Here is a 288,358-nt window from a genome sequence, read left to right as displayed (position 1 = left end):
CGGTTTGTGTTTTTTAAAACTTTGGTTATTTGTCACTCCTTGCATGCAGTCTTTTCATTGATTAGACCAGAAGACTATAAGACAGAGGAGCAGAATTAGGCCATTCAGCCCATCGAGTCTGCTCCACCATTTCATCATACCTGTTCCCGGATCCCACTCAACCCATCCACCTCTATTCTTGCCATGTCATTTGATGCTCTGACTGGTCAGGAAATGAACAACTTCCACGCTAAATATACCCATAGTCAGTGGCAGAGCATTCCACATATTCGCTACGCTCCAGCTAAAAAAATTCCTCCTTACCTACGCTTTAAAGGGTTGCCCCTCAACTTTGAGGCTGTGCCCTCCAGTTCTGGATAACCCCACCATAGGAAACATCATCTTATTAAGCAGCCTCATGTGTGGCACCTTATCAAATGCCTTCTGAAAATCCAGGTAAATGACATCCACTACCTCTCCTTTGTCCACCCTGCTTGTTACTTCCTCAAAGAACTCTAACAAATTAGGAAAGATTTTCTTTTACAAAAACCATGCTGACTTTGACTTATTTTATCATTGGTCTCCAAGTACCTAAAACATTATCCTTAACAATAGACTCTAATACTTTCTCAACTACTGAGAATTATAGGGTAACTGCCCTATAATTTCCTTTCTCTTTTCTTCTTCCATTCTTAAAGATTCACTTGCAATCTTCCTGTCCTCCGGGACCATACCAGAATCAAGTGATTCTTGAAAGATCATGACCAATGCATCCATTATCTCTCCAGCAACCTCTCTCAGGACTCTGGGATGTAGTCCATCTGGCCCAGGTGACTTATCCACCTTAAGACCTCTGAGTTTGCCTAGCACTTTTTCCTTTGTAATAGCAATGGCACTCACTCCTGCTCCCTGACACTCACAGACCTCTGACATACTGCTAGTGTCTTCCACAGTGAAGACTGATGCAAAGTACTCATTAAGTTCATCTACAAACAAGAGAAAATCTGCAGATTCTGGAAATCCGAAGGGTTTTGGCCTGAAACATCGGCTATTCTTTTTTCCATAGATACTGCCTGGCTTGCTGAGTTCCTCCAGTATTTTGTGTGTATTGCATTAAATTCATCTGCCATTTCTTTGTCCCCCATTACTACCTCATCAGCATCATCTTCCAGTGATCCAATATCAATTCTCACCTCCCTTTTACTCTTCACATAACTGAAAAACTTTTAGTATACTGCTTTATATTATTGGGTAGTGTGCCCTCATCTTTTCCCTTCTTATAGCTTTTTTAGTTGCCTTTTGTTGGATTTTAAAAGCTTCCCAATCATCCAACTTCCCACTCACTTTTGCTACCTTATATGCCCTTTCCTTGGCTTTTATGCAGTCCTTAACTTCCTTTGTCAGCCACGGTTACCTACCCCTGCCGTTTGAGAACAACTTCTTCTGTGGGCCATAGCTATCCTGCGCCTTGTGAACTATTTCAAGAAACTTCAGCCATCTCTGCTCTGCCGTCATCCCCGTCAGTATCCTCCTCCAATCCACCTGGGCAAGCTCCTCTCTCATGCCTCTGTAATCCCCTTTATTCCATTGCGATACTGATACATGCGATTCAGGCTTCTCTCCCTCAAATTTCAGTATGAATTCAATCATATTATGATCACTGTCTTATAAGGATTCCTTTACCTTAAGCTCCCTGATAAGATCTGAATTATTTGACAACACCCAATCTAAGATTGCCTTTCCCCGAGAAGGCTCAAGCACAAGCTGCTCTAAAAAGCCATCGTGTAGACATTCAACAAATTCCCTCTCTTGCAATCCAGCATTTCCCAATGGGGATTTTCCCAATCTCTTTGCATATTGAAGTCCCCCCATTACAATTGTGCCATCACCCTTTATTACATGCCTTTTTCAGTTTCCTTTTCAATCTCAACCCCACTCCTTGGCTACTATTTGGAGGCCTTTTTATGATTCCTATAATGTTCTATTTCACCTTTGCATTTCTTAACTCCAACCACAAAGATTCAACATTCTCTTGTCCTATCCCACCTCTTCCTAAAGATGTAATTCCCTCTCTTACCAACAGAGCCGCACCACCACCTCTGCATCCTGCCTGTCCTTTTGATACAAAGTATATCCTTTGATGTTAAGCTCCCAACTATGATCTTTTTTCAGCCGCGACTCTGTGATGCCCACAATGTCATACCAACCAGTCTCTAATTGTGCCACGAGTTCATCCACCTTATTCCAAATGTTGCGTGTATTTAAGTACAGCACCTTTAGTTCTACATTCTTTGCCTTTTTGAATTTTGCCTCTGTGGTACAATTTAACTCTGCCTGTATTTGTACCCAATCATTGGCTTGTCCTTCCTTACAGTCATGTTACACCCATCATCTATTGTAAACCTTCTGGCTCATCCTCAGCTCCATCATCCTGGTTCCCATCCTCCTGCCATATTGTTTTAAACCACTCCCAGCAGCTTTAGCAAACCTGCCCGCAAGGATATTGTTCTCCCTCGGATTCAAGTGCAACCCCAGAAGGTGTCCCAATGATGCAGAAATCTGAATCCCTGCCCCCTGCTCCAATTCTTCAGCCATGCATTTATCTGCCACCTCATTCTATTCCTATCCTCACAGTCTCGTCACAGAGGCAATAATCCTGAGATTATTACCCTTAAGGTCCTGCTTCTCAGCTTCCTTCCTAACTATCTGTATTCTGTTTTCAGGACGTCCTCCCTTTATCTTCCTATGTCATTGATACCAATATGTACCAAGGCTTCTGACTTCTCACCCTCCCTTTTCAGTATATTGTGGATGTGTTTAGAATCATCGTGCCCCTGGGAGACAAACTACCATCTGTGTTTCATTTGCACATCCACAGAATCACCTTTCTGTCTCCCGAACTATAGAGTTCCCTATTACTGCTACCATCCTCTTCAATTCCCTACCTTTCTGAGCCACAGGGTCAGGCTCAGTGTCAGAGCCACAGCCGCTGTTGCCTCCCCCAGGTAGGTTGCTCCCCCCACCAACAGTTTGCAAAATGGAGTATTTGTTGTTGAGGGGAACGGCCACAGGGGTGCTCTCCTCTGTCTGGCGTTCTCCCTCCCCTCTCCTGACAGTCACCCTTTTATCTGACTGCTATAGGCTGGGGGTACTACCTCCCTGCTGCTTTTGTCTATCTCTTCTTTACTTTCCCTAACGAGCCAAAGGTCATCGAGCTGCAGCTCCAGTTCCCTAACGCGGTCTCTAAGGAGTTGCATCTCGAGGCACCTGGTGCAGATGTGGCCATCAGGGAGGCTGGGAGTCTCCAGGAAATCCCACATCTGACACCCAGAACAGAACACTGACCCTGTTGACATACCTCTCAAGATGTAAGGAAGAAAAAATAAGAAATAAGGAATGAACTTACCTACTTACTTTGCCTCCGTCTGCTGAGCCAAAGCCTTACCCCTCTGACTCAGATCACTCCCATGATGACACTTTGCTAGACCGTACCCCTCTTTTGTGGAGACTGCATTTCTAAAGCTCTTCGCCCAACTTGGACAGGAATGCTCCTACTGCGCCTGTGCCGTACTCCAATCAAAGATTCTACTGTATTTCTTTGTTCTACTGTGAATATCTGTAAGAAAAAGAATCAGGTAATACATGCTGACATATACATACTTGGATAATAAATTTACTATGAACTTTGAACTTCGAACTTTGATCTTCAATTGTCAATGGCATTGTCCACTTAGGGCACATGGCCGGTCAGGAAAGTATCTCCAGTCACTCCATGTGTAATGTGAATGATTCACGTGGCTGCTCACACATCCTCAGGCCACTGGCAACACCTGAGCTGAAATGACCTCTCTTCAACAGACGGTATTGCAGATCCAAGCCTCTTGTGTGTTTGCACTTTTGCTCTCTGCCTTTTCAGCATCTGCAGACTCACACTGTCTGCCCCGTGTTAATTTTATTCTAAAATTTGGTGTGCAGGGAATGCAAGAATAAGCACCATTGTCAGGTGAAAAAAACACAGCTGCCTGATGTTAATCTGACACAGAGAGCCCCCGGACAAGGGGATGAATATTCAGAGTCTACAGCATTTCAAAGTTCAAAGTAAATTTATAATCAAAGTACATACATGTCACCACGTACAACCCTGAGATTCATTTTCCTGCAGGCATAATCAGCAAATCTATAGAGTAGTAATTTTAACAGGATCAACCCAAGAGCAGAAGACAACAAAATGTGCAAATGCAAATGTAAATAAAAAGCAATAAAAAATGAGAACATGAAAGAACAAGAGTCCTTAAAGTGAGATCATTGGTTGTGGGAACATCTCAATCACGAGGCAAGTGAAGTTGAATGTAGTTATCCTCTTTGGTTCGAGAGCCTGATGGTTGAGGGGTATTCACAGTTCCTGAACCTGGTGGTGTGAGTCCTGAGGCTTCTGTACCTCCTTCCCAATGGCAGCAGTGAGAAGAGAGCCTGGCCTGGGTGGTGGGCATCTCGCTGATGGGTGCTGTTTTCCTCCAACACTGTTTTATGCATTTCACACATACACAGGTTAACAAAGTTTCTCTTAAAAGTACAACATTAATTTGAAAAAGTCTAATTCTTAACAGATTTTGCATTGAAACCTATCAAATATTGAAAGCCCTAGATAGAGAGGATGTTTCCAATAGTGGGAGAGTCTAGGACCAGAGGACACAGTCTCAGAAGGGCACCCCTTTAGAACAGAGTTGAGCAGGAATTCTTTTTGCCTGAGAGTGGTGATTGTGTGGATGACAAGTCATTGGGTGAATTTAAAGTGGAGGCTGATCAATCAAGGCATCAAAGGTTATTGGGAGAAGGCAGGAGAATGGGGTTCGGAGGTGTTGTGTATGTGACCTGTTTACACAACAAAGTTATTAATAAAAACGCTGGAGACGGGAACTAAGTTTCATGGTTCTTTACTGGTAGAGTCTGAACTTTGACACACACACACATACAGATCCATACGCGCTTAATAGCACATGAAGCGACGTGTTACTTCAACATAGAGTTTTCCCTTATTATAATGTAGGCTTTACGGTACACTCCTTCCCTTTTATTTTAATAGTGTATCAACTGTTTTGTTTTACTGGGGCACTAAGCTAAACAAATATGTTTACTCTTAACATATAAATGCCTACCATTTGTTTACAAATTATAACAAAGTAAGTTAATAATATCAAATTATATCAAGCCTTTTTTTTACTTTTTACTTTTGGTCTAAGACCCATTTAGAGCTCAAGTCTCTGAGGAGGTCTTCTCTGCCTCTTCGGGTAACGTCTGTTCTGAGACATTCGCTTTGGGGAACGAGTCTCCACAGGTACATCAGGTGGGTCAACAGCACTGGTGACAGGCTTATCTGTAGATGAGGCTGATGTGGTCACATCAGGAGTGTTTGCTTCTATGTCAGGCGAGTCTGGGCAAGGTGCTGTTGAGTTTTTCACCTGAGCATCCAGGATTTGGTCCACATGACGTCTCCATACGTTCTCTCCCACCTCCACTGTATACATCAGTGGCCTGTCTATGGCGGGAATTGTACCCGGCTGCCAATCTTCAGTCCGGTAATCACGTGCAGGAGCTGACTGTCCCACACTGAAGATCCGTGTTGACTTAGCATTCAAGTGTCTGTTCTCCACATCACATCATACATCTGGTTTGAGAAGATCCATGCGGGACCTCAGGTTCCTGTTCAGAAACATCATTGCTGGAGTCTGATTAGTGGTTGCGTGTTCTGCATTACGATAGGCAAGGAGGAAGTTGTCCATCTTGTGTTGTAGTGGTTGATTTTTGCTGTCCATTGCCTTGATGGCTTTCTTGAATGTCTGCACAAATCTTTCTGCCGAGCCATTTGTGGATGGATGGTAAGGGGCAGATGTAAAGTGCTTGATTCCATTGTTCTTCACAAAACTTTGGAATCCTTCAGAGACAAATTGTCGTCCAATGTCTGTGTAGATTTGTTCCGGTATGCCATTCCTGGTGAACATGGCCCTAAGAACTGTAATGGTCTTTTCCGATGTGGTTGTTTTTATTTTGATGACCTCTGGCCATTTGGAATGTGCATCAACAGCGATGAAAAAGATAGAGTCCATCAATGTTCCAGCAAAGTTGATGTTCACCCATTGCCATGGTGATGAGGGTCACTCCCATGGATGGAGAGGGGTTTGTGGTGGTGTGTTCAGGGATCTTTTGACATTCTTGTGAACCTCCTCTGGACCCTCTCCAATGTCAACACAACTTTCCTTCAATAAGGGCCCCATTACTGTTCACACACTACATTATGTGGGACATAAATGACAGAGAAAGAGGTAGTTTAGTGCATACTCAACTTCACCTCCTCTATCTTCTCTCATCTAAATCTAACTGTGTTCCTTTCTGTCTCATCTGCTCACCTGGACTGCTGTTCCCGCTAAGCTGTGTGAGTGTGCAACTGCACAGTAACTAAAATGCTCCCGTGCACATAGCCTTTGTTGCCGCACAGCGAGAAAAAGTTTAAGAAATGTGAAAGATTTTCTTTGTTGTTCTGTATTTCATTATACCCTTCAATTAGTAAGTAAAATTAAAAGCGTGTGAGTTTTTGTTTTTCATTCTGTGTTTATAGCATACATATTACAAATAAAAATCATTTGGAGTGCCATGCCATTTTCAGGCCATATAAAAATATCCTGCTCAGAGCAATGGCTGGTCTATGGAGCTGTAAAAAAAAATAGAGGAAATGTTAGTCTAGACTCCTCTTGAGTTTAACTGTACATACATCAATTACTCCTTGTCTTATGAGTTCTACATTCTCATCACTCTTTGGGTAATGAATGATTGTTGTTGTTACATCCCCTATTACAGTGATTTCCATAAACACAACAGATTCTGCAGATGTTGGAAATCCAGAACAACACACATAAAATACTGGATTTACTCAGCAGGTCAGGCAGCATCTATGAAAATGAATAAGGAGTCTATGTTTCGTACCAAGACCCTTCATCAAGATTTATCCCTTTTGAGTGAGAGTCTTACCCATTCTCACTCATTAACAAATATGCCCACACCTCATTAATGCCTGAGGATTTGATGAGGTGTGGACTCTCCTGGTAGTTACCAGGAAGTACTAGCAGCACGATGGCCAGGGAAGTTAGCGTGCCAAATATCTCTTTATTTATTTATATACTGTAACTTTTATGAACTTTCTAATTAAATTACATCAAGTTCCACTCCCTATCTGCCCTCTACTATTAATTACTGCTTAGTCAACCAGCTATCAGACCACTGAAAAACGATGCTGAAGAGGTAGTAGTAGTGGACAATGAAATAATGGACAGACTGAATTTAGCATCAGTCTTCACTGTGGAAGACACTAGCAATATGGTGGAAGTTCCAGCTGTCAGGGGTCATGAAGTGTATGAAGTTACCATAACTAGAGAGAAGGTTCTTGGAAAATTGAAAGGTTTGAAGGTAGATAAGTCAACTGGACTAGATGGTGTACACCCCCAGAGTTCTGAAGAGGTGGCTGAAGACATTGTGGAGGCATTAGTAATGATCTTTCAAGAATCAATAGATTCTGGAATGGTTCTGGAAGATTGGAAAATTGCAAATGTTACTCCATCCTTCAAGAAGGGAGAGAGGCAGAAGAAAGGAAACCAGAGGCCAGTTTGTCTTACTCAGTGGTTGGGAAGATGGAGTCGATTATTAAGGATGAGATCTCAGGGTACTTGGAGGCGCATGATAAAGTAGGCCATAGTCAGCATAGTTTCCTCTAGAGAAAGTCTTACCTGACAAATCTACTGGGATTCTTTGAAGAAATAACAGGCAGGATAGACAAAGGAAAATTGGTTGATGTTGTGTACTTACATTTTCAGAAGCCCTTTGACAAGGTGCCACCCATGAGACAGCTTCGCAAGCTATGATTGCATGGTATTACAGGAAAGATTCTCGTGTGGATAAAGCAGCGGCTGATTGGCTAGGGGCAAATATTGGGAATAAAGGGAGCCTTTCCTAGTTGGCTGCCAGTGACTAGTGGTGTTTCACATTGGTTGGTGTTGGGACCGATTCTTTTTACATTATATGTCAATGATCTGGATGATGGAATTGATGGCTTTGTTGCAAAGTTCGCAGATTGTAAGATTCAAAATTAAGATGTGCGTTTCTGACAGGTCCGGGTTAAAGTCAAAGGACAAATGTGATTTAATTATGTCTAGGGACAACTGTGATTTAATTATGTTTAGGGACAAATGTGATTTAATTATGTCTGGGTTAAAGTCTGTAAACAAGTGTGATCTAATTAGGAATGCAGAAGCCTTGACAAAATTAACTGTTTGTGGAATCATTGAAGTCCTGAGATATGGACTATTGTTTTACAGAAACGTGTAAAAAAACAACTCCAAATATGGAATGGGAAAACACTGTGTACCTCCCGAGTCAGGGAGGGGAGGGGTAAGGAAGAAGGATAAAACCTGCTGCCCTGTAAGGTTCAGGGTTCCCTTCTCTGAGGGGGCCCAGCTCTGCAGAACTGTTAATAAACTTTGTTTCCTTGAATTTGTCTTGAAGCCATTATTCGGGAGCGTGGCATGTTTCTGACAACTTGGGGGCTAGTCCGGGATCCACACTCCAGCCGTGAGGGGGGCAAGGAAGGACATCGGAGAAGGTGCACCCTGCCGAGTTCGACAGTCCCTGATTCCTTGCTCGTCGCCCCGCGCGGCTTGAGCGAGTGATATCCGGCGGACTCAAGGAAACAAAGAGGGGTTGTCGAGGCAGTTGAGACAGTGAGCGATCGAGTAATTTCTGTGCACAGGACCCAGGTAAGAAATTGAATTCCTGTAGAGACGTAGTACACAAGAATGGTGGAACTGGGGGGTTCCTGCAGGTGATTTCTCCTGTAGAGACGTAGTACACGAGAATTGTGGAACTGCGGGGTTCCTGCAGGTGATTTCTCCTGTAGAGACGTAGTACATGAGAATTGTGGAACTGCGGGGTTCCTGCAGGTGATTCTTCCTGTAGAGACGTAGTACACAAGAATTGTGGAACTGCGGGGTGCCTGCAGGTGAATTCCTGGGCGATCGCGGGAATACAGGTTCCGGAATTGGACAGGAGTGACCGAGCTAGGTGGGTCACGTTCAAATTAAATTCCTGCAGAGACGTAGTGCACGAGAATTGTGGAATTACGGGGTGCCTGCGGGTGGATTGGAACCGAGCAAGTCCTCGAGATGGGGAATAAGGGGTCTAAGAGAGAAAAGGGTAAAGGAAATCCAGGCGCCAATGATGAAAAATACCCCGGGGTACCCCCTGATAGTCCGTTGGGACGGATGTTAGAAAATTGGGATTATGGGAGGCGAAAAGGGAAGTCAAAGAAAAAAATGATACAGTACTGTGAATTCTGGTCCCGCCAGCCGATCCAAGGGTCGGCTGTGTGATGGCCTAAGTTCGGGTCTAGCGAGGATTGGGTACAACAAGCCCTTAATCTGTACGTGAATTCAAAACCTAACGTTAAACCCGAAGAAAGTGATTATGCCCTATGCTGGTTACCAACGACAAATAGTTATAAAGTGAAAACGATAAATGAAGGGGGACAGAAAAAGAATACATGGGAGGTGCTCGACCACCTGCCGCCCCATATGTGCCCCCTACCGCTCCGCAAATCGAAGACCCTGAGACGGAGGTTGGCCAACAGCTGATTCGTGTTGAATTTGTATCGAAAGCATGGCCAAAAAAAAACTGGAAAAACTAGAAGATTGGAATACTAAACCCTTAAGTGAACTACTTAGGGAGGCACAGAAAGTGTTTGTAAGAAGGGATGAAGAGAAGCAGAAGACGGCAAGGATAATGGTCCAGACAGTGCGACAAGTAACCGCAGATAGTAGAGAGAGAGACAGGGACCATGGTTGGATCGAGGTAGTAGCCAGGAGCAAGGATAGATAGATACTTTATTCATCCCCATGGGGAAATTCAACATTTTTTTCCAATGTCCCATACACTTGTTGTAGCAAAAACTCATTACATACAATACTTAACTCAGTAATAATATGATATGCATCTAAATCACTAACTCAAAAAGCATTAATAATAGCTTTAAAAAAAGTTCTTAAGTCCTGGCAGTTGAATTGTAAAGCCTAATGGCATTGGGGAGTATTGACCTCTTCATCCTGTCTGAGGAGCATTGCATCGACAGTAACCTGTTGCTGAAACTGCTTCTCTGTCTCTGGATGGTGCTATGTAGAGGATGTTCAGGGTTTTCCATAATTGACCGTAGCCTACTCAGCGCCCTTCGCTCAGCTACCGATGTTAAACTCTCCAGTACTTTGCCCACGACAGAGCCCGCCTTCCTTATCAGCTTATTAAGACGTGAGGCGTCCTTCCACATCTGACTTCCAATATAACTCGGAGTCCTGCCATGTGCAGAAGTTCGCTGATGACACGGCCATAGTGGGGTGTGTCAGGAATGGACAGGAGGAGGAGTATAGGAAACTGATACAGGACTTTGTGATATGGTGCAACTCAAACTACCTGCGTCTCAATGTCACCAAGACCAAGGAGATGGTGGTGGACTTTAGGAGATCTAGGCCTCATATGGAGCCAGTGATCATTAATGGAGAATGTGTGGAGCAGGTTAAGACCTACAAGTATCTGGGAGTACAGTTGGACGAGAAGCTAGACTGGACTGCCAACACAGATGCCTTGTGCAGGAAGGCACAGAGTCGACTGTACTTCCTTAGAAGGTTAGCGTCATTCAATGTCTGCAGTGAGATGCTGAAGATGTTCTATAGGTCAGTTGTTGAGAGCGCCCTCTTCTTTGTGGTGGCGTGCATGGGCTAAGGAAGGCTTTAAGATGTTTTCACTGCAACGAAGAAGGACACTTCAGGCGCGAGTGCCCCAGATACCGACGGGAAGTGCGCTCATACGCTATGATGGAAGATGAAGACTAGGGAGGTCGGGGGTTCCACCCCTTGGGGATGAATTATCGGCAGGAACCCCTGGTAAATTTAAAAGTAGGTCCCCAAAGGTCAGATACAACCTTTATGGTAGATTCGGGTGCCGAAAGATCTAGCGTAATCCAGATACCTCCCGGCGCCCGAACCGGAACAAAGGTAATGGGAGTATCCGGTATTGGAGGCAAAATAATACAAGTACCTGTTATAGAAAACGTGAAAATTGAACATGAGGATAGGGTAACGGGACAGGACCTACTTTTGTTACCCTCTGCGAGATTCAACCTGCTCGGGCGGGATCTGCAAGTCAGGCTAGGCATCGGGACTGTGCCCAGGAATGGGAAGATAATGGTACAGCTGTTTGCCCTCAGGGAAGAAGACGATAGGAAAATAAGCCCGGAAGTATGGTACCAGGAAGGGAACCGGGGGGGTTTGAACGTCCCCCCTTGCAAATCTCACTATTACCTAACAGTTCGCCAGTACGGAGAAAACAGTACCCTATTTCAATGGAAGGAAGAAAAGGGCTGCAGCCGGTGATTGAAGGACTGATCGCTGACGGACTACTGGAGGAATGTATGTCACCATATAATACCCCAATACTCCCGGTGCGCAAGCCAGATGGGACTTATCGGATGGTACAAGACCTGCGGGGTCTAAATGCAGTTGTCCAGACCCGATACCCGGTAGTGCCCAACCCTTACACACTGATGAGTAAGATCTCCCCTGACCATGAATGGTTCAGTGTAATAGATCTAAAAGATGCATTCTGGAGTTGCCCGCTAGAAGAGAGCAGTCGTGACATGTTTGCGTTCGAATGGGAAAATCCTACGATGGGGCGGAAAAGACAACTCCGGTGGACGGTCCTGCCACAGGGGTTCACCGAATCACCTAACCTATTTGGGCAGGTCTTGGAGCAAGTACTAGCAGAATTCCAATGTGCTCCAGAGAGCCAACTGCTACAGTATGTGGACGATCTATTACTATCCGGGCCAACACAGGAAGGGGCGCAGGAAGACACCATCAGACTACTGAACTTCCTGGGGAAGCAGGGGCTACGGGTCTCAAAGAAAAAGTTACAATTTGTAGAAAAGGAAGTAAGGTATCTGGGACACCGGGTCAGTAAAGGACAGCGATGCATTACCCCAGAAAGGATAGCTGGAATAACGGGAATGTCACTACCACGTACCAAGAAGGAGATACGCACCAGTTAATTTGCGATGCACTTGATATCGAATGGAAGTACCATACCCCGTGGCATCCCCAGAGTTCGGGAAGAGTAGAACGAATGAACAGCACCCTAAAGGCACAACTGACCAAGTTGATGTTAGAAACCAAACTACCATGGACTAAGTGTCTCCCTATTGCCCTTTTAAGAATACGAACAGCGCCCCGCAAGGACATAGGAATATCCCCATATGAGATGTTGTTCGGACTCCCGTATTGGAATAAGGTGGAAGGGTACCCCACGCTACAAGGGGGTGATATCTTTGTAAGGGACTATTTACTGGCACTGTCCCGTTCCTTTGCAGAACTGCGGAAAAAGGGTCTCTTGGCCCAGACTCCGCCGCTCGACTTTGCTTTACATCAGATCGTGCCTGGAGATTGGGTTCTGGTAAGGACCTGGAAGCCGGAGAAGTTACAGCCACAGTGGGAAGGCCCTTTCCAGGTCCTGCTAACAACAGAGGCGGCTGTATGGACAAAAGAAAAAGGGTGGACACACGCATCCAGGGTAAAAGGACCGGTGAAGCCCGAAAGCCGCACTGAGTGGACCTGTGTTCCCGGTGAAGAACCGATGGTGGTGAGGCTAAAAAGGCAGCAAAAATGAACTCTATGTGGACTGTAACATTATTGACTGTAATATATTTGATTCTATATGTCGGGGAAATTGAAGGGAAATGTGACAAGTGCAGAACCGTGGTACGAGTGGGGCAGAGGGTGTTCCCAGGATCATTTGTGTCCCACTCGCATGTGAATGATCGATGCTATGATCTAAGCAAGAGAGAAACATGTTGGGAGAATAGTAAACCTTATTACCAAGTCTATAATAAAGGATACACGGGACGGGGGGGACCATGAGAAGTCTCAGCTGTCACAGGAAAGACCGGAGTTCTTCCTCCTGCATCAGGAGGGTGACCGGAAGCTGGGAATTAAGCTGTTTGATTCATTAAGGAGAGAAACACGGGAGATAAAGGTGGGCGAGTGGGGTGATGAGTGGCCACCGGCTCGCATCATTGAATACTATGGGCCAGCGACCTGGGCCCAGGATGGGTCGTGGGGGTATCGCACTCCTGTCTACATGTTAAACCGAATTATTAGACTGCAGGCGGTGGTGGAAGTGATAACCAATCAAACGGCACTGGCATTGGAGCTGTTGGCAAAACAGCAGAGTCAGATGCGAACAGCAATATACCAGAACAGGCTGGCTGTGGATTACCTATTGGCCTCTGAAGGCGGGGTATGTGGGAAGTTCAATCTTACAAACTGTTGCCTTAAGATAGACGACAGTGGAAAGGCCGTGTTAAAAATATCCGACAAAATTCGGAAACTGGCCCACGTGCCAGTACAAACCTGGAGATCCCTGGGGAACATGAGTTGGCTAGACGGGCTACTGGGAGGTAGTTGGTGGCGCACCACTCTCCTAGTAGCAGGCGGGGGTCTAATGATTCTCTTACTTTTGCCGTGTTTGATTCCTTGTATATGAACACTGATCAGGCGCAGTATATTCCAGCTCCAGGCAGTAGCGAAACCCCATCATGGGACAAACGAGCTAAAACTTATGCTATTAAAGAAGAAAGTGGGCCCCCTGGGAGTGAGAGAAATGCTAGCTGAAACGCACATCTTAAAAAGAGAAAGGGTGGTATTGTAAGATTCAAAATTAAGATGTGCATTTCTGACAGGTCCGGGTTAAAGTCAAAGGACAAATGTGATTTAATTATGTCTAGGGACAACTGTGATTTAATTATGTTTAGGGACAAATGTGATTTAATTATGTCTGGGTTAAAGTCTGTAAACAAGTGTGATCTAATTAGGAATGCAGAAGCCTTGACAAAATTAACTGTTTGTGGAATCATTGAAGTCCTGAGATATGGACTATTGTTTTACAGAAACCTGTAAAAAAAACAACTCCAAATATGGAATGGGAAAACACTGTGTACCTCCCGAGTCAGGGAGGGGAGGGGTAAGGAAGAAGGATAAAACCTGCTGCCCTGTAAGGTTCAGGGTTCCCTTCTCTGAGGGGGCCCAGCTCTGCAGAACTGTTAATAAACTTTGTTTCCTTGAATTTGTCTTGAAGCCATTATTCAGGAGCGTGGCACGTTTCTGACACAGATGACATGAAGATAGGTGGTGGGTCAGGTAGTTTTGAGAAGAGAGGCTTCAGAAGGACTCGGACAGATTAGGAGATTGGGCAAAGAATTGGCAGATGGAATTCAGTGTTGGGGAGTGTATGGTCATGCATGTTGGTAGATGAAATGAAAGGGTTAAGTATTTTCTAAATAGAGAGAAAACACAAATACCTGAGGTGCAAAGGGACTTGGGAGTCCTTGTGCAGGATTCCTAAAGGATAATTTGCAGGTTGAGTTTGTGGTGAGGAAGCCAAATAGATAGATAGATAGATAGATACTTTATTCATCCCCATGGGGAAATTCAACTTTTTTTCCAATGTCCCATACACTTGTTGTAGCAAAACTAATTACATACAATACTTAACTCAGTAAAAAAATATGATATGCATCTAAATCACTATCTCAAAAAGCATTAATAATAGCTTTTAAAAAGTTCTTAAGTCCTGGCGGTAGAATTGTAAAGCCTAATGGCATTGGGGAGTATTGACCTCTTCATCCTGTCTGAGGAGCATTGCATCGATAGTAACCTGTCACTGAAACTGCTTCTCTGTCTCTGGATGGTGCTATGTAGAGTGTCAGAAACGAGCCATGCTCCCGAATAATGGCTTCAAGACAAATTCAAGGAAACAAAGTTTATTAACAGTTCTGCAGAGCTGGGCCCCTTCAGAGAAGGGAACCCTGAACCTTACAGGGCAGCAGATTTTATCCTTCTTCCTTACCACCCCTCCTCCCTGACTCGGGAGGTACATAGTCTTATCCCATTCCATATTTGGAGTTGTTTTTTTACACGTTTCTGTAAAACAATAGTCCATATCTCAGGACTTCAATGATTCCACAAACAGTTAATTTTGTCAAGGCTTCTGCATTCCTAATTAGATCACACTTGTTTACAGACTTTAACCCAGACATAATTAAATCACAGTTGTCCTTTAACTTTAACCCGGACCTGTCAGAAACGCACATCTTAATTTTGAATCTTACAATAAATACCACCCTTTCTCTTTTTAAGATGTGCGTTTCAGCTAGCATTTCTCTCACTCCCAGGGGGCCCACCTTCTTCTTTAATAGCATAAGTTTTAGCTCGTTTGTCCCATGATGGGGTTTTGCTACTGCCTGGAGCTGGAATATACTGCGCCTGATCAGTGTTCGTATACAAGGAATCATACACGGCAAAAGTAAGAGAATCATTAGACTCCGGCCTGCTACTAGGAGAGCGGTGCGCCACCAACTACCTCCCAGTAGCCCGTCTAGCCAACCCATGTTCCCCAGGGATCTCCAGGTTTGTACTGGCACGTGGGCCAGTTTCCGAATTTTGTCGGATATTTTTAACACGGCCTTTCCACTGTCGTCTATCTTAAGGCAACAGTTTGTAAGATTGAACTTCCCACATACCCCGCCTTCAGAGGCCAATAGGTAATCCACAGCCAGCCTGTTCTGGTATATTGCTGTTCGCATCTGACTCTGCTGTTTTGCCAACAGCTCCAATGCCAGTGCCGTTTGATTGGTTATCACTTCCACCACCGCCTGCAGTCTAATAATTCGGTTTAACATGTAGACAGGAGTGCAATACCCCCACGACCCATCCTGGGCCCAGGTCGCTGGCCCATAGTATTCAATGATGCGAGCCGGTGGCCACTCATCACCCCACTCGCCCACCTTTATCTCCCGTGTTTCTCTCCTTAATGAATCAAACAGCTTAATTCCCAGCTTCTGGTCACCCTCCTGAGGCAGGAGGAAGAACTCCGGTCTTTCCTGGGACAGCTGAGACTTCTCATGGTCCCCCCCTGTCCCATGTATCCTTTATTATAGACTTGGTAATAAGGTTTACTATTCTCCCAACATGTTTCTCTCTTGCTTAGATCATAGCATCGATCATTCACATGCGAGTGGGACACAAATGATCCTGGGAACACCCTCTGCCCCACTCGTACCACGGTTCTGCATTTGTCACATTTCCCTTCAATTTCCCCGACATATAGAATCAAATATATTACAGTCAATAATGTTACAGTCCACATAGAGTTCATTTTTGCTGCCTTTTTAGCCTCACCACCATCGGTGCTTCACCGGGAACACAGGTCCACTCAGTGCGGCTTTCGGGCTTCACCGGTCCTTTTACCCTGGATGCGTGTGTCCACCCTTTTTCTTTTGTCCGTACAGCCGCCTCTGTTGTTAGCAGGACCTGGAAAGGGCCTTCCCACTGTGGCTGTAACTTCTCCGGCTTCCAGGTCCTTACCAGAACCCAATCTCCAGGCACGATCTGATGTAAAGCAAAGTCGAGCGGCGGAGTCTGGGCCAAGAGACCCTTTTTCCGCAGTTCTGCAAAGGAACGAGATAGTGCCAGTAAATAGTCCCTTACAAAGATATCACCCCCTTGTAGCGTGGGGTACCCTTCCACCTTATTCCAATACGGGAGTCCGAACAACATCTCATATGGGGATATTCCTATGTCCTTGCGGGGTGCTGTTCGTATTCTTAAAAGGGCAATAGGGAGACACTTAGTCCATGGTAGTTTGGTTTCTAACATCAACTTGGTCAGTTGTGCCTTTAGGGTGCTGTTCATTCGTTCTACTCTTCCCGAACTCTGGGGATGCCACGGGGTATGGTACTTCCATTCGAAATCAAGTGCATCGCAAATTAACTGGTGCGTATCTCCTTCTTGGTACGTGGTAGTGACATTCCCGTTATTCCAGCTATCCTTTCTGGGGTAATGCATCGCTGTCCTTTACTGACCTGGTGTCCCAGGTACCTTACTTCCTTTTCTACAAATTGTAACTTTTTCTTTGAGACCCGTAGCCCCTGCTTCCCCAGGAAGTTCAGTAGTCTGATGGTGTCTTCCTGCACCCCTTCCTGTGTTGGCCCGGATAGTAATAGATCGTCCACATACTGTAGCAGTTAGCTCTCTAGAGCACATTGGAATTCTGCTAGTACTTGCTCCAAGACCTGCCCAAATAGGTTAGGTGATTCGGTGAACCCCTGTGGCAGGACCGTCCACCGGAGTTGTCTTTTCCGCCCCGTCGTAGGATTTTCCCATTCGAACGCAAACATGTCACGACTGCTCTCTTCTAGCGGGCAACTCCAGAAGGCGTCTTTTAGATCTATTACACTGAACCATTCATGGTCAGGGGAGATCTTACTCATCAGTGTGTAAGGGTTGGGCACTACCGGGTATCGGGTTTGGACTACTGCATTTAGGCCCCGCAGGTCTTGTACCATCAGATAAGTCCCATCTGGCTTTCGCACCGGGAGTATTGGGGTATTATACGGTGACATACATTCCTCCAGTAGTCCGTCAGCGATCAGTCCTTCAATCACCGGCTGCAGCCCTTTTCTTCCTTCCATTGAAATAGGGTACTGTTTTCTCCGTACTGGCGAACTGTTAGGTAATAGTGAGATTTGCAAGGGGGGACGTTCAAACCCCCCCGGTTCCCTTCCTGGTACCATACCTCCGGGCTTATTTTCCTATCGTCTTCTTCCCTGAGGGCAAACAGCTGTACCATTATCTTCCCGTTCCTGGGCACAGTCCCGATGCCTAGCCTGACTTGCAGATCCCACCCGAGCAGGTTGAATCTCGCAGAGGGTAACAGAAGTAGGTCCTGTCCCGTTACCCTATCCTCATGTTCAATTTTCACGTTTTCTATAACAGGTACTTGTATTATTTTGCCTCCAATACCGGATACTCCCATTACCTTTGTTCCGGTTCGGGCGCCGGGAGGTATCTGGATTACGCTAGATCTTTCGGCACCCGAATCTACCACAAAGGTTGTATCTGACCCTTGGGGACCTACTTTTAAATTTACCAGGGGTTCCTGCCGATAATTCATCCCCAAGGGGTGGAACCCCCGACCTCCCTAGTCTTCATCTTCCATCATAGCGTACGAGCGCACTTCCCGTCGGTATCTGGGGCACTTGTGCCTGAAGTGTCCTTCTTCGTTGCAGTGAAAACATCTTAAAGCCTTCCTTAGCCCTCCTCCTTGCTCCCGGCTACTACCTCGATCCACCCATGGTCCCCGTCTCTCTCTCTACTATCTGCGGTTACTTGTCGCACTGTCTGGACCATTATCCTTGCCGTCTTCTGCTTCTCTTCATCCCTTCTTACAAACACTTTCTGTGCCTCCCTAAGTAGTTCACTTAAGGGTTTAGTATTCCAATCTTCTAGTTTTTCCAGTTTTTTTCTTATATCTGGCCATGCTTTCGATACAAATTCAACACGAATCAGCTGTTGGCCAACCTCCGTCTCAGGGTCTTCGATTTGCGGAGCGGTAGGGGGCACATATGGGGCGGCAGGTGGTCGAGCACCTCCCATGTATTCTTTTTCTGTCCCCCTTCATTTATCGTTTTCAATTTATAACTATTTGTCGTTGGTAACCAGCATAGGGCATAATCACTTTCTTCGGGTTTAACGTTAGGTTTTGAATTCACGTACAGATTAAGGGCTTGTTGTACCCAATCCTCGCTAGACCCGAACTTAGGCCATCACACAGCCGACCCTTGGATCGGCTGGCGGGACCAGAATTCACAGTACTGTATCATTTTTTCTTTGACTTCCCTTTTCGCCTCCCATAATCCCAATTTTCTAACATCCGTCCCAACGGACTATCAGGGGGTACCCCGGGGTATTTTTCATCATTGGCGCCTGGATTTCCTTTACCCTTGTCTCTCTTAGACCCCTTATTCCCCATCTCGAGGACTTGCCTGGTTCCAATCCACCCGCAGGCACCCCGTAATTCCACAATTCTCGTGCACTACGTCTCTGCAGGAATTTAATTTGAATGTGACCCACCTAGCTCGGTCACTCCTGTCCAATTCCGGAACCTGTATTACCGCGATCGCCCAGGAATTCACCTGCAGGCACCCCGCAGTTCCACAATTCTCGTGTACTACGTCTCTACAGGAAGAATCACCTGCAGGAACCCCGCAGTTCCACGATTCTCGTGCACTACGTCTCTACAGGAGAAATCACCTGCAGGAACCCCGCAGTTCCACGATTCTCGTGCACTACGTCTCTACAGGAATTTAATTTCTTACCTGGGTCCTGTGCACAGAAATTACTCGATCGCTCACTGTCTCAACTGCCTCGACAACCCCTCTTTGTTTCCTTGAGTCCGCCGGATATCACTCGCTCAAGCCGCGCGGGGCGATGAGCAAGGAATCAGGGACTGCCGAACTCGGCAGGGTGCACCTTCTCCGATGTCCTTCCTTGCCCCCCTCACGGCTGGAGTGTGGATCCCGGACGAGCCCCCAAGTTGTCAGAAACGAGCCACGCTCCCGAATAATGGCTTCAAGACAAATTCAAGGAAACAAAGTTTATTAACAGTTCTGCAGAGCTGGGCCCCCTCAGAGAAGGGAACCCTGAACCTTACAGGGCAGCAGGTTTTATCCTTCTTCCTTACCACCCCTCCTCCCTGACTCGGGAGGTACATAGTCTTATCCCATTCCATATTTGGAGTTGTTTTTTTACACGTTTCTGTAAAACAATAGTCCATATCTCAGGACTTCAATGATTCCACAAACAGTTAATTTTGTCAAGGCTTCTGCATTCCTAATTAGATCACACTTGTTTACAGACTTTAACCCAGACATAATTAAATCACAGTTGTCCTTTGACTTTAACCCGGACCTGTCAGAAACGCACATCTTAATTTTGAATCTTACATAGAGGATGTTCAGAGTTATCCATAATTGACCGTAGCCTACTCAGCGCCCTTCGCTCAGCTACCGATGTTAAACTCTCCAGTACTTTGCCCACGACAGAGCCCGCCTTCCTTACCAGCTTATTAAGATGTGAGGCGTCCCTCTTCTTAATGCTTCCTCCCCAACACGCCACCACAAAGAAGAGGGCGCTCTCCACAACTGACCTATAGAACATCTTCAGCATCTCACTACAGACATTGAATGACGCCAACCTTCTTAGGAAGTACAGTCGACTCTGTGCCTTCCTGCACAAGGCATCTGTGTTGGCAGTCCAGTCTAGCTTCTCGTCTAACTGTACTCCCAGATACTTGTAGGTCTTAACCTGCTCCACACATTCTCCATTAATGATCACTGGCTCCATATGAGGCCTAGATGTAACGTTGGCATTCATTTCAAGAGGACTAGAATATAAAAGTAAGGATGTAATGTTGAGACTTTATAAAGCACTTGGAGTATTGTGAACAGTTTTGGGCCCTTTATCTTAGAAAGGATGTGCTGAAACTGTCGTGATTTTTCGTGCCTTACAAATGACCAAGAGACGCAGAAGATTCTTCAAGAAGGGTTAAACTTTAATTTGCAAATCAAAGCTGAGACAGTCATTGAGCTAGTCGCTGATTGCCCACCGATCCTCGGACACAGCATTTTTTATAGCAATCTCCTGGTCCAGTTGCTATAGTTGCATATCACAGGTACTATCTTGTCCCTATTGTTTCTACCCATTGACTTAATCATGTTCTAATCTACATCTCTTTAGCTGCCTCTCATTAACATACTATTGTCTTCTACATTCTTAAGATATATGCATAGCAAATAGCAATACCTCTCATTAACACACCATTGTCATCTTAAGACTTCAGTCTCCTACCAAGTTGGGTACATGCATAGCAAATAGGAAACTCCAAAGCTGACTACATCTCTTAGCTACCTCTCATTAACACATCATTGTCTTCTACATTCCTAGCATTTCACATAGTTTTGGTTACACAGCAAATAATACAAGTTTTATACTCCATAATATTTTATTCTCCAATAAAACTGGAGAGGGTTCAAAGCATGTTCACAAAATGATTGCAGGATTGAATGGCTTATCAAATGAAAAGTGTTTGATGGCTCTAGGCCTGTATTGACTGGAATTCAGAAGAATGAGGGGTGACCTTATTGAAACCTATCAAGTGGTGAAAGGTTTTGATAGAATGGATGTAGAGAGGATGTTTCCTATGGTGAGAGAGTCTAAGACCAGAGGACATAGCCTTAAAACAGAGGAATTTTCATTTAGAACAGAGATGAGGAAGAATTTCTTTAGCCAGAGAGTGGTGAATCTGTGGAATTCTTTGCCACTGACAACTGCTTTGAGGCTAAATCTTTGTGGATATTTAACGCAGAAGTTGGTAGATTTTTGACTGGTCAGTGCATAAAGAGACATGGGGAGAAGGCGGGAAATTGGGACTGAGAGGATCAGCCATGATGAAATGGCACAGCAGACTCATTGGGCTAAATGGCCTAATTCTGCTCCTATATCTTACACTCTTATACTCAATTATAAGGGGTATTGATAAGGTAAATGCAGCAGGCTTTTTCCACTGAGGTTGGGTGAGACTGCAACCAGAGGTCATGGGTTAAGAGTGAAAGGTGAAAAGTTTAAGAGGAACATGAGGAGAAAGTTCTTCATTCAGAAGGTCATGAGAGTGTAGATGAACTCCCAGTGCAAGTGGTGTAGGTGAGTTTGATTTCAATGTTTAAAAGAAATTTGGAAAGGCACATGGATGGGAAGGGTATGGAGGACTATGGTTCTGATGCAGATCAAAGGGACTAGGCAGAATAACAGTTTGGCATAGATTAGATTAGATTAGATTATAAAATACATTTGTATTTCATAATCAGAAATGAATTAACATATTGACAAATGCAGTGTGCAATCCAGTAAAATAATAAAGTCCAATAAGGCCATAAAACAGAAGATCAGAATTAGGATATTTAGCCCATTGAATCTGCTCTATCATTCCATCATGGTTGATTTATTATCCCCCTTAACCCCACTCTCCTGCCTTCTCCCCTTAATGTTTAATGCCCTGAGAAACCAAGAACCAACCAACCTCTCTGCATTAAAGCTATATTTATTAAGGTACAATAAATAAAAAATCAATGAAATACAATAACTAAAACAGTGCTAAAATTAGTTGATTCCTATTTTTGGTCAAGTTTTCACTAGATAGTCACTTGATCCCCTAATTGCATTCAATAAAATATAGTGCATTTAATAGTTCTCAAGACTATGACAAATAATGTACTTCTCAAAAAATGTTCAAAAAAAAGCTGATCGCCAAACTTCGCCAGCTTGGTATCAGCTCATCCCTCTGCAATTGGACTTTGGACTTTCTGACTAACAGACCCCAATCTGTTAAGTTGGACAACCTCTCCTCCATTCTCAACCTGAACACCAGCATGCTTCAAGGATGTGTGCTGAGCCCTCTTCTGTACTCCCTTTTCACCTATGACTGTGTTCCTGTACATGATTCTAACTCCATAATCAAGTTCGCAGATGACACCACGGTAATTGGCCTGATCAGAGGGGATGATGAGACGGCCTACAGCAGGGGTGTCAAACTCATTTTAGGTCACGGGCCGGATTCAGCAAAATGCAGCTTCATGCGGGCCGGATCAGTCGGACGCGTGCGAACGCAGCTTTCGTTGCCTCCGTTTTTTCAGCCTGCTCTCATGTGTCTCAGTCTCTGCTATAACTACAAAGTGTTTCACTTTACAAATTCCGTTTCTTATGAAGAAGACTGCCGAATAAACACTAAAAACCCTGAAAACCTGGTACCTGAATAAACTCAGCATTAGCCATATCATACACCATAGGCACTTCGATTACTGGGGCCAGCTTTAATAGTAATTAGATATTATCTCGCGGGCCAAAGATAATTCCACCGCGGGCCGGATTTGGCCCGCGGGCCTTGAGTTTGGCATATATGGCCTACAGGGATGAGGTCCAGCACCTGGCCGTGTGGTGTGCCGACAGCAACCTGGCCCTTAATACCCAGAAGACCAAGGAGATCATTGTGGACTTCAGGCATGCTAGGAGCCACACTCACGTCCCCATCTACATCAATAGAGCTGTAGTGGAGTGTGTATCAAGCTTCAAATTCCTTGGTGTCCACATTTCTGAGGATCTCACCTGGTCCCCGAGCTCCTCCATCCTGATCAAAAAGGCGCAACAGCGCCTTTATTTCCTGTGGAGCATCAAGAAAGCTCACCTCTGTCCCAGGATACTGACGGACTTTTACTGCTGTATCATTGAGAGCATACTCACCAACTGCATCTCAGTGTGGTACGGCAATTGTCCTGCAAAGCACTCCAACATGTGGTGAAAACTGCCCAGTGGATTATCAGCACCCAATTGCCCACCATTGAGAACATCTACCATAAACACTGCCTGGGCAGGGCAAAAAGCATCATCAAGGATGCATATCACCCTAACCATGGACTTTTTACTCTCCTCCCATCCAGTAGGCGCTACAGGAGCCTCCCCTCCCACACCAGCAGGCACAGGAAGAGTTCTTTCCTGAGGCTGTGACGCTGCTGAACCTCACATCACAGCACTAAGCAGTATCGCGCCCATATTGTACCGTCTCAGTACTTTTATATTTGTGTGCTGTAGCACTTCCTTTTTATTTGCAGTTATTTGGTAAATAGCACTATTCTTTGCATTTCTGGTTAGAAACTGCACTTCATTTGGCTTTGCATCTGTACTCGGCACAATGACAATAAAGTTGAATCTAATCTGATCTAAAAAAATAACTGCACTGATATAACAATGGAAGTGAAGCAAACAGGCAGGAGTTGAAAGAAACATAGAAGCATAGAAAACCTACAGCACAATACAGGCCTTTCGGCCGACAAAGCTGTGTCGAACACGTCCCTACCTTAGAGATTACCTAGGGTTACTCAGAGCCCTCTTTTTCTGAGTTCCATCCACATTCACCACTGTCGCCAGCAGCCCGTTCCACGCACTCACCACTCTGTGTAAAAAACTTACCCCTGACATCTCTTCTGTACCTGCTTCTAAGCACCTTAAAACTGTGCCCTCGTGTGCTAGCCACTTCAGTTCTGGGAAAAAGTCTCTGACTATCAAAATGATCAATGCCACTCTTCATCTTGTACACCTCTCATCCTCCGTCACTCCAAGGAGAAAAGGCCGAGTTCACTCAACCTATTCTCATAAGGCATTCTCCCCAATCCAGGCAACATCCATGTAAATCTCCTCTGCACCCTTTCTATGGCTTCCACATCCTTCCTGTAGTAAGGCGACCAGAACTGAGCACAGTACTCCAAGTGGGGTCTGACCAGGGTCCTATATAGCTGCAACATTACCTCTCGGCTCCTAAACTTAATCCCATGATTGATGAAGGCCAATGCACCATATGCTTTCTTAACCGCAGAGTCAACCTGCGCAGCTGCTTTGAGTGTCCTATGGACTCAGACCCCAAGATCCCTCTGATCCTCCACACTGCCAAGAGTCTTACCATTAATACTATATTCTGTCCTCATATTTGACCTACCAAAATGAACCACCTACACTTATCTGAGTTGAACTCCATCTGCCACTTCTCAGCCCAGTTTTGCATCCTATCAGTGTCCCGCCGTAACCACTGACAGCCCTCCACACTATCCACAACACCTCCAACCTTTGTGTCATCAGTAAATTTACTAACCCATCCCTCCACTTCCTCATCCAGGTCATTTATAAAAATTACAAAGAGTAAGAGTCCCAGAACAGATCCCTGAGGCACACCACTGGTCACCAACCTCCATGCAGAATATGACCTGTCTACAACCACTCTTTGCCTTCTGCGAGCATGCCAATTCTGGATCCACAAAGCAATGACCTCTTGGATCCCATTCCTCCTTACTTTCCCAATTAGCTTTGGATGGGGTACCTTATCAAATGCCTTGCTGAAGTCCATATACACTACATTTACTGCTCTACCTTCATCAATGTATTTAGTCACATCCTCAAAAAATTCAATCAGGCTCGTAAGGCACGACCTGCCTTTGACAAAGTCATGCTGACTATTCCTAATCATATTATGCTTCTCCAAATGTTCATAAATCCTTCCTCTCACTATCTTCTCCATCAGCTTACCAATCACTGAAGTAAGACTCACTGGTCTATAATTTCCTGGGCTGTCTCTGCTCCCTTTCTTGGATAAGGGGACAACATTCACAACCTTCAATTCTCCGGAACCTCTCCTGTCCCTTTGCCTTTGATGATGCATTGCCAGAGGCTCAGCAATCTGCTCCCTCACCTCCCATATTAGCCTGGGGTACATCCCATCTGGTCCCGGTGACTTATCCAACTTGATGCTTTCTATAAGTTCCAGCACATCCTCTTTCTTAATATCTACATGCTCAAGCTTTTCAGTCTGCTGCAAGTCATCGCTACAGTCACTACTGTCACACTTCATTGGTCCTATTCTCTCACGTCTCTCACGTTTTATCCTCTTGCTCTTCACATACTTGTCGAATGCCTTGGGGTTTTGCTTAATCCTGTCTGCCAAGGCCTTCTCATGGCCCCTTCTGGCTCTCCTAATTTCTTTCTTAAGCTCCTTCCTGCTAGCCTTATAATCTTCTACCTCTCTATCATTACCTAGTTTTTTGAACCTATTGTAAGCTCTTCTTTTCTTCTTGACTAGATTTACAACAGCCTTTGTACACCATGGATCTTGTACCCTACCATTGTTTCCTTGTCTCGTTGGAACGTACCTATGCAGAACTCCACGCAAATATCCGCTGAACATTTGCCACATTTCTTCCGTACATTTTCCTGAAAACATCTGTTCCCAATTTATGCTTCCAAGTTCTTGCCTGATAGCCTCATATTTCCCCTTACTCCAATTAAACACTTTCCTAACTTATCTGTTCCTATCCCTCTCCAAAGCTATGGTAAAGGAGATAGAATTGTGATCACTATCTCCAAAATGCTCTCCCACTGAGAGATCTGACACCTGACCAGGTTAATTTCCCAATACCAGATCAAGTACAGCCTCTCCTCTTGTAGGCTTATCTACATATTGTGTCAAGAAACCTTCCTGAACACACCTAACAAACTCCGCCCCATCTAAACCCCTCAGGCTAGGGACATGCCAATCGATATTTGGGAAATTAAAATCTCCCACCAGAACTACCCTGTTATTATTACACCTTTCCAGAATCTGTTGCCCTATCTGCTCCTCGATGTCCCTGTTATTATTGGGTGGTCTATAAACAACACCCAGTAGAGTTATTGACCCCTTCCTGTTCCTAACTTCCACCCACAGAGACTCAGTAGACAACCCCCCCATGACTTCATCCTTTTCTGGAGCCGTGCCACTATCCCTGATCAACAGTGCCACGCCCCCACCTCTTTAGCCTCCCTCCCTGTCCTTTCTGAAACATCTAAAGCCTGGCACTCAAAGTAACCATTCCTGCCCTGAGCCATCCAAGTCTCTGTAATGGCCACAACATCATAGCAATGATCATCCAGATCATTGATATAAATGGCAAACAATAACAATGGACCCAGCACTGATCTCTGTGGCACACCACTGGTCACAGATCTTCATTCAGAAAGGCAACCATCTACTACCACTCTCTGGCTTCTCCCACAAAGCCAGTGTCTAATCCAATTTACTACCTCATCTGGAATGCCGAGCAATTGAACATTCTTGACCAGCCTCCCATGTGGATCCTTGTCAAAGGCCTTACTAAAGTCCATGCAGACAACATCCACTGCCTTGCCTTCATCCACTTTCCTGCAACTTCCTTGAAAGACTCTATGTTTGAATAGACTTGACCTACCACACACAAAGCCATGCTAACTAACCTTAATCAGTCCATGTCTACCCAAATACTTATATATCCAGTCCTTTAGAATACCTTCCAATAACTTTCCCACAACTGATGTCAGACTCACTGGCCTATAAGTTCCTGTCTTATACTTAGAGCCTTTCTTAAACCGCGGAACAACATTGGTTATCCTCAAATTGTATGGTCCCTCCCCTGTCGCTAAGGGTGATTTAAATATTTCTGCTAGGGCCCCGGAAATTTCTGCATTTGTTTCCCATAGGGTCTAAAGGAACACCTTGTTAGGCCCTGGGGATTTATCCACCCTGATTTGCCTCAGAGTGGCAAACACCGTCTCCTCTGTTAAGCTGTACAGTATCCAGGAAGTTGATGCCTCTTTGTGTCACTTCTATAGAAAATTATTTAAAATCTTCCCCATCCATTTGTTTTCTCCACACATGGATTACCATCCTGATTTCCCAGAGGACCAATCTTTTTTGCTTTTACCATATCTGTAGAATCCCTTAGGATTCTCCTTCACCTTGTCTGCTAGAGCGACCTTATGCCTTCTTTTAATCCTCCTGATTTCTTTCGTAATTGTTCTCTTGCATTTCTTGCACTCCATAAGAACCTCATTTTTGTTCCTACCTGCCTATACCTGTTGTGCACCTCCTTTCTTTCTCTTAACCAGGGCTTCAATTTCTCTTGAAAACCAAGGTTCCCTCTACTGAAGGGTCTCAGTCTGAAATGTCGACTGTACTCTCATAGATGCTGCCTGGCCTGCTGAGTTCCTCCAACGTTTTGTGTGTGTTGTTCGGATTTTCAGCATCTGCTGATTTTTTTTCTTGTTCCCTATTATTGTTATCTTGACCTTTAATTTTGACAGGCTTTTATTGGCCAAAATAAATTTTCAATGCTGAGGTTCAGACATCTTGATGTTTTAAAGTATTCTTCTACTGCCAATATACAGTATATCTCTGAGTAAATAATAATTTCAGCAAATCCTGGATCCAGAGGATTTATTACTTGTTCAAATATATAACTAGATAATCGGCACTGAGTTGAATGAATTCCTGGATGATGGTTTTAATCAATGTCACTGTGGACTCCTGCGTTCCATGCCATACAAAGCAACTATTGTTATTTACAAGTCATATGAAATCAGTGAGAATGGATGCCATGTGGCACAATTATTTAACTAGGTATTTGAAACTGCTCAGTCTCATGATGTTTTTCTTAATTAATGTAACTAGATACAATGGGAGAAGCTAACCTGCTTACATATTGCCCATTATGCTGCTGGCGTTTCGGGCAGCAATGAAGGTCCTCCATCTCTGGCGGTGTTCAGGGCTTCCCTCAACATGTCAGTAGCTTCCTCTCGGTTTTCACTACTGTCACCCATGCAAGTCCCGGGTGGAGTCTCAGGAATACTGTCACACTCAGATGCAGAAGGGTTCTTCATCGATGTATCTGTAACAGTTTTGTTTGACCAGTGAGTGGTGTTAGCCCTGAGCTGAACCCCTGAACATGGAGGACTGGTGGACCACTCTTGGTCTGGCCTGTTCGCCATGGGTGGCCCAAGAGCCAAAGCATAAAGTCCTAACTCCAGCCAACAAAGGCCAGTGATGTTGTTGGGGTGGAACTGGACTCTCTGACGGTGGTGTCTGAAAAGAGGTTGCTGTCCAAGTTGCACACCATCTTGGACAATGACACCCATCCACTCCATAATGTACTGGTTAGGCACAGGAGTACATTCAGCCAGAGACTCATTCCACCGAGATGTAACACTGAGCGTCATAGGAAGTCATTCCTGCCTGTGGCCATCAAACTTTACAACTCCTCCCTCGGAGTGTCAGACACCCTGAGCCAATAGGCTGGTCCTGGACTTATTTCCACTTGGCATGATTAACTTATTATTTAATTATTTATGGTTTTATATTGCTATATTTCTTCACTCTTGGTTGGTGTGGCTGTAATGAAACCCAATTTCCCTCGGGATCAATAAAGTATGTCTGTCTGTCTGTCTGTCTGTCTGTCATTGAGGCACACAAGCCTCCAAACCACGACAAGGTTGAGTCTGTGGTAAAGAAGGCAAATGCAATGTTGGCATTCATTTCAAGGGGAATAGAATATAAAAACAAGGAATAATGCTGAGGTTTTATGAGACCATACTTCTATTGTCAACAGTTTTGGGTCCCATGTCTCAGAAAGGATGTGTTGTCTTTGGAGAGAGTCCAGAGGAGGTTCACTAAGATGATTCTTGGAATGAAGGGGTTAACATTTGGCAGCTTTGGGCCTGTACTTACTTGAATTTAGAAGAATGTGGGGAGATCTCATTGAAACCTACTGAATGTTGAAAGGACTAGGTAAGGTGAATGTGGATGTGAATATCCTGGTGGGGAGGTTTGCTAAGGCTATTGGGGAGAGTTAAACTAGGATTGCTGGGGGGGTGGGAACCAAACTGAAGAGACAGAGGAAGAGGCGGTTGGCTCACTACAGAGAAAGCTTGGAGACAGTGCAAGAGGGAGGATAGGCAGGTGATGGGGAAGGGACGCGCTCAGACCGATGGTTTGAGATGTGTCTATTTTAATGCAAGGAGTATCATGAACAAAGCTGATGAGCTTAGAGTGTGGATCAGTACTTGGAGCTATGATATTGCAGCCATTACAGAGATTTGGATGGCTCAGAGGCAGGAATGGTTACTTCAAGTGCCATGCTTTAGATGTTCCAGAAAGGACAGGGCGGAATGCAAAACAGGTGGGGGCATGGCGCTGTTGATCAGAGATAGTGTCACAGCCATAGAAAAGGAGGAGGACATGGAGGGATTGTCTACTGAGTCTCTGTGTGTAGAAGCTAGCAACAGGAAGGGGTCAATAACTCTACTTTTTTTTTATAGACCACCCAATAGTAACAGGGATATTGAGGAGCAGATGGGGAGACAGATTCTGGAAAGGTATAATAATAACAGGGTTTTCCTGGTGGGAGATTTTAATTTCCCAAATATCTATTGGCATGTCCCTAGAGTGAGGGACTTAGATGGGGTGCAACTTGTAGGTGTGTTCAGGAAGGTTTCTTGACACAATATGTAGATAAGCCTACAAGAGGAGAGGCTGTATTTGATCTGGTATTGGGAAATGAACCTGGTCAGGTGTCAGATCTCTCAGTGGGAGAGTATTTTAGAGATAGTGATCACAATTCTATCTCCTTTACTATAGCATTGGAGAGGGATAGGTACAGACAAGTTAGAAAAGCATTTAATTGTAGTAAGGGGAAATATGAGGCTATCAGGCAAGAACTTGGAAGCATAAATTGGAAACAGATGTTCTCAGGGAAATGTATGGAAGAAATATGGCAAAAGTTCAGGGGATATTTGCATGGACTTCTGCATTGATACGTTCCAATAAGACGGAAAGGATGGTAGGGTACAGGAACCGTGGTGTACAAAGGCTGTTGTAAATCTAGTCAAGAAGAAAAGAAGAGCTTTTGAAAGGTTCAAAAAGCTAGGTAATGATAGAGATGTAGAAGATTATAAGGCTAGCAGGAAGCGGCTCAAGAAAGAAATTAGGAGAGCCAGAAGAGACCATGAGAAGGTCTTGGCAAGCAAGATCAAGCAAAAACCCCAAGGCATTCTACAAGTATGTGAAGATCAAGAGGATAAGACATGAGAGAATAGGACCAATCAAGTGTAACAGTGGAAAAGTGTGTATGGAACCAGAGGACATAGCACAGTTATTTGATGAGTACTTTGCATCACTATTCACTACGGAAAAGGATTTTGGAAATTGTAGGGATAACTTGCAGCAGACTGAAAAGCTTGAACATTTAGATATTAAGAAAGATGATGTGCTGGAGCTTTTGGAAAGCATCAAGTTGGATAAGTCACCGGGACTGGACGGGATGTACCGTAGGCTACTGTGGGAGGTGAGGGAGGAGATTGCTGAGCTTCTGGCAATGATCTTTGCACCATCAATGGGATGGGAGAGGTTCCAGAGGATTGGAGGCTTGCAGATGTTGTTCTGTTATTCAAGAAAGGGAGTAGAGACAGCCCGGAAAATTATAGACCAGTGAGTCTAACTTCAGTGGTTGGTAAGTTGATGGAGAAGATCATGAGAGGCAGGATTTATGAACATTTCGAGAGGCATAATATGATTAGGAATAGTCAGCATGGCTTTGTCAAGGGCAGGTCATGCTTTATGAGACTGATTGAATTCTTTGAGGATGTGACTTAACACATTGATGAAGGAAGAGCAGTAGATGTAGTGTATATGGATTTCAACAAGGCATTTGACAAGGTACCCATGCAAGGCTCATTGAGAAAGTAAGGAGGCATGGGATCCAAGGGGACATTGCTTTGTGAATCCAGAACTGGCATGCCCACAGAAGGCAAAGAGTGGTTGTAGATGGGTCATATTCTGCATGGAAGTCGGTCACCAGTGGTGTGCCTCAGGGATCTGTTCTGGGACCCTTACTCTTCGTGATTTTTATAAATGACCTGGATGAGGAAGTGGAGGGATGAGTTAGTAAATTTGCTGATGACACAAAGGTTGGCGGTGTTGTGGATAGTGTGGAGAACTGTCAGAGGTCACAGCGGGACATTAATAGGATGCAAAGCTGGGTTGAGAAGTGGCAGATGGAGTTCAACCCAGATAAGTGTGAGGTGGTTCAGTTTGGTAGGTCAAATATGATGGCAGAATATAATATTAATGGTAAGACTCTTGGTAGTGTGGAGGATCAGAGGGATCTTGGGGTCCAAATCCATAGGACACTCAAAGCTGCTGTGCAGGTTGACTCTGTGGTCAAGAAAGCATACGGTGCATTGGCCTTCATCAATCGTGGGATTAAGTTTAGGAGCCAAGAGGTAATGTAGCAGCTATATAGGACCCTGGTCAGACCCCACTTGGAGTACTGTGCCTAGTTCTGCTCGCCTCACTATAGGAAGGATGTGGAAGCCATAGAAATGGTGCAGAGGAGATTTACAAGGATGTTGCCTAGATTTGGAAGCATGCCTTATGAGAATAGGTTGAGTGAACTCAGCCTTTTTTCTTTCGAACGATGGAGATTGAGAAGTCACCTGATAGAGGTGTATAAGATGATCGTGTGGATAGTCAGAGGCTTTTTCCCAGGGCTGAAATGGCTAGCATGAGAGGGCAGAGTTTTAAGGTGCTTGGAAGTAGGTACTGAGGAGAGAGTGGTGAGGGAGTGGAATGGGCTGCCGACGACGATGGTGGAGGCGGTTATGATAGGGTCTTTTAAGAGACTCCTGGATAAGTATATAGAGCTCAGAAAAATAGAGGGCTATGGGTAACCCTAGGTAATTTCTCAAGTAAGGACATGTTCGGCATAGCATTGTGGGCCAAAGGGCCTGTATTGTGCTGTAGGTTTTCTATGTTTCAATGTTTCAACGGCTCATAGAGTCATAGAAATGTACAGCACAGAAACAGGCCCATCTAGTCAGTGTCAAACCTTCTAAACTGCCTACTCCAGTGGACCAGCACTTGGACCTAGCCCTCAGTAGCCCTACTATCCATGTACCTGTCCAAACTTCACTTAAACATTGAAATTGAGCTTTCATGGACCACTCATGCTGGCAGATTGTTCTACACTCTCACGACCCTCTGAGTGAAGAAGTTTCCTGTCATGTTCTCCTTAAACCTTTCACCTCTCACCCTTAACCCATGACCTCTGGTTGTAATCCCACTTTACCTCAGTGGTAGGAAGCCTGCTTGCATCTACCCTATCTACACCCTTCATAATTTTGTATATCTCTATCAAATCTCTTCGCAATCTTCTACAATGGACTCAAATGGACTGAATCAGGGTTAACAGCAAGTTAATAATGATAGTCATAATAACTTAATTATAGAGCACTTTTCATACACACAAATTAGCTCAAAGTGCTTTACAATGGGATAAAGTGCAAATGTGAAAACAAAATAAAAAATAAAAATAAAAGATAAAAAGACATTAGTTAAAATCAAGGGTAAATAAATAAATTAAGTTGGGAAATTTAAGAATACTCTGCCCACAAAGAAAAGTAAAAAGATCGACTATTTCTTAGATAATTGACAGATATCTAAGAAAGGGAGGTACCTGTGCAAATATTTGCAAATCACTTCACGTGAGTATTCCAAAGAAAGAATGATAAATGATTTCGTTTCTGCAGACTTTTTATAAACTGTTCATTAGATGCCTTTGTGAAATTGTGCTTTTTGGGAATAATTTAAGGTCTTCAATATAAAGGACAAAAGGGATTGAGAAATAACACACATGTGATGGCTGTGGAGAATCCCTCTCTCCACCCTCTCTGAAACAGGCTTAGAAAGGAATGTCTTCACTGCTTGTGGTGGAGGCACATTATTGGGTTTGCGTCTGTGAAACCTTACTCAGCAAGTAATAAGTCAAGACCTTGCTTTGTTAGCAGGAGCCTTCCCCTTTGACGAGCACAAAATATATTTACAACATGTATCTGCTTGCTTACCGGGATGCATTCCTGATTATGCAGTGCTGATCCTCCTAACTCAAAGGGGTTTAATAATCGCTTATTACAAGAAACTATGCCCGCCTGAAATCTTTTACAATCCTCTTAATGTTTGCCAAAACTCCATTTTCGAATCGTCAGCAAATTTGTATCTCTGCAGAACGACATTACTAATCCTTCACTAATGCAAACAATATTAAGTAATCCCATTTTTCTCTGGAAAGACCTCATTCAGTATTTTTAGAAAATGCCCTGCAGGACATCTATTGAATATCTGTATAAAAAACATATTTACTGCATTCCTTCCCTCAAGCTATCTAAACTCTCATTTCTTCAAAGCTTCTATTAACTTTGACAAATGTGACTTAGTTTCCTCAATTTTATGCAGCTCGAGTTAATCTTTGTTATGCTAATTTAATATCACATTCTGCATACGAAGTGGATCGCTTTAAACCCCAGGAACAAGTGAGCTGGACCACACAGGCAGTCAACTGCTTGTCTCTCATTCATATTGGGGCTGGGGAAGGGGTTGGTGGAGCTGGGGGAGAAAAACGCAGCAAATTCAGTCACTTGACGAGGCTAAATCTTCACTTTTGTTTTCACTCTTGAGAAATGTTTGCTGAGTGTTCCAGGGCTTAGGAATCCCAAAAGTAAAAGGGAGATGAAGAGGAACAGATCCTGGTGCATTGCTGCAAGAGCAAGGTGACGACTGCCCCCCTGCCCTGGCAAGCACAACTTCCACCATATCCATTTTTAAAGGGGAGTTTAGATTTGTCTTGGCAGGCCAACTTTATATTGCAAGTTTGGTATGCCAAATTCAGACAGGTAGATGGTGAGAAGGTGTTTTAAAAAGCTGTTGTTGCAGTGACGGGGTTACATTGACTTTTGGATGATGGTTTCCAATCACTTGTCTAGCCTGTATCTGAATGCATGAGATTCTGAAGATGCCGGAAACCCACAATATGCTGGAGGAACTAAGCAGGTCAGGCAGCATCCATGGAGGGGAATGAACAGTCGATATTTCAGGCTGAGGACCTTCACTAGTCCGGATAAAGGGTCTCTGTCTGAAACATAAATGGTTTATTTCTTTCCAGAAAGGCTGCCTGACCTGCTGAGTTTCCCCACCCTTAAATCCTGCCTTTACCTGAAGATACTTTGTCAGTTACATGGGGATAGCGAGAAGGGTCTAACGTCACTGTTAAATGTTTGCAGGAAAACCAAATGCATTACTGCCATCGGAGAGGAGGTACAAGAACCTGAAGATCCACACCCAACCTGGTCCATCATGGGCACTAGCCTCCCCACCACTGAGGACATCTTCAAAAGGCAACGCCTCAAAAAGGCAGCATCCATCAGTAAGGATCCTCATTACCCAGGGCATGCCCTCTTCTCATTGCTACCAACAAGCAGGAAGTACACACTCAAATCTTCAGGATCAACTTCTTCCTCTCCACCATCAGATTTCTGAATGAACAATAAACTCATGAATACACCTCACTATTATTTCCTCTCTATTGCGCTACTTATTTAATTTTGTTTATATATTTTAATGTAATTTATAGTTTTATTATTATGTATTGCAATGCACTGCTGCTGCAAAACAACAAATCTGTCATCAGGGACCCCCAGCACCCAGGACATGACCTCTTCTCATTACTACTAGGTACAGGAGCCGGGGGGGGGGTGGGGGGGCAACACACTCTCAAAATTTTTGAAGTGGCTTCTTCCCCTCCGTCATCAGAATTCTGAATGGTCATGAACCCATGAACACCACCCCACCAGGCAGTCCTGATGAAGAGTTTCGGCGGGAAACATTGACCGTGTATTCATTTGCCAGACCTGCTGAGGTCCTCCAGCATTTTGTGTGTGTTTACCTCTTTCGCACTGTTTATTTATTTGTGTGGTTTTCCATACTTTTACGCTTTACTGCTGCTGCCAAGCAACAAATTTCACACATATGTCAGGACAAAAAGCCCTGACTTCTTATCTGTCCCTTGCAAATGTATCTTGTATCAAACGGACTCTGAGGCCGGACCCTGGAATCGATTTAGGTCATTAAGATGCCACATTAGCCCAAGTTCTTGCTGTTTTGAAGCCCGCAGAGAAGCCACTGCGCAGATGAAAAGAGAAAAAAAAAATCACAGCCAAAAAAATACATTGAGTTGACTAAAGCTTTGGAAGAAAACATAACTGACATATTACTGAAAGATGATGATCAATTATAAGCGACCACAGATGTGCTCCTGTAGTAAACCAACATTTCTGAGGGGCACGTGGCTGCCAGAAGCTGCAACCACCTAACCACGTTCGAAAACATTGTAGGATCTCCAGGCAAGAGAAAGACTTAACAGCACCACCATGTGATGGTATGTAAAATTAATCTCTTCAAGTCTGTACTGTGGTTCTAACGTTAGCTACTATCTGTCGTGAATGTGATGTTGGCTACCGGAGAGATATTCAAGCTGGTGATATTAAAGTCTGCCTGCATCACAACAAGAAGACATTCTCCTGGAAGGTGGGTAGTGTTGTATGCTTAATATTTCAATAATATTTGAGTAATCATACATACATTGGCTGATTAAGCCTTCTCTTTCATTTAAACAAATGAGAATGGGGTGGCACAGTAACGCACAATGAACCATCGACCTGGGTTCAAATCTCGCTGTCTGTAAGGAGTTTGTACGTTCTCCCCGTGACCGCGTAGGTTTCCTCTGGGTGCTTCATTTTCCTCCCACAGTCCAAAGATGTACAGGTTGGAAGGTTAATTGGCCATTGTAGATTGTCCTGTGATTAGGCTAGGGTTAAATTGGGGGATTACTGGGCAGCACGGCTCCAAAGGTCTGGAAGAGTTTACTCCACGCTGTATGTCAATAAAATAAATAAGTAAATAAATAAATATCTATATAAAGACTAGTAATATGTAACAATACATTAATTGTATATATCATCACCCTATCACACCATACATGCACATCTTGCTTAAAGTAAAGGCAAAGCTAGGCCTGCATTTTGGACTCCTGTGACCTCCTTGGAATTAGCTTAACGTTTTGAAGTTACAAATAATAACAATTAGGTAGGGGAGGGGCTAAAGTAAGAAACTGGAAGAGGATGGGTGGAAGGGATAAAGAGCTGAAGAAGATCATAAGACCATAAGACATAGGCACAGAATTAGGCCATTTGGCCCATCGAGTCTACTCCACCATTTCATCACGGCTGATCCAATTTTTCTCTCAGCCCCAATCTCCTGCCTACTCCCTGAATCCCTTCATGCCCTGACCAACCAAGAATCTACCAACCTCTGTCATAAATATATAGTGCCTATAAAAAATATTCACCCCACCCCTTTTGGAAGTTTTCATGTTTTATTGTTTTACAACATTGAATCACAATGAATTTAATTTGGCTTTTTTGACACTGATCAACAGAAAAAGACTCTTTCATGTCAAAATGAAAACAAATCTCTACAAAGTGATCTAAATTAATTACAAATATAAAACACAAAATAATTGATTGCACAAGTATTCACCCCCTTCAAGTCAGTATTTAGTACATGCACCTTTGGCAGCAATTACAGTCTGTGTGGATAGGTCTCCATCAGCTTTGCACATCTGGACACTCACTGCAATTTTTCCCCATTCTTCTTTACAAAACTGCTCAAGCTCTGTCGGATTGCATGGGCATCGTGAGTGAACAGCATTTTTCAAGTCCAGCCACAGGATCACAATTGGATTGAGGTCTGGACTCCGACTTGGAGAGTCCAGGACGTTAATTTTGTTGTTTTTAAGCCATTCCTATGTAGCTTTGGCTTTATGCTTGGGGTCATTGTCCTGCTGGAAAACAAATCTCCCAAGTTGCAGTTCTCTTGCAGATTGCATCAGGTTTTCCTCCAGGATTTCCCTGTATTTTGCTGCATTCATTTTATCTTCTACCGTCACAAGTCTTCCAAGACCTACTGCAGTGAAGCATCCCCACAGCATGATGCAGCCACCACCATGCTTCACGGTAGGGATGGTGTGTTTTTGATGATGTGTGGTGTTTGGTTTCTGCCAACCATGGCGTTTAGTCTGATGGCCAAAAAGTTCAATTTTGATTTCATCAGACCATAGAAACTTCTTCCAGCTGACTTCAGAGTCTCCCACATGCCTTCTGGCAAACTCCAGCTGAAATTTCATGTGAGTTTTCCCAACTGTGGCTTTCGTTTTGCTACTCTCCCATAAAGCTGCGACTCCAAGCAACAGTTGTTGTATGTGCAGTCTCTCCCATCTCAGCCACTGAAGCTTGTAACTCCTCCAGAGTTGTCCGAAGTCTCTTGGTGGCCTCCCTCACTGGTCCCCTTCTTGCGCAGTCACTCAGTTTTTGGGGACAGCCTCCTTTAGGCCGTATCTTTCCATTTCTGGATGATTGACTTAACTGTACTCCACGGGATATTCAGTGACCTGAAAATTTTCATGTATCCATCTCCTGACTTGTGCTTTTCTTTTTTTTTCTACTCTTTATTTGTTGTCATCTTCCCGAGGGGAGGTGCACCATTCCCGGAGGCACTGCAATAGCGGGTCGATGCGTGGAGTGGACGGAGCAAGCCCCTATTCCATTTCCCTGTTCCAAAAATCAATTTAATATATAGTCCCCAGGTAAGGGACGTATCAGATATTAAACTGATAAGAACAGATCTGACTTGTGCTTTTCAATAACCTTTTTGCGGAGATGTTTGGAGTGTTCTTTTGTCTTCATGGTGTAGTTTTTGCCAGGATGCTGACTTATCAGCAGATGGATCTTCCAAATACAGGTGTACTTTTACTACAATCAATTGAAACACCTTGACTGCACACATCTCCAAAAACAGATCTCAATTAAACTAATTATGTGACTTCTAAAACCAATTGTCATATTAAAGGGGGTGCAATCAATTATTTTGTGTTTTATATTTCTAATTAATTCAGATCACTTTGTAGAGATCTGTTTTCACTTCGACATGAAAGAGTCTTTTTCTGTTGATCAGTGTCAAAAAAGCCAAATTGAATCCACTGATTCAATGTTGTAAAACAATAAAACATGAAAACTTCCAAGGAGGGGGTTGAATATTTTTTATAGGCACTGTACATAATGACTTGGCTTCCACAGCTGCCTGTGACAAAGAATTTCACAGATTCACCACTCTCTGGCTAAAGAAATTCCTCCTCATCTCCATTCTAAAAGGACACCTCTCAATTTTGAGGCCGCGTCCTCTGGTCTTTGACTCTCCCACCATGGGAAACATCCTCTCCACATCCACTCCATCGAGGCCTTTCACCATTCGATAGGTTTCTCTGTGGTCACCCCTCATTCTTCAGAATTCCAGTGAATACAGGCCCAGAGGCATCAGATGCTCTTCATATGGCAAGCCATTCAATACTGAAATCATTTTCGTGCACCTCCTTCGAACCGTCTCCAGTTTCAGCACATCCTTTCTAAGATAGGGGCCCATACCTGCTCACAATACTCCAAGTCAGGCCTCACCAGTGCTTTATAAAGTTTCAACATTACGTCCTTGCTTTTATATTCTAGTCCTATTGAAATTAAAGCTAACATTGTATTTGCCTTACTCACCACAGACATGACCTACAAATTAACCGTTAGAGAATCCTGCACAAGGATTCCTAAGTCCCTTTGCATCTCAGATTTTTTGTACTTTCTCTCCATTTAGGAAATAGTCAACCCTTTCATTTCTTTGACCAAAGTGCATGACCATACACTTCCCGACGCTGTATTCCATCTGCCCATTCTCCTAATATGTCTAAGTCCTTCTGTAGCCTCTCTACTGCTTCAAAACTACCTGCTCCTCCACCCATCTTCATATCGTCTGAAAACTTTGAAACAAAGCCATCAATTCCATCATCCAAATCATTGAAATATAACGTAAAAAGGATCAGTCCCAACACAGATCCCTGTGGAGCACCTTTAGACATTGGCAGCCAGCCAGCAAAGACTCCATTTATCCCCACTCTTTGCCTCCTGCCAATCAGCCACTGTTTCATCCAAGTTAGAATCTTTCCTGTAATGCCACGGGTTTGTAGCTTGTTAAGCAGCCTCATGTGTGGCACTTTATCAAAGGCCTTCTGAAATTTCAAATACACATCAATCAATTCTTCTTTGACTATCCTGCTTGTTATTTCTTCAAAGAATTGTAACAGATTCGTCAGGCAAGATTTTCCCTTGACAAAACTATGCTGGACTATGGCCTATTTTATCATTTGCCTCCAAGTACCCTGATTCCAACATCTCCCCAACCACTAATGTCAGTCAAATTGGCCTATCGTTTCCTTTCTTCTGCCTCTCTCCCTTCTTGAAGAGTGAGTGACATTTGCAATTTTCCAGTCTTCCAGAACCATTCTTGAAAGATCATTACTAATGCTTCCACAATCTCTTCAGTCACCTCTTTCAGAACTCTGGGGTGTTCACCATCTGGTCCAGATGACTTACCTACATTCAGAGCTTTCAGTTTTCCAAGAACCTTCTTTCTCGCTATGGTAACTTCACGCACTTCATTTCCCCTGACACCTTGCACTTCCACCATACTGCTAGTGTCTTTCACAGTGAAGACTGAAGAAGAAGGAACCTAATGGGACAATGGAACACAGAAGAAAAGCTAGGACGAGTAGAACCAATGTGAGGTGGTGGGCCGATGAGGAGATAAGAAGAGGTGGGAGGGTAACAGACTTTCCCCCATCCACCCACCTTCACCTCCCCCACCCCCTGCCTGGTTTCACCTGTCACCTGTCAATTTGCACACCTTCCTTCCCCATACCTTTCTATTCTGGCTGTTGCCCCCTTCCTTCCAGCCCTGAGGAAGGGTCTCACTCCAAAACGTCAACAGTTTGTATCCCCTTCTATAGATGCTGCCTGACCTGCTGAGCTCCTCCAGCATTGTGCGTGTTGCTCAAGATTTCCAATATCTGCAGAATCCTTCGTGTTTGTATTGTGTGTTGGATCATGTTCAGTCCAATCCACTGAGAACCCATTCTAATTCCAGGACCACTCTTCTCCACTGGAACACCCACAGGACGCCCATGCTGGAGGCTTCCCTCCTCAGGGCAGAACCAGCCGCTAGACCTCAAGCAGCAGAACTTCTGGAATCCTGGCCCCATCTACAACACCCTTTGATGTCTTCAATTGTAAAGATCGGAGTAGTTTTATTTGTCACATGTCACATCAAAACACAAACCTGAGATTCATTTTCTTGCGGGCATATGCAATAAATTCATCATAGAATAATAACCATAATAGAATCAATGAAAGACTGGACCAACTTGGGTGATCAACCAGAGTGCAAAAGGCAACAAACTGATCAAATACCAAAAAAAAAGGAATAATGATAACAAATCAAGAACACAAGATGAAGAGTCCTTGAAAGTGAGTCCATGTTCAGTGAAGGAGCCAGTGAAGATGAGTGAAGTTATCTCCTTTGGTTCAAGAGCCAGATGACTGAGGGGTAATAACTGTTCCTGAACCTGGTGGTGAGAGTCCTGAGGCTCCTGTACCTTCTTCCTGATGGCCGCAGTGAGAAGGGAGCATGTCCTGGGGGTCCCTGATGATGGATGCTGATTTCCGGCAACAATGCTCCATGTAAATGTGCTCAGTGGTGGCGAGGAATTACCCATGATGGACTGAGTGATATCCACTACTTTTTGTAGGATTTTCCATTCAACGGTATTGGTGATTCCATTCCGAGCTGTGATACAGCCAGTCAATATATTCGCCACCACACATCTATAGAAGTTTGTCAAATTTGACAAAATTATCATGACAAATCTTTGCAAACTCCTAAGGAAGTAGAGGCGCTGCCGTGCTTTCTTACGTGATTGCACTTACATGCTGGGCCCAGGACAGGTCCTCCGAAAGCATAACTCTGAGGAATTTAAAGTTGCTGACCCTCTCCACCTCTGATCCCCTAATGAGGACTGGCTCATGGACACCTGGTTTCCTCCTCCTGTAGTCAATAATCAGCTCCTTGCTCTTGCTGACATTGAGTGAAAGGCTGTTGTTGTGACACCACTCAGCCAGATTCTCAATCTCCCTTCTATATACTGAGTCATCACCACCTTTAATTCAGCCAATGACAGTGATGTCATCAGCAAACTTGAATATGACATTGGAGCAGTGCTTAGCCTCACAGTCGTAGGTGTAAAGTGAGTAGAACAGGGGGCTAAGCACACAGCCTTGTGATGCATCTGTGTTGACGGAGATTGTGGAGGAGATGTTGCCAATCCAAACTGACTGGGGTCTGCAAGTGAAGAAATTGAGGACTCAATTGCACAAGGAGGTACTGTAACTGATTGATTAGTTCTGAGGGAATGCGGGCATTGAATGCCAAGCAGTAGTTGATAAACAGCATCCTGCAGCTCTCCAGATGGTCCATGGTTGAGATGACAAACCGGAATTGATCCAAGGTAGGATCTGACACGTTTCATCACCAGCCTCTCAAAACACTTCATCACAGTGAATGTAAGTGCTTCTTCAGCTGTCCATTGATTTTCGATGATGACTGAGACCTGGGCAAGGTTGTATGGAAGACCTGCAGTTGCCCAGGCTGTAAGTCTCTCCTCTCCACGCCACCTATGTTGTCCAAGGGAAGGGCACTAAGACCCATACAGCTTGGCACTAGTGTTGTCGCAGAGCAACGTGTGGTTAAGTGCCTTGCTCAAGGACACAACACGTTGCCTCAGCTGAGGCTCGAACTAGCAACCTTCAGATCACTAGACCAACGCCTTAACCACTTGGCCACGCACCACGCATGTAAGTGCTACTGATTGATGTTCATTGAGGCAGGTCATCACATTCTTCTTCGTCACCGGTATAAGCGAAGTCTACTTGAAGGAGTTGGGGACCTCAGACTACTGAGATTAAAGTTATCAATGAACACTCCAGCCAGTTGATCAGCACAAGTCTTTAGTATTTGGCCAGGTACTCTGTCTAGGCCGCATACTTTTTGTGGGTTCACCCTCCTGAAGGCTGCGTGCATGTCAGCCTCAGAGAGTGAACTCACAGGATCATCAGGGGATGTGGGAGTCTGTGATGTTGTAAATTAATTAAATGTACAGTCAAATAAATAAACGTAAACTAAAGCTTAGATCAACTAACTTTTTCTTTTAATCAAATCCAATGATTCTATTCAAAGAACTGGGGTCATTGTTTGTATGACAGCCATGACTGGTATTCACCTAAGGGGTGATACACACTTAGCAACAGAACACACGGCTCAGTCCCACCGGAACAGTCGCTGGACTCTGGCTGGTAACTCCCTAGGTCAGCAAGTTGGCAAGTCTGGAGTTTGGGATCAGGTCATTGGCCAGTCCTGCAATTGATACTGAAGATCAAAGCCTGAAAATCCAGGTAGAGTGGCTGAAGGGCCAGGTCTGTAAATTTGTGAGGCCACGGGGAAATCAGACATTTGGTGTTTATTCACATATACCGTAGATTCCGGACTACAGAGCGCACCTGATTAAAAGCCGCTGGCTCTAATTTTAGAAATAAAATCAATTTTTTACTTGTAAAGGCCGCACCGGATTTTAGGCCGCACCAGATTTTAGGCCTCACCGGATTTTCGGCCGCAGGTGTCCCACGTTGTAATATGAGATATTTACACAGAAAGATATTACACGTGAGGATTTTTTAACTTTTAATTAAATCCATATGGTAACAAAAACAAATACATATTGCAAATGCTTTTTTTCGAACCGTGCCTGTAACGCGACTACTTTTAAATATACATTGCGTATACTTCTTTACTGAACAACATTCCAATATCTCCTAACGACTGGTAAAAAATATATATACTGCAGCCTACCAGGAAAAGTTATTGATCGCCTTTAACTTAAAAGCAGCGTTTTCGCTCCGCCGCTCGACCCCCTCCTTTGCGTTTATTCGCAAACAGCATTTTTCCCACAAGACGCGGCGAAACCGGGTGTGACGTCATAGCATCCCGCGATGTAGTACAGAAAACAAATATAGTTAAAACTCTTCTAACTTTAACTAGAAAATGAATTACTAAGCGAAAATATTATAAACTAAATAACTGCCATAAAGGCAGCACAATGCTTTTCTTCGAGTGTTTTCCATGTTGATGAGGGTGAGTACAAATGACTGATTTACAATAATTTAATTGTGAAAGTGCGCTTGATTTATCGTACAATTTCATTGGACCTCTGTGAACTACTCATCAATTTTATTGGTCTACTGTTACGAGGCAAAATGTTTACGAGGCAGCATGAAAAAAAATAATGCATTAGCCGCTCCGTATTAAAGGCCGCAAAGTTCAAAGCTGTTCAAAATGTGGGAAAAAAGTAGCGGCTTAAAATCCGGAATCTACGGTAGTTATTGATATACAGCCCTTCCAGTCCTTCGAGCCACACCACCCAGCAATCTCCCGATTTAATCTGAGTCTAATCACGGGACAATTTACAGTAACCAATTAATCTACTAACTAGTACTAGTGGGAGGAAACCCACATGGTTATAGAGGGAATGTACAAACTCCTTACGGGAATTGAAACCTGATTGCTGATACGATAAAGCATTGTGCTTATCCCAACACTGAACTGTTCTCTGAACTGACGGAAGGGAGATTTGATAGAAGTGTGCAAAATGATAATGGATATAGATTGTGTAAATGCATATTTCTCATCTTTGGTTGCTTCAGTTCACTAATGTTAAGTTTTGTCTAATTATCCTAGAAGATAAATAAGCATTAAAATGAGCACAAATAAAAAACTTGGGCTTTCACCACTTGGAACAATATCTGTGGGGAGTTCCCAACAACCCCTCAGCTAAGTACTATAACCTAGAGCTTGTCTACTCTCAGATAAATACTCTCACCAAGAGCTTGTCTACTCCCAGATAAATACTCTCACCAAGAGCTTGTCTACTCCCAGATAGCCAGAGTTGGAATAGCAGGATAGTAGAATGAAGATGTGGCTTGAGCGGTGGTGCAGGAGGGAGGGTTTCAGATTTCTGGGACATTGGAACCACTTCTGGGGGAGGTGGGACTGGTACCGTCCGGACAGTCTACATCTGGGCAGGTCTGGGATCAATGTCCTAGGGAGATTGTTTGCTCGTGCTGTTGGGGAGGTTTTAAACTAATATGGCAGGGGGATGGGAACCCGCACAGAAAAGAAGAGGGAAGTGATGCAGACACCAAAGCTAGAGTTCGTGGAAAAAAAAGTAAGAGTAGTGTGCATGAAAGTAAAAAGCAAAAATCACAAAGGTCACTAGATTCTAAAAGGACAATGAGTATAAGGGCGCTTTATCTAAATGCCCGTAGTATTAGAAACAAGGTTAGTGAACTTGCGGCACAGATCAGTACCAATTGAGTGGCCATTACAGAAACCTGGTTGCAAGGTGGAGATGACTGGGAATTAAATATCCAAGGGTATCAGGTAATACAGAAAGATGGGCAGGAAGGCAAAGCAGGTGGCATGGCGCTCTTAATTAAGGATAAGATCAGGGTGATTGTGAGAGACGATATGAGATCTACAGAGCAAAATGTTGAGTCCATCTGGGTAGAGATTAAGAATAGTAAAGGGAAAAGAAATCACTGGTGGGTGTTGTCTATAGGCCGCCAAATAAAAATATTGCAGTGACAGAGGCGATTAACCAAAGAATAACTAAAGCTTGTAAGAACAGAATGGCAGACGTCATGGGGGATTTTAACCTCCATGTAGATCGGGTGAATCAGGTTCGTCGAGAAAGTCTCGAGGAGGACTTCATAGAATGCATCCGTGATGGCTTTCCTGAGCAGCATGTTAGTGAACCTACAAGGGAAAATGCTATCTTAGATCTAGTCCTGTGCAATGAGACAGGTAAGATTAACGATCTTGTAATCAGGGATCCTCTTGGAAAGAGTGATCATAGTACGATTGAATTTCGCATACAGATGGAGGATGAAATAGTTAGATCTAAAACTAGTGTATTATGCTTGAACAAGGGAGACTACAACGGGTTGAGGGAGGAGTTGGCTAATGTGGATTGGGAACACAAGTTATTTGATAGGACAGTTGAGGAACAATGGAATACTTTCAAAGAGATTTTTCACAACGCTCAACAAAAGTATATTCCAGTCAAAAGTAAGGACAGTATGTCTGGGGAGAGCCAGCCTTGGATAACTAAAGAAATAAAAGATAGTATCAAATTAAAAGCTCATGTGTACAAAGTCGCAAAGAGTAGTGGGAGACTGGTGGATTGGGAAAACTTCAAAAAGCAACAAAGAACGACTAAACAAGAAATAAGGAAAGGGAAGATAGAGTATGAAAGTAAATTAGCACAAAATATAAAAACAGATAGCAAAAGTTTTTATAAATATATAAAGCGGAAGAGGGTGGCTAAAGTCAACATAGGTCCCTTGGAAGATGAGAGGGGAAAATTGATATTAAGTGATAAGGAAATGGCTGAGGCATTGAACGACTATTTTGTGTCGGTCTTCATGGTGGAGGACACGTGTAATATGCCAAAGTATTATGTTATGAGCGAAATGGGAGGTGAGGACCTAGATAATATCACTGTCACTAAAGAGATAGTGATGAGCAAACTAGAGGGCCTGAAGGTAGATAAGTTCCCTGGTCCTGATGGGATGCATCCCAGGGTGCTGAGGGAACTGGTGGAGGTTATAGTAGACACGTTGGTAATCATTTATCAAAACTCTCTAGACTCTGGGCAGGTCCCGGCAGACTGGAAGACAGCAAATACCACGCCATTTTTTTTAAAAGGATGTAGGCAAAAGACAGGCAACTATAGGCCAGTTAGCTTAACATCTGTAGTCGGGAAGATGCTTGAAGCTGTCATTAAGGAAGAAATAGCGAAACATTTAGAAAGGAGTGGTTCCATTATACAGACACAGCATGAATTTAGGAAGGGCAGGTCCTGATAGACAAACTTACTGGAGTTCTTTGAGGACATAATGGGTGCAGTGGATAGAGGGGAACAAGTGGATGTCGCATACTTGGATTTTCAGAAGGCGTTCGATAAGGTGCTGCATAAGAGACTTATAAATAAGATACAGATGCATGGAGTTAGAGGAAGTGTATTGGCATGGATAGTGGTTTGGTTAAGATAGGAGGCAGAGAGTTGGTATAAATAGGTGTTTCTCCGGTTGGTAGTCAGTGGTGAGTGGGGGTGCCACAGGGGTTGGTGCTGTTTACCATTTACATTGATGATTTGGAAGAGGGGATTGAGTGTAACATAACAAAATTTGCTGATGACACTAAACTGAGTGGAAAAGCAAATTGTACAGAGGATGTGGAGAGTCTGCAGAGGGATATAGATAGGTTAAGTGAGTGGGCCAAGATCTGGCAGATGGAATACAACGTTGGTAAATGTGAGATCATCCACTTTGGAAGGAATAATAGAAGAGCAGATTATTATTTAAATGGTGAAAGATTGCAGCATGCTGTTGTGCAGAGGGACTTGGGAGTGCTTGTTCATGAATCGCAAAAAGTTGGCTTGCAGGTACAACCGGTTATTAAGAAGGCAAACAGAATATTGGCCTTCATTGCTAGAGGGATTGAATTCAAGAGCAGGGAGGTCATGCTGCAACTATACAGGGTACCGGTGAGGCCGCACCTGGAGTACTGTGTGTATTTCTGGTCTCCATACTTGAGAAAGGATATACTGGCTTTGGAGGCAGTGCAGAGGAGGTTCACCAGGTTGATTCCAGAGATGAAGGGGTTAACCTATGAGGAGAGATTGAGTCACCTGGGACTATACTCTCTGGAATTCAGAAGAATGAGAGGGGATCTTATAGAAACATACAAAATTTTGAAAGGGATAGATAAGATAGAAGTAGAAAAGTTGTTTCCATTGTTAGGTGAGACTAGAACTAGGGAACATTGCCTCAAGATTCAGGGGAGAAGATTTAGGATGGAGATGAGGAGAAACTGTTTTTCCCAGAGAGTGGTGAATCTGTGGAATTCTCTGTCCAGGGAAGCAGTTGAGGCTTCTTCACTAAATATATTTAAGATACAGTTAGATAGGCTTTTACATAGTAGAGGGAATTAAGGGTTATGGGGAAAAGGCAGGTAGATGGAGCTGAGTTTACAGACAGATCAGCCATGATCTTATTGAAAGGCGGGGCAGGTTCGATGGGCTGGATGGCCGACTCCTGCTCCTATTTCTTATATTCTTATTCTCTAACCAAGAGCTTGTCTACTCTTAGATAAATACTCTAACCCAGAGCTTGTTGTACTCTCAGATAAATACTCTAACCCAGAGCTTAGGTTTGTACTCCAAATCCCACCAAGCATACCAATACAGACTTGTCCAATCATCCGTCTTCACTGATCTCCCTCCTGTCACTTATTCCTACAAGTAGGACAAAGCTGTGTCTCCACTTTCTTCTCCCGCGAAGTCAGAACTCAGGCTGTTCGCTGGTGATTGGTGTTCTATGGGATTTATGAGCCCCCTGAGCATGAAGCAGTCCTGCGTGCAGCAAGATTTGAACAATATTCACAAATGGTATTGATGATAGAAGGGAAAAGAGTTTTTTTTTATCCAGACGTAAGTTACGATCTTCTGAAGAGGCGGAAGGAATTTAATCCAGTGAAAAAATCTTTATGGGAAAAGGGCTATAAATTTTTATTGAGCTACCCAGCAAAATTGATAATTTTCCTGGATAACGAAGAAAGAAGATTTTTCATTGACTACCGGAAAGCGGAGAAATTTGTACAAGAACTACCTGATATCCACGAGGAGGAGTAAAGAAGTATAGAAATGAAATGGACTAATGATGAAGACTGAAATAAGGTTGGACTTGACGAACATTTATAAGGAAAAAAAATAGTCGAGGAGTATTAATTGGGAGTAGAGACATTAATTATTTTCTTTTTTTTCTTCACTAATATATTTTCTTTCTTTTTTTTTGCGGGAGAGCTGGAGGAGCTCCTGATCAATGGCTGCGAGTTTCACGTGTACAATCATGGCGATTGCCATGACCCGTAAAATGGGGGGGGGGGGGTAATGGTGTGTTTCGTTTTATTCGCAACATTAGTGGGGGGGTATTTTTTTTTTTCTTATATATTAGTTACCTCTCTTCTATTTTTCTTCTTTTTTGCCTGGATGATTGGGGAGAGACTCATAGCAACATGGAGAATTTTAAAGAGTTCCCAAGGTATTATGAATGATTAATTTACTTAATTTTTAAAGTTTTAATGTTAATGGACTTAATGGACCTGTGAAAAGAAAAAGAGTTTTAACATATATTAAGAAAATGAAAGGAGATATAGCTTTTCTACAAGAAACACATTTAACAGAAACAGAACATAAGAAATTAAAGAGGGATTGGGTTGGAAATGTCATTGCAGCTTCATTTAATTCAAAATCGAGAGGAGTTGCAATTTTGGTTAATAAAACTTTACCAATTAAAATACCAAATGTAGTAATTGATTCTGTGGGGAGATATGTGATTAAACATGGTCAAATTTTTTCAGAATTATGGACTCTTATGAACATTTATGCACCAAATGAAAATGATGCAAAATTCATACAAGAAGTTTTTTTGAACTTGGCTGATGCACATGATAAAATATTAATAGGTGGAGACTTTAATTTTTGTTTAGGTCCAGTTTTGGATAGGTCAACTAAAGTTGCTACAAAATCAAAAGTAATAAAACTAACTTTATCATTAATGAAAGATTTAAACCTGATTGATATATGGAGAAAAATTAATCCAAGAGAAAGAGACTATTCATTTTATTCAAATAGACATAAAACTTACTCAAGGATTGATTTTTTTTATTATCAAAAAATATTCAGGATAGAGTGAAAAGTGTGGAATATAAAGCAAGAATACTGTCAGATCATTCCCCCTTGATAATGACAATGATAATAATGGATAAGGAGGAATCGATCTATAGATGGAGATTTAATTCAATTTTATTAAAACGTCAAGATTTTTGTGATTTTATGAAAAAACAGATTCAATTTTTTTTGGATACAAATTTACATTCAGTTGAGGATAAAATTGTATTATGGGAAGCGATGAAAGCGTATTTAAGGGGTCAGATTATAAGTTATACATCTAAAATTAAGAAGGAATACATGGCAGAAATAGATCAATTGGAAAAAGATATAAAGTTAGAAAGAGAATCTCAAAGATACATGACAGAAGAAAAACGAAGACAACTTGTTAATAAAAAAATTACAATATAATATACTCCAGACATATTGTACAGAAAAAGTAATTATGAGAACTAAACAGAAATATTATGAATTAGGTGAAAGATCACATAAGATTCTTGCTTGGCAGCTGAAAACAGAACAAGCTTCTTAAACAATAAATGCAATTAGAACAAGTGTAAATAAGGTTACTTATAAACCTTTAGAAATTAATGAAACTTTAAAATTTTTTTATACTGAACTATATCAATCAGAATCACAAAATAAGATTGCTGAGATAGATAAATTTTTTTATCACAAATAACCCTTCCAAAATTAAATTTGGAAGAACAGAAAGGATTAGATATTGTGGCGACCCAATTACTAGCACACTCGAACCGGCTGACAATTAGCCAGAGTGCAGAGACAAAGGAAGAAAGCCTGAGGGGGTTTCAGTAGGGCCTCTCAAGGTATCTGGTGGGAGAGACAGGCTTTAAAAGCAAGACTGTGGAGTTGAAATAAACTTATTCTTTGGCTGCAGTTTATCGGCTCCGTGTCGTTATTTCAGCGCTGCGTGTAGCACACCGCTACAATTGGTGATCCCGACGGTCCAAACGTTTTTGGACCGGAGATGACAGACGCTGCATTTGTTAATGCGGTTTCCTTGAAGCTGCCAAGCTTCTGGACGCTACAACCTCACCTATGGTTTCAGAAAGCAGAAGCCCAATTCCATGTTCGGCAAATAACCTCACAGGACACCCGTTACTACTACGTGGTGAGCTCCCTCGACCAGGACACAGCGGCCCAGGTCGCGGAGTTCGTACAGTCTCCCCCGGCGGACGGCAAGTACACGGCATTCAAAGCCCTGCTCATAGGGACTTTCGGGCTCTCCCGCCGTGAGCGAGCTGCCCGTTTACTGCACCTGGATGGCTTGGGAGACAGGCCCCCATCAGCTTTAATGAATGAGATGCTGTCTCTGGCCGACGGACACACACCCTGCCTCATGTTTGAGCAGGCATTCCTGGAGCAACTGCCCGAGGACATATGCCTGCTGCTGTCTGACGCGGATTTCAGCGACCCCCGGAAGGTGGCAACCCGGGCGGACGTGCTGTGGAACGCCAAGAAGGTGAGTGGGGCGTCCATCGCACAGATCACCCGGCCACGCTCCCAGCAGCAAACCAGTCCAGGCCCGGCCGCAGAGCCCGCTAAACCCAGAGGCCAGGGTGTGGAGCCCAACGAGCAATGGTGTTTCTACCACCAGCGGTGGGGCGCAGAAGCCCGCCGTTGTCGCCCGCCCTGCCAGTTCCCGGGAAACGCCAGGGCCAGCCGTCGCTGATGGCTACGACGGCTGGCCATCGGGATAGCCTCCTGTATGTCTGGGACAAGCAGTCGGGACGCTGGTTTTTGGTCGACACCGGTGCCGAGATCAGCGTCTTACCTCAGACGAGTTACGGCACCCGCAGCAGGGCGTCGGGTCCCCCCCTGCGGGCCGCGAACGGCAGCACGGTAAGGACTTATGGCACCCGTCCGGTGCAGCTACAGTTCGACTCCAGCCAGTTTACGTGGGACTTCACACTGGCCACCGTAGCCCAACCACTTCTGGGTGCGGATTTTTTGCGGGCTCACAGCCTACTGGTCGACCTGCCCACGAAGAGACTGGTTCACGCCGAGACCTTTCAGACGTTCTCCCTGGGTGCAGCCCAGTTGCCAGCCCCTCACCTTGGCTCCATCACGCTGTCCGACAACGACTTCACCAGAATCCTGGCGGATTTCCCATCGGTTCTGGCACCGCAGTTCGTGGCAGCCATGCCCCGACACGGCGTACAGCACCACATCCTGACCCAGGGACCACCCCTCCATGCCCGCGCTCGGCGGCTTCCCCCGGACAAGCTCCGACTGGCGAAAGAGGAGTTCAAGAGGATGGAGGAATTGAGGATCATTCGGTGGTCCGACAGCCCATGGGCCTCCCCCCTGCACATGGTGCCCAAAAGCGACAGGGGGCTGGAGACCGTGCGGCGACTACCGCAGGCTGAACGAGGCTACAACACCGGACCGCTACCCTGTGCCGCACATTCAGGACTTTGCAGCAAACCTGCACAGCGCACGGATCTTCTCCAAGGTAGACCTCATCCGCGGATACCATCAAATCCCAATGCATCCGGACGACGTCCCCAAAACGGCTCTCATCACCCCGTTCGGTCTTTTTGAGTTCCTCCACATGCCGTTCGGCCTGAAGAATGCCGCACAGACGTTCCAGCGGTTGATGGACGCGGTGGGACACGACCTGGACCGCATTCATCTATTTGGACGACATCCTCATAGCCAGCAGCAGTCGTCAGGAGCATCTGTCCCACCTCCGACAACTCTATGCCCGGCTGAGTGACTACGGTCTAACGATCAACCTGGCCAAATGCCAGTTCGGGCTCGACACCATTGACTTCCTGGGCCACAGGATTACCACAGACGGGGCAACCCCTCTGCCCGCTAAGGTAGATGTGGTCCGCCATTTCCCCCGACCCACCACGATCAAAGGCCTCCAGAAATTCATAGGTATGGTCAATTTCTACCACCGCTTCCTCCCTTCAGCTGCCCGGATCATGCGCCCCCTGTTCGCCTTGCTGTCCGGTCCGGGCAAGGACATTACCTGGGACGAGGTGTCCGTCGCCGCTTTCATTCAAACGAAGGATGCCTTGGCGAACGCCACGATGCTAGTGCACCCCAGAATGGACGTCCCTACCGCCCTCACAGTGGACGCATCTAATACGGCAGTCGGTGGGGTACTGGAGCAGCTCATCGCGGGCCGCTGGCAACCTCTGGCGTTTTTCAGCAAACACCTGCGGCCACCCGAGCTCAAATACAGTGCTTTCGACCCGGAGCTGTTGGCGCTATACCTGGCAATCCGGCATTTCAGGTACTTCTTAGAAGGTAGGCCCTTCACCGCGTTCATGGACCACAAGCCGCTTACCTTTACATTCACAAAGGTGTCCGATCCCTGGTCGTCCCGCCAGCAGCGCCATCTGTCCTACATCTCTGAATACACGACGGGCGTCCGGCACGTCTCGGATAAGGACAATGTCGTGGCGGATGCGCTCTCTCGCCCTAACGTTCACGCCCTTTCCCAAGGGGTAGACTTTGAGGCACTGGCTGAGGCACAGTTGGCAGATGAGGAGATCCCGAGTTACAGGACCGCAGTCTCCGGTTTGCAGCTCCAGGACCTCCCCGTAGGCCCAGGTGAGAGGACCCTACTCTGTGACGTCACCACCGGCCAACCCCGTCCCGTTGTCCTGGCAACCTGGCGGCGACGCGTTTTCGACTCCATTCATAACTTAGCGCACCCCTCCATCAGGACAACCATCCGGATGGTCTCCAGCAGGTTCGTTTGGCACGGACTCCGCAAGCAGGTCCGTGAATGGGCCAGAACGTGCATGCACTGCCAGACGGCCAAGGTGCAGCGACACACCAAGGCCCCGCCGCAGCAGTTCCACCCCACCCACCGGCGTTTCGACCACATTCATGTGGATATCGTGGGCCCCTGCCGGTGTCGCGCGGGGCGCGGCACCTCCTGACTATCGTGGACCGGTTCACAAGATGGCCAGAGGCGGTCCCACTCACCGACACCACCTCTGAATCTTGCGCCTGGGCACTGATCGCCACCTGGGTGTCCCGCTTTGGTGTACCGGCCCACATTACCTCCGACAGAGGCGCCCAGTTCACCTCCAGCCTGTGGTCAGCGATGGCCAGCCTGTTGGGGACTCAGCTGCACCACACCACTGCCTACCACCCACAGTCGAACGGACTGGTGGAGCGTTTCCACTGTCACCTGATGTCGGCTCTCATGGCCCGCCTGTGCGGAGCTAACTGGGCGGATGAGCTTCCCTGGGTCCTACTCGGCAACTGCACGGCACCCAAAGACGATCTGCACGCTTCGTCGGCCGAGTTGGTGTACGGCGCACCCCTGGTCGTTCCCGGGGAGTTCATACCAGCCCCAAGGGGGCAAGAGGAAGAACCCGCAGCAGTCCTGGGCAGACTATGCGAGAGGCTCGGTGCCCTGGCCCCCATACCCACTTCGCAGCATGGGCAGCACCCGACCTGCGTACCCAAAGACCTGCAGAACTGTAAGTTTGTGTTTGTACGATGGGGCGGGCATCGGCCACCGCTACAACGGCCCTACGAGGGGCCGTTTACGGTGCTCAGGAACAACGGGTCCACGTTGGTGCTGGACGTTGGGGGGAGAGAGGAGGTTTTCACGGTGGACCAACTCAAACCGGCCCATGTGGACTTGGCGCAACCGGTCGAGTTTCCGGCTCTGCGGCACAGAGGCCGACCTCCCAAACAGGGTCCGGCCCAGACTGTGGACATTGGGGGGTGTATCGCCGGTTCTGGGGTTCTGGGGGGGGGGGGGGTTATGTGGCGACCCAATTACTAGCACACTCGAACCGGCTGACGATTAGCCAGAGTGCAGGGACAAAGGAAGGAAGCCTGAGGGGGTTTCAGTAGGGCCTCTCAAGGTATCTGGTGGGAGAGACAGGTTTTAAAAGCAAGACTGTGGAGTTGAAATAAACTTATTCTTTGGCTGCAGTTTATCGACTCCGTGTCGTTATTTCAGCGCTGCGTGTAGCACACCGCTACAATATGCCCTTTACATTAAAAGAGTTTGAAGAAGCTTTAGGATCACTTCAGAGTAATAAATCCCCAGGAGAAGATGGTTTTCCTCCTGAACTTTATAAAAAATTTAAAGATTTATTAATTCCTCATTTTATGGAATTAATATATCAAGTGGAAAGAATGCATAAACTCCCACAATCTTTTTTAACAGCGATCATAACTGTATTGCCAAAAAAAGATAGAGATCCTTTAAAACCAACATCATATAGGCCTATTTCTTTGTTGAATACAGATTATAAAATAATAGCAAAAATTTTATTTAATAGAATATCTAAATATTTACCAAAATTAATACATATGGATCAAACAGGTTTTATTAAAAACAATCAATGGATAATATAACCCGGTTACTTAGTATAATTCATTTGGCACGAAAGAGAGAGGAAATGAGTGTGGCAGTTGCTTTGGATGCAGAAAAAGCATTTGATAGATTGGAATGGGATTAGATAGATAGATAGATAGATAGATAGATAGATAGATAGATAGATAGATAGATAGATAGATAGATAGATAGATAGATAGATAGATAGATAGATAGATAGATAGATAGATAGATAGATAGATAGATAGATAGATAGATAGATAGATAGATAGATAGATAGATAGATAGATAGATAGATAGATAGATAGATAGATAGATAGATAGATAGATAGATAGATAGATAGATAGATACTTTATTCATCCCCATGGGGAAATTCAACTTTTTTTCCAATGTCCCATACACTTGTTGTAGCAAAACTAATTACATACAATACTTAACTCAGTAAAAAAATATGATATGCATCTAAATCACTATCTCAAAAAGCATTAATAATAGCTTTTAAAAAGTTCTTAAGTCCTGGCGGTAGAATTGTAAAGCCTAATGGCATTGGGGAGTATTGACCTCTTCATCCTGTCTGAGGAGCATTGCATCAATAGTAACCTGTCGCTGAAACTGCTTCTCTGTCTCTGGATGGTGCTATGTAGAGGATGTTCAGAGTTATCCATAATTGACCGTAGCCTACTCAGCGCCCTTCGCTCAGCTACCGATGTTAAACTCTCCAGTACTTTGCCCACGACAGAGCCCGCCTTCCTTACCAGCTTATTAAGACGTGAGGCGTCCCTCTTCTTAATGCTTCCTCCCCAACACGCCACCACAAAGAAGAGGGCGCTCTCCACAACTGACCTATAGAACATCTTCAGCATCTCACTACAGACAATATGAGTTAGGAAAATCTTTTATACAATGGATTAAAACCTTAAATACTAATCCTCAAGCAAAAGTAGTTACAAATGGTCAGATTTCAACACCATTTGCTTAACGAGGTCAACTAGACAAGGCTGCCCATTATCACCTGCTTTATTTGTATTGGCAATAGAACCATTAGCTGAATTAATTAGAACAGATTCAGACATGGGGGAGGGGGGGGCTTTAGAGTTAATCAAGAAGAATATAAGATTAATTTATTTGCTGATGATGTTTTGATTTATTTAACAAACCCATTGCAATCTTTGCAAAGATTATCTCTTAGATTGGAAGAATATGGGAAAGTATCAGGGTATAAAGTAAATTGGGATAAAAGTGAAATTTTACCCCTTACCAAAGGAAATTATAATCAATGTCGATTAGTAACTCAATTTCGATGGTCAATAAATGGGATAAAATATTTAGGTATTAGAGTTGATAATGATGTAAAAAATTTATATAAACAAAATTATTTGCCATTATTAAACAAAATAAAAGAGGATCTTGATAAATGGATGATGTTACCAATAACATTAATAGGTAGAGTTAATGCTGTAAAAATGAATGTATTTCCTAGATTGCAATATTTATTCCAAACTTTACCAATACAATTGCCTGAGCAGTTTTTTCAAGAACTGAATAAATATGTAAGGAAATTATTTTGGAAAGGAAAGATGTCAAGAATATCATTGGAAAAATTGACATGTAAATTTGATTTAGGAGGGTTACAACTTCCAAATTTTAAGAATTATTATAAAGCAGATCAACTTAGATTTATTGCGTCTTTTTTTGATGAAGAAAAACCGGCATGGATTAGAATAGAATTAGATAAGATAGAAGAAAACATACCAGAAGATTTTATATATAAATGGGAATCCAAATGGATATGGGAAAAAAAAGAATCTCCTATATTAAGACACTTGATTGATTTATGGAATAAGGTAAATATGGACGATGAGGTAAAGAAATCTTTATTAGCAAAAAGAACTTTAATTCAAAATAGGCTTATTCCTTTTACAATGGATAATAAACTTTTACATAATTAGTTCCAAAAGGGGATTAAATATATAGGTGATTGTTTTGAAGGAGGTATATTGATGTCGTTTGATCAATTAAAAAATAAATATAAAATATCAAACAACACTCTTTTCTGTTATTTTCAATTAAAGGCTTATTTACGAGAAAAGTTGGGTCAAACAATGTTGATGCCAAAACCTAGTGAAATAGAAATATTAATTCAAAAAGGAAAAATTTAAAAATTTACATCTTGTATGTACAATTTGATTCAAAAACAGACAATTAAATCAGGAATTCATAAATCAAGACAAAAATGGGAATCTGATTTGAATATTAAAATTGATGGAAAAAGCCGGTCAAGATTATGTTCTGATAGTATGATAAATATAATAAATGTTCAACTTAGATTAGTACAATATAATTTTTTACATCAATTATATATAACACCACAGAAAATAAATAGATTAAATTCAAATATGTCTGACCAATGTTTTCGATGTAATCAAGAAATTGGTACTTTTTTACATTCTACTTGGTCTTGTTTTAAAATTCAATCATTTTGGATAAATCTAAGACTTTTATTGGAACAAATTACTGGAGTACAACTCCCACATAGTCCAATATTATTTTTATTAGGAGACATTGAAGGGACAATACCGAAACTTAAATTGAATAAGTATCAGAAAAAATTTATAAAAATTGCATTGGCAGTAGCCAAAAAAGTTATCGCAGTTACTTGGAAATCTGATTTATATTTAACTATGGATCGTTGGAATAATGAAATACATAGTTGTATTCCACTTGAAAAAATTACATACAATCTAAGAAATGAATATGATATATTTTTGAAAATTTGGCTCCCATACCTACAAAAGATAGGATTAAATACATAGGTCCTTTGAAGATAAAATTATAAAGTAATTGGGGAAAGTAAAAATAAATATTAAAATTATTTTGAACTCCATGGAGCATGTGGGGATCCTCCGATATCCAGGCAATCTTTCTCTTCTTTCTTTCTTTTTTTTTCTTTCTTTAGACAAGGGTTAAGGGGGGGAGGGTTAATATTATTTTTCTCTTTCTTACTATTTTATAATTACATTTATTCTTTGTATTTTTCTAAAAAATTAGTAAATAAATGAAAATAAAAATAAAAAATATTCACAAATGGTGTGGAGAGGAGGGGAGGCAAATAACAAGAAATGAGAATCCCCATCTGAGAGACCAACTCTCTTGCACCATCAGCTTCAGGAAACACAGTGTGTTCCACATCAGGACCAGTACATTTTGGTCCAGTTAAGTAGCTGTCCCAACTAGCCAAAGTTTTATGGATATAGTTAAAAAGATTAAGAAGATAAACTATAGTTTAACTGGCAAACTATTCTTGGGCTTCCAGCTGGGTATAGGTATTGATTTTAACAAGTACTTCAATGACCATCTCCACCATCTTCATCAGGAATGATGCCTGGGCATGTCTAGTCCAGTGGTACTTACACCCCTGTCATCCATCCCTCCTGATTGGTTAGTCCTCATCCAATCAGGTTTCTGCCATCCCACCCTGTTTACAATCGAATTCCAGTTCTTACTTAGAGCGAGATCTTTGTCTTTGTTAAAATTCTGTTGCTCTAGTTTTATTTCAAGGGCTTCCTTCACCAAGTGGTCCCAAAAACCATTGGAGCAGCACAATAGTTTTGTGCAGTCAACCCTATGGCCATTGCGAATGTAACGTTCTGCTACCGCCAGTTCCTCCGGGTAACCAAAATGGATACTACTCCTATGCTCGCTGGTGCGGGTTCCCACCGTGCATCCCATTTGACCGATAAACGCTGCCCTGCATTCACAGGGAATCCAGTAAACACCAGCCGTCCTGAATCCCAGGTCATCTTTGACCCGCATCAGCTGTGATTTAAGCTTCCTTATGGGTTTGTGGATGGTATTAATCTAGTATTTCTTCAGCATTCTTCCAGAAACCGTGGAAATATAGGGAAGACAGGCATTAGCGACAGTTTCCTCCACCGGACCAGGCATCACCCCAATGAAGATGGCAGAGTTTGCCATCAAAACATTGGTTAAAATCAATACCTGTACCCAGCTGGAAGCCCAAGAAGAGTTTTTATTCATCGCATATACCGGGAAAGCTCTAGATCCTTTTTTATAGTTTAACTGAGAAACAAATTCTGTATTTAGACAAAATGCAGAACAAATCAGAACATTATCAATACTACTCGAGTACTCCACTAAGTGAAGAAACCTCTCCTCATCTTGGTCGTAATGGTCTAAGTGCTCACCCAGGTGGGTGACAGCTTCCTTTGGGAATCACTCTGGATCTGAGTTCTGCCTGAAACACAGTTGTGCCAGACTGCATCATTCTCAATGGGCTGAAAGGCTCGTTTCTGAGCTGAATGACCCTGTGATCTGAAAACACAGCTGAGAAATAGTACCACCAAATAGAATTTCTTGGCCAAATTACCAGAAAAGTTGTGGTTACCAATGTTATATTTTGTATCTTCCAGTTCTATCTGGATTGTAGATCATAAAAAATGAAACAGCATTGAGTTTATTCCTTACTAAAAATGTTTAAGTCTTTGTCAGCAGATGGCACCATTGCAAAGACATGAAGTACCCCTGATATTATTCACAAAAGACGAGGATTGTCCTAGAAATCCATAAGATATAGGAGCAGAATTATGCCAGTCGGCCCATCAAGTCTGCTCCACCATTCCATCATGGCTAATTTATTATCCCTTTCAACCTCATTCTCAGGCCTTCATTCCGTAATCTTTGATGTTCTTACAAATCAAGGACCTTTGCTTTAAATATAATCAATGACTTGGTCTCCACAGCTGTGTGTGGCAATGAATTCCACAGATTCACCACACTCTGGCTAAAGAAATTCCTCCTCATCTCTGTTCTAATGGTATGTCCTTTATTCTGAGACAGTGCCCTCTGGTTCTAGACTATTGCAAACATCCTCCCCGCATCCACTCTATCTAGTTCAAGTTTAAGTCTATTGTCATTCAACATATACATGTACACTGCCAAATGAAACAACATTCCTCCAGACCAAGGTGCACAACACAGCACATATAACTCACATCCATAACACATAAAGTAATATTACCACAAATACATTAAAGAATAATAAAATGTATTCCAAAAGATTGAAATTTAATGTAAGATGCATTTACAACATGAGACAGTAAGTAAACTGTATAACACTACTGTATAAAGTTCAAGAGCATTTAATGTTAGTTTATATTGAAGTTATTGTTTGTTCGTTATGTGCTCTGTTGTATGATGTGAGGAATCATGGTCTATCTATGACTGTTATTGTTCTTGGGAAATTTTTTTACAGAAGTGGTTTGCCATTTTCTTCTTCTGGGCAGTGTCTGCAGCCATTATCAATACTCTTCAGAGACTGTCTGCCTGGCGTCAGTGATCGCAGAGTCAGGACTTGTGATCTGCACTGGCTGCTCATATGACCATCCACACCTGCTCCCATGGCTTCCCATGACCCTGTTTAGAGGGGGTGGGGCTAAGCAGGTGCTACACCTTGTTCAGAGATGAACTGCAGGCTAGTGGAGGGAAGGAAGGCCTTACTTCTCCTGTGGTAGAGACGTATCACCACCTCACCACCCAAATGAACTTATAAAACATGTAAAAACAATTTTCAAGGATTTTCTAAACACAGCAGAGTAAACCTCCGAATTTTTAATACAGGAGATTCTGCAGATGCTGGAAATCTTGAGCAACACACACAAAATGCTGGAGGAATTCAGCAGGTCAGGGAGCATCTATGGAAAGAGTCAATGTTTTGGCCGAGACCCATCATTGAGATTTAACCCTTTTGAGTGAGAGCCTTACGCATTCTCACTCAATAACAAATATGCCCACACCTCGTTAATACCTGAGGATTTGATGAGGTGTGAACTTTCCTGAGAATCACCAGGAACTGCTAGCAGCCCAATGGTCAGGGTAGTTAGTGTGCCAAATATATCTTTCTTTATTTATTTCTCTTTTATTAACTTTCTAATTAAATTACATCAAGTTCCACGCTCTGTCTGCCCTCTACTAATTAATTGATGCTTAGTCAAAGTTCAAAGTACATTTATTGTCAAAGGATGTATACTTTATACAACCTTGAGATTCATCTCTACAAAATGAAGAAACCCATTTAAAAAAGACTGTCAAACACCCAGTGTGCAGAGAAAAGGAAACAAATTGTAGAAACTACAAAAGTAAGCAATCTGCATTTAGAACTGAAGTTTACAAAAGTGATTCCATTACGTGAAGCCAGGCATCTCTGCAGCTGATCCAGGAACACATTAGTTACACAACCTCAGTTCTGAAACATAGAAACATAGAAAACCTACAGCACAATACAGGCCCTTCGGCCCACAAAGGTGTACCAAACATGTCCCTACCTTAGAAATTACTTGGCTTACCTATAGCCCTCTATTTTTCTAAGCTCCATGTACCTATCCAAAAGTCTCTTAAAAGACCCTATTGTATCCGCCTCCAACACCATTGCCGGCAGCCCATTCCACGCACTCACCATTCTCTGAGTAAAAAACTTACCCCGATATCTCCTCTGTACCTACTCCCCAGCACCTTAAACCTGTGCCCTCTTGTGGCAACCATTTCAGCCCTGGGAAAAAGCCTCTGACTATCCACACGATCAATACCTTACAACATCTTATACACCTCTATCAGGTCACCTCTCATCCTCCGTCGCTCCAAGGAGAAAAGGCCGAGTTCACTCAATCTATTCTCATAAGGCATGCTCCCTAATCAAGGCAACTTCCTTGTAAATCTTCTCTGCACCCTTTCTATGGCTTCCACATCCTTTCTGTTGTAAGGCGACCAGAAGTGAGCACAGTACTCCAAGTGGGGTCTGACCAGGGTCCTATATAGCTGCAACATTACCTCTCGGCTCCTAAATTCAGTTCCACGATTGATGAAGGTGAATACACCATACACCTTCTTAACACAGAGTCAACCTGCGCAGCTGCTTTGAGTGTCCTATGGACTCGGACCCCAAGATTCCTCTGATCCTCCACACTGCCAAGAGTCTTATCATTAATACTATATTCTGCCATTGTATTTGACCGACCAATATGAACCACTTCACACTTATCTGGGTTGAACTCCATCTGCCACTTCTCAGCCCAGTTTTGCATCCTATCAATGTCTCTCTGTAACCTCTGACAGCCCTCCACACTATCCACAACACCTCCAACCTTTGTGTCATCAGCAAACCTACTAACCCATCCCTTCACTTCCTCATCCAGGTCATTTATAAAGATCACGAAGAGTAAGGGTCCCACAACAGATCCCTGAGGCACTCCACTGGTCACCAACCTCCATGCAGAATATGACCCGCCAACAACCACTCTTTGCCTTTTGTAGGCAAGCCAGTTCTGGATCCACAAAACAATGTCCTCTTGGATCCCATGCCTCCTTACTTTCTCAATAAGCCTTGTATGGGGTACCTTATCAAATGCTTTGCTGAAATCCATATACACTACATCTACTGCTCGTCCTTCATCAAAGTGTTTAGTCACATCCTCAAAAAATTCAATCAGACTCGTAAGGCACGACCTGCCTTTGACAAAGCCATGCTGACTACTCCTAATCATATTATGCCTCTCCAAATGTTCATAAATCCTGCCTCTCAGGATCTTCTCCATCAACTTACCAACCACTGAGATAAGACTCACTGGTCTATAATTTCCTGGTATATCTCTACTCCCTTTCTTGAATAAGGGAACAACATCCGCAACCATCCAATCCTCCAGAACCTCTTCTGTCCCCATTGATAATGCGAAGGTCATCGATAGAGGCTTAGCAATCTCCTCCCTCACCTCCCACAGTAGCCTGGGGTACATCTCATCTTGTCCCGGCGACTTATCCAACTTGATGCTTTCCAAAAGCTCCAGCACATCCTCTTTCTTAATACCTCCATGCTCAAGCTTTTCAGTCTGCTGCAAGTCATCCCTACAATCACCAAGATCCTTTTCCATAGTGAATACTGAAGTAAAGCAGTCATTAAGTACCTCTGCTATCTCCTCTGGTTCCATACACACTTTCCCACTGTCACACTTGTTACGTCTTATTCTTTCACATCTTATCCTCTTGCTCTTCACATACTTGTAGAATGCCTGGGGGTTTTCCTTAATCCTGTCCACCAGGGCCTTCTCATGGCCCCTTCTGGCTCTCCTAATTTCCTTCTTAAGCTCCTTCCTATTAGCCTTATAATCTTCTAGATCTCTAACATTACCTAGCTCTCTGAACCTTTTGTAAGCTTTTCTTTTCTTCTTGACTAGATTTATTACGGCCTTTGTACACCATGGTTCCTATACCCTGCCATAACTTCCCTGTTTCATTGGAACATACCGCCACACAAATAACCCCTGAACATTTGCTACATTTCTTCCATGCTTTTCCCTGAGAACATCTGTTTCCAATTTAAGCTTCCAATTTCTTGCCTGATAGCCTCATAATTCCCCTTACTCCAATTAAACGCTTTTCTAACTTGTCTGTACCTATCTCTCTCCAACGGTTTTTTAAAGGAGATAGAATTGTGATCACTGTCTCCAAAATGCTCTCCCACTGTGAGATCTGACACCTGACCAGGTTCATTTCCCACTGTCACACTTGGGACAGTGAATCAGCCTGTTCCTTACCTCTTGCTCCGGCACCCTGACCCTGGGTCTTTCCTCACTCTCAGGCCCGGGCTCCATCTTAGCCCTGCTTCGCCTTGCCTCAGTTCTGCCACATCGAGTTTCCTCCAAGTCTGCTCCAACAATAGCAACCCAGTTAAGAGGGGTATAAGATCAAGGTGTTGGGATGAGATCTTTCTTCAGGGCCAGGAATGAAGGGAAGAAGCTGGTGAAGGGAAGAAATGTTAGCTGACGGGTGCTATGCGAGCCCGGGAGAGAGGGTAGGTGGGTGCATGGGGCAGTATTTGAAGTAAGAAGCCATGAGGAATCATCCTAGAGCACCAGGGTCACCAACTTTCACAAATAAAATAAAGTGAGGCGTTTTCCGTTTAACAAAACCCATAACACATTTTATTGAACTCCAAAGCTTACAACAAAAGCGCACTAAAAATCCTTATGTAATAATATCATCACGTCAGACCAGCCTCTTAAAGCAAACTCCCAACTCAATGTCGGTGACAGTGAATTATGTACATTTCTCCCAATTGCATTACCCTGCGCAGCTGCCCCCCTACCCCAGAATCCACTAATACTGGCATTGTGAGCCTGTCTGGAGTTCAGACGGACAGCCTGGATCGGGTCCCGTGTTCCGTGGGCAGAGGAACAGCAGGAGCCTCTGGCTCATCCAGAGCTGCACTGACACACTCGTGGTCATGTTGTGACGCCAGGGGCATGGCAGCAGAATTCTCCAAACCTTGATGGGCCAGTCTAAGGCGATCTACAAAAACACACTCAGCTTTACCCCTCCTTTCCATGATCAAAGTCTTTTCTCTCCATTTCAAAATGTGGGACAGGCCATTGTAAGCAGGCCTAAGGGGATGCTGGCGTGCATCATGGCAGGCAAAAATAAACAAGGCAGAACGTAGGTCAACGGGAACCCGAGAGTGTTGCACACCATGATGAGAGGTAGGAGTAGGTGAAAAGGAGTTGAATTTACTTAGGAGGGTGGAACACTGTTGAGAGGCTGACCAGCTGGTCGTGGCATCAGGAATGAAATCACCTGGCACTCATAATGGCTGCCCACATCCCATTTCACTTGCAGATAATGGCAGGTCCTCTTTTGGAGCTGTTCTGAGCCCCAGCAGGACACACGGGAGACCATAACACCAACGCTCATCGGTCAGGGAAGCCTTCTGAGCAGCCTTAAAGGATCGATCAAACCGCTCGCATAGGCCGTTGAACTGTGGCTGATACACCGTGGTGCAACATAGCCTAGCACTGAAGTTCTGGGCCATCGCAGCCCAGGGGTTTGATATGAATTGGGGACCATGCTCAGAGGGGGTGCCAAACCAAGCAACACAGGTGCCAATGAACACCCAAGCCACGTCTGCAGCCGCCATTGATGCCACCGAGATACCTGGTGGTACGGGCCACTCTGGTAAGAAATGGCATGAATCCACAAGAGGGGAGATGAGGACCAACAAGGTCCACATTGACATGGTCAATCTGTCGCTCAGGGACCTCAGAAGGTGCCTATGGTGCCTGAACATGACAGTTAATTTTTGCCAGCTGTCACTCCAGCACAAGCTGCAGTCCAATCACACACGCCCTTTCTGAGGCCATACCAGACAACTGTTCATGCAACCAGGTCTGTGAGGCCCTCCAGCCCGGATGAGAGAGGCCACGTATGGAGTCAAAAACAGTCTGTCTCCAGTTTGCGGGCACGATGAGGCGAGGGTGACCGGTTGAGACATTGCACAGGAGAGAAACCCCAGCTCAATGTCAGCCAACCACAAGCCCATGACTGCTGTCCTCTGGGTCAGTGACTCGGTCAGCTGCCATGCTGGCATAATCAACCCCTATGTGTATGGCTTCAAAAGCTGGCCGTGAGAGGCAATCAGACATGGCATTACTTTTCCCCTTGATATATTATATATCCATTATGAATTCTGATATGTAGGCCAGGTGGCGTTGCTGCTGTGCAGACTAAGGGATCTGATATTTTGGTTGCCGCATGACTGGGGGTTTTGTGGTCAACGAATGGCATGAAATGGCGACCCTCTTAAAGAAAATGAGAATGGTGGACAGCCAAATAGAGACCGAGAAGCTCACGGTCAAATGCACTGTACTTCCTTTCGGGGAACAGAGCTGCCGGCTGAAGGTGAGAGGCTGCCACATGCCTGTGACCAGCCGCTCATGCGCGGTACCTGAAGCATCAGTTGTAATGGCTATGGGAGCATGGAAATAGGGGCATGTTAGAAAGTACTTGTCTGATATCATCAAAAGCCCTGGTCATGACTGCTGACTAGTCAAGCATTCAATTGGGGGTGAAAAACACAAAATGATGGCAGAACTCAGCAGGCCAGGCAGCATCTATGGGAGGAGGTAGTGACGATGTTTCGGGCTGAAACCCTTCATCAGGAGTGAAGCAACATGGGATGGTCGAGGGGGGATAAGAAGTGGGCAGATTCACTCGTGTTGCATTTAATTGGGGGTACTGCCTTTATACGGGCATAAGATCAGCAGCTCGCGGAATGAAGCGGTGATAGAAATTCACCATGCCTATAAATTACTGTAGTGTTTAGTGCAGTCTGGTGGGAAGTCCATCATAGCAGCTACTTTTGATGGGAGGGGTTTCACACCTTCTCTGGAGATGCAATGGCTGAAAAAGTCAATGGCTGTCAACCCAAACTGGCATTTAGCAGGGTTAATGATCAACCTGTGTTGGTTTAAGCACTCGTAAAGAGATGAGATATGTGTTCAGATTTGGACACGCTGGCCACAAGTATGTCTTCCTGGTAAACAAGAGGAAAACCCAAGTCTTTTCATACAGAGCCCATCAGCCGATGGAAAGTCTGTGCTGCATTTTTTAATCTAAACAGCGTGCTGAGAAACTCCAAACAGGGTTATCACAGCTGTTTTGGGGATGTCCTCCAAACACACAGGCACCTGATTCTAGCCCCTAACTAGATCGACTTTGGAAAAAATTAACTTTCCAGCTAAACTTGCTGAAAAGTCTTGGATGTGTGGGACAAGTTAATAATCAGAGTTGGTGGCCTTGTTAAGGCGTTGGTAATCCCCACACGGACAGCAACCATCATCGCACTTAGCAACCATATCGATGGGTGAAGCCCAGGGGCTGTTCATACTATGCCAACTCGTTCCATGTTGGCAAACTGAGCCCTCACATTTGCCAGCTTTTCTCGGTCCAGTCTTTGTGCAGGGGCATGGACTGCTGGGCCAGTTGTGGGAATGTGGTGCTTAACCCCATGTTTTGTGACTGTACTGGAGAAAATGGGCTCGGTGAGGTCTGGGAATTCGCCCAGCAGTCGAGTAAACACACATGTGGTGGTGCCTGTGTTTGACAAAATAGTTGTGGTGAACTTACTGGGGGAGCAGGAAAATGACCCAAACTCCTTGACTTCCACAAGCCAGCAGTTTTTAAAATGGACTAACAGTCGTTGGGCACACAGGAAATCTGCACTGAGCAGAGGTCTCACCACTTTAGCCAGGATGAAGTCCCAGGTGTAATGTCGCCCACTGAAATAGAGTGTCACCCGTTATGCCCCGTAAGACTGGATCCTGCAGCCGTTTGGCGGTGTCCAGTGTGGTTTCGTCGCTGGTTGTTTTCTCCTCACTAGGTGATGCCAGTAGCACACTCACTCGAGCACCCGTGTCATTCAGGACGAGTTGCCTGAAAGGGTGTCTGTAATGAACAGCAGATGACCCTGGAAGCTGGAACCCACGGTGTTCACAGACCTCTGATTTCCCGATGCGCTAGCACAGCTGAAGCTGCAAGGTGGTTGGCACTTCCTGGCGTTTGTGCCAAAGCGAGCGGGGTTAAAACACAGATCCCGTTCCGTCTGTCTCACAGCTGCGGGCGTCCTTGTGTTGAGGGCCTTGCTTACTGAGGTAGAGAAAGGGGGAGGAATGATGCGTTGCTGCCCGGCTGCGAGTCCACCAGCAGCCATTTAGCAAGCTCCCTACAGGCCATTACCGAGGGCTATGCAAACTTGATCAGGCATTTGCTGCATGAAGAGTTTTTAAAAAATAAAACCTGCAGGGTGATTTCCCAGGAGAGAGACAATATGTGGTCCATTAGCTCTGATGGCTTGGCATCACCGAGGCCGGGCAAGGAGAGCAACTGTTTGGGGCTCTCAGACTCCCATAGTCCAAAAGTGGGCTTTCAGCGATCGGTTTCTATCATGTTCAGGCAGACTCACCACTCTCACGGCCGTGGAACTGCTGAGCGACATTACCACATCGGTGAATTCAGTGTCGTCGCCGGTGATTTCTCGCAGAGTGAACTGGGCCTCAGCCTGTACAAACCAAGCAATGCTATTTTGCTCCCAAAACTCCGGTCGTTTCAAAGCCGACATGTTCAACAACTCCGGAATCGTCCTAGAGCATCAGGGTCACCAATGTGTGTTTTTGGAAATAAGATGATGTGAAGCATTCTATGTTTCATGAAACTTGTATCAAATTTTATTGAACTCCAAAACCTAATCACAAAAACATAGTAAAAATCCTCACGCATCAATGTCATCACCTCAGACAAGCCTCTTAAAGTGAAACCCCAGCTCAGTGTGGTGGTTGTGAATTATGTACATTTCTCCCAATGCAGAAGGAATCTAATAGGAGAAGACGGGGACCATGTAAAGCAAAGGGAACCAGAGGAACGTGATGAACAGGTGGGTAGAAAAGGAGCGAGAGAGGAACCAGAATGGGGAATGGAAAAAGGAGAAGGTGGGAGGGAAGAGTAGATACTGGCAGTTGAAGAAATTGATGTTCATGCTTTCAGTTTGGAGGCGACTCGCAATGTGAGGTGTTGCTTCTCTAGGCTGCGTTTGGCCTCATCACGGAGGTGCCCGTGCCGATGCGGGGAACGGACATCGGAATTGAAACGGATGGCCACTGGGAGATCCCGACTGTGGCGACAGACAGAGCATGTCGTGGTTTCTCGTGCCCCACAAACGACCAGGAGACGCAGAAGATTCTTCAAGAAGTGTTAAACTTTAATTTGCAAATCAAAGCTGAGACAGTCATTGAGCTAGTCGCTGATTGCCCACTGATCCTTGTGCATAGCATTTTTTATAGCAATCACCTGGTTTAGTTGTATTAGCATATCCAATCGATCTACAGTTGCGTATCACCAGTACATCAGCTCCCGACATCCCACTATTGTTTCTACCCATTATTTTAATCATGTTCTAATCTACTTTTTGGGCCACGTGTTACCTCATCCCTGGCCACAGTTATCTCTTAGCTAGCCTCTCATTAACACACCATTATCTTCTTATTTGGCTATATTCTTAAGTCACTGATGTACAGAGTCAATACAGAGATTTCATTCTCCTACTAAATTGGATAAATACATAGCAAATAGCAAATACGAAGCTGACTACATAGTTTTGGTTACATAGCAAACAATGCAACTTAATACTCCAATAAGCAAAGGTGCTCGACAAAGCAGACCCCTCATCTTCTTCGGGTCTCGCCGATGTAGAGGAGCCCGCGGCGAGAGACTAGATGACCTCACCTCCGACGGACTCACAGATGAAGTGTCACCTCACCAGTAAGGACAATTTGAGGTCTGGAATGGTGGTGAGTGAAGAGACGTAGGGGCAGGTGCAACACCACACCTGCAGAGAAAGATCCGCGGGGGGGGGGGGGACCAGTGGACAAGGATGCATTAGCATGGCCGGTGGGATTTAGAATACAATCACTTAACTGAGAGCTTGTTGGAACTCCCCACAGATACTGTTCCAAGGGGTGGAAGCCCAAGTTAGTTATTTATACTCATTTTAATTCTCGTTTATCTTCTAGATAATCAAGGATAACTTAACATTTATAAAGCAGCTCTTGTATAAAACAATTCACTTACTGTATCTCCTGATTACATGTACTTTCCTAAGTGTTCACCTCTGTACTCACTGGAATTCGGAGTAATAAGAGGGGATTCCATTTGTACCTACGGAAGGTTCTGAACTTAAAGAAGGGTAACTTTGAAGGTATGAGACGTGAATTAGCTAAGATGGACTGGCAAAAGATACTTAAAGGGTTGACGGTGGATATGCAATGACAAGCATTTAAAGATCCCATGGATGAACTACAACAATTGTTCATCCCAGTTTGGCAAACGAATAAACCAGGGAAGGTAGTGCACCCATCGCTGACAAGGGAAATTAGGGATAGTATCAAGTCCAAAGAAGAAACATATGAATTAGCCAAAAAAAGCAGCACACCTGAGGACTGGGAGAAATTCAGAGACCAGCAGAGGAGGACAAAGGGCTTAATTAGGAAAGGGAAAAAAGATTATGAGAGAAAGCTGGCAGGGAACATAAAAACTGACTGTAAAAGCTTTTATAGATATGTGAAAAGAAAAAGATTGGTCAAGACAAATGTAGGTCCCTTACAGTCAGAAACAGGTGAATTGATCATAGGGAACAAGGACATGGCAGACCAATTGAATAACTACTTTGGTTCTGTTTTCACTAAGGAGGACATAAATAATCTTCCGGAAATAGTAGGGGACTGAGGGTCTAGTGAGATGGAGGAACTGAGGGAAATACATGTTAGTAGGGAAGTGGTGTTAGGTAAATTGAAGGGATTAAAGGCAGATAAATCCCCAGGGCCAGATGGTCTGCATCCCAGAGTGCTTAAGGAAGTAGCCCAAGAAATAGTGGATGCATTAGTGATAATTTTTCAAAACTCCTTAGATTCTGGATTAGTTCCTGAGGATTGGAGGGTGGCTAATGTAACCCCACTTTTTAAAAAAGGAGGGAGAGAAAAACCGGGGAATTATAGACCAGTTAGTCTGACATCGGTGGTGGGGAAAATGCTAGAGTACCGGTTATCAAAGATGTGATAACAGCACATTTGGAAAGAGGTGAAATCATCGGACAAAGTCAGTACGGATTTGTGAAAGGAAAATCATGTCTGACGAATCTTATAGAATTTCTTGAAGATGTAACTACCGTAGATTCCGGATTTTAAGCCGCTACTTTTTTCCCACATTTTGAACAGCTTTGAACTTTGCGGCCAATAATCCGAAGCGGCTAATGCATGGTTTTTTTTCATGCCGCCTCGTAAACATTTTGCCTCGTAACAGTAGACCAATAAAATTGATGAGTAGTTCACAGAGGTCCAATGAAATTGTACGATAAATCAAGCGCACTTTCACAATTAAATTATTGTAAATCAGTCATTTGTACTCACCCTCATCAACATGGAAAACACTCGAAGAAAAGCATTGTGCTGACTACTTAGTTTAAACTATATTTGTTTTCTGTACTACATCGCGGGATGCTATGACGTCACACCCGGTTTCGCGGTGTCTTGTGGGAAAATGCCGGTTTGCGATGAAACGGGACGGAGGGGGGGAGCGCATTACGCGAGCGGCTTTGGATCCGAGCGAACGCTGCTTTTAAATGCCGTTTGCGATGAAACGGAAAGGAGGGGGGGAGCGCATTACGCGAGCGGCTTTGGATCCGAGCGAACGCTGCTTTTAAATGCCGTTTGCGATGAAACGGAAAGGAGGGGGGGGGAGCGCATTACGCGAGCGGCTTTGGATCTGAGCGAACTCTGCTTTTAAGTTAAAGGTATCAATAACTTTTCCTGGTAGGCTGCAATATATATATTTTTTTACCAGTCGTTAGGAGATATTGGAATGTTGTTCAGTAAAGAAGTATACGCAACGTATATTTAAAAGTAGCCGCGTACGGGCACGGTTCGAAAAAAAGCATTTGCAATATGTATTTGTTTTTGTTACCATATGGATTTAATTAAAAGTTAAAAAAATCCTCACGTGTAATATCTTTCTGTATAAATATCTCATATTACAACGTGGGACACCTGCGGCCGAAAATCCGGTGCGGCCTAAAATCCGGTGCGGCCTTTACAATTAAAAAAATGATTTTATTTCTAAAATTAGAGCCAGCGGCTAAAAATCAGGTGCGCTCTGTAGTCCGGAATCTACGGTAGTAGAGTGGATAGGGGAGAGCCAGTGGATGTGGTATATTTAGATTTTCAAAAGGCTTTTGACAAGGTCCCACACAGGAGATTAGTGTGCAAACTTAAAGCACACAGTATTGGAGGTATGGTATTGATGTGGATAGAGAATTGGTTGACAGACAGGAAGCAAAGAGTGGGAGTAAACGGGACCTTTTCAGAATGGCAGGCAGTGACTAGTGGGGTACTGCAAGGCTCAGTGCTGGGACCCCAGTTGTTTACAATATATATTAATGATTTAGACGAGGGAATTAAATGCAGTATCTCCAAGTTTGCAGATGACACGAAGCTGGGCGGCTGTGTTAGCTGTGAGGAGGATGCTAAGAGGATGCAGGGTGTCTTGGATAGGTTAGGTGAGTGGGCAAATTCATGGCAGATGCAATTTAATGTGGATAAATGTGAGGTTATCCACTTTGGTTGCAAGAACAGGAAAACAGATTACTATCTGAACGGTGGCCGATTAGGAAAAGGGGAGGTGCAATGAGACCTGGGTGTCATTGTACACCAGTCATTGAAAGTGGGCATGCAGGTACAGCAGGCGGTGAAAAAGGCAAATGGTATGTTGGCATTCATAGCAAAAGGATTTGAGTACAGGAGCAGGGAGGTTCTACTGCAGTTGTACAAGGCCTTGGTGAGACCGCACCTAGAATATTGTGTGGAGTTTTAGTCCCCTAATCTGAGGAAAGACATTCTTGCCATAGAGGGAGTACAGAGAAGGTTCACCAGATTGATTCCTGGGATGGCAGGACTTTCATATGAAGAAAGACTGGATCGACTAGGCTTATACTCACTGGAATTTAGAAGATTGAGGGGGGATCTTATTGAAAAGTATAAAATTCTAAAGGGATTGGACAGGCTAGATGCAGGAAGATTGTTTCTGATGTTGGGGAAGTCCAGAACAAGGGGTCACAGTTTAAGGATAAAGGGGAAGCCTTTTAGGACCGAGATGAGGAAAAACTTCTTCACACAGAGAGTGGTGAATCTGTGGAATTCTCTGCCACAGGAAACAGTTGAGGCCAGTTCATTGGCTATATTTAAGAGGAAGTTAGATATGGCCCTTGTGGCTAAAGGGATCAGGGGGTATGGAGAGAAGGCAGGTACAGGGTTCTGAGTTGGATGATCAGCCATGATTATACTGAATGGTGGTGCAGGCTCAAAGGGCCGAATGGCCTACTCCTGCACCTATTTTCTATGTTTCTATGTTGAAAGGTCCTGATAGAGTGGATGTGGAGAGGATGTTTCCTATAGTGGGGGAGTCTGGGACCAGAGAACACAGATAGAGTGGATGTGGAGAGGATGTTTCCTATAGTGGGGGAGTCTGGGACCAGAGAACACAGATAGAGTGGATGTGGAGGGGATGTTTCCTATAGTGGGGGAGTCTGGGACCAGAGAACACAGATAGAGTGGCTGTGGAGGGGATGTTTCCTATAGTGAGGGAGTCTGGGACCAGAGGATACAGATAGAGTGGATGTGGAGGGAATGTTTCCTATAGTGGGGGAGTCTGGGACCAGAGGGGGCAGCCTCAGAACAGAGGAGCTGCCATTGGAATGGAGATGAAGAGGAATTTCTGTAGCCAGAAGGTGGTGAATCTATGGAATTCATTGCCACCGACAGCTGTGGAGGCCAAATCATTGAGTATATTTAAAGCAGAGGTTGATAGCTTTTTGATTAGTCGGGGCATGAAGGGTTATGGGGAGAAGGCAGGAGAACGGGACTGAGAGGGAAATGGATCAGCAATGATTGAATGGCGGAGCAGACTGATGGGCCAAATGGCCTAATTCTGCTCCTATATCTTACACTCATTTACACCCATATAACAACAATTTATCTGACATTTCAAACATACTATGCCTTCTTCTCATTTGAGTAATAGTATAATATTTTCTAATTAATTTTATGCTGTTCTTGTTCTGGAGTGAAAAGCATTTTCTTCCTGGCCCTACATTTATATCTGGAACGTCTGGACAGTAAGGTCACATACTTAGACTATTGTTTATGGATGACAGCTCCATCTTCAATACCATAATTCCAAGCAAACTCATCTCAAAATGCTAGATTTGGGATTGAACACCTTTTGAAACTGGATCCTGGACTCCCTGACCAACAGTTGACAATCTGTAAGGATAGGTAGCGAACACCTCCACCATGAAGTTTAAGAGACTACTAGACAGGTATATGGAGGAATTTAAGGTGGGAGGTTATATGGGGGGGGCAGGTTTTGAGGGTTGGCACAACATTGTGGGCTGAAGGGCCTGTACTGTGCTGTACTATTCTATGTTCTGTGATATATTTTGTTTGGAGTATATTGCATTAGAGGCTATCTTTCGTCAGGAGTTTGAGGAGATTTGGTATGTCATCAAAGACAAATTGCTACAGATGTACTGTGAAGAATATTCTAACTGGCTGCATCACCGTTTGATATGGGGGGGGGCTAATGCACAGATAAAGGGCTGGAGGAGAGGGAATCTGATAGGAGAGAGCAGAAGACCATGGGACAAAGGGGAGGGGAGGGGGGAACTAGAGGGAACTGATGGACAGGTAAGAAGGAAGTTGAGAGAGGGAAATAAGAATGGGGAATGGTGAAGTGTGTATGGGGGGGCAATAGACAATAGACAGTAGGTGCAGGTGTAGGCCATTCGGCCCTTCTAGCCAGCACCACCATTCACTGTGATCATGGCTGATTATACACAATCAGTACCCCGTTCCTGCCCTCTCCCCATATCCCTTGACCCCGCTATCTATAAGAGCTCTATCGAACTCTCTCTTGAATGCATCCACAGACTTGGCCTCCACTGCCTTCTGGGGCAGAGCATTCCACATATCCACCACTCTCTGGGTGAAAAAGTTTTTCTGCATCTCTGTTCTAAATGACCTGCCCCTTATTCTTAAACTGTGGTCTCTAGTTCTGGACTCACCCATCAGCGGGAACATGCTTCCTGCCTCCAGTGTGTCCAATCCCTTAATAATCTTATATGTTTCAATCAGATCCCCTCTCATCCTTCTAAATTCCAGTGTATCCAGTTACGGGGAGTTGGAGAAACCGAAGTTCGTGCCATCAAGCTGGAGACTCCCCAGACAGAATTTAAGATGTTGCTCCTCCAACCTGGGAATGGGCTCGTTGCGGCCGTAGGGGAGGCATGGGCCGACATGTCGGAATGGGAATGGGAAGCAGAATTCAACTAGGAGGCCACTGGGAAATCCCGTTTTCTGCGGCGGACGGAATGTAGGTATTCTGAGTAGCCTGGCCTTTTATAACATTCTGTACAACGTACTCGGACAGCAGCTCATGAAATCTGTTTACCATGACACCGCCTGAACAGATCTGAGTTAGATGGCCGCTGCTGAGGAACAGTGATTGATTACTAATTATCATGCTGCATGTTTTCCGATGAGTCTAAACAGCTGCGGAGACACGATGCACGTCTCTTCCCGAGAGTAATTACTCGGGAGTGGGATGTGTGATTGGCAGCCGGGAATCTATTTATACAGCCCACTCCGGTTGTATGGTGCGAGCCGAGGGACAGTGAAGATGATTCGCGCCCTCGCAGGCCAGATGAAAATAAATTCGGCTCTGTGCGGGCAGACTCCGCTCGTTAAAAGTCTGGGGACTCTTGGAAAGACTTTCATGCCTAACTTACAGGTCATGACTCGGAGAGGAATTCGCACAGGTAGGTATAGTTTAATATCTACCCTGCCGAGAATCTGTACATCATCCCATCCATTTCTCTCACCATCAGTTTTCACACTCCGTTCTCAATGACGCAACTTTTCCTTCAAAAAGTTTCAAGTTTTTCCACCTCACGCACGAAATGCTCTCATGCACATCAGCTGATTTCAGACAATTTCAACTCAGGGAAAAGTTGTAGGATTAAAAATTGAAGCTGAGTGAAACCCATTTCGGCAAAGTTCTCGCGGGGCAGCGGAGTTTGGGAGGGGGTGTATTTAGGCAGCGTCCGATTGAACTCGGTTGAGATGCCCAGAGGGTTGTTCATACACTCCGGGCACGTTTACAGACTGATTTTGAATTAATTTAATATGTAATTCATTGACTAATCCGAATGTTTGTTATAGACGTTAAACATTCACTGAGAGAAGGAACACTGCACACCGCTATCCACGAAGTTGGAACGATTTTCTGAAGTTGTTCTTTAGTTTTAGACAGTAGAGTCCAGCGCCACTAGGATAGGAACGTACTTTAAACCCATTCCGTCGCCCACTGATGATCAATCCTACACTTAGACAGAATATTACAATATAGAAATGGGACAAAGAACATAACATGGTTATTTATTTAATATTTTCTCATCTTGCTTTCTTCTAAAAAATAACTACACACGCAGCAAATGCATTTCGTAAAACAATTTGCAACTTTAAAATAATTACCCTTAGGCGATGTTGTATCTTCTGCCAATTACGTAAGCAACGTTACAACTTAGAGTCATGGAGGAATGATAGAGGCCATTCGACCCAACCAGTCCATGCTGACCACGGTGCCCACCCAACCAGTCCCAGTTTCATGCCTTCGGCATCTAAGCCCTGTTCCTTCATGTACTTACTCAAGTGCTTTTAAAATGATGGCTGTTGTACCTCCCTCGGCATTCATCACTGTCCACAAAGAACAGAAATGTGGTTTTAATCTAAAAAGAATTCTTGTATATTTGTTCATCCAAATTACTGGAATATTTAGTTGGCTATGAACTACTGTAAATGCTAGTACCTGATAGATTATTAGTGGTAATATTACATTGTACTGTGTGTGAACTATATGTACTGTGTTGTGAACCTTGGTCTGGAGAAATGCTGTTTCTTTTTGGGGGTATATATGTGTACAGTTGTGTGTGAGTTATATTTACTGTTGTGCGTCTTGGTCCGGAGGAACATTGTTCTGTACGCATGTGTATGGTTGAAAGACAGGGTGGAGATATGTCTCTATCAAAGGAGGTGTAAGGCACCCCTTCCCTCTGCCAGTCTGCAGGTCACCCTTGGGCAAAGAGTAGCACCCGTCCACCGAATCAGGGTCACGTGAAGCCATGAGCACAGGTGGTGGATGGTCATATGAGCAGCTGGTGCATATCACGTCCTGGTTATACAACCACTGACACCAGGCAGACAATCTGTGCAGAGTATTGATAATGGGATCACCAGTCCTGTGAAGACACTGCCCAGAAGGCGGCAATGGCAAACCATTTCTGCAGAAAAATTTGCCAAGAACAATCATGGTCACGGAAAGACCATGATCGGCCACGTCATACGAGACGGCACATCATTATCAAATGAAGTGGTAGTGAAATAAGTTTTGTAATCGAGAGGCATTGATTCAAAGTTCAAAGTAAACTTATTACCAAAGGCACCATATACAACCCTGAGATTCATTCTCCTGCAGGCATTCACAGTAGAACAAAGAAATATCACAGAATCAATGAAAAACTACACCCAATTACAAAAGAAAGCATACTATGCAAATATAAAAAAGATTATAATAGTAAATAATTTTTTGTAGGTGTCAGCAGCAAGAGGGCAAATACACAAATAAGCAAATAACTAAATAAGTAATACTGGCCACATGTGATGTAGAGACCTTGAAAGTGAATCCGTGGCTTGCAGAATCAGTTCAGTGCTGAGGTGAGTGAAGTTATCCCTGACAGTCGGGAGACTGATGGTTGAAGGGTAATAATCTTCGGGTGTGGGAGCTAAGGTTATTATACCTCTTGCCCAAAGGCCAGCGGATAGTCAATTGATTAATGACATAGAACACATGATTTTAAATTTTCCATTTCATATCAAAAATTAGAATTCAGTTAATTATATTTACTTTTTAAAACTCTTAAGATGATTGGAGGCTGCTAGAAGAAGTATTTTAGTGCATTTAATAACCAGTACCAACTTTATCCTTTAATTTGGATCTTAAGTTAGATTGTGAATCTGCAGATGAGGTCTGACTGTTGATGTTGCCCTGCACATTGTATCGGAGGGATAGGAAGGTAGCCAGAGTGGGTGGTGTGGCTCTGCTGGTAAAGAATGGCATCAAATCAGTAGTAAGATGTGACATAGGATTGGAAGATGTTGAATCCTTGTGGGTTGAGTTTAAGAAACTGCAAGGGTAAAAGGACCTTGATGCAGTTATACACAGGCCTCCCAGCTGAGATAATGGACTACAGATTACAGTAGGAAATAGAAAAGGCGTGTCAAAAGGGCAATGTTATGATAGTCATGGGAAATTTCAACATGCACATCATTGGGAAAATCAGGTTGGTAGTGGATCTCAAAAGTGAGTTTGTTGAAAGTCTACAAGATCGCTTTTTAGAGCCGTTTGTAATTGAGCCCACTAGGGGATCAGCTATATGGATTGGGTGTTATATAATGAACCGGAGGCAATTAGAGAGCTTAAGGTAAGAGCTTTAGGAGACAGTGATCACAATATGATGGAGTTCAGTTTGAAATTTGATAGGGAGAAGGTAAAGTCTGACATAGCAGTATTTCAGTGGAGTGAAGGAAGTTACAGTGGTATGAGAGAGGAGTTGGCCAAAGTAAATTGGAAGGAGATGCTGGCAGGGATGACAGCAGAGCAGCAATGGTGTGAGTTTCTGGGGAAAGTGCAGGATAGATTTATCCCAAAAATGCAGAAATACTCAAATGGCAAAATCTGACAAGGAAAGTCAGAGCTAATGTAAAGCAAAAGAGAGGGCACACAACAAAGCAAAAATTAGTGGGAAGACAGAGGATTGGGAAGCTTTTAAAAACCTACCGAGAGCAACTGAGAGTCATTAAGAGGGAAAAGATGAAATATGAAAGAAAGCTTGCAAACAATATCAAGGTGGATAGTAAAAGCTTTTTCCAAGTTTATAAGTAAATAAATGAAAGGGAGGTGAGAGTGGACATAGGAATGTAAGAAAATGAAGCCTGAGAAATAAGAACTATTTATTATTGGCAGATGAACTAAATGAGTATTTTGCATCAGACTTCACTGTGGGACACTAGCAGTATGCCAGATGTTGAAGTGTGTGAGGGAGGAGAAGTGAGTGCAGTTGCTATTACAAGGGAGAAGTTGCTCAAAAAGCAGAAAGACCTAAAGGTTGTGAACCCTGGAATTCTGCAAGAGGTAATGGTAGAGATTATGGATGCAATAGCAATGATCTTTGAAAAGTCGTTGGACTCTGGCATAGTGTCAGAGGACCGGAAAATTGCAAATGTCACTCCACTCTTTAGGAAAGGAGGAAGGCATCATTATTTTTTATAAGTAAGATTTTTATGTCATTGCTGCCGCAATGTAAGTTGGTAATAATAAACCAGATTCTGATTCTGATCCCTGAGACATTTGTTTTCTTTGAAAATATCACATTTACACACTATGTTTTGTTCTTTAGCAGAGGTCCGTGCAACCCAGGGAATTCCAGGACACAGACCCTCGAAGTTTGACAGAATGATTCTTCTCTGGTCTGGCCGGTTCAAGAAAGAGGAGGACATTCCTGCCACAGTTTCGTATGTTCTTCTATTTAAATTGGTTTTGAATATTGAAACCGAATCTCTACCAATATTTTCCACAATTAACTGTGCCATCACTGAAACAGCCTTGAAACATCTTTTGCTTAGGGCTCACACCAACATACTGATAGGTATGATGCACAATACCAGAAACCCTGCCATATAATGAACTAGATACTTAAACAGTGAACAACCTGCTTCAGTCCTTAACATTGCCAACCTTCCTCCCAACTTTAGCTCTTCCTTCAGGAATTAGACCATAAGACACAGGAGCAGAATCAGACGATTTGCCCATCGAGTCCACTCCACCATTTCATCATGGCTGATCCATTTTCCCCCTCAGCCCCTGTCTCCTCCCATCTCTTTTCCCTCTCATCTCTTCCCTTCATGCCCTGTCTTATCAACCTCTTCCTTCAGTACACCCAGTGACTTGGTCTCCACAGACTCTCCACTCTCTGGCAAAAGCAGCTCCACTTCATCTATATTCTAGAGAGACACCCCTCTATTCTGAGGCGGTGTCCTCTGCTCCTAGACTCCCCCACCAAAGAAGACATCCACTCTATCGAGGCCCTTCAACATTCGATAAGTTTCAGTGAGATCCCCGCCCCCCTCATTCTCCTGAATTCTGGTAAGAAGAGGCCCAGAGCCAGCAAGCACTCCTCATATGACAAGCCTTTCGATCCCGGAATCATTTTCGTCTGAATCCGCTCCAATGTCAGCATATCCACTCGTAGACAGAACTCAATCTTCGCATCTCCTTTGAGGTATCTGGTATCCAAATGATTGCTTAAGTTAATTGGGTTGGTGGGAGAGTGAGAGGCAAAAATTGACTCTCAGTGAATCCATCTTCTGATCTTCATGTGTAATGCTATTAATTTACTTATAATTAAAATGTGTAGGCAACAAATAATAATAAGTAAATAAATAAATCTTATTCAGGATACAGTACTTTATACTGTATGTGTATATTGAATAGATTCAAAATCGTGCAAAAAACAGAAATACTATATATTTAAAAAATAGTGAGGTCGTGTCCAAAGATTCAATGTCCATTTAGGAATCGGATGGCAGAAGGGAAGAAGCTGTTCCTGAATTGCTGAGTGTGTGCCTTCAGGCTCCTGTACCTCCCACCTGATGGTAACAGTGAGAAAAAGGCTCTACAATCCAATATTACTTACTTACCTCTAAGTACGATTCGTCTTCTCTGGTTGTTTGTCCGTCTTTGTTACTCATAGATTTTCATAAACTCTATTGTATTCCTGTGAATGCCTGCAAGAAAATGAATCTCAGGATAGTACTTAGTGAAATATATGTACTTTGATAAAACATTTACTTTGAACTTTGAACGTTGAGCATGAAAGATAATTTACTATTTAAGGTTAAACAGCGGCACTTCCATCAATACTCTCTGATAAAGTGTTCCAACAAAATCCTTGACTCTTCTCTTAGAATTCTACTTGGAAATTATATTACACCCATCAGCACCCAAGGTTCCTTAACAAAGTCAAAGCCAGCCTGAGCCCTTCAATATAGCATCCTTCAATATTTTGTATGTCCCAAGCATTAGTATTTGGACACTGGCCCCAGTCGATGCAGGCTGAATATGACGCACACCCACTCAGTATCATGAGGAAAGGGCCTCAGATGGCTTCCACTGTTTAGTACATTTGTAGTACATTTTTTATACACTCTCTGGTCATTTTATTAGGTACCTCCTGTATTTAATCAAGAGATCACTGAGTGTATGTTCATGGTCTTCTGCTGCTGTAGCCCGTCCACTTCAAGGTTCGACGTGTTGTGTGTTCAGAGATGCTCTTCTGCACACCACTGTTGTTTCATTGTTTTTCACACCATTCCCTGTAAACTCTAGAGTCTATTGTGTGTGAAAATCTTAAGAGATCACCAGTTTCTGAGATAATAAACCACCTTGTCTGGCATCAACAATCATTCCACGGTCAAGGTAATTTAGATCACATTTCTTCCCTATTCTGATATCTGGTCTGAACAACATCTGAACCTCTTGACCATGCCTGCATGCTTTTATGCAATAAGCTGCCGCCACATGATTGGATGATTATATATTTGCATTAACAAGCAGGTATACCTAATAAAGTGACCACTGAATGTAAGGTCTAGAGCATTAGCACATATAATACGCGCTGTCTGGCCTGGCCTGGCCTGAGCCAAGCATAAGGATGGAATTTCCGTAAACCTAGTCACCATGCAGCCCCTGCCCTGCATCTAGCATTTCTCTGTAATACGGTATTAATACTCATCTAATGACATACAAGTAGTCAAAGTGCACCTGCAGGGTTACAAGAACGCAGAATCACTCTTTGAAATTCCTGGGTCAGTATTTTTTTGTGCTGTGAGATTACCATCCAAATTTAATTTAATTTGGAGATCAGGCACGGTAACAGTCACGTCCGGGCCAATGAGCCTACGTCGTCCCCTGAAACCCAATTTACCTGCTAACCCGTACGAGACCAGGCAACTTTATATTTTCCTAACAGCAATGTCTTGCATTATAATTCATGTTAGCTCGTGTTACTTGTGCCCATATAAAGTGATTGGAATACTTCAACAGAGTGGAATCAATGTTGCAGGTTGCAGCCCCAGTTGGAGTATGTGAAGGGGCTGCCCCTCAATTTTTGGTTGCACTTCAGCCCCGCGCTCCTGATACATGGTCACCCAGTATGAGGGCAGCAGGTCACTTAGAGGATCAACTGGTGGGCTCGTTCCTGGGCCTAGCCAAGATGGCCATCCATGGGTCCAGGTGGCGGGCAGTCGAGGCCTCTGCCTGAGCCAAATGCCTGCTCAGGGTTACCTTCATACCCGAGCATCCTTAGAGACAGAGCCATGTGGTTTCTCCGGGTGATTTCTGGGAATGATGAGCCACCCCACCCCCACCCCATGGAATTGAGTGATTTGTAGATATTTTAATTTGTAAGTAAATTTGAAATAAAGTTTGTGCGTTCTTCCTAGTGTGCATGTGAATTGCCTCGGGATTCCTGTTGCAGTTCAAAGACATACCAGTCTGTAGGTTAACTGGTCATTGTAAATTGTCCTGTGATTAGGCTAGTGTTAAATCAGTGAGAACCAGGGCAGTACGGCTTGTTAGACTGGAAAAGCCTGTTCCGCACTGTATCTCTAAACAAATAAAATAAAAATTGTTAACAGTTTTTAAATCCCTGATGTTTGGATTTTGTGAGTGAATAAACCTTAGTAATTATGCTTATCAAAAAAAAATGCAGCTGGCTGGCAAAACGAGTGGATTGAATTAGTATAGGAATAGATATATTACTCATACTCATTTAAAAGTTTACTTCACATCAAAATAATGTGTCATTTGTGTCTTTGTATTGTTGGCTACGTGACCCTGTATCTGTGCAGCAGATGTTCCAATGTTGTGTTCTCTATCAGCTTGCTGTTGACGTTTTTCACTGGAGATGATCGGAGATTGTCAAAAGCAATGTTCCCAGGAACGTTTCGGTTATTAAATGCATCTTTCCACGTCCTGTGGTTGAATCTGACCTTGGACAAAGCCTAGGGCAGTTGTGTTAGTTTTGGATTGCTTTGCAAAGATCCAACAGAGACATAGTGAATCCCATGTCTCCTTTCTGTGGTATAGAAGTCCAGGACCCTAGATTTTAAATCATTTTCTTGTCTATTAACCTTGACTTTTAGAAATATTTTAAAGTTTTTCTCACGGTTTATCTTGCAAACTACCACAGAGATCCTGGATACTATTAACCAGCTATTTATTTATTACAGTAGTATTCATTGAGGGCACCTCATTGGGTCAGAAGCACCTGTTCCATGTTGTAACCCTAAATAAATAATACATTTCTTCATTCTGTATACTTAACAGGAATTGGAAAATACCGGTAATGTTTTATTGTATTACCTGCATTTCCCTTCACACGCTTGCAGCTCTAACTGACTCTGACACCTAGAGTCAGAGAGGAATAAAGCACAGAAACAAGCCCTTCAGCCCATCTAGTCTATGCTGAACCATTTAAACTGCCTACTCCATTGACCTGCAAATGAGCCATAGCCCTCCGTACTCCAACCATCCATGTACCTATCCAAGCTTCTCTTAAACGTTGAAATCAGTCTCACTTGCACCACTTGGCTGGCAGCTCGATCCACACTCTCACCACCCTCTGGGAGAAGAGTTTCCACTTGTGTTCCCCTTTAACTTTTCACCTTCCACCCTTAACCCATGACCTCTAGTTGTAGTCCTACCCAACCTCAGTGAACAAAGCCTACTTGCATTTACCCTATCTTTAACCCTCATAATTTTGTACCCCTCAATCAAATCTCTCAGTCTTCTACGTGCCAAGCAATAAAGTGCTAACCTATTCAACCCGTCCTTATAACTCAGGTCTTCCAAACCCGGCAACATCCTTCTCAACTTCCTCTGTACTGTTTCAACCTTATTTACATCTTTCCTGTTAGGTGGGTGACCAAAACGGCACATAAGTTCAACATAACACCCCATCTGCTGTACTCAATGCTTTGATTTATGAAGGCCAATGTGCCAGATGCGTTCTTCACAACCCTACCTACCTGTGACGCCACTTTCAATGAGTTTCCCTAGGATCTGTTAATATGGATATTGAAATTCAAAATGAGTATGGATATTCAATTATAAATTTGATGCACATTACTTGTCACGGGGCATTAGTTAGGGTATGTGGGACTATTCGCACTTTGAGGCTACTTTATTTCATCGGACAGTAAGGATAATATATATAGGATTTACTAATCAATACATTAATAATTATTAATTATATTTAATCGGTATTAATAGTGATAATATTAAATATTATGAAATACTTAACAATTTAATGTTCAGTACTATAGAATTTATTAATACTTATCAGAATCAAGTTTAGTATACTGACATGCATCATGAAATTTGTTTTGTGGCAGCAGTACATTGCAATAAATAGTAATAAAACCTATAAATTACAATAATAGATATTATAAAATATATATATTGAAATAAGACATGCAAAAGGCGAGGAAAAGGAAGCAGTGAGTTAGTGTTCATGGGTTCAATGTCCATTCAGAAATCTGATGGCAGAGGGGAAGAAGCTGTTCCTGAATCGTTGAGAGTGTGTCTTCAGGCTTCTGTACCTCCTTCCTGATGGTAGCAGTGAGAAGAGGACACGTCCTGGATGATGGGGGTCTTTTAATCAATACTTTATTAATTAATAATACTGTCAATAAATAATTGATCATATTAACTAATAACATATTGCTTATTAAATCTTGTGTTAAGCTAAGTTCAAGAATTGCTAATAGGCCTCCCAAATGCATGATCTCTATCACATGAAGATAAAGGTGTGTGGAAAAACCACCACCTGTGGAATTTTTGGCACAGATTAGATGGGCCAAAGGCGTGTTTAGTGCTGTAATACATAGCACATAGAACAGTACAGCACAGGTATTGGCTCTTTGGCCCACAATGTTGTGCTGAACCAATTCAGTTATTCAAATGGCCAACTACACTAATCCCTTCTGCTTACACAATATCTATGTGTAGTCCTCTCTGACTCTGTGGATCCCCCTCCCTAATTGTACACCACTCTGATCTGAAACTCTGTCACTGGTTCTAAATCCTGAAACTCCCTCACCAACAGAACTACGAGAACATCTCTACTGGAAGAATAGCAGGGATGGCCAGTAGATGATGACCTTGCCAGCAATGCCCATATCCAGGAGAAAGGGGCACAGTGGTACTGAATAGGAACGAAAACTAGCTTGGCTTTTGATGTTGATATCGCAGGAGCCAGTTGGTTCTAAGAGAAAAGGATCTGCTGTCATAGCCTCAAAGCAGAATTAACTTGGAATAGTCAAATGGTGGGGATGAAGAATGGCCACAGAGGCCTGGAATCACTTGCAATATATACTGTATGAGTCAGTGCTTAGTAGAGGACAGCTGACAAAAAATTCAGAGTATAAACAAGCAGGAGAAAGTTCTGGGAATTATAAAAGAAACAGAAAGAGGTCAAATGTAAGAAACGTTGTAAATTGCAAATGACATTTCAAACGTGACTGTTAAGATTATTTGAGCATATCAAATTAATAAGCAATCAGCGTGTTTGAAGCATGTTGTTTATATTATATAAATTTATAATATTGACTCCTGCCTATTGACTTCCATCCACTCCCATCGGGGTGGGGGGGGGGGGGGGGCATGTGGCATCATGCCAGGATCACCTGACTGAAAAAGTTATTTTTCCCAAGCAGTAAGGCGGAACATCAGCTCCACCTACTAATCCAGCCCAACCATAATATCGTTATTATTTCCTGTCAGTCATCTTATGTACAGACACTCCTGTGCCTAGTGTTATTTTATGGACAAATAATCAATCTATGTATATAAGCTATCTTACATATTTATATTTATTGTGTTTATCATTGTGTTCTTTATCTTATTGAGTTACTTTGCACTGCATGTGTCTGGAGTAACAATTATTTCATGCTCCTTTACAATTGTGTACTGGAAATGATATTAAACAATCTTGAATTAAAATGATGAATTCTCTGCACCCATGGTCTCTGTGACATCAGTAATCCTTGCCCTAGGCAAGTTATTACTGTCTGGACTCACTGTTCCACAAAGGCTATTAATCACAACTACATTTTTTTTTACCAATTAGAGTCTGTAATTTGACAGGATTATCTTTATTACAAAAAGCACTAATATTCCTTCAATAAATCAACTACTCAAATATAGTATCTTCCTGCCAGGACCATCTACCACAAAATACGATTTCAGAGGTTTATGGCTTTGATGTGATTTTCCTTAAAAGCATTTTGAGGTGATAATTGGTGGATTGTGCATTAAGCTAGAATTGCTGGCTGGTTAATAGAAATCTGCTTTCTTGTTTAAATTGCATTGAACAGAGAAAAATGTAATTATTTATACAAAGAACAGAGATGCTGTCTGATTCTTTCCTAACTCTAATCATCAAATCAGATTGTGTATAAAGGCAACATACAAATGACACTCAGTGGCCACTTCATTCGGCACCTCCTGTACCTAATGAAGTGGCCACTGAGTGTGGCCATGCTCGTGGTGTTCTGCTGCCGTAGCACATCCACTTCAAAGTTTGGTGTTCATGCTGTAACGCGTGACTATTTGAGTTACGGTCGCCTTCCTGTAAGCGTGAAATGGTCTGGCCATTCTCCTCTGATCCCTCGTTAACAAGCTCGTTTGGCCACTGAACTGCTGGATCTTTTTTGTTTCTCACACGATTTTCTGTAAACTCCAGAGACTGTTGTGTGTGAAAACCACAGAACATCAGCCGTTTCTATGATGCTCCCTCTGGCACCGGCAATCATTCCACAGTCAAAGTCGCTTCGATCACGTTTCTTTTCCATTCTCATGTTTGGCCAACTGAACCTCTTGACCATGATTTTATGCACTGAGTTGCTGCCAGGTGATTGGCTGATTAATGAGGACAGGTGTGCAGGTGTACCTAATAAAGTGACCACTGAGTGTACTTATTTTCAAGAGTGTGAACCATTGGCCGCCATTGATCAGTAGAGACTGTTGTGCATGAAAAATTACAAATTTCCTTTTTACGTTATATGTCAATAATTTGGATGATGGAATTGATGGCTTTTTTGCAATATGAAGTTTGCAGACGATATGAAGATAGGTGGAGGGGTTGGTAGTTTTGAGGAAGTAGAGAGGCTACAGAAGGATTTAAACAGAATATCAGAATGGGCAAAGGAATGACAGATGGAATATAGTATTGGAAAGTGTACGGTCATGAACTTTGGAAGAAGAAATAAAATGGTTGACTATTTTCTAAATGGAGAGAAAATGTGGAAAACTAAGTTGCACAGAAGCTTGAGAGTCCACGGTAAGATTTGGGTTCTATTCCCACTGATGACTGTTAGTAGTTTGTACGTTCTGCTCGTGACCGCATGGGTTTCTTCTGGTGGCTCCAGTTTCCCTCCACATCCCAAAGTCATATTAGGGTTAGTGAGTTGTGGGCATGCTATGTTGTCACCAGAAGTGTGATGATAATTGTGGGCAGCCCCTGGTTAATCCTTGAAGATTTGATTTGATACAAAGACTCACTTCAGTGTATGTTTTGATGTACATGTGACATATAAAGCTAATCTTTAATCTCTGAAAAAGAAATCTATTTTAGTGCAGAGTGGTCAATGTGGTCAAAGATAGTCGGGAAGGCACAACAGCGACTATACTACCTGAGGTGCTTAAGGAGAGCTAATCTGCCCCAAAAATAGCTGGCCAACTTTTGTCGATGTGCGATAGAGAGCGCTGACATACGGAATGACAGTGTGGTACTCTGTGACAGTGTGGTATCGATGTGCGATAGAGAGCGCTGACATACGGAATGACAGTGTGGTACTCTGTGTGACAGTGTGGTATCGATGTGCGATAGAGAGCGCTGACATACGGAATGACAGTGTGGTACTCTGTGACAGTGTGGTATCGATGTGCGATAGAGAGCGCTGACATACGGAATGACAGTGTGGTACTCTGTGTGACAGTGTGGTATCGATGTGCGATAGAGAGCGCTGACATACGGAATGACAGTGTGGTACTCTAGCAGCAGCAAGACAGATCACAGAGTTATCCAAACGGGTGACTGGGATGGTTCAGTGCATCATTGGGACTCAACTACCGGACCTGTAGACAACCTACAGATCTCAACACCTGTCGTGCCTGCTGGTGGAAAAGGTAAAGGGCTGAAAATGAAGGAGTTTAATAGGAGAGAACATAGAAGAAGAGGAAGGAAGAGAGGAACCAGAGGGAGGGCATGAAGCCACAGGAACAGGTGGTGGATGGTTGTATGAGCAGCTGGTGCATATCACCACTCCTGGTTATGTGACCAATGACACCAGGCAGACAATCTCAGAAGATTATTGATGGTGGCTGGGGTCACCCGTTTTGTAAAGACACTGCCCAGAAGAAGGCAATGGCAAACTAATTCTGTAGAAATATTTACCAAGAGCAATCATGGTCATGGAAAGAGAAAAGACAAATGGAAGACCATGATTGCCCATGTCATCCAACATGGTGTAGCGATGTGCTACACACAGCGCTGAAATAACGACACGCAGTCGTTTGGAGACTAGTTTATTCAAACTTTGCGGCGCTGGCATTTAATCCCTAGCGCCCGCCCTCTCCGGGCGGAAATGACATCAGAGGTGCATTACCAAAGTCTCCCCCCGCTCGCTGGCTATTTGTGAGCTGGTTCGCCTGCGCAGAAGGTGGGTCACCACATAACCCCCCCCCCCCCAGAACCGGCAATACACCCCCCAATGTCCACAGTCTGGATCAGCCTCTGTTTGGGAGGTCTGCCTCTGCGCCGCGGTGCCTGAACCTTGACCGGCTGCGCCAAGTCCACATGGGCTGGTTTGAGTCGGTCCACCGTGAAAACCTCCTCTCTTCCCCCCAATGTCCAGAACGTACGTGGACCTGTTGTTGTTGATCACCATGAACGGCCCCTCGTACGGCTGCTGTAGCAATGCCCGGTGTCCGCCCCTTCGTACAAACACAAACTTACAGTTCTGCAGGTCTTTGGGTACATGGGTCGGGGTCCGTCCGTGCTGTGAAGTCGGTACAGGGGCCAGGTTGCCGAGCCTTTCGCGTAGTCTGTCCAGGACTGCTGCGGGTTCTTCCTCTCGCCCCCTTGGGGCTGGTATGAACTCTCCCGGGACGGCCAGGGGTGCGCCGTACACAAATTCGGTCGACGAGGCGTGCAGATCCTCTTTGGGCGCTGTACGAATTCCAAGCAGGACCCAGGAACGCTCGTCCACCCAGTTAGGCCCTTTCAGCCGGGCCATGAGAGCCAACTTCAAGTGACGATGGAAGCGTTCCTGTAGTCCGTTCGACTGTGGGTGGTAGGCAGTAGTGTGGTGTAGCTGCGTTCCCAACAGGCTGGCCACAGCCGACCACAGGCTGGAGGTGAACTGGGTGCCTCTGTCGGAGGTAATGTGGGCCGGTACCCCGAAGCGTGCTACCCAGGTTGCAATCAGTGCTCGGGCGCAGGAATCGGCAGATGTGTCGGTGAGCGGGACCGCCTCTGGCCACCTTGTGAACCGGTCTACCATAGTTAGGAGGTACCGCGCTCCTCGGGACACTGGTAGGTGGCCCACGATATCCACATGAATGTGGTGGAACCTCCGGTGGGTGGGTTCGAACTGCTGCGGCGGGGCTTTAGTGTGCCGCTGCACCTTGGCTGTTTGGCACTGCGCGCACGTTCTGGCCCATTCACTGACCTGCTTGTGAAGTTCATGCCACGCGAACTTGCTGGAGACCAGCCGGATGGTTGTCCTGATAGATGGGTGCGCCAAACCGTGTATGGAGTCGAAAACTCGCCGCCTCCAGGCTGCCGGGACGATGGGGCGAGGTTGGCCGGTAGCCACGTCGCACAGGAGGGTCCTCTCACCTGGGCCTATGAGAAAGTCTTGCAGCTGCAAACCCGAGACTGCGGTCCTGTAGCTGGGCATCTCGTCGTCTGCCTGCTGCGCCTCCGCCAGTGCTGCATAGTCCACCCCCAGGGACAGGGCCTGGACAGCTGGTCTGGAGAGTGCATCCGCCACGATGTTGTCCTTTCCCGAGACATGCTGGATGTCCGTCGTGTACTCGGAGATGTAGGACAGATGTCGCTGCAGGCGAGCTGACCAGGGATCGGACACCTTCGTGAATGCGAAGGTCAACGGTTTGTGGTCCGTGAACGCGGTGAACGGCCTGCCTTCTAAGAAGTATCTGAAATGCCGGATTGCCAGATACAGTGCCAACAGGTCTCGGTCGCAGGCACTGTACTTGAGTTCGGGTGGTCGTGGGTGCTTGCTGAAGAATGCCAGGGGTTGCCAGCGCCCCTCAATGAGCTGCTCCAGCACCCCACCGACTGCTGTGTCAGACGCGTCCACCGTGAGTGCGGTCGGAACGTCCGTTCTGGGGTGCACCAGCATCGCAGCATCTGCCAAGGCTTCCTTGGCTTTAACGAAAGCGGCCGCAGCCTCCTCGTCCCAAGTAATGTCCTTGCCTTTACCCGACATCAGGGTGTACAAAGGGCACATGATACGGGCTGCTGAGGGGAGGAAACGGTGGTAGAAGTTCACCATACCAACGAACTCCTGTAGGCCTTTGACCGTGTTGGGCCGGGCAAAGTGGCGGATCCCATCTGCCTTGGTGGGCAGAGGTGTTGCCCCGTCTTTGGTAATCCTGTGGCCCAGAAAGTCGATGGTATCGAGACCGAACTGTCATTTGGCCCGGTTGATCGTGAGGCCGAAATCACTCAGGCGGGAGTAGAGCTGGCGGAGGTGGGACAGATGCTCCTGACGACTACTGCTGGCTATAAGGATGTCGTCCAAATAGATGAACGCAAAGTCCAGGTCGCGTCCCACCACGTCCATTAGCCGCTGGAACGTCTGTGCAGCATTCTTCAGGCCAAACGGCATTCGGAGGAACTCGAACAGGCTGAACAGGGTGATGAGTGCTGTTTTGGGGATGTCTTCAGGGTGCACCGGGATTTGATGGTATCCCCGGACGAGGTCTACTTTGGAAAAGATTCTTGCCCCGTGCAGGTTTGCTGCAAAGTCCTGTATGTGCGGCACGGGGTAGCGCTCTGGAGTGGTAGCCTCGTTCAGTCTGCGGTAGTCGCCGCATGGTCTCCAACCCCCGGCTGCTTTGGGCACCATGTGCAGGGGGGGGGGGAGGCCCATGGGCTGTCGGACCACAATGGCACATAACGATGGTGATGATGATTGTCTTTGCTCCGTTTGTCCTCTTTTGCACATTGGTTGTTTGTCAGTCTTTTGTGTGTAGTTTTTCATTGATTCTATTGTACTTCTTTGTTCTACTGTGAGTGCCTGCAAGAAAAAGAAATATATGTACTTTGATAATGAATTTACATTGAACTTTAATATTACAAGGGGAAATTGGACATCAGTTATACGGTGTATTGGAAAGATAGGCAGAGTGGGTGGTGTGGCTCCGTATATAAGAAATAATATTAAATCACTGGAAAGAGATGAGATAGGATTGGAAGGTGTAGAGTGTCTATGGGTTGAGTTAAGGAATGACAGTTGTATACAGGCCTCCAAACAGCAGCCGGGATGTGGATTACAAATTACAGCAGGAGATAGAAAAGGCATGTCAGAAGGGCAATGTCATGGTAATTGTTGGGGATTTTAACATGAAAGTGGATTGTGAAAACCCGGTCAGCACTAGACCTCGAGAGAAAATTTGTAGACTATCTAAGGGATGGCTTTTTAGAACAGCTTGTTGTTGAGCCCACTAGGGGATCGGCTGTGCTGGATTGGGTGCTGTGCAATGATCTGGAGGTGATAAGAGAGCTTAAGGTTAAGGAACCCTTGGGGAACAGTGATCACAATATGATCGAGTTCACTTTGAAATTTAAGAGGGAAAAATTAAAATACAATGTGTCGGTATTTCAGTGGAATAAAAGAAACTACAATGGCATGAGAGGAGAACTGGCCGAAGTTGACTGGAAAGGGACATTTGCAGGAAGGACAGCAGAGCAGCAATGGCTGGAGTTTCTGTGAAAAATGAGGGAAGTGCAAGACAGATATATTCCAAATAACAAGAAATTTCCAGAGGGAAGGACACTGCCGTGGCTGATGTGTGAAGTCAGAGCCAAAGTAAAATCAGAAGCGAGGGCATACAAGGAAGCCAGAGCTAGCGGGAAGATAGAGGATTGGGGAGCTTTTAAAAACTTGCAGAAGGAAACTATAAGAAAGTCATTAGGAAGGAGAAGATGAATTATGAAAGGAATATGGTGACAAATATCAAAGAAGACACTCAAAGCCTTTTAAGTACCGTAGATTCCGGACTACAGAGCGCACCTGATTAAAAGCCGCTGGCTCTAATTTTAGAAATAAAATCAATTTTTTACTTGTAAAGGCCGCACCGGATTTTAGGCCGCACCGGATTTTCGGCCGCAGGTGTCCCACGTTGTAATATGAGATATTTACACAGAAAGATATTACACGTGAGGATTTTTTAACTTTTAATTAAATCCATATGGTAACAAAAACAAATACATATTGCAAATGCTTTTTTTCGAACCGTGCCCGTAACGCGGCTACTTTTAAATATACGTTGCGTATACTTCTTTACTGAACAACATTCCAATATCTCCTAACGACTGGAGATGCTACCAGGAAAAGTTATTGATCGCCTTTAACTTAAAAGCAGCGTTTTCGCTCCGCTGCTCGACACCCTCCTTCCCGTTTATCGCAAACGGCATTTAAAAGTAGCATTCGCTCAGATCCAAAGCCGCTCGCGTAATGCCGCTCGACCCCCGCCGTCCCGTTTATCGCAAACCGGTATCCCACAAGACGCGGCGAAACCGGGTGTGACGTCATAGCGTACAGAAAACAAATATAGTTAAAACTCTTCTAACTTTAACTAGAAAATGAATTACTAAGCGAAAATATTATAAACTAAATAACTGCCATAAAGGCAGCACAATGCTTTTCTTCGAGTGTTTTCCATGTTGATGAGGGTGAGTACAAATGACTGATTTACAATAATTTAATTGTGAAAGTGCGCTTGATTTATCGTACAATTTCATTGGACCTCTGTGAACTACTCATCAATTTTATTGGTCTACTGTTACGAGGCAAAATGTTTACGAGGCGGCATGAAAAAAAATCATGTATTAGCCGCTCTGGATTAAAGGCCGCAGAGTTCAAAGCTGTTCAAAATGTGGGAAAAAAGTAGTGGCTTAAAATCCGGAATCTACGGTATTTGAAGGGTAAAACAGAGTCAAGGGTATATATAGGACCAATAGAAAATGAGACTGGAGATACTGTAATGAGAGATAGAGGTGGCAGAGGAACTGAATGTGTATTTTGCATCAGTCTTCACATTGGAAGACATCTGCAGTATACCGGACATTCAAGAGTGTCAGGGAAGTGAAGTTTGTGCAGTGAAAATTATAACTGAGAAGGTGCTCAAGAAGCTTAATGGTCTGAGAGTGGATAAATCTCCTGGACCTGATGGAATACACCCTCGGGTTCTGAAGGAAGTAGCTGGAGAGATTGCGGAGGCATTAACAATGATCTTTCAAGAACTGATAGATTCTGGCATCGTACCAGATGACTGGAAAATTGCAAATGTTACTCCACTATTTAAGGAGGGTGGGAGGCAGCAGAAAGGAAACTATAGACCGGTTAGCCTGACATCAGTGGTTGGGAAGTTGTTGGAATCGATTGTTAGGGATGAGATTACGAAGTGCCTGGAGGCACATGACAAGATAGGCCAAAGCCAGAAGTTCCTGCCTGACAAATCTGCTGCAATTCTTTGAGGAAATTACAAGCAGGGTAGACAAAGGAGATGCAGTAGATGTGGTGTACTTGGATTTTCAGAAGGCTTTTGACAAGATGCCGAACATGAAGCTGCTTAGCAAGATAAGACCCCATGAAATTACAGAGAAGCTATTGGCATGGGTGGAGCATTGGCTGGTCGGCAGAAAACAGAGAATGGGAATAAAGGGATCCTATTCTGGCTGGCGGCCGCTTCCACAGGGGTCAGTGTTGGGACTGCTGCTTTTTATGATGTATGTCAATGATTTGGACTACGGTATTAATGGATTTGTGGCTAAATTTGATACAAAGATAGGTGGAGGAACGGGTAGTGTTGAGGAAACAGAGAGCCTGCAGAGAGACTTAGATAGTTTAGGGGAATGGGCAAAGAAGTGGCAAATGAAATACAATGTTGGAAAGTATATGGTCATGCACTTTGAAAAACATAGAAATATAGAAAACCTACAGCACAATACAGGCCCTTCGGCCCACAAAGTTGTGCTGAACATGTCCCTACCTTAGAAATTACTAGGATTACCTATAGCCCTCTTTGGTGGAAGGAATTAACAGGCAGACTATTATTTAGATGGGGAGAGAATTCAGATTGCAGAGATGCAAAAGGACTTGGGAGTCCTTGTGCAGGATACCCTAAACGTTAACCTCCAGGTTGAGTCGGTAGTGCAGAAGGTAGTGCAGAATGTTGGCATTCATTTTTAGAGGTATAGAATATAAGGGCAGGGATGTGATGTTGAGGCTCTATAAAGCACTTGTGAGACCACACGGAGTATTGTGTGCAGTTTTGGGCTCCTTATTTTAGAAAGGATATGCTGACATTGGAGAGGGTTCAGAGAAGATTCACAAGAATGATTCCAGGAATGAAAGGGTTATCGTATGAGGAACATCTGGCAGCTCTTGGGCTGTATTCCCTGGAGTTCAGGACAATGAGGGGGGATCTCAAAGAAACATTCCAAATGTTAAAAGGCATGAACAGATTAGATATGGCAAAGTTATTTCCCATAGTTGGGGATTCTAGGACAAGAAGGCACAAATTCAGTATTGAAGGACGTCCATTTAGAACTGAGATGTGGAGAAGTTATTTTAGTCAGAGGGTGGTAAATCTGTGGAATTTGTTGCCTCAAGCGGCTGTGGAGGCTAAGTCATTGGGTGCATTTAAGGCAGAGTTAGATAGATTCTTGATTAGCCAGGGCATCAAAGGGTATGGGGTGAAAGCAGGGAAGTGGAGATGACTGGAAGAACTGGATCAGCCCATGATTGAATGTCAGAGCAGACTCGATGGGCCAAATGGCCTACTTCTGCTCTTATGTCTTACTGTCTTTATGGTCTTATAGTTATATGGAAAGGCTGGGCGATCTGGTGGTGGTTGTGTAGCAGTAAGTTTTAAGGGAGATTTAATGGAAGGCTCCAAAATTATGAATGCCTTTGAAAGTATAGATAAGTGGAAAATTCCTGATATGGAGCAGGGTAGGGAACACAGATGTAACAAATTCAGTAAAAGGTTCTTTTTTTTTCTTCAGCTGTCCATCGATTTTCGATGATGACCGAAGCCAGGGCAGGGTTGTATGGAACACCTGCAGTTGCCCAGGCTGCAAGTCTCCCCTCTCCATGGCACCGATGTTGTCCAAGGGAAGGGCATTAAGGTTCACAAAGATGAGGGAAGGTGCTTTTGCCCAGAGCTGCTGGATAGGAAAGCAGATAGACAGAAATGCAGGTGTAAATAGCTGGTTCCAGACTGCTGGTATTTCCAGGTATAAGCGTTAGTAAATCTGGGATTTCCATGCACATAATTAGACCTGTCGGAAAGTGCTCTGTACCACTGAAATAAGTGGCTACAAGGAATTCTGGAACAGTGATTTAGATTTTGGTTGTAGTCATAGAGAAGTCAGGAGTGGGAAGGGCAAGGGTCAGATACTAGAGAGTACCCCTGTGGCTGTCCCACTTAACAATAAGTACTCCTGTTTGAGTACTGTTGAGGGAGATGGCCTACCAGGGGGAAGCAACAGTGGTCGCAACTCTGGCACAGAGTCTGGCCCTGTGCCTCAGATGGGTAGGGAAAGGAAGAGGATGGCAGCAGTGATAGGGGACTCTATAGTTAGGGGGTCAGACAGGCGATTCTGTGGACGCAGAAAAGAAACTTGAATGGTTGTTTGCCTCCCAGGTGCCAGGGTCTGGGATGTTTCTGATCGCATCCACAATATCCTGAAGTGGGAAGGTGAATGGCCAGAGGTTGTTGTACATATTGGTACCAATGACATAGGTAGGAAAAGAGAGAAGGTCCTGAAATAAGACTACAGGGAGTTAAGAAGGAAGTTGAGAAGCAGTACCACAAAGGGAGTAATCTCGAGATTACTGCCTGTGCCACTTGACAGTGAGAATAGGAATAGAGTGAGGTGGTGTGCCTCAGGGATCTGTTCTGGGACCTTTACTCTTTGTGATTTTTATAAATGACCTGGATGAAGAAGTGGAGGGATGGGTTAGTAAATTTGCTGACGACACAAAGGATGGGGGTGTTGTGGATAGTGTGGAGGGCTGTCAGAGGTTACAGCGGGACATTGATAGGAGGCAAAACTGGGCTGAGAAGTGGCAGAGTTCAATCCAGATCATTGTGAGGTGGTTCATTTTGGTAGATCAAATATGATGGCAGAATATAGTATTAATGGTAAGACTCTTGGCAGTGTGGAGGATCAGAGGGATCTTGGGGTCCGAGTCCATAGGACACTCAAAGCTGCTGCGCAGGTTGAATCTGTGGTTAAGAAGGCACACGTTGCATTGGCCTTCATCAACCATGAGATAGAGTTTAAGAGCTGAGAGGTAATGTTACAGCTATATAGAATCCTGGTCAGACCCCCTTGGAGTACTACACTCATTTCCAGTCACCTCACTGCAGGAAGGATATGGAAACCATAGAAAGGGTGCAGAGAAGATTTACAAGGATGTTGCCTGGATTGGGGAGTATGCCTTATGTGAATGGGTTGAGTGAACTCAGCCTTTTCTCCTTGGAGCAGCGAAGGATGAGAGGTGACCAGGTAGAGATGTATATAGATAGAGGCATTGATCATGTGGATGGTCAGAGGCTTTTTCTCAGGGCTGAAATGGATAACACGAGAGGACACATTTTTAAGGTGCTTGGAAGTGGGTACAGAGGAGATGTCAGGGTAAGTTTTTTTTTTTTACACAGAGAGTGGTGGGTGTGTGGAACGTGCTGCCAGTGGTGGTGGTAGAGACAGATAGTTTATGGATGTTTAAGTGACTCTTAGATAAGATAGATACATGGATAAAAGAAAAATGGAGGGTGTTAGCTTGATATTGGAGTAAGTTAAAAGGTTGGCAGAACATTGTGGGACGAACAACCTGTACTGTACAGTTCTATGTAAAATGGAATGAGGTGAATAGCTGCAAGAATATTGGGAAATGATGAATTAGGTGGACAGCCAGTATGGATTTGATAGGCCAAAAGTGTTGTACCATTATTCTATAATATTAGTATGTGCTGAAGAATATTTTGAAATGCTTCTGGGGGGGGGGGGGGGGCAGGTAGCATGTGATCTACAGTACCAGTGACAGGTGTTCAATTCCCATCGCTGCCTGTAAGGAGCTTGGACTGTTACATACCCCGTGGGTATCTTATGGCCATGATGTAATTGAGTATCTGGTGAGCATGATGTAATGGTCTTGTGATGGTGGGGTGATGTAATTTCCTGCCAGTGTGAGGTCACATGATGACATGTTTTTAACAGGAAAGGCTGCTGTGACGCAGAAGTTCTTTGAGTTGAGTCATCGTTTAATTCATCAGTTACTCCACTATGCTGCGTACTTGTCTCATGACACAGTTTCGTTTTAAAGTGGAGTTTTGCTTTCTACTGTAAGGTACAGAATCGTTGCACCAGCAGTTTCGCTAATTGCTGTCAGTTTTGTTTGATGTATCTTTGATTTGATTTTAAAGTCCAAGTATTGGAGAGTGAAGACTTTACTGAAGTACGGGAACCCGAAGGATCGAATAAAGTTGGAGTCGTTTGGCGGTTTAATACAGGATCGACCTTAGTGAATCTTCGTGAAAAAAATAGTGACCTGATTCTGAGATAATCTCTGCCTCTAAGAGTAGAAAGGATTGTGCAGTGTTATTCACCAAGAGAAAGGTCAGTTCCTTTAAGCTGTTTTTATTTCCTTCATCGTGAATCCTTCAGACTAGGCATATTTCGGCTGGGATCAGCAGTAATGTCACGTCGTCAAGGAATTTGTTACTTCAGGAAAGTCTCTCCTAATTGACTGTATAAACCACTTTAAGACTGTGTTCGCATTTATCACTTTAAGAACTGTTCCAGAGTTGCCGTATAGCGGTTAACTTATGTTAAGTTAGTCGTTTGTTTACTTTTCATTTTTGTTAAGCAGAGTTTGATAAATGTTTATTTGTTTCTAAAATTTGACCCAATTCTATATTCATTGTTGCCGGACTCGTAACAGTATGTTCTCCCCATGACTATGTGGGTTTCCTCTAGGTGCTCCAGTTTCCTCCCACAGTCCAAAGATGGACCAGTTGGTAGGTTAATTGGTCATTGTAAATTGTCCCATGATTAGGCTTGGGTTAAATTGAGGGATTTCTGGGAGGCCTGGCTCAAAGTGCCAAGAGGGCATATTCAATAAATAAATATTGAGTGATGTCACAGCAACAACCTCCACTCAACATCAGTAAGACCAAAGAGCTGATTGTGGACTTCAGAAAGGGTAAGACAAGGGAATGTGAGCCAATCCTCATAGAGGGATCAGAAGTGGAGAGAGTGAGCAATTTCAAGTTCTGGGCGTCAAGATCTCTGAGGATCTAACCTGGTCCCAACATACCAAAGCAGCTATAAAGAAGGCAAGACAGTGGCTATACTTTATTAGGAGTTTGAAGAGATTTGGTTTTCCAACCAAAGCATACAAACTTCTAGAGGTACTGTGGAGAGCATTCTGACAATCTACATCACCGTCTGGTGGTGGGGGGCTGGGGTGGGGGGAGACTACTGCACAGGATTGAAAGAAGCTACAGAAAGCAGTAAAATTAGTCAGCTCCATCTTGGGTACTAGCCTCCGTAGTATCCAAAACATCTTCAAGGAGTGATGCCTCAAAAAGGCAGCATCATTAAAGACCCCCATCACCAAGGATATGTGCCCTCTTCTCATTGTTGCCATCAGGGAGGAGGTACAGGAACCTGAAGGCACACACTCAACAATTCAGGAACAACTTCTTCCCCTCTGCCACCCAGTTTCTGAATGGACATTGAGCCCATGAATACTACCTCACTTTTTAAAATTATTATTTCTGTTTTAATTTTTAATTTAATTTGATTTACTATTTTTAATTTAACTATCCAATATACATTAATTGATTTACTTGTTTCTTTCTATATTATCAAGTATTACACTGTACTGCTACCGCTAAGTTAACAAATTTCATGACATAGACCTGTGATATTAAAGCTGATTCTGATTTTGAATAAATAAATATTTTTCTCCACCAGTGCACAACTCAACTTCAAGGATTTCTAGTAAAACATTAAAACTGTATCTGTCAGTGTCTTGATACTCCGTATTTTTAATCGAGCCAGTCGTGAGTGTCCCGCCTCAAGTCCACGCTCTGTGCATTTTAGTTTCCATTAGATCACTGTCAGCCGGAGCGCAGTCGAAACAAGGGATTTGGAAACTATTGTCATGACACCAAGTTCACATCTGTATTTATAATTAGAATTTCCTTTGAGAGTTTAGGGAAGATTCACATGTTATTTATTAAAACTGTTTGTGTGTGGTAACTATTGGAGGCCACAATAATCATCTTCCAACTTCTCGCATAATACACTCAGTGGTTACTTTGTATTCAGAACTGTGCAAAAGTCACAGACACGTGTGTGTATATATATATATATATATATATATATATATAGATAGCTAGGGTGCCTAAGACCTTTGCACAGTACTGTACATCGGTTAAATTAGGAAGGTGGTTGGGAAACAGAAATAAGAGCATTAGCTGTGAATTAGCTCAGCAGTATTAAGTGTTGGTAACTGGAAAGACATACGGTATTGTGCAAAGGTCTTAGGCGCCCTAGCCACATATATGTGCCTAAGTCTTTTGCACAGTACTGCACATCCTACACTTAATAAAGTGGCCACAGAGTGTGTGTTTGTTGTTTTCTCTGTAGCCCATCCACTTCAAGGTTCGATGTGCTTGTGTTCAGAGACGTTCCTCTGCACACCACTGTTGTTACGTTATTAAGTTACTGTCACCTTCCTGTCTGCTTGAGCCAGTCTGGCCATTCTCCTCTGACCTCTCTCGTCAACAGTGTGCTTTTGCCCGCAGAACTGCCGCTCACTGGATATTTTTCACACCACTTTCTGTAAACTCTAGAGACTGTCGTGTGTGAAAGTCCCAGGAGACCAGCAGTTTCTCAGACATTCAAACCATTCAAACCACCATTCTGATGTTTGGTCTGAAGAACAACTGGACCTCTTGACCATGTCTGCATGCTTTTCTGCATTGAATTACTGCCAATGATTGTTTGATTAGATATTTGCATTAATGATCATGTGTACAGGTGTACCTAATAAAGTGGCCACTGAGTGTATGTATGATTTTCAATGGGTTCTTTTCTTCAGGCATACTTATTTCAGATAGTCCTGGTTTTACTAGCAGCTCTGAGGGTAGAAATGATCGAGTGTGATAATAACACACACAAAATGCTGGAGGAGCTCAGCAGGCCAGACAGCATCTGTGGACAAAAGTACAGTCAATGTTTCTACCACAACTCCCAGTGTGTACAGTTTGACTCCTATAACAGAGCCAGCCTTTCTAATCAGATTATTGAGCCTGTTGGCATCACCTGTGTTATTGCCCCAGCACACCACCACATGGAAGATTGTACTGGCAACAACAGACTAGTAGAACATGTGAAGGAGAGGCCTGCATACTCCAAAAGATCTCAGTCTCCTCAGGAAGTAGAGGTGACTCTGGCCCTTCTTGTACACAGCCTCTGTGTTGGTGCTGCACTCAAGCCTGTCATCCAGGTGCACTCCTGGGTATCTGTAGCTCCTCACCACATCCACGTCCTCACCATCAATAGTAACGGAGCAGTTCAGGCTTAGTCTTCCTAAAGTCCATCACCATCTCCTTTGTTTCACTGATGTTGAGCTGCAGATGATTCAGCTTGCTCCATTTTGACAAAGACCTCCACCACGACCCTGTATTCATCCTCCTGTCCTCCCTTTATACACCCAGCTATTGCTGAGTCATCAGAGAATTCCTGCAGATGACATGACTTAGTGTTGTATCTAAAGTCCGAGGTGTACAGGGGATACAGGAAGGGAGCCAATACTGTCCTGTGTGGGCCCCAGTGTGACTTATAGCCATGTCTGACACACAGCTATAAAGGCATAATTTATGAAGATCCTTTCCCTTTAGGTAACAATCAAGCTCCCATTTGAACAACAACTTGAATCTACCTCTGCTATTACCCTCGGAGCCATCGCAAGGACTATTCTCTCACTGTGTAAACAAATATCTATCTGCTGGCAGATTAGATTTGTTCCATCTTAATTAATAGCTGATTTATTGTTATTTATTTAGTGATACTGTGCTGAGTAGGCCTTCTGGCCCTTCGAGACTTGCTGACCCAGCAACACCCAACAAACCACATTAAACATACCCTAATCACGGGACAATTTACAATGACCAGTTCATCTACCTGGTACATCTTTGGACCAGGGGCAGAAATTGGAGCACCTGACAGAAGCCCTTACATTCCATGGAGAGGATATACAGAACCTCCTTCCAGAACGGAGCCAGAAATGAACTCTGAGCTCCGGAACGCGCCCAACTTCTAACAGTGTCACACTAAACTCTATGCTACCCTGGCTCTTGAATAACCTGATTCCCTTAAGACCATAAGACATAGGTGCAGAATTAGGCCATTCAGCCCATTGAGTCTGCTCCACTATTCTATCATAGCTGATTTATTATTGCTTTCAACTGCAACCTCCTCCCTTCTCCCAAAACCTTTCGCACCTTAATAATCAATAACCTATCAGCCTCTTTAAATATACACAATGACAAATGGGTAATGGCAATGAATTCCACAGTTTCACCACCTCTGTGTAAAGAAATTCCTCTTCATCTTTGTTCTAAAGAGAATATTCTGAGGCTGTCTCCTCTGATCCTAGACTCACCCATTACATTAACCCTTTCATGCCCAGGATCATTCTCGTGAACCTCCTCTGGGCCCTCTCAAATCTGAATTCATACAGTTGAGCTTAAAGTATCACACACAGCTGGATACATTTCTTCATTTGTAATTCTTGTTACAGCTGGGGCAGGTATTGGGGTCAAGCTCCCAATTAAGCTATTAAATGCTCCCAATGACATGTGCCTCAATTAGCCTCTGACAGCCAAGTCCAGCTCCTGGCCTTCATATATGGCTGAGCTACTAAGCCCAGTGGAACAATTTCTACTGACAGGAGAAGGGGCAAAGGCGGCTTACTGGCACCTTAAAACCAGCCGTTGTGGGCAGATGGGGCTGGTCAGCCACGGTTGGCAGCTCATCTAGGAGAAGCAAATCTGACCTCAAGCCTTCGCTGCCTTGTGGCTAAACCCACTGATGGGGAAGGCTTCGAAAGTAAATCCTAAGGTTAAAATCCGGAGCTGGAGTCCCTGAGGCAGTTCTGCATTGAGTTCAATGCTGACTGGCAGCTCCTGCGATGCTGCTGGTACCAAACTGTATCGGTCTCTGCCATTCCTTTGGGTTCACCAGATGCATGGAGAGGGGATTCTTAGTGCATGGGCAAAAGCTTGCTCTCCATAGTCGTACTGCCCAGGCTTGCGTATCCGGGCAGCTAGGACGCAATAACCCTGGTCAACTCTAAATGACGGAGGCCTCAGAGAATCAAACCAGCATTTTATAAAGATTCATCATGATGTCCTTGTTCTTGTACGTCATGCATCCTTCAGCTGGGACCCTACATTAGGTACATCTTACACCAGAGTGCAGCTAGCGGTTAGCACCACGCTATGACATCTTGGGGCATCAGAGTTCAGAGTTCATTGCCAGCATCATCTGAAAGAAGTTTGTACGTTCTGTCTGTGAAGGTGTGGCTTTCCTCCAAGTAGTGGTCAGTGTAACACTATTACATGGTACTGGTCAGTGTAACATTATTACTGATTAGTGGACAGTGTAACGCTATTACAGGATAGTGGTCTGTGTAACCCTCTTACAGGGTAGTAGTCAGCGTAACACTCTTTTGGGGTTGCGGTCAGTGTAACACTATTACAGGATAGTGGTCAGTGTAACACTATTACAGGGTAGTAGTCAGTGTGGTTCAATTCTATCAATGACTGTAAAGAGTTTGTACTCCTCTGACAGTGGGTTTCCTCCCACACTCCAAAGGCGTACGGCTTAGTAGGTTAATGTTGCGGAAAAGGTATTACTCGGACACGAAGGGAGATCCATTTTGAAAGTCTTTATTATAACATGATACATATCATGGAGAGCTCAACCTCTTAAAGCAGAGTTCTTGAGACTCTCCCCGAGTGCACAGACTTTTCTCATTATATAGTGTATATTATCAAAAGCTTCCAAGCATGTTTGTGAAATACAGCATGCAAGCAGATAATTCCTTCGCTCAATAATCATGTCTCAGCGCAGTAAAAAAATATATATATAATCAGGTTACTATTTTCTTTATCTATCCGAAGCTGCTACTGCCTGCAGCCTTGAAGCCAGGACAATTACACAGTTCAGCTATAGAAGAAACAGAACATCACGTGATTATGCTTTTATTACTCCTTCCCAAGCTAGTTAGTCCTTTACAGCAGTCCTGCAGGAGCAGTTTAAGGCTGCTGTGGAAAAAAAACCTCTTTAACCCCTTAGTATCTAACTAGTAACAAAATTTCTTCCGCAGTTAATTGGTCAAATGAGTGTAATTAGGTGGCGTGGTCTCATTGGATTGCAGGGCCTGTTATCGTGCCGTCTCTCCAAATCTAAATTATCCTAGAATGTTGTATTGGAAACAAATTAAATTGCATTTGCCTGCCTTTATCTCACTCAGTAACAGAACATTAGAGCTTGGTCTGCAATCTGCTTTTGATGCTTGTAGCCAGGCCAGAAACTTCATCCGTCCATTAATTTAGTATTACAGAAATCAATTGTATCACAAGTCTTAGATTAATAATGCCTGTAAGCTATGGAAAAGACCAAATACTTATTCATTTCTAATTCCTTATAACTAAGTCATGAAGTAGCAAAGATTTCATCACAATGAGAGGCATGAAGATAGATTAGAAAATCTAGGGTTCTTTTCATTCAGAGAAAGATTCATTGGTATCATCAGGAAGGAGGGACAGAAGCCTGAAGGCACACACTCAGCGATTCAGGGACCACTTTTTCCCCTCTGCCATCCGATTTCCGAATGGACATTGAACCCATGAACACTAACTCATTACCTCTTTTAAATTTCTATTTTTGCACTTTTGTAACAAACTGTATGTCAGTGATATTAACCCTGATTCTAATCAAATGTTATGAATTGCAAATGTATGTGGAATACAAATGACTAAAAGACAAAAAGAAATTATGTTTTGGATAGTGAGGAAGATTAGGGTTACAGCAGTATATAGATCTGTTGGCAATTTGGACAAGTGTGAGGTGATAGAGTTTCAAAGAAGGGATCAAAAAGGGATTAGGACATGTACAGTAAATGATAATGTTAATAAGTGCAGGCATTAAGTGACCAAGTTCATTGTTCCCTGAAAGTGGCAACACACGTCAGTTGGTTTGTGAAGGCGGCACGTGGCCTACCTGCCTCATAGGTCCGACCATAAAGTACAAGAGCTTACCATTATGTTGTAGCTTTATGAAATCTTGGTTAGGTCATTGTGCAACTCTTCATTGTTGCACTAGACCCGTCAACCTTATGTGCCAGGCCGTGCCATGCTGCATGATGTCTTCATGGTCTTCCATCTGTTTTTCTCCTTTTATTATTTTCTCAATCCATGACCATGATTGTTCTAAGCAAACTTTTCTGGATGAGTTGTTTGCCATTGCCTTCTTTGAGCAGTGTCTTTACAAAACAGTTCCAGCAGCATCTAAGGAAGTGAATAAACAGTTAATCTTTCAAGCAGAGACCCCTTCTCAGGACTGCAAGTGTCTTTGCAAGACAGGTGACCCCAGCCATTATCAACTCTTCAGAGATTGTCTGCCTGGCGTCAGTGGTCACATAACCAGGACTTGTGATATGCACCAGCTGCTAAATATGGTCACATACCAGTCCTGATGAATGGTCTCAGCCTGAAAGGTTGACTGTACTCTTTTCCATGGATACTGCTTGGCCTGCTGAGTTCCTCCAACATTTGTGTGGGTGTTGCTTGGATTTCCAGCATCTGCAGATTTTTTCTTTCTTGTGACTTCTCTAGTGCCTTTAACACCATCCAGCCCAAGATCTTAAGGCACAAACTAACGGAGATGGGAGTAGACTCTCACATGGTGGATTGGATAGTGGACTACTTGACATAGACCTCAGTATGTGCGGTTGGGAGACTGTAGGTCTGACACGGTGGTCAGCAGCACAGGGGCGCCGCAGGGAACCGTACTCTCTCCGGTCCTGTTCACCCTGTACACATCAGACTTCCAATATAACTCAGAGTCCTGCCATGTGCAGAAGTTCGCTGATGACACGGCCATAGTGGGGTGTGTCAGGAATGGACAGGAGGAGGAGTATAGGAAACTGATACAGGACTTTGTGATATGGTGCAACTCAAACTACCTGCGTCTCAATATCACCAAGACCAAGGAGATGGTGGTGGACTTTAGGAGATCTAGACCTCATATGGAGCTAGTGATCATTAATGGAGAATGTGTGGAGCAGGTTAAGACCTACAAGTATCTGGGAGTACAGTTAGACGAGAAGCTAGACTGGACTGCCAACACAGATGCCTTGTGCAGGAAGGCACAGAGTCGACTGTACTTCCTAAGAAGGTTGGCGTCATTCAATGTCTGTAGTGAGATGCTGAAGATGTTCTATAGGTCAGTTGTGGAGAGCGCCCTCTTCTTTGTGGTGGCGTGTTGGGGAGGAAGCATTAAGAAGAGGGACGCCTCATGTCTTAATAAGCTGGTAAGGAAGGCGGGCTCTGTCGTGGGCAAAGTACTGGAGGGTTTAACATCGGTAGCTGAGCGAAGGGCGCTGAGTAGGCTACGGTCAATTATGGATAACTCTGAACATCCTCTACATAGCACCATCCAGAGACAGAGAAGCAGTTTCAGCGACAGGTTACTATCGATGCAATGCTCCTCAGACAGGATGAAGAGGTCAATACTCCCCAATGCCATTAGGCTTTACAATTCTACCGCCAGGACTTAAGAACTTTTTAAAGGCTATTATTAATGCTTTTTGAGATAGTGATTTAGATGCATATCATATTTTTTTACTGAGTTAAGTATTGTATGTAATTAGTTTTGCTACAACAAGTGTATGGGACATTGGAAAAAAAAGTTGAATTTCCCCATGGGGATGAATAAAGTATCTATCTATCTATCTATCTATATGCACCAACTACTCATACAAACGGCCATCACCTGCTGCCATGGCTTCATGTGACCCTGATCAGGGGGCTCAGCAGGTGCTACACCTTGCCTGAGTGATCTGCAGGCTAGCAGAGGGAAGGAGCAACTTGCACCTCACACCTCCTTTGGTAGAGACGTATCCCCACCTGCCACCCAACACAGTTCTGTATAATATTGTGCTGGTAGGACATTACACAGGGGGAGAGATTGTACAGGCTGGGCTTGTTTTCTCTGGAATGATGGGGGGGGGGGGGGAAGAAAGGTGATAGAATTATAAAATTAAGAGAGGCAATGAATCAAGTAGGTAGTCATTTTTCCCCCTGACATTGCAAGTTAACAACAAAAGAGCATTGGTTTAAGGTGAGAGATAATTATAGAGGTTTGGACTGGCAAGATTTTATTACTAAAACATTACCATGTTTTAGATGCCATTGAGAAGGACACTTAGGTAAGGGATGGATACAGTATTAATTTGAGCAAAGGGATTGTGCAGACGGGCAGAAAGGATACATGGACTGAGGAATCCAGTTCTGTGCTCAAGCTCACGATTATTGTCATTCAACTGCATACAGGTATACGGGCAAACGAAACAACGTTCCTCCAGACCAAGGTGCACAACACAGTAAATACAACTCACACACAACACGAAGCAAAATTAGCACAAATAAATTAACAAATAAAATATATTCCAGAAGATTGATAAGTGACATAAGATGCATTTATGACACAAGTTCAAAAGTAAACAGTGTAACACTATTGCATGATGGTCAAGAGCATTTAAATTTTAACTTATATTGAAGTTACCATTCATTCCTTATGTGCCGTGTCTTATGGTGCTTCTGGTACTTAATACATGAGACCTGGGTGGTGGTGGTAGTCGTCTCACAGCCTGGAGGAAGCTGTTTGCCATCTGAACAGTCCTTGTCTTATTGTTAATGTACCTCCCACCTAATGGTAGGGGGTCAAAGAGATGGTTGCATGGACAGGAGGGTTTATTGGCGATGCTAGGGGCCCTGTGTATACAGCACTCCTGATAATCCTCTCAACAGTCAGATGCTTTGCAGTTCTCATACCAGTGATATAGTTAGTCAGGACCCTCTCGATGGTGCACGTGTACAAATTGGTTAGAATGGAGCTTCAGTCTCCTTAGCAAGTGAAGACACTGCTCTACTTTATTGATTAAAGAGGCTGTATGGTCTATGACTCTATAATGGATTTTGGAAGTAGATCATCAAAGAAACTATTTCAACTGGCTGGCGAGTAATACACCAGATGGCAATGTTAACATAATTATTATGGTGTTAGGTTGATAGGACACTCTACCACAACAATGGAAGCCAGTTTCAGTTTTCACAAAATTAATTAGCTGAAATGGAAACCCCTTGTATTCAAGAAAAATGTCACAGACACAATGAGTTGCATAGGGTTTAAATCCAAGCTTTAATTCAAAGAGTATCTCAACCTTGTCGTCTTCATTCAAAATGGGTAAAAACAACTTGCTACCATACTTAAATGGCTGGCATCATTTAAAAGTACAGTATACATTTGCTAGAATATATACACCATAATCACGTGGAGTATTGTGCGCAGTTTTGGGCTCTTTTTAGAAAGGATATATTGACATCGGAGAGGGTTCAGAAAAGATTCACGAGAATGATTCCAGGAATGAAAGAGTTACAGTATGAGGAACATCTGGCACCTCTTGGGCTGTATTTCCTGGAGTTTAGGAGAATGAGGGGGGATCTAACAGAAACATTCTGAATGTCAAAAGGCCTAAACAGATTAGATGTGGCAAATTTATTTCCCATGGTAGGGGAGTCTAGGACAAGAGTCACGACTTCAGGATTGAAGGACATCCATTTAGAACAGAGATGCAGAGAAATTAGTCAGAGGGTGGTAAATCTGTGGAATTTGTTGCCACGAGCTGCTGTGGAGGCCAAGTCATTGAGTGTATTTGGCAGAGATAGATCGGTTCTTGATTAGCCAGGATATCAAAGGCTATGGGGAGAAGACAGGGGAGTGGGGATGACTGGAAGAATTGGATCAGTCCATGATTGAATGGTGGAGCAGACTCGATGGGCCCAATGGCCTACTTCTGCTCCTATATCTTATGGTCTAATAGATAAGAAGCCAATATAGCTTGAAAAACAATATTGGCTAACTTTGATAAATGGCAGCATATATACTGCTCCACAATCAAACATCACAGGGATAAGCTACGGATCATGTCTAAGAGGTACTGGGCTCAAATAATTCTGCTGTATACTATCAAAACCAGTTGATTCTTCTAGAATACTATCCAATGTTAGAGTGGATGTTGAGAAGGGGATTAAGGGAGTCTAGAACCAGAGGGCACAACCTCAGAATAGAGTGACATCCATTTAGAATGGAAATGAGGTGGAATTTCTTTAGCCGGAGGTGCTGAATCTGTGGAAATCATTGTGACAGGTGGCCGTGGAGGCCAGGTCATTGGGTGTATTTAAGCCGGAGGCTGATAGATTAGTCAGGGCATGAAAGGTTATGGGGAGGCGGCAGGAGAATTGGGCTGAGCGGGCTATGTATCAGCCCTGATCAAATGGCAGCACTGACTTGATGGGCTGAATGGCATAAGTCTGTAACTATGTCTTAAAGTCTAATACTACATTTACCACCCTCTTGTGGCAGCAATGCCTAGATCTTGTTTTGCAACTGTTGAAATCTAATTCAGTAATAAACTTGTGTAGTTTTTGGAGAATGAGCAAGGCCACACATTATCACATGACTTACAGCCTCTGTTCCATTCATTCGGGTAGGCGCGACCATGGTAATATACCAACTGGATTGACTGAGATGTCTAGGCTTTTAACATTCTTCACTTGTTAGGGCAATGGATCACCCACAGAGTGTTCTCCGATGGGTGGGAAACTACCAGAGTAACTGGTGGTGATTAGATAGATGGTGATGGTAAGATGGTGCGGTGCATTCCTTTGAATCAGAGTGTAAATTTCACAGTCTCACTTTGATCTCATTAGATTTCAGACACTAAATGCTGCGAGGAACAGAGCTCGGATAAAGACTTGCCACATCATGATTGGTTTAACCATTTTGGGCTGCTTTGCTATGATTGCATCTGGAAAACAGGTATGCAAGACATCCTTTAAAATAGGCATGCTAAATTATGCATGAAATTCTGGTGATCAGAGTGGAGAACTGAAGTTATGTATCATTTTATGCCAATCAATTAGCCAAAAATTTCCATCATTATTCTCTCTTCCCACCTTTTTAAACTCACCTTACTTTTAACTTTTCCTAAACTCACCTGGCATCCTTCAAATAATTTGGATCATATTCCTGGAATTTTAATGGATTACGAGGAAGTCTTTGTTGCAGTCATCCTTGGATTTTCCGTTCAGTCAGCAATTTCCTGTTTTTGTTGAAGCTGCCAAGTTTAAAGAATCTTGTGCGTTCATTTCTCATTTTCGTGTTTGCACATACTCTGTCACCTTGCTTAATACCCATTCCTGGGTATAGTTTATCACCTATTCCAAATGCTAACTACTCGATTCAGGCTACATCCACACTAGACCGGATAATTTTGAAAATGCCGGTTTCACGTAAAAACGATAGGCGTCCACACTATGCGTTTTTCAAATATCTCTATCCACACTGAAACGGAGATTTTGGTGCATCTCCTCCTGCTGCGCATGCGCAGGACACATCTACCAAAAACAAGCGACATGTTTGGTGTCGAATCTCGCCGTAAAAGTGCGCGTTTGTGTAGTTACAGACTAGAAAAACTTAAAACGATGGACAGCTGTTGGCTCTTGTGCAGGAGAACTTAAAACTAAAAAAAAAACATAGTGGAGCGTACGGAGGCAACCGACAGGGAGTTCACGGACAGATTGACCCAGCTGATGACGAACATTGAAAAACTGACTAACTGTTGCATTAATAAAGTACCTTGTTAAATGTATAAAACATGTCTGCATCAGTGTTATCTTGTATTTCCATACAATGTTACATTAGGCTGTTACACATCTATTGTCAGAGAAGTACTTGCATAAATAGGTAAACCACCTTCATACGAGCAAGGACAGAAAACAGCAGAGTACAGTATATTTATTCAGTAAGTTATGGGTCAAAGTATTTGGTGATTACATTTCTAACTCTTCTGGCTTCAGTCTCGTTGCTGTCTGTTCTGAAATTGTTAGGTTGCGTTCAAGAAAACAATGAAATAGCGCGCTGCTGTCTGACAGCGCTTTCAAAAGTCTCCAGTTACTCCATCCACACTGAGCTGCCCGAGCAGCGTTTTCAAAAATACCCACCCTGGAAAGCGTTTCTGAAAAGCTCCGGTTACGGATTTATCCGGTGTAGTGTAGATGTAGCCTCACTCCGCCACTCTGCGTGTATGCGCATGCATTGCAGCAGAGGTGAAGCAGTTTCAGACTTATAGACATAAACTCCTTTTGAAGACAACTAAATAGCAACATTTGGGTTGGTCTTGAGTTTTTGTACACCCAAGTACAAAGGCATTAAGAATGTGTAGATTTGTATGTTGAAAATCTATTTTAACAAAATTTAAATAATGGCTTAAGTTTAAAAATCAAGGAATTTCTAGCATCTCTAGACTAATCCTTAAACTATTCTATAGCTGTATACAGTAGTCCGTCATATCTATGGGAGATGAATCATAGAATTTGCATGTTGGATTTAAAGATCCTGACAATTACTATCATGAAAATCAAATACTGAATAATTTCTTTCCCCACTGGTGTATGCTGCTTTTTTGCTCTTTTTGCATTTCTTTATTTTAAAATAAGTTAATGGCTATGTTGACAACTTGTCTTCACTAAGGAACAATTTTCACCCCTCAACCAACAGGTTCCTGAACCAGTGTGGACTTCACTCACCTCAACTCTGAGCTGATTCCACAACCTACTGACTTACTTTCAAGGGCTCTACAGTTCATGTTCTCAGTATTACTTTTGTTTGTATTTGCAGTTTGCCTTTTGCACATTGGTTGTTTGTACGTTTGTGTGCAGCTTTGCACTGATTCCATTTCGTGTACTGTGAATGCCAACATGAAAATGAATTTCTGGTAGTTTATGCAGACTTACACTTAGATAATAAGTTTACTTTGAACACAGGCATTGTGTCCTCTCAAACCTGCTCATCCCTCCCTCCTGTGTTTAGTTCACCAGTTCTGATAATAGATCATTGACCTGCAGTACCAACTGAATCCTCACTTATGTTACCTGATCTATAGAACAGTACAGCACAGACCCTCCAGCCCAATGTTGTGCCAAACCAGCTAAAAAAGGAAATCAGAAACCATCAAACTAATCTCGCCTAACTACACAATATCCATATTCCTCCATCTTCCTTACATTTATGTATCTATGTACACTTTAAAACCTCTAATGCATTTACCTCTACCACCATACCAGGCAGCATATTCCATGCATCCAACACACAGCAAAAATAAAACAGCCCTCCAGTATCTGACATTTCTATTCTGGGAAAAAGATACTTCCTGTCCACTCTATTCATGCCCCTCAATCTTATAAACCTTCATCAGATCTGCCCTCATCCTCCGACGCTCCAAAGTAAACAACCCAAGTTTTTCAACATTTTGTGATTGTGTTTCAGATTTCCAGCAGCTGCAGTTATTTTTTTACTCCAGTGAACATGAATTGTGTGTTTGTTCATCCTGTATTCTCTCCACATCCCAGGCTGCTAAACGACACGAATCACTTGCCAGCTGGAATCGAGCAAAAAAGGCAAAATGGAAAGAAGAAGCTCTAAAGGAGCAGCAAACCTCAACGGCCATTTCTGCGGCTAAATCCCGATAACCTTGTGCAAAGAAACCGCAAAAGTCATACAGATTGAAGTTCTTAATTCATGCAAGGTAGAAACTACCAAAAATGATTAACTCAAGACTTACATGTATAACCCACATTTATATACTCTATAGCCATATTTAATTATACTGTCACATTATCCCCCACTGTAAAAAAAATTGCTAATCCACAGGAGTGTATTTTAATTTGATAGCCATTTTTTCCTTCCACACATTAAATTTACCCTCAAAATTTTCTAACCTTAAAAGAACTCTTCACTAATATACTGTCCATAAATCAAATACTCTTTAAATACAGGATTAAAACAAAAGTTCCTATCAGTTATAAATTTTAGATTTTTCTAGGCTTTTAAAGAAAATAATGGTAGGATCAATTGGGAATAAATAGTGTATGTAGAGATTAACAACCAATGCAAAATCCCATGAAAAAGTAGTTTTGGTTGTGCAACAATTAATAGATTCAAACCTTACAAGTTGAACACATAACCTATGATGACATACTATAATATGCATTAAGATACATCCCCTCAGTAAAGGAGTGATTCACAGTTAACTCCTTGGATGACACATTAAAGACCATAAGATATAGGAGCAAAATTAGACTATTCACCTTATAAGTCTGCTCTGGTATTCCATTACCCCTCTCAACTGTTGACGTCCTTAAATACACCCAATGACTTGGCCTTCCTAGCCATCTCTGGCAATGAATTCCAGATTCACCACCCTCTGGCTAAGAAATTCCTCATCTGTTCTAAAGGGATATCCTCGTATTCTAGGGCTGTGCCCTCTAGTCCATAGACTCCCCCACAAGAGGGAACATCCACTCGATGTCCACTCTCTCTAGGCTTTCCAATATTCAATAGGTTTCAATGAGATCCCCCTCTTCGTTCTTCTAAACTCCAGTGAGTACAGAGCCAAAGCCATCGAACGCTGCTCATACCCTTTCTTTCCTGGGATCATTCTCGTGAACACGTCTGGACTTTTCTCCGGTGCCAGATCATCCTTTAAGGTGAGGGAGCCGTTCTCAAAATGAACGCCAACATTGCATTTGACTTCCTTACCACTGACTCAACCTGCAACTTAAAGAGTAAGATTCTCTCTATATTTCCAGTTACCACTCCTTCCTGAACTATCAGAAGCCAAGCAACTATTTTTTTTTATTATTTGGGACATTAGTGCAAAATCCAGCTACTCCATTGTATAAAGACCATTAAGATACAGGAGCAGAATTAGGCCATTTGGCCCATTGAGTCTGCTCTGCCATTTCATTATGACTGAGGCTGCTGCCTTCTCCCTGTATCCCTTCATGCCCTGACTAATCAAAATTGCATTTAACTTGCCATATAGTCAAAGTAACTGATAGCAAAATAATTCAATATTGTACAAGGGCTCTTCATAGCTAAAAGATACACAACCAGTTACAAATGTATAATTAATCTCTTTAAAAATAAGTTGCTTTAGGACAATTAGTGCCTGGATCACGTCAGCAATAAGATGTAGGAACAGAATTAGGCCATTTGGCCCATCGAGTCTGCTCCACCATTTCACCCATTTTTCCTCCAATCCCCAATCTCCCTAATAACAAACAATCTTTTGACATTTCCATGCCCCTCTGAAGAAGGTCTCAGCATTTTTTTAAAAAAAGATTAAAGCAACATAATACAAAAGCAGACACACAACTAAAAACAATGGAGTTAAAACAGCAAATCAAAATCATGTGAATGGATTTTTTATTTTTGCTTTCCAGATATTTCCAAATCCAATACACTTCAATGCAACTGAATAATCAATTAGCTTGTGTACGCTCACAAGATATTCACTAGAAAACTATTCCCCAGTCCAAAAGTGGAAGGAAAAAATGCAACATTCTCTGCACATATACAAAATGCACGAAACAGATTGGAAATCTTCTGCATGGTATTTTACCCTTGCTGATCTTGGCTCAATGCTCCTAGTTCTATTGCAACACAATTTTCAAAAATCCAAACTGGAGAAGGGGGAAGTTTCAGAACAAGGAGAGCGGGATTTTGAGACTGTTGATTCCAAGGCTGTTGCCAGCAACAGTAGAGACAGTAGTAATTCCAAATGAAAGAAAATAGATCCAATAAAGAATGAATTTACTCATGTCAAATTGTACAGCTCTGGTCATTGTAAAAAAATATATACACACACAAAAACATTAGCTTTAATGATGCAGATATGTTAATTTAGAGCACAGATTTTTCAATTCTTTAGAAATTATGATTTATGCAACTATTGCTAGTATATATGTATTGTAATTCTCACTTAATAAATGCAGCTTAAATAGTCTGCTGATACATCTAGCACAGTATTAGTTTTCAGATTCACATTATTTTGTATGACACAACGTAAGTACTGCAAGATGCAGCAAGAGAGCTAATACAAAGTTTAACTCAAAAAAATGAGGCATTGTGTTTTTTCATGTGGCTAATGTAGCAAACAGAAGCTACAACACAGTGCTACTTTTGTTATTTGGCTAGCGCCAAAGAGCACTTGCATTGTGACTTCTCAGTTCTATAGCAGGGATACTGACTGAGCGACCTAAACAAAAACAGCTTTATAAATTTGAGGCAAGAGAACATTTCAGTTAAGACAAAATATAAAGTATCCCTTTATAGAATGTTTATATACTTTGCTTTATCCCTGTCAGATTTATTCCTCATGAAGTTTACTGTTAAATATCTCGGGGCAAAAATATTCTTAAATAATACTGTTGAGATTTGTAGCTAATATTTGGTCATGTTAAATACTGTGCAAATGAAACATCTGAGTCATCTTTCAAAAAGCAGTGACACAACTGTGATCAACTTTACACATGGAGCATCAGTGACCTGTAGCTATTGAAACAGTCATGCATAAACAGTTTAACACACTGCAATTTTGTATTGCTGTTCTACAAGTTTCAAGGGTTTAACTGAGTTCAAGCGTTCAGCTATAATGGTAATTTTAAAAAAATCCCTCAACCAATGAAGTGGCATGTATTACAGACGCTACTTTTCACTGAAAAGCATCAGCTGTAGTGAACAACGATATAATGCAAAGAAATCAGGACATTTACAATAAACTCAGTTCAATACAGACATAATACTAATTAGAACTATGTATTTTAGTGATGGAGCAAGGAGTATTTTAAGTTTTTCCAAATAATTATTTCTTTATATACACACTTGCCACTGTACAGCAGTTACATTTAATTATAATGCAAATTTGGCATTTTTTTATACTTTCAAGCCATACAGATTAACAATCTGTTCCCTTTCTCTTTAGAATTACTTATGGCAACATTAGTAAATAACCAATAACACACTTATGACACATGGGCTTCCTTTAAAATAACAAAAGAGGGTGTTCTATTAGCATGTTCAGCACTTATCTGCTATATCATTCATTATGTTTAAGCCATTCCTTCCTATTTCAGATCCAAGATGGTACAACAGAAAAATTAGCTTTACATTTTGATAATCAATAAAATACATAATAATGAGATTTTCTAAATCAAAATCTGTGTTGAGTACAGGATAGAACTAAGTCATTAGCTTAATATTTAACTACAACTGTCTTCTGAATCATTAAACAATGGAGACGCCCATTTAAAAAAATGGATTTTTAGTAGGGAAGTATTGTGAAAGTAGTGATGTTTGCATATTTACACTGAACCTGCAAAAGCACAATTCAAAATTTTCTTTACAAAAAAAATCAAAATCACTGTACAACATTCTTCACACCAAAGGTTCTCGATTGCAGGTCCTAACTATCTGATAAAGAATTTTTTTTAATGCTGCTGCAACACCGAAGAAATAGCATCTGAAACTGTGGCTGTGATTTTAAATTGCAGAATACAAGTAAAAGATTCCGGAGGATCACTTTTGCCACCATTTCCATTCTTTAATGTTAATGTGGTGACATGACCTTATTTCCTAATCAGCATTATTTTAAAACTTTAATGTTAGGTACCTACTAACCAATTTAGTGATGAAAATTAGTTGCTCTGTACTATTTTTGTACATAACTAGTTTATTAAATGAACTGTGTGGAGTACACAGAAATATCACCTCAAGGGACCATCAGTAGCAGCGCTACTTGAGAGGAAATATGAAGTGAATCACATGACCAAATAGCTTAGTTGTGAAATTCCATTTATGCATTATTAATTAGTAATCAGCACTTTATCTGGTTATCGAAAAACCTTATGGTAATACTTAAGAAACAAATTTCACAAATCGGTGAAGGATTACATCGCCCCTCAGTTCAATCTATTTTTCCTGGAAGGCAAGGGGATGGAAAATGCAGAAGAGGGAGCAGGGCGAGAGCAGAAGGGGGAGGAGGAGAAAGCTCACATATTGCTTCTGATCAGGTATTTCTTATTGGGTGAATCTACCAGGGAATTCTACACACACCTAATTAAATTAACAACATCATGTATAGTCAGCAGTGCTACAATTTCAAGTCTCTTGTTCAGAGTGCAATTATTAGTTTTCTTTTCTAGAAAGTATAAATACATTTACAGGTTTTCATATTGAAATATAAACTAGCAAATGCTGATAATTACTGTTTTTCACATTAACTTGTACTGTTAACAAATACGTTAAGTCAATGACTTTTAAACAATTGCGTCCTAATTTAAAGAGGTAGATTTATCAGCAGGGGGGTACCTATAAACTGCTTACATACACTAGTGTTGAAAGTGGCTGAGATAAGTTCAATTTGCTCAAACCATGCATTTTACTAATGGAAGTGAGAGAATACACTTTTTGGACTTTAGAAAGAATTTTGGTCAAATAGTTTTGGAGTTCAATTCCATTATTCAACACAAAGGAAACCACACCCTGTAACAGTATTTTGAGGCTCCAGAAACAAAGAATAAATAAGTATTCTGCTTAAATTAGGGCTGTAAACAGTTAAATGAAATAGAACTATTTGGATGGCTGTAATTTCAGCTTAAATATTGATGTATCTGCCACTCCAACATCTTTTCTCCAGAGAAATTCAGATGTATGATCCAAATCATATGACAAGATACCTAAATGAACATTAAATATGCAACATGAAATCAACAGCCGCAGTTTAAATTACATCTTAAACTGCAAATAGAAAAGTGCATAAGCTGTCACACATTTTTGCTCTTTCAAAAATGTTCCTAATTTTTTTTAAACTCAACTACAACAGCTTCTTAATTTTGGCTCTGAGGATTTTGTAGTTATGAATATGGTGGCATTGTGGACAATTTCTCCAATCATGCATTTACAACTGGAAACCTTCCATCGGGGCCTCTTGTTGCTGGAAAATGAACTGCTGTTGGCTCTCATCTACCTGCGGTGCAATGCTCGAGTCCTCCTCTTCTATACCAAAATAATGCTCAATCAGGTCAAAGGCTTTCTGATAAATCTCCTGGTTTTCATGACTTTGAAGAAACTCAATTTTGTCCAGCCCTGAAATCACAGAGATCACAATGTCATTTACAAGTAGTAACCATGGTTTCAAACGATTTTCATGAGCCAGATCTGCCAGTTCAATCATTGTGCCTGTCAAACTCAGGTAAATGCCCACCTTGTCAGTATAATTCTCAGCATTTTTAAAAATATTTTTATCTCTGCCAGGTTAGACTAACAGGATTTCAAACTCACCCAATTTCAATGGGGATTGAAGATGAAAGCATTGGGAAGCATAACAGAATACAAATTTCTGCACATCATTTCACTTCCCTTTAATATTTTTTCATGTATTTTGGTTCATAACTTGATACAACATTTGTAAAAATTGTATTTAACATTTAAATATCTGAGTATCAGATATTTAAAATTGTAAAACCATATTTAAAAGCAGGACTAGAGCTTTGCTAATTCTTAAGGGTATTTCAAGAGATTAGGGTTAAAGTTACACAGGACAGCTGGAGGTCCTGTAAGTACAGACCACTCTACTGGATTCCAGTTAACACGGTCAATGCAACTGGTCCGTCACATTCAAACCAGAAGTGTCGTAAGACATATTTTGGACATTTTTTTAAATCAAGTAGTACTTCCTCTATTAGGGACAGCAACAACCAAGTTCAGGGTCAAATCTTCACCCTAGCAATCCCAGGAAAGAGTGAATTTTGAACAAGCATGCTGGAGGAACTCAGCAGGACGGGCAGCATCTATGGAGGAGAATGAGCAGTCAACATTTCAGGCTGAGCCCCTTCATCAGGATTGGAAAGGAAAGGGGCAGAAGCCAAAATAAGAGGTGGGGGTGTGTGGAGGGGGAGAGGAACATTACAGGTTGGCACACGATAGGTGAGACCAACTGAATGGGAAGGTGGGTTGGTGGGGGTCGAGAATGAAACAAGAAGCTGGGGGGGGGGGGGAGATAGGTAGAAGAGGTAAAGGTCTGAAAAAGTGTTGACAGATTATTCCCCTCCATAGATGCCACTTGACTTGCTGAGATCCTCCACCTTGTGTGTGTTGCTCAAGATTTCCAGAATCTGCAAAATCTCTTGTGTTTATCAAAATAACTTGTGTTGACTTGGTACTGTGCAGTTGGGTTATCTAACCATTGTTAAATAAACTCTTGTCGGGCTTCCAGCCAGGTACAGATATCATTTATAACCGGTGCTTCGAAGACAAACTCTGCCACCTTCATCAGGGATGGCGGAGTATCAGTTATAATTGATACCAATGGTTCGTCCATCATCGCCGATGAAGACCTCGACACCATTAGTCACTTTGAGACTGGATGTGGTGTGTCCAAAGATAACTGGTCAGGCCAACTTGGGCATGGAATGTCCTGGCACATGTAGGGCAGACGTGTGTAGGCACTGCAGTTGTTGCGCTGGTGGCTCTGGACTTGCACAGCTCACATTTACGTTGTGCTTCAGCAGTGCGCCTTGCTTCGTAAGCTTGACAGCCCTTGTGGATGAGGCTGCGCCATGTAGGGCGGTTTTGTACCAGAGTTTCCCAGGAGGTCGTGTCTATGTCAAGCGACTTCAGGGAGGCCTGTAGTGTGTCTTTGCAACATTTCTTCTGCCCTCCATGACAGCGTCTTCCAGCATACAGATGACATGACCTGTCCACCGTGTCTGTGCTCTCATCAGCAGTGTGTGGACTGATGGTAGACTTGCTCCAGAGAACATCAGTGTCTGGTACTTTGTCTTGCCATCTGAAGCCCAATATTCTGAGAAGACAATTCATATGGAAATGGTTGGGCTGTCTTGCATGCCTTCGATACACAGTCCACGTTTCACAGGCATAGTTTTGTTGCTGGGCTGATTCCTCGACGTTCCCATACAGTGGAGTGCAGTCTACTGAAAGCAGAACTTGCCTTTGCTATTCTGCAGTTAACTTCTGTATCAATAGTCACTGCTCGGGAGAGGGTGTGCCAAGGTAAGTAAACTGGTCCACTGCCTGTAGTTTCTGTCCTTTGATTGTGATTTTGGGTTCTGTGTACAGTGCATGAGGAGCAGGCTGGTGCGTGACTTCGGTCTTTTTGATGTTGATGGTGAGTCCGAAGTTGTCACAAGCCGTGGAGAATTTGTCCATATTGACTTGCATCTCTTGCTCTGAACCAGCATACAGGGCGCAGTCATCGGCAAAATGGAAGTCTCTCAGAACAGTCTCCTTCACTTTGGTAATAGCTTGAAGAGCTTCCCATCCACTCTGTACTTGAGGCTAATTCCAGCATCACTGTCCTGGAAGGCATCATTCAGCATGGCAGAAAACATCATGCTGAACAGTGCGGGTGTGAGCACTGGCCATCATGGAATTGGCGTACTATCTGAATGAATTTGGCGGGGCAGTCGAAATTTGACATGATCCTCCCCAGGTCTTGTCGGCAGACAGTGTTGAAGGCTTTCGTGAGGTCAACAAAAGTTGTGTAGAGTTTGCGATTCTGCTCCTGACACTCCTCCTGAAGGTGGCACATGGCAGAAATTATGTTAATAGTCCCACCACCTTTGCGAAAGCCACACTGTGACTCTGGCAGCAGGCCCAGCTCCAGATGAGTGACCAGACGATTTAGCAAGACTCTTGCAAGAGTTTTTCCTGTGATGGAGAGCAGTGAGATTCCTCGGTGGCTGTCACATACTTGTTGATTGCCCTTCCTCTTGTAGAGGTGTACGATGGATGCATCTTTAAGTTCCTGAGGAATGGATCTTCGCTTCCAAAAAGACTGGAACAACTCGGTGAGCTTCTCTATAAGTACAGGACCGCTGGGTTTGCAAATCTCTGCAGGTATGGCGTCCGCCCCTGGGGCTTTGCCACTGGATAGCTGGCTGGCAGCTTTTGTGACTTCAGCCACTACCGGTGGGTCACCATGGCCCTGTTGATGTTGACCTGGGGAATCCTGTCTACTGCCTCATTGTTAATAGACGATGGTCAGTTGAAGACAGCTTCAAAGTGTTCAGCCCATCTCTGCAGGATCTGAGCCTTCTCTGTAATGAGAGTTGTACCATCTGTACTCAGGAGGGGGGAGCTCCCGAGAGACTGAGGTCCATAGAGTGTTGAGGGCTTCATAGAATCGTTTCAAGTCGTTTCTGTCAGTCTATCCCTGTATTTCACCTGCCCTGACACTCAGCCAGGCATCTTGCATTTTACGCAATTTATTCTGGACTGTCCTGCGAGCACTGGTAAAGGCGTTTTTCTTGGCAGCTGATGATGGGTCGTTCTGATGGGCACGACGAAGGTGGTGCTTTTCAACAAGTAGAGCCTGTATCTCCCCATCATTCTCATCGAACCAGTCATGCTGCTTGTGGGGAGAGGGCCCTAGCATCTTCAGTGCAGATGAATGGACAGCATCCCAGACGTCCACAGTGCTGCCTGCAAGGTGTAGGTCAGCAAGCTTGGTTTCTAAGTCTTCAGCTAGTGCTGAAGCTATGCTGGGGTTCTTCAGCCTGGCCACGCTGATGCTTTTCATAGCCTTGCTTCCTTGTGGTCGCCTCTTGAGTCTGATGCGGAGCTTCATTTTGGAGACAATGAGCCTGTGATCTGTCCAGCAGTCAGCACCACACATGGCCTTGGTCACTCTGACATCCAGCCTGTCTTTTATCCTGACAATGACATAGTCAATAAGATGCCAATGCTTAGAGCGGGGGTGCATCCAGGAGGTCTTGTTACGGGTAGGCAGGCGGAAAGTTGTGTTGGTGATGAGGAGGTAGTGTGCTGCACAGGTCTTCAGTAAAGAGTAGGCCATTATTGTTACATTTGCCCATTCCATGTCTCCCAACAACTCCCTGCTAGGCTGCAGAGTGGCACCCTACTCTTGCATTGAAGTTGCCGAGCAAGATCAGCTGTTGGGGCTGTTTACTGCTGATAGTAGGGCGTCTAGTTCTTCATAGAACCTGTCTTTCGTCTTGTCCAGATTGGTCATTGTGGGGGCATAGGCACTGATCAGGGTGGCTGTTCTGTAGCAGAAGCTGTAGTGTCATGAGACAGTCGTTCACACCCTTGGGGAGATGGGCAAGTTTCCAAACAAGGTGACTCCTGACGGCGAATCTAACTCCAGCAACACGACGCTCATCGCTACCGTGATCACTCCAGAAAAAAGTGTATCCACCTCCGGTTTCAGTCAGCTGACCTCCGTTAACAAGACGAGTCTCACTCAGGGCTGCTATGTCAATGTTGCATCTTGTAAGCTCTCTGGCAACTAAGGCTGTTCTTCTCTCTGGTCTGTTTGCTGTAGGGTTGTCCAATAGTACGCGCACATTCCAAGTGCCAATGGTGAGCTGCGTCACCTTGCATTTTGTTGTGTTTATTCAACCACCGAGATGGGATCACCGCCAGCCGTGGTAAACTGGCTAGGGTGCAATGAAGCAGGCAATGTTTAGGGCACCTTTTCTAGCCCCTTCCTCATACTACGGAGGTGAGCAGTGTGTTCCTAAAGAGGGCTACTCAGTCGCCCAGTTAGACGCCAAGTTTCACCGCTGCTTTGGTCAGTGAAAAACAACCGTTAGACCCGAGCCGCCTGTGTGCAGGTCTGTGACTACAGCTCCCAGCGTATCCACACCTGCTGCTTTGTCGCTCACCCATCGCCACAGGTCTTCAAAGGTTAGAGGATGATGATGATGGTGTCCAGACTAGTGCTTCATTTGGATTTAAGTGAGGGTGAGTTGCGCAGCGTCAGCCTCACTCTCTCTTCCCAATTCCCATCTGGATCCAGTGGCAAGACAAGAGTCCAGATGGCTGGAGATGGGACTAGGCGCAGTGGATGACAAGGATGTCGTCTGTGTCTTGTCATGCTCTACATGTTCCACGACGCTTGCAGAGATCGCCTTCTTGACCGTTGGACCTTCCATTGGTCTTGCCGGAGTCTGTCTTCACATGCTGGGGTAGACAACTCCCTATCTCACCGAGGGTTTGAGACCCGTCAGCTACCCTCACCTGGTTTAGCCGGCTTGTTGAAGCCATTGCCTGGGGTGTGGCTGCTGTCGCATGCAAACAGCTACAGGGGGCCACAGGTGAGAGCTGAGTGCCAGGTGGGGACCAAAGGTGGTCACACCGCCTGAAAAGGACGCAACATACTCCCCCATCAGAGGTGCTACCCCTCCAACACCCCATACACCTGTACACCTGAGAAGAGTTTATTCATCATATATGCCAGGAAAGCACTAGATCCTTTTTTACCCATTGTTAATTACCCCGATTGTAAATGGAGGCCAAGGAGAAATCGATGCGCATGAGACATTACATTGCAAGGATACAAGTGGAAGACCCTGGGAAGGGTTTCACGGCTAATGTAATAGTCTTTCTGAAATAAGGAAAAAGGGAAATTGATCTCAAAAAAAGATATCAATAAATTAGAGAGAGTGCAGAGACGATTTACTAGGATGTTACCTGGGTTTCAGCACTTAAGTTACAGAGAAAGGTTGAACAAGTTAGGTCTCTATTCATTGGAGCGTAGAAGGTTGAGGGGGGATTTGATCGAGGTATTTAAAATTTTGAGAGGGATAGATAGAGTTGACGTGAATAGGCTGTTTCCATTGAGAGTAGGGGAGATTCAAACGAGAGGACATGATTTGAGAGTTAGGGGGCAAAAGTTTAAGGGAAACACGAGGGGGTATTTCTTTACTCAGAGAGTGATAGCTGTGTGGAATGAGCTTCCTGTAGAAGTAGTAGAGGCCAGTTCAGTTGTGTCATTTAAGGTAAAATTGGATAGGTATATGGACAGGAAAGGAGTGGAGGGTTATGGGCTGAGTGCGGGTAGGTGGGACTAGGTGAGATTAAGAGTTCGGCACGGACTAGGAAGGCCGGAATGGCCTGTTTCCGTGCTGTGATTGTTATATGGTTATATGTTATATGGTTATCTGAACAAAATCTAGGTGGCACTCCAGGACATTACTGGAGCATTCTAATACTGGAGGTGTCAGCATCTCAGCTCTTTCTAGATCGAAGGGGGCATGAGAAGGCCTTGGCATGTAGAATTAAGGAGAACCCCAAGGCATTCTATGCATATGTGAAGAATAGGAGGATGACGAGAAAAAAGGTGGGACCACTAAAGGATAAAAAGGGGAACATGTGCCTGGAGGCGGAGGAGATTGGGGAGGTCCTAAATGAATACTTCGCTTCAGTATTCACAAGTGAAAAGGATCTTGATCAGGATGAGGTCGAGGTAGAGCGGGCCTGTGTGCTGGACAATGTGGAGATTAAGGAAGAAGAAGTGTTGGATCTTAGTAAAAACATTCAGATTGATAAATCTCCAGGGCCGGATAGGATACACCCCAGGTTGTTGTAGGAATTGAGAGATCACAGGAGCATTAGCTATGATCTTTGAATCCTCTTTGGCTGCAGGGGAAGTGCTGGAGGACTGGAGAATGGCAAATGTAGTTCCCTTGTTTAAAAAAGGTAATAGGGAGAAACCTGGGAACTATAGACCAGTGAGTCTTACGTCAGTGGTCTGCAAACTACTGGAAAGGATTCTTAAGGATAGGATCTACGAGCATTTGGAGAAGTACAGTTTACTCATGAATAGTCAACATGGCTTTGTGAAGGGAAGATCATGCCTCACGAGCCTGATTGAGTTTTTTGAAGAGGTAACAAAAGAAATTGATGAGGGTAGGGCAGTGGATGTGGTCTACATGGACTTTAGCAAAGCATTTGACAAAGTCCCTCATGAGAGACTCATCCAGAAAGTCATGAGGCATGGGATAAGTGGAACCTTGGCTGTTTGAATAAAAAATTGGCTTAAAGGAAGAAAGCAGAGGGTAGTTGTGGAAGGGAGGTATTCTGCCTGGAGGTCAGTGACTAGTGGAGTGCTGCAGGGATCTGTCCTGGGACTCCTGCTATTTGTGATTTTTATAAATGACCTGGATGTAGAGGCAGAAGGATGGGTGAGTAAGTTTGCGGATGACACGAAGATTGGAGGAGTTGTGGATGGAGCTGTAGGTGCTCGAAGGTTACAACAGGATATAGATAGGCTGCAGAGTTGGGCAGAAAAATGGCAGATGGAGTTCAATCCGGACAAGTGTGAGGTGATGCATTTTGGAAGGACAAACCAGAAGACTGAGTACAGGATTAATGGTCAGTTACTTAAGAGTGTGGATGAACAAAGGGACCTTGGGGTTCAAATCCATACATCCATCAAGGCCGCTGCACAGGTTGATAGGGTAGTTAAGAAGGCCTATGGGTTGCTAGGCTTCATTAATGGGGGATTGAGTTCAAGAGTAGAGAGGTCATGTTGCAACTCTACAAATCTCTGGTGAGACCGCATTTAAGAGTATTGTGTTCAGTTCTGGTCACCTCATTATAGGAAGGATGTGGAAGCTATGGAGAGGGTGCAGAGAAGATTTAACAGGATGTTGCCTGGATTGGAGAACAAGTCATATCAAGCAAGGTTAGCAGAGCTGGGACTTTTCTCTTTGGAGTGTAGAAGAATGAGAGGGGACTTGATAGAGGTCTACAAGATTATAAGAGGCATAGATAGGGTGGATAGTCAGTACCTGTTTCCCAGGGCACCAATAGCAAACATCAGAGGGCATATGTACAAAATTAAGGGAGTGAAGTTTAGGGGAGACATCAGGGGTAAGTTTTTTTTAAATTACACAGAGGGTTGTGAGTGCCTGGAATGACAGGCTAAAACATTAGGGGTATTTAAGAACCTCTTGGACAGGCACATGGATGAAAGAAAAATAGAGGGTTATGGGGTAGTGTGGGTTTAGTACTTTTTTTGAAGGATTATATGGGTCGGCACAACATGGAGGGCTGAAGGGCCTGTACTGTGCCGTAGTTTTCTATGGTAAAGATTGATGGCACTATGCTAAGAAAGACTGGAATTTGCCTGCAGTGTTTCCAAGGCATAATCCCACTACTCCTCAATTTACAGGATCAAAGTGGCTGTAGCAGGCTGTATATGCCTGGGACCCAAGCAGGGTTGTAGAACAGAGGGATCTTAGAAGACAAGTACATGTTTCACTGAAAGTGGAGTCACAGGTAGACAGCGTGGTGTTTTGGTATGCTAGCCTTCAATGTTCAGGGCACTAAGGTCATGGTGACATTGTACAGCATGCTGAAACTGCACTTGGGAGTGCTGTAGCAACACACAGTGTGCTGGAGGAGCTCAGCAGGTCAGGCAGCCTCTATGGTAGGGAATAAAGAGTCAATAATTTGGGCTGAGACTCTTCATCAGGACCATGTACTGAGTTCAGTTTTAGTCTCCCTGCTATAGGAAAGGTGTTATTAAATCAGAAGGGGTTAATCAGAAAAATTTACCAGAACGTTAGAGAAGTTGGACAAGCTTAGAACACAGGAGACAGAGGTGATCTTATAGGGGTGAATACAATCATGAAGGGTTTACAGAGTGAATGCATTTAGTCTTTTTACCAGGGTTGGGGAACCAATAACTAGAGGGCATTGGTTAAGGCAGGGGTTCCCATCTTTTTTATACCATGGAGCTTTAACTTTAGCCAACAGGCCTGTGGACCCCAGGTTGGGAACCTCTGGTATAAGGCGAGGAGCAAAGGCATTGATAAGAGCTTCACATTACAACAGGCTACCTTTAGTTAGAAAGTGGTCATACTAATGCATCAACTGTCAGATGGATGGAAAGTGGTTCAGTCATGTTTTCATATGTCATTAAAACATTATAACTGTTCCTGACATTGAGTAACATGAATGACATTATGCAAAGTAAAATTATATTAGATAAATATTTAAAAAAATATTCAGTTAGGCCCTTTAATTTGTTACTGGCCAAAATTTCTTTCCCTTCCCACATGGCTGGAAGAGCTTAAACACACCAGTCTGTGGTTGTCTGAAAATAAGAACACAGATAATTCAACAGATGTTTAAAAACATATCAAGCTAAGAAAGGTCAAAGGAACATTCAAATTTTTGGTTTACATCCAACATCAACAAGGATTATCTGACTTGAGATATTAATTTTCTCTTCTACTTGACTTTTCAGTAATTTTCTCACCATAGGCTTCCTCAATGAGAGCACAGTATGGATTGATACCGGTTCCATTCTGCTTGGCCTCTTGTTCTCCTAACCGGAGAATATTTTCCAATCCATTCAAAGCAACCTGGACAATTTTGGAGTCCATGACTGTGAGTAAGTCACACAACGGTTTGATGCAGCCAAGTTCCACCAAATACCTTTGAAGAAAACAAAAAGTTTCCAGTTAAATGCTTTCAGCAAACAAATCACACAAGCAAATCTGAATATTCTCAAACTGAGCACTGTAAGGCAAACATTAGTTTCAAAGATGAGCTACTTAGCACCTTTACTAGGTGGAGCAGGAAAACTAAATAAAGTTCCAAACTTGTTTCTCACGACACCTCGTGGCACATCGAGCGGCAACCTTGTTGTTGCTTTAGCATTTGTGTTTTTTTAAAAAACATGGTCGAGTTGCTAGCTCGACGCTCAACCCAGCAGGGTGAAAAGTGTGCAAGGAGCCAGCCGAATTCGAACCTGGGACCATTTGCCTCGAAGTCCGTTGCTGATGCTACTGCACTACCAGTTGGTTTAAAGTTCCAAATTTACTAGTCAATTAAATATGTTAAATACAAATTTAGTCATTCATAACAAGCATTCACAGCACTCCTTTCCAGCAATAATATGAAGCTCAGATCTGGAAAAAATATTATCCTCCATTCAATTTTTGTCAAGAACATGGACAAAGAAATGTTAGATGATTAACAGATTAGAAGGAACAGTTTTGTATTCATGAATCTTATGTGAAATTTGATCAGTGTCAATTTGAACTTGGTGCCACTGAAACACAACTGAAGAATGAATTACCTAAAATTACTGACTACTGTCATGTACACACAACCCTGTAAAAGAATGAGCAACAATAGAAGACACCTGGTGTCTGGTTTTGCTGATAACAAAACACTATTTTACGTAATACTGCAACTTAAACCAGGTAAACCAAGGATTTGCAGTGTTATGCATATATAGAGGTATAGATAAAGTTCACAAACTTATTCAAACTCAGGTGATAAGTACAGTCTTACGATGCTATGTAAAAAAATTAGGTTCAGTTCAAATGCACAGAATTTGAAGTGAGAGATACTTGTAATGCAAACAAACAGGCGTCGATCTTCCCATTGTCCTCTGAATCCTCACACGAAATATCACCAACAGTAGCTTATCACAGAGATGTCCATGCCTCTCCTGAACATCTAACACATGTAGATAGATCCATGTCCACACCTGAACATCTAACACAAGTAGACGGGTCAAAGTCTGCACCTCTCCCGAAAGTGGAAACAAGTAGACAGGTATTTGCTAGCACTGTTTGCCCTTTGCACACTGATTGTCTGCCCTGTTGGTGTGATTCTGTTATGGTTATTGGATTTATTGAGTACGCCCACGAGAAAATGAATCTCAGGATTGTATGTGATGACATATGAGCACTTTGATAACAACATTTGCTTTGAACTTTATTTTTGCATTGAGTAGTACGTGCCTGGACCATCTTTCCGGGGTGCTGGTGAAAGCAGATACGATAGTGACATTTCAGAGACTTTTAGATACAGTCCATATGTGAATAAGGGATACGGAACAAGAGCAGACAGAAGAGATTATTCTAACTGTCATGACGTTTGGCACAGGTTTTGTGGGCTGAAGGGTCTGTTCCTGTGCTCTATTATGTATATCTTTTTCTTGCCATAGAGCCTTACTATTAACTGAAGTTGGGAACCTCTGCTTTTTGCAACTCAATGCATATAAATACGTGTGTGTGCGCTCGTTCTCCCATCAAATTCCTATTAAATACTCCTGCTGTTGTGTTAATCCAATGTCCTTTAGTTCTTAATTCTCCAACCTTGGAGGGGAGGAGAGAGGAACTGCACATTCACCTATCTATGCCTCTCATCATTTTATACATTTAAGTTGTCTCTTGCAATAAAACTGACTTCCTCAGGCTCTGTTCCAATGCAAACAGTGCTCTCTAATTCGTTAATTGCTTTATGTAGGAGCCATGTGTCTGTATTGTATTTTGCGTTGCATGTTTATTATGCGTAGTTAGTCATGTGGGTTGGGATGCTGTAGATGCAAAAAGTTTACTTACTTATTCACGCTTTGTCTTTAGTTCTGTCTTGTTTGGGTAGTGATAGGGAGCGGGCCGGGGGTAATATCTTCTTTTGCTGACCGCTTAAAATTACTTAAATTCATTTGAATATTTCTGAAAAGCTTTGGAAATGCTTGGCTTAAGTAGGTTTAATACACTAAGACTGTTTATATCACTAGTTTTAGTTTCATTAGCGTTTATTGCTTCAAGATGTTTTGGTAATTTAATAAAAAATGGAACATATTCCTTGACTTTGAAGCCTCGTTATCAAACCCAACCCAACCCCCAAACTTATCTGTAAGTGGTTTTGATTTGTTCAAGTAACCGCTACACATTATGCCCAATTTGCAATTACACAGATGATCTCTGGAGAACTACCAATATTGTCTCCATTTCTGAATTAATTGTTTTATTAACTCGATCAATTTTTGGGAACTGTTTTCAGGTCGCAATGTTTAATCTTGCCATCAGGAATGGAACTGGTTTAATTTGGCTTTGATGTTGGGAGTGTGGGCTGCTTTCATTAGGTTGCTTATAGCCTTAGCACAGATTGCACAGTTTAGTTACTGTGTAGTGTTATATACCCCTAGGGTTCATTTTTTTCCTATGGACTGTCACTTTAAAATGCTGGGAGAATGAGTCTGACTTTTGGACATTGTTTGAGCTGCTCCAGAGACACAATAAAAAGTGACTTGACTTGTCCTGCTGTTATCCTTTGACAACACACACAGAATGATGGTGCGCGACCCTTTATCAGCAGATTTTCTCATTTATCCTTTGACAACCTTCTTCATCGTCTACAATTCCACTAGTGTTTTTGTTATCTGCAAACTTTAGTAACCAGCCCCTCAACATTTGTCCAAGTTATCCCAACACTGATCCCTGCAGAACACCAGTGGTCACAGACCTCCAGCTGGGATATTATTCCTCTACCTGTCTTATGTAGGCAAGCCAATTCTGAACTAAATCTAGATCACTAAGCAAACTCAAGTGCTCTTCACAAATTATTTCCCTAATCACCTCAGCAGACCAGGACAAAATCTCTTCTCACTGCTACAGGAGTCTCAGCTCACACACAAGGTTCAAGAGCAGTTACTACCCGTCAACCATCAGGCTCTTGAACCATAAGGAGATAATTTCACCCAACTTCACTTGCCCCATCAACCAATGGATTCATTTTCAAGGACTCTTCATCTCATGCTCTTAATGTTTATTTATTTATTATTATTTCTTTATTTTTGTATTTAAAGCTTGTCTTCTGCACTTCTGATTGAAAACCCAAGTTGGGTTGGCTTTCACTGATTCTGTTATGATTTTTACTTTATAGGTTTATTGAGTATGCCCAACAGAAAATGAATCTTGGGGTTATATATGATGACATATGTACAGTAATAGTAATCTCACTTTGAACTTTACTTTTGTTCTTTTAATCAAAACAATGAGATGAGATGTTAGTGAAATGTTATATAACCTTTGATAGCGGATTTAGAAGACATAGGAGCAGAATTAGGCCATTTGGCCCATCCAGTCTGCTCTGCCATTACATTATGGCTGATCTATTTTTCCTCTCAGTCCCAGTCTCCTGCCTCCAACCCACCATATCCCTTCATGCCCTGACCAATCCAGAATCTATCAAAATCTGCCTTAAATACACAAAGACTTGACCGCCACAGCTGCCTGTGGCAATGAATTCCACAGATTCACCACTCTCTGGCTAAAGAAATGTCTCCAAGTCTCCATTCTAAAAGGACACCCCTTTATTACCCCTTAAAAGCTGTCTCCTCTGGTCTTAGACACTCCCAGCATAGGAAATGTTCTCTCCACATCCACTCTATCAAGACCATAAACCATTTGATAGGTTTCAATAAGGTCACCCTTCATTCTTCTAAATTGCAATGAATACAGGCCAAGAGACATCAAATGTTCTGCAAATGGCAAGCCATTTAATCCGGAATAATTTTCGTGAACCCTCTCCAGTTTCAGCACATCCTTTCTATATTATGAGGCCCAAAACTGCTCACAGTACTCCCAAGTGAGACCTCACCACTGCTGTATAAAGTCTCCTTACTTTTATATTCTAGTCCCTTTGAAATGAATGCTAACATCATATTTGCCTTCCTCACCATAGACTCAACCTGGAAATTGACCTGCAAATTTCACCTGGAAATTGACCTGCAAATTTCAGGGAATCCTGCACAAGGACTCCTATGTTTCCTATGGTGGGGATATCCAGAACTAGAGGGCACAGCCTCAAAATGGAGGGACAACCTTTTAGAACTGAGGTAAGGAGGAATTTTTCTTAGCCAGAGAGTAGTGAATCTGTAAAATGCTCTGTCAAAGACTGCGCTGGAGGCCAAGTCCATGTGTATATTTAAAGCAGAATTTGATAGGTTCCTGATTAGTCAGGGCATCAAAGGAGGCAAGTGTATGGGATTGAGTGGGATCCGGGATCAGCCATGATGAAATGGCGAAGCAGACTTGATGGGCTGAGTGGCAGAATTCTTCTCCTGTCTTATGGACTCCCAAGTCCCTTTGCACCTCAGTTTTTTGTATTTTCTCCCCATTTACAAAACAGTCCCCACTATTTCATTTCTTCTACCCAAGTGCCTTACCATACACTTCCCAACACTGTTGCACCTGCCATTTCTTTGACAATTCTCCTAATCTGTCCAGGTCCTCTGTAGCCTCTACTTCTCAGAACTACCTGCTCCTCCACCCATCTTCATACAGTCAGCACACTTTTCAACAAAGCCATCAATTCCATCATCCAAATCTTTGACATATAATGTAAAAAAGAATCAGTCTCAACACAGACCCCTAGTCACCGGAGCCAGCCAGAAAAAGATCCCTTTATTCCCACTCTTTGCCTCCTGCCAATCAGCCACTGCTTTATCCATGCTAAAATCTTTGGATAAAGCAGTGGCTGATGGCATTTCATTAAGTACCTTCTGGAAATCTTGATACTAGCCAGACTACAACTTCAATTCTGCAGCAATTTCCAGAAACTGTAAAACTAGTGTTACAAATAGCGAAAAAAACTATTTTTCATATGATTACACTAAAAACTTAAATTGTTGGTAAAAGTATGCACACTTATCATCACAACTGTTGTTAGAATTACCTGATCTGTTCTGGAGTTCCACCAGAAGTTGCATTTGTGATAGCCCAAGCAGCCTCCTTTCTGGTGCGGAATTCAGCCTTTTGAAGAACATCGATTAGCACCGGGAAAATATTTGCATCTATCACTGCCTGTTAAGTACAAAACAGAATACAAATGTTAATTAGGATTCAACATAAATGGTTAAGGAAATGCTTGCTCAAAGCAAAATTCTGTCCTGTCTCATCACTCCTCATTAAAGGTGACCTTTGCAAATACCAACATTTTGTTTGCAATCAGAAGTTTTCACAAGGATGAAAACAGTCCTGATGAAAGGTTGACTGCTTTTCCTTTCTATCAGGAGGTTCCCAAACTTTTTTTAAAATACCGTGGACCAATACCATTAACCATATAACAATCACAGCATGGAAACAGGCCATTCCGGCCCTCCTAGTCCGTGCCGAACTCTTAATCTCACCTAGTCCCACCTACCCGCACTCAGCCCATAACCCTCCACTCCTTTCCTGTCCATATACCTATCCAATTTTACCTTAAATGACACAACTGAACTGGCCTCTACTACTTCTACAGGAAGCTCATTCCACACAGCTATCACTCTCTGAGTAAAGAAATACCCCCTCGTGTTTCCCTTAAACTTTTGCCCCCTAACTCTCAAATCATGTCCTCTCGTTTGAATCTCCCCTACTCTCAATGGAAACAGCCTATTCACGTCAACTCTATCTATCCCTCTCAAAATTTTTAAATACCTCGATCAAATCCCCCCTCAACCTTCTACGCTCCAATGAATAGAGACCCAACTTGTTCAACCTTTCTCTGTAACTTAAGTGCTGAAACTCAGGTAACATCCTAGTAAATCGTCTCTGCACTCTCTCTAATTTATTGATATCTTTCCTATAATTCGGTGACCAGAACTGTACACAATATTCCAAATTTGGCCTTACCAATGCCTTGTACAATTTTAACATTACATCCCAACTTCTGTACTCCATGCTCTGATTTACAAAGGCCAGCGTTCCAAAAGCCTTCTTCATCACCCTATCTACATGAGACTCCACCTTCAGGGAACTATGCACTGTTATTCCTAGATCTCTCTGTTCCACTGCATTCCTCAATGCCCTACCATTTACCCTGTATGTTCTATTTGGATTATTCCTGCCAAAATGTAGAACCTCACACTTCTCAGCATTAAACTCCATCTGCCAACGTTCAGCCCATTCTTCTAACCGGCATAAATCTCCCTGCAAGCTTTGAAAACCCACCTCATTATCCACAATATCTCCTACCTTAGTATCATCGGCATACTTACTAATCCAATTTACCACCCCATCATCCAGATCATTTATGTATATTACAAACAACATTGGGCCCAAAACAGATCCCTGAGCCACCCCGCTAGTCACCGGCCGCCATCCCGATAAACAATCATCCACCACTACTCTCTGGCATCTCCCATCTAGCCACTGTTGAATCCATTTTATTACTCCAGCATTAATACCTAACGACTGAACCTTCTTAACTAACCTTCCATGTGGAACTTTGTCAAAGTTCATTAAGCAAGGGGTTTATGGAGCCCAGGTTGCAAACTCCTGCTTTTCATAGATGTTGCCTGACCTGCTGAGTTCTCTCAGCATTGTGGATGTTACTCTGGATCTCCAGCATCTGCAGAATCTCGTGTTTATAACATATTCATCTTTCATTGGAAGTATTTGCTCTACAGAGCTACTTTATGTTGGCAGATAGATATCTACTGAGGCCCTCCAGCATTGCTCATCTCCTAATTGACATGAAAGACACAAAAACAACTTTCCCCATTTCCTTAACTGCCCAAGAGTAGCGATTGACAAGTAGTCTACGTAGTATTTTTCCTAACTAATTAAGGGCTTTGTGTCCAGACTAGTTTCAAAGTCGTATTGAAGATATTTGTATTTGTTTTACCTTTTGTATTTAAAAAATGAAGCACAAGTTTCTTTTGAGGTATATTTCAAAATGTTTTACTTTGATAATTGTCTTACAATTTGTAAGACACAGCTGCATGTTGCAAAACAAGTTGTGAGCTAGTGAGATGCAGCTACAGTATTGCAAAAGTCATAGGCACCCAAGATTTGTTTATGTTTTCAGATGGTACTGCCTCCAGAGCCTTGTTCTCAACAGAGGCTGTCTGGGATAACCTGGAGAATTGGAGGCAAGGGAGACAGCCAAAGTCTGCAGAAGAACTGTGGCAAATTCTCTAAAATGCTTGGAGCAGCCTACCAGCCTACTTTCTTATAAAAATGCACGACAGTATACCCAAAAGTACTGCAGTTTTAAAAGGCAAAGGAGGGGTCACACTAAATATCAATTTGATTCAGATTTTTAAAAACTGTTTCCTGCTCTTTATAATAATTTTTTGTTATTTAGAAGCTTTTCATTACATTATTTTGAAATTTTGAAAGCATTGTCACTTTACAGATTTTCTTTAAACATGTGCCTAAGACTTTTGCACAGTACTGTAAGTAGGGAGTTTGAATTTGGAAAGCTGAGAGTTTTCAAAAAGCACAAAAACCTTGGCAGATACTTGAGCAGCAATGTTGAAATGAAGATCAAAACATTAAACTGAATGGTGCAAAAGATGCCTTGCGCCTCTGAAGAACTGGATCACTCCAATATCTGATGCCACTGCGTGCCTTTCAATCAACGCTACTAAACCAATTTTAATAATATCACTTTACTATGTGACAGTTTAGTGTACACAAACTAAAAGCCTACGTTTAAAAAGTAACGTATTAGCTAATTAAGTGCCATAAAGTAATTCCTAGCACCAAAATAAGTGTAACTTTAATCCTTATCTGTCAATTATTCGGTTCTAAACAGATTGAATTATGAGTGGATCAAGTTACACGGCGTATTATAACCGGAGCTGGCCAATTTACCACTGAACCTGTTGCAGTCACAATATAGAATGACCTTTAATAACCTTCTACAGGGCCTGTTCCTGTGTTGAAGTGTTCTTAAAGGCTCTAAATTAAGACAACATGTTAACAGGCTTTGTATTACCTTTGCAAATACAAAATAGAAGTAAAAGTAAAATACCTGGATTTGTGCTCTGTTTCCTGCAGTGATGTTTGAAACTGTCCAGCAAGCTTCCTTCCTTATAGATTCTTTAGGGCTGCTTAACAAATGAAGGAGGCAGGGCAACGCAGAGCAGTTCAAAATTACCTACGGAAAGCAATAATCAAATTACTTGTGAAGCATGTAAATTAAATTACCTGAAACCTATCAACTCCAACTAGGCAGAGAAAGAAACACATACAAAATTATTTAGTCTTCATGCAAAAGATACCATTAATTTCTATTTTCAGTGTCAAACATGACAGCTCACCTGCATAAGTGCGCCCCTTACCGGATGCAGAACTTGCAATGGTATTTGCATTCTGTTACTAACATCAAAATTGTTTGAAATTCAGGGATAATGAGGTTTTGTTATCTATATAATTAACAGAAATAGGAAATGCTCTCCATAAAAAGTCAAATCCCTATAAGATATGCTTCTCACTCATCTCAAACCACATTTTGTACAATAGATTTTGAAGTGTAATTATTTATTCATTATAAAATGTAAAACTATTTATGTATGGAAACCAGGCAGTCATTTTGTACCAAATTCAACTGAGTAAGTACATAAATTTATTTGCATGACATTGGTTGAGAAGATGAACTACTAGACCAGTACACCAGGGCAAAAGCCCATTCTTATTAAACAAGGCAGGCAGGCATTGGCTTAATATTTCAACTGAAACAAATAAGAGCTCCCTTAAACAGATACATCAGTCCAGATTTTTGTGTTTCTTTTAAAGATGATGCATTCTCTTTCAAGCCAGAAATATCTGTGGAATTAATATAAGTTATTGTCAACCCTAATTACCCTTGAACTGTGGCAGTTACGAAGACATAGACAAGATCATAAACTGATGCTGGAAATCCAAAGAAACACAATGCTTTCTCAGGTATGAGGAACTCAGGTCAGGATCCTGGAAATGAATAAGCAGTCGATGTTTTGGGCTGAGACCCTTCTTCAGAACTGGAAAGGAAGGGGAGAGATGCCAGATTAAAAATGTGGGGGGAGGGGAAGGAGGATAGCTGGAAGATGATAGGTGAAGCCAGGTGGGTGGGAAATATAAAGGCTGGAAAGGAAGAAATCTGATAGGAAGAAAGAGTACACCATAGGAGAATGGGAAGGAAGAGGGGACCCAGGGGAGGTGATAGCAGGTTAAACTGGATCAGGTTGCATGACAGGATTTTTCTTCCCTGAAGGGCATTATTGAACCAAATGGGATTTTATAATAATCCTTTCTTTGGCAGAAAAACTAGCTTTAATTGCAAACCAATCACTCATGGGAAATTCTTAATTTACTATTTCTAATCAAATCATGATCTTCTACACCACTATCAAGTCACCTTCTCACCCTCCTTTGCTTCAACAGCTCCAGATTCTACAAATACTGTAGCTAAAATATATCAATGGAACCATTCTAGTAAATTTCTTAGCATACTGTCTCCAGAAGCATCACATTCTTTCCTTAAGTGTGATCAGAATGGGATAGCTCAATATTGGATTAGAGTAAAGTAAACCTAGCAATTATAGGCCTGTCAGTTTGACATCAGTGGTGGGTAAATTAATGGAAAGTATTCTTAGAGATGGTATAATTATCTGGATAGACAGGGTCTGATTAGGAATAGTCAGCATGGATTTGTGCGTGGAAGATCATGTTTGACAAATCTTATTGAATTTTTTGAAGAGGTTACGAGGAAAGTTGACAAGGGTAAAGCAGTGGATGTTGTCTATATGGACTTCAGTAAGGCCTTTGACAAGGTTCCGCACGGAAGGTTAGTTAGGAAGGTTCAATCATTAGGTATTAATATTGAAGTAGTAAAATGGATTCAACAGTGGCTGGATGGGAGATGACAGAGAGTAGTGGTGGATAACTGTTTGTCAGGTTGGAGGCCGGTGACTAGTGGTGTGCCTCAGGGATCTGTACTGGGTCCAATGTTGTTTGTCATATACATTAATGATCTGGATGATGGGGTGGTGATGATATTAAGGTAGGTGGCATTGTGGATAATGAAGTAGGTTTTCAAAGCTTGCAGAAAGATTTAGGCCAGTTAGAAGAGTGGGCTGAAAGATGGCAGATGGAGTTTAATGCTGATAAGTGCGAGATGCTACATTTTGGTAGGAAAAATCCAAATAGGACATACATGGTAAATGGTAGGGCATTGAAGAATGCAGTAGAACAGTGTGATCTAGGAATAATGGTGCATAGTTCCCTGAAGGTGGAATTTCATGTGGATAGGGTGGTGAAGAAAGCTTTTGGTATGCTGGCCTTTATAAATCAGAGCATTGAGTATAGGAGTTGGGATGTAATGTTATCGTTGTACAAGGCATTGGTAAGGCCGAATTTGTGTACAGTCCTGGTCACCAAATTATAGGAAAGATGTCAATAAAATAGAGAGAGTACAGAGGAGATTTACTAGAATGTTACCTGGGTTTCAGCATGAACAAGTTAGGTCTTTACTCTTTGGAGCATAGAAGGTTGAGGGGGGACTTGATAGAGGTATTTAAAATTATGAGGGGGATAGATAGAGTTGACGTGGATAGGCTTTTTCCATTGAGAGAGGGGAGATTCAAACAAGAGGACATGAGTTGAGACATAGGGGGCAAAAGTTTAAGGGTAACACAAGCGGGAGTTTCTTCACTCAGAGAGTGGTAGCTGTGTGGAACGAGCTTCCAGTAGAAGTGGTAGAGGCAGGTTAGGTATTGTCATTTAAAGTAAAATTGGATAGGTATATGGACAGGAAAGGAATTGAGGGTTATGGGCTGAGTGCGGGCCTGTGGGACTAGGTGAGAGTAAGCGTTCGGCATGGACTAGAAGGGCTGAGATGGCCTGTTTCCGTGCTGTAATTGTTATATGGTTATAGTATACAATCATTATATTTCTTTGTAGTTCATCTTTCCTGTGCTTGATTGTATTGTTACATAGCTAGGGTGCCTAAGACTTTTACACAGTGCTATATTTGTCAATACAAGGACAGCAAGTTTGTAAATCTGGCAAGAGTAAAGGATGTTGGGAAATGCATCACAGGAGGAGTGTGGGACAGGTGGTAGAGGAGTGCCAGTGGCGGGGGCAGGAGATAGTGAGGGTGCAGACACACCCAGAGCTGAGACACGAGGTAAGGTGATTTGATTCGAAACAATTGATTTATTTACCATTACAAAATGTCTCTCTGGTGTTTCTCACTCCCTGCCCCTTTTCCCAACCATGATTCCCCTTCTCCTTGGCCCCAATCTCAGTCCATATCAGAATCATGTTTAGTACAGTGCAATACATAAAATTACCACAGTACTGTGAAGAAGTCTTAGTCTTATATATAATTAATAAAATGGACATTTTAATGCCTCGTTGACTTCTGAACTTTTGGATTGCAACAACTCCAGGACTCGATACTCAAGTTGCAGTTTGCTCACTACGATAAAGGTTAGTATAAACTCTTCATTCCTCTACTCTACCTCTAGGAACCTTAAAGATTTACTAATCTCTCAACATGTCCTGTCACTTTAAAGCATTAATTCAGATGATCCCCCACTATTTTTAGCTTTCACTATTTCTTTTTGCACATTTCACTTAAAGATAAAAAATGGAAGAGCTAAATAAATAATAGCACCCAACAGAATTGATCTCTCTCTCACCTGTGTCTGGATGTCATCTCCGGTAACTATATTTCCTACGGCTCTCAATGCGGGCGACACCACCTTATAATCATTATGCCTATTAAGCAAACAGCACAAATTTGCACAGATCTCCACATCCAAAAGCAAAATAGAGTTAAAAACAGTTGTGTTCAGCAGGAACGCATGCATAAATGAATACAGGTGTCCCCCGCTTTACGAATGTTCGCTTTACGCCGCTTCACTTTTACAAAAGGCCTACATTAGTAACCTGTTTTCGCATTACAAAGAGGATTTTCATTTGCGGAAATTTTTCTCATATAAATTAATGGTTCTCCGCTTTACGCCATTTTGGCTTAAGAAAGGTTTCATAGGAACACTCTACCTTTGTAAAGGGGGGAACACTTGTATTAAAATATTTCAAGTCTAAGTAAAATAATTTAGATAACATAATAAACATTTATATTAAACTATACAATATATCGGGGTTTCCAGGGAGGGGTAGCTGGTGAAGGAGCATATATTATCCAATCTGGGGAAGCACACTCCCCTTTGATCCCCACCAGAAACTCAGCTCTAGCCCATGGCTCCAAGTACACCACTTCCACAGGTGGGCTAAACCAGATGATGGTAGCTGGCAGCCTTGCACCCCAGTAAAAAATAGGGATGTACCTGTCCTAGAATGCAAAGAAAGCTCCAACAGACTGGGTGGACAAGATCTACAGTGAGATCCAACAGCCAAAGTGCATATTGCAACGCTCCGTGGAGAGCAAGGCACAAAAGATGTCATGGTCAACCAATGCTACCAAGAAAGACTCTAGTCTGTGATGCTTGTTTGTACCACTGGACCCAGACTTCTGAGGTTGAGAGCGGAACTGCCCCAGTGCAACGGCTTTTCCACTTTAAAAGCTCGTTGGACACGATGGACAGTGCCACAGAATATAACAGTTACACAAGAGAAACATATCTTTGCCTCATGTGATTACTGCATCTGTCAACTAAGATCAGAAGTTCACTATTAACAGCATGTAATTCAAGAAGTGAATTTGACAAGTTTGAGATTTTGATTGGGAATGGGATGTGGGAAGAAGCACACTATTTTTTTCAGTGAAAAACCACAAACATTAAATGATTTAGATAAAAGTATATTTTAGATAGAAAACCAAAGCCAATGAAAGGATTAAGTCAGCAAAAATGAGCAAAAACAATTCAAGACAGAAAATCCGGTTGCTTACATCAAAAGCTCCACTAATCTCCTACAAACTCCCGAGTCAATGACTATTTGTATTTTCTCATTGGGTCCATCAGAAAGATAAGAAAGGGCCCAGCAGGCATCGGCCAAAACATCAGGATCACTGCTAAATAACAGTCTTGATAACACGTTCAAACAAGGTGATACCTAAAACAGGTAACACAAATGGTTAGTGAAATACTGATTAAGCAACAACACAATGGAATATTTTTTCTTGGGCTTTTAGACTAGCGAAGAGATCAAAACTAATTATTTATTGAGATACATTGGGGAAAAGGCCCTTCCCGCCCTTCGAGCCACACCACCCAGCAATTCCCAGATTTAATCACAGACTAATCCTGGGACAATTTACAATAAACAATTAACCTACCAACCAGTGCCTTGATCAATCTGGATCAGAGCCCCATCTAAAGGACGTGCAATAGAATGAAGAAATAGCATATGAACTTTGAAGAAACGGATTATTTCTGGAAAAATATGCTGCCTTCACCTTTGAAAAATATTGGTCAAAATGTAAACCCAAAACCCAAATTAGAACATAGAATCCATTTTTCTGTTATTTTGCTCAAGAGTTGCTTATGCAATGGTGCCTTTCCTGAGAACTAAACGTGAACTGGTTTCTCCATAAATAAGTCTGTTTTCTTCAGCTATTTATATCACATTGCCTCATGTCTAGTTAAGATAATTTTTTCAATTGCTTGAATACTCACCCGAATACAGCCCATAATTAAACTAATGGATATTTATTTATTGAGATATAGCGTGCAATGGGCCCTTCGAGCTGAACCATCTAGTAACACCAATACCCACACCGTCACATACAAACACCTTACATACATACAGCAGCAGGAATTGAAACTGTGCCACCTGTGCTGTAGAGCCCTGGGCTAACCACTACACTGTATTCAGTCATTAAAAATACCACTGTGTGTGTGTGTGTGTGTTTTTTTTTACAGAAGTGGTTTGCCATTGACTTCTTCTGGGCAGTGTCTTTACAAGATAGGTGACAGCAGCCATATCACTATTCTTCAGAGGTTGTCTGGTGTCAGTGGTCACATAACTAGGACTTGTGATATGCACCAGCAGGCTGGAGACTGTGTGGAGATACGTCTCTACCAAAGGAGGTGCAAGGCACTCCATCCCTCCACTAGCCTGCAGGTGACCCTTGGGCAAGGTGCAGCACCTGCTTAGCTAAACACCCACACCCCCCCACCCCCAAATCAAGGTCATGAGAAGCCATGGGAGTAGGTGGTGGATGGTTGTATGAGCAGCTGGTGCACATCACACTGTATACCATTCTAAAATTATCTTCAACTTCCAAATCAGCCCAATCCTCAATGTCTCACAGGCATTGTTGGATTGGGGTATAGAATTGTTATTTTTCTTGTAGCTTTAACTTTCCTACGCTTGCTTGTATTTTTATATGATCACCTATATATATATGTACCGTAGATGTCGGATTATAAGCCGCTACTTTTTTCCCACATTTTGAACAGCTTTGAACACTGCGGCCTTTACTACGGTGCGGCTAATGCATGATTTTTTTTCATGCCGCCAAAAACATTTTGCCTTGTAACAGTAGACCAATAAAATTGATGAGTAGTTCACAGAGGTCCAATGAAATTGTACGATAAATCAAGCGCACTTTCACAATTAAATTATTGTAAATCAGTCATTTGTACTCACCCTCATCAACATGGAAAACACTCGAAGAAAAGCATTGTGCTGCCTTTATGGCAGTTATTTAGTTTATAATATTTTCGCTTAGTAATTCATTTGTTAGTATTTTCTAGTTAAAGTTAGAAGTGTTTTAAGTACCCGGTATATTTGTTTTCTGTACTACATCCTGGGATGCTATGACGTCACATCCGGTTTCGCCGCGTCTTGTGGGAAATACCGGTTTACGATAAACGGGAAGGTGGGGGGCGAGCGGCATTAGATCCGAGCGAAAACGCTGCTTTTAAGTTAAAGGCGATCAATAACTTTTCCTGGTAGGCTGCAGTATATATATTTTTTACCAGTCGTTAGGAGATATTGGAATGTTGTTCGTGCACTGTTCAGTAAAAAAGTATACGCAACGTAATTTGTGTGTTACCAATACGTATGTATATTTAAAAGTAGCCGCGTTACAGGCACGGTTCGAAAAAATGCATTTGCAATATGTATTTGTTTATGTTACCATATGGATTTAATTAAAAGTTAAAAAATCCTCACGTGTAATATCTTTCTGTGTAAATATCTCATATTACAACGTGGGACACCTGCGGCCTAAAATCCGATGCGGCTTGTACAAGTACAAAATTGATTTTCTTTCTAAAATTAGAGCCAGCGGCTTTTAATCAGGTGCGCTCTGTAGTGCGAAATCTACGGTAATTGTTTAGTGAATTTTCCATTAATTATGCTGCAGTTGCTTCTGTATTTTTCTAAAAACATTTTGGTTTTCAGCAGCAAGTATCATGCTACTTGGATCTGGCTATTTATTGGCAATTGCTATCACTGGAATTTTATCTTTAGTCAGAGTGTAAGAAGACCATGGCCACTTTCTCTGTTCTCTTGATGCTTCTTGCTCTTTGTTCCTGAAACACTTAACAAGATGACTCATGGTGACAACAGGTCTCATGCCTCATTCCTGAGCCTCAGGATGGCAACGATCCAAGGCAGTTTTGTAGAGTGCAGCATAACCCTTGCCACAAAACTAACACTGAATGTTAGAATTCTAAACCCATTTCAAATAATTAAAGTATTAAAGACAAAAAAAATTTCATAAACTAAAAACATTACACTCAGATCTCATGAATGATCCTGGAGTTGAAACTGTTAGCTGTTTGAAGTGTTAGCTGTACAAGCTAGGGTTAGTAAGTTGTGGGTATACTATGTCAGCCTGGAAGTGCAGTGACAACCATCACATTCTCAGACCGTGTTGGTCACTGATACAAATGGCATATTTCACTGTTTGCCTTGATGTACAAATGACAAAAAAAAACACTTCAAAATCTGTTTTTCTGTACGTCTGACAATTAACTTGGGGCATCTGCATTAGCATGGAAATGCAAACTGCTGTCTTTGTTGTGGGAACATATTTACAGATAATTACCAGAACATTGTTTGCTCATATAATTATAATAAATAAGCAAAGATACTACCTTTTCAAAATCTGGGGGTGGATTCTTGCCCCTGCACAAGTTTGACAAAGCCCAGACAGCATTCCTTGTTGTAGTAAGTCGATTAGACTTGGTTAACAACCTGTAGGTAAAAAATAAGATGTATCAAATTGAAAAAAACTTTTGTATTCAATTCCATTTTGCAAGATCCACAGCAATATGCAGTACTGTGCAAAAGTTTTAAGCACTTATATAAAGCTAGGGTGCCTAAAACTTTTGCACAGTACTGTAGTAATTTTATGTATTGCACTGCACTGCCACCACCAAAAAAAAACAAATTGCATGACATATGTGAGTGATGATAAAGCTGATATGGGGCTCTACTGTGGACTGAGAGTGGGAAGGGGGCAAGGAGAGGGGAATTATGATTGGGAAAAGGAGGGAGAGGGGAGGGAGCAGGTAGCACCAGAGATACATTCTGTAATTAACAAATAAACTATTTATTTGGAATCAAATGACTTTGCCTGGTGTGTCAGGGCTGGGTGTGTCCACACCCACACCACCTCCCACCGCTGGTACTCCTCTGCCACCTGTCCCACACCCTTCCCACAATGCTCCACCTTCACCATTCCCAACATCTTTTAATCTCTCCATTTCAAGTTGACAAATACAGTACTAGACACCCTAGCTATATGTGGCCAGGTCTTTTGGACAGTACTGTATAATTGTACATTTGATCAAAATGGATTCAATAACATCATTAATTCATTAGTTGACTTGAATATCATATGTAATTATTTACTGCAGTAACTGATTTAGAAATACTCTAATGTTCATTGAAACCTTACAACAACATGATGCAAGCTCACAGCTTTAAGCCACTTTATAGCCATGTAGTTTTGATGGCTAACCTCTATAAACTTACTGTAAAAGGGGTGGAAGAATTCCACAGTTTAGCACAAAGTTTCGGCATTCAGCATTGTCACCTGCAATATTGCCTAATGCCCAGACTGCCTAGAAAACAATACAGAGGCATGAATATTACGTCGGCAGTTACATTTCAGTTAGAGCAATTAAGCTATATTGCCTCAGTTTCTTTTTAAATGCTACATTAGACTTGTAACACGGACTCTTCTAGAACAAGCTTAAAACTTGAGCCAGTGGGCACCAACAGGACAAATAAACATGATTATTAGTCTGTCTTTTTTCAGTATGCTTTCCTAATGTAAAAAGCAGAACATATATGGTACATCTTACTTTTCCACTAATAATTTGGAAAATACTAATGTTTTAACTCTAAGTAGCAGAAAATTTCAGTCCTTCAAAATCTAAACTATATTTTTATATAAGGTAAGAAAAACACTTAGTTTTACATTTCTGTTTTACACTTCAAGTTTAATTATAGCCATAAGGGTAACAGAAGAACCAAACCATTATCTGAAAATGAAGAACACTGAAAAGTATTTAGAACAAAGGGAATACCTGCTCCTGAACATCCTCGTATTCAGAATTAAGCAACTGAATGAAGATTGGTACAGCATCAGCTTGGATAACAACCTTAGTATGGAGAAATGTTCCAGAGGCTATGTTTGTTAAAGCCCATGCAGCCTCAAACTGGGGAGATAAAATAATACAGGTTAACAATCCATGGAAATATCTTGATACTTTTCTCTCTATTACATGAATCTTAAGGTAGAAGCTGCTCTTTCTTTCAGGTTATATTCATGGTGTTCAGGATAATATAAACACTTGAATTACCTGCAAAACAATGCATTGTAAGAATACAAAATAGATCAGTTACATGAAAACACATTTCTAGAGTACTAACGCTTACAGTTTGGGCTGAACTGTTATAGAACACTACAGCACAGAATCAGGCCCTTTGGCACACATAGTTGGTGCTGAAACACTAATCTGACTACTCCCATCGACCTGCACCTTGATTACAGCCTTCCAGTTCCCCTCACATTCCCCTTAAACATTTCACCTTTCACCCTTAACTCGCAACATCTAGTTGTAGTCCCGCCCAATCTCAGTAGAAAATGCCTGCTTGCATTTACCCTATCTATACCCCTCAATTCTGTTTACGTCTATCAAATCACCCCTCAGTCTTCTACATTCTAGGGAATAAAGTCCCAACCTATTCAACCTTTCCCTGTAACTCAGGCCCTCATATCCTGACAACATCCTTGTAAATTTTCTCTGCACTCCTTCCATCATATTTATATCTTTCCTGTCAGGTGACCAAAACTGCACGTAGTACTCCAAATTAGGCCTCACGTAACATCCCAAATCCCATACGTTGATCTATGAAGGCCAATGTGCCAAAAGCTTCTGACTATCTACCTGTGACACTACTTCAAAAAATTTTTAATCTGCGTTCCCAGATCCTTTTGTTCTACCATGTTCCTCAGTGCCCTACTGCTCAGCAACACCTCTCACTTATCTGCATTACATTTCATCTGCCATTTTTTAAGATGGTCCAGATCCCACTGCAAGCTTTGATAGTCTTCACTATCCATTACACCCCCAATCTCAGTGTCATCTGCAAATTTACTGAACAAGTTTACCACATCCAGGTCACTGATACAGATGACTAACAACAACAGACCCAGAACCAACCTCTGCAGTATTCTACTCGTTAGAGGCCTCCAGTCAGAGGCAACCATCTACTATCATTCTCTGGCTTCTCCCACAAAGCCAATCTCTAATCCAACTTATTGCCTCATCTTGAATGCCAAGCGACTGAACCTTCTTGACCAACCTCCCGTGCAGGACCTTGTAAAAAGTGCCTTGCTAAAATCCACATAGACAACATCCACTTCCTTGCCTTCATCCACTTTCCTGGCAACTTCCTCAAAAAACTAAGACACTATTTACCACTCACAAAGCCATTGTGACTATTTCATATCAGTCCCTTTCTATCCAAATGCTCATACCTGGATCTTTATAATATCTTCCAATAACTTCCCCACAACTGATAATCAGTCTCACTGCCCTATAATTTCTCAGAGCCTTTCTTAAACAACAGAACAACATTAGCTATCATCCAATTCTCCAGCACTCACCAGCTGCTAAGGATGTTTTAAATATCTCTGATGAGGCCCCTGCAGTTTCTGCACCTGCCTCCCATAGGCTCTGAGGAAGCACTGTGTAGGGCCCTGGGGATTTATCCATCCTAATTTACCACAAGACAGCAAACACCACCTCCTCTGAAATCTTTATAGGGTTCATGACCTAGTTGCTGCTTTGCCTCACATCTGTAAATTCAGTGTTCGTCTCCCGAGTAAATACAGATGCGATCTGTACAAATCTGTAGTAACGTCCAACGATTCTCCTTCACCTTGTCTGCTACAGCAATCACCTGCCTTCTTTTAGCCCTCATGTTTTCCTTCTATAGTGTTCTCTTGCATTTCTTATACACTAGTACCTCATTTGACCCTACCTGCCTATACCTGCTATGCACCTTTTTCTTAACCAGGACCTCAGTCTCTTTCATATCAATGTTCCATAAATCTGTTATGCTTGCCTTTTATTCCAACACGGACATAAAAACTCTGCATTCTCAAAATTTTATTTCTGAAGGCCTCCCATTTACCAAGTACACCTTTGCCAGAAAACAACCTTGCCACACTTCCAAGATCGTTTCTGATACCATTAAAATAGGACTTCCTCAATTTGGAATCTCAACCCGAGAACCAGGCCTATCCATCACTAGATGCAAAGCAATCTCCTACAAACCTCTGTCTCCTGCCCTGTTTCATTCCTTCTCATTCTAGTATTGCACTCTCTCTAGTTGGGACTTCTATGTACTGATAAGGAAGCTTTCCTGAACATATTTGACAAACTCTTTCTCATCCAGCCCATTTACAATATGGGAGTCCTAGTTAATATGTGGAAAGTTACAATCACCTATCACAACCTTATTTCTTTCAAGTCTGTGATCTCTCCCCAAATTTGCTGCTCTAAATCCTGCGGACTGTTGGGTGGTCTATAATACAATCCCATTAATGTAGTCATACGTTTCTTAATCATACCCATAAAGTTTCACTGTCCTGACCACTGCCATGACATTTTCCCTGACTAGTAATACCACCCCTGCCGTTTAATCTATCACATCTAAAACAACGCAACACCAAAACATTGAGCTGCCAAACATGTCCCACTAATGGCTACAACATCATAATTCCACATACTGATCCACGCCTTGAGCTCATCTGCCTTTCCTACAATACTCCTTGCATTGAAATATACTCAGCTCAGAACATTAGTCCTACATTGATTGCTAACCTTGTATAAAGGGCTCAACCACATATTTCTCAACAAACACCCCACCATCTGTTCTGGAGCTCTGGTTGCCACCACACTGCAACTCAGTTTAAAAACCCATGCAGCACCTGCAAATTAATTTAAATACTCCCCATCTAGCAAACCTGCACACAGGTCCCACCTTCCTGGATGAGAGCCCAGTGATCCAAAAATCTGAAGCCCTCCCTCCTGCAGCAACTTATATGAAATTGTAAAATAAGGGTGGAATAAAAATTCAGGTCAGTGCAACATACATTAAAAATGCTTGCAGCTAAACTGAAGCATGAAAAAGCATACATTTTTCTACACCTACAAGCAGACATACATGACATGTAATAAAAAGTGCTCCAACTTTTCACGTTTCCCTTTTCGTGCACTATTACTGCCACATGTAATGAGGTGCTGTGCAGCATCAAGTAAACAGAGGTAGCGGAAGAAATCAATGCACAATATATAGAATAGCAGCTATAGAGAAAGTGCATTGTAGGTAAACAGTGTAAAAGCCATGACTACATTGGAAGATCAGAAATTCATCACTAGCATTTGAAAAATCTATTCTAGAGTCTGAAAACAGCAGGATAGCTGTCCAATTCTTTACTTTCTACGTCCAAATCCATATTCAAGTATGTACCTTCAATATTTAATATTCATGCACTTCAGTTCATTATTTATGTATGATTCACCTGTAGATTTTATCCTTGCCTTCATAAGTTTGTGTGTTTTGTGTACTACTGTGCTTTATACCTTGGTTCAGAGAAAACATTGTCTCATTTCTATATACATTATATGGTTACGTTATACACACATATATAGTTAAATTACAATAATTTAGACTTGACAAGATTTATACAGCATTCGGGCAAGGACTGAACCTGACAAGTACATTCAACAGCCCTGTATCATTATGTCTATCACATCAACATCTTGGGATATCCACGACTGAAAGTTCAATGGCTCCAGTAGCGCCAAGAAGATTAAAAACTGGTTTTCTGCAGTCTGGGCATCACCTCCCAACATCCTAAAATCTTTCCATCAAAGCACAAATTCAATTTTGTTCACATGGCTGTTAAGTATATAGCTTCAACAAAGCTACATATATACAGGCAAGTGAATCTTGTTTGATTTGTGCTTTGAAGGCGATGGAAAAATTTTCAGATTTATAATTAGCTCACTGATCTGGTAGGAGGTATTTAGAACAAAGTCTTAAAGTAGAGCAGAATAATAAATTTCCTCAATATGTTCAATTGTAGCAAGTGATAAGGATACATCAACATTTTTCCCTGTGCAAACATTTGCTACATTAAATAGGAAACAAGGCTAACTGTTGTATGCCAAACACTGTACAAAATTTGTTCTGATATTAACAAGTGCACTCTCATCCAGCAGAGCCAGTGGCTCCATTAGAGTTGCCTTGCTACATAGAACAGCAGCAAGACAAAAAATAAACTGGTAAAGGAAACAAATTCTACACTTCAAAATATACTCACTTGGAGGGTAAAATTCTCATTACGCTTCAAGAATTCCACAAGTCTTGGAACAATGCCTGGTGTATTTATAACCTCATCTATAGGAGGATTAGGCTCTAAAGAGAAAAACGGCAAAACCAAAAATTAAAATCTGTCCATCATTCCAATTATTGTTTTATGACCAATAGATCACAAATGTCAGAAACATACCAATGTATACTGTATATAATATACATAATGTATATAAACTGTGGCCACTTCATTGGGTACACCCACCCATTAATGCAAGTAACTAATCAGCCATTGTTGACAGCAACTCAATGTATAAAAGCATGCAGTCATAGTCAAGAGGTTCAGTTATTATTCAGACCAAACATCAGAATGGGGAAGAAATGTAATCTGAGTGGCTTTCACTGTGGAAAGTCTGTTAGTGGTTTGAATATCTCAGAAACTGCTGATCTCCTGGGATTTTCACACACAACAGTCTCTAGAGTTTACAGGGAATGGTACGGTAGGATTAAAAAAAATCCAGTGAGCAGCAGTTCTGTGGGTGAAAATGCCTTGTTAATCAGACAGGTCAGAGGAGAATGGCTAGACAGGTTCAAACTGACAGGAAGGCGACAATAACTCAAATAACCGCGTGTCACACAGTAGTGTGCAGAAGAGCATCTCTGAATGCACGTGTTGAACCTTGAAGTGGACGGGCTACAAAAGAAGACCACACTAGGTTCCAACCCTGTACCTAATAAAATGGCAACTGACTATAGGGTAAACATAGAAATTTACTCAATGCTTTAAGCAAACAAAATCTTGAAGTAATTACAAGATAAGCAATTACATGGGAATCAATACTATACTGAATGCATATTAAAATGCATGTAATTATAAGACCTGTGAATCAAGTGTTGCTGAAGAAAACTCAGAAGCTCTTACAAGTCACAGAACTAGGGATCAACAAAAAATGTTGCTTTTGTCACTAACAGCGGATCTTGAAAAATGACTAGAACATCAATTCATTGTCAAAATGTAAGTCAGGATTTCATTGCTACATTTAGGGTTATAATTTAAATTTGCAGAATCCATCCAGAGTATGGGACAACTGCCCAATTCTTATAAAGAATGCCATTTCCTCCATTAACAAATGGAGGAGGTTTGTTACAAATATCAGGTACTGAAGAACGGGAAAAACAAAAGGCATACAAGCAGGAAAGGGCAGCGTGAGATAAAGTAGCTAGTTTTGGAAAGAAAATAGAGGCTTTTATAAATATGAGAAGTAAAATAATTTAAACAATGGAGGGAAAGAATCAGTTGGAGATGCTTAATGAGGATGAAGCTGATATGAATTAGGATCAAGACAGGAAAAGAAAGAACTAGGAAATATAGATGGAAAGGAAGTAGACAAATTCTTAAGGAAACTCAATCTTCTGATCCCAGGTACATTGTAGGATGGCAAGGGAAAGTAAGATTTCAAGTTGTCCAGAAAATAAAGTTGCCTAAAGATGTTGGTAACCAGATCTTAATCTGACTAGACAGTTAGATCACTCAGGTTTAGGCAAATAAACAACTGATTATTTTTAAAAATGCATTGACCTGTATACCCAGGTCAATGTAAAAATTTAAAAGCACTTACTGAATGAAATAGCTCTTAACCACATCTAGTTACCATAGTTACCATTTAATAAGTATTTTCTATTCAAAAAAAATTCTTGTGAATATTAAACAAGTATTAGTTTAGCAATGTTGTTTACTTGGATTTTTAGAAGGCCTCTGACAAGGTGCCACACATGAGGCTTCTTAACAAAAGGTACTACAGGAAAATACAGCATAGATAGGAGATTAGGTGATTGCTAGGTGGCAAAGACTGGGAATAAAGGAGGCCTTCTCTGATTGGCTGCTGGCGACTAGTGGTGTTCCACAGAGGTCTGTGTTCAGACTGCTTCATTTCACATTATACGTTAATGAATTAGATGAAAGAATTGATGGCTTCATGTCCAAGTTTGCAGATGATATGAAGATAGGTAGAGGTGCAGGTGGTGTTGAGGAAGCAGGGAGTCTGCAGAAGATCTGGGAGAATGGGCCAAGAAGTGGCAGGTGAAAACAGTGTAGGGAAGTGCATGTCATGCACTTTGGTAGAAGAAATAAAGGAGACTATTTTCTAAATGGGAAGAAAATTTAAAAACTCAGGTGCAAAGGTACTTGGAAGTTCTTATGAAAGATTCCCTAAAGGTTAACCTGCAGTTTGAATCGGAGGCAAGGAAGGCAAATACAATGCTAGCGTTCATTTTGAGGAGACTAGAATACAAAATCAAGGATGTAATGTTGGGACATTGGTCAGACCACACTGTGTTGTTTTCGTATTGAGAGTCCTTTTGGGCCCTTTATCTAAAAAACTGTGCTGGCATTGAAGGGGCTCTGAGCCTGTACTTGCTGGAGTTTAGAAGAATGAGGGGGAATCTTATTGAATCCAATGAATATTGAAAGACCTGAATAAATTTGATGTGGAGAGGATGTTTCCTGTTGTGGGGGAGTCTTGGAACAGAAGGTTCAGCCTCAGAATAGCGGGTCATCCATTTAGAACAGAAATGAGGAAAACTTTCTTTAGCCGGAGGGTGGTGAATTCATTGCCTGAGATGGATGTGTAGGCCAAATGATAGGGTATACTTAAGGCAGAGGTTGATAGGTTCTTGATTAATCAGGGCATCAAGGGTTATGAGAGAAGAAAGGAAAACAGAAGGGGGGTGTAAAAGTATTATATTATGAGTCTGCTCTGCCATGATGGAATAGCAGAAGAGACTCTATGGGATGAATGGCCTAATTCTGCTCCTATGTCCTATGGTTTGAATAAATAACGTCACTGCAGTGGGAACTTGTAATATGACCACTTTTCTTAGCAATTTCTTATAATAAGGCTACTACCCAATCCTATCATTGCACAAAATTAAGTCAGTCTCTTCCCCAGTTGGCTCTTCACATTGACGTTAGGAACTAATCCAAAAGTGTACATTAAATCTGTACTCCAAACTCAATTTAGAACTTTGACTTCCCTAGCTTACATGAAATGTGGATACATGTGGTAACTGAAATTTGATATAAATCAGATAAAACAGAATGGAGAGCATCTAAAAGTACTACAAAAGCTGAGAATTTAAAATAAAGAGTCAAATAAAATCAAGAGTCAGACAATATCTGTAAAGAGATTGCTCTTTTGAGCAGACAGCTAGAAGCATAAACTCGTCTACCATCTATGAATGCATCAAGTATCTCCAGCACTGTTTTTATTGGAGAGACAGAACACAATCTAAGTGGCTACTCTTTCTACCGGAGTACCACAGAAAAGCGAACAGAGGACAGACACGTCATATCCTTTCAGATAGCAGAAGTTAAGGAGGGTAATTTAGGATAATTATAGCGTATTTTATAAATTAGAGGCACTCATCATAAAACCAAAACACTGGAAACCTTTAAAATAAACTGCAAGACCTCAAGTTGGAGTACTACATACATTTCCAGGTGTCAAAGACCATTAAGATATAGGAGCAGAATTAGGCCAATTGGCCCATTGAGTCTGCTCCACCATTTCATCATGGCTGATCTACTTCCGGCTCAGGCTCAATCTCCACCTTCTCCCCATATCCCTTCATGTCTGACTAAACAAGAATCTATCAACCTCTTCCTTAAATATATCCAATAACTTAGCCTCCACAACCACCAGGGCCAACAAACTCCACAGAGTCGTACCACTCCCTGGCTAAAGAAATTCCTTCTCATCTCCGTTCTAAATGAACATCCCTCTATTAAGGCTATGTCCTTTAGTCTTTAGATTTGCCCACCATAGAAAACATCCTCTCCACATCCATTCTATTGAGGCTTTTCAATTCAATAGGTTTCAATGAGATCCCCTTTCACTCTTCTGAATTCCAGTAAGTAAAGGCCCAGAGCCATCAAATGCTCCTCATGATAGCCTTTCAAACACACAATCATTTTTGTGAACCTCCTCCAATTAAGAACCGCTAGCCAGATTATAGAAAAGTTACTGACGAGATTTAACTGCAATAATCAGAAAAGGTGTCAAAATGGTTGCAGTGATGCGCCTAGTGAGTAGTGCTTATTGCTCTCACTTTCAGCTTCCATCACTGGCTAGCAGTCTTGCAAAAAGGAGAGCTGAATGCACAAGTCTCTCCCTGCCAGCATACAACCTCTCCAGCAGCAAGCCTCATGTAGCGCCTCCTCACTGGTGATACACGGAAACAGAACTCCATTTTGGATTCAGACTGAACTAGAGGACAGGAAGGAGGCCTGACCCCTGCATACATAGCACGCAGGCCCATCGGTGTGTGGACATGTCCTGCTGCTCACGAACCAGATCCCCAGCTATGGGTAGATAGCCCCATTGCCTCGTAGGCAGCCTTGGGAGAGTCTAAGGCTACGGGAGTAAACCCAGACAGAAAATTCAGAGTGGAGCCCCTAAGCCGGCTGGATGTCATTGAACATCCTTCTGGCAGCTCCTGCTGCCAAGATGATATGGCTTCATAAGCTTTCCTTTGGACTACACTGGTGACCTTGACGGTTGGGCATCACACACAGGATTGTGATGATGATCATCATCACCCACTGTCCTTTAAGACAAACCAAAAACTACCATGTTGGTGTAAGGAGAAATTGAAGCTGAAACTGCTCTTAGACTAAACAACTGAGAATCAGTCTTCTTTCTTTCTTACGGCGATTCAGGCCTAGGGGGCCCAGAGAATCAGTACTGATATTCAAATCTGGCGTTAATAGCTTTTTCCTATTTTATATGCTCTACCACATGTCTGTTACAAAAAACTGCAAATTTAAAATATTCACCTGGAAATTAATGCATAAATAAGTTAATAACCTAGAACTCAATTCCTGGAAGGGTGATGGAATCAAAATGCAAAGGAACTTTAAAAAGGAAATGGATGGATATACATTGAAGAAAAATAATGAACAGTTGTGAGGGAAAGCTGCCAGAAAATAAACTGACTTGATGTTTCAATTATCAAAGTTCAGGAGAGATACACTGTGGGATTCTATAAGGGTTATAAAATCAGCAGTGCAGCATCATCTAGTGGTTAGAAGACCATTCACATTAACTGGAGAATCCCATGGAGGCAGGTTTCGTCATCAATGGCATTTCAGCGATGCTCATGACAGACCTCAAGATGACTCTGGTTATTCTCCCAGTGGAAATGCAGAAACCACTTGGAGGATTTTCATACTATTTAAATACATATCACTCAAGAAAAAGTATTGATAAGCAGATAAATAACTCTCACCAACCCCCCGTTACGGGTCACCCTAGAATGAAAAGGGGTCCAGAACAGACCCTATGAACTGTGCTGCCATTAAGAGAGAGGGAGGCGTCCAGCGCAATGAGAGAGAGAGGGGCAGAAACTGCTCGAAAGAATGATGTTATGGTTCCTCTGCTGATTGTTTACCTTTCTCCGAGGTCACTTGCCTGCTTGTCTGCAGAAGGTGGTGGGCGGAGCAGGTTGATGTCCAACATGTGGAGATAAAAAGCAGATCCGCTGTTACACCATGAGGCACGCACAGTGTTGGACACTGAACAAGCTTTGTGCACCCATGTGAAGGTGGGGTTTTGGAGGATCGATTTGGGGAAATCGATCAGAGGCTCACAGTGTGAAAAGGTGCGACCGGTGGGGAATTATTTGTGTGTCCACTCTTGCCTGGGTGATAATTCCACCACTGAAGAACGATCGTACATGCTTTGGTCACAGTCGGTGACTACAACAGGATTTCGGAAGACAACGGGAAAATCGACGGCAACAGCTCACCTCTCTCTCCAACATTACTCAACTAACTACCTCGAACTGAACTGAACTCTCTTCATCATCTCGTAAGACTGTACCTATTTACCCCTGGTTTGAAAGAGCCTAGTTTTGTTCCTATTTCCACACATATATCATTGCTAACCTGTTTGATATATTTGCATTTATATTACTGTATTGCATAGCTTACTAATAAACATTATTAGTTTATAGCAATACCGGACTCCAAAGTGTTTTCCATTTCTGCTGGATCTTTAACCCAGTCATGGGGTACGTGACACCCCAAATAACCAAAGATCTATAATGAATTTTCAAAGCTTCAAAAATCTGGAAAAAAGCTTTGAGCAAGTTAAAAAAAATACAAACAAGAAAGTCTGCAGAAGCTGGAAATCTAAAGCAATGCTGGAGGAACTCAGCAGGTCAGGCAGCATCTATGGGAAAAGAGTAAACAGTCAACATTTCAGGCAGAGGGCTTCTTCAGGACTAAGAAGTACAGGGTGGGGGGTGGGGGGAAAGATGCCCGAATAAAAAGGTGGCAGTAAGGGAAGGAAGCTAGTTGGAAGGTGATAAGTGAAGCCAGGGGGGTGGGAAAGGTCATGGGCTGGAGAAGAAAGAATCTGACAGGAGAGAAGAATGGACAATAGGAGGAAGGGAAGGAGGGGGGGCCCAGAAGGAAATGATAAGTAGGTGAGGTGAAAGGTCAGAGTACGGGGAAGAATTGGTTAAATTAAAAAATAATTAAATAGTAAATTCATTCTAAGGGAACACCACTTGTGATCTGATGCAGAATTCTCCAGTACATGGACAATGCAAGTGTAAAGTAATTAATTCAAATTCACTCTCCATTCCTGAACCTCACTGAGGAATTCAAGGTCAGAATGCAACCTGCAGTCCAGCTGTCAGTGGAAGCATTGCTGAACTGTACATGGACATCTGCAGCTGTTGTGGTATACTTGAGAAATCCTACAGCTGCCATCGTATGGTGAAACATGCCCAAATGGTTGTTAATTACATAGTGTAATGATAGAGAACACTGATAATCTGCCATAGCCATCCTCCAAAACTTGATCATTTGAGTCAAATTACTCCTCAAAACTCAACCTCCAGCAGTTACAAGGCATAACTGTCCAGTGTTACCTCACAAGATAACCACCAATTCCAGACAGTCTTTCACGAAAGGCTTACAACACATTCAGATAAACAATTTACAGTATTCAGAATGTGGTCTCACTCATGTTTTATCTTCAGCATGACGTCTTTCTTCTGCATTTAATTCTCCTAATAAATAACATGGTTAGCTTTGAGAACTAGTTATACTTTTATTCTAGCCTTTAAAAAAAAATCAAAGATCCCCTTGCATCTCAAAAGCTCTATATCCAGTTACTATTTAGATAGCAGACATGTTTCTGCAGAATGGGCAGTCTGTTGTGTTCCCATACTACATTCCAATCAATTCTTCATCCACTTCCTACTTTCTATCACCTTGTAACCGTATGTCCTCTACACATCTTTGTAACATCACCACCTTCATCCAAGTCACTTACATCAGCAAATTCCTAATACATGTAAACGTACATTCAGTGACCACTTTATTAGGTACTCCTTCTGGTTAATGCAAATATCTCATCAGCCAATCATGTGGCAGCAACTCAATACATAAAAGCATGCAGACATGGTCAAGAGGTTCAGTTTTTGTTCAAACCAAACATCAGAATGAGGGAAAAATGTGATCAAAGAGATTGCGGAATGATTGCTGGTGCCAGACAGGTTAGTTTGAGCATCTCAAACTGCTGATCTCCTGAGATTTTCTCACACAGGTCTCTGGAGTTTATAGAGGAATAGTGTGGAAAAACAAAATATCCAGTGAGTGACAGTTCTGTGAGCAAAAACACATTGTTCAAACTAACAGGAAGATAACAGAAATTCAAATAATAACATGTTACAAGTGGTGTGCAGAACAGCACATGTCAATCCAAGAAGTGGATGGGCTACAGCAGTAGAAGACCATGAATTTACACTCAATGTCCACTTTATTAGGTGTGAGAGGTACCTAATAAAGTGGCAGAGTGTATACAGCAAATAAATTTGATCCTTGATTAATCATAAGTTAAAGCTCCAGCGCTGACCCATGGTACAAAACTCATATCTCATTAAACAGATGAAACTATGCCTATTCTGTCTCCTGTTAGCCATCCAATTTTCTATCCATTTTAATGCATTATCTACGCATTGTGCATTCATGGAAGATTCTTCTAAAGCACTATTTTGTTAGCCAGCTATGCCAGAGGACACGTTTGTGACTTGGGTGTGAAATGACCCAAGCCACTAATGGGATTTGTGTCCAAAATATTCTGTGGCAGTACCATGCCTCTCCTATGAGGATAGAATCAATTGCACAGAAAATTGATTCTCAGAGCTGTTACAGGCAAGCAGACACTTCTTCCCTCAAGGACTGGTGTAAAATACACGTTCCTCATTACAAAATCCAAACCACAGTAGGATTTCCCACAAAAAAGATTCTTACCTTTTGAAAGTAATTTCCGAAACTTCTGTGTTGCTGCAAGCTGCTGATCTGGATCATCTGAAAATATCATCTGTACCATTTCTACTGTGATTACACCTTCCTATGGATGTACAAGAGTTTAAATAGAACAGAATAAAGAGGAACAGGCCCTTCAAACCATAATGTTGTGCTGAACCAATTAATAGTTTTAGTTTAAAATTATCTTGAGACATTTTAATTCCTTCCACTTACTCCTGGCATAGATACCACAGTTGAACTTATGTCAGGATCCTGAATGGGACTTTCAAACATGACTTCATCATCACCAGGTACAGCCACATTTCTGCGTTTGAACAACTAGAGTATATAAAAAAAATGCTATTAGATGTAAAGTGTGATTAAGCATCCATTAGTATTTTCAAAACTTTCTTCACTACACACCTGCTCTTCCCTTTTCTGTTTTCGTAATTGAATTCCCTCTTCCTCACGTCGCCTTCGCATTTCTTGAGTGTTTAATGCTTTGTTCTTGTAGCTTCTCATTCTGTAATTGTCTTTCACAGGGCTTGCCATGTCTGCAATGAAACATCCCCTAAATTATTAAACAGTCAACACTGCAACTGTGGAAAAGGAAGAAAACCAGAACCAATGGTATTCCCCCACAAACACACAGTACGTCAAACTCACGACCAGCAGAAAGACGTGCTAGCATTGGAGAAAGTCCAGAGCAGGTTCACGAGAATGAACCCAAGAATGAAAGGGTTAACACACAAGGAGCATTTGATGGCTCTGGGACTCTACTCACTGTAGTTTTGAAGAATGAGAGGGGATCTCACTGAAACACTGAGCATTGAAAGGCCTAGACAACATGGATACAGAGAGGATGTTTCCTATAGTGGGGGAGTCTAGGACCAGAGGACACAGCCTCAAGAGTAGAGGGACAACCATTTAGCATGGAGATGAGGAAGAATTTCTTTAGCCAGAGCTGGTGAATCTGTACAATGGTTGGGTTGATTTGTTCTCTGATCTTGGCAATCCATTTGCAAACATTTTGTTATCATATGATAACAAATATTGTCCGCCTGTGTATCCTTCGCATACTTGGACTTTGTATACTTATCAATCAGCTGATGGATCGTCATTATGGAAACTCAACCAATCAGCAACAAAACCCCTCATGTCACGATTGAGTTATTCAAATGATAAGTATATAAAGGCCAAGCATTCGGAAGACACACAAGTGAATTGTGCGTGATGATGTCTCTCATCTGCTGACAAAACATTTGCAAATGGATTGCCAAGATAAAACAACTCAACCCAACCATCAACCAGCTAAACTACACATTTTCCAAGTTATTTCCAATCTGTGTAATTCATTGTCACAGGTGGCTGTGGAGGCCAAGTTATCGGGGATATTTAAAGCAGAAGTTGATAAGTTCTTGATTAGTAAGGATGTTAAAAATAATAGGGAGGAGAGGAAAATGGGGTTGAGAGGGATAATAAATCAGCCATGATGGAATAGAACAGATCCAGTGAGCTTAATGGCCTAATTCTACTCCCATGTCTTACAGTCAATCCAATTTTACATAGCTTAGTTTAACAAATTCTGCTGAGGTACAAATATCAAATCCATGTCATTACTTAAAGCATTTGTTCTTACAAGTTTTGGATTTAAAAAGATTTTGCACCTTTGCAATCATTTCCCTTATGTTAACAAGACTTGCAAACAAAGAGATTAGATTTTTGCCTGATATTTTCCCTATAAATAACGTTTTGTATAATGGTTTAAGCAGAATCACTACAACTCCATTTGTCAAAAAGTATTCATCATTAATTGCCATGCTGTATTCAATTTTAATCATTCAACCATATATAAATGATCATGAATACAGCCAAACAAAACAGTGCTACTCTGGGGTCAAGAGCAAAACATAGCACATAGCACAAAGCACACACAAGATATCTAGCGCAATCATGTATGACGTGGGTGATCACAGTCTTCCATTGGTATGACCATGATTGTTTTTGGCAAACTTTTCTACAGAAGTGGTTTGCCATTGCCACCTTCTAGTCATTTAAAATCTAATACAGTGAACTTGTTTAATACTGCACTTCAACTACTACTTCCTTCTGGACTTAAGCTGCACCAAGTCTTGAGTTGGTATCTTGTGGATTTTGAAAAAACTTCAACTTATTTCAAATACCTGTGAAAGAACCAATGCTGTTTCATGAAATACAGCCATTTATCTAAACTATTAAAAAAAAGTGCAGAATAATTTGAAATATTTTGAAGGACCCTGTGCAGATGAGGTCATTTTTGTTAACAAGTCATTGTTTCAAGACTGTAAAAGGTAGAATGACTATGAGAATGTACCTGATTTTCTGGGCCAGTGTGAACTCTGAACTAAAGAATTAAAGAAATATCATAGCAGGTAACGTGTTGTGGATGCTGATGGAGATGATCAGAATCTACATTTGCAGTATGAATAGCTCGAGGACCTTTGACTCAGTATGAGTCTGAAATTCAGGCACTGATGCATCAGGGAAGGATTAGAGCAACCTGAATATTTGAACATGGCGCAATCATAGGAACTACAGAACTGACCAGTCAGCAGCAACAGGAAGGGGTAACCACCAGTGTTACTGCTGTGGGCAACCTTTCACACTTCAAGCAGTAGGAGGTCTTCCAGACCGTGACAACAGAAGCACAGTTTAGTTTACAGGACAAATAAACTGATCACAGCACTATGCTGCATGGCAACCAATCAAATTTGGATAGAAAGTGAGAAAGAATGTTGGGGCTCTAGGAGATAGAATGATTATTCAAAATTCTAAGTAACTTTATTATCAAAGTACATATATACCACTATATACACTACCTTGAGATTAATTTTCTTGCAGGCTTTCACAGTATAACAAAGAAATGCACGAGTAAATACTAGAGTTTTAGATGACATGCTGAATCTGTGCAAACCCCAAAGTAAAGGCACTGTCCTGTCTTCTCTGTGATAGCACTAAAGTGCTAGTCCAAGGTCAAATCCTCTGATAAAATGACACCAAGGAATTTAAAGTCATTGACCTTCTCCATCTCTGAAACCCTAATGACTAATGGACCTCTGAGTTCCTCTTCCTGTAGTCAACAATCAGCTCTTTGGCCCTACTCAGACTGAGTAAGAGGTTGTTGTTTTGGCATCACTCAGTCAGATTTTCAACCTCCCTCCTACATGCTAATTTGTCTGTAACTTTGATTTGGCAACGACACTGCTGTCGTCAGTAAACTTAAAAATGGCACTGGAGCTGTGCTTAGCCACTCAGTGATAAGTGTGAAGTGAGCTGGGGACTAAGTGCAAAGCCTTGTGGTGCACCTGTGCCGATGGAGACCGTGGAGGAAATGTTGTTGCCAATCCGAACTCACTGGTGTCTGTAAGTGAGGAGATCAATATCCAATTACAAGGAAATATCGAAGTCTAGGTCTTGGAGCTTATTGATTAGTTTTGAGGGGATGATAGTACTGAACGCTGAGCTGTAGTCGATGAAGAGCATCTGATGTATGCAACTTCATTGTCCAGATATTCCAGAGATAAGTGAAGAGCCAATGAAATGACATCTGCTGTTGAACTGCTGGAACCTATAGGCAAATTGGAGCAGATCCAAACCACTTCAGGTATTCATGCTTTATGACCAACCTCTCAACGCAGTTCATCACAGTAGATCTAAGTGCCACTGGACAATTGTCATTGAGACATGCAGATACAGTTTTCTGCAGATGTGAGCAATAACCCTGAAAATTTACCTACTTAATGCCCAGGACAAGACCACAAGACATTGGAGCAGAAGTAAGCCATTCAGACCATTGAGTCTGCTAACTTCATTGTGTCAATCTTGAAAAACCAATGAGAATAGGCCCAACCTATTTTCATCACAGGAATCTGATGAACCTTTTCTGCACTAATTCTCAAAGCAACATCTTTAAACACAGAACAAAACTGCATAAAATTAAGTCAGGGGCTCCCAACTGTTATGTGCCATGGAAACCTACCATTATCCAAGGGGTTTGTTGACCCTAGGTTGAGAACCCCTGAACAAAGCGCTTCTCCAACTACGCTATAACCAGAGCCCTGGAATAATGCACCCAACCCCCTCCCCCTACTTTTATATTCCATATCCATATCATAAAGGCCAATAGACCAATAAGCCAAATTTCTTGCTGTATCTGCATATTACCCCTTTGTTTCAAACACCTGGACTTTAAGAGCTCTTAAAACTAAAAATCTCACTACAGTTCAATAATAATTTGATTCTTTTCATCCTTTCAAACTAAATAACATTACCATTATATATTCTATCCCCAATCTCTTGTCCTTTCACTTCAAGTTATACTTTCAGCCTGCAACCGTGTATGTTCCTTTCTTAAGATATAGGAGCAAAATTTGGCCATTTGGCCTATCAATACTGCTCTGCCTTTTCATTACGGCTGATCGATTTCCCTCTTGGCACCAATCTCATGTCTTCTCCCCATATCCCTTCATGCCCTGACCAATCAAAAATCTATCAACCTCTTCCTTAAATATATCCAATGACCTGGTCTCCACAGCTGCCCATGGCAATGAATTCGATAGGTTCCAATAAGATTCCCCCCTCATTCTTCTGAATTCCAGTGAGTACAAGCCCAGAGCCATCAAATACTTCATATAACAAGCCTTTTAATCCCGGAATATTTTTTGTGAACCTCCTTTGAATCCTCTCCAATGTCAGCACATCCTTTCTTAAATAATAAATTGCTTATAATACTCGAAGTAAGGCCTCAACAGCATCTTACAAAGCCTCCAACATTACAATCTTGCATTACAACTTGCTAACCAAAGTTCAGAAAAGGATCAATATGATAACATGGAGCAGGAAAATGATAACCTGCCACTGTAAAAAACCAGTGAATGCACATGTGAAAGCATACATACCTCCTATTATAGTCAGAATAGGAGAAAGTGGAAGAAAAGCAAAGCTAAAGGCTCTTAATTGAATAAATGACTAAACAGTATTCATAAAATATCATAAATGGCACGCAATCTTTGGGGCTGCAAAGTGACGATTGGGAATTAAACATTCCAGGATCCTTCTCTTATTTGAAACTACACAAAATGGGAAAGAAGGCAAGCAATTACAATAATCAAGGCAGTAGAGTACACCGTGTTGAGAGATTCAAAGTGTTATCAGATAGGAAGTAATAGAAACAAATGGGAACTTGCAACCACAGGAAATTGGTGTTGAGGCTCTTCTATTCACAATTGACTTCAATGATTTAGATGAGGACTTCAAGAGTAAATATTTACTGATGATACAAAGATGGATAAAAGCATTTGATGCAAGGAGGTACATAATGCATATAAGCAGATTAAATACCTAGGCATGTTCTTGGCAGAAGAAACAAACAAAAAAGCAAGATCAGAAACAGGTTTATTGTCACTGAAATGATATGAAACTTGCAGGCATAACAAATTACTACAAGTCACAATAAAAAAATTAGTGCCCCTTGTTGTGGATAAATATTTTCAAAAAATACAAGTTTAAACACTAAAATGCTATTGGTATTAAGAAACACCCTAGTGTCTTTTACAGAAACCTTTAAATATCCATGGATGAGAAATAATGAGGAAGTTTTGCCCTTTATTCCACTGGACAAAGATTGTGCTTCCTGAATAATTTTGGACACATCTTATGGATCTTGGGCTGTTGATCATGAAAATCACCATGAAATTTCCCTAACACACAGTTTTGTTTTAAAATCGCCTATATTTGTTATTTCAATTCATAATTCAAGTCAATTAAAATGTTGCCCACAATGTAAGCTGAAAAGTTTTCTATCTTTTCCAGGAATTCTTAAACAGGGTGGATGCTGCATGGCAGGACAAGTTTTAAAAGCCTATATAAAAGCTCTATGCACTGTATTTACATGGATATTGGTATGCAATCACGATGATGCACGTGCTCTATGTGCATAGCATACTGTGTGTATTCATTCTAATAAAGTAATTGGAATATAAAAATGTCTTGCTAATGTTGCAACAGCCGTGATACTTTGTTATATTTGTGACAAGTACAGACTTAATTCTCAAAGATGGAACATGACTCCTTTTATTGAGAAAGCTTGTGAGCTCTACTTTGGGTGTAAAATTGGTGACCAAAACAAAGTCTGGGCTCCTCACATGTGTTGCACACCATGCACTGTCAATCTTAGATCTTGGCTCAGAGGGACTCAGACGTCAATGCTGTTTGCTATCTCGATGATATGGTGAGAGCAGAAGGATCATGTGACAGACTGCTACTTCTGTCTGACCAGTGTGTCTGGTTTCTCTGCTGAAACCAAGAAATTCATTGAATACCCAATATCCCTTCCGCCTTCAGACCCTTCCCAAATGACAACAGTCTTCCAGTATCAAAGCCACCAGAGATTGGAGTCGACAGGAGGCAAAGATGCCATGATGCATGAGCCAGGAATGGAAAACACTGATACAGAATTTGAACCTTTTATGTCGAGTGAGCATCATCTGATAACTCAATCTGAATTAAATGACCTGGTCAGAGACTTGGGTTTGACAAAGGGAAAAGAAGAATTACTGGACTCAAGACTGCAAGAATGGAATCTGCTGTCACCAGGCACCAAAATTTCTGTAAAGAATTTTGATATTTGAGATAGAAGTCTCCCTAGAATAAATGATGCCAAGACTAAGAAAGGCATTTTTGTTGGCCCACAAATCAAGCAGGTCAATGACAAGCAATTCGAAGAACTTCCAGTGGGACCGGAGAAAATCACTTGGAAGGCATTCAAGGATGTTGTTGAAAATTTTCTTAGCATCTACAGAGCACTATGCACTACGTACAGCTGTTTGACAACAGGCTTTAAGCATACAAAAGCATGAAGTGTAACATGTCACTAAAGATTCATTTTCTTAGTTCCCATTTAGACTTCTTCCCAAATCTTGGCGCTGTCAGTGATGAGCATGGTGGAAGGTTTCACCAGGACATTGCAGTCATGGAGAAACGGTATCAGGGCAAATGGAATCGATCAATGCTTAACGATTATTGTTGGGACACTCATGCGAGAAGCCTCGGACACCAAAGTACACCAGGGATACTGAATACAAATGAAAAGCATCAACAAAAATTTTTGGCTTAGGATTGTTATGCAATTAAATACATTAAATTTAATAAAAGCTAATTTCTTGTTTCTCCAAATTCTTACACAATACAAGTAGTTGGAAATTATATTTATGTTCAGTTTCAAGATGTCACTAATAACCAAAAATTTCTGAGGAAGCTCCACTATTCCATCATGGCTGAGCCATTTTTTCTCTCTCAGCCCCAAGCTCCTGCCTTCCCTCCCATATCCCTTCAGACCCTGACCAATCAAAAATCTATCAACTCTGCCTTAAATATACATGAAGACTTGGCCTCTACAGCTGCCTGTGGCAATGAATTCCACAGATTCACCATTCTTTGGCTAAAGAATTTCCACTTCATCTCCATTCTAAAAGGACATCCCTCTATTATGAGGCTGTGTCCTCTGGTCTCAGACTCTCCTGCCACAGGAAAATCCTCTCCACATCCAATCTATCAAGGCCTTTCACCATTCGATAGGTTTCAGAAAAATGAAAGGTAACCTCACTGAATTCTACTGAATAACATGAAATAGGAGCAGGAGTAGGCCATCTGGCCTGTCCAGCCCACCATGACTGATTTGGCCATGGGCTCATCTCCACTTGCCTGCCTTTTCCCCATAACCCTAAATTCCCATACTATGCAAAAATCTATCCAACCTTGTCTTAAATACATTTACTGAGGTAGTCTCCACTGCTTCATTCAGCAGAGAATTCCACAGAATACAGGCCCAGAGCCATCAAACGTTTCTGTGACAAGCCATTCAATCTTGGAATAGTTTTCGTGAATCCTTCTTAAGGGGCCAAACCTGCTCACAATACCCCAGGAGGCCTCACCAGTGCTTTTCAAGTTATAACATTACATCCTTACTTCTATATTCTTGTCCTCTTGAAATGAACACTAACATCACATTTGCCTTCCTCACCAGGATTAAGCTGCAAATTAAACTTTCAGGAATCCTACACAAGAACTCCCAAATCCCTTTGTACCTCAGTTTTCTGTATTTTCTCTCTATTTAGAAAATAGTCAACCCATTCATTTCTAATAACAAAGTGCATGAATACAATGTCCCAACATTGTATTCCATCTGCTGTTTCTTTGCCCATTATCCTAATCGAAATCCTTCTGTAATCTCTCTACTTCCTCAAAACTACCCATCCTTCCACCTACCCTCATATTGTCTGCAAACTTTGCAACAAAGCCATTAATTCCATCTTCCAAATTACTGATATATAACGTAAAAAGAATCGCTCCCACAGATAGATGCTAGAATCTTTTTGTAATGCCATGGGCCTGTAGCTAGTTAAGCAGCCTCATGTGTGGCACCTTGTCAAAGGCCTTCTGAAAATCCAAGTACACATCAACCGATTCTCCTTTGTCTATCCTGCTTGTTATTTCTTCAAAGAATCCCAGCAGAATTGTCAGGCAAGATTTTCCCTTAGGGAGACCATGCTGACTCTGGCCTATTTTATCATGTGCCTCCAAGTACCCTGAGACCTCATCATTAATAATCGACTCCAACATCTTTCCAACCACTGAGGTCAGACAAACTGGCCTATAGTTTCCTTTCTTCTGTCTCTCTCCCTTCTTGAAGAATGGAGTAACATTTACAATTTTCCAGTCTTCCAGAACCATTCCGGAGTCTAGTGATTCTTGAAAGATCATTACTAATGCTTCATGATCTCTTTAGCCACCACTTTCAGAACTCTGGGGTGTACACCATCTGGTCCACGTGACTTATCTACCTTTAGACGTTTCATCCTTCTCTCTCATTATTGTCACTTCATGTCCCTGGAGCTTCCACCATACCGCTAGTCTCTTCCACAGCAAAGACTGATGCAAATATACTTATTCAGTTTGTCCACCATTTCGTTGCTCCCATCCCACTAATACCTCTCAAGCCTCATTTTCCAGCGGTCCAATATAATCTCTTTTACACTTTATGAATCCAAAGCTTTTGATATCCTCTTTAATATTATTGGCTGGCTTACTTCATATTCCATCTTTACCTTCTTAATTACTTTTTTTTAGTTGCCTTCTGTTGGTTTTTTAAAAGTTTCCAAATTTTCCAACTTCCAACTAATTTTTTCTCTATTATATGCACTTTCTTTGGCTTTTATGTTGGCCTTGATTTCTCTTGTTTAGCCACGGTTGTGTCATCTTTCCTGTAGAATACTTCTTCCTCTTTAGGATCTGCACCTTCTGAATTGCTTCCAGAAATTCCAGCTATTGCTGCTGTGCTGCCATCCCTGCCAGTGTTCTTTTCCAATCAAGTGCCAACTCCTCTCTCATTCCTTTGTAATAATTCTCTTTATCCCCATTGTTATACTGATACATCCAACTTTAGTATCTTCTCAAATTTCAGGGTGAATTTGATCACTTGTCCTCAAGGGCTCTTTTACCTTAAGACCTCTAATCAAATCTGATTCAGCCCCCATGGGGTGCCACTATAGCATGACACTATTACAGCTCGAAGCACTGGTGTTTGGAGTTCAATTCTGGGATTCTCTGTGAGAAAGTTAACACATTTTTCCCCTGTGCACGCAGATTTCCTCCAGGTACTCCATTTTTCCTCCTACATTCCAAAGATGAACAAGTCAGTAGGTTAATTGGTCAATGTAAACTGTCCTGTGATTAGGCACGGATTAAATAGATATGGAAGGAAGAATGTGCTTGCAAAAGAGGTGCCAAGAATGGTAGATTGGTTGTTAGGTTACATAAGCATAGCAAAGTAAGAGATCTCATAGAAACAAATTCTTACAAAGTCTGACTGAATAGATGCAGAGTTGATACCTATTCTCCAAACAGTGCCAGAATCAGAGTATCAACACAAGAGATGTGGCATATAGGTCTGAGTGATCTTTAACCTACAGCAGCAATTCTTGGACTTCTTTATCCAACAGGTTGTGGAGGGCTCACTGACAAAACAAAAGATCAGGATTTTAGGTATTAATGGGTATTGATGGAGATGGTAGGTGCAGTAAACTACCAAATGAAATATCAGCCCGAATCCTCTGACAGGCAAAGTATGGAAAACAGTCTGAAAGAGCTTCTCTGGTTTTAATTATTATAATGTTAAAACGATAACGTACAGCCTACTCTTCACAATTATCTATATTCTATACACAGCTTTAGGAGCCCATGGCCTTTTCGGAAACCATCTCCAATAAAATCACTTTTTAAAAACTTGTATATTTAATTCCCTCAAAATTGCCACCACAGCATCCTTAGCCCGGTGTTCTCAACCTTTCTGATGCCACGACCAACAGCATTAAGCAACGGGTCGATGGAACCCAGCCAGTTCTTTGGATTACCAGTATGTTTTCTTTTCGTTTAGTGACAAGTTCTGTCATTTAGTGACATTCCTAATCGCAACATTTTCGGAGCTTAATTCCATCGATACCTGTCAGTGACTGAGTCTCGCTGTGAACATGAGCGCACATTTCTGTAATTTAGATCTGCGCGGTCTTGAGGTTTATCAACGTACCGTATCCATGAGCATCCCGTGTGAAAAATGACAATTTAGTAATATGAACGAGTAGTCAAAAACACTGAAAAGGGGTCATTCGTGATCAAATGGTAAAAGGGAGTGAAACAGGCAGCAGCGCTAACAGTTCATACTCCAGAACGGAGGATTCTCAGCACCACGGGAGCAACCACACCCATAACTCCAGCACCAGACCCCTCTAATACCCATTCTTACACCTTCCTTTGCCCCTCCGGCGCACAGACTGGAAGCTAAAGCTGGAGAAGAACGGACAATACTAAACAAGCACCCAAACACAGGTAAAGGCAAATGTGCGCAATTCCAGAATCACCGAGTAACCCCAAACCCGACCACTGAACACACGCGGAATTGGAAGGATGGATGTCTGGGAGAGAAGGTGGCTCCTCGCACCCAGCTTTGGTGTTCGACAAGGACGAGGCCCGAACCCGGGCGGGCCCCCCTCCCCGACGAGGCCCGAGCGTCACTCGGCAACTCCTTGTTTTCGATATGGGTACGGGGAGAGCCGAGATAACAACGGGTAACATAGCAGGCCGGACTCGGCGCGGTGCGGCGCGACAGCGAAGTGCGGAGCTCACCTGAAGGCTGCAGCAACTCGGCCGACGCGGACTGCAGGCAGGCGGACAAAATGGCGCAGGCGTCAGCGACGGACCGGCGCTTATCCCCGCTCTCCCATCAGGCGCCTCGTCGCCCTACACTCTACGCCTGCGCGCCACCTCGCGCAAACATTTTGTCAATTTGATTAATAGTAAGAACTATAAACTCTTTTTTCTGCTACTATATGCCAGAAACAGATTGTATACAACTATCAAAAACCAACTTATCATAAGTCATGTTATCCCAGTTGTTATAATGAAATAATTCAGATCTAACAGATATCGAATATCATAGCAGTTCGGGGGATTCTTTTCGTTGACGCAACGGTGAATGAGGTCTATCACCAAACAGGACGGCGATTGTACGCATGCGCACTGGGTTAGGATGGGGACGGGGTTAAATGGAACACCGGAAGCAATGGAAGCTATGGGAAATTGAGGAGATGGCGGTTCAGGATTCGTTCTAGTAGTTCTGTTCCTAATAATTATTGATTTTGTAAGTGAATGCTGGAGTATGGCTACAGATAAAATTCTCTGAGCTCACGAAGCTTCTATTACTTAAGTAAGTATCTGAAATTTCTGTATCTGAAAATGAAAGCAAAGAACTGGGAATAGAACAAGTGTTATCAGAACTGGAAAGGAGGGAAGCAGATTGGTTTTTAGAGGGTATGGGGTGGCAAGGAAAAAGGGAGAAATTAGACAGACTAGATTTGTTTTCTCTGGAGTGAAGAAGACTGAGGGGTGACTTGATGCGGCTATAAGTAATAAGAGATATAAGCAACACATAAAATGTTGGAGGAACTCAGCAGGCCAGGCAGTATCTGTGGAGAAAATGCAGTCGATGTTTCGGTCCGACACCCTTCAGCAGGACTGGAGGAAAAAAGAAGAGGAGTCAAAGTTAGAAGGTGAGGGAGGGGAGGGAGAAACACAAAAATCGGTAAAAATCGGGACGGGGGAGGGGTGAAGTAAAGAGCTGGGAAGTTGAATGATGAAAGAGATACAGGGCTGGAGAAGGGCGAATCTGATAGGAGAGGACAGAAGGCCCTGGAAGGGGGAGGAGCACTAGAGGGAGGTGATGGATAGGCAAGGAGATAAGGTGAGGGGGGGGGGGGGGAAGAGGATGGGGAATAGAAAAGATGGGGCGGGGTGAGCATTACCAGAAGTTTGAGAAATTGCTGTTTATACCATCATCAGGTTGGAGGCTACCCAGACAGAATATAAGGTGGTGTTCTTCCAACTTGAGTGTGCCTCATTGTGACAGTATAGGAGGCCATGGATGAACATGTCATAATGCGAAATGGAATTAAAATGTGTGACCACTGGCAGACCCAGCTTTTTCTGCAGACAGAGCATAGATGCTTGGCGGAGCGGTTGCCCTATCTACGTAGGGTCTGACTGATATACAGGAGGCTACACCAGGTGCAGTATATTACCCCAACAGACTCACTGGTGAAGTGTCGCCTCACCTGGAAGGACTGTTTGGGACCCTGAATGGTAGTGAGGGAGGAGGTGTAGGGGCAGGTGTAGCACTTGTTCCACTTGCAAGGATAAGAGTCAGGAGAGATGAGTGGACAAGGGAGTCACGTATGGAGCGATCCCAGCAGAAACCTGAAAGTGGGAGGGGGGAGAGAGGAGGGGAAGATGTGCTTGGTGGTGGGATCTCATTGGAGTTATGGAGAATTATGTGCTGGACGTGTCTATGGAGGGGAATAAACAGTCAGTGTTTAGAGCCGAGGCCCTTCATCAGTCTAGGCCTTAATTATCACTTTCTCTCATACTCCCTGTACCCTTGGACTCCCTTGCAATTCAAAATCTTGTTAATCTGTGCCTTGAGTATATTGAATAACTCTGATTCCAACGAGTCATAGTCCTCTAATAGAAGCAGCTGTTCCTCATCTCAGTCTATCCTTCTCAGAATTTTATGTTTTAATAAAATTGCCTCTCATTCTTCATAGCTTCAATATTTATTGGTTCAACCGAGCTAATCTGCCATCAACCCCTTCATCAGAGAGTCATAGACCACTGCAACACAGGAAAAGGGGCCTTCAGCCCACCTTTTCCATGTTGAACTATTATTGTCTTGTCCTGTGAGCCTGCTCTTGGTCCATAGCCCTCCATTCCCCTCCCATCCATGTACTTATCCAAACTCCTGTGAAGTGTTGCAATCGAAGCTCACACCACCAGGTTTTCCCAGGCGCTTTCCCCTCCAAGCTTGCTTAGCTTCTGATCAGATATTTTCAGGCTAGTATGGCTATGGGCATCAACCAAGTGAATCATCACTGCACTGCCTTCGATAATCCTCGAGTATTGCATGCAGTTATCTCTGTATTTAAGGTGCAGGCTCAACCAACAGACTATGATGATGCACCAACACTTCTTTCTTTCATACTCCATACGCCATGCTAATAAGGCCAATATCTCATTAGTCTAAGGTCTGGGTCACCTTAGCTGTCCATGTGATACCTGGTCAACATTAAACTCAGTGTAGGACTGCCTTACGGCCTCCAGTCCAGATTTTCCTTGGGGTTTACTCCTGAAGCCTTCCCCATGAGAGCGTATAGCCACAAGGCAGCAGAGGTTGAGATCGGAGTTTTCCTTCTAGATGGGCTGACAAGCCACACTTGCCTGAAGCGACTTGATTTACGACACCCGTAACTCGCCTTTACCCCTTCTCCTGTCAGTGGAACAGGCTCTGCCAGGTTTAGTATCTAAGCCACACATGAAGGCTGGGAGCTGGACTTGGTTGTGAGAGGGTATTTGAGGTGTACGTCTTTGGGAGTATTTAACAGGTGGTAGGAGCTTGTCCAATTAGCACTCCCACCGATAACAAGGAACCAGTCTTAGCGATCATTTCTTATATTTATATACATGTCAGCTGTATGTTTGATGCATTATCATCCTAAATGCCCTTATACTGTAGCATTAGTCATCTCAGATCTCAGTAAATTTTCTCTAAAGTAATGGCTGGTCTGCTGACTGTTGTCATCATTTTATTTTGGGCAGTCCTGGATTGAGAATCAGATCATAAGATTTAGAAGCAGAATTAGGCCATTTGGCCCATTGAGTCTGCTCCACCATTTCATCATGGCTGATCCAATTTTCCTCTCAGCCCCAACCCTTTGCCTTCTCCCTGTGTCCCTTCATGCCCTGACTAAAACAGAATCTATTAACCTCTTCCTTAAATATACCCGATGACTTGGCCTCCACAGCCAGCTGTGGCGATGAATTCCCCAGATTCACCATTTTCTGGCTATAGAAATTCCTCTTCATCTCCGTTCTAAATGGATGTCCTTATATTGTGAGGCTGTGTCCTCTGGTCTTAGACTCCCCCACCATAGGAAACATCCTCTCCACAGCCACTCTTTTGAGAGCTTTCCAACATTCGATAGGTTTCAATCAGATCTCCCCACCCCCATCATTCTTCTGAATTCCGGTGAGAACAGGCCGAGACTTCGAACGCTACTCACATGGTAACCTGTTCATTCCCAGAATCACTCAGCAGGCTCCTCTGAATCCTCTCTAGTGTCTGCTCAGCCTTTCTCAGATAAAAGGACACAGCCTTATACAGCGGGCAGCGTCGTTTGCGGGCAGTGGAGTGAGCCAGGAGCAGAGTGAAGGCTTAAGGGCTTGGGCGGAAGCGGGCGAGGCAAGGTAGGTTTAGGTTTCAGTTTTTCCTGTTATTTGAGGAAAGGGGAAGTATGAGTGTGAGGGCAGTTTGTTGTTCTTGGTGTCGGATGTGGGAGGTCCTGGAGTCTCCTAGCCTCCCGGAAGTCCACATCTGCACCAGGTACGCTGAGTTGCAACTCCTAAGGGACCGTGTTAGGAAACTGGAGCTGCAGCTCGATGACCTTCGTCTGGTCAGGGAGAGTGAGGAGTTGATAGAGAGGAGTTACAGGCAGGTGGTCACACAGGGACCACAGGAGGCAGACAGGTGGGTCACGGTTAGGAGGGGGAAGGGGAAGAGTCAGGTACTAGAGAGTACTCCAGTGGCTATACCCCTTGACAATAAGTACTCCTGTTTGAGTACTGTTGGGGGGCAGGACAGCCTACCTGGGGGAAGCAACAGTGGCCGTGCCTCCGGCACAGAGTCCGGCCCTGTAGCTCAGAAGGGTAGGGAAAGGAAGAGGAAGGCAGTAGTAATAGGGGACTTGATAGTTAGGGGGTCAGATAGGCGATTCTGTGGACGCGATCAGGAGACTCGGATGGTAGTTTGCCTCCCTGGTGCCAGGGTTCGGGATGTTTCTGATCGCGTCCAAGATATCCGGAAGTGGGAGGGTGAGGAGCCAGAGGTCGTGGTACATATAGGTACCAATGACATAGGTAAGAAAAGGGAAGAGGTCCTGAAAGGAGAATATAGGGAGTTAGGAAGGCAGTTGAGAAGAAGGACCACAAAGGTAGTAATCTCGGGATTACTGCCTGTGCCACAGGACAGTGAGAGTAGGAATGGAATGAGGTGGAGGATAAATGTGTGGCTGAGGGATTGGAGCAGGGGGCAGAGATTCAAGTTTCTGGATCATTGGGACGTCCTTTTGGGCAGGTGTGACCTGTACAAAAAGGATGGGTTACACTTGAATCCAAGGGGGACCAATATCCTGGCGGGGAGATTTGCTAAGGCTACTGGGGAGACTTTAAACTAGAATGGTTGGGGGGGTGGGAATCAATTTGAAGAGACTAGGGGAGAGGAGGTTAGTTCACAAATAGAGAAAGCTAGTAGACAGTGTGTGAGGGAGGATCGGCAGGTGATAGAGAAGGGGAGCGCTCAGACCGAAGATGTAGGAGAGAAGGAAGAAAAAGATAATAAAGTTGATCGCATCGTTAGGGATAAACAGGAAGAGGTGGAAAGTTTCTTAAATGCATCTATTTTAATGCTAGGAGCATTGTAAGAAAGGTGGATGAGCTTAGAGCATGGATTGATACCTGGAAATGTGATAATGTAGCTATTAGTGAAACATGGTTGCAGGAGGGATGTGATTGGCAACTAAATATTCCTGGATTTTGTTGCTTCAGGTGTGATAGAATTGGAGGGGCAAGAGGAGGAGGTGTTGCATTGCTTGTCCGAGAAAATATTACAGCAGTGCTTTGACAGGATAGATTAGGGGGCTCATCTAGGGAGGCTATTTGGGTGGAATTGAGGAATGGGAAAGGTGTAGTAACACTTATAGGGTTGTATTATAGACCACCTAATGGGGAGCGAGAATTGGAGGAGCAAATTTGTAAGGAGATAGCAGATATTTATAGTAAGCACAAGGTTGTGATTGTGGGAGATTTTAATTTTCCACACATAGACTGGGAAGCCCATTCTGTAAAAGGGCTGGATGGTTTGGAGTTTGTAAAATGTGTGCAGGATAGTTTTTTGCAGCAATACATAGAGGTACTGACTATAGAAGGGGCAGTGTTGGATCTCCTGTTAGGGAATGAGATAGGTCAGGTGACGGACGTATGTGTTGGGGAGCACTTCGGGTCCAGTGATCACAATGCCATTAGTTTCAGTATAATTATGGAGAAGGATAGGACTGGACCCAGGGTTGAGATTTTTGATTGGAGAAAGGCTAACTTTGAGGAGATGCGAAAGGACTTAGAAGGAGTGGATTGGGACAATTTGTTTTATGGGAAGGATGTAATAGAGAAATGGCGGTCATTTAAAGGTGAAATTTTGAGGGTACAGAATCTTTATGTTCCTGTTAGGTTGAAAGGAAAGTTTAAAAGTTTGAGAGCGCCATGGTTTTCAAGGGATATTGGAAACTTGGTTCTGTAAAAGAGGGAGATCTATAATAAATATAGGCAGCATGGAGTAAATGAGGTGCTCGAGGAATATAAAGAATGTAAAAAGAAAAGAAAGAAATTTGAAAAGCTAAAAGAAGTTACGAGGTTGCTTTGGCAAGTAAGGTGAAAATAAATCCGAAGGGTTTCTACAGTTATATTAATAGCAAAAGGATAGTGAGGGATAAAATTTGTCCCTTACAGGAACAGAGTGGACAGCTATGTGTGGAGCCGAAAGAGATGGGGGAGATTTTGAACAATTTCTTCGGTATTCACTAAGGAGAAGGGTATTGAATTGTGTAAGGTAAGGGAAACAAGTAGGGAAGTTATGGAAACTATGACGATTAAAGAGGAGGAAGTACTGGCGCTTTTAAGGAATATAAAAGTAGATAAATCTCCAAGTCCTGACAGGATATTCCCTAGGACCTTGAGGGAAGTTGGTGTAGAAATAACAAGGCCTCTGACAGAAATATTTCAAATGTCATTAGAAATGGGGATGGGTGGTTTGGTCTGAGTGCGGGTCAGTGGGACTAGGTGAGTGTAAGCGTCGGCACGGACTAGAAGGGCTGAGATGGCCTGTTTCCGTGCTGTAATTGTTATATAGTTATATAAAAGGCCCAAAACTGCTCACCATATTTCAAGTGAGGCCTCATCAGTGCTCTATAAAGACTCACATCCTGGCTTGTATATTCCAGTGCTCTCAAATTGAATGCTAACATTGCATTTGGCTTCCTCACCACTGACTCAACCTGCAAATTAACCTTCAGGGAATCCTGCACAAGGACTCCCATGTCCCTTTTGCACCTCAGATTTATTTTGGACCTGAGGAGGGCTAAGGTACTGGTGACCCCTGTTTCCATCCAAGGGGTCAGTGTGGACATGGTGGAGGATTACAAACACCTGGGGAACGAATTGACAATAAACTGGACTGGTCAAAGAACACTGAGGCTGTCTACAAGAAGGGTCAGAGCCATCTCTATTTCCTGAGGAGACTGAGGTCCTTTAACATCTGCCGGACGATGCTGAGGATGTTCTATGAGTCTGTGGTGGCCAGTGCTATCATGTTTGCTGTTGTGTGCTGGGGCAGCAGGCTGAGGGTAGCAGTCACCAACAGAATCAACAAACTCATTCGTAAGGCCAGTGATGTTATGGGGGTGGAACTGGACTCTCTGACGGTGGTGTCTGAAAAGACGATGCTGTCCAAGTTGCATGCCATCTTGGACAATGATTCCCATCCACTCCATAATATACTGGTTAGGCACAGGAGTACATTCAGCCAGAGACTCATTCCACCGAAATGTAACACTGAGCGTCATAGGAAATCATTCCTACCTGCGGCCATCAAACTTTACAACTCCTCCCTCGGAGTGTCAGACACCCTGAGCCAATAGGCTGGTCCTGGACTTATTTCCACTTGGCATGATTAACTTATTATTATTGAATTATTTATGGTTTTATATTGCTATATTTCTACACTATTCTTGGTTGGTGAGGCTGTAACGAAACCCAATGTCCCTTGGGATCAATAAAGTATGTCCGTTTGTCTGTAAGTTTTTTCTCCATTTAGAATATTTGCTTTTATTTCTTCAACCAAACTCCATGACCATACACTTTACATTACTGAGTTCCACCTGCCGCTTCTTTACCTATTCTTCTAATCTGTCGAAGCCCTCCTGCAGCCTCTCTGCTTCCTGAACACTATCTGCCCCTCCATCTAACTTCATATCATCCACAAACATGGCCAAAGAGCCATCAATTCTGTCATCCAAGTCATTGACATATAATGTAAAAAGAATTGGTCACAACACAGACCCCCATGGAACACCACTAGCCACCAGCTGCCCACCAGAAAAGAGTCCCTTTATTCCCACTCGTTGCCTCCTGCCAATTAGTCACAGCTTTATTTATGCTAGAATCTTTTCTGTAATACCATGGGCTCACAGCAGCCTCGTGTGGCATCTTGGCAAAGGCCTTCTGAAAATCTAAGTAACCAATTCACATACAAGCAGAGCCAACGCTTGTGGCTAATTTGTTATCACCTGCCTTCACCCCATAACCTTTGACACCCTTATTGATCAAGAACCCAGCAGGTTCTACTTTAAATATACACAATGACTTGACCTCCACAGTTGTCATTGGCAATGCATTCCACAGAGGACGTTCTTCCACTCTGGTTTGTGGGCTTATGTGGCTATTATGACTCTCAATATAGAGCAGTTGTCAGCTGGAGGGTGGGTAGTTTCCAAAGTGTTCCATTCTTTCTGCTGCTTGTGCAGGTTGATGGAATTATGCAGTTCAATAGTTTGGCACAGATTAGATGAAAGGCCTGTTTCTGTGCTATGCTGTTCTAAGACTCTATGCACATTTAAAGGGCTATAATTATTGCCATGTATATTCATATTGACAAGCAGTTTTTACAATTTACAGATTTGTCTTTTTTTTTTCTCCCTCATTTAGTTGTGAAAGAGATAGATCAAAACGACAAGATGTTCACTTGCGATATTTGTGGGCAAAGTGGCCTATCAGAACCAGACATGAGGATGCACATGTTCTTTGCCCACGAAGAGAATGAGAATAGTTGTCCAATCTGCGATTTATCTGGAATCAGTTATGACGAACTAACGTTCCACATGGAGACCTCTCATGGTGAGGTGAAACCTGATGATGGAATGACAACCTCTTCCATTGATCACGGAAAGGATCCTGATTTTTCACTTCGAGCCACTGGATGTAGTGAATCTCCAGAACAAGAAGTGTTTGAAGTGAAAGGGAAGGCAGGGCCAGAACCAGAAGCACTTCATGTGGCTTGTTCTGCATCCGTTTCTAACAGTGAGAGACTATTTAAACAGAGCAATAGGAAGAGAGAATCTAGAAGGTTAACACCATCAGAAAATATCAACGGGGCATTTGCAGGAACAATTTGGATTCAGCCTGAACAAAAGCTGCCTGATAAGAAATATGAAGAATCGAAAGGCTATGAACTTTGTGGCAAATCTGATGACTCTGTAACCTTTGGTTCCCCTGAATGTCCTTTCTGTGGCCTAGCAGGAAGCTCGGGAGGAGACCTAAATGACCATGTTAAGATCAAACATGCAGCCATGTTGGAAACACCTCAGAAAGGTACTGATTGAGTATGTGGTAAAATTATTTATAAAATAATTGTTTACTTGCCCATGCAACACCCACAAAATGCTGGAGGAACTCAACAGGCCAGGCAGCATCTATGGAAAAGAGTAAACAGTTGACGCTTCAGGCCGAGACCCTTCATCACGACCTGATGAAGCGTCTTGGCCTAAAATGTCGACTGTAAATGCCTGACCTGCTCAGTTCCTCCAGCATTTAGTGTGTTGCTTTAGATTTCCCAGCATTTGCAGGCTTTATCATGTTGACAAAGTAGCTTGTTTGTTGAAATGCAAAATACCCTGCAGATGCTGGGAATCTGAAATAAAAAAACTCAAAATGCAGAGGTACCAGGCAAGTCAGCCGGTGTCTGAGGAGCAAACAGAATTGTTGTTTCATCTCAATGTGTGTTCATTGGGGCGGCAATAAAGGGCCAGTGACCTGGGTTTCATTCCTGCCTCGGTCTATAAGACATTTGTACATTCTCCCCATGACTACATGGGTTTCTTCCAGATGCCCTGGTTTCCTCCCACCTTCCAAAGATGTATTGGTTAGTAGGTTAATTGGTGACTAAATTGTGTCGTGATTAGTCTGGGCTTAAATGGGTGGGTTGCTGGGCATTGGGGTGAGAGGGCCTGTTCCACACTATATATCTTTAAAAACTCTTGTCTTTCACAAATGTTAAGATTCCGTGCATTTCTGTCATTTTCCATTCACTGAACTGGAGTTTCATTTTGTATTTGTTAGGTTCTGCAAAGCAGAGGCTATTTTCGTGTCCCATGTGCAAACTGGTATTTGAAAATTGGCAGATACTGCAGGAACATGTGGAGTTACACTTAAGCGAGAGCAGAGCTGAAGGTAATACATTGTGAGAAACTGTTTACTCCAGCAAACTCATTTTATTGTGCACAAGGCCTGCTCATGACCCTGTTAGCACTCTTGGCAAATCTGTAAAGCTTTGGTAAAAATTATCTCTAAACACAAACATTGTAGATGCTGGAAATCCAAAGCAACACACACAAAATGCTGGAGGAACTTAGCAGGTCAATCTATGGAAATGAATAAATAGTTGACGTTTTGGGCCGAGACCTTCTACAGGTCTGGAAAGGAAGGGGGAAGGGGCCAGAATAAAAAGGTAGGGACAGGGGAAGGAGGATAGCTAGAAGGTGATGGGTGAAGCCAGATGGGTAGGAATGGTAAAGGGCTGTAGAGGAAGGAATATGATGGGAGAGGAGAGTGGACCATACGAGAAAGGGAAGGTAGGGGGGGACACAGGGGAGGTGAGAAGAGGTAAGAGGTCAGAGTGGGCAATGGAAGAATGAGGGATGGGGAGGGAATATATTTTACTGGAAGGAGAAATTGATATTCATTGGATACTACCCAAACAGAAAAATAATTTCTGAATGTTCTCTTTTAGTGACTTGCTCCAGAGTTTATCCTGTTTCCTTTAGCTTGTAAATTGATCTCCTACAAAACTTCCTTGGTGTGTTTGTTGCCATTAGTGAAAATGATTTTCACCTTATTTCAAGTTTTATGCCATATACTGTTATTTGTTTCTCATAGGCTCTTGTGTGATTGATATTTAAAGTATTTCTTCAAGCAGAGAAAAGTAAATTTTACTGTACACTTATCTTCTTGGCATACACATGTAATGGGCTGGCTTGATCAGACCCAAACTATCTGAGTGTGCAGGAGATGTAGTAATCAGCATACATGCACAACAAAGTGCCGAATTTATTATCACAAAACACTAATAAACTGCACTAAATACTATGTAGTAAGTTACAAAGATTTCAAGGCTCATGATTCTTAGTCACTGCACGCATGAAGTATAGTATAGTTAGATGGTTAATGTTGGCGGGGAAACCAATTCTGACTGACTCGTGAAACCGGTCCCGTGTCTGAGGCACCAGTTGTGATTCTTGGTCTAGGGGAAGTCCAAAGAACCCAGGTAAAGATACCCCAATAATATGAATTCCACAAGTGTAGTGAGACGCATAGAGACAGACGAACTCTTTGACCTTTTGTTCTCGTACCATTAAGTCAGCCTGGTTTATTTCATTCCAACAATACTTGTGTTCATTAACATAGTGTTCAGCATACACTCATAAATCAATTAGATCAGGGGCTCCCATCCTTTTTTTATGCCCTGGAACCCAGGTTGGGGACGCCTGAATTAAATACTTTAATAGTCACTCCTTATCCGTCAGTCCACAACTGTTTTGGACTTAACATTCCTTTAGTTACAAAAGAACATCAATATTACATAAAAATGATAAGCCCTGAATTCAAAAAATAATTCATCAAGCCAATATGACAGACACTGAGAAAGAACCTATCAACCTAGCTCTCAAAGTGACCAACAGATATTTAGTCATTTATAAATGTTCTCATGTTAATAGTACCTGGGACTAACAAGCATTCAGCTTCTATCAATACGTTAGACATGAATAAACCTACAGTGTTTACCTTGTGCAGACATGTCATTTTGAACCGTTCAGACATTCATTCAATGTTTTACAGAATTTAATACAACACAACACAGTATGAACATCCAACATCTACAGTGCCTTGTAAAGGTATTCAGCCCCCACAATTATTTTCACATTTTACAATCTCATTTTCTAAATTTAAAATATTTTGAAGTAGGATTTTTGTGCTAATCTACAAAACATTGTGCATCCTGCAAATCAAAAGAAAAATTCCAAAGCCTGTCAATAATTTACTAAAAATTAAAAACCAAAATTGTGATGCTTTAAAAGTATTCATCCCCTTTATAATCACTACTCTAACTTCCTTCAAGAGTAATATATTACCTTACTAACTCGCCCTATTTCCTGATGTAGAAAATTGGAGAATCACTTGTGTTCAATGAAATCACAAGATTAAGTATAGTATATTTTCAACAGATTGAAGACAAAGGAGCAACAGGGGAAGTCAGCGAAATGATAATATAGAAGCACAACTCTGGGGCAGGGTACAAGACCATCTTAAAGGCACTGAACATGCTCTAGAGCTCAGTCCATTCCATCATGAAAAAGTGGAAAAAATATGAAACCACAGTCACAATGCCAAGGTCAGTCTGCCCTCTAAACCCAGCCATCGGAGAAGAATGGCACGTAGGTGGTGGTGGAAGGGGATGCAATTGACTCTTTTAAGAGCCTCTTAAATAGGTACATGAAGTTTAGAAAAATCGAGGGCTATGCGCTAGGGAAATTCTAAGCAGTCTCTGGGTTACGTGGTTGGCACAACGTTAAGGGCCAAAGGGCCTGTAATGTGCTGTAAATTTTATGTTCTATGTTCATACCCGCCACGCTGCAAAGCATTTACCATTCACGGAACTTGGCAGATAGATAGATAGATAGATAGATGGATACTTTATTCATCCCCATGGGGAAATTCAACTTTTTTTCCAATGTCCCATACACTTGTTGTAGCAAAACTAATTACATACAATACTTAACTCAGTAAAAAAATATGATATGCATCTAAATCACTATCTCAAAAAGCATTAATAATAGCTTTTAAAAAGTTCTTAAGTCCTGGCGGTAGAATTGTAAAGCTTAATGGCATTGGGGAGTATTGACCTCTTCATCCTGTCTGAGGAGCATTGCATCGATAGTAACCTGTCACTGAAACTGCTTCTCTGTCTCTGGATGGTGCTATGTAGAGGATGTTCAGAGTTATCCATAATTGACCGTAGCCTACTCAGGGCCCTTCGCTCAGCTACCGATGTTAAACTCTCCAGTACTTTGCCCACGACAGAGCCCGCCTTCCTTACCAGCTTATTAAGACGTGAGGCGTCCCTCTTCTTAATGCTTCCTCCCCAACACGCCACCACAAAGAAGAGGGCGCTCTCCACAACTGACCTATAGAACATCTTCAGCATCTCACTACAGACATTGAATGACGCCAACCTTCTTAGGAAGTACATTCGACTCTGTGCCTTCCTGCACAAGGCATCTGTGTTGGCAGTCCAGTCAAGCTTCTCGTCTAACTGTACTCCCAGATACTTGTAGGTCTTAACCTGCTCCACACATACTCCATTAATGATCACTGACTCCATATGAGGCCTAGATCTCCTAAAGTCCACCACCATCTCCTTGGTCTTGGTGATATTGAGACGCAGGTAGTTTGAGTTGCACCATATCACAAAGTCCTGTATCAGTTTCCTATACTCCTCCTCCTGTCCATTCCTGACACACCCCACTATGGCTGTGTCATCAGCGAATTTCTGCACATGGCAGGACTCTGAGTTATATTGGAAGTCTGATGTGTACAGGGTGAACAGGACTGGAGAGAGTACGGTTCCCTGCGGCGCCCCTGTGCTGCTGACCACCGTGTCAGACCTACAGTCTCCCAACCGCACATACTGAGGTCTATCTGTCAAGTAGTCCACTATCCAATCCACCATGTGAGAGTCTACTCCCATCTCCGTTAGTTTGTGCCTTAAGATCTTGGGCTGGATGGTGTTAAAGGCACTAGAGAAGTCAAGGAATGTAATCCTCACAGCACAACTGACCCCCTCTAGGTGAGAGAGTGATTTGTGCAGCAAATACGTGATAGCATCCTCCACTCCCACCTTCTCCTTATATGCAAACTGAAGAGGATCCTGGGCGTGCCTGGTTTGTGGCCTCAGATTCTGTATTATCAGCCGCTCCATGGTCTTCATCACGTGCGACGTCAAGGCAACAGGTCTGAAGTCATTCAACTCCTTTGGTTGTGGTTTCTTCGGTACCGGGACAATACAGGATGTCTTCCACTGTCTGGGTACTCTTCTCTGCTCCAGGCTCATGTTGAAGATGCGCTGTAGATAGCAGTCTAGGCTCTAGGCTCTCTCTCTTTCCATAGTGGAGCGATCACTCAAGGTTTGACGTGTTGTGCATTCAGAGATGCTCTTCTGCACACCACTGTTGTAATGCGGTGGTTATTTGAGTTACTGACACCTTCCTGTCAGCTTGAACCAGTCTGGCCATTCTCCTCTGACCTCATCATTAACAAGGCTTTTTTTTCTGCCCACAGAACTGCTGCTTGCTGGATGTTTCTTTTTGTTTTTCACACCATTCCCTGTTATGTCTAAAATATAGAAACATAGAAAATAGGTGCAGGAGTAGGCCATTCGGCCCTTCGAGCCTGCACCGCCATTCAGTATGATCATGGCTGATCATCCAACTCAGAACCCTGTACCTGCTTTCTCTCCATACCCCCTGATCCCTTTAGCCACAAGGGCCATATCTAACTTCCTCTTAAATATAGCCAATGAACCAGCCTCAACTGTTTCCTGTGGCAGAGAATTCCACAGATTCACCACTCTCTGTGTGAAGAAATTTTTCCTCATCTCGGTCCTAAAAGGCTTCCCCTTTATCCTTAAACTGTGACCCCTCATTCTGGACTTCCCCAACATCAGAAACAATCTTCCTGCATCTAGCCTGTCCAATCCCTTTAGAATTTTATGCGTTTCAATAAGATCCCCCCTCAATCTTCTAAATTCCAGTGAGTATAAGCCTAGTCGATCCAGTCTTTCTTCATATGAAAGTCCCAGGAATCAATCTGGTGAACCTTCTCTGTACTCCCTCTATGGCAAGAATGTCTCTCAGATTAGGGGACCAAAACTGCACACAATACTCTAGGTGCGGTCTCACCAAGACCTTGTACAACTGTAGTAGAACCTCCCTGTCCTGTACTCAAATCCTCTTGCTATGAATGCCAACATACCATTTGCCTTTTTCACTGCCTGCTGTACCTGCATGCCTACCTTCAATGACTGGTGTACAATGATACCCAGGTCTCGTTGCACCTCCCCTTTTCCTAATCGGCCACCATTCAGATAATAATCTATTTTCCTGTTCTTGCAACCAAAGTGGATAACCTCACATTTATCCACATTAAATTGCATCTGCCATGAATTTGCCCATTCACCTAACCTATCCAAGTCACCCTGCATCCTCTTAGCATCCTCCTCACAGCTAACACCGCCGCCCAGCTTCGTGTCATCCGCAAACTTGGAGATCAAAACAGATCAGCAGTTTCTAAAATACTCAAACCACTCTACCTATCACCAACAATAATTCCCCATTCAAAGTAACTTGGATCACACTTCTCCCCCATTCTGACGTTTAGTCTGAGCAACAGCTGAACCTCTTGACTATGACTGAATGCTTTTAAGCATGGAGTTGCTGCTACATTATTGGCTGATTAGATATTTGTTAATGAGTAGCTGAACACCTTTTTATTCTGGCATCTTCTCCCTTCGTCTCCAACCCTGATGAAGGGTTTCAGCCTGAAACGTGGACTGTTTATTCATTTCCATGGATGCTGCCTGACCTGCTGATTTCCTCCAGCATTTTGTGCATCCGTAAAGTCTTAAACACATATGTATAGCTAGAGTCCCTAAGACTTTTGCACAGTATTGTAGTAATTGCATATAGCACTGTACTGCTGCTCCAAAATAAATTTCATGACATATGTGAGTGATGATAATCCTGATTCTGATATGGGTCTCTATTGTGGATTGAGAGTGGGAAGGAGTCAGGGAGAGGGGAATCATTGTTGGGGGAAAAAGGTGAAGGGAGTGGGGAGGGAGCGGGAAGCACCACAGAGACATTCTGTAATGATCAATAAACCAATTGTTTCAGATCAAATGAATGATCTTGCCTGGTACCTAAGGGCTGGGTGTGTCTGCACCTGTGCCACCCACCATCTTGGCAGTCCTCTACCACCTGCCCCATACCCGTCCCACGATGCCCCATCCTTGCCATCCCTAACATCCATTGCTCCCGCCAGATTTACAAACTTGCTCTCCGCTCCACATTGACACATACAGTACTGTGCAAAAGTTTTAGCCACTCTAGCTATATGTACTGGACTAAGACTATTGCATAGTACTGTATATGTTATAAAACACCATAAGACATGAGAAATGCCTCTTCATCTCTGTTCTGAAGGTGTGTCTTCTAGTCCTAGGCTCCCTCAATATAGGAAACATCCTCTCTCTCAGCCTTTCAATATCTGATAGATTTCAATGAGATCCCCCTCCCCACTGCCCCATTCTGATAAATTTGAGTATAGGCCATGAAATGCTCCTCATACGTAACTCCTTTCATTACTAGGATAATTCTCATGAAATTAATTCAATGAATGATTATCAACCAGAATAGATGTAAAACGATGTTGTTTTATTCCAGCATGTGAAAGTACACAGCAAGGGAAGTTTGTGCGATACGCATGTATTTTGTGTGCAGATGCTTGTCTTCATTCAGTGATTTATCTCTAGAATGTGCATTGGCCGATCGTCAGTTTGCTCAGCGACTACAGGAAGAGGAGAATCAGCGAAGCAGGTTATTTGAAACAAAAAGAGAGCAAGAGGAATTTCAAAAGCTTCAGGTATTTGTGGAAAACGTGTATCAATATTTAATTTGTTGACAGCATCTAAGCATTTTTCAGCTACAGTACTGTGTGTAGGTGTTAGGCACGCTGCATCTTTTACATGGTGTCCGAGGCCTGATCTCAACATCATCAAGTCTGTCTGGGATTCCCTGAAGAGACGGAAGCAAGCAGAACTGTGGCAAGTTCTCCAAGATGCTTGGAACCATCGACCAGTCGATTTTCTTATAAAGCTGCGTAACAGTATTCCTTAGAGAATTGATGCAGCCTTAAAGGAAAAAGGTGGTTGCACCAAGTATTGATTTGATTTACGGTAGTTTTTGTACTGTCTACTGCTCTTTATTGGTTTTTTTGATATTTACAAACTTTTTATTTCATTATTTTTGGAAGTATCTATTGCAATTTTTTTACCTGTGTCTAAAACTTCTGCGCAGTACTGTATATGTGATGAAACTGTATCCAGCTATGATTATTTTAAAGTGTTCTCCCATACAGCTTTTTGGAAAGCTTTCCAGCATTTTGTGTGTGTTGCTTGGATTTCCAGCACCTGCAGATTTTTCCCTTGTTTGTCAAATAATAATACAGAACATGAACCACAGAGCCTCCGAAAGGGAGGAGCCTGCAGCCATGGAGCCAGTTCAGTGCTGAGGTGAGTGAAGCCGGACCAGGAGCCCGATGGCTTCTCCCGGGCCTGGCAGCATGGACCCAAGACTCTCGGACCACTTGCCTGATGGTACCGGCTATCTGTTCAACCCTATTTTCAAAGTTCCAGATTTACTTTCGAAGTATGTATGTATCACCAGATACAACCCTGAGATTTGTTTCTCCTGTGAGTAAATCCAAGAACCACAATAGAATCAGTGAAAGACCACAGCCAACAAACAAACAACCCATGTGCAAAAGACAACCAACTGTTCAAATACAAAAGAGGAAAATAATAATAAATAAATAAACATTAAATATCAAGAGTATGAGATGAAGAGTCCTTGAGGGTGAGTCAATGAAGGGATTAAAAGTAACATTAGCAAATTTGCTGATGACACAAAGCTGGGTGGCAGTGTGAAATGTCAGGAGGATGTTATGAGAATGCAGGGTGACTTGGACAGGTTGGGTGAGTGGGCAAATGTATGGCAGATGCAGTTTAATGTGGATAAATGTGAGGTTATCCACTTTGGTGGCAAGAACAGGAAGGCAGATTACTATCTAAATGGAGTCAAGTTAGGAAAAGGGGAAGTACAACGAGATCTAGGTGTTCTTGTACATCAGTCAATGAAAGCAAGCATGCAGGTACAGCAGGCAGTGAAGAAAGCTAATGGCATGCTGGCTTTTATAACAAGAGGAATTGAGTATAGGAGTAAAGAGGTCCTTCTGCAGCTGTACAGGGCCTTGGTGAGACCCCACCTGGAGTATTTTGTGCAGTTTTGGTCTCCAAATTTGAGGAAGGACACTCTTGCTATTGAAGGAGTGCAGCGTAGGTTCATAAGGTTAATTTCTGGAATGGTGGGACTGTCATATGTTGAAAGATTGGAGCGACTGGGCTTGTATACACTGGAATTTAGAAGGATGAGAGGGGATCTGATTGAAATATATAAGATTACTAAGGGATTGGACACGCTGGAGGCAGGAAGCATGTTCCCGCTGATGGGTGAATCCAGAACTAGAGGCCACAGTTTAAGAATAAGGGGTAGGCCATTTTGAACAGAGATGCAGAAAAACTTTTTCACCCAGAGAGTGGTGGATATGTGGAATGCTCTGCCCCAGAAGGCAGTGGAGGCCAAGTCTCTGGATGCATTCAAGAAAGAGTTAGATAGAGCTCTTATAGATAGCGGGGTCAAGGGATATGGGGAGAGGGCAGGAACGGGGTACTGATTGTGTATGATCAGCCATGATCACAGTGAATGGCAGTGCTGGCTAGAAGGGCCGAATGGCCTACTCCTGCACCTACTGTCTATTGTCTATTATTGAGTCCATAGGTTGTGGGAACAGTTCAATGAAGGGGCGAGGGGAGTTGAATGAAGTTATCGGCATGTCTCATCAATAGGTAACTATAGGCCAGTTAGTTTAACTTCTGTAGTTGGGAAAATGCTTGAAGCTATTATTAAATAGCGAGGCATCTGAAAAGAAATGGATCCGTCAGGCAGACACAGGTGGCTCCTGTTTGACAAACTTACTGGAGTTCTTTGAGGATATAAGAAGCGCAGTGGATAGAGAGGAAGAGACAGATGTTATTTACTTGGATTTCCAGAAGGCGTTCAATAAGGTGCCACATAAAAGACTTGTCCATAAGATAAGGATGCATAGAGTTGGGGGTGATGTATTAGCATGGATAGAGGATTGGTTAACTAATAGAAAGCAGAGAGTTCGGATACACAGGTGTTTCTCTGGTTCGCAATCAGGGTGAGTGGTGAAGCAAATTGTCCAGAGGATATGGCGAGTCTGCAGAGAGATGTAGTTAGGTTATGTGAGTGGGCAAGGGTCTGGCAGATAGAGTACAATGTTGGTAATTGTGAGGTCAGCCACTACATAAGGAAATGAAGATCAGATTATTATTTAAATGGTAAAAGATTACAGCATGCTGCTGTGCAGAAGGAATTAGGAGTGTGTCTGCAGGAATTGCAAAAGGTTGGTTTACAGGCGCAGCAGGCTATCAAGAAGGTAAATTGAAAGTTGGCCTTCATTAGTAAAGGGATTGCATTTAAGAGCAGGGAGGTTATGCTGCAACTATACAGGGTACTGGTGAGGCCGCACCTGGAGTACTGTGTGCAGTTCTGATCTCCTTACCTGAGGAAGGATCTACTGGCTTTGGAGGCAGTGCAGAGGAGGTTCACCATGTAGATTCCAGAGATGGGGGAGGGTTAGACTATGAGAAGAGATCAGGACTATACTCGCTGGAATTCAAAAGAATGAGAGGAGATCTTATAGAAACATATAAAATTATGAAAGGGATTGATAGAGGTAGGAATGTTGTTTGCACTGGTGGGTGAGACTAGAACTAGGGGACATAGCCTCAAGATCCGGGGAAGTAAATTTAGGACAGAGATGAGGAGGAACTGCTTTTCCCAAAGAGTAGTGAATCTGTGGAATTCTCTGCCCAATGAAGTAGTGGAGGCTACCTCAGTAAATATATTTAAGACAAGGTTGGATAGATTTTTGCATATTAGGGGAATTAAGGATTATGGGGAAAGGCAGGTAGGTGGAGATGAGTCCACGACCAGATCAGCCATGCTCTTATTGAATGGCAGAGCAGGCTCGATGGGCCAGGTGGCCGACTCCTGCTCCTATTTCATATGTTCTTATACAGAAGGCCACACTGGGAGCACCAGATACAGTAGATGACCCAAACAGACTTGTAGGTGAAGTGTTGTCTCACCTGCAAGCACTATTGAGGCCCAGAATGGTAGTGAGGGAGGAGGGAAGAAAGATGCACTTGGCGGTGGGATCCTGCTGGAGGTGGTGGAAATTCTGGAGAGTTATGTGCTGAAGGCTAGTGAGGTGGTAGGTGAGGACAAGAGGAACCCTATCCCTAGTGTAGCTGTGGGAGGATGAGGTCAGGGTAGATGTCCGCAAAATGGAAAAGATGCGGGTGAGGGCAGAGTTGATGGTGGAGGAAGGAAGCCCCTTTTTGTGAAGGAGGAGGACATATCATTATTTCTGGAATGAAAAACCTCATCATCCTGAGAGCAGATATGGTGGAGTTAAGGAACTGAGAAAAGGGAAAGTGACAGTGTGGGTAGAGGTATAGTCCAGGTAACTATGAGAGTCAGTGGGTTTATAAAGGATATCGGTAGATAGACTGTCCCCAGAGATGGAGATAGAGAGATCAAGAAAGGGGAAGGAGGTGTCACAAGTAGACCAAGTAAGTTTGAGGACAGGGTGGAAGTTGGAGACAAAGTTGATGGAATTGATGAGCTCAGCATGGGTGCAGGAAGCAGCACCAAAGCAGTCATCGATGTAGTGTAGGAAGAGTTGGGGAGCAATACCAGTCTAGGCTTGGAACATGGACTGTTCTATGTAGCTAAAAAAATGGCAGGCATAGCTGGGACCCATGCAAGTGACAATGGCTACAGCTTTGGTTTGGAGGAAGTATGCTTTTGTGCGATTTTTCCATTCAAGGGCATTGGTCTTTCCATATCAGGCTGTGATGCAGCCAGTCAATATGCCAAGGGGGCAGAAGTGCTGCCGTGCTTTCTTCATAATTGCGCTTGTGTGCTGGTGTCTCCTTTAAACACCAAGGGATTTGAAGTTTCTCTCCCTCTCCATCTTCCCCTTTCAATATTCGATAGGTTTCAATGTGATTCAGCCCCTCATTCGTCTAAACTTCAGCGAGTACAGACCCAGAGCCATCAAATGCTCCTCATACATCAACCCTTTCATTCTCTGGATCATTCTTGTGAATCTCCTCTGGACCTTCTCCAATGCCAGCTCACCTTTTCCTGCTGCACTGTTTCCATATTTGACATCTGAGAAGCCCATTCACCCTACACTCCATTGCCACTTTATTCAGTACCTCCTGCAATCTCAGGGTTGTATATGGTGACGTATATATACTTTAATAAAATTTACTTTGAAATTTGATTTGATTAGCAGCATTTCTTTTTGTCTATGTCTATGTTTTAGACTGGTATCACTTCAGTTACTCTTTTTAGAAGCAGAACATTTGATGGGCCACTATGTTCAGTACCTCCTCTACCTAATGAAGTGGCCACTGAGTGTACGTTCATGGTCTTCTGCTGCTGTGGCCCATCCATTTCAAGGTTCGACATGTTGTGCATTCAGAGATGCTCTTCTGCACACGGTTCCTTGAGTTAGTCACCTTGAACTCCAATGACCTCTCTCATTAACAAGGCAATTCTGCCCACAGAACTGCTCCCCTGCTCCCCACAAGATGTTTTTTTTTTTTTTTTTTTTGCATCATTCTCTGTAAACTCTAGAGACTGTCGTGTGTGAAAATCCCAGAAGATCAGCAGTTTGAGATACTCAAGCCACCCCGTCTGGAACCAACAATCATTCCATGTTCAATGTCACTGAGGTTACAGTTCTTCCCCATTGTTAATCGATGATGAGAGGTGATGCCCTCTTGGCCACGTCTGCATGCTTTTGTGCAGAGTTGCTGCCACATGATTAGCTGATTAGGTATTGTCGTGGTTTCTTGAAATAACCAGGAGACGCAGAAGATTCTTCAAGAAATTTAAGCCTTTATTTGCAAACAAAAGCTGAGACAATTAATGAACATCTCACTAATTGCTTGCCGAGCCTAGTTCACAGTATTCTTTATAGTAATTTCTTATCTTAGTTTCATTAGCATATACTTGTTCTAGTGCCTTGACTGGTTCTCACACCATCGCACGATCCTGTCTAGTCTACTCCTTGGAACACGTGTCCCCCTTCCTGGCTTTGACTGGTTTTCATACCATCACACCACTCCATAGCCCATACTTGCTCTAGTCTACTCCCTGGAACACGTGTCCCCCTTCCCGGCCTTGACTGGTCCCCACACCATCCCACCACTCCACGATCCCATCTACCACTGTTATCTCTACATGCTTACTTTCACTGTTAGCTACATTCTTAAGGCACTGAGCTTACTTTCACTGTTAGCTACATTCTCAAGGCACTGATGTGTTCAATAGTACAGAGGCAATACAGAGATTACATTCTGGCTAATAAATTGTATACATAGCAAATAGCAAACGCAAGGCTGGCCACACAGCAAACGTTGCAACTTTATTCTCCAATAGTATTAGCATTAACAAGCATGCATACCTAATAAATAAGCTACTGACTGTACATGTTGCACATGCTCCATATCTCCTTGGCCATTCATTACCTGTTCACATAATTGATACCAGTTCACGTTGCCTGACTAGAATTCTTAAAATCAGCATCAGGTTTCATATCCCTGTATTTCTGCTAAACGTTGTGAAATCTTTTGATTGCTGCAGCAGTACAGTGCAATACATAATTAAAAAAACTATAAATTACAATAAGAAATGTATATAAAATAATTAATGCAAAAAGAGACTAAGAAATACTGAGTTAATGTATGTTGGTTCAATGTCCACTCAGAAATCTGATAGCAGAGGGGAAGAAGCTGTTGGTAAATTTTGAGTGTCTTCAGGTTCCTGTACTTCCTCCTTGATTGTAGTAATGAGAAGAGGGCATGTCCTGGGTGATTGGGGTTCTTACTGATGGATGATGCCACCTTGCTGAAGATGTCCTCAATGCTGGCGAGGCTCATGCCAATGATAGAGCTGGCTAAGTTTACAACTTTTTCCGAATCTGTGCTGTGGCCCCTCCATACCAGACGGTCATGCAACCAGTTAGAATGATCTCTACTGTACATCTGTAGAAATGCCGAGCCTTCTCAGTTATTGTAAAGTTATTTCAAAGTTAACTGAAAGCTGAAATAATTGCATTTTTTTCCCCTCGTAGAAGCTGTATGGATTGGATAATCGTGGAGGGTACAAACAACAGACACTGGAAAATATGGATAGGGCTGTTTGCCGGGGTGAAATGAAACCTGCAGACTACCATCGACGGAGAGCAGAAGTAATGGAAGCACTAGCATTGGGGGAAGATGATGGCAGAACTAAGACGTGGGGTATGATTGGTTCAATCTTTAAATTTTACATCTTAAGCAAAATTTTCATGGCTGCTTTGTGAAGCTATTGCTGTAATAAACCAGGTTTAGCCTCTTGAGTTCTAGAAATAAGGGGAATTTTTTTCTCTCCTGGTAGAGGTATCTGTAAAAGGACAAACTCTGGTAATGCAGCACTTTTACAGCTTGAGGCATTTCAGAGTTTGAAGTTCAATTCCAGCGCTGCTCTGTACGTTTCAGAGTTCAGAGTTCAATTCCGGCACTGCTCTGTATGTCATCCCCATGGAATGCATGGTTTTCTCTGGGTCTTGTAGTCCAAATACATACCTAGTAGGTTAATTAGCCATTGTAAATTGCCCCATGATTAGGTTAGGGTTAAAGCAGGTGTGTTGGGGTTGTGTGGCTCAAAGGGCCAGAAGGGCTTACTGCACACTAATACCAAACAAATAAGTAGAAATCTCCACAGAGGTCCCAGTTGTGGCTTTGGTGTTAGGGAAATTAATTTGCTAGGGAAGCTCGATTAAAGTTGTTTGCAACTAAATTAGACGTGATCTTCGAAGTAAAGAAAGCTTTATTCCCGATATCACGGAGAATGGAACCTCCAACAGTGAGTGCAAACTAGAGCACAGCTCCTTTTATGCCTGTACAAATCAACTGCAAAAGCAAAGGCTATTTGACCAACCTTGTCAATTGGAAAAGGTAAGCTATATTCACATGCAGTGCCCTTGTGATAAACTATACCCATAGCAACAGCCAAAAATTAAAAATTCAGTCCTGTGTACAACTTTGTATTAACAAACTATTTATCTCATATCCTTGAGTTGGATTCTTACAAGATAAGCAACTGCAAATATGTAATCTAAGAATCGTCTCTGCTGAAAGACGAGGCCAAATCTATAACAGGCAAGCTGCAAACAGCTTTTCCACAATTAAAGCCAATATTAACCCTTTGTCTTATCAAAATCTATAACTCACAATATTTTCCTCCACAGTCCCCTCCTTTTTGATCACAAGATCAACTATAAATGTCAGAAATAGCTTATGGGACCTGATAACCCGCTGGAAGGGGTCTCATCGTAAAGGTTCCTCTTCATTATACTCTGGGTCAGAAGTACCAGCAAGGGAACATAGAAACGGGGCAATTTGTTAAACGGGGTAGGGTTGCACATCTGAGTTGAGTGCTCAAAACACACTGTTACTAAAGCATTAATAATTCCAGAATGTACTAGCACTCTCCACCAGCCACCAAAGATGTTCCCGAAGGGCCCCCAGCTCCCAGGAGTGTTGTAGTTATGGAATTTTTTTCCGATCTTACGTATCTGTTTTACACTTCTCTGGATATGGTTAACTAAATGTTTTCAGATTCACCAGGAATATACGTCCAGCGTTCCTGTCCCGTTCCTCTTTTCTCAGCTAAAGTAATATCTAAGCCCTCCTGTTTTGCAAGGCCACAGTTTGAGTGGCTCCTACTCCAGCAGTTAAGCCTAAATGTTTATTATAAGCACAGGTGAGTCTAGACGCTAAAGTGATAAGGCAAGTAAGTCCATATATCATTGGCCACTTCACTTTCCTTCAGTTTTCCAGTGCACTATCGGATTCCGGAAGAGAGGGATGATACAGCTTACACTTGATTCCGTGCAGCCAGTCAGCCTTGCCTTGTACTTTGACCACGGTTTGGGTGGGTAGCAGTATATGATAGGGTCCCTTCCACCTGGTGAGGGAGGGAGAGAGTCTTTTTCCGGTGATTTAATATCTACATAATAATCTGGTTTAAATGGATTGGTATTTCCCTCCCCAAGTTTGGGTAGGGCTGCGGTCACTTTTCCTTCAATTATTCTTTGACTAGAGCATTTACCATATCCAGGGTTTTTTCATCAGTCCATTTCAGCACTATTTGGGCACTTGTCAAAAGGGGTCTAGATCTACCCATCAATGCTTCAAAAGGGGGCAACATAGCGGTCCTGTTAACATGATTTTTCAAGGTATACAGAGTACGTAATCGGCAGCGCCTCAGGCCATTTGAAACACGCCTTTTGGCATACTTTGGCCAGAGTCTTTCAGTCCTCCATTAATCCTTTCCACTATTCCCAATGATTGTGGTTGGTAGGGCACATGCTACTCCCAGGAGAACCCCATGTCTTGTCCAATGCTTTAGTTAATTTCCCTGTATAGTGCGTTCCTCTATCACTATTAAACTTAACAAGTAATTCCGAATTGTGGAATAATCTCCTTCATCAGTAATTTAACTACTGTCCTGGTGTCATCTTTTCGTCGGGGAAAGGCCTCTATCCATTTGGAAAACATGTCCATTATTACTAATGGATATTTATGTCCCCCACTTGCTGGCATATGTACAAAGTCTGTATAGTCAAAGTGCAGATTCATAAATGATACAGATATTCACAGTTTTACCTTCAGCTAAGGTGCAGGTTCTAGTGAGAGCAATTGGCTCAGCTGCTTGTGCGGTGTTCCTGAAGGGAGGAAACCCACTTCCAATACCTCATGTCTCAAAATCATCAGGTTTGCACCATGAACCATCGGTAAAAAGAATTAGATTTGTATGATAGAGAGACCGAAATGGCATTTGTGTCCAGTACAATTGGGGAAATGGCCTGTACCATCCAGCTGACAGTCTGCAAATCTTGCACAAACAGCCATTCATGCAGCCTGTCCGGCTTTGGGTTTGCAATATTGTGCCTAAAAGGGAGAGTCTTGAGGATTTGTCACTATCAGAGCAAAATCGGTTACGCCAGTTGGAAGGGTGCTCCGAGTTTGCTCTTCTAACGGTTTCACCATCGGACCCAGATATTTAGGCTTAGAGGGAGCTTTGTTCCCAGGGATATATGAGGTATGCAGTGCTCTCCTTCCAGGAAGCTATTTATCTGAGAAGGGTATAGTGTATTTTGACGGCTATCCATTCCGGGCTAAAAAAAAAAATGTGGCCCATAAAGCACAGATTATAATGCTCTCCATCCTGAGCCTTGGCTTTTTCTTATCTCCGTCATCAATTTGAATGAGTGTGTTACTTCGAGTCGCAAACAATTTTAAAAGGTTTGCACCGCTAAACGTCCATTCTGTTCCAGTTGTATTCCTGCAATATTTTCCCACGCATCTTTGAACTGCAAAATGAGATCTGTTACAGGCTCACCCTTTTTCTCTTGGCATCTCATGAACTCCCCAAAATCACTGTACTGACTGGCCCCTGCTAGGATTGTGTCTGTGGCCTGTTCTATGTCTGGCTGTATACTGGGGTTGTCTTCACCTCCATCTGCATTCGGGACCAATCGCCATTTGTTCCTCAGGGTACAGCGATTCATTGTTTGTGGGTGGATCAGGCGCTGCCATTGGCAATCCGCTGGCATCACTGCCCATCTCTGGGTAAAGGGTTAAAATTTCATACATTTTTACTGGACAACTATGGAATGCGATAGGTTTCCTGATAGGGTTAGGTTGTCACTGATTATATTCCTAACCTCTGTGAGGGTTATTAAGGATAAATATATATCCTACCATTATTTGGGGTACCTGTGTATGGGTTGTACTATCAGGTAGCTCACTTTCTCTATGGCTATTTTTAAGTCCTGCTACTGCTCCTTAGGCTGTACTCTCTTGGTCTGTGACCACATGTGCGCCCCTACACTCTGTGTAATGTCCACAGGTTGTGACTGTTCCTGATCCATGGGAGCTGAAACATTCGCTGTGCTCGAAACCTGTTCATACGAGGGAAGCAGGTTCCCTGAATAGGACTGCGACGATTGTATTTGTCGTCGGAGCTGTCGGGCTCTATGTTGCGCAGCAGCTGTGCCAGACATTGCTGCTTCCATAATAAGATGTACTGGCAGCCCATCATCTGGAAGCTTAGGATAGAGTCCCATGGGGGAGAAAGCCTGAGTGGGCAAAGAGAATCGACTTCCATTTTTTGTACTTTTTCCTCCTCCATCTTGGGTTTAGGTTTTGGTGGCTAGTGCCTTTTGACAATTTATTCCCATGTATTAAAACATCACATCAAGGCCTTTGACAAAGTTCCACATGATAGGTAGATAGATACTTTATTCATCCCCATGGGGAAATTCAACATTTTTTCCAATGTCCCATACACTTGTTGTAGCAAAACTAATTACATACAATACTTAACTCAGTAAAAATATGATATGCCTCTAAATCACTCTCTCAAAAAGCATTAATAATAGCTTTTAAAAAGTTCTTAAGTAGTTTACTTAAATACATTAAATACAATCAACCCCGGCACTTTAACATATCTTACTTCTGGCGGTTGAATTGTAAAGCCGAATGGCATTGGGGAGTATTGACCTCTTCATCCTGTCTGAGGAGCATTGCATCAATAGCAACCTGTCGCTGAAACTGCTTCTCTGTCTCTGGATGGTGCTATGTAGAGGATGTTCAGGGTTTTCCATAATTGACCGTAGCCTACTCAGCGCCCTTCACTCAGCTACCGATGTTATACTCTCCAGTACTTTGCCCACGACAGAGCCCGCCTTCCTTACCAGCTTATTAAGACGTGAGGCGTCCCTCTTCTTAATGCTGCCTCCCCAACACGCCACCACAAAGAAGAGGGTGCTCTCCACAACTGACCTATAGAACATCTTCAGCATCTCACTACAGACATTGAATGACATGGAAGGTTAGTCAGCAAGGCCTTTGACAAAGTTCCACATGGAAGGTTAGTCAGCAAGGCCTTTGACAAAGTTCCACATGGAAGGTTAGTTAAGAAGGTTCAGTCATTAGGTATTAATGCTGGAGTAATAAAATGGATTCAACAGTGGCTAGATGGGAGATGCCAGAGAGTAGTGGTGGATAATTGTTTATCGGGATGGAGGCCGGTGACTAGCGGGGTGGCTCAGGGATCTGTTTTGGGCCCAGTGTTGTTTGTAATATACATAAATGATCTGGATGATGGGGTGGTAAATTGGATTAGTAAGTATGCCGATGAGGTGTTGTGGATAATGAGGTGGGTTTTCAAAGCTTGCAGGGAGATTTATGCCGGTTAGAAGAATGGGCTGAACGTTGGCAGATGTTTAATGCTGAGAAGTGTGAGGTTCTACATTTTGGCAGGAATAATCCAAATAGAACATACAGGGTAAATGGTAGGGCATTGAGGAATGCAGTGGAACAGAGAGATCTAGGAATAACAGTGCATAGTTCCCTGAAGGTGGAGTCTCATGTAGATAGGGTGGTGAAGAAGGCTTTTGGAACGCTGGCCTTCCAATAAATCAGAGCATTGAGTACAGAAGTTGGGATGTAATGTTAAAATTGTACAAGGCATTGGTAAGGCCAAATTTGGAATATTGTGTACAGTTCTGGTCACCGAATTATAGGAAAGATATCAATAAATTAGAGTGAGTGCAGAGACGATTTACTAGGATGTTACCTGGGTTTCAGCACTTAAGTTACAGAGAAAGGTTGAACAAGTTAGGTCTCTATTCATTGGAGCGTAGAAGGTTGAGGGGGGATTTGATCGAGGTATTTAAAATGTTGAGAGGGATAGATAGAGTTGACGTGAATAGGCTGTTTCCATTGAGAGTAGGGGAGATTCAAACGAGAGGACATGATTTGAGAGTTAGGGGGCAAAAGTTTAAGGGAAACACGAGGGGGTATTTCTTTACTCAGAGAGTGATAGCTGTGTGGAATGAGCTTCCTGTAGAAGTAGTAGAGGCCAGTTCAGTTGTGTCATTTAAGGTAAAATTGGATAGATATATGGACAGGAAAGGAGTGGAGGGTTATGGGCTGAGTGCGGGTAGGTGGGACTAGGTGAGATTAAGAGTTCGGCACGGACTAGGAGGGCCGGAATGGCCTGTTTCCGTGCTGTGATTGTTATATGGTTATATATATATATGGTATTCCAAATCCCAATTCGGGACCCTGTCCCTTCCTTTGGTCTCACTTTTCCAGTAACCAATTTTCTTTAATCAAAGGAGCCTCCATAGCTTAGTAAAGTGGGCAGTTTCCCTTAGCTCCATCTGTTTAAATCACTAGAAAAGTAATCACAGACCTGCTGTCTCCAGTTTCCAGCCATACTGGATGCACCAGGAGCTCACCCAGAAGTCGCGTTGTCTTCTTATACGGCTTTACCCTTTTCTCAGCGTGTTTATTCATGGATCGACAGGCCTCGAGGCTGTGTCTCTTCTCTCTGGCATCGTGCCGCTGGCTTTGGTGCATTTGCTTTCATCGCTACCCATTTCTTACCTGTTTTAGGTCAACCTGTAATCACAGTTAGCTTTCAATCACAATACAATTTCCTAACCCTTCTCCGGCCAGAATTTATCTCAGTCTTCAAAGTACCTTTAATTTGACTATTCAGTGGACACCCTGTGTGCCTCGGACCCTGTCTTCCATCTTCCATCTTGTCCCTCTCCAGGCGCTCAGGGATGGTCACCGGCCAGGTGGGCCCCTCATCTGCACCAGTCTTGCCCCACTGGTCTTGTCTCACAGGTACTCACAGCGGCTCACAGTCAGACTTTCCCCAAGCATACCTCACATTGTCAGAGAAATTTACTATTATCAGGGTTCACTTGGATCCTGTATCTATACGGATCCCATCCTCGTCGCCAAATTGTTAGGGATATTGGTTTGCTAAAGAAATATGACTAAAGTTGATCGCAACTAAATTAGACACGGACTTCAAAGTAAAGAGAGCTTTATTCACGGTATCATGGGAGTAGAACCTCCAACAGTGAGCTTGAACTCCAAACAATGCAGAGAGCACAGCTCCATTTATGCTTGTACAAATCAATAGCATACGCAAAGGCTATTCGATTAACCTTGTGAGTTAGAAAAGATAAGCTAGGTTCACATGTAGTTCTCTTCTAATAAACTACAGTGGCATGCAAAAGTTTGGGCACCCCGGTCAAAATTTCTGTTACTGTGTATCGTTAAGTGAGTAGAAGATGAACTGATCTCCAAAAGTCTTAAAGGTGAAACATTCTTTTCAACATTTTAAGCAAGGTTAGTGTATTAGTTTTGTTTTGTACAATTTTAGAGTGGAAATAAAGGAAAGGAGCACCATGCAAAGGTTTGGGCACCCCAAGAGATTTGAGCTCTCAGATAACTTTTACCAATGTCTCAGACCTTAATTAGCTTGTTAGGGCTATGACTTGTTCATAATCATCGTTAGGAAAGGCAAATTTCAAAGCTTTATAAATACCTTGACTCCACAAACCTTGTCCCAACAATCAGCAGCCATGGGCTCCTCTAAGCAGCTGCCTAGCACTCTGAAAATTAAAATAAATGATGCCCACAAAACAGGAGAAGGCTATAAGAAGATAGCAAAGTGTTTTCAGGTAGCTGTTTCCTCAGTTCATAATGTAATTAAGAAATGGCTGTTAACAGGAACGGTGGAGGTCAAGTTGAGGTCTGGAAGACCAAGAAACCTTTCCAAGAGAACTGCTTGTAAGATAGCTAGAAAGGCAAATCAAAACCCCCGTTTGACTGCAAAAAACCTTCCAGAAGATTTAGCAGACTCTGGAGTGGTGGTGTACTGTCCTACTGTGTAGTGACACCTGCACAAATATGACCTTCCTGGAAGAGTCATCAGAAGAAAACCTTTCCTGCATCCTTACCACAAGCTTCAGCATCAGAAGTTTGCAAAGGAACATCTAAACAAGCCTAACACAAAGTATACTGCAGATGCTGTGGTCAAATGAGATGTTGTTTCTCCATCCGAAGTTTGGCCTCATCATGGCGGTAGAGGAGGCCATGTATGAACATATCCAAATGGGAATGTGAAGGAGAGTTGAAGTGAGTGGCAATGTGAAGGAGAGTTGAGTTATACCGTCTGGGTAGTCTCCATCCCCTTGGTATGAACATGGAATTCTCCAACTTCTGGTAATTCCCTCCCTCTCCCTTCCCCCATCCCACCTTCACCCTGTCTCCTCTTCTAGCTGCCTATCACCTCTCATGACTCTGCCTTCTTCCACTACCCATAGTGCTTTCCCCTTACATTCCTTCTTCACCTCTTCTGCCTATCCCCTCCCTGCTTCCCCTCCCCCACCCCTTGATCTTTCCTCTGATTGGTTTTCCACCCTCCTCCCACCTTCTTTATAGGGCCCCTGCCCCCTCCTTCTTTAGTCCTGACGAAGGGTCTCAACACAAAACGTTGATTGCTTCTTTCAGAGGATGCTGCCCGACCTGCTGAGTTCATCCAACTTTTTTGTACGTCTTGATCTAAACAAGCCTGATGCATTTTGGAAACAAGTCCTGTGAACTGATGAAGTTAAAATAGAACTTTTTGGCCACAATGAGCCAAAAAAGTGTGCAGAATTTCATGAAAAGAACACTTCTCCAACTGTTGAGGTGGATTAATCATGCTTTGGGCTTGTGTTGCAACCAGTGGCATGGGGAACATTTCACTGGTAGAGGGAAGAATGAATTCAATTAAATACCAGCAAATTCTGGAAGCAAACATCACACCATCTGTAAAAAAGCTGAAGATGAAAAGAGGTTGGCTTCTATAACAGGATAATGATCCTAAACACACCTCAGAATCCACAATGGGCTACCTCATGAGGCGCAAGCTGAAGGTTTTGCGAAGGCCCTCACAGTCCCCTGACCTAAACATCATCGAAAATCTGTGGATAGACCTCAAAAGAGCAGTGCATGCAAGACGGCCCAAGGATCTCTCAGAACTAGAAGCCTTTTGCAAGGAAGAATGGGTGAAAATCCCCCAAATAAGAATTGAAGGACTCTTAGCTGGCTACGGAAAGTATTTACAAGCTGTGATACTTGCCAAAGGGGGTGTTACTGAGTACTGACTATGCAGGGTGCCCAAACTTTTGCTTCGGGCCCTTTTTCTTTTTTGTTATTTTGAAACTGTAAAAGATGGAAATAAAAAAGTAATCTTGCTTAAAATATTAAAGAATTGTGTCATCTTTAACTTTATGCCTTTGGGAAATCAGGTCATCTTTTACTCGCTTAGCTATTCACAGTAACAGAAATTTTGACTAGGGGTACCCAAATTTTTGCATACCACTGTATACCCATAGCAACAGCCAAAAATTAAAAAAAATCAGTCTTGTGTGCAACTTTGTATTATTAAATTATGTGTCTCATATCCTTGAGTTGAATACAAGATAAGCAACAGCAAGTATTTAAGAGTTGTCTCTGCTGAAATCCAAGGTCATATTTATAACAAACTAAGCTGCAGACTGGTTTCTACGCTCAAAACCAATATTAACCCTTTGTCTGTCAAAATCTTTAACTAACAATATTTTCCACCCACAATATCTTATTATTTAAGGTGGTAGTAACTCAAAAAGTGGCCAGTATCTTATTATTTAAGTGAAAACAATGTTCTCATTTTTAGAATATAGACCACCACAGCACAGTACAAGTCACTTTAGCCCAAGATGTTGTGTCATGCTCAATTTAACCCTTCCCTTCAGTTTTCTATCATCCCTGAGCTTATCTACGAGTTTCTTAAATGTCCCTAATATATCTGCTTCTAACGTAAAATTTAGTAATTCTAGTTCTTTTAACTTGTTATCCTTTATCTTGTTACTGAATACTTGTGAATATAGTAGATTCCAGTTAATTGGGACACATTGGGAGAAGTACATTTTGGCCCAGTTAACCCTTACATACTGTTCATATTCTATGCCTTCACAGTATGGTCTGGGTCAATTTTGACCTGGCCCAAGAATCCCCTCATAACAAGTGTCTAAACCAAATTTTGAACCACAGATCTATTTAGAACGTATAAATAGCCTATCTGACATTAATAAATGGGTGATTAATCCTTAATGTTTCAGAGAACAGGGAGAATATATTTTTTAGGCTTTACGCCACTCGTTTATGGAGAAAAAACATGTACTATCACACAAAATCATGTCCTATTTTACCTAAGACATGAAAACATAACAGCCATAATGTTTTAAATATATTTTATTGAAACTGAAAATAGCAAGAACATTCTGGAACAAACAAAACAAAAAATAATTGCTGTTTGCAAATGAGTCTTCGCATTCAAAGCAGTGGTAGGAAACCTTGCGTGTGTGGCCCTTGCACATGTGTTTCCCACATTTGCAGCAAGTTGTCCCTGTTTTGCAGTCTCTTTTTTCAGAGCAGAAGTTGCATCTCCTTCTCTTCTGTCCCCTTGTGTTGGCTTCTCATGGGACTTCTTGTTGATCAGGGCCAGGTTCAGATCGCTGCTCTGCCCTTACCAGTGCTGCTGAGGCTGCTGTGAGGGGAAGGTGGTGTTGCCTTTGCATAAAAGGAGTCACAAGGGCCTTTCCAAGCTCCTCCCAAAAGAACCTCCTCCAGTTCCTCTTGCTTGCCCTCCAGGTGGGGTTCAGCTCACTCCATATGACAAAGGCATTGTAGGTCGATATGTCAATGACGTTATGGAATATGGCGAGAGGCCAGCTGGCTGTTCTCCTCTTGCAGCTGTATGTGCCTGTTACTTTGTCGTCCACTCCTCCTTTGTTGGCATTGTAGTCAAGGATGATGGCTGGTTTTCTGTCCCCCTGAGCACTGACCTCTGCAACCTTATGTAATGTGCTCATAAGGATGACATTCTTGTTCTTCTTTTGCATATACAAGAAAACTGTGGTGTCATAGGTGAAAGCAAACTTAGAAGACGACATCTCTCCCCTTTGTTGCAATCAGAGCAGGTGGCAGCTCAGGCTTGTTCCGCCTCACAGTGCCCACCATTGTGATTTTCTTCTTCAGGAGTGCCTGGCCAAGCTCATGAGATGAGAAGTTGTTGTCACAGGTCACATTGTGTCCTCTTAGCCCTTCTGTCATCTCCAACACGACGCGCACGCTTTATTCTCTCTCCGGGGCTCCCCCGCTGGCTTCCCATTATATACTTGCATATTCCAAGCACGTGCATCACAGGCTGCCCATAACTTTATTCCATATTCAAAGTATTGAGTATTAGAGTTGGAATGTTATGGTGAGGTTGTATCAGACATTGGTGAGGCCTAATTTGGAGTATTGTGTGCAGTTTCGGTCACCGAATTACAGGAAGGATATTAATAAGGTTGAAAGAGTGCAGAGAAGGTTTACAAGGATGTTGCTGGAACTTGAAAAACTGAGTTACAGAGAAAGGTTGAATGGGTTAGGACTTTATTCCTTGGAGCGTAGAAAAATGAGGGGAGATTTGATAGAGGTGTATAAAATTATGATAGGTATAGATAGAGTGAATGCAAACAGACTTTTTCCACTGAGGCTAGGGGAGAAAAAAACCAGAGGACATGGGTTAAGGGTGAAGAGGGAAAAGTTTGGAGGGATATGGTTCAGGTGCAGGTCAGTGGGACTAGGGAGAAAAATGGTTTGGCACAGCCAAGAAGGGCCAAAAGGCCTGTTTCTGTGCTGTAATGTTCTATGGTTCTATATTGTCCTGGCTTGCTAGGCACGTACTGGCGGAAAGGACAGCGACCTGTAAAAACACGAAAAGGGGAAAAAAATCATTTGATATCACAACCAATAGCATGTGTATATTGAAGCAGTGATTAACTAGTCTAACAATAAAAGGGCAGGCATTTATTACCTCTGAATGGAACCAGTCTTTCATCCACTGTGACCTCAGGACCAGGGTTGTACATGAGAGGCAGCCGTTCCACCCACTTGTCCCAGATATCCCTGATTTTTGCCAGTTTGTCAGTGACACGCCACGCACTTCTTGTCTCATGGTTGTCAAATCTGAGCACCGCCGATATGGTACGGAACATTTCCAGGAACACGGTGGCACAAAAAATTGGTCTTCCCATCTCAGCATTCCAAAGACTAAAAGAGCCTGACCTCGGAACCTACACACGCCAGCCAGTATTAGAAGCCCCATGTAAGCATGTAGGTCAGTTACATGCATGGTCTTCCATTTTTGACTCTAAAACCACCATTTTCCTTGATTTGACCCACACTGATGGATCTATTCCACATTTATTCCATTTCTGTTGTTCCGGGTCAAATTTAACCCGGAACAGCATCTATGTACAAAAATTTGTAGCACCTGTACAAAAGTATAAAATTTTTAATTTTCACTTTTGTGTAATTTGGGTCACTTTAGGAAAAGTCATCAAATTTCAGCTAAAAAAAAAATGGCATTTTGGGTGTTTTTACTGCTGTCAAATGTCAAAACGGGTCAAATTTGTCCTGAACAGGATGTAAGGGTTAAGCGGCTGCCCCAATTAGCCAAGGTTTCATGGAGACAGGACCAGCAGCTTTCATGGATGTTCTAAAGGATTTTGTAGTGAATGAACATTGATGTAATAAAAAAGGGAAAGGAAGTAGGGTAACTGGAGATGTGGCCTTGGAGCCAAGGTGGTGGTAACTCACAAAGTGTTTGGGAACAACTGCTTTAGTTCCATGTGTGAAATGTATTTATTTTCATTGTGATACTGTGTGGTATATGCTCTTCAGGCCCTTCGAACCATGCCACCCAAAAATCCATGATTTAATCCTAGTTAATCACAGGACAATTTACAATGACCAATTAACCCACCAGCTGGTACGTCTTTGGACTGTGTGAAGAAACTGGAGCACCTGGAGGAGATCTCCATTTAACAGCAGTATTCTAAAAACTGATGTCTCCTACAATGTTCCCTCTAATTTTTAATGACCAAACTGCACAAAAATCTTGCGCTGTGCAATTTTTTTTTGCCCAGGGACAAGTGCGCACTGAATAATTTCTGCAATAAAAACGGTATAAATAAGCCAATTCTTAAAATCTGTAGACAAATCATCGTAAACTCCACGTTGTCAACACCATCTGCATCAGAAACCGGAGAAGGAAATATGATTGTGTACGATCGTGAAATATATTTAACACACCAACCAGGTAGAGGGTGACAACCTTTAGGGCACAGTTTAAATGCTCACAATGGGGTACATTTTCAGCACAGCAGTGGAGCATCAGGCAAAATTGTGTACTGAAGTTTCTAGGGGGAGAATTAAATCCACCAGCAACCCCTTGAGAAGCAAGAATGCCAGCACAGAAGCTCAAATAAAATTGAATAGAGATTGGATGAGAATTTCCATAGCTTTAACTGCATTAATTGTACTAATTATACTGTACTATTATTTTCAGTTTGCTTCAAACTCCCCTCAACTGTAATCGCAAAATTACTTTGAAAAATGACTTGCTGAGCTTATTTATCACTGAGTTCATAATTGATTATGACATTTAATTCATATTAAAATAGAGTTATAGAATACTACAGCTTAGAAACAGGCCATTCAGCCCTTCTAGTCCATACAACCTAATCTTCTACCTAGTCCCATTGACCTGTACCTGGATCATAAACCCCCAAACCCCTCTCATCTGTGTAACTATCCAAAATTCTCTTAGATGTTACAATTGAACCTGCATCTAAAACTTATGCTGACATCTCTTTCCACACTTACACCGACCTCTGAGCGAGGACGTTTCCCTTCAAATTCCCCTTAATAATTTCACCTTTCACCCTAAATCTTTGACTTTTATTTCTTGTTTCATCCAACCTGAGGAGAAAAAGCCTTCATGCATTCACCCTATTTATACCCCTGATCATTTTGTATACCTCTAAAAGATCTCCCCTCATGCTCCTGTACTCCACAGGATAAAGCCCTAACTTGTTCAAAGTTAATTTATTATCAGTGTATGTATATGTCACCATCTACAACCATGAGTTTTTTTTCTGTGCCCATTCACGGTAGAGCAGAGAAATACAATATAATCAGTGAAAAACTACACAAAAACAAAGACTGACAGACAACTAATGTGCAAAAGAAAACAATCTGTGCAAATACATGTAATAAGACCGAGGAACAGAATTAGACCATTCAGCCACTGAGTCTGCTCCACTGTTCTATCATGGCTGATCCCAGATCCCACTCTACCCCATACACCTGCCTCCTCGCCATATCCTTTGATGCCCTGACCGATCAGGAAACGATCAACCTCCGCATTAAATACAACCACAGACTTGGCCTCCACCGCAGTCTGTGGCAGAGAATTCCACAGATTCATTCTCTGGCTAAAAAAAAAATTCCACACCTCTCTTCTAAAAGGTTGCCCCTCAATTTTGAGCCTGTGCCCTCTAGTTCTGAATACCCTCAGCATAGGAAGCATCCTCTCCACATCTACCCTATCTAGCCCTTTCAACATTCGGTAGGTTTCAATGAGATCCCCACGCATACTTCTAAACCCCAGTGAGTACAGGCCCAAAGCTGCCAAGCGCTCCTCATATGTTAACCCCTTTATTCCCAGAATCATCCTCACAAACTTCCTCTGGACTCTGTCTAGTGATAATGATAATGAAATAAATAATACTGAGAGCATGAATTAACCATATATGGACTCACTTTCAAGGACTCCTCATCTCTTGTTCTTGATATTTATTGCTTATTTATTTATAGTTATTTTTTTCTCTCAACTCAAGCTGGTATGGGCATAGCCAAGTATGCTCATTTGTCAATTACTAGGAACTTACAGACTACTCAATGGAGTTTAGTATTGTGGCTTTATGGAGATTTGCATGATATTGCCATGCTGCCCTAATTATTTAATGCTGTTGTGCAGTGACTTTGGGATGATACCAGTCGTAGATATTACTATTGGGACAATGTATACACTGTTCACATTCCATAGTCTTTCAATTTCCTCTTTTAACTTAGTGTATTTCTGCTGTTTTTCACTTACTGATTTCTGTATGTTATGTGTGTTTGGAATGGCTAAATCTAGTAAATAAATTGTTCTTGCTTTTTTACCCTGTGTTATTACATCCAGGCGATTATGATGTTGTTATTGTTTCTTTTTTCTTTTTTGTATTTGCATAGCTTGTTGTCTTCTACACAGTGATTGTCCGCCCTGTTTGTGTCTTTCATTGATTCTATTATTGTTACTGGATCTTTTTGAATATGCCCACAAGAAAATCAATCTCATATATGCACTTCGATAATAAATTTACTTTGAACCTTTGAGTTGTAGTGTCCTTGAAAATGAGTCCAAAGTTATGTGATCACTTCAGTGTTGAGGTCAGTAAGGTTATCCACACTGTATCAAGAGCCTGATGTTTGAAGGGTAATAACTGTTCCTGAACCTGCTGGTGTGGAACTGAAAGCTCCTGGACAAGGTCCAGCACCTGGCCGTGTGGTGTGCTGACAACAACCTGGCCCTCAACATCCAGAAGACCAAGGAGATCATTGTGGACTTCAGGCATGCTAGGAGCCACACTCACGTCCTCATCTACATAAATGCATCTGTAGTGGAGCGTGTATCAAGCTTCAAATTCCTTGTTGTCAACATTTCCGGAGTTCTCATCTGGTCCCTGAACTCCTCCATCCTGATCAAAGAGGCACAACAGCGCCTTTATTTCCTGCGGAGCATCAAGAAAGCTCACCTCTGTCCCAGGACACTGACAGACTTTAACCACTGTACCATTGAGAGCAGACTCACCAACTCCATCTCAGTGTGGTGTGGCAATTGTCCCATATCGGACCACAAAGCATTCCAGCGTGTGGTGAAAACTGCCCAGCGGATTATCGGCACCCAATTGCCCACCATTGAGAACAGCTACCATAAACACTGCCTGGGCAGGGCGAATAGCATTATCAAGGATGCATCTCACCCTAACCATGGACTTTTCACTCTCCTCCCATCCAGTAGGCGCTATAGGAACCTCCGCTCCTACACCAGCAGGCACAGGAAGAGCTTCTTCCCTGAGGCTGTGACCCTGTTGAACTTCACATCACAGCGCTAAGCAGTATTGTACCCATATTTACAACTCCTCCCTCGGAGTGTCAGACACCCTGAGCCAATAGGCTGGTCCTTGACTTGTTTCCACTTGGCATAATTAACTTATTATTTAATTATTTATGGTTTTATATTGCTATATTTCTTCACTATTCTTGGTTGGTGCGGCTGTAACAAAACCCAGTTTCCCTCAGGATCAATAAAGTATGTGTGTCTGTATATTGTACTGTCTCAGTACTTTTACATTTGTGTGCTGTAGCACTTACTTCTTATTCGCAGTTATTTGGTAAATAACACTATTCTTTGCACTTCTGGTTAGATGTTAAATGCATTTGATTTGGCTTTGTACCTGTACTCGGCACAATGACAATAAAGTTGAATCTAAGCCAAACTGTAAACTTCAGCAAATATAACATCAGAGTGTACTTTGCCTCACAGCCGTGAGTGAAAAGCCTTCCCTGTTCAACCTTTCCCTGTAACTCAAGTCCTCCAGTCCTGGCAATATCCTTATTTCACTGCACTCTGTCAAACTCAATTTCACTTTTTCCAGAAAAATAAATCTCAGGGTTGTCTATGGTGACATGTATGTACTTTGATAATAAATTTACCGTGAATTTTGATCTTTGAAGTTTATTGATAACTTTCCTGTACGTACTGTAGCTGACCAGAATTCATCATTTTCTAAATGGAGAGAAAATTCAAAAATCTGAGGTGCAAAGGGACTTGGGAATCCTCGTGTAGGATTCTCTAAAGGTTAATTTGCAGATTGAATTGGTGGTGAGGAAGGCAAATGTGATGTTAGCATTCATTTTGAGAGAACTAGAATATAAAAGCAAGGATGTAATGTTGAGGCTTTGTGAGGCACTGTAAGGCCTCACTTGGAATATTGAGAGCAGTTTTGGGCTTTTTATCTAAGAAAGGATGTACTGATATTGGAGAGGGTTCAAAGGAGGTTCACAAAACAATTCCAGGATTGAAAGGCTTATCATATGAGGACGATTGATGACTGTGGGCCTGTACTCACTGGAATTCAGAAGAATGACAAAGGATCTTATTGAAACCTATCGAATGTTGAATAGATGTAGAAAGGATGTTTCCTATGGTGGGGAAGTTTAAGATTAGAGGACACAGCCTCAGAATAGAGGGGTGTCCTTTTAGAATAGAGGTGAAGAGGAATTTCTTTAGCTAGAGAGTGGTGAATCTGGAATTCATTGCCACAGGCGGTTGTGGAAGCTAAGTCATTGAGTATATTTAAGGCAGAGGTTGATAGGTTTGTGGTTAGTCAGGGTATAAAGAAATATGGGAAAAATGCATGAGATTAGGACTGAGAGGGAAATGGATTAGCCATGATGAAATGGTGGAGCAGACTCGATGGGCTAAATGGCTCTATATCTTATGGTCTTGTCTGCCATAGGAATTGAGATCCTCTGTAATTACTGAAATGCATTTTTGTTTTGCAGGTCTAATGAGGGAGCTAAATGAGTTTTATCAGCGAAGTGGCACAGATATAAAGCATGTGTATCTGAGTGCTGAAACAGATCATTACCATTCGTCGACAGGAGACAAAGGATGGGGATGTGGATATCGAAACTTTCAAATGGTTCTCTCCTCACTTATCAAACTGGACCACTATAAGAGCCATTTACATGGTAAAGATTTTAATACATTAAAGCACCAATCCTTCTAGCATGTTGAGAGAACATGCTCAACGTGTTTTCTCAACATGCTTGCTGAGTAGCAAGAAACATTTAATTTGGCAAAGCATCCTCCCATTTGTGCTTGCTGGTAATTGGTAATGCCTGACTAAGTTGCATATTTTCATTTTGGAAGATCACTTTAAAGTGTAGTGATTGATATGGTTTGCACAAATTTGCTCTTCCCCCCTGCCCCCACCCAAGAGGATTGGCTACCTGATAAATATTTTAAGCACTAGACATTCTGCAGATGCTGGAAATCCAAAGCAACACACCCAAAATGCTGGAGGAATTCAGCAGGTCAGGTAGCATCTACAGAAATGAACCAACAGTCAATGATGTAGGCTGAGACCCTTCATCAGAATCATTAAAAAATATTTTGATGTTAGTATTCATAGGAAATACTGTATGACAAGCTACCAGGAAAACAGTAATGGACTTAAAAGGGACTGTACCTCCGGCAACATCAAAGATTTTTATGAGCTGTGGTTTGCAATGGGACCTAAATTTGGAGACTGATGTCTAAGTTTATCTATAAAGGATACAATCCAGCATGCAAAATCTTTAAATATAACTTTTTCTGTACCGTCTCCCCCCCCCCCCCCCCCCCACCGGTTCCTGAGAATGAAAGGGTTAATATATCAGGTGTGTTTCATGGCTCTAGGCCTGTACTCACTGGAGTTTGGAAGAATGAGTGTGAATCTCATTGGAACCCATCAAATATTAAAAGGCCTCAATAAAGTGGACCTGGAGAAGATGTTTCCTGTAGTGGGGGAGGTCTTGGACCAGAGGGCACAGCCTCAGAATAAAGGGACATCCACTTAGAATGGAGAGGAGAAATTTCTTCAGCCAGAGGGTGGTTAATTTGTGGAAATCATTGCCAAAGACAGCTATGCAGGCCAAGAGAATGGGTATTTTTAAAGCAGAGGTTGGTGGTTCTTGATTTGTAAGGAAGTTAGAAAGATTATGGAGAGAAGGCAGAAGACTGAGGGGTGAGGAGGATAATTACTCAGCTATGATAGGATGACGGCACAGTTTCAATTGGCCAAATGACCTAATCCTGTGCCTATTGTGTATGGTCTTGTATCCGGATTTTGGCTATTGTTCGCAAGGCTGTAGAATGAGGAGGTATAATCTGTATATTTTGCACAAATTTCCTTTGTTTTCCACTTGGATGGATAACTGCAAACACGTTTTGGTCACTCTTTTTCCTTTAGACCATGCGATTCCTATCATTCCGAAAATCCAGGCCATGATAGAAGGAGCTTGGAAGGATGGCTTTGATCCTCAAGGTGCCGCATCATTTGGAAACAAACTGCAGGGCACTCGAGCTTGGATTGGGGCAACGGAAATCTATACCTTGTTAACCTTCCTAGGAATAAAGTAAGTGCATTGATTAACAAAAACTAACTTTAAGTAGCTATTATATCACTGGCTTTCCAGCCAGTCCTTTGACCATAAGACATAGGAACGGAATTTGTCCATTCAGCCGTTCCATTATGGCTGATGCTATCCCTCTCAACCCCATTCTCCTGCCTTCTCCCCATAACCTTTGACGCCCTTGCTAATCAAGAATCTATTCATCTCTGGCTTAAGTGCACCCAATTACGTCCTCCACAGCTGTCTGTGGCAAAGAGTTCCACGGGCAGGTGAGAAGGAGTGAAAAGGTCAGAGTGTAGAATGGGGGGGAGGGGGGCAGATTTGTTCATCAGAGAAAATGATCAGGTTGGACGGTACCCAGACAGGGTATAAGGTGTACAACACGCTGGAAGAACTCAGGATGAAGGGTCTCGGCCCAAAACGTTGAGTCCTGATGAAGGGTCTCAGCCCGAAACTTTGACTGCTCATTTCCACGGATGCTGCCTGACCTGCTGAGTTCCTCCAGCATATGAACGTGTTGCTTTGACCACAGTATCTGCAGTGTACTTTGTGTTTAGGATATAAGGTGTTACTCCTCCACCCTGAGAGTGACATTTTGGCACTATTACTTCCCCCCGGGTCCCCTCCTCCTCTGCTTTCTGCTATCAGATTCCTTCCTATCTTGCCCTTGACCTTTCCTACCCACCTGGCTTCACCTATCACCTTCCATCTAGCTTCTTTCCCCTCCCCCCACCTTTTTATTCAGGCATCTTCCCCCTTTCCTTCTCAGTTCTGATGAAGGATCTCAGCCCGAAACGTCAACTGTTTACTATTTTCCATAGATGCTGCCTGACCTGCTGAGTCCCTGCAGTATTTTGTGTGTGTTGCTTTGGATTTCCAGCATCTGCAGACTTCCCCAGTGTTTGGAATTAATAACAGTATCTTTGCCAGAAGGACTTAAGCACTTCTAAAAGATCTATATATCTTCCAAAGACTACATTCTTCCAATAGTGTGGTAACCAGAACTATGGCCTAACCTAAACTCAGCACCAATTCCGATCTTTAAAACTCAATGTTCTGGATGAGGAAGGAAAGCACTCCGAACGCCCTCTTTCAGGAAGTTGTAGCCCAAGACTACATGAATTGATCTGGTTCCCCAGCATCATCTCCAGTAATTTCCCTGCCACTGTTATAAGGGAAATTAAGAAGAGAAAAATCCTTTAGCTACAGAGAGCATAAAGGATGAGATATGCTGCTTTATAATTGTGCCTCCCTAATAAATAACTTTTCCTAATGGTGTTTGATAAGTTTTTTCATTTCTACAGGTGCCAAATTATTGACTTTCACCAGCCCACTGGCCCATCAGGTACCCATCCTCGTTTATTTGAGAGGATATGGCAGTACTATTCTTCAGGCAGGGATGGAGCATTACGATCGCAACCCAAGGTCATATGGACAAACAAACCACCAATCTATCTTCAGCATCAAGGTAAATATATTAAAAATCATGTTGTGATTACCTGAATTTCCTAATTTTCTTTGTGATTCTCATAGCTGAGAGTTTGTCTCATTGAGCATGGAACAGGACAGGTCCTTTGGTCTACGATGTTGTGCCAACTCCAAGATAAATCTAACCCTTCCTTCTAATAGATCTCAATTTTTGGTTATCCACATGCCTACCTAAGAGTCTCTTAAATGTCCTTAATATATCTGCCTCTACCAGCGCTCTTGGCAGCACATTCCAAGCATTTACCACTCTCTATGTAAAATAAAACTTCCCTGACATCTACCCTATACTTTCCTCCAGTTACCTTAAAATTATACCCCCTTGTGTTAGGCATTTCCACCCTGGGAAGAAGTCTCGATCTATGCCTCTTAGCATCTTGTACACCTCTTTCAAGACACCTCTCATCCTGCTTTGTTGCAAAGGGAAAAGCCTTAGCTTGCTTGCTTCACTTTTCCTCATAAGACTTGATCAGTATCCTGGTAAATCCCCTCTGCACCCTCTCTAAAGCTTCCACGTTCTTCCTATAATTTAAAAAAATATATATTTATTGAGACACAGCCTGGAATAGACCCTTCTGGCCCTTCAAGTCTCACCACACAGCAATCCCTGATTTAATCCTGGCCTAATCACGGGACAATTTACACTGACCAATTAACCTATCAACCAGTTTATCTTTGGACTGTGGGATGATACTAGAGCACCCAGGGAAAACCTACAAACTACTTGCAGACAGCGGCAGGAATTAAACCCGAGTTGCTGACACTGTGAAGCATTGTGCTAACTACTGCACTACAATGCCGCCCCTCTACACTACAGTTTTGCCCGAGGGAACCAGAACTGAACACAGTGCTGTTTGTGGTCTAACCATGAGCTCTTGAACTCAATCCTCAAAGAATTGAAAGCCAACACGCCTTCTTAACAAACTTGTGCAAAATTTAGGAATTGGAGTTTAAATTAATGGTAGGGCAGTGGTACCAGAATTTAGCATTGAGATGAAGAAAGATTGTGCTTGTGGAATTGGCAGAGGTAGCACAAGAGGAAGATATATGACAGAAATATTTCAAATGTCATTAGAAATGGGGATGGTGCCAGATGATTGGCGTATTGCTCATGTGGTTCCATTGTTTAAAAAGGGTTCTAAGAGTAAACCTAGCAATTATAGGCCTGTAAGTTTGACGTCAGTGGTGGGTAAATTAATGGAAAGTATTCTTAGAGATGGTATATATAATTATCTGGATAGACAGGGTCTGATTAGGAGCAGTCAACATGGATTTGTGCGTGGAAGGTCATGTTTGACAAATCTTATTGAATTTTTTGAAGAGGTTACTAGGAACGTTGACAAGGGTAAAGCAGTGGATGTTGTCTATATGAACTTCAGTAAGGCCTTTGACAAGGCTCTGCACAGAAGGTTAGTTAGGAAAGTTCAGTCTTTAGGTATTAATATTGAAGTAGTAAAATGGATTCAACAGTGGCTGGATGGGAGATGCCAGAGAGTAGTGGTGGACAACTGTTTGTCAGGTTGGAGGCCAGTGACTAGTGGTGTGCCTCAGAGATCTGTACTGGGTCCAATGTTGTTTGTCATATACATTAATGATCTGGATGATGGGGTGGTAAAATGGATTGGTAAGTATGCAGATGATACTAAGATAGGTGACGTTGTGGATAATGAAGTAGGTTTTCAAAGCTTGCAAAGAGATTTAGGCCAGTTAGAAGAATGGGCTGAAAGATGGCAGATGGAGTTTAATGCTAATAAGTGTGAGGTGCTACATTTTGGTAGGAATAATCAAAATAGGACATACATGGTAAATGGTTGGGCATTCAGGAATGCAGTAGAACAGTGATCTAGGAATAATGGTGCATAGTTCCCTGAAGGTGGAATCTCATGTGGATAGGGTGGTGAAGAAAGCTTTTGGTATGCTGGCCTTTATAAATCAGAACATTGAGTATAGGAGTTGGGATGTAATGTTAAAATTGTACAAGGCATTGGTGAGGCCAAATTTGGAGTATTGTGTACAGTTCTGGTCTCCAAATTATATGAGAGTACAGAGGAGATTTACTAGAATGTTACCTGGGTTTCAGCATGAACAAGTTAGGTCTTTATTCTTTGGAGCGTAGAAAGTTGAGGTGGGGCTTGATGGAGGTATTTAAAATTATGAGGGGGATAGATAGAGTTGACGTGGATAGGCTTTTTCCATTGAGAGTAGGGGAGATTCAAACAAGAGGACATGAGTTGAGACAGGGGGCAAAAGTTTAGGGGTAACACGAGGGGAAATTTCTTTACTCAGAGAGTGGTACCTGTGTGGAACAAGCTTCCAGTAGAAGTGGTAGAGGCAGGTTCGGTATTGTCATTTAAAGTAAAATTGGATAGGTATATGGACAGGAAAGGAATGGAGGGGTATGGGCTGAGTGCAGGTAGGTGGGACTAGGTGAGAGTAAGCGTTTGCCACGGACTAGAAGGGCTAAGGTGGCCTGTTTCCGTGCTGTAATTGTTATATGGTTATATATTAAGATTTTGTACACTGGACTCCAAGAGCACATGTTTACAGAGTACGTCCATCATTGTGTATTTTCGAAGCTGGGTGACGGCATGGAGGTACATCTCTACCAAAGGAGGCGTAAGGTACTCCTTCCCTCGCTGGCCCGCAGGTCACCCTTGGCAAGGTGTATCACTGGCTTAGCCCCCCGATCGGGGTCACGTGAAGCCATGGGAGCAGGTAGTGGATGGTCGTGTGAGCAGCTGGTGCATATCTCAAGTCTGGTTATGTGACCACTGATGCCAGGCAGACAATCTCTGAAGAGTTTTGACAATGGCTGCGGTCACCAGAAGGCAGCAATGGCAAGCAACTTCTGTAGAAAACTTTGTCAAGAGCAATAATGTTCATTGAACCATAATCACCCGTGACATATGACATAGCACATAATTATGATGGTGATGAAGTAAATCAGACAAGATTGGTTTCTAATTATTGGGGTACATGTTATTCATGCAAGTCTGGTAAGGAGAACAAATTTGTGTGGGTGAAGAACTGGTGAGATGGAGGGCATTAGCAAGAGTAGAATAATAGAGTAGTCAAGAATAGAATTTAAATGATTATCTTTAAAGCACAGGAGGTACTTAACGCCACAGGCAGTATTCTGTGGACTGCCATCTAGTGGAAAGGATACAAGGCAGTAGGTTCATTATATGTGCACAATGGAGATGTGCAAATGCCATAGAATAGCGATAATGAGGGACTTTGACCATCTTGGTATTGACTATGAAAAGAATGCAAGAGGAAAGTGAGGGGGAGGCGGTGGATGCGGTCTGGAGCAGATGCAGGAAATATATTCCCCTTGGTGGTATGCTCTGGTACAGATGAACAGGTGTAAAAATGAACTATGACCTAAGGAGACAAAAGTCTGGACTGCACTCACTGTTCCCTCTAAGCAGTATGGGTGTGCGGCTGCATAGTAACTGAAACACTCCCACACACGTAACCCTTGTTGCCGCACAGCTGGGATTTCCGTTTATATAGTGTTGAAATTTATATAGTTGTGAAATTATTTTAATATAATTTTAAAATTCTGCTCATGTAAATTTGAAGGTATCCTAATGATTTTGAAAATATGCTAATGTAATTGTGAAATGCCTTGTAATTAATTATGTGTTAATTAATACAAACCATAAATTTTCTAAATCATAAACAGGCCACAACATTTGAGAGTTTCAACATATTTATATTGTCAGTGGTTCAAGTTACAACACTGTTACAAATTGTAACAATCGATGCAGAATGGAAGTTGGTAGCTCATTGTTAATAAACCACCAAACTGCTGAACAAGTTTAAAAGTTTACAAAAAGTGAATGATTATCTTTGTTGTACTGCATTTCACGGTAGGCCTCCATTAGTCTCAATAGACCATGGATTTGCACCTTGGAAAGTTTCCAGGGCGCAAGCCTGGGCAAGGTTTTTTTTGTGGAAGATCGGCAGTTGCCCAGGGTGCAAGTCTCCCCTCTCCATGCCACCAATGTTGTCCAAGGGAAGGGCATTTTGATCCATATAGCTTGGCACTAGTGTCATCGCAGAGCAATGTGTGGTTAAGTGCCTTGCTCAAGGACACACACACAAGCCTCAGCCAAGGCTCAAACTAGCGACCTTCAGATAACTAGACATAGAACATAGAAGAGTACAGCACATTACTGGCCCTTCAGCCCACAATATTGTGCCGACCCTCAAACCCTGTATCCCATATAACCTCCCATCTTAAATTCCTCCTGATACCTGTCTAGTAGTCTCTTAAACTTCACTAGTTTATCTGTCTCCACCACTGACTCAGGCAGTGCATTCCACGCACCAACCACTCTCTGAGTAAAAAACCTTCCTCTAAGACGAACGCCTTAACCACTTGGCCACGCGCCAACACATTTCACTGTACCCTTCAATTAATAAATAAAATCAAAAGTACAAGATTTTTCAATTTTCATTCTGTACTATTATATAGTATTCTTAGTATTTGTATTATTAAAAAAAACATTTAATATGCCACACGGTGTCAAGGCTGTGTAAAAATTTCCAGCTCAGTGCAATGGTTGGTCTGTGCAGCTGTAAAGAAAAATATTAGAGGGGACATTGACTGCACCACTGAGAGAGTAGTGGAAGCTGGCTTAATCATAATGTACTGGTTAAGTAGTTGGAAGGCTACTTGAACAGGGCAGTGGAGTGGGACAATATGGATTTTACTTGAAGTAAGATGTCAATGGGCTGAATGCCCCCTCCCCACCATGCTGTAACATTTTGGTGGTTTTATGATCCAATGATATATATTTAATAGAAGAAGGAAGCAAGAAAACGCTTCTTTCTAATACATACATACACACAGTATGTTGCTGGAAGGTGGTGCTATCACACCATTTACATGAGAGTAACAGAAGGTGAAGACAAGAATATACAAGCTAGAGGGTTTATGAGATGTCTTGAGGACTTTGTTGGTGGTGTTGAATGGGAGGGAAGTTTATGGGGAGGGGGAAAATCAGAGTTAAATATTTTACACAGAGAGTGGTGGGTGCGTGGAGTGCACTGTTAGTGCTGGTGGTAGAGGTAGATATGTTAGGGACATTTGAGCAACTCTCCAATAGGCATATGGATGATGGAGAAAATGGAGGGTGTTCCTCAGGGGTCGGTATTGGGACCGGTACTTTTCACATTGTTTTGGATAATGGAATTGATGGCTTTGTGGTAAAGTCTGTGGATTAAACGAAGATAAGTGGTGGGATAGGTAGTGCTGAGGAAGCAATGCGCTTGCAGCAGGACTTAGACAAATTGGAAGAATGGTCAAAAAAGTAGCAGATGAATACAGTGTTGGGAAAATGTATGATAATGCATTTTGGTAAAAGGAACAATAGTGCAGACTATTATCTTAATGTGGAGAAGGTTCAAACATCAGAGGTGCAGAGGGACTTAGGAATCCTTGTGCAAAACTTCCTGAAGGTTAATTTACAAGTTGAGTCTGTGGTAAAGAATGGAAATGCAATGTTGGCATTTATTTCAAGGGGATTAGAATATAAAAGCAAGGAGATATTGCTGAGCCTTTATAAGACACTAGTCAAGCCGCACTTGGAGTATTGTCAACAGTTTTTGGCCCCATATATCTTGTTGTCATTGGAGAGAGTTCAGAGGAGGTTCACGAGGATGATTCTGGGAACATAGGGGTTAACATATGAGGAACATTTATTGGGCCTGTACTCACTGGAATTTAGAAGAATGCGGGGTGTATCATTGAAACCTACCAAATGTTGAAAGAATTAAATAGGATGGATGTGGAGGGGATGCTTCCTATGGTGGGATTATCCAGAACTAGAGGGCACAGCCTAAAAATTGAGGGGTGACCCTTTAGAACAGAGGTAAGGAGGAATTTTTTTTTAGCCAGAGAGTAGTGAATCTATGAAATGCTCTCACAGACTGCAGTGGAGGCCAAGTCCGTGTGTATATTTAAGGTGGAAGTTGATAGTTTCCTGATTGGTCAGGGCATCAAGGATGTGGTGAGAAGGCAGGTATATGGGGTTGAGTGGAATCCAAGATAAACCATGATGGAATAGTGGAGCAGACTCAATGGGCTGAATGGCCTAATTCTGCTTCTATGTCTTATGGCCTTATGGTAGGAGTGAAGAGTTAGATTAATCTTAGTGTAGGTTAGATGGAAGGTGCAACATTGTGTGTTGAAGAGCTGTAATGTTCTATGTTCTATAGTCAGGAATTCCCAGCAATTTCTTTTATGCTGTGGGCCCCTACCATTAACCAAGGGGTCCGTGGACCCCAGGTTGCAAACCCCTATATTGAGTCACATTTGCTCAATTGTAATGTACTTGTTTGAAAGTTGGGAAGAGATGGCCAAATCTTTTAAATGGTTCTTGTATGGGTCTTTGCAATGTGTGACAATTGTTATAAAGGTCGATTGTGGTTTGTAGCAGAGATGGCAAGAAATCATAGTTTGTGTCATTGAAGTGTTTATGTCCCAAAGTGAAATGCTACGATGTAAGTGCTTTTACTTGTAGCATTTCGGTTTATATCTTTGGCACATTACACGAATGTCTTAGCTGATGTCTGAATATGACTCTCATCAGGCTTGAGATTTCTTTACAGATTGTGTTTCATTCTTTCCAATCTAGTTTAGTGGTGGGATGGTTAGACATAGTAGCTCTTCAGGCATTCTTCAACTGGTGCCCGTGACAAGAAATGTGGTGTTTCTACAAAATAATCTGAAGTCTGCAAACTCGTACGTGCCCTGAATTGCGCACCATGGGAAGAAATGAGTGTGGGCCAGAGAAAATAAATATGTGTAAAACGATAAAGCTAAAACATGCTTTGGTGATTCAAGTGCCTGTATAACAGTGTACAGGGCACCATGATAACCCAAGATGTAGGGCAGATCTTTTGACCTCTAATATCAATGTAACCTTTCCCTCCCATTTTCTGTCATCCATGTCCCCATCTAAGAGACTCTTAAAGGTCACTAATGTATCTGCCTCCACCACCATGGCTGGCAGGCTGTTCCACACATCCATTATCGCTGACACACCCCCATGCTTTCCTCCAAACAACTTCAAAGTTATGCCCCATCATATTAGCCCTGGGAAAAGTCTCTGGCCATCCACTCTAACTCTGCTTCTTCTCAGCTTGTACACCTCGATCAACTCACTGCTTATCCTCCTTCGCTCCAAAGAGGAAAGCCCAGGCTCGCTCGACCTTTCTTTGTAAGACATGCTCTCTAGTCCAGGCAGCATCTTGGTAAACCTCCTTTGCAGCTTCTCTAAAGCTTCCACGTCCCTCCTGTAATGAGATGACGAGAATTGAACACCATAATCAAGTTGGTCTAACCAAAGTTTTATAGAGTTGCAACATTACCTCACGGCTCTCGATCTCAATCCCCAGAATAATGACAGTCAACACAGCATACGTCCTTTTAAAACCATAAGGTATAGGAGCAGAATCAGGCCATTTGGCTCATCGCGTCTACACCGCCATGTCATTGTGGCTGATCCGTTTTCCCTCTGAGCCCCAATCTCCTGCCTTCCCCCCAAACCCCTCCCCACTGTATCCTAACCAAGTCTTGGCCTCCACAGCTGCCTGTAGCAATGAATTCCACCGATTCACTATTCCCTGGTTAAAAGACATTCTTCCTCATCTAAACGGATGCCCCTCTATTCTGAGGCTGTGTCCTCTGGTCTTAGACTCTCCCACCTCTGGAAACATCCTCTCCACACTCACTCTATCAAAGCCTATGAACCCTTTAGTAAACTATGGATAATTTCCAGGACCCTTTATATGTGAAGGCATGCTATTAAGTGATCAGGAAAATGTTCCCCATTGTAATACAAAGTTAAAAATAGTAATTTCCCAAAGAGCATTAAATTCAATAGCCAATTGAGCAAATCTTTTACACTCATTAAAACAATTTAATTTGTTCTTAATGTCTTTGAAAGGGTGAATTTTAAACTCATTATAGTTTAACCTGTTGGGAATACCATACCCATCTTTGAAGCATATTAATCTTTCTAACGTTAGGTCACAGTCGGACTATTGTAGGCATTGAAGAAAGGAACAATGGAACACTTTGCCTGTTGATTTTTGATCCCGGTAACCAAGAAATCCAGAAACTTCTGCGCACCAATATGACTGGAACAAGTATTAAAATGATTCGTAGATTCATCGGGAGTTTGAAGTACAAACAATATCAAATTGTGACAATAAATGGTATTCTGTCAGTGGAAGAGAAAAACGTGAGTTACCTTTTAATAGACTTTTTGAAAGATGTATGCTCTGTGCCGCTTCTACTTTAATTTGGAACATTTCTAATTTTTAGCAGGCTAGAGTTGAGATCTTAGTCTGTATTCTGCATCTTTCATGTGGCATGATCACCACCTTTTCTTTGTTGACTGCTGTCAGACAAGCATGCTGGGTAGTCCGGCAAGAGTGATGCCAGTAAGCTGTCTGAGCGGCTAAGTGGGTAACTGAAAACTGCAAAGTTCTATCAGTGTTTTACAGAGCAGGAAATTAAAATTGGAATAAATCTGATGTATTGAGAAATACACTCTGGCCACTTTATTAGGCTCCTGTATACCTTGTTAATGCAAATATCTAATCAGCCAATCATATTTGCTATTTGCCTGCCACCCTGCTCTCAGTACTTTGTGTACAGTGACAAAGTAACCGCACTGAATTATCATCTGTACTGTCTTCCTACATACAAATGTAATCGTTAGGACTCAGTGGTCGCTTTCTCAATGAGTTTAAAACTAATGTTTGCTGGTGTAATTTTGAAATGTGGTTTCAATCTCCACACAAGTATCACTGGACAACAATTTTTGTTGGAACTGTTGCTTCCTCAGAATTTTTTTTTGGTTTACGATAGACTGCTTGAAGCTGAACACAAGTATAATTTCAGATTACTTGTACCACGTAGGAATTTGGAGAAACAAGAAATTAACTTTTATTGAATATACATAATGTGTATAAATTGCATAATGGTCCTGAAGCTTTGCAATTGCTCAGCTAAGCTAAAAATGTTTTCTTGATGATTTTCATTTGTACTCAATCTCTGAGGCATCTCACATGTGTCCAATAATAATCAGCCAGCATTGATGGATTCCAGTTGCCCTGATACTGTTTCTCCATGACCGCAATGTCCTGGTGAAACCTTTCCTTGTGCTTGTCACTGACAGCACCAAGATTTGCAGGGAAGAAATCTAAATGGGAATGCAGAAGATGAATCTTTAGTGACATGTTGCATTTCATGGTTTTGTATGTTGAAGCATGAACGCAGTTTGGTGCTCTGTAGTTGCCAAGAAAATTTTTACCAACATCCTTGAATGCCTTCCATGCAATTTTCCCCAGTCTCAATGGAAGTTCTTTGAATTACCTATCATTGATAACCTGTTAGATTTGTGGACCAACGAAATGCCTTCCTTAATCTTGGTATCAGTTATTCTGGGAAACATCCGTCTCAAATATCAAAATCCTTCATGGAAGGTTAGAGCTTTCTAAAACCTGCCCTAACATGCTGCACCCACCCTGTCTAAGCATGCCCAGTTATGCCTGGACAAGATAGAAGACTTCTCATGTTGCATTGTGGGCAACATTTTAATCGATTTGAATTATGAATTGAAATAACAAAATAGCCAATTTAAAAAAAAATTGTGCCTGATAGGGAAACTTCATGGCAATTTTCATGATCAGCAGCCCAAAATCCATAAGATACACCCAAAAATATTCAGGAAGCAAAATCTTTGTTGTCAAGTGTACTTAGAATAATCAAGAGATACTTCTGCATTTTTTTGTTGATCCAAAGAGTGTTTGGCCTGAAGACATGGATTCACTAGAATGCCTTTCCACAGAGTCTCTCAGCAAAGAAATGACTGCTTTGTCACACCATGTACATGCAGCCTCTCACATACCGATCTATAACTAGTCCATGGTTTTCTATCCCATTGTAATCCTGTGCAAGTGGCAGAGTCCACCGCCCCCTCAGGCAATGAGTTCCAGGTTCCAATCATCTGCATGCTTCCTATCAAGAACTGCTCGACAGAATCTTCATATGAGCAAAGCAGTTTATAAATTGATAAAATGTTTAACATTTTTAAAGAAAGGGATTTCTGTTCCTCCACCGTTGATGCTGCCCTCGCCTGCATCTCCTTCGTTTCCAGAACATCCACACTTGCCCCGTCTTCCTGCCGCCTTAACAGTGATAGAGTCCCTCTTGCCCTTAGTTCCTACCCCTCGATCCTCCACATCCAACACACCATTCTCAGCAATGTCCACCTTTCCCAAGGGGATCCTACCACCAAGTACATTCCCCCGCCCCGCCCCCCCACTCTCTGCTTCCTGCAGCGATCGCTCCCTCTGTGATTCTCTTGTCCATTTGTACCTCCCCATTAATTTCCCTCCCGGCACATCGCTGCTGCGTGGCCAAAGTTCTACCCTTTCCCCATTCACCTGTGAATTTGTTGGAATTGCCTATTGTATCCGGTGCTCCCGATGTGGCTTCCTCTGCAATGGTGAGACCCATCATTAATTGGGTGACTGCCTCGTTGAGCACAGGTGGGATTTCTCAGTGGCCAGACATTTTAATTCCGATTCCTGTGCCATCCTCATGGTCCGTTGTCTCCTCTTGTGCCATGACGACACCACCCTCGGGGAGGAGGAGCGACACCTCATATTCCGTCTGGGTTGTCTCCAACCTGATGATGTGGATATTGATTTCTCCTTTCCCACTCTAGCCTCTTACTTCTTCCTACTCGCCTATCACCTTCCCCTGGTGCTCTCCCTCCTCCTTCCCTTTCTCCTATGGTCTACTCTCCTCTCCTATCAGATTCCTTCCTCTCCAGCCCTTTACCTTTCCCACCCATCTGGCTTCACCTGTCACCTTCTCCTTATTCCCCTTCACCTTCCACCGCCTTTTTATTCTGGCATCTTCCCCCTTCCTTTCCAGTCCTGCTGAAGGGTCTCATCACGAAAAATTCAACTATTTGTTGATTTCAGTGGTGCTGCCTGACCTGCTGAGTTCCTGCAGCATTTTGTCTGTGTTGATTTAAAATTTAGTACGTCTCTTTATGGGCGGCATATTAGGGCAGCGGTTAGAGTAACACCCTAACAGTGTCACTGCCACGGGTTCAATTCCCTCAGCATCTGTAAAGATTCGGTACATTCTCCCCGTGGACTGTGTGGGCTTCCTCAGGTTCCTCTCACGTTTCAAAGACTTAAAGGTTAATTGGGCGGTGTGATCTCATTGGGCCCGGAGGGCCTGTTACCGTACTGTATCTCTAAGTAAAACAAAAGTAAATCTATATGCTGTCTATCTATTTCCTTCACAGGCCCGTAAGCATGCATCGTCAGTGCTAACAGCAGAAAAGGTGCCATAGTGCAATTCTCGGACCTAGAATTCAGCAAGCCGTCTATTTTTCAGGTTCCTTACATTTCCTTTTACTTGAGCCATATGTAAATCTTAGTTCACAAATTCTTCTTTTGTTTTTGATTTGTAAACATGATCAATTTAATTGGAGGTAATATATTTTTATGCATTTCTTGTAAGATTGGCAATGTTGCCCATGAAGCGTAAAATGGGATGAGCTCGTCTGTTACTAATATCCCACATGCTGATGAACATTTGTAATTAATAATTTCACAAGTGCCGTTCAACATTCTACTAATGAAGGATTTTAGTTGTGGTTCTGCCTTGTTTTCAGTTGGAAATATAGGCATTTTTTTTAGAGTTTCCTTGTGTAGATAGAATTATGTTATAGAAAATGTGTCTTGAACATCTAAGCGTAAAAAGACTAATACATCTATTTTCCAGATTGCTCCTGTGGATGCTTCGTTACTCTTTTCTACTATGTAAATTATTGCTAATAAACATTTTTTGAAGTATTCTGTAAGTTGGAAGTTAATTTTCACTCGAGGTTGCACTCAACATACCCTCTAATTTTTTGTACAGCCATGCAGACCAGACATTTCCTCTGAGCAGGAAACTTACACAGCCTGAAATTTACATGGCACTTAATTATTTTTTACAATATACACATCAAACAAACACAATTCACAACAACACATCTGAACAATTTCAGTCAAGGCAATTGGCAGACACAATGGTAAAAGTAAAATGTTTTGACTAGAAACATAGAAAACCTAAAGCACAATATGGGCCCTTCGGCCCACAAAGCTGTGCCAAACATGTCCTTACTTTAGAAATTACCTAGGGTTACCCATTGCCCTCTATTTTTCTAAGCTCCATGTACCTGTCCAGGAGTCTCTTAAAAGACCCTATCGTATCCGCCTCCACCACCGTCGCTGGCAGCCCATTCCATGCACTCACAAGTCAAGTCAAGTCACTTTTATTGTTATTTTGACCACAACTGCTGGTAAAGTACATAGTAAAAATGAGACAATGTTTTTCAGGACCGTGGTGTTATATGACACAGTACAAAAACTAGACTGAACTACGTAAACAACACAGAAAGAAAAAAAAACTACACTAGACTACAGACCTACCCAGGACTACGTAAAGTGCACAAAACAGTGCAGGCAATACAATAAATAATAAACAGGACAATAGGGCAGTAAGGTGTCAGTCCAGGCTTCGGGTATTGAGGAGTCTGATAGCTTGGGGGAAGAAACTGTTACATAGTCTGGTCGTGAGAGCCCAAATGCTTCAGAGCCTTTTCCCAGATGGCAGGAGGGAGAAGGGATTCTATGAGGGGAGCATGGGGTCCTTCATAATGCTATTTGCTTTGCAGATGCAGCGTGTAGTGTAAATGTCCGTGATGGTGGGAAGAGAGACCCCGATGATCTCAGCTGACCTCACTATCCGCTGCAGGGTCTTGCAATCCGAGATGGTGCAATTTCCAAACCAGGCAGTGATGCAGCTGCTCAGGATGCTCTCAATACAACCCCTGTAGAAAGTGATGAGGATAGGGGGTAGGAGGTGGACTTTCATCAGCCTTCGCAGAAAGTAGAGATGCTGATAGGCTTTCTTTGCTATGGAGCTGGTGTTGAGGGACCAGGTGAGATTCTCCGCCAGGTGAACACCAAGAAATTTGGTGCTCTTAACGATCTCTACCGAGGAGCCGTCGATGTTCAGCGAGGAGTGGTCGCTCCGTGCCCTCCTGAAGTCAACAACCATCTCTTTTGTTCACATTCAAAGACAGGTTGTTGGCTCTGCACCAGTCCGTTAGCCGCTCACCACTCTCTGCATTAAAAAAAACTTAGCCCTGACATCTCCTCTTTAACTACTTCCAAGCACCTTAAAACTATGCCCTCTCGTGCTAGCCATTTCAGCCCTGGGAAAAAGCCTCTGGCTATCCACACGATCAATGCCTCTCATCATCTTATACACTAGTTTGCATTGGTATTCCACGGACCAGTGTTTTATTCACTTCCATTCTGTGTTTATTGTTATAATTTGTAACAGTTTTGTAATTTTAAACACTGCCAATGTAAATATTTTGTAGCTCTAAAGTAAAGGTTTAGATGAAGTGAGAAGACAGGTTACTCTGCTATACCATTCATTTTACAACTGCTATTTGATATATTTACCATTGATGCCAATCAGTGTGGTAGAGATCTAGGAACTTAGTATGGATGACTATCTGTACGATGGTTACTTGTCATTGAAGCTGGAGTTTTCGGAGTCAGATGTGGGAGTAGCTGAGGTCCTTGGTACGTTATTGTTGGTTTGTCGAGAAAGGTGGAGCTTCAATTCTTGTGGGCACAAATACTTCTACCGTGTGCAGGCTAGTGGGAGCCTGCAAGGAGAAAGCTGGAGACAGCTTTCTGAAACCATTGTCCATTCACCCTGTGTTTCCAGTTGCTTTTGAGGAAGTGTGTGGCCGCACTGGGCTGAATGATGAGCAGAGACGAGGGACTGTGTGGTACATCCAGTCCAAACCAGTCGTGTTACAACCCGGGGAAGTAGCTAGAGTGACAGGAACCCCAAATTTCCCAGAACACCTGATGCTGAAGCCCTCTTGGTGGATATTCCAGAAGACCACAAAGAGGAGTCATGCTTACCTGCTAGGATACTAGTGAGGACCGGACTGCAGAAGCCGTTGGTTGTATCAGTGACGACAGTGATTGTCAGCAACACTTCAGAGAAGGAGGTCACCCTCGGGCGGGGGATGCCAATTCTGGTGATAGTAATGTCTAGAGTAAGACCAGCTGGGGAGAACCTCTGTCCAAAAAAAACAGAAGTTGACTGCTGAGTCATTCAACTCTGGGGACTCTTTGGTTCCTGGAGATAGAAACATAGAAAACCTACAGCACAATACAGGCCCTTCAGCCCACAATGCTGTGACGAACATGTACTCACTTTAGAAATTACCTAGGGTTACCCATAGTCCTCTATTTTTCTAAGTTTCATGTACCTATCCAGGAGCTTCTTAAAAGACTCTATTGTATCCGCCTCCACCACCGTTGCTGGCAGCCCATTCCACGTACTCACCACTCTCTGCGTAAAGAAAAAACTTACCCTGACATCCCCTCTGTACCTACTTCCAAGAACCTTAAAACTGTGCCCTCGTATGCTAGCCATTTCAGCCTTAGGAAAAAACCTCTGACTATCCACATGATCAATGCCTCTCATCATCTTATACACCTCTCAGGTCACGTCTCATCCTCCATCACTCCAAAGGAGAGAAGGCTGAGTTCACTCAACCTATTCTCATAAGGCATGCTCCCCAATTGACTCCCACATCATGAAGACCCTGGAGAGACTTGTTCTGAAGCAGCTCCGGCCTATGGTTAGGCCACAATTACACCCCCTGCAGTTCGCCTACCAGCCCCGAATAGGAGTTGAGGATGCCATCGTCTACCTGCTGAACCGTGTCTACGCCCACCTGGACAAGCCGGCGAGCACTGTGAGGGTTATCTTTTTTGACTTCTCCAGTGCGTTCAACACCATCCACCCTGCTCTGCTGGGTGAGAAGCTGACAGTGATGCAGGTGGATGCTTCCCTGGTGTCATGGATTATTGATTACCTGACTGGCAGACCTCAGTACGTGCGCTTGCAACACTGTGTGTCAGACAGAGTGGTCAGCAGCACTGGGGCTCCACAGGGGACTGTCCTGTCTCCCTTTCTCTTCACCATCTACACCTCGGACTTCAACTACAACACAGAGTCTTGCCATCTTCAGAAGTTTTCTGATGACTCTGCCATAGTTGGATGCATCAGCAAGGGAGATGAAGCTGAGTACAGGGCTACGGTGGGAAACTTTGTCACATGGTGCGAGCAGAATCATCTGCAGCTTAATGTGAAAATGACTAAGGAGCTGGTGGTGGACCTGAGGAGGGCTAAGGCACCGGTGATCCCTGTTTCCATCCAAAGGGTCAGTGTGGACATGGTGGAGGATTACAAATACCTGGGGATACAAATTGGCAATAAACTGGACTGGTCAAAGAATACTGAGACTGTCTACAAGAAGGGTCAGAGCCGTCTCTATTTCCTGAGGAGACCGAGGTCCTTTAACATCTGCCGGACGATGCTGAGGATGTTCTACGAGTCTGTGGTGGCCAGTGCTATCATGTTTGCTGTTGTGTGCTGGGGCAGCAGGCTGAGGGTAGCAGATCAACAGAATCAACAAACTCTTTCGCAAGGCCAGTGATGTTGTGGGGGTGGAACTGGACTCTCTGGCGGTGGTGTCTGAAAAGAGGATGCTGTCCAAGTTGCATGCCATCTTGGACAATGTCTCCCATCCACTCCATAATGTACTGGTTAGGCACAGGAGTACGTTCAGCCAGAAACTCATTCCACCAAGATGCAACACTGAGCGTCATAGGAAGTCATTCCTGCCTGTGGCCATCAAACTTTACAACTCCTCCCTCGGAGTGTCAGACACCCTGAGCCAATAGGCTGGTCCTGGACTTATTTCCACTTGGCATAATTTACTTATTATCATTTAATTATTTCTGGTTTTATTTTGCTATATTTCTACTCTATTCTTGGTTGGTGCAACTGTAATGAAATCCAATTTCCCTCGGGATCAATAAAGTATGTCTGTCTGTCTGTCTGTCAATCCAGGCAACATCCTTGTAAATTTCCTCTGCATCCTTTCTATAGTTTCCACAACCTTTCTGTAGTGAGGTGACCAGAAATGAGCACAGTACTCCAAGTGGGGTCCGACCAAGGATCTGTATGGCTGTAACATTGAACTCAATCCCACGGTTGATGAAGGCCAATGCACCGTATCCCTTCTTAACACAGTCAACCTGCGTGGTTAAGAAGGCATTGGAAGAGGAGGTTGATAGAGAAGATGTTGAAGCTGGAAGATGTCTTTTCTACTGACAAGTTTGATGTGGGTTGTCCAAGAGCATTTGCCACACCACCCCGGTGACAGAGGACACCTGTTCAGAGAAAGGTCGCGGTGACTGGCACCTGCAGAGGTGAAAGGTGTTCGGCAACATCTGCAGAAGCTGAAGGAACCTGGGATCATCACTGAGTCCAGAAGCCCCGATGCATCTCCAGTAGTGGTGACAGATGTGTGTGGACTCCCAGTCTCTAGACAGTCCCCGACCGACGTACGGTTCTGAGGATAGAAGATGCAGTGCCTGCCTGTGTGGTGTGAAGTGGTTCAGCGTGCTGGACTTGAAGAGTGGATATCATCAGATCCCCGTGAGCGAGGCTGACAAAAAGAAGACGGCATGCACATGTCCACTGGAATTCTTCCAGTTCAAAAGAATGCCCCAGGCGTATCAGGAGCCCTGGCGACTTTCTAGCATGTCATGGAGAAAACAGTGTGGGATATGGACTTGTTAAAGGTATTGGTGTATCTGGATGACCTCAAAGTGTTTTGGTCCACTTCGGAGGAACATTAAGTGAGGCTACTGAAGGGGCTGAAAGGGTGTATGGATTTCCTGTCAGCAGAGGTAGATGCCAGCAACATGGCGAATGTCTTGGCTATTACGGATCACAAAAGCAAATATGCTCATACATGTGTTACTGAGCATGCTTGGAGTCAAGAAGTCAAGGACTACGTCTTATCACCCAGCCAGGGCAATCCTCAGCCCAAGAGGTTCAATCGGACCTTTCTAGACATGCTCAGAACCTTGGAAATCAGCAAGAAGAACAAGTGGAGTCAACATATTGGGCATCTGGTCCACTGCTACGACTGTACACAGAATGAAGCCACCAGGTACTCGCCATATTATCTGATGTTTGGGCGCAAAGTGAGGTTGCCCATTGACCTCTGTTGTGGGACCAGCAAGGAAGATGTATGTCGTGGTTACTTGAAATGACCAGGAGACGCAGACGATCCTTCGAGAAGTTTAAACCTTTATTTGCAAACAAAGGCTGAGGCAATCGATGAACTTGTCACCGAAAGCCCCCCGAGCTCCGGTGTACAGCATTCTTTATAGTAATTTCTTATCTCAGTTACATTTCGGTCTTATCAGCATACCCAACCATTCTTTAGTTGCATATCATCTATACATTAACTAATCAATCGCTCTTGCTTAGCTCTCAGTGCGCCACCAGTATTTCTTTCCAGTTCACATCTTGGGCCTCATTCCTGGCCATGGTTGTTTCTCAGTCAGCCTCCCTTAACCTCCCTCACATTCCATTTCCTGTTCATACCATCCTGTCTGCCACCGTTATCTCTTCATAAGCCATTCTATCGTATAATATATGGAGTACATTTCAGCTAATTAGTGCTGCTAAGGATAAACAGATGTTCTTTAACTGCCATGGTATGTAGCTAAGAAAATACAAGGTATCTTGTAAAACAGTACATAGTAAAATGTGTCTAGTAAAATAATACATAGTAATATTCAGTACATAGGAGTGATTACATAGTATAGTAAATAGCTAGTACATAGTGATTACATTTCAGGTATATATTTCTCAATATGTACAACAGAGGACTTATCTGAAGTGTGTGTCTGATGTGAGAAGGGAGTTGAAAAAGGGTTTATGAATTAGCTGGAGCCGCAGCTGCCAAGCAGAATCAAGGAAATAAGAGGAGGTATGATCAAAAGGTTAGGTTTTTCCAACTAATGCCTGGAGACAGAGTCCTCATAAAGAATTTGGGGCTACCTGGGAAGCATATTGGCCGACCCCTGGGCGGCTATGCCTTCTGTAGTGGAGAGTCAGTTGCCAAACATACCAGTTTTCCAGGTGAAACCAGAGGACAGGAATGGGGCTGTCAAGATTCTCCATTGGAACCACCTTCTGACTCTGGGAGAAGAGGTATATGTTGACCTGGACCCTACACCTAGTAAGGACTCTTCAGCGACGTGGGGCAGCCAAAGGACCAGCAGCAGGAAGGATTAGACCAGACCCCACCCCTGAATGTGAGACTGACTCAAAAGACAAGGAAATGGGGGTGTGGTATATGCAGCCTTTCGCAAACTCCCCAATAATTGATGAAGAGACTGTCATGCTGTGGTGGGTGAAATGGGGGGAAACCAGCATTGGACCAGCAGGTTTGCGCTTAGAAAATGATGGGAGGCTCACCGCTAAAGTAACTGGGCATAAAGACAAGTTCCGGCAAGTAACGAGAGGACCTGAGTTACCGGTAGGCATGAGTAATGGACAGGGAGAGGCCTCTTTACAAACCCTTTAGTTAAGTAAGATTCATAAATGTAATTCCTTTAATCGTATGCAGAGCGCTGTCTGTAGTTTCTTGGCACTGAGTTGTAACAGAGTAGCAAATTACACAGCATCCACACAAACCGGGGTTTGGGGTGGGAGAGCTGACAATCTTGTGGGTCTGGCGGGACCTGAGCGTGTCTTCCCTAGACTCACGCAGCCAAGGAAAGCAGTGGTTTTAATAATTAGCATTATATAGAAGAAAATCCCAGCAGTGAGGTAAGAAAGCCTATATGCACAAGAGCATTTCAGTTACTATGTTCCTGCACATCCGCACAACTTAGAGCGAACAGTAGTTACACAATTAACATTTGCATTAGTTCTGTTTGAGATTATGACCATCTTCATCTTCCAGTAGCCAGCAGTTTGTGTTTTGGGCCTCATCTCACGTGTTGTCTATACACATAAACGTGTATCTGTTACGTTCACAACAAAGTGCCAGCTGATTGCCTTGTGTGCCTTCCAAGTTCTTGCTGGCATTAACCATATAACATATAACCATATAACAATCACAGCACGGAAACAGGCCATTCCGGCCCTCCTAGTCCGTGCCGAACTCTTAATCTCACCTAGTCCCACCTACCCGCACTCAGCCCATAACCCTCCACTCCTTTCCTATCCATATACCTATCCAATTTTACCTTAAATGACACAACTGAACTGGCCTCTACTACTTCTACAGGAAGCTCATTCCACACAGCTATCACTCTCTGAGTAAAGAAATACCCCCTTAAACTTTTGCCCCCTAACTCTCAAATCATGTCCTCTCGTTTGAATCTCCCCTACTCTCAATGGAAACAGCCTATTCACGTCAACTCTATCTATCCCTCTCAACATTTTAAATACCTCGATCAAATCCCCCCTCAACCTTCTACGCTCCAATGAATAGAGACCTAACTTGTTCAACCTTTCTCTGTAACTTAAGTGCTGAAACCCAGGTAACATCCTAGTAAATCGTCTCTGCACTCTCTCTAATTTATTGATATCTTTCCTATAATTCGGTGACCAGAACTGTACACAATATTCCAAATTTGGCCTTACCAATGCCTTGTACAATTTTAACATTACATCCCAACTTCTGTACTCAATGCTCTGATTTATAAAGGCCAGCGTTCCAAAAGCCTTCTTCACCACCCTATCTACATGAGACTCCACCTTCAGGGAACTATGCACTGTTATTCCTAGATCTCTCTGTTCCACTGCATTCCTCAATGCCCTACCATTTACCCTGTATGTTCTATTTGGATTATTCCTGCCAAAATGTAGAACCTCACACTTCTCAGCATTAAACTCCATCTGCCAACGTTCAGCCCATTCTTCTAACCGGCATAAATCTCCCTGCAAGCTTTGAAAACCCACCTCATTATCCACAACACCTCCTACCTTAGTATCATCAGCATACTTACTAATCCAATTTACCACCCCATCATCCAGATCATTTATGTATATTACAAACAACATTGGGCCCAAAACAGATCCCTGAGGCACCCCGCTAGTCACCGGCCTCCATCCCGATAAACAATTATCCACCACTACTCTCTGGCATCTCCCATCTAGCCACTGTTGAATCCATTTTATTACTCCAGCATTAATACCTAACGACTGAACCTTCTTAACTAACCTTCCATGTGGAACTTTGTCAAAGGCCTTGCTGAAGTCCATATAGACTACATCCACTGCCTTACCCTCGTCAACATTCCTCGTAACTGGTGCCCTTTTGCAGGCAACTCAAACAACTACCAGTTATTATCACTGCTGTCGTGGAATTTGCATTTAATCAAATAATCACTTGACTCCGTACCTCAGTCCAGGAACTAAGTACTTGGTACCAAGGAGAGCAAGTGCTGATCTCCACCAGCTGAGTAGAGAAAAAGCAGGCACACTTCAATAGAGTTAACGCATCCTCCTGACACAGGCTGCAAGCAAAGGGAAGATGTAATACATACAACTTCTTCCTTTCAGGGTTTTGTGACTCACAGCAGGGAAACAGGACCAACTAGGGTCTAGTGCCTGATGCATCCCGGCTGCAGGCTAGTGTGTCTTGTGATTCATGCATCCGGCTGCAACACCATGAAGACCGTGTTAGGGATCTGGAGCAACAGCTGGATAATCTTCGACTTGTTTGGGAGAGTGAGGAGATAATCGATCAGAGTTACAGGGCTGTAGTCACCCTGAAGTTGCAGGAGTTAAGTAGATAGGTAATTTTCAGGAGAAATAGAAATGTGAAGAGACAATTAGCGCAGAGTACCCCTGTGGTCATTACCCTCAGAAGTAAATATACCATCTTGGATACTGTTGTGGGGAGAATGACCTTTCATGGGAATGTCCCAGAGACCAGATTACTGGCACTGAGCATGAGTCCATGGTGCAGAAGGGAAAGAGGGAGTAGAAAGGGCAGTAATGAAAGCGGTCTCAATAGTCAGACGAACAGACAGGAGATTCCGTGGATGTCAATGGGACACCAAGATTGTATGTTGCCTCCCAGGTGCCAGGGTCAGAGATGTCTCAGATTGTGTCCACAGCATTTTGGAGAGGGAGGGAGAGCAGCTAGATGTCTTGGTACATATTGGTACCAATGACGTAGGAAGAAAAAGCAATGAGGTCCTGAAGAGAGAATTTAGAGAGCTAGGTAGAAAGCTGAGAAGCAGGACTTCCAGAGTAATAATTTATGGATTGCTACCTGTGCCGTGAGTCATTGAAGGTAGAAACAGGATGATTTGGCAGACAAATGTGTGGCTGAGAAGCTGGTGCAGGGGGCAGGCTTTCAGCTTCTCGGATCACTGGGATCTCTTCTGGGGGAGGTTATGAACTGTTCAAAAGAGCTGGGTGCACCTCAAACTGAGGGGGAACTAATACTCTCACGGGCAGGTTTGTTAGAGCTGTTGCAAGGGTTTCAACTAATTTGGCAGGGGGTGGTGGGAGCCAGAGTGAAAGGACTCAGCAGAGAACGAATGGTAAAAAGGCAAAGATAGCATGCAGTCAGTCTATCGGGTGGGGGGGGGGGGGGAGAGGTTGAGGGAGGAAGGCAGACAGATGATAGGACAAAATTGCAGTCAGTAGGGTGAGTATCAGTGCACTAGGGATGCAGAATCTACAGGGGTAGCAATTGCAGTACTCAAAGTGTTATATCTCAATGCACAGGGTATTAGAAATAAGGCAGGTAATCTTGTTGCACTATTACAGAAAAGTTACTAGCATAGAGGATTGGCTGATTGGTAGGAGGGCGTGCAATAGAATAAAAGGACCCTTTTCTGGTTGACTGCCAGTGACTAGTGGTGTTCCACAGGGGTCGGTGTTGGGACCTTTTCTTTTTATGCTGTATATCAATGATTTAGATGGTGGAATAGATGGCTTTCTTCCCAAGTTTGCAGATGATATGAAGATTGGTGTAGGGCCAGGTAGCGTTGAGGCTGCAGAAGGACTTCAAAAGATTAGGAAACAGAGATGCGGAGAAATTTCCTTAGCCAGAGGGTGGTGAATTTGTGGAATCTATTGTCACAGGTAGCTGTGGAGCCCAGGCTGTTAGGGGTATTTAAGGTAGAACTAGATCGTTTCTTGATTGGACACAGTATCAAAGGTTACGGTGAGAAGGCCGGGGAGTGGAGCTGAGGAGGAGGCAAAAAGGACTGAATGGCAGAGCAGACTCGATGAGCCAAATGGCCTAATTCTGCTTCTATGTCATATGGTCGAAGTGCTGGAGCAACTCAGCGAGTCAGATACCCCTGTGGAGAGGAATAAACAGTCAACATTTTGGGCCAAGAATCGAAATGTTGATTGTTTATTCCTCTCCATAGATGCTGCCTGACCTGATGAGTTCCTCCAGCATTTTGTGTACGTTGCTCTGGATTTCCAGCATCTGCAGAACCTCTTTTGTTTATGATATTAGTTGTGATGCGCATTTACAAAATAGAGGGGAGAGGCATTAGAGGCCTGAAAGTGCATTAAGGTGGGGGAATTCCCTCAACCTTACCTGGTGCATTCTCAGGCCTTGTAGGAAATTGCAAAATAAATTGCAGAAACAACAGAAAATCTGCAGAATCTAGAAGTCCAGAGCAACACACACAAAATGCTGGAGGAACTCAGCAGGCCTGGTAGCATCTATGGAAAAGAGTAAACAGTGGATGTTTTGGGCACAGATCCTTCAGCAGGACTGGAGAACGAAAGCTGAGGAGTGGATTTAAAAGGTGAGGGGAGGGAGAAGCTCAAGGTGCTAGGTGAACTTGAAGGGATGGGGAATGAAATAAAGAGCTGGGAAGTTGATTGGTGAAAGAGATACAGGGCTGGAGAAGGGGGTGTCTGATAAGAGAGGACAGAAGGCCATGGAAGAAAAAAAAGGAGAGAGGAGCACCAGAGGGAGGTGATGGATGGGCAAGAAGATGAGATGAGAGAGGGAAAAGAGAATGGAGAATGGTGAAGGAGAGGTGGGGGTGTGGGGGGGGGAGGAAATTACCAGAACTTCGAGAAATTGATGTCATGCCATCAGTTTGGAGGCTACCTGGACAGAATATAAGGTGTTGTTCCTCCAAACCGATTCATTTGTGGAAACAAATAGCAGAGCAAAGTTGATCATTAAGCTACCACAAGATGGACTGAGAGTGGTTGAGTGAATAAGGGAATAAGACCATAAGATATAGGAGCAGAAGTAGGTCATTCGGCCCATCGAGTTTGCTCCACCATTCAATCATGGGCTGATCCAATTCTTCCAGTCATCCCCACTCCCCTGACTTCTCCCCATATGATTTAATGCCCTGGCTAATCAAGAATCTATCTCTGACTTAAATGCTCCCAATGACTTGGCCTCCACAGCCACTCGTGGCAACAAATTCCACAGATTTACCACCCTCTGACTAAAGTAATTTCTCCGCATCTCTGTTCTAAATAGACGTCCTTCAATCCTGAAGTCATGTCCTCTTGTCTTAGAATCCCCAACCATGGGAAGTAACTTTGCCGTATCTAATCTGTTCAGGCCTTTTAACATTCGGAATGTTTCTATGAGATCCCCCCTCATTCTCCTGAACTCCAGGGAATACAGCCCAAGAGCTGCCAGACGTTCCTCATACGGTAACCCTTTCACACCTGGAATCATTCTTGTGAATCTTCTCTGAACCCTCTCCAATGTCAGTATATCCTTCCTTTCTAAAATAAGAAGCCCAAAACTGAACACAATACTCTGCATGGTCTCACGAGTGCCTTATAGAACCTCAACATCACATCCCTGCTCTTATATTCTATACCTCTAGAAACGAATGCCAACATTGCATTCGCCTTCTTCACAACCAACTCAACCTCAAGGTTAACCTTTAGGATATCTGGCAGGCGCAAGGACTCCCAAGTCCCTTTGCATGTCTGCATTTTGAATTCTCTTCCTATCGAAATAATAGACTCCCTGTTTATTTCTTCCACAAAAGTGCATGACCATACACTTCCCAAAATTGTATTTCATTTGCCACTTCTTTGCCCATTCCCCTAAACTATCTAAGTCTCTCTGCAGGCTCTCTGTTTCCTCAAGACTACCCGCTCCTCCACCTATCTTTGTATCATCAGCAAATTTAGCCACAAATTCATTAATTCCATAGTCCTAATCATTGACATACATCGTAAAAAGCAGCGGTCCCAACACCGACCCTGTGGAACCGGCAGCCAGCCAGAATAGGATCCCTTTATTCCCATTCTCTGTTTTCTGCCAATCAGCCAATGCTTGTAACTTCCCTTTAATTCCATGGGCTCTTATCTTGCTAAGCAGCCTCATATCTGGCACTTTGCCAAAGGCCTTCTGAAAATCCAAGTACACCACATCGACTGCATCTCCTTTGTCTACCCTACTTGTAATTTTGCCAAAGGATTGCAGTAGGTTAGTAAGGCAGGTTTTACCTTATAGGAAACCATGCTGGCTTTGGCCATTCTTGTTATGTGCCTCCAGGTACTCTGTAATCTCATCCCTGACAATCACTTCCAACAACTTCCCAACCACTAATGTTAGGCTAACAGGTCTATGGTTTCCTTTCTGCTGTCTCCCGCCCTTCTTAAATAGCGGAGTTACATTTGCAGTTTTCCAGTCATCCAGTACAATGCCAGAATCTATCGATTCTTGAAAGATCATCGTTAATGCCTCTGCAATCTCTCCAGCTACTTCCTTCAGAACCCAAGGGTGCATTCCATCATGTCCAGAAGATTTATCCACCCTCAGACCATTAAACCTCTTGAGCGCCTCCTCAGTCATAATTTTCACTGCACAAACTTCACTTCACTGACACTCTTGAATGTCCGGTATACTGCAGATGTCTTTCACCGTGAAGACTGATGCAAAATGTACATTTAATTCCTCTGCCATCTCTGTATCTCTCATTACAATATCTCCAGCGTCATTTTGTATTGGTCCTATATCTACCCTCAACTCTCTTTTACCCTTTATATACTTAAAAAAGCTTTTAGTATCTTCTTTGATATTAGTTGCCAGCTTCCTTTCATAATTCATCTTTTCCTTCCTAATGACTTTCTTAGTTTCCTTCTGCAAGTTTTTAAATCCTCTATCTTCCCACTAGCTCTGGCTTCCTTGTATGCCCTCTCTTTTGCTTTTACTTTGGCTCTGACTTCACTTGTCAGCCACTGTAGTGTCCTTCTTCCATTTGAAAATGTCTTCTTATTTGGAATATATCTGTCTTGCACTTCCCTCATTTTTCACAGAAACTCCAGCCATTGCTGCTCTGCTGTCCTTTCTGCATGTGTCACTTTCGAGTCAACTTTTCAACTCTCTTGCCATTGTAATTTCCTTTATTCTACTGAAATACTGACACATTGGATTTTATTTTTTCCCTCTCAAATTTCAATGTGAACGCGATCATATTGTGATCATATTGTGATCACTGTTCCCTCGGGGTTCCTTAACCTTAAGCTCTCTTATCGTCTCTGGATCATTGCACAGCACCCAATCCAGCACAGCTGATCCCTTAGTCGGCTCAACAACAAGCTGTTCTAAAAAGTCATCCCTTAGACATTCTACAAATTCTCTCTCTTGAGCTCTAGTGCTGACCGGGTTTTCACAATCCACTTTCATTTTAAATCCCCAACAATTACCATGACATTGCCCTTCTGACACGCCTTTTCTATCTCCTGCTGTAATTTGTAATCCATATCCCCGCTGCTGTTTGAAGGCCTGTATTGTGGGACCTATAGTAATGTGGAGCATATTAATGGACACTGGATACCCCCCTAATCTTCTTATATGATGGTCATAGTATTTTTATTGCTTTGGTTTGTTATTTTGTTTATTCACAATTTGATTAATGTTCAGTTGCACTAGCAACGGTAATATTTTAGTAGGTTAGTTGATGGTTAGGAGGAGCAAAGCTTATACAGGCACTTGGGGGCAGCTGAGGGGTCCTGGGGGGCGGCAGTGCGCAGGTCTTCGAGTAGTCGGGGACGGCCCCGCAGCATGCATGGTAAACTGATATGCTTGTGTTCTGGTATTTCCAGAAAGGTAAATAAAGACGTGATTTTAAACTTCTGCATGCCTGGAAGTCCCTTCTGTGTCCAAGTGTGCAACAAATATTGGAGGCACCACTGAGATAATTAACGTCGCGCTCAGTGTGGCAACAACGAGGACACGGATCACCTTTGATTGATAGCGGGAGTGCGCAGCTTCGGGGCGCGGCTATACCACACATAATGGATTCGGAGGAGTTGGCACAGGCCTTGTCTCAGAGACTATGGCTTTTGCAACTGGATCAGCTCAAAGAGGTGTGTGTGGAAGCTAAAATCCCATGTGAAAATGTTACCACAAGACGAACGTTAATTAGACTAATTACTGAATCTATGGACAATGCACTTAATGATGAAGGGGAGGAGGTTGTGAAGTATTATCTAAGGACAATGATGGAATCAGTTGAGCAAATGAGAGGAAATACCGGAAACACTGGTAATGTGAAAAAGCAGACAACACAGCACAAACCAGCCAGAGAACAGCTGAAGAAATGAGCTTGGCAGAAAAATACTTACAGCTCCAGCTAAACAGTCAAGCTGTGCAGGATGAGGTTAGGAGGCTGAATGAAAGAGTGAACAGTGCATCTTCAAGTCAAGCTTCAGCTCCACAAAATGTGTTGCCTACAGCCGCAAACCGGCTCCCGGAAGTGACAATAAGGAGAGAATTCAAGATCTGGGGTCAGATCAGGGAAAAGGGACAGAAGGACAAACTCTCATATGCAAACCTGATGCATCAGATTGACAGAGGCCTGAGTAGGGGATACAGTGAGGTGGAGGTCATGGAAGCGGTGATCAAGTCAATCAGTCCAGGTTTGAGTATTCGTGATATGCTGGAGATTAAAAGTGACCTTACCCTTCCTCGACTGAAGACAATCTTAAAGGGATATTTCACCGAGGACAGCTCTATAGATCTATATCACAAACTGGTAAACATAACACAAGACAGTTGTGAGTCTCCCCAAAATTTCCTCTTCAGAACAATTGAGTTAAAAGAGAGGCTGTTATTTGCTTCAAAAGAAGTAGGGTCAGACGAGCAGTATAGTCCTGAGCTCATCCAGAAGAGACTCTTGAGGTCCAGTTAGTACCGGGCTGTCAAGCGACCATATCAAGTTCCAGCTTAAGCCTTATCTCGACGATCAGAGAGTGACAAATGAAATACTCATCGACAGGATGAATGAAGCAGCTAGTATTGAATCAGAAAGACAGTCCAAGCAAAGAAAGAACACAAGCAGCAGAGTCCCAAAAGTAAATGAATTACAGACAGAAATGCAGAGCAGTCAGCAGAGCCAGGGTGCGGCTGAAGCCAGAGTGTGGGTTCTAGAGCATGCAGATGAAGTTGTGAAGCCTAAGAGCCGTAAAGCACCTGTTGTAGCTAGTTCAAGAGACACAGAGCTTGATGAAACAGTCAGGCTGCTGAGAGAAGAAATGGCTGAAATAAGGAAAAGCATAGCTAACTCTCAAGGACCCACCGGCCAAGTAAGAATGAGTGTTAGGAGAGGATGTAAAGCATGTCAGGAGCAGGGAACAGGTGACCAGTGTGAACACTGTTTCAGGTGCGGGCCGACAGGGCACCTCTCACGAGGCTGTAGAGGACAAAGAAGGCTGGCAGGGAAATCTGACGGCAACGTGACAATCCGGCCTGTCACCATCCCAGAATCATCAGCTCCGAGCCCAGCTGGACCAGATGACAAGGTGATTGAGCTTCTTTGCGAGAGAATCAGGCAGCTGGAGGTGGAGTTAGAGAAAATTGGGAAGGCTGAACAACAGATGGTGGGTGCTACCTATGCCAGTCATCTTTCTTTATGTCACCAAGCCAAGCTGACAGCTCTCATCGGGAAGAAGTGCATGGTGGATTGTTTCTTTGAGGGAGTAGCAACACAAGCACTATGGGATACCGGCTCACAGGTCACCATTATCAATGAAAAGTGGAGAGAGCCCTGTTTCCCACACATCGGGGTACGGAACACGGATGAGCTCCTGGGTGAGAACGAGAAACTTGTGGGCAAAAGCAGCAAACCAGACACCCATCCCCTTTGCAGGATGGGCTGAGCTGAAGTTCAAGTTGGGATCAAATAGGGGCCCAACGCCAGAGCTGCTTGTGTCGGTGCTTGTCTCTAATCAGCCAGGAGTAGCAGAGCCACTGATCATCGGCTACAATGTAATTGAGCGGCTGGTGATGAATGGAAAGGGGCAGCATCCAGAAGTTACATCTGCTGCGGTGAGAGACGCTTTTTCCATCGACTGCAAAAAGGCAAATGAGTTGATCCACGTAGTGCAGAGCAGTGACCAGGATGACAAGGAGGGCGTGGTGGGAGATGGAAAACTAAAGATGGTGTTTCTTGCAGGCCAGACCAGGGAGGTTCAGTGTGGTGTGAGGACAGGGCCCCTTTCCGCAAAACAGGAAGTTCTTTTTGAAGCAGATGTGATCCCAAAGTGGCCAGAGGGGTTGAACATTGCTGACACCATCATCTGTCTGCAGAAGGGAAATTGGTCTAGGGTGGCTATCCCCGTCACTAATGACAGCAACCACGACATTACTCTCACCCCTCGCACAGTGCTGGACCAGCTACCACAAATTAAGGCGATTTACCCAGTAGATGTAAGACCAGTCAATGCCAGTGGAAACACTGCCAGCACAGTCAGCGCTCCTGAGAATCACAAAGAGAAACACAGATAGCTGGACACATGCAAACATGAGACATGGGACCCTGTTGATCACCTGACTCCAGACCAGCAGGAACAGGTGAGACAGATGCTGCGAGAAGAGTGTGCTGCATTTTCAAAAGATGAGAGTGATGTGGGATGCATTCCATCTCTGCAGTTAAAAATCAGACTGAGCGACACAACTCCTGTAAGGCGCACCTACACTTCTGTTCCCAAACCACTCCACAAGGAGGTGAAGGAGTATGTGGAGGACCTACTGAATAGAGGATGGATTCAAAAATCCTGGTCCCTGTACTCATCACCAATAGTCTGCGTTCGTAAGAAGGATGGGAGTTTACGTCTATGCGTGGATTACCGTGAGCTGAACCAAAAATCCATCCCTGACCGTCACCCCATCCCTCGAGTGCAAGATATGTTGAACAGCCTGAGTGGGAGTGTATGGTTCCCGGTCCTGGATCAGGGCAAGGCGTACCATCAGGGTTTCCTTGCGGAGAGTAGCAGACCACTTACAGCCTTTATAACACCTTGGGGCTTATACGAGTGGGTAAGGATCCCCTTCAGCCTGTCCTCGGCCTCAGCAGAGTTCCAGCGCAGTACGGAGGAGTGCCTCATGGGTTTGAGGGATGAAACTTGTCAGCTGTATTTGGATGACAATCTTGTCCACAGCCAGTCTTTTGAAGACCACCTGCGGGATATGAGAGAGGTGTTACGTCGCTATCAAGCACATGGGGTAAAACTGACAGCTAAAAAGTGTGAAGTGTTTAAAGACAAAGTGAAATTCCTGGGAAAGATTGTATCCAAAGATGGCTATTGCATGGATCCTGCTGAGATAGCACCAGTACAATCACTCAAAGACCGCAAACCCGAGACAGTGGGGGACCTGAGGAAAATGCTGGGGTTCCTATCGTACTACCGCCCATATATTCCAAACTTTTCACGCATTGCCAAGCCGCTGTACAGTCTGTTATCAATAGACAATAGACAATAGGTGCAGGAGTAGGCCATTCGACCCTTCTAGCCAGCACCGCCATTCACTGTGATCATGGCTGATCATACACAATCAGAACCCCGTTCCTGCCCTCTCCCCATATCCCTTGACCCCGCTATCTATAAGAGCTCTATCTAACTCTCTCTTGAATGCATCCAGAGACTTGGCCTCCACTGCCTTCTGGGGCAGAGCATTCCACATGTCCACCACTCTCTGGGTGAAAAAGTTTTTCCGCATCTCTGTTCTAAATGGCCTACCCCTTATTCTTAAACTGTGGCCTCTAGTTCTGGACTCACCCATCAGCGGGAACATGCTTCCTGCCTCTAGCGTGTCCAATCCCTTAATAATCTTATATGTCTCAATCAGATCCCCTCTCATCCTTCTAAATTCCAGTGTATACAAGCCCAGTCGTTCCAATCTTTCAACATATGACAGTCCCACCATTCCGGGAATTAACCTTGTGAACCTACGCTGCACTCCCTCAATAGAAAGAATATCCTTCCTCAAATTTGGAGACCAAACCTGCACACAATACTCCAGGTGGGGTCTCACCAAGGCCCTGTACAGCTGCAGAAGGACCTCTTTGCTCCTATACTCAATTCCTCTTGTTATAAAAGCCAGCATGCCATTAGCTTTCTTCACTGCCTGCTGTACCTGCATGCTTGCTTTCATTGACTGATGTACAAGAACACCTAGATCTTGTTGTACTTCCCCTTTTCCTAACTTGACTCCATTTAGATAGTAATCTGCCTTCCTGTTCTTGCCACCAAAGTGGATAACCTCACATTTATCCACATTAAACTGCATCTGCCATACATTTGCCCACTCATCCAACCTGTCCAAGTCACCCTGCATTCTCATAAAATCCTCCTGACATTTCACACTGCCACCCAGCTTTGTGTCATCAGCAAATTTGCGAATGTTACTTTTAATCCCTTCATCTAAATCATTAATGTATATTGTAAACAGCTGCGGTCCCAGCACCGAACCTTGCGGTACCCCACTGGTCACAGCCTGCCATTCCGAAAGGGACCTGTTAATCGCTACTCTTTGTTTCCTGTCAGCCAGCCAATTTTCTTTTTTTTTAAATTTTTTAATTGAATTTTCAAGTAGGTTACAGAAAGAAAAAAAATTATCAACCCTTCTCCCCTCCCCTTAACCCCTCCCCCTAACATGTCCCTATAGGAAAAAAAAGAAGAAAGAAAGAAAGAAAGAAAGAATGCCTGGATATTGGAAGATCCCCACATGCTCCATGGAGTTCATAATAGCTTTAATATGTATATTTATTTCTATCCACAGATAACCAATAATTTTATCTTCGAAGCACCTATATATTTAATCTTATTTTTTGTAAATAAGTGCACCAAATTTTTGGAAATATTTCATATTTATCTCTTAAATTATAAGTAATTTTTTCAAGTGGAATGCAGCTAAAAATTTCATTCTTCCAACAATCTATACTTAAGTATGAATCCGATTTCCAGGTAACTGCAATAGCCTTTTTGGCTACTGCCAATGCAATTTTTATGAATTCTTTCTGATATTTATTCAATTTGGATTTTGATTTTATCCCTTCAATATTGCCTAGTAAAGATAATATTGGATTATGTGGAAGTTGTATTCCAGTAATTTGTTCCAGTAAAACTCTTAAATTTGTCCAAAAAGGTTGAATTTTAGAACAAGACCAAGTAGAGTGTAAAAAAGTACCAATTTCTTGATTACATCAAAAACGTTGATCAGATAAATTTGAGTTTAATCTATTTATTTTTTGTGGTGTAATATATATTTGATGTAAAAAGTTATATTGTACTAATCTTAGTTAAACATTTATTGTATTTGTCATACTGTCAAGACATAATCTTGACCAACTTGTTTCATCAATTTTAATATTCAAATCAGTTTCCCATTTTTATCTTGACATGAATTCCTTGTTTAATTGCCTGTTTTTGAATCAAATTATACATACCAGAAATAATTTTTTAAAATTTTCCTTTATGAATTAAAGTTTCTATTTCATTAGGTTTCGGCAATAACATTGTTTGACCCAGTTTATCTCTTAAATAAGCCCTTAATTGGAAATAACAGAAAAGAGTGTTATTTGATATTTTATATTTATTCTTTAATTGGTCAAATGACATTAATATACCTCCTTCAAAACAGTCTCCTATATATCTAATCCCTTTGTGAAACCAGTTATATAAAAGTTGATTATCCATTGTAAAAGGGACAAGTTTATTTTGAATTAAAGGTCTCTTTGCTAATAAAGATTTCTTTATCTCATCATCAACATTTATCTTATTCCATAAATTAATCAAATGTTTTAGTATAGGAGATTCTTTCTTTTCCCGTATCCATTTAGATTCCCATTTATATATTGTTACGAAGGATGAACAACTCTGATGGGCAGAAGGGTACAGAGTTGCCCATGTCCCCCTCCCCTGGGAGAATCACAAACTGTAACTGTTACCACGATGCTAATGAGAGAGAAAGAGATGGAACAAAAACATACTGGGACTGGAACATCTGCTGCTGATAACACCGGGGGAGAGAGACCATGTTATGACTCCTGTAAGACTTATGGCTCCGGAGAGGGCTGTTTACTTGGTACTATTCTGTTCATTAAAATTCCTCAGTGGACAGCTGGAGCGGGCTGGTTTGATGGACTAAGCCATTCAAAACTGATTGACACCTGAGACCCCGTGAGTAGGGATAAAAGTGAGGTCTGGGGAGACACCCCTCAGACGCACCAAGAGACACACTAGTGAGCACTGCTTAAGTACTGGAACCCACGAGAAAGTGTGGGGGCATCGGAGACCAAACGAAGGATCGGTCAATTTTAACTCACAGTGTTTATAGTGAGGCCGGTGGGGGCTTGTGTGTGTGTCCACCCTTGCCTGGGTGACGAGTCCACCATAGAAGAACGGTCTAGCTAAAGGACAGAGGGGTCATACCTGAATGGCCACAACAACACATCGACGGATCAAGATCATAAAGGAAAGTTTGCAAGACAATAGCTGTTACTGTTTGCTCTCTCTCTCTCTCTCTCTCTCCAACAATCACAACACATCGACCAACAACTACCTCAGCCTGTATGAACTGAACGGAACTTTATACTCACATATGATAATTCCTTATCCCCTAGCCATCGATAGAGCTTGTTTATTATTGATTATTATTATACCCACACTTTTAGGTTTAGTATTGCTAACGTGTATTATCTGTATATTTGCATTGTTGATATTGATTTGTATATTTTACTAATAAACACTGTTTTGAAAATAGTACCAGACTCCAACGGACACTTCTATCTTTGCTGGTAAGACACCCAGTTACGGGGTACGTAACAATATAAAATCTTCTGGTATATTTTGTCCTATTTTGTCTAATTCTATTCTAATCCATGCCGGTTTATCTTCATCAAAAAAGATGCAATAAATGTAAGTTGATTTGCTTTGTAATAATTCTTAAAATTTGGTAATTGTAACCCTCCTAGGTCAAAGTTCCATGTCAATTTTTCCAACGATATTCTTGACATCTTACTTTTCCAAAGGAATTTCCGCACACATTTACTTAACTCTTGAAAAAATTTCTGCAGTAATTGTATTGGTAATGTTTGGAATAAATATTGTAATCTAGGGAATATATTCATTTTTACAGCATTGACTCTACCTATTAATGTTATTGGTAACATCATCCATTTATCAAGATCCTCTTGAATTTTTTTCAATAATGGCAAATAATTTAATTTGTATAAATTCTTTATATCATTATCAACTCTTATACCTAAATACTTTATACCATTTATTGGCCATTTAAATTGAGTTATTAATCAACATTGACTATAATCTCCTTTAGTAAGGGGTAGAATTTCACTTTTATCCCAATTTATTTTGCACCCTGATATTTTCCCATATTCTTCCAACCTAGAAGATAATTTACGCAACAAATGTAATGGGTTAGTTAGATAAATCAGAACATCATCAGCAAATAAGTTAATCTTATATTCCTCCTGATTAACTCTGAAACCCATAATATCTGAGTCAGTTCTAATTAATTCAGCTAATGGTTCTATCGCCAACACAAATAAAGCAGGTGATAATGGACAACCTTGTCTAGTTGACCTTGTTAACTGAAATGATGTTGAAATTTGGCCATTTGTCACCACTTTAGCTTTGGGGTTAGTATTTAAGGTTTTAATCCATTTTATAAAAGATACTCCTAATCCATATTTTCCCAATACCTTAAATAAAAAATCCCATTCCAATCTATCAAATGCTTTTTCTGCATCCAAAGCAACTGCTACACTCATTTCTTCCCTCTTTTGTGCCAAATGAATTATGCTAAGTAACTGAGTTACATTATCTGCCAATTGTCTATTTTTAATAAATCCTGTTTGGTCCATGTGTATTAATTTTGGTAAGTATTTAGATAATCTGTTAGATAAAATCTTTGCTATTATTTTATAGTCCGTGTTCAACAAAGAAATAGGTCTATATGATGTTGGCTTTAAAAGATCTCTGTCTTTTTTTGGCAATACTATTAAAATAGCTGTCAAAAAAGATTCTGGAAGTTTATGCGTTCTTTCCGCTTGGTGTATTAGCTCCATAAAAGGAGGAATTAATAAATCTTTAAACTTTTTGTAAAATTCAGGCGGAAAACCATCTTCTCCTGGAGATTTATTACTCTGAAGTGATCCTAAAGCTTCTTCAACCTCTTTTAATGTAAAAGGCATATCTAACCCCTTCTGTTCTTCCGAATTCAATTTTGGGAGAGTTATTTATGATAAAAACCTTTCTATCTCAACAATATCATTTTGTGATTCTGATTGATACAATTGAGAATAAAAAATTTTTAATGTCTCATTGATTTCTAAAGGTTTATAAGTAATTTTATTTACACTTGTTCTAATTGCATTTATCGTTTTGGAAGCCTGGTCTGTTTTTAACTGCCAAGCAAGAATCTTGTGTTATCTTTCACCTAGTTCATATTATCTCTGTTTAGTTCTCATAATTGCTTTTTCTGTTCGGTATGTCTGAAGTGTATTATATTGTAGCTTCTTATTAACAAGTTGTCTTTGTGTTTCTTCTGTCATATATCTTTGTGATTCTTTTTCTAATTTTGTAATCTCTTTTTCCAGTTGGTTTAGTTCTACCATATATTCCTTCTTAATTTTAGAAGTATAACTTATTATCTGGCCTCTCAAATATGCCTTCATCGCTTCCCATAATATAAATTTATCATCAACTGAATGTGAGTTTGTATCTAAAAAAAACTGAATCTGTTTTTTCATAAAATCACAAAAATCTTGACGTTTTAATAATATTGAATTAAATCTCCATCTGTAAATCGATTCCTCCTTATCCATCATTATCATTGTCATTATCAAGGGGGAATGATCTGACACTATTCTTGCTTTATATTCCATATTTTTCACTCTGTCTTGAATATTCGTTGACAGTAAGGAAAAATCTATCCTTGAATAAGTTTTATGTTTATTTGAATAAAATGAATAATCTCTTTCTCTTGGGTTAATTCTTCTCCATATATCAATCAAATTTAAATCTTTCATCAATGATAAAGTTAATTTTGCTACTTTTGGTTTTGTAACAACCTTTGTTGACCTATCTAAAACTGGGTCTAGACAAAAGTTAAAGTCTCCACCTATTAATATTTTGTCGTGTGCGTCAGCCAAATTCAAAAAAGCCTCCTGTATAAATTTTACATCGTTTTCATTTGGTGCATAAATATTCATAAGAGTCCATAGTTCTGAAAAGATTTGACAATGTATAATTACATATCTTCCCGCAGAATCAATTAAAACATTTTGTATTTTAATTGGTAAAGTTTTGTTGACCAAAATTGCAACTCCCCTCGCTTTTGAATTAAATGAAGCTGCTATAACATTTCCAACCCAATCTCTCTTTAATTTCTGATGTTCTATCTCTGTTAAATGTGTTTCTTGTATAAAAGCTATATCTATTTTCATTTTCTTAATGTATGTTAAAATTCTTTTTCTTTTCACCGGTCCATTAAGCCCATTAACATTAAAACTTAAAAAATTCAGTAAATTAGTCATTATTTTTAACGGGGTTACTCCAGTCTATAATAATATATAATATTTCAACTCTCATAGTATCTTGGGGAATTATTTTAAAATTCTCCATGTTGCTATGTGTCTCCCCTCCGATCATCCAGGCAAAGAAAGATAAAAGAAAAAAAGATTATAAAGAGAAAAAAAATCCCTGCTAATGTTGTGAATGAAAATAAACACACCATTACCCCCCTCCGTTGTGCGGGTCATGGCAAACGCCATGATCACACATGTGAATCCCGTAGCGATCGATCCGAAGTTCCCCCAGCTCCCCGTAACATGAAAAAAGTATATATAAGAAAAAATAATATCACTACTCTCAATTAATATTTCTCAAATCTTTGCCTTTCTCCCCCTGTATCATATAATTAAAAGTATATTTAAATATTCCTCTGTCCTTAATGTCCATCAACTCATTTCAATGTCCCCGTCTTCACCTTTAATCTGTTTCACTTTTAAATCTTTACTGTGTCTAGCAAATATTTGGGAGTTCTTGTGCAAACTCCTCTGCATCCCAATGATCAGTAAAAAATCTTCTTTTTCCATCATCCAAAAAAATTATCAGTGTTGCTGGGTGGTGCAATATAAATTTATAACCTTTTTCCCATAAAACTTTTTTCGCTGGGTTAAATTCCTTCTTTCTCTTCAAAAGGTCATAACTTATATCAGGATAGAAAAGAACTGCTTTCCCTTCTATCATCAATGGCTCATTTTCTTTCTGGCACAATGAGCAGCCGCCTTCAGGATCTTTTCTTTATCTTGATATCTTAAGCATTTTATCAAGATTGGTCGTGGGTTTTGATCTTAAGGCTCTGTGGACCCTTTCGATTTCAATCAACTGGGTTCCTTCTTCCATTTCCAAATTTTCCAGGATCCATTTTTGAAAAGATTTTATTGGATCCTCTTTCCCTTCTTTAAGACCAACAATTTTAATATTATTTCGTCTACTAAAATTTTCAAGCACGTCTATTTTTTCCAACAGTCCTTTTCTTTCTGATGTCCAGGCAAGAATATTATCTTCCATTTTATTCACTCTCTCAATAGTGTCTCCTGTTATTTCTTCCAGCTTTTTAACTTTCTTGTCCATTTTCTCCTGTTTTTTCACCATTTTATCAAACATATCCTTCATATTTTTAATATCTTCTTTTATTATTTTTAATGTTTTTAATTCTTTTAATTCATGCATTATTTGCGCCAAAGCTTCTCTTATGTCTCCAGAATATCTTCCACCTCCAACCTCTTCTTGTTGTTCTTCTTTTACCTCCTCATCTTCATCTGTATGTTCCAGAGAATTCGAATCCACCTCGGGTTCATTTTCACTTCCAATCGTAGCTGGGATTTGTAGTTCAAATTGCTCATGTTTGTGCATGCCCTTTCCTGCGCGCACGCGCAGTTCCTGTTGTTCCTTCTTGGAGACTGTTGATGTTGCCGCCGATTTCTGTTCTGTATCGCCAGAGGTAAGATGCACTTGAGTCCGAGGCTTCTTCATGGTGGCCGGCTCAGCTTGTACTATCTTCAAAGTAGAAGTTTTCTTCTTTGTCTGTTTAGGAGGCATATCTAAGGAAAATCCTGAGTAGTTTAGATGTAGTTTTTAGAAAATATTTACTAACTTTTCTTCACTTAAACATTAATTTATTAGTTTTCTTACGGGAGAGCTGGCTTTCCACGTCTCGATCCTACGTCATCACGTGACGTCCCCCCAGCCAGCCAATTTTCAATCCATGTCAGTACTCTGCCCCCAATACCATGTGCCCTAATTTTGCCCACTAATCTCCTATGTGGGACTTTATCAAAAGCTTTCTGGAAGTCCAGGTACACTACATCCACTGGCTCTCCCTTGTCCATTTTCATAGTTATCCACCGAGAAGACCCCAGGATCAAGTGTAAGTAGGAATAGGGGGAAACACAAGGAGTCAGACCAGCTACCCTCAAGCCAACCGATCACCTGGACCAAAAAACACCAGGAAGTGTTCTGCCAGCTGTTGGAGTACTTGCTGCGTCCACCACCCCTAGGCAATCCCGACTTTGAGAAGCCATTTGTGTTGCATTGTGATGCATCTGCAGTACGGTACCAGAGACAACAAGGCAAGCTGGTCGTCATAGGTTATGGGTCGAGAACACTAACTGCACCAGAAAAGAATTACCACCTCCATTCTGGAAAGTTAGAGTTTTTAGCAATGAAGTGGGCCATTTGTGAAAGATTTCGTGAGTATCTATATTATGCACCCTCATTCACTGTCTACACCGATAATAATCCCTTAACCTATGTGTTGACCACAGTGAAGCTGAACGCCACACCACACCGGTGGATTGTGGAGTTAGCCGACTTTAATTTTTCAACCAAGTATCGGCCTGGGAAAGTTAATGGAGACGCGGATGGCTTGTCACGGATGCCACTTGATATGGAGCAGTACATCCACACATGCTCACAGGAAATGGAGCCAGAGACAAGAACAACTGTCACACAGGCACTCCAACTCAAATCACACGGACATGAGCCCTGGTTGTGTCCAGCCACCATCACTGCAGCATGTACTGATGTAGAGCATGAAAGACTAACTTCCACAGTGGCAGAAATCTCCATCGAGAACCTAAAGAAAGCACAAGAGGATGATCCAGTCATTGGCAAGGTGCGAGAGGATGTCATGACAGGACAGTGGCCTCATCAACGGGGAAGAGACTGGCGTGATGACACCTCTGTTCTGGTAAGGGTGAGAAACAAGTTGTATCTCAATAAAGGCGGCATTCTGTACAGAAAGCTAGCGGCTCGAGATCAACTAGTGTTACCTAAAACATTCCATCAGCTGATATACAAGGAGCTGCATGAGGAGATGGGACTCCTCGGAGTGGAGCTGACACTCAGCCTGATCCGTGATCGATTCTATTGGCCTCATATGCAAAGAGATGTGGACCATTATGTGACCAAGGTGTGTCGCTGCCTGAAGCAGAAGCGTTCGAACAAGCCAACAAGAGCACCACTGGTTAATGTAGTAACCACATATTCTTTTGAGGTGGTTTCAATAGATTATCTGCATCTGGGGAGCTGTAAAGGAGGTTATGAGTATATCCTGGTTGTCATCGATCACTTTACGCGCTTTGCCCAGGCATACGCATGTACCAACAAGTCAGCAAAAACTGCCGCTGAAAAGATCTTTGGAGACTTTGCGCTCAGATTTGGATTTCCGGCCAAGTTGCATCATGATCAGGGCAAGGAGTTTGAGAATAAGCTGTTTTCCAAGCTGGAAGAATACTGTGGCATCCAAGGCTCACGCACAACGCCTTACCACCCGGCTGGAAACGGTCAGGTTGAGAGATTTAATCGAACACTCCTTTCCATGCTGAGAAACTTGACAGAGGAAGCCAAGTCAGATTGGAAGAGCTCCTTGGCCAAGGTCGTACATGTGTATAACTGTACGCCCAGTGAAGCGACGGGATATACCCCATACTACCTCCTCTATGGTAGAAGCCCCTGGCTACCTGTGGACGTTATGTTTGGCCTGACAACAAGTGACCAGAGCACCTCTCACAGTGAATATGCCAGTAAGTGGAGAAGGTGGATGGAAGAGGCATACAGGCTGGCATCACAGACAGCTCAGAGGGAGCAAAATAGAGCAAAGAAGCAGTATGACCGGAAGACTTATGGAGTGGAACTACAGCCAGAGTGTAGAGTATTAGTCCAGAACTTCAGGGACAGAGGAGGACCCGGGAAGCTCAGGTCTTATTGGGAGGAGCAAGTCCACATTGTAACCAAGAGGAAGCACAAGGACAGTCCGGTCTATGTTGTCCGACCTGAGGGAGGCCCAGGAAAGACTAGAGTCCTACACAGGAACCTGCTACTGCCCCGTGACTTTCTGTCCGTGCAGGAAAGACTAGAGTCCTACACAGGAACCTGCTACAGCCCCGTGACTTTCTGCCCATGCAGGAAAGACTAGAGTCCTACACAGGAACCTGCTACAGCCCCGTGACTTTCTGCCCGTGCAGGAAAGACTAGAGTTCTACACAGGAACCTGCTACTGCCCCGTGACTTTCTGCCCGTGCAGGAAAGACTAGAGTCCTACACAGGAACCTGCTACAGCCCCGTGACTTTCTGCCCGTGCAGGAAAGACTAGAGTCCTACACAGGAACCTGCTATTGCCCTGTGACTTTCTGTCCGTGCAGGAAAGACTAGAGTCCTACACAGGAACCTGCTACTGCCCTGCCCTCCTGCACCTAAGCAGCTTACCGGCAACTTAACAGATAACCCTTTACAAAATAGTCCATGCCTTTATTCCAACTGCCAACGAACATGACCATGCACTTCCCTACCTTTCATCTGCCATTCCTTTACCCATTCTCCCAATCCAAGTCCTTATTCACACCCTGCTTCCTCAACAGCACCTGCCCTTCCACCTATTTTTGTATCATCTGCAAACTTGGCCACAAAGCCATTTATTTCTTCATCCAAATCTTTGACATTCAATGTGAAAAGAAGTTCTTCCAATACTGACCCCTGAGGCACACCACAAGTCACTGGCAGCAAACCAGAAAAGCCCCCTTTTTCCCAATCTTTGTCTCCTGCCAATTAGCCAATCATCTATCCATTTTAGTACCTTTTCTGTACTACTCTTATTTTGTTAAGCATCCTCATGTGCGCCAACTTGTCAAAGGCTTTCTGAAAATCCAAATAAACAACATTCACCAATTCTCCTTTGTCTATCCAGCCTGTTATTTCCTGAAAGAATTCCAACAGCTTTGTCAGGCAAGACCTCTCTTTTAGAAATCCATGCTGACTCTGGCCATTTTTATCATGTGCCTCCAAGTACTCCAAAACCATGAGCTTAATGATAGACTCCAACTGCTTTCCAACCACTGAAGTCAGAGTAACTGACCTATAATTTCATTTCTTCTGCCTCCCTCCCTTCTTAAGGAATGGTGGGACATTTGCAATTTTCCAGTCCTCAGGAACCATTTCAGTACCTAGTGATTTTTGAAAGATCATTACAAATGCCTCGATAATCTCTTCAGCTACCCTGGGGTATAGTCCATCTGGTCCAGGTGACTTACCCATCTTCAAACTTTCAGCTTCACAGGCACCTTCTCCTTGGCTATAGTGATGAAACTCACTTCTGCCCCTGACACTCTTGCATTTCTGCCATTCTGCTAGTGTCTTCCACAGTGACGAATGACACACAATATTTATTAAGTTCCTTTGCTATTTATTTGTCCCCCATTACTCTACCTTTTCAGTGTCATTTTCCAATGGTCCATTATACATTATCATCTCTCTTTTACTCCTTATATATCTGTAAAAAAAAACATTTTGTGTCCTCTTATATTATTGGCTAGTTCACTTCCATATTTCATCTCTTCTCGCTTGATGGGTTTTAGTTGCTTTCTGTTGGTTTTAAAAGCTTCTCAATCCGCGACCTTTCCATTAATTTTTGCTGTTTTTATGCCCTCTCTAGCTTTTATGATGTCTTTGATTTCCTTTGTCAGGCATGTTTGCCTCATGCTCCCTTTAGAATAGTTCATCTTTGGGATGTATCTTTCATGCACCTTTCAGATTTTCCCCAGAAACACCAATCATTGCTGTTCTGCTATCATCCCTGCTAGTGTCCGAGCTTTGGCCAGGTCCTCTCTCGTGCCTCGGTAATTCCATTTACTCCTTTGTAATACTGATACATTTAATTTTAGCTTCTCCTTCTCAAACTGCAGGGTGAATTCTTTCATATTATGATCACTTCTTGTTGTGTGGAACGGGTGAACCCCAAACGCAGGACACTGACATGCAGGTAATCTGAAGAGTGTTTATTAATGGTTACAGGAAGGGCAGGGGGGTGAGGATTTAGGTCGAGGAAAGAAGAGGCATGAGCGAGGCTTGACCGGGGGTTGGACCTGGGTCGCTGTGGTGAGAGCGCGGCGTTTAACCACTGAGCCAGCAGAGAGTGTAGGTGTGTGGCGGGACGAGGCAGAGCAGGGATGTGAGCGTGGCGGGAGGAGAACGGCAGGCAGGAGGATGAACAGGAAGGCAGGCAGCATGCAATGCTCCTGTTGACATGGAGAGACAGAGTTAACACAGGCAAACAACAGCGCGGAAACAAAACTTAGAATACACAATTCTAAGCGGCCTAGGATGTGAACTGCCACACTGGCTGAAGCAACGATCTGGCGATGAGTGGATGGAAAGCTGGGGTATTTATGCTGCAGGTTAGATGAGTTTCAAGTGTACTGCGTACTGCAATCAGGAAGCCCGGGAGAACAAGAGGAACGCCACGCTCACCTTACACACACACACACACACACACACACACACACACACACACACACACACACACACACACACACACACACACACACACACACACACACACACACACACACACACACACACACACACACACCCCCCCCCCCCCCAAGGAGAAACACGGGGAAAAGGGAATTAGGAGAACATGAGGAATAAACAGGAGGGACGGCCGGGACCGTGACTCATCTTCCTAATCAAATCTGGGTCACTACGCAACACCCTATCCAGAATTGCCTTTCCCCTAGTGGGCTGAACCACAAGCTGCTCTAAACAGCCACCTTGAGGGATTCTATAAGTTCCTTTTCTTGGGATCTAGCACCATCCAGATTTTCCACTCTACTTGCATATTGAAATCCCCAAGATTATTGCAACACTGCCCTTTTGACATGCATTTTCTATTTCCTGTTGTAATTTGTAGCCCACATCCTGGCTACTGTTCAGAGGCCTGTATATAATTCCCATCAGGGTTTTTTCAGCCTTGCCATTTCTTAACTCTACTCACAAGGATTCTACATCTTCTGATCCTATGTCACCTTTTTCTAATGATTTGATTTCATTTTTTTACCAGAAGAGCCACACCACTCCCTCTGCCTACCTGCCTGTCCTTTTGATACAAGGTGTATTCTTGGATGTTAGACTCCCAACTATGATCTTCTTTCAGCCATGACTCGGAGATGCCCGCAACATCATACCTGCCAATTTCTAACTGTACAACAAGATCACCTACCTTATTCTGTGCACTGCATGCATTCAAATATAACACTTTCGGCCCTTATTTGTCACCATTTTTGATTGTGGCCCCCTGTTATACTTTATCTTGTCTACGACACATCTTCAACATCTCACACCAAGGCTATGAATCCTTTCTGTCCAGTTCACAAGTGTTTTTCCTTGTTGTTTATAGGGTTTCCTCTACTTTCTTCTTCTTAGTTTAAATGAATTATGAAAAGGATCTATATGTTAAACTAATCTATTTCTCTTTCAGAAGAAAGGCTGCTTTTTAAATCTGCTCCTGATGCCTCATCCTGTCAACATGCTGTTTACAGTAACTACTTGTAGCAGGATGTTCACAGGACTCAAAAAGAGGATCTTCATAGCAGTCACAGAGTCCATTCTCACGTACGGATGCGAGACGTGGACACTCACCAAGACCATGAGAAAGTCACTAGATGGTTGCTATACACGAATGCTCCAGATGGCGCTTGACGCGAGCTGGCAACAACACATGACGACCAACTGATGCTCATTACTGAAATTGAGGCAAGAAGACTGCAACTAGCGGGGCACTGTCTACGCCACCCTGAGCTACCTGCCAGCCTAGTCATCACATGGGAGCCCAAATATGGGAGGATGAACCCTGGGCGCCCTCCCAAGACTATGGTCAACACGCTCCTAGAAGATAGCTGCGTGGCTAATGTGAATGAACTGAACACACTGACGAGGGAGAGGGAGGAGTGGAGAGTCTGTCATCGTGCCTGACACTGGCCTCCTAGACCTGAGTCAACGTAGTAGTAGTAGACGTTCAGAAAATTTGACACAGTTGAACAGAACTTACATGATGCCATAAGACATAGGAGCAGACAGGCCATTCAGCCCATCGAGTCCACTCTGCCATTCCATCATGGCTGATCCCAGATCCTATTCAACCCCATTCACCTGCCCTCTTACCATATCCCTTGATGCTCCGACCAATCAGGAAGCTATCAACTTCCGCTTTGAATATACCTGTGGACTTGGCCTCCACCGCAGACTACAGCCTATTTTATCATGTCCCTCTAAGTGCCCAGAGGCCTCATCCTTAAGAATCACTCCAACATCTTCCCAACCATTAAGGTCAGATTAATTGACCAATAGTTTCCTTTCTTCCCCCATCCCACTTTCACTGTGCCTCCTCTTCTAGCTGCCTATCACCTCTCTCATGACTCTGCCTTCTTCTACTACCCATAGTGCTTTCCCCTTACATTCCTTCTTCACCTCTCAGGCCTATCCCCTCCCTGCTTCCCCTCCCCCACCCCTTGATCTTTCTTCTGATTGGTTTTCCACCTGGCACCTTCCACCCTCCCCCCACCTTCTTTATAGGGCTCCTGCCCCCTCCTTCTTCAGTCCTGACGAAGGGTCTCAGCCTGAAACGTTGACTGCTCGTTTCAACGGATGCTGCCCGACCTGCTGAGTTCATCCAGCTTGTTGTACGTGTTTCCTTTCTTCTGCTTCTTTCCCTTCTTGAAGAGTGGACTGACATTTGCAATTTTCCAGAATCTGGTGGTTTTTGAAAGATCATTACTAATGCCTCACAATCTCTTCAGTCTCCTCTTTTAAAACCCTAGGCTATACACCATCTGGTCCATGTGACTTATCTTCCTTCAGACCTTTCACTTTCGCAAGAACCTTCTCTCTCGTTATGGTAATTTCATAAACTTCATGATCCCTGACACCCAGAACTTCCAGCACACTCTAGTGTCTTCCACAGTGAAGACTGATGCAAAATATTTATTCTGTAGCGATGTGCTACACACAGCGCTGAAATAACGACACGCAGTCGGTAAGTCATTTCGAGACTAGTTTATTCAAACTTCGCGGCGCTGGCATTTAATCCCTAGCGCCCGCCCTCTCCGGGCGGAAATGACATCAGGGGTGCATTACCAAAGTCTCCCCCCGCGCATTGGCTATTTGTGAGCCGGTTCGCCTGCACAGAAAGTGGGTTGCCACATAACCCCCCACCCCAGAACCGGCAATACACCACTCAATGTCCACAGTCTGGATCAACCTCTGTTTGGGAGGTCTGCCTCTGCACCACAATGCCTGAACCTCGACCGGCTTCGCCAAGTCCACATGGGCTGGTTTGAGTTGGTCCACCGTGAAACGTCCTCTTTCCCCCCAATGTCCAGAACGTACATGGACCCGTTGTTGATCACCTTGAACGGCCCCTCGTACGGCCGCTGTAGCAGCGCCTGGTGTCCGCCCCTTCATACAAACACAGACTTACAGTTCTGCAGGTCTTTGGGTACATGGGTCAGGGTCCATCCGTGCTGTGAAGTCGGTACGGGAACCAGGTTGCCGAGCCTCTCACGTAGTCTGTCCAGGACTGCTGCGGGTTCTTCCTCTTGCCCCCTTGGGGCTGGTATGAACTCTCCCGGGATGGCCAGGGGTGCGCCGTACACAAATTCGGCCGACGAGGTGTGCAGATCCTCTTTGGGCGCTGTGCGAATTCCAAGCAGGACCCAGGGAAGCTCGTCCACCCAGTTAGGCCCTTTCAGCTGGGCCATGAGAGCTGACTTCAAGTGACGGTGGAAGCGTTCCACCAGTCTGTTCGACTGTGGGTGGTAGGCAGTTGTGCGGTGTAGCTGCGTTCCCAACAGGCTGGCCACAGCCGACCACAGGCTGGAGGTGAACTGGGTGCCTCTGTCGGAGGTAATGTGCACCTCCGAAGTGTGCTACCCAGGTTGCAATCAGTGCTCGGGCGCAGGAATCGGCAGATGTGTCGGTGAGCGGGACCGCCTCTGTCCACCTTGTGAACCGGTCTACCATAGTTAGGAGGTACCGCGCTCCTCGGGACACTGGTAGGGGGCCCACGATATCCACATGAATGTGGTGGAACCTCCAGTGGGTGGGTTTGAACTGCTGTGGCAGGGCTTTAGTGTGCCGCTGCACCTTGGCTGTTTGGCACTGCGCACACGTTCTGGCCCATTCACTGACCTGCTTGCGAAGTCCGTGCCACGTGAACTTGCTGGAGACCAGCCGGACGGTTGTCTTGATAGATGGGTGCGCCAAACCGTGTATGGAGTCAAAAACTCGCTGCCTCCAGGCTGCCGGGACGATGGGGCGAGGTTGGCCGGTAGCCACAATCACACAGGAGGGTCCTCTCACCTGGGCCTACGAGAAAGTCTTGCAGCTGCAAACCCGAGACTGCGGTCCTGTAGCTGGGCATCTTGTCGTCTGCCTGCTGCTCCTCCGCCGGTGCTGCATAGTCCACCCCCAGGGACAGGGCCTGGACAGCTGGTCTGGAGAGTGCGTCCGCCACGATGTTGTCCTTCCCCGAGACATGCTGGATGTCCGTCATGTACTCGGAGATGTAGGACAGATGTCACTGCTGGCGAGCCGACCAGGGATCGGACACCTTCGTGAACGCGAAGGTCAACGGTTTGTGGTCTGTGGACGCGGTGAACGGCCTGCCTTCTAAGAAGTACCTGAAATGCCGGATTGCCAGATACAGTGCCAACAGGTCCCGGTCGAAAGCACTGTACTTGAGTTCGGGTGGCCGTAGGTGCTTGCTGAAGAACACCAGGGGTTGCCAGCGCCCCTCGATGAGCTGCTCCAGCACCCCACCGACTGCTGTGTTGGATGGGTCCAGTGTGAGTGCGGTCGGAACGTCCGTTCTGGGGTGCACCAACATCACGGCATCTGCCAAGGCTTCCTTGGCTTTAACGAAAGTGGCCGCGGCCTCCTCGTCCCACATAATGTCCTTGCCTTTACCCGACATCAGGGTGTACAAAGGGTGCATGATACAGGCTGCTGAGGGGAGGAAACGGTGGTAGAAGTTCACCATACCAACGAACTCCTGCAGGCCTTTGACCGTGTTGGGCCGGGCAAAGTGGCGGATCGCATCTACCTTGGCGGACAGAGGTGTTGCCAAGTCTTTGGTAATCCTGTGGCCCAGGAAGTCGATGGTATCGAGACCGAACTGGCATTTGGCCGGGTTGATCATGAGGCCGAAATCACTCAGGTGGGAGTAGAGCTGGCGGAGGTGGGACAGATGCTCCTGGCGACAACAGCTGGCTATAAGGATGTCGTCCAAATAGATGAACGCAAAGTCCAAGTCGCGTCCCACCGCGTCCATTAGCCGCTGGAACGTCTGTGCGGCATTCTTCAGGCCGAGCAGCATTCGGAGGAACTCGAACAGGCCGAACGGGGTGATGAGTGCTGTTTTGGGGATGTCTTCAGGGAGCACTGGGATTTGATGGTATCCCCGGACAAGGTCTACTTTGGAAAATATTCTTGCCCCTGCAGGTTTGTTGCAAAGTCCTGTATGTGTGGCACGGGGTAGCGGTCTGGAGTGGTAGCCTCGTTCAGTCTGCGGTAGTCGCCGCATGGTCTCCAGCCCCCAGCTGCTTTGGGCACCGTGTGCAGGGGGGAGGGCCATGGGCTGTCGGACCTCCGTATGATCCCCAATTCCTCCATTCTCTTGAACTCCTCCTTCGTCAGGCAGGAAGCCTTCGTGCGCGGGCATGGAGGGGTGGTCCCTGGGTCGGGATGTGGTGCTGTACCCCGTGTCTGGGCATGGCTGCCGTGAACTGCGGTGCCAGAATCGATGGAAAGTCCTCCAGGATTCTGGTGAATTCATTGTCCGACAGCGTGATGGAGTCCAGGTGTGGGGCCGGCAACTTGGCTTCACCCAGGGAGAACGTCTGGAAAGTCTCGGCATGTACCAGTCTTTTCCCTTGCAAGTCGACCAGCAGGCTGTGAGCTCGCAAGGTCTGCCCCCAGGAGTGGTTGGGCCACGGCGGCCAGTGTGAAGTCCCACGTGAACCAGCTGGCGCCGAACTGCAGCTGCACTGTGCGGGTGCTGTAGGTCTGCATTGTGCTGCCATTTGCGGCCCTCAGGGTGAGTCCTGGCTTCCTGCTGCGGGTGTCGTACCCCGTCGGGGGCAAGACGCTGATTTCCGCTCCGGTGTCGACCAAGAAGCGGCGTCCCGGCTGTTTGTCTCAGATGTACAAGAGGCTGTCCTGGCGGCCAGCCACCATAGTCATTAGCGGCTGCTGGCCCTGGCCCTTGCAGGGCGGGTGACGATGGCGGGCTTCTGTGCCCCACCGCTGGTGGTAGAAACACCACTGTTCATTGGCCTCCTCACTCCTGCCTCTGTGTTGTGTGTGCCCCCCTGCTGGGCCCGGTCTGGTCTGCTGTTGGGCGCGTGGCCTGGTAATCTGACCGACGGACACCACGCTCTCCCTCTTGGCTTTCCACAGCACGTCTGCCTGGGCCGCCACCTTCCGGGGGTCGCTGAAATCTGCGTCCGCCAGCAGCAGATGTATGTCCTCGGGCAGTTGCTCTAGGAATGCTTGCTCGAACATGAGGCAGGGCTTGTGTCCATCAGCCAGGGCCAGCATCTCGTTCATCAATGCTGACGGCAGCCTGTCTCCCAAACCATCCAGGTGAAGCAGGCGGGCACCCCGCTCACGCTGTGAGAGGCCAAAGGTCCCAATGAGCAGCGCTTTGAATGCTTCATATTCGCCTTCTTCCGGGGGCGACTGTATGAAATCCGCAACCTGGGCGGCCGTCTCCTGGTCAAGGGTGCTCAGCATGAGATAGTAATGCGTGGAATCAGAGGATATCTGCCGAATCTGGAACTGGGCTTCTGCTTGGCTAAACCACACGCGTGGTCGCAGCGTCCAGAAAGTCAGCAGTTTTAATGAAACTGCATGAACAGATGAAGAGTCGGTCATCTTTGGTCCAAATCCCGTTTGGACCGTCGGGGTCACCAATGTAGCGATGTGCTACACACAGCGCTGAAATAACGACACGCAGTCGGTAAGTCGTTTCGAGACTAGTTTATTCAAACTTCGCGGCGCTGGCATTTAAATCCCTAGTGCCCGCCCTCTCCGGGCAGAAATGACGTCAGAGGCGCATTACCAAAGTCTCCCCCCGCGGGCTGGCTATTTGTGAGCCGGTTCGCCTGCGCAGAAAGTGGGTCGCCACAATTCTGCCATTTTGCATATATTCTGCAAATATGCAAAAAGATAGGTCCAGTTCACAGGTAAGATTCTAAATTGGAGAAAGGCCAGTGTTGATGATATTAGAATGGATCTGATTGGGACAGGCTGTTTTCTAGCAAAGGTGCACTTGGTAAGTGGGAGGTCTTTAAAAGTGAATTTTTGTGAGTGCATAGCTTGTATGTGCCTCTCCGAATAAAAAGGTAAAGATAACATGTTTAGAGATCTTGGTTTTTAAGAGATGTTGAAGCTGTGGTTAAAACAAGGGAGATGCATAGAAGGTACAGACAAGTGTTCACTTACATTTCTTGTCAATTTTTTTCACTTGACAAGAAATGCAAGAGAATATTTAAGAAAGAAATCAGGAAGACTAAAAGAAGGCATGAAGTTGTTCTAGCAGACAAGGTGAAGGAGAATCCTAAAGGATTCTACAGATATGTTAAGAGCAAAAAGATTGTTAGGGACAAAATTGGTCTTCTGCAAGCAGTATCTATGGAAATAAGTAAACAGATGATCTCAAAATGACAATTTAGAATCTCAACCTCTGGACCAAACCTATCTTTCTGCATATATACTTGGCAACTAATGGCATTACGATCACTAGATGCAAAATGGTCCCCTGCACAAATTCCTGACACCTGCCCTGTCTCATTCCCAAACAGCAGTTTGAGTACCGCACACTCTCTCGTTGGGACTTCTAGGTACAGATGAAGGAAACTTTCCTGAACATATTTGACAGACTCTATCCACATAGCCCTTTTACAGGTTGGGACTCCCAGTCAATATGTGGAAAGTTTAAAAATCACCTACTATAACAACGTAATGTTTCTGCAATTTCTCTACCAATTTGTTCCTCGGACTATTGGGTGGTCTGTAATATCACCCTGTCAACATGGCCATGCCTTTCTTATTTCTCAGTTCCACCCATAACGACATTTTTTCTAACTTGTAACTCCATCCGTCCTCAAATTTGTGGAATTTGTTGCCACGTGCAGCTGTGGAGGCCAGATCATGGCATATTTAAGGCAGAGATTGATAGGTTCTTGATTGGACATGGCATCAAAGGTTACAGGGAGAAGGCCGGGAACTGGGGCTGAGGAGGAATAAAAAAAGGATCAGCCATGATTGAATGGCGGAGCAGACTGGCTTAATTCTGCTCCTATATCTTATGGTCTTATCATCTACTGGAGTTGTGATATTATATAGTATATGTGAGTTTTAATATAATGGGAGGGATTTTTACCCTTTAGCAGTTAATGTGAACACATATTAAATGTGGTTCCACAAAATTCAGTCTCAGAAATGAAGCAGAAGACAAGACTTCCAACCATGTGCCTTGCTGTTTTTCATTTCCTGCTGGCGAAGTTACATAAAATACTTCTATGAATTTAAAACAAAGCCCAGGATTCTTTTGATTCTCCTCTAGCAACTGCATGGGCAATGAAACACACAACTACACAGATAGTTTAACTAGTTTATTTAACAAAAGAAATTACTTCCACCACATTAATAGGAGAAAGGCTGTACCATGATAAAATGAGGAGTGTGCAGAGCCAATAACGGAGAAAAATAAGGCATGTAGGAAAGTTGAGACGCATCACTCTCTGAGTGTCCTTATTAAGTATAAAAGGGCACAGACCGTGATGAGGAAAGTAGCAAAGGCAGCGAGAAAGGTTTACTGAAGGTCAAATTGTGGCATTGGAAGGGGAGTTAAACCGAGATGTTTGGGGAATGATTTAAAAGAAAATGAGGGGATTCATAGTGCTAATAACATTCCAGTATTGATTAAAGAGGGTAAAATGATTGTTACTGAAATAGAGAAGGTTGAGTTACCGGCTCGGTCATTTGCTGTAATTCATAATCAAGATAATGTAAGTGAAGAGATTAAACAATGTAGGGACAAGGTTTTAAGTGAATGTGTTGGAAGCCTGCTGATGCAGTAATAGTATTAGTGGTGTGAATTTAAGAAACTATCAAAATTACAGGTCAGATGGCTCCAGGAAAGGATGATATATGTTATTGTATGTTGAAACATATGACCGACAACTCTCTTAAGATGATCCAATTTTTAAATCATATTTGGAATTTAGGCCATCTTCTCTCCGCATGGAAACTGGCAGTAGTAGTGCCTATTCTAAAACTTGAAAAACTCTCATATTGACCAATGTCATTAACATCCTATTTGTGTAAACTTAGAACCATAGAACATTACAGCACATTAGAGGCCCTTCAGCCTTCCATGTTGTGCCGACCCATATAATCCTTAAAAAAAAGTACTAAACCCACTCTATTCCATAACCCTCTATTTTCTTTTATCCATGTGCCTGTCCAAGAGGCTCTTAAATACCCCCAATGTTTTAGCCTCCACCACCATCGCTGGCAACTCATTCCAGGCACTCACAACCCTCTGTGTAAAAAACTTACCCCTGATGTCTCCCCTAAACTTCCCTCCCTTAATTTTGTACATATGCCCTCTGGTGTTTGCTATTGGTGCCCTGGGAAACAGGTACTGACTATACACCCTATCTATGCCTCTCATAATCTTGTAGACCTCTATCAAATCCCCTCTCATTCTTCTACTCTCCAAAGAGAAAAATCCCAGCTCTGCTAACCTTGCTTCATATAACTTGCTCTCCAAACCAGGAAACATCCTGGTAAATCTCCTCTGCACCCTCTCCATAGCTTCCACATCCTTCCTATAATGAGGTGACCAGAACTGAACACAATACTCTAAGTTAGGTATACTCAAATACTCTAATTTAGTTAAAAGCTAGTGAAACTATCTGTGTAGTTGTGTGTTTCATTGCCCATGCAGTTGCTAGAGGAGAATCAAAAGAATCCTGGGGTTTGAACACAATATTCTTGTCTAACACAATACTCATACTTATGGAATGTATGGTAATAGAATTCCATAATAGAATGTTTGAATTATATTTTGGGAAAAAAGAGGTGACATAGTGTTTCATCAGAGCGATTTTGGAAGGATAGAATGAAATTGGATTCAGTTTTATGCTTAGAAGATATTAGGAAAATTATTGTGATATTAGAAGTTGTAATAGCAGTATTCTTTGATATGAAGAAAGTATATGATATGTTATGGAGGAAGGGTCTTTGATTAAATTATGGAAATTAGGAGTGAGAAGAAGGCTATATAATATTTTTCTGAGTTTCATTTTGACGGTCTATGCAGATAAGGGCAGGTAAGGTGTATTTGGGCTTCAGAGAATGGGACTCCACAGGGCAATACTGTATCTGCAGCCCTTTTATTGTTTAATGTTATGAATAATGACATTTTCTCTGAGATAGGTACTGGGCTGGGTAGATCACTTTTTGCAGATTTTGGAGCTTTATGGATCAGAGAAAAAAATTTCTATTTTGTATATAGGATGCTATTAGCAATTAATATGGTTGAACAGCAGGCAAATAGATGGGGGTTTAAGCTTTTAGTAGCTAAAACACAAGTTATATGTTTTGCAAAGGCTGGCACAACATTGTCAGATCAGATTCAGTTTATTGTCATTTAGAAACCACAAATGCAATGCAGTTAAAAAATGAGACAGCATTCCTCCAGAATGATATCACAAAAGCACATGACAAAACAGACTACACCAGAAAATCCACACAACGTTTGGCAATCCCCAATCCAGAGTCCGGAGAGGCTGCTGCGTATTAATATCGCACTACCATCTTAGCGTGTTCCCCGGAAAGGAGTTCCAAACCCACCAGACAAAAGAAGACCAAAAACTAAGGCTATAAGACCTGCACAAAACCACATAGTTACAACAGTGCAAACAATAGATAGATAGATAGATAGATAGATAGATAGATACTTTATTCATCCCCATGGATATGGATAGCATAATTAATTTAAAAAAAAGACCATGGGCACAGTAAAAATAGTCCAAAGATGTTAAAAGACTATAAGGCATTGTGGGCCAAAGGGCCTGTAAAGACTATAAGACTATATAGTCTAACTGCATATAAGACATTGTGGGCCAAAGGGCCTGTAAAGTGCTGTAGACTTCTATGTTCTATGTTCAAACAGGATCAATAGACCTGCACTTAATTTGAAAATACTTAGTCAAACCCTTGAAGTGTCAGTGGGAAGATTTTTTGGCATGTGGTTGGATAATAAGCTGACATGAAAGCACTATATCGGAAAGATGATTGACAAATGTAAAGGGGCAGTAAATACCCTTAGGTGTCTATGCAGGTATTCTTGGGGTGCCACATGAAAAACTCTGTTGACTATATATATTTGTTTAATTAGATCGGTGCTTGATTATGGCTGTGTGGCATGGCTGAGCTATGCGATACAAGCTCAGGCTTTAAGACTGTGTGTGGTGCAGTAAAGTCATCTCCTGTTTCAGCTTTACTGGTTGAAATGGGACAATTACCCTTACAGTTATGGAGGATGAAGTTGTTGTTAACATACTGGGTTAACTTGAGGGGGCAGAGGAATGATCACCCTGTTAAAAGTGTGTTGGAAGACAATTGGGAACATCACAAGAAAAGTGATTTTAGTTTTGGGTTCTCATCACACTAGGAATTGTTGGATTGTGTGATTTGTCCCACTGTAGCTTTTTCGGTAACTCCACCGTACTTTTTTCCGGTGGCTTTAGTTGATTTTAGGATGCATTATTTAAAGGAATCCAAGGATCCTGATATGCCTGAGAATCTGTTGGTTCATCAGTATATTAAGGAAAATTACTGTGGTATGTTAACTACTTAATGTGTAATGTTGGTGTGGCTGTTTCCGTGCCTAAATTACAGAATACAATAAAGAATGCTGTTCTCTGCTCTCTCACAGACTGATGTGGAAATAACAATAACATAGATGCTTCAAGGCCAAGACTGAAGAATCAATAGTATGAGACTTCCTCTTTGCCGATGACTGTGCTCTTGCAGTACACAGTGAAAGGGACTTGCAGGAGCTCGCTGTAGCAGCAAGAAAATTCAGCCTAACCATTGTCGTGGTTTCTCGTGCCCCACAAACGACCAGGAGACGCAGAAGATTCTTCAAGAAGTATTAAACTTTAATTTGCAAATCAAAGCTGAGTCAGTCATTGAGCTAGTGGCTGATTGCCCACCGATCCTCGTACATAGCATTTTTTATAGCAATCTCCTGGTTTAGTTGCATTAGCATATCCAATCGGTCTATAGTTGCGTATCACAAGTACATCCGCCATTATTGTTTCTACCTATTGACTTAATCATGTTCTAATCTACATCTCTTAGCTACCTCTCATTAACACACCATTGTCTTCTACATTCAATTGGATACATGCATAGCAAATAGCAAACTCAGACTACATAATTTTGGTTACACAGCAAACAATGCAACTTTTATATTCCAATATATCCCCCCTTTGAGACCCATAGGGTCTCACACAGAGAAATAAGACTGAGTCCGCACACAAAACCCCCAATAAACTCAAGCACTTATTCCCAAATCTCTGGTTAAAATATAATTTTCTGCGCCAAGACCTCGAAGTATTCTCTCCCTGTTATCCTGGGCCGCTGAGCCAAAAACCTGTCCCTTTGTACCTGAGACAGGGAAAAAGACTCAGAAGCCCTTACAATGTCGTTTTGCTCTTGTTCATCCTGCAGGTGTTGTAGGCTGTAACGATACATTTTCGGTGTTTCTTTCTCCACTAAGCTTGCTTCAGTAATTGCCACAAGCATCGGAAATTGTTTGGTTGCAGCACGCACTACAAGAGACTTGAGACGAGGAAGAAAACAGCACAGCACAAGTGCACAGCTCAACAATACAATACTGACAGTTATTGCCATTTTAGTCAGCCATGCTCCCCATCCTCCGAGTCTACTTTCTAACCAGTCAAATAACTGATGTCCGAACCCTGCATTCTGTGCGCATACCTCGCACTGTGACAAGACAAAGTCCACTGAAGCCTGTAAATAAGGTGACCAAAAACCATCCTTCTTTATTTTCTTTATCACTTCCCCCCTTGCACAATGGTCAATCCCATGCGCTTCTGAAATCAGAATCGTCAGTAGAGGGGTGGGCGCTACCAACAAACCGTCTTCCATGCTCCACAAGCCTTCCGGGTCCTGCTTGGCCCCCCTTTGTCTCCACATTGTCTGTTCTGCCAAAGTTGCCTTATCTTGTATTTCAATAAGGTCCTCTACCACAGGTTCTGGAGCTAGGCTTACCTGGGGGGCAATGACAGCTGATGTACATCCAGACGCTTTTCTGGCTGCCTCGTCCGCAGCTTGATTTCCCTTTGTTATTACATCATTTCCCTTTTTGTGTGCCTGGCATTTTACTATAGCCAATGCTTCAGGTTTCATTATGGCTTTTATTAAGTCTAGAATTTGCTGACAATGTTGTATGGGATCTCCACTGTTTTTTTCAAAACCTCTCTGCTTCCACACTGCCCCGAACAAATGGCATACTCCATGAGCATATGCCGAATCAGTATAGATGTCTACTTTCTCACCTTCCATCATTTCACACGCAGCTGTCAGGGCTTTGATTTCCGCTAGTTGGGCGGAACACGGTTGGGGACAGGACTCCATCCTAATAATCTTATAGCTCGACTGATCCTGCTGCACTACTGAGAACCCTGCATGATTTCCATCATAATCCCTATAACAAGAGCCATCTACGAACAGAACCTTTTTATCTGCATCCTCTAGTGGTTCTGACCGTAAATCTGCTCTCAATTTGGCAAATGTCATCGTCTTCCCTACACAATCATGGGGTTCTCCTTCATAGCCCAAATGGACAAAATCGGCTATATTACTGGTAGTGCATCTCTGTATAGTTATGTCTGGAAATGTCAATAGCATCTGATACGCTGCTATCCTGGCTGGCGTCAGCACAAATTTCCCTCTTTCCAGCAATTCTGCTACTTTGTGGTGTGTGTACAGAGTCACAGGATAGCCCAGGGTTACAGATGATGCTTTTTCATATGCACAGTACAGCGCCGCCAATCCCTGATAACAGGGTGGATACCCCTGAGCCACCTCATCTAGTCTCGTACTGTAGTATGCTATCGGCTGCTTTGCTTTTCCTGTGCCTGCCTCTTGTGTTAGAACCGCTGTGACATAACCCTCCTGTCGGTTGGATGACCGATCCAAGGAATCCTTGGAATCCAAGGATCCTGATATGCCTGAGAATCTGTTGGTTCATCAGTATATTAAGGAAAATTACTGTGGTATGTTAACTACTTAATGTGTAATGTTGGTGTGGCTGTTTCCGTGCCTAAATTACAGGATACTATAAAGAATGCTGTTCTCTGCTCTCTCACAGACTGATGTGGAAATAACAATAACATGGATGCTTCAAGGCCAAGACTGAAGAATCAATAGTATGAGACTTCCTCTTTGCCGATGACTGCGCTCTTGCAGCACACAGTGAAAGGGACTTGCAGGAGCTCGCTGTGGCAGCAAGAAAATTCAGCCTAACCATTGTCGTGGTTTCTCGTGCCCCACAAACGACCAGGAGACGCAGAAGATTCTTCAAGAAGTATTAAACTTTAATTTGCAAATCAAAGCTGTGACAGTCATTGAGCTAGTCGCTGATTGCCCACTGATCCTTGTACATAGCATTTTTTATAGCAATCTCCTGGTTTAGTTGCATTAGCATATCCAATCGGTCTACAGTTGCGTATCACAAGTACATCCGCCACTATTGTTTCTACCTATTGACTTAATCATGTTCTAATCTACATCTCTTAGCTACCTCTCATTAACACACCATTGTCTTCTACATTCAATTGGATACATGCATAGCAAATAGCAAACTCAAACTACATAATTTTGGTTACACAATAAACAATGCAACTTTTATATTCCAATATATCCCCCCTTTGAGACCCATAGGGTCTCACACAGAGAAATAAGACTAAGAGTCCACGCACAAAACCCCCAATAAACTCAAGCACTTATTCCCAAATAAGTCAAAACCCTCCTGTCAGTTGGATACATACAAATGAAAAACCTTCTTGTAGTCAGGCAAAGCTAATGCTGGTGCTGACTGCAATTCCTGCTTAATAGTATTGAAAGCTATCTCTGCCTCTCCATTCCACTGTAAACCGTTCTTCAAATTTGTATGTCCTGCTTCTTTCATTATCTTTCTCAAAGGTGCCACAATCTCAGCATATTCTCCTATCCAATCTGAGCTGTACCCTGCCATTCCCAAAAACGTCATCATCTGCCCTACAGTCTGGGGTTTTGGGGCCTTAGTTATTGCCTCAATCTGATCTGGTGCTATCGCCTTCACTCCCTTGGATATTACCCTGCCTAAGTACTCCACTTGCTGCGTGCAAAATTGCAGTTTCTTTTTGGATACTTTATGTCCTCCGTGTGCCAGCTTCTCTAACAGAGTTATAGTGTCCTGCTCACACTGTTCCTTACTGTGGGAGTGTGGTGAACTAGATATACCTGTCTGACTGCCCCTGTGGCTCCTCCCACAGACCCCTGTATAAAGGCGACTGTGGCCTGCTGCTCTCCCTCATTTTCCCAGGATGTAGTGTTGTTCTTCAGTCAATAAAAGCCGATATCTCACTTCCTAAGTCTCAGCGTGAGTTATTGATGGTGCATCAATTTTATTGACTGAAAGTTACAACATGGAAACCGCTTTACGCCCAGAACGCCTGGACTTGGACCCCCAAGACCCTGGAGCAGCTCTTGCCTTTGAACACTGGCTGGTGTGCTTCCAATCGTACTTAGAGGAGGTTCGTGCCACCGACTCGGCTGTTCGGCTCAAACTTCTCCTCTCGAGGGTCGCCCCAAAAGTTTATTCGTTCATCAGGGACATATCCACCTACGAGGAGGCGCTTGCCGCCCTCCAAAGACAGTACCTGCGGCCAGTAAATCCAGTTTATGCACGGCACCGCTTGGCAACACGAAAACAGCGGCCTACGGAGTCGACTGCTGAATTTCTCCGAGAACTACAGGCACTCACGCGGACTTGTGACTGCCAAGCGCTCACAGCGGAACAGCATACGGAACTCTTGGTCTGAGACGCTTTTGTGACTGGGGTCCGGTCAGTGTGTATACGCCAGCGGCTGCTGGAAAAAGCTGATCTTACCTTACGCTCCGCGATAGAGACGGCCGATACGATAGAGGCTGCACAGCTGTACGCCGAAGAGGTCCAGCCGCGCGATTCCCCGGTTCCGAGCGAATTCGCCAACGCCGCTGCCAGTCGCGGTATCGTTCCTGGTCATGCCTCGGCTGTGCGCACCTGTGCTATTGGGGCTGGACTTCCAGAGCCACCTCGAAAGTGTGACTATGGCATATGACGGGCCCCTCCCACCACTCACTGTCAGGAATCCTCAGTTTGGTGGGACTTCGCCATATACTCCGTTACCACACGCACATACACCCCGAACCCCACATCCCGCCCAGCACCATGCCGGTAGCTGTGCTGCTGACACTATTTGCAACCTCTCCACCCTCAAGATCCCTCCCCCATCACTGTTCACCAACCTGACCCCCGACTGTAAACCTGTGGCAACTAAAAGTAGGAGGTACAGTGCGGGGGACAGGGCCTTTATTCATTCAGAGGTGCAGCGGCTGCTCAGGGAGGGGATCATTGAGCCAAGCACAAGCCCATGGCGGTCCCAGGTGGTCGTTGTTCGGACTGGGCAGAAAAATAGGATGGTTGTGGACTACAGCCAGACCATCAATAGATTCACGCAGCTTGACGCGTACCCCCTACCCCGCATCGCGGATATGGTCAACCAGATAGCTCAGTACAAGGTGTACTCGACAATTGATCTGAAATCCGCTTATCACCAGCTCCCCATCCGCCCAGAGGACCGCCCCTACACTGCCTTCGAGGCGGGTGGCAGGCTCTATCACTTTCTGCGCGTCCCATTTGGTGTCACAAATGGGGTCTCAGTCTTCCAGAGGGAGATGGACCGGATGGTGGACCAGTACAAACTGACGGCCACATTTCCCTATCTAGATAACATCACCATCTGTGGTCGCGACTGGTCGGATCATGACGCCAACCTCCAACGCTTTTTCCAAGTGGCCGATGCTTTGAACCTCACTTATAACAAGGACAAGTGTGTGTTCAGAACCACACGACTCGCTATCCTTGGGTATGTCGTGGAGAACGGGGTCATTGGCCCTGACCCCGACCGTATGCGCCCCCTGTTAGAACTCCCTCTTCCCACTACTCTCAAGGCCCTCCGGCGGTGCCTGGGTTTTTTTTCCTATTACGCCCAATGGGTTCCCCATTACGCAGACAAGGCCCGCCCCCTGGTCAAGTCTACCACCTTTCCCCTCTCTGCCGAGGCCCGCGCGGCCTTCAGCTGCATTAAAGGGGACATTGCCAAAGCAACGATGCATGCGGTAGACGAGACCATTCCCTTCCAAGTAGAGAGTGACGCCTCTGACGTCGCGCTGGCTGCTACCCTCAATCAGGAAGGCAGGCCAGTGGCGTTTTTTTCTCGTACCCTTCAAGGCTCTGAACTTCGGCACTCCACGGTGGAGAAAGAAGCCCAAGCCATAGTGGAAGCTATTCGGCACTGGAGGTACTATCTCGCCGGCAGAAGGTTCACCTTGCTGACCGACCAGCGCTCGGTTGCGTTCATGTTCAGCAACCAACAGCGGGGCAAAATCAAAAATGATAAAATTTTGCGATGGAGAATAGAACTCTCCACCTATACTTACGATATCCTGTACCGGCCTGGCAGGCTCAATGAACCCTCTGATGCCCTATCCCGGGGACCGTGTGCTAGTGCCCAGCTCGACCAGCTGTATGCCCTTCATGCCCAACTTTGCCACCCGGGGGTCACCCGGTTTTATCATTTCATTAAAGCCCGGAACCTGCCGTACTCCCTGGAGGACATCAGGACGATGACCAGGGACTGCCAGATCTGCGCTGAGTGCAAACCGCACTTCTACCGTCCTGACACTGCGCAGCTTGTCAAGGCCACCCGCCCTTTTGAGCGACTGAGTATTGACTTTAAGGGCCCCCTTCCCTCCACCGACCGCAATGTCTACTTTCTCAATATTATTGACGAGTACTCGCGATTCCCCTTTGCCGTTCCCTGCCCCGACACTACTACCACGTCGGTCATAAAAGTCCTGCGCCAGCTCTTCACTCTGTTTGGATATCCCTGCTATATCCACAGTGATAGAGGGTCCTCCTTTATGAGTGACGAGTTGCGCCGGTTCCTGCTAGCTAGGGGCATTGCTACTAGTCGAACCACGAGTTATAATCCCCGGGGGAATGGACAGGTGGAGAGGGAGAATGCCACAGTGTGGAAGGCCATACTTTTAGCCCTTAAGTCACAAGGGTTGCCAGTCTCCCGATGGCAGGAGGTCCTCCCTGAGGCACTCCACTCTATCCGCTCCCTGTTGTGTACGTCCACTAATGCCACCCCTCACGAACGCTTATTCTCTTTTCCCAGGAAGTCTGTCACTGGGACCACCCTGCCAGTTTGGCTGACGTCCCCGGGGCCAGTGCTGCTACGTAAACATGCGAGGAGTAATAAGTACTCACCACTGGTCGAGAAGGTTCACCTCCTGCATGCTAATCCCCAGTATGCCTACGTGGTCTTGCCTGATGGGCGGGAGGACACGGTCTCTGTCCGCGACCTGGCGCCCGCCGGAGCAGCAGACCACTACCCCGAGCACTCCACGGTAACTATGCACCCTGTACCTGAGGTGACTCCGCACGCACCGTGCCCCACACAGACTCCGTACGCGTCTGTTCCAGGGACCTCGCTCACACGCGAGGGATCCCTGACACCTCCTGTTGGGACAGAATTAACCCACTCTCCGCCTCCGGGGCAAACACCACCTCCGGCACCTGTGCCGTCATCACCTCCGGCTCCTGTGCAATTGCAGCCGGAGCTACGTAGATCGCAGCGAACGATTCGACCACCTGATCGACTTAACCTGTAAATATGCTTGGGAATTTTTTTTAAACAAAGGGGGGGGTGAATGTGGTGAACTAGATATACCTGTCTGACTGCTCCTGTGGCTCCTCCCACAGACCCTGCTGACTGCCCCTGTGGCTCCTCCCACAGACCCCTGCTGACTGCCCCTGTGGCTCCTCCCACAGACCCCTGCTGACTGCTCCTGTGGCTCTTCCCACAGACCCCTGTATAAAGGCGACTGTGGCCTGCTGCTCTCCCTCATTTTCCCAGGATGTAGTGTTGTTCTTCAGTCAATAAAAGCCGATATCTCACTTCCTAAGTCTCAGCGTGAGTTATTGATGGTGCATCAGGGAGCAAATCAACAGGTCATCCACATACTGTAACAATGTACTTTCCAATGGTATGCCCTCTAGGTCTGCCTTCAACACCTGATTAAAAACGTGTGGTGAATGTTTAAACCCTTGCGGCATTCTGGTATAGGTATACTGAGCACCTCTGTAAGTAAATGCAAACAGATACTGACACTGATCGGCCGGAGGAATGCTGAAGAAAGCCGAACACAAATCAATCACTGAAAAGTAACTTGCTTCTGGTGGAACATTAGTCAAAAGCATGTGTGGGTTGGGGACTACCGCTGGCCAGTCCTCTACCACATCATTTACCGCTCACAAATCATGCACCAATCTCCACTTAGATTTATCTGCTTTTAAGACCGGCAGCAACGGGGTATTGCATGGACTGTTTGTTCTTTTAAGCACTCCTATTTCAAACAACCCCTGCACTGTCAATGCTATTCCCTCTTCTGCTTCTGGTCTTAGAGGGTATTGTGGTCTCCTGGGTGGAATTGCTCCCCTTTTCAGCCTTATTTCCACCGGACTAGCTGTTTTTATTTTCCCTACGTCCGTGTCATGCTGTGACCACAGAATAGATGGCAACTCATCTAACCTTCTATCTTTCTGCTGGCCTCTTTCCTTTCCCAGCAATGGCATGTGTGGTTGGGGGAGTTATTTTGACCTCTCTCACTATCCCTACCATATTTACACTTACCATTATTTTAATGCAATTGTTGTCTTCTGATATCCACACCTCTGGCGTGATTTTCCTCCATACTGTTACGGTTTCAGCACTCTTAACTAAGGGTCCTAAGTCTTTAGACTGATATCCCTTGTTTACCAACAACGTTACGTGGGGCGCAGCCTCCGGTATCCTGTACCATTTTTCTAAAAAGGTGTTCCACTTAACTTGTAAAGCTGCCCCTTGCTTTCCAATTATCACAGCCTCCCCTTCCAGGTGCTGTTGGGTACATGCCTCCAGGTGCCATCTCTCCTCGAACTCCCTGTTCTGAGTCTCATCAAAAATCACTGTACAATGTAGCTCAGATTTGGGCATTACAGCCCTGGGTAATATACCCTGCACGCCCTTTTTCCATTTTTCCCAGGTTCCCTGAATCTGATCTGCACTGTCTCCTATCCAAAAGACATTAGCCTTCTTGTCTTCTCGCACTATCAATTGAACCCCTGCTCTTTCCACACTCAGCCCATTTCTGGTGCATTCTAATTTTAATTCCGGTTTCAATAAGGCATCTCTGCCTAACAAATTAATCGGAGTTCCTTTAAATACTAGCACCGGCAAAACAATTCCTTTATTTCCCATTCTCAACTGCACTGGAGCCATGCACTGTGTCAACTGTGTTTTCCCCGAGAACCCTGCTGTCTTAATAAACTTTCCTGACATGGAAAGCCTCAGCATTCTCAGGAAAAAGAGGGGGCTTAAGTACTCGCTTGTCGGTTCACGGAACATGAACAAACAATCCTGGAGATTTACCCAAGCCGTCACGTGGAATAGGAGCCGGTTACAAGGGAGCTAGACCAGATAAAGTGCCAACCAGCCGCGGTTACGGGTGAGATGCCTTACAAGGGTGCCTAATGCCACTGGGACAGTCACTGTGTGTTATAGACGTAGAGTCAGCAGGTAAAGTCCGGGAGGTGAGACAAAGTCATGCTGGAAAGGTCCATAGCTTGGTTACGAAACCAAATGTTAAGTCCCCTGGAAATATTATGCCCGATTAAGAATATTATGTTATAAAACATTGGAGTGCCAAGAGATGGTTATTAAGGAAAGGAGTGTTTTGAAATAGGGCAGGCCCTATTACAAAATATGATATGATATTGACTAGGTCTAAACAATTAATCTTATTAATAGGACGGTAGAAGAATATTGCAAAGACAGGATGTATTAATTATAAGGGAATATAAATTAAGTTATGATTAATAATTAAATAGTTATGGAAATAGTTGAATTTCTATTAATGGTGATTAATAATTAGTTGAAAATGAATCATTATTATTATGAACAAAACCTGTTCTACCTGATGAGATGTAACTCTTATGTTTTGTGATGTACTCCTAATAAACCTTAGGGAAGTTTAAAATTCAAGAGGTAAATCAGTGAAGTTCTCTATAATGGGTAATGAAATAGTGGAAAGTAGATGAATGTGGATTAAGCATAGTATGTAATGATAATAGGGGAAAGTAGATGAATGCGGATTAAACATAGTATGTATGATATGGGGTATATAGATTAATGGGGATTAAGCATAGTATGTATCTATGTACGATATACATATTATGTACTTATGTACTATATACATAATATGTGGCCTGGCCAACTTAACGCAAAAATAAGTCGGCTGTTTCAGGTTCTTTTCTCAGGAAGTAGTTTAATAAAAATCTTGGCTTTGGGAGCCAAGGATAAGGGTTTGGCCCCTTCTTTCCTGAGAATGGCCTTGCTCTAGAGAGGAATCTCACCTCTGCTCTTCAGTTTACAAGACTGCTGCCTTAAATACTGGGCTACTAGGGCAATGGTTTAGAGGTTTAGTATTTTGTTTTCCCATCAACCAGCGATTGGGAAGAGAAGAAGGAGAAGTAAGTGATTGAGGCGATTTGGCAAATAGTGATAAATGGTTGTTCTACAGGTTGGCCGCTGATTCATGTTAGGATAATTGTGTTTGCTACTAGAAGTCAGAAGAGGAGTTGTGTAATTGGGCGGAAGGTGAGACTTCGTTGCTTAGAAGTGTGGAGGATGGGGACTAGGAGAAGGATTAGGATTGAGAAGACAAGGGCAAGGACGCCTCCTAATTTGTTGGGGATGGAACGTAAGATGGCGTAGGCAAATAGGAAATATCATTCTGGCTTAATATGGGGTGGTGTAACTAAGGGGTTGGCTGGAATGAAGTTTTCTGCATCATTCAAGAGGTTGGGTGTGAAGAGGGCTAGGAGGGTGATTAGGAGTAGGAGAATGAAGAAGCCCATGAGATCTTTATATGTGAAGTAGGGATGAAACGGGATTTTGTCTATGTTGGAAGTGAGTCCGGTTGGATTGTTTGAACCTGTTTCATGAAGGAAGAGAAGATGAATTATAGTTAGAGCTACAGTTACAAAGGGAAAGAGGAAATGGAATGTGAAGAATCGGGTTAGTGTTGCGTTATCAACTGAGAAGCCTCCTCAGATTCATTGGACTAACATGTCTCCAATATAGGGGAGGGCAGATAGAAGGTTGGTGATGACGGTTGCCCCTCAGAAGGATATTTGTCCTCAGGGGAGAACATAACCTACAAAGGCGGTGGCTATAAGTAGTAGGAGGATTACCACACCAATGTTTCAGGTTTCTTTATTAAGATAAGAACCGTAGTAGAGTCCTCGAGCGATGTGGAGGTATACGCAGATGAAGAATATGGAGGCACCATTGGCATGGATGTTGCGAATTTATCAGCCATAATTTATGTCTCGGCAGATGTGTGCGATGGAGGAGAATGCTGATGAGACATCTGCGGTGTAGTGTATGGCTAGGAAGAGGCCTGTGAGAATTTGGATAATTAAACATAGGCCTAGGAGGGAACCAACGTTTCATCAAATGGAGATGTTAGTTGGGGTTGGGAGGTCAATTAGGGAGCTGTTAATAATTTTGAACAGGGGATGGGTTTTTCGGATGTTTGTAGCCATTAGGTCGGTTCTTGCAGTTGAATAACAACGGTAGTTTTTCAGATTAAAGGTCTTAGTTAAAGTCTAAGTAGGAATAAACGACATATGTAATGTTGATTTTAATAGTAAGTTTTTTTTTAGGTTTAGTAGCTGTAGCATCAAATCCTTCTCCTTATTTTGCTGCATTTGGGTTAGTGGTTTCTGCTGGGGTAGGTTGTGGTTTGTTGGTTGGATTTGGGAGCTCTTTTTTATCTTTAGTCTTGTTTTTGATTTATTTAGGTGGGATAATAGTTGTGTTTGCATATATGGCGGCATTGGCTGCTGAGCCATATCCTGAGTCGTGGGGGGATTGATCTGTTTTAGTTTACGTGGTTGGGTATTTTGGTATTCTTTTTTGGGTGGGAGCAAATTTTGTGGTTGATTGAGGCTGAGGGGGCTGAGTGGGTGGTGAAGAGTCCGTGGAAATAAGTATAGTTCGTGGTGATTTTAGTGAGGTGGCATTATTGTATTCTTGGGGAGGTGGAATATTAGTTTTGGGGGGTTGAATGTTACTTTTAACTCTGTTTGTGGTGTTGGAGCTAACGCGGGGGATGTCTTGAGGGGCCTTGCGTACAGTTTATTAGAAGAATAAGGTAAGTATAGTTGATAGGGCAAGGGTTAGGAGGAATAAGATTATGTATGTTTTGATAAAGCCTTGTTGGGGGGATGTTGATAGTTTGATTATTGATGTTTGTTGGATGATTGGGCTTTTTGGGCCAATTTTTTCATTTCATGAGAGGTCAATTATTTGGGTTGAAATGGTTTGGGCTCAGGATAGGTTAAGTTTTGGTAGGAGTCAGTGAATAATTGGGGGGAAGAAGCCTAATATGTTAGAGAAATTACGGGCGGGTAGGTTAGGGTGGACTTTGAATTGAGTAGAGGTTAAGTTGGCTAGTTCTAAAGCTAGTATAAAGCCTAGAATGGTTTCTAGGAGGGCGGAAAGTTTTAGGAGTGGGCTTATTGTTATAATTTGTGTTTTTGTGGGTGGTATATTAGAGGTGATGATTAGGCCAGCTAGGATACTTCCGTAGGCGAGGCGTTTAATTGGGTTGATAAGTAGGGGATTATTTTCATTAATTGGTGAGAGGGGTAGGAATCGTGGGTGTTTTATAAGTGAGAAGAATACTAGGCATAGGCTGTAAATAGCGGTGAAAGATGTGGCTAATAAGGTTAGGGTTAGGGCTCAGGCGTTTAGGTGTGATGTGTTTATTGCTTCAATAATAACATCTTTCGAGAAGAATCCTGATAAGAATGGTATACCAGTGAGGGCTAGGCTGCCAACTGTGAGGGATGAGGAGGTGAAAGGAAGGAGTTTATGTATACCTCCTATTTTTCGGATGTCTTGTTCGTCATTGAGGCTGTGGATAATAGAGCCTGAACATAGAAATAATATTGCTTTGAAGAAGGCATGTGTGCAAATGTGTAGGAAGGCTAGTTGGGGTTGGTTGTGGCCGATGGTAACTATTATAAGGCCTAGTTGGCTAGATGTGGAGAAAGCAATAATTTTTTTAATATCGTTTTGGGTTAGTGTGCAGGTAGCTGTAAAGAGTGTGGTTAATGCTCCTAGACATAGGCAGAGTGATAGAATTAGTTGATTGTCTTGGATAAGGGGGTGAAGGCGAATGAGTAGGAAGATTCCTGCAACAACTATTGTACTTGAGTGGAGTAGGGCAGAGACTGGCGTAGGTCCTTCCATGGCGGCTGGGAGTCATGGGTGTAGACCAAATTGAGCGGATTTTCCAGCTGCTGCTAGGACTAGGCCTAGAAGGGGAAGTGTTAAATTTATATTTTTAGAGAGGAAAAAGAGTTGTTGAATTTCTCATGAATTGAGGTTTATAGCAAGTCATGCTATGGCTATAATTAAACCAATATCTCCAATACGGTTATAAATAACGGCTTGGAGGGCAGCTGTGTTTGCGTCTGTTCGACTTAATCATCAGCCGATAAGGAGGAAGGATATAATGCCTACACCTTCTCAACCAATAAATAGTTGGAAGAGGTTATTTGCTGTAATAAGAATAAGTATTGTGATTAAGAATAGGAGGAGATATTTAAAGAATTTGTTGAGGTTGGGGTCTGAATGTATATATCATAGGGCGAATTCTAGAATTGATTAGGTGACGTAGAGGGCTACAGGGGTGAAGATGGAGTAAGAATCAAATTTAAAACTTATGTTAATGTCAATGGTTTCTAGGTTGATTCAGTTTCAGTTGGTTGTAATGGACTCTAGGCCTTGATCTAGAAAAATGAATAGAGGAATAAGGCTGATGAAGAAAGAGGTTTTTACGGCTGTTTTAACATAGGTTGAGGATCAGGTGTGGTCGAGGTGTGTTTTGGTAGGGAGTATGGATGAAATTAAAGGATATAGGAGGATTAGGAAGATTAATAAAAATGATGTTGAAGATTAATGAGTTCATAGCTTTAGCTTGGAGTTGCACCAAGAGTTTTTGGTTCCTAAGACCAATGGATGACTATTATCTTTCTAAAGCTTTAAGAAAACCATGGATTTGAACCATAGGTGGGGAAATTAGCAGTTTCCCTTGTCCCAGACCTTTCTTGGGTAATTAAAAAGAGTTTAACTTTTATTTTTAGAACCACAATCTAATGTTTTTATTAAACTATAATTACAGGATGTTCAACCTAGAATTAGTTCTGGTTTGGAGATAAGGAGGAGTGTTGGGAATAGATGAAGATATATTAACAGATGTTCTCGTGTATGGGAAGGGTTTATAAAGGTAATATGAGGGGGGAGAGGGCCTCGTTGTGTTATAATAAATATATATAGGAAGTAGGAAGCGGTTAGTAGGACGCCAGACCCAGTAATGATAATAGTTCATTGAGATCATTTAAAAAGGGAGGAGATAATAAGAAGTTCTCCTATTAGGTTTGGAGAGGGGGGTAGAGCTAGGTTTGCCAGATTAGTGAGGAATCATGAAGTTGCTATTAGTGGAAGGATGATTTGTATACCTCGGGTGAGAAGAAGGGTTCGGGTATGCGTTCGTTCGTAGTTGGTATTAGCTAAGCAGAAAAGAGTGGATGAGATAAGGCCATGGGCAATTATTAGGGCGGTTGCGCCTGCGAAACTTCATGGTGTTTGGATAAGGATGGCTGCTGCTACAAGGCCTATGTGACTTACTGATGAGTAGGCGATTAGGGACTTGAGGTCTGTTTGGCGTAGGCAAGTGGAGCTTGTTATAATAATGCCTCAGAGGGCTAGAATTAGAAATGGAAAGGCTATTTCTTCTGTTAGGGGGCTAAGAATGGGAATAATTCGTATTATTCCATACCCCCCCTAGTTTTAATAGGATTGCAGCTAGAATTATGGAGCCAGCAATGGGAGCCTCTACATGGGCTTTGGGTAGTCAGAGGTGTGCCCCGTAGAGGGGTATTTTTACTAGGAAGGCAATTAGGCATGCGGCCCATCAGAACTTGTTTGCTCATGAGTTGAGGTTTAGGAGTTGGGGGAATTGAAGGGTTAGTATTGAGAGTGAGCCGAGATCATTTTGTAGGAGGAGGAGGGCTACTAAGAGGGGTAGGGAGCCGACGAGTATGTAGAATAGGAAATAGGTTCCTGCATTTAGTCGTTCAGTCTGGTTTCCTCAGCGAGTGATAATAATAAGTGTTGGGATGAGGGTTGCTTCAAATATAATATAAAATAGGATTATTTCAGTAGCACTGAAGGCTATGATTAGAAGGAGTTGGAGGGTAATAAGTAAGTTAATGTAAATGCGTTGTCGGGTGCATGGCTCATTGTTAAGGTGATTTTGACTGGCAAGTTATTATTAGTGGTAGGAGTCAGCAGGTTAATTCAAGTAGTGGGGATGATAAGGGATCGACTCCTAAGTGAAGGTTGGAAAAGTCTCAGCCGATTTCCGTGTTTCATTTAAATCAGTATAAACTAGTGAATGCGATGAGAAGGCTGTGGGTGATGGAGGTGGTTCATAGTCATTTTTTAGGGGTAAGTCATGAGATTGGGTATAACATAATTGTGGGAATGATGATTTTTAGCATTGTAGGAGATTAAGATTTTTTAATGGATCTGAGCCATGGGTGCGGGCTTGTAGCTACTAGTAGGGCTAGACCTGAGCTTGCTTCACAAGCTGAAAATGTTAGTAGAATTATAGGCATAAGAGAACAGATAGGGGAAGTCATTGTTATTGATCAAAGAGAAATAGCGATAAATAGGGATAATATTATACCTTCGAGACAAATAAGGGCTGATAAAAGATGGGAGCAGTTTAGGGCTAGGTCTATGAGGCTTAGGACAAAGACAGAGGAGAAGGTGAAGTGAATAGCCTTATGGGATACTTATGGGCTTTCACCATAATTAATTGAGCCGAAATCAATAGTCTTAATTTTGGACTAAGTATCTATTCTGCTCATTCTAAGCCCCCTTGAAGTCATTCGTAAACTAGGCCTAAAGTTAGGAGTAGTAAAATGGTTGTTGCTCATAAAGAAGTGATGAGGGGGGAATTAAGTTGATCTCCTCAGGGTAATGGTAGAAGGAGGGCAATTTCTAGGTCAAATAGGAGAAAGAGGATAGCAACTAGGAAAAAGCGGAGTGAAAAGGGTAGGCGTGCGGTTCCTAATGGGTCGAAACCACACTCGTATGGAGATATTTTTTCATTGTCAGGGTTAAGGGTGGGCAGTCAGAAGGCTAATGTTGCTAAGATTAGGGAAATGAGGGCTGTAAGGGCGGCAATAAATGTGATGAGGTTCATTACTTTTCCTTGGATTTTAACCAAGATTAATTGATTGGAAGTCATTTGTACTAGGCTTTATACTAGAAAAGTAATTGTTATGAACCTCATCAGTAGATTGAAACGTAAAGAAACAATCAAACTACGTCGACGAAATGTCAGTATCATGCGGCGGCTTCAAAGCCAAAATGATGTTGGGATGTAAAGTGATATTGGATCTGTCGTAGGAGACAGACTAACAGGAATGAAGAATCAATAATTACATGAAGACCATGGAAGCCTGTGGCAACGAAGAAGGTGGTTCCGTAAATGCCGTCAGCAATAGTGAAGGGGGCTTCGTAGTATTCTATAGCTTGGAGTGCAGTGAAGTAAAGTCCTAAAATGATTGTGAGGGTGAGGGCTTGGGTAGCTTCTTTTCGGTTTCCTTCTATGATGCTACGATGGGCCCAGGTAACTGTTACTCCAGAGACTAGGAGGACAGCAGTATTAAGAAGGGGAACTTCAAAGGGGTCCAGTGGGTGGATGCCTGTAGGTGGTCAGCAGCCACCTAGTTCAGGGGTTGGGGCAAGACTTGAGAGGTAAAAGGCTCAGAAGAATCCAATAAAAAAGAAAACTTCTGATGTAATAAATAGGATTATTCCGTATCGTAAACCTTTTTGAACGGGCTGGGTGTGGTGGCCTTGGAAAGTTCCTTCTCGAATAACGTCTCGTCATCACTGGATTATAGTTAGGATGAGGAGTAGAAAGCCTAGATAAAGCAAGGATAGGGTGTGAAAGTGGGATCAGGTGGCAAGGCCTGAGGTTATAAGGAGGGCTGCTACTGCTCCTGTAAGGGGTCATGGACTTGGGTCAACTATGTGATATGCGTGTGCTTGGTGGGCCATTAAACATTTTCTTGTAGGTATAGGCCTAGGAGGAGAATGAAAACGTAAGCTTGAATTATTGCTACGGCGACTTCTAAAATTGTGAGGAGGAATAAAATAAGTGAAGTGAGAAGGGCAATTGAGGGCATAATAGAGATTAGGATGAAAGCTGCGGTTGCAATTAGTTGTATTAGGAGATGACCTGCTGTAAGGTTGGCTGTTAACCGGACTCCTAGGGCCAAGGGTTGAATAAATAAACTAATAGTTTCGATGATAATGAGAATTGGAACTAAAAGAGTGGGTGTTCCTTCTGGTAGGAAGTGGCCTAGGGCCACTGTTGGTTGGTTAAGCATGCCGATTAAGACTGTGGTTAATCAAAGTGGGATGGCAAATGCTATGTTTAGTGAGAGTTGGGTTGTTGGGGTGAAAGTATATGGAAGTAGTCCTAAGAGGTTGATGGTAATTAGGAATAGTATAAGTGCTGTAAGGATTGAGGCTCATTTATGTCCTCCGAAATTTAGTGGTTGTATAAGTTGATAGGTGAAGCGGTTAATAAATCAGGTTTGTAAAGTAAGTAGGCGGTTGTTTAGTCATCGTTTAGTTGGTGTGGGGAAAATAAGTCAAGGAGTTATAATTGCTAAGGCGATGAGAGGAATCCCTAATAGTGATGGGCTTAAGAATTGGTCGAAAAAGTTTAGGCTCTTGGTCAGTTTCAGGGGGTTGGTTGAGATTTTTGGGTACTTTTTGTGGTTGGGTTATTGTTGAACAGGTAAGATATTACTTTGCCTGGTATAATAGTTAGGAAAAATACTCATGCAAATAAGAAGATTAAAAATCAGGGGCTTGGATTGAGTTGAGGCATGTCATTAAGGGTGGTTGGGAATCACCAATTTTTAGCTTAAAAGGCTAATGCTAGGCCCAGTTTAGCTTCTTAATGAAAGTTCTTCAAGTGTTAGTGAGGATCAGTTCTCGAAGTGTTCTAATGGAACTGCTTCAACTACAATGGGTATAAAGCTATGGTTAGCCCCACAGATTTCGGAACATTGACCATAGAAAACTCCTGGGTGAGAGATAATAAAGGCTGTTTGGTTTAGATGTCCTGGTACTGCATCAATTTTTACTCCTAGTGCCGGGACTGTTCATGCATGGAGGACGTCTTCTGCAGTTACTAAGACTCGAATTGGGGATTGTATAGGGACTACCATACGATGGTCTGCTTCTAAGAGGCGGAATTGTCTGGGGGAGAGATCTTCCGTTTGAATTGTATATGAGTCAAATTCTAGGTTTTGATAGTCTGTGTACTCGTAGCTTCAATATCATTGATGACCGAGGGCTTTAATTCTAATGTGGGGGTCATTAATTTCGTCTATTAAGTAAAGAATACGTAGAGATGGTAGGGCGATTAAAATTAGAATAATTGCTGGAACAATGGTTCAGACGATTTCAATTTCTTGGGAGTCTAGAATATATTTGTTGGTTAATTTGGTTGAAACTGTTGCTACAATGACGTAAAGAACTAATGAGCTGATAAGAAACACGATTATAAGGGTATGATCGTGGAAATGGAGTAGTTCTTCCATAACAGGGGAAGCTGCATCTTGAAAACCTAATTGTGAGGGATGTGCCATGTTTAAGATTCGTGGGGTTTAAACCCACAATTTTGCTCTGACAAGGTAATGTAATATTATTTTACTAGAATCTCAAGAAAGTGACAGAGTGGTTATGTGGTTGGCTTGAAACCAATTAATGGGGGTTCAATTCCTTCCTTTCTTGTTTATTCATTTAATAAGGTCGTTGAACCTGAACAAATGCTGGTTCTTTGTAGGTGTGATAAGGTGGTGGACATCCATGTAATCACTCCACATTTGTGTGGGGTAGCTCGATATACATGATTTCACGTTTTGATGCAAATGCTTCTCAGAGAATAAACATCATGATAATTACGGCTACTAATGAAATTAAAGAGCCGATTGATGAAATAACATTTCAGAAGGTATAGGCATCTGGATAGTCCGAATATTGTCATGGTATTCCGGCTAAGCCTAGGAAGTGTTGTGGGAAGAATGTTATGTTTACTCCTACAAATATGACTAAGAATTGTGTTTTTGTTCAAGCGGAATGTAGGGTATAGCCTGTGATAAGTGGGAATCAATGGACGAAGCCAGCCATAATAGCGAATACTGCTCCTATTGATAGGACATAATGGAAATGAGCTAGGACATAGTAGGTGTCGTGTAGAACGATGTCTAGGGATGAGTTAGCTAAGATGATGCCAGTTAGCCCTCCAATAGTAAATAGGAAAATAAAACCTAGGGCTCAAAGGAGGGGTGTTTCTCATTTGATAGAGCCGCCATGAAGGGTGGCTAATCAGCTAAAGACTTTTACTCCGGTTGGGATAGCGATAATTATAGTTGCTGAGGTGAAATAGGCTCGCGTATCTACGTCTATTCCAACTGTAAATATATGATGAGCTCAAACAATAAAGCCAAGAAGGCCAATTGCCATTATTGCTCAAACCATTCCTATATAACCAAAAGGTTCTTTTTTTCCTGAATAATAGGCTACAGCATGAGAGATCATGCCAAAGCCTGGTAGGATAAGAATATAGACTTCTGGATGTCCAAAGAATCAAAAGAGATGTTGATAGAGAATAGGATCACCTCCACCTGCTGGGTTGAAGAAGGTTGTGTTAAGATTACGATCTGTGAGAAGTATAGTAATGCCCGCTGCTAGAACTGGGAGTGATAGTAAAAGGAGGACTGTTGTAATGAGAATAGATCAAACAAAGAGAGGTGTTTGGTACTGGGAGATTGCAGGGGGTTTCATATTAATAATTGTTGTAATAAAGTTAATGGATGCTAGAATAGAGGAAGCACCGGCTAAATGGAGGGAGAAGATAGCAAGGTCTCCGGAAGCTCCGGCGTGTGCAAGATTACCAGCTAATGGAGGGTAGACTGTTCATCCTGTACCAGCTCTGGCTTCTACTCCTGCTGAGGCTAGTAGTAGAAGGAAAGATGGGGGAAGGAGTCAAAAACTTATATTATTTATTCGTGGAAAGGCCATGTCCGGAGCGCCGATTATTAAGGGAACTAGTCAATTACCAAACCCTCCGATCATGATTGGTATAACTATGAAGAAAATTATTACGAAGGCGTGGGCGGTAACAATTACATTGTAGATTTGGTCATCACCCAATAATGCGCCTGGTTGGCTTAACTCTGTCCGGATTAACAGACTGAGACCAGTACCCACTATCCCCGCCCATGCACCAAAGATTAAATAAAGGGTGCCAATATCTTTGTGATTAGTAGAGAACAATCAACGATTAACTATTGCCACAGGTAAGATGGCTGAGGTTTAAGCAGCGGATTGTAGCTCCGTAAAGAGAGGTTCAAGTCCTCTTCTTATCAAATATCAGCTCTGTAGTATAAAAATACATGGGATTGCAAATCCCAAGAAGGAGAATAGGCTTCTCCCAGGGCTTCTCACACCTCACTGCCGTTAAACGGCGGGAGAAGCCTAGATAACAGTTCACTGGATTGAACGCTTAGCTGTTAACTAAGACCTTATAGGATCGAGGCCTATTTATCTAGTAAGGCTTTAGCTTAATGAAAGTATCTGAGTTGCATTCAGGAGATGTGAGATAGAATCTTGCAAGTCTTACAGAAATTAAGAGATTTTCACCCTTGTTTAAAGCTTTGAAGGCTTTTGGTTTATTTAAACCTAAATTTCTTATGTGGTTAGTGAGAGGATTATGGGGGTGAGTGGAAGGAGGAGGAGGGAGAGGGATGTTATTAAGGTTAAGAGTAGGTTTGGTTGGAAAGTTTTTGTTCGCCATGATGATGAGGAGGTGGTGGGGTTAGGGGATAGGTTGAGGGTAATTGAGTAGCATAGGCGCAGGTAAAAGAATAGGCTAAGTAGTGCTGCTAGGGCTATGATTGTGGCTGGGATAAAGAGGTTTTGTTTAGTCATTTCTTGGAGGATAAGTCATTTGGGCATGAATCCTGTAAGGGGAGGAAGCCCTCCTAGGGAGAGGAGGGTTAGTATTGCTATGATGGTCAGTAGTGGTGATTTAGTTGATGAAATAGCGATTGAGTTGATTTTTGTGGTGTTGTTTGTGTTAAAGAGGAGAAATAGGGATGAGGTTATGATGATGTAAATAGTCAGGTTGAGTAAGGTGAGATTTGGGGAGTAGTGTAGGATAATAATTATTCAGCCGATGTGGGCAATTGATGAATATGCTAGAATTTTTCGTAGTTGTGTTTGGTTAAGGCCTCCTCAACCACTGATAATAATTGATAAGATTCCTATAGTTATAAGTAATGTTGGGTTGAGGAGGGGATAAAGTTGTAGTAGAATTGCGAATGGTGCGAGTTTTTGTCATGTGGAGAGGATAAGTCCTGTAAGTAAGTTGAGTCCTTGGAGAACTTCTGGTAGTCAAAAGTGTAGGGGTGCTAGTCCAATTTTTAATGCTAAAGCAATAGAGAGGAGTGTGGCGGAGGTTGGGTTAATATTTTCTGTAATATTTCATTGACCCGTGAGTCAAGCATTTATGGTTCCAGCGAATAGGAGGAGAGCAGAGGCAGTGGCTTGTGTGAGAAAGTATTTTGTGGTGGCTTCTGTTGCTCGTGGGTGATGTTGGTGAATTATAAGGGGAATAATGGCTATTGTATTGATTTCTAATCCTACTCAAATTAATAGTCAGTGTGAGGCAATAAATGTTATTGTGGTGCCTAATCCTAAGCTAAGGATTGTAATGGAGAGAACTAATGGGTTCATTAGTAGAGGAAGGATTTTAACCAACATGTTTGGGGTATGGGCCCAAAAGCTTAAGATTAGCTGACTTTACTTAGGGAATAGTATAATTGGAAGTACTAAAGGTTTTGATCTCTTGGGTACAGGTTCGAGTCCTGTTTTTCTAACGTAAGGAAGAAAAATGGCTTTAACATTCATTATCCACTCTATCAAAGTGGCCCTTTAATTCAGGCACTTTTCCTTTTAGGAGCTTATTGGTGGGAGGCTGGCTGTGGCGATGGGTAGGGTAATGTGTCATAGAATTATAGCTAGTGTTATTGGTAGGAAGCTCTTTCAGACGAGGTGTATAAGTTGATCATATCAAAATCGTGGGTAAGAGGCTCGAATTCATAGGAATAATAGGGTTAATGCAGTTGCTTTAAGTATAAGGTTGAGGGTAGTAAGTTGTGGGAGGTGAGGGTTATAAGATGTTCCTAGGAATAAGATAACGGAGAGGGTATTTATTAATAGGATATTAGAATATTCAGCTAAGAAGAAGAGGGCAAATGAGCCCCCTGCGTACTCAATGTTGAATCCTGAGACTAGTTCGGATTCACCTTCTGTAAGGTCAAATGGGGCTCGGTTAGATTCTGCTAGTGTTGAGATATATCATATTATGGCTAGGGGTCATGCGGGGATAATTAATCAGATGGTTTCTTGGCTTAAGTTGAATGTGTGGAGTGTAAAACCTCCTGTGAAGATAATTAGGGCTAGGAGAATTAGAGCGAGTGTTACTTCATAGGAGATGGTTTGTGCAACTGCACCAAGGGCTCCTATGAGGGCATATTTGGAGTTTGAGGCTCAGCCTGAGCCTAGGATGGTATAAACCGTTAAGCTTGAAATAGCTAGGATGAAAAGTAGACCTAGATTTAGGTTGAAGATTGAATGTGGAAGAGGTAAGGGTATTCATAGCAATAGTGCTAGGGTTAGGGCAATAGTAGGAGTAATCAGGAAGAGGAATTGGGAGGAGAAGGATGGTCGTACTGGTTCTTTGGTGAATAATTTAAGTCCATCGGCAATGGGTTGTAAAAGACCATATGGGCCTACTACGTTAGGTCCTTTGGGGAATTGTATATAGCCTAGGATTTTTCGTTCAACTAGAGTAAGGAAGGCTGTGGCTAAGAGGATGGGGATAATGAAGGCTAGTGGGTTAATAATGTAGAGGAGAATAAGATCTAGCATTAGTTAAGGAGAGGAGTTGAACCTCTGAATCAAAGAGCTTAGGTCTTTTGCATTTGCCAGGCTCTGCCACCTTAACAAACCATTATCTTTGGCTTAAGGATGGCAGCCTTTATCTGCTTGAGTTAATTTCAGCAGGTTGGGTTGAAGCGTACCTAGGGCATGGGCTTTATTTTTCCGGTCCTTTCGTACTGGGAAGAATACCGTCATAGATAGAAACTGACCTGGATTACTCCGGTCTGAACTCAGATCACGTAGGACTATTAATCGTTGAAAAAACGAACCCTTAATAGCGGCTACACCATTAGGATGTCCTGATCCAACATCGAGGTCGTAAACCCTTTTGGCGATGGGGACTCTAAGAAAGGATTGCGCTGTTATCCCTAGGGTAACTTGGTTCATTGATCAGGATGTGATTTTCCTGGGTCATTGTTCGTTAGATTTTCTATTAGTTAGAACTGTAGTTCTAATTTTGAGTGATTTCTCACCCACTCGATAAGGGGGTTTTGTTTCTCCCCTCGGTCGCCCCAACCAAAAACAAGTTAAGTTAGAAGGTTATTTTATATTTTATACACGAAGGTGGGGAAATTTTTGAAATTTAAAAATAACTTAAGTGTTTAAAGCTCCATAGGGTCTTCTCGTCTTATGTGCTTATTCTCGCTTCTGCACGAGAGAATCGATTTCATTGATTAGAAAATAAAGACAGATAAACTCTCGTGATGCCTTTCATACGGGCCTTCAATTAAAAGACAAGTGATTACGCTACCTTCGCACGATCAAGATACCGCGGCCGTTAAAAAAATCACAGGGCAGGCGGGACCTCTTATACATGTAAGAGCAAGAGGCGATGTTTTTGGTAAACAGGCGGAGTTTGTGTTTGCCGAGTTCCTTTATTTTCTTTTAATCTTTCCTAAGGACACTCCTGTGTGGGGTTAACGATGGTTTGGATGGGCTTTTCTTGTTGTGTTGCTTATGTCATAAGGGCCTCAAGTTTGGCATCGGTTAATTGTCGGTGATTTAATTCTTTCTGACTTACACTGGTGTGTGGGAGGGAGTTAATCCCTTATTACTCATTTTAGCATAATTTCTTTTCTATGGGGTTGGATAAAATAGTCCAATAGGTTTAAGGGGGTTGTGAGTTTGGTATAAGGATTTGTTGGGGTAATATAGGCTTGAGCTGTGACGCTTTCTTGACAGATGGCTGCTTTTGGGCCCACTGAGGAGCGATCCTTTAGGGATTATAATCATTACCCTCCTGATAAAGTTGTTTTATTCAAAAAAGCTGTACCTTTTTTGAATAACTGTTAATTTTTACAACTGGTTTTGCTAAAAGGATTTTTTGTTATCGAGTTGAAAAATTAATGCAGGATTTAAGTTCTTTTCTTGGACAACCAGCTATCACCAAACTCGGTAGGCTTGTCACCGCTGCTTGGGAGTCTTCCCCCTCTTTTGCCACAGAGGTGGGTTGGCTCTGGTATGCTGCTCCGAAGTAGCTCATTTGGTTTCGGGAAGTTAGACTAAAAAGCTTTTTGTCTAATTGTTCTTGCTAAATCATGATGCAAAAGGGTCAAGGGTGAGTCTCTGCTTTTTTGTACTTTAATGATTTATTTCATTTCTTTTTCAGCCTTCCCTTGCGGTACTATTTCGATAGCTCAAAGGTTCTGTTCTATCGCCTATACTAAGAAGGATAAAATGTTTTAAATTTAGGTAATGGGGTGTCTATACCAGATTAATAATGGAGGGTGTGTAAACTTGTTTTGGCTAGCTTTGGGGTTCAAAATGACTCGAATTGCACAGGTATCTTCTCGGTG

At 43.0% G+C, this 288,358-nt stretch overlaps 3 protein-coding genes, 1 non-coding gene and 1 pseudogene across 10 annotated transcripts; 3 read left to right on the top strand and 2 right to left on the bottom strand.

Annotated features, from left to right (window-relative positions):
• Positions 1 to 37,758: 37,758 nt before the first annotated feature.
• LOC140733821 (U2 spliceosomal RNA) lies at positions 37,759 to 37,948 on the bottom strand. The gene has a single exon (XR_012100380.1). It is a non-coding gene; the product is annotated as a U2 spliceosomal RNA (small nuclear RNA).
• A 36,293-nt stretch (positions 37,949 to 74,241) lies between these two features.
• LOC140733736 (protein FAM162A-like) lies at positions 74,242 to 111,770 on the top strand. Of its 2 annotated transcripts, none has more exons than XM_073057454.1 (4): positions 74,242 to 74,605; positions 78,305 to 78,416; positions 108,364 to 108,472; positions 111,064 to 111,770. In XM_073057454.1, the coding sequence occupies exons 1-4, from the start codon at positions 74,392 to 74,394 to the stop codon at positions 111,181 to 111,183; spliced, it is 555 nt and encodes a 184-aa protein (XP_072913555.1). In that variant the 5' UTR covers positions 74,242 to 74,391; the 3' UTR covers positions 111,184 to 111,770. The 2 variants fall into 2 exon arrangements, with proteins under 2 accessions (XP_072913555.1, XP_072913554.1); XM_073057453.1 differs by having other exon boundaries at positions 74,248 to 74,605; positions 78,302 to 78,416.
• A 1,061-nt stretch (positions 111,771 to 112,831) lies between these two features.
• kpna5 (karyopherin alpha 5 (importin alpha 6)) lies at positions 112,832 to 167,294 on the bottom strand. Its single transcript, XM_073057448.1, has 14 exons — positions 167,183 to 167,294; positions 156,389 to 156,519; positions 156,200 to 156,304; positions 155,969 to 156,068; positions 147,656 to 147,750; positions 143,343 to 143,474; positions 142,786 to 142,874; positions 141,903 to 142,002; positions 138,743 to 138,906; positions 137,529 to 137,607; positions 133,877 to 134,002; positions 130,811 to 130,938; positions 125,589 to 125,767; positions 112,832 to 116,641 (listed from the first exon to the last, which is right to left on the bottom strand). The coding sequence occupies exons 2-14, from the start codon at positions 156,515 to 156,517 to the stop codon at positions 116,454 to 116,456; spliced, it is 1,614 nt and encodes a 537-aa protein (XP_072913549.1). The 5' UTR covers positions 156,518 to 156,519; positions 167,183 to 167,294; the 3' UTR covers positions 112,832 to 116,453.
• A 308-nt stretch (positions 167,295 to 167,602) lies between these two features.
• Positions 167,603 to 243,288, top strand: zufsp (zinc finger containing ubiquitin peptidase 1). 6 transcript variants are annotated; one of them, XM_073057447.1, is made up of 11 exons: positions 167,603 to 167,762; positions 170,690 to 170,851; positions 175,418 to 176,080; positions 176,828 to 176,938; positions 183,354 to 183,463; positions 189,896 to 190,064; positions 207,210 to 207,398; positions 208,661 to 208,826; positions 210,128 to 210,291; positions 218,352 to 218,566; positions 221,657 to 222,209. In XM_073057447.1, exons 3-11 carry the CDS (start codon positions 175,447 to 175,449, stop codon positions 221,702 to 221,704), a joined length of 1,806 nt encoding a protein of 601 aa, XP_072913548.1. In that variant the 5' UTR covers positions 167,603 to 167,762; positions 170,690 to 170,851; positions 175,418 to 175,446; the 3' UTR covers positions 221,705 to 222,209. The 6 variants fall into 6 exon arrangements, with proteins under 6 accessions (XP_072913548.1, XP_072913547.1, XP_072913545.1 ...); XM_073057444.1 differs by lacking the exons at positions 167,603 to 167,762; positions 170,690 to 170,851 and adding exons at positions 167,965 to 168,105; positions 242,435 to 243,288 and having other exon boundaries at positions 221,657 to 221,748; XM_073057443.1 differs by lacking the exons at positions 167,603 to 167,762; positions 170,690 to 170,851 and adding exons at positions 167,965 to 168,105; positions 242,409 to 243,288 and having other exon boundaries at positions 221,657 to 221,748.
• A 31,791-nt stretch (positions 243,289 to 275,079) lies between these two features.
• Positions 275,080 to 275,595, top strand: LOC140732692 (NADH-ubiquinone oxidoreductase chain 6-like; annotated as a pseudogene).
• The last annotated feature ends 12,763 nt before the right edge of the window (positions 275,596 to 288,358 follow it).

The sequence above is a fragment of the Hemitrygon akajei genome, chromosome 9, assembly GCF_048418815.1.
Source record: "Hemitrygon akajei chromosome 9, sHemAka1.3, whole genome shotgun sequence".
Taxonomy (NCBI): Eukaryota; Metazoa; Chordata; class Chondrichthyes; order Myliobatiformes; family Dasyatidae; genus Hemitrygon; species Hemitrygon akajei.
This window is presented reverse-complemented; position numbering and strand designations above follow the sequence as displayed.

Bases quoted from the DNA above. Each gene is read 5' to 3' on its own strand.
- LOC140733736 (XM_073057453.1), top strand. From the start codon at position 74,392: ATGTGTGATTGGCAGCCGGGAATCTATTTATACAGCCCACTCCGGTTG. The intron at 78,417-108,363 runs GTATGTTCTTCT...TGATCTCATTAG, and splicing joins GACATTCCTGCCACAGTTTC to ATTTCAGACACTAAATGCTG. The intron at 108,473-111,063 runs GTATGCAAGACA...TCCACATCCCAG, and splicing joins TGATTGCATCTGGAAAACAG to GCTGCTAAACGACACGAATC.
- kpna5 (XM_073057448.1), bottom strand. From the start codon at position 156,517: ATGGCAAGCCCTGTGAAAGACAATTACAGAATGAGAAGCTACAAGAAC. The intron at 143,475-147,655 runs GTGAGTATATTT...TTATCTCCCCAG, and splicing joins ATGAGAATTTTACCCTCCAA to TTTGAGGCTGCATGGGCTTT. The intron at 137,608-138,742 runs GTAAGCAACCGG...TTTGCTTAATAG, and splicing joins AGATTAGTGGAGCTTTTGAT to GCATAATGATTATAAGGTGG.
- zufsp (XM_073057444.1), top strand. From the start codon at position 168,033: ATGCAGTCGATGTTTCGGTCCGACACCCTTCAGCAGGACTGGAGGAAA. The intron at 168,106-175,417 runs GTGAGGGAGGGG...TCCCTCATTTAG, and splicing joins AGAGGAGTCAAAGTTAGAAG to TTGTGAAAGAGATAGATCAA. The intron at 208,827-210,127 runs GTAAGTGCATTG...TCATTTCTACAG, and splicing joins TTAACCTTCCTAGGAATAAA to GTGCCAAATTATTGACTTTC.